General features: G+C 29.5%; 6 protein-coding genes and 1 long non-coding RNA gene across 18 annotated transcripts; 6 read left to right on the top strand and 1 right to left on the bottom strand.

The window, feature by feature from the left end:
• Positions 1 to 21,132: 21,132 nt before the first annotated feature.
• LOC130663346 (venom carboxylesterase-6-like) lies at positions 21,133 to 34,787 on the top strand. The gene is made up of 8 exons (XM_057462517.1): positions 21,133 to 21,453; positions 29,180 to 29,478; positions 29,546 to 29,745; positions 30,738 to 30,934; positions 31,821 to 31,986; positions 32,402 to 32,592; positions 33,846 to 34,132; positions 34,203 to 34,787. The coding sequence occupies exons 1-8, from the start codon at positions 21,250 to 21,252 to the stop codon at positions 34,411 to 34,413; spliced, it is 1,755 nt and encodes a 584-aa protein (XP_057318500.1). The 5' UTR covers positions 21,133 to 21,249; the 3' UTR covers positions 34,414 to 34,787.
• Positions 34,788 to 34,841: 54 nt separating this feature from the next.
• On the top strand, positions 34,842 to 38,007 carry LOC130664214 (uncharacterized). Its single transcript, XM_057464047.1, has 4 exons — positions 34,842 to 34,997; positions 37,092 to 37,304; positions 37,385 to 37,469; positions 37,648 to 38,007. Coding segments are annotated over exons 1-4 (456 nt in total). The 3' UTR covers positions 37,650 to 38,007.
• A 9,578-nt stretch (positions 38,008 to 47,585) lies between these two features.
• Positions 47,586 to 212,599, top strand: LOC130663536 (amyloid beta A4 precursor protein-binding family B member 1-interacting protein). Of its 6 annotated transcripts, XM_057462806.1 has the most exons (9): positions 47,593 to 47,847; positions 84,913 to 85,022; positions 125,290 to 125,453; positions 184,358 to 184,457; positions 204,992 to 205,162; positions 205,323 to 205,478; positions 205,570 to 205,803; positions 206,407 to 206,636; positions 206,803 to 212,599. In XM_057462806.1, the coding sequence occupies exons 3-9, from the start codon at positions 125,352 to 125,354 to the stop codon at positions 209,251 to 209,253; spliced, it is 3,444 nt and encodes a 1,147-aa protein (XP_057318789.1). In that variant the 5' UTR covers positions 47,593 to 47,847; positions 84,913 to 85,022; positions 125,290 to 125,351; the 3' UTR covers positions 209,254 to 212,599. The 6 variants fall into 6 exon arrangements, with proteins under 6 accessions (XP_057318788.1, XP_057318789.1, XP_057318786.1 ...); XM_057462805.1 differs by lacking the exon at positions 84,913 to 85,022 and having other exon boundaries at positions 47,586 to 47,847; XM_057462803.1 differs by lacking the exons at positions 47,593 to 47,847; positions 84,913 to 85,022; positions 125,290 to 125,453 and adding an exon at positions 142,946 to 144,135.
• Positions 88,827 to 102,666, bottom strand: LOC130664213 (putative ankyrin repeat protein RF_0381). The gene is made up of 2 exons (XM_057464046.1): positions 101,758 to 102,666; positions 88,827 to 88,916 (listed from the first exon to the last, which is right to left on the bottom strand). Exons 1-2 carry the CDS (start codon positions 102,664 to 102,666, stop codon positions 88,827 to 88,829), a joined length of 999 nt encoding a protein of 332 aa, XP_057320029.1.
• Positions 106,092 to 107,756, top strand: LOC130664212 (putative ankyrin repeat protein RF_0381). Its single transcript, XM_057464045.1, has 2 exons — positions 106,092 to 106,958; positions 107,724 to 107,756. Exons 1-2 carry the CDS (start codon positions 106,092 to 106,094, stop codon positions 107,754 to 107,756), a joined length of 900 nt encoding a protein of 299 aa, XP_057320028.1.
• Positions 131,972 to 132,991, top strand: LOC130663545 (uncharacterized). The gene is made up of 3 exons (XR_008989214.1): positions 131,972 to 132,221; positions 132,352 to 132,726; positions 132,810 to 132,991. It is a non-coding gene; the product is annotated as an uncharacterized LOC130663545 (long non-coding RNA).
• Positions 212,600 to 215,885: 3,286 nt separating the features above from the next.
• Positions 215,886 to 284,143, top strand: LOC130663541 (uncharacterized). Of its 7 annotated transcripts, XM_057462821.1 has the most exons (5): positions 215,886 to 216,100; positions 216,483 to 216,627; positions 216,724 to 216,765; positions 279,938 to 280,263; positions 283,519 to 284,143. In XM_057462821.1, exons 4-5 carry the CDS (start codon positions 279,960 to 279,962, stop codon positions 283,974 to 283,976), a joined length of 762 nt encoding a protein of 253 aa, XP_057318804.1. In that variant the 5' UTR covers positions 215,886 to 216,100; positions 216,483 to 216,627; positions 216,724 to 216,765; positions 279,938 to 279,959; the 3' UTR covers positions 283,977 to 284,143. The 7 variants fall into 7 exon arrangements, with proteins under 7 accessions (XP_057318804.1, XP_057318806.1, XP_057318800.1 ...); XM_057462817.1 differs by lacking the exons at positions 215,886 to 216,100; positions 216,483 to 216,627; positions 216,724 to 216,765 and adding exons at positions 265,847 to 265,973; positions 274,015 to 274,265; XM_057462820.1 differs by lacking the exons at positions 215,886 to 216,100; positions 216,483 to 216,627; positions 216,724 to 216,765 and adding exons at positions 265,850 to 265,973; positions 274,019 to 274,265.
• The last annotated feature ends 4,215 nt before the right edge of the window (positions 284,144 to 288,358 follow it).

The raw sequence follows: 288,358 nt of genomic DNA, 5'->3' as shown, positions 1-288,358 counted from the left end.
TGGTTAAAAAATAAAATAACTTGATTCAAAATGATACAATTATTGATGGGAGAATAAATTTTTTTCAACTAGGATTAAAATACTTAGATGAAGAATTTTCTCATTAATGATGCAAGTGAACATTTTCACAAATTGAAAAAACAGAATGACTTGAAAACAGAATCAAGTATTCGAGAAATATAATTTTTTCATTCAAATAAATTTTTTTTCTGTGTATGTATGCATATGTGTATATATTTATAGACATGTATGTTGTAAAATTTACTTCAACGATTTTATAATGTTTTAGTCAAGATTTTGCTATTATACATTTAGAAGATTAAATTTATGCAGAACATAATAAAATCTAAAAATTTAAATAAGATGCAAATAATTTATAATATAAACTTATGTTAACGATGCATCAAATATAAATCTAAGATATAAGATAAAAAAATACATAGAAAAACGCGGGAATATCGTACGAAGTATAGAATCAAAGACATCTCAAACTAGAGTCGAACAAAGAAGGGAAACGGGAGCCTAGAGAATGAAAATAGAAAAAAGGGTGAAATATAAGGAGGGTTTAGATGAACACTAAATTTCCGGCAGGTGCGACAAAGACAGAAAAAGGTTCAGTGAAAGACCTTAATTTCAACAGAATTAGGCTCGTTGATTACTAACTTATAATTTTACTAGAAAGCTATAGAAATTTTCATTACGTATGAGCTTGAATAATGTAGGACATGCATATTTTTATAATATAAATATATACGTATATATATATATATATTCAGGAAGTGAGCAAGGAGCAAATAAAAGTAGTGGGTGAAAGCGAGGGAAAGTGAAGGACGATATACTGTCAGAGAATGGCGTAGATTCTTCGTCAACTAGAGGTGACTCACCCTTGCGTTTTCGTTGAGGCACGCCCATAACAAAGATGGCTGACAATGCGACGACCAATTAAACAACGCACAGAGGGGTAAAATGAAAAGCGCGCGAACCACCGTACCCCTTCGAACTTACTAACCCTCAACGAGGGGTTGCATTTGGTTTTTACGTATCGGAAAAATTTTTTCCCTTTCTACGTGTCTAATTCTTACGGTTTTTTATTTCTTACTTTATATATTATCTTGCGCTTTCACATATTTATAGTATGTATCTATAATTTTTTTGTATTTCAGTTGTAATAGTTTTAATCTAAGTATGTTAGTTACTGATGCGTAACTCAAGAAATATTATGAATTAAAATATTCTTGAATTAGAAATTTATTCTATTGAGCCCTTTTTCAAAATGAGCAATCCAACCCAAGTCAAAATAAAAATTGCCATTTTACAGAACTAAAAAATTATCATTTTAAATATATTTATTGTATAATCAGGTATTTAAAATAGATAATTATTATTTCATTACATGAAATTTTGCTCAACTTTAAAATTTAAAATCTTAAATAAATGCTATCAGGCAGCCAGAATGAAAAAGACACTTCTCAATAACAATTGATTGTAAGGAAAAAGCTCATTTCCAAAAATTTTACGTTCTTTTTAGAGAATCGAATAAAGTCACTTCATTTGTGTTTTAAGAGAAAGAATTTGTAAAAGTAGAATTTTGTCATTTTTGGAATTTCGAACCCCTTTGAATCAATGTAATTGATCATTAAGAAAACAACTCAAAGCTTATTACTTTGTAAGCTTTGATCCACTTTTGACAGAATCTAACTAAGGTTTTTTTTTATAGAAAAGCAAGAACAAAAAGAAGCAATAGTAGTCGTAATTTTGAAAATTTAAACCAGTTAAGGTTTCTCAACTAATCACTCAATTTATCTCATTGTCGAACTTAATCAAGTCAATCACTAGAAGAATAACTGTATAAAATGCATTACAAAGTGTCGAAAATTTGAAGTGATATAGTAATGAAAACGCGCCATATGTATGTAAAATTTTCAACCAATGTTATTTTTGGGTCCTACATGAGGAAAGAAAATGGGTATTTTTTCAATGTTCACATAAGAAACATATTTCTATGTGGACATAATAATAAACCCTAATGTCAACAATAAAACTTAGCCATCGGAAAAATTACAAAAAATTTTTTATTTTCTTAATAGTTATTTGTATGATTAATCCATTTAAAAATTATGGATAGTAATTTTATCATTATAAATTCAAATTTGAGTAAATTTGTCGTGATTAGCATGAAATTGAAAAGAATGAAAAAAGTTGACGATGTAAGATTGTTTATAAACATACTAGGTGAAAATTATTGATTGTCAACATAATTGCGAAAATACAGACATCAAAAAGAAGAAAAAAACATTTTGGTAAGAAATAAATAAAAAAAAAAAATTATTTTTGAAAATAAGTTTTTGGCAATTCAAATTTTATGTAAGTAATAATTTTTATTTTGAAAATGATGATAATAATAATTTATGGTAAAAAATTTTTTTTCATTTTCTGAAAAAAAAAAAAAAAATTATTTGAAGTTCTAAATAATTCTTAATGATGTTTTAAGGGTCATCTATGACCAATTTAGAAACATTTTGTAAAAAAAATTTTTACCAAATTTTTAAGGTGGCTCATTCTACCCCACTACCCTAATAGAAATTATTCCTATGTGGACAAAGTAAAAATTCCTATAGAAACATGGGTAATCATCCAATGTTAACATAGGAATTATTTCTATGTGAACATAGTAGAAATCCCTATAATAACGTACGTAATTTTCCAATATTAACATAGTAGAAATTCCTATGTTATTGTAGTTTTCTATAACAATGTAGGGATTTCCCCATGTTGCATCGTTAATTTAACTATGTTAGCACAGAAAAAATCATTATGTTAACATTGGTACAATTCCTATATGAGTATAGGTAAATTTACTATGTAAAATATAGAAAAATTCCCTTTGTTTACATAGTAAAAATGCGTATGTCCCATTGGAAAATTATCTGTGTGAAAATGAGAAAAATGCTCATTATTTTTCCTCGTGTACTCGACTAATAAAAATATGATATAGAAAAATTTAATAAAAAATTCAACATGAGAACAAAAGAAATAGTTGGATTTTTTAAAAGTTGACCTAAAAATATAAAAGTGTGAAATTTGGTTAATTAACAACCATTAATTATAAGTTATGATTTCGATTGAAAGTAATTGAAAAGCCTAATGATGTTTATATTTCATTTTCAATTTTTTCGATTGTTAGAAAATAGATCCTACGCCAATGGATTCGCAGAAGCAAGGTCTTTGTATTTGGAGTTATAAAAGTATAGTTAAAACTATGTACTTAGCGACAGGACAGGGTGCTTTAAATCTATAGCTAATGTTCATCCTTAATCTTCTTTCTCAAAATAGTTTGCATTTTTCCAAACTACTGTAAGCCGAAGTCTTCTTTGAGGAGTGATTATTCTTGTCAGTTATTCTTAAGCCTATTTTTAAAAAGAATTTAATTTACCGTATGACTTCACAACTATAAAGAAATTTATTAGAAATATAAAATTCAAGAAATGCGGGCATTTTGTTGAATTATTTGGAAATTAATATATAAGTATAGAGTAAAATTTTCTAAAAATGAGTTATTAAACTTCTAAAAAATATGTTAGGGTTAAATACTATTGTGGCCTTGAACCAACAAGTTTATCGTATCGTCCCGGAAGCTGTTGCCAACAGGGACAAACCTTTTTTTTTATAGAGACGCAGAGAAGAATTAAGAAGAAGGGTTTAAATAGATTGAATAATACCAATACAATGAAGGATATTTCGTAGTTTATATTTGATATTTTTCATCAGAATAAAATGTAACAGAATTTACGTTTTCACTAAGTATATATGTTCCCCCATTTTTGTACATACATACACACATATATACATATATATATATATATATATATGTATAAATCTAATTTTTATTGGCTAAGTAAATTTTTTTTTGTTTTTTTTTTTTTGCTTGGAATTCCAGATCACATTCTCGTGTTTATTTATAATCAAGTTTATGATCGGTATTTCTTAAGAATAAAAAAAATGTGAAGATGTGTACATAAATGAGAATAAATAATTGTATAGGTGAATAGAACCGTAGTTTTCATCGTAACCCTCGTCACATCTATCCAACTCAATAACTACTACATTGCAACGTGATCATATATATATATATATATATATATATATATATATATATATATATATATATATCATCCTTACCACGGTTGAATTCTATTTACTGACACAGGTAAGAAGACCCAGTTTTCACCGACCAAAAATTCAAAGAGTGTACCGGCTATTCGTTTTAAATGCACAAAGAAAAAACAAAAAAAATATAAAATGGTTTGTAAAACACAGCGCAATGAATTAAAGGGTTTGCCTTTGTGGATTGTTTTTTTTTGGGGGGGGGGGGGTCGTTACCCTCAAAGAATTTGGGTCAACAATTATATTCCGTAAATATATCGATAATATTACAATTAAAATTTTTTAAAAAATTGTTCAATATATAGTAATAAAACTGGGTAGGGGGTGCAAAACGGGGCAACTTGAGAAAAGAATGTCAATAGTGTCCACAGGTCTATTTTGTTCCTTGTAATTTTAATTTAATGAAATTAAAATTTAATGGTGCCCGTTTTGCCTCATGGCTCATATTGCCTTTTTCCCCTATGTGGATTTTTGATGATTTTTTTATTTAACATTTGTTGGTGCAATGAGATAGAATATATGTAAATTCGAGGTAAAAATGGATTTCAGTAGATGGTTAACAAAAGTTTTTAAAACATGTGATGGTAATTATAGTAATAACAGTTTTAGAAATTTAGGACTTGTATAAGCTATGAAGTGATAGACTTAGGGTCGAGGATCAGTGTTGTTGGGAAAGTTTGCGATACCGTTAGGTTTTCATAGTAGGGGGTGCCCCTCTTTTCGTTCAATGGGGGTTGGCTCAACGACCCTATAGAATTTTCTCGAACAGTCATAGATGCACGTAGATCGTCGATGCGCACCCTTCAAATGTTACAGATCTTGTAGATATTCGACGTATAGTTTTTTTTCTATTAATATTATTAAATTATATAATTTAATATAAAACCCATTTAAACAAAACGTAAAATTTTTTATTCTTTTTAATGAGAAAACTTAATACTCATTTCTTTTTTTAAAAATCCCATATTTATAAAAAAAAAAATTTAGATAAGTGCATACTTCAATTCCTCATGATACAATGAAAATAAAAGTCGAAATGAAATAATAAAAAACATATATTTCTACTTACTTTGGTTATGGATAAACTATATGTGAATAAAATATCTATCAGCCAGTAAACTACATACTTGGAATTAGAATAGAAAAAGCTCATAACTGGAATTTAAATTGAAAATCAATTCTGTGTAAGACGTTCTAAAAATAAAGAACATGTACAACTATACACGTATTAAGAATGATATACGACAGCGGTGTCTTTTGAGTACTTTTTGCCAACGGTATATATTAGGTCTCATTCTTACAGAGATCATCCATTCTTTACTTCGATTGTATTCAACAAATATATAACGCTGAAATAAAGTTGAATCTTATTTAGCGATTAGAAATGAATCGTTTTCTATCCTAATGAAGCGTTATTCTATCTGCTAAACATAAATTGGTTTGACATTATTTGGCTTGTTTCAACGGGCTAAACTTTATATAGGCATTTAAACTTGCAGTTTGTATGTGCAAACTTGCAGGTAATAAGAAAAATATAAATGAAAATCTGGAAAACGGTTGACCCAATGAGCTAGCCTCGAAACTTTCCGCTGTTTTCAAGCTCTAAGAGCTCGACAACTTCTTTTAATATATTCGTATTTTTGAGCTCTTCAAGCTTCGACAAGCCGTTTTTTCTATTTTTGCTTACGATTTTGCCTAATGAAATCAATGAATTCTGACAAAAATCAATAAATGTTATTAAAATAGAAAGGTTAATGAGTTTTGAATCAGATCAGAGCGTTAATAGATAAAATATTCAAGAAAAGTGTAAAAAATGGTGATTTTTTTTACATTTTTTCAATAACTAGAATTCTAGTCATTAGGTGAGGGTTTTTGCGCGCTCACGCGCGCCCATTATCGTTGACCTCTTGTAATGTTTTGATAACTATCTTCCATGCACCCCTTATGAAAAAGTCATTATTAAAAATATTCATCATGGATGCCTATTGTCTCTAGTAGCCACTATTATGATTCACTATCCCCATAGCAACCGTTGCCATGACAACAATCTCCATAACAACCGTTGCTATGGCATCAGTCTTCATAGAAACCGTTACCATGACAGCAGTGTCCATAGCAACCGTTGCTATGGTAACAGTATCCATAGCAAACGTTGCGACCATCTCCATAGTGACCGTTGCCATGACGATTACAAGCGGTGACATAACACCAACTTTTTTTAAGATAGATATTACCTAAACTAACAATATGATAGCAATAAAATCTGTAGTGATTAAAAAAGGCTATAAAATGGCAGACACGGTTCAATTTTAGGTACATTTGATACATTATCTAGTGAGTTATCATGGAAAAATGTGGACAATTGTTATTTTTTTAATATTTTATCGTCGATATCTTTTGAACTAATTGACCGATTTTGACGTTTGAGGTGGCATTCAACGCAGCTTATAGAGTTTTGGAATTGATTAGAACTAAAAAATAAAGCAACTAAAATTATAGAAACTTTTTATATTGATTAATAAGACAGTAATACACGAATTACTGAATCGGTTTAGGAAAGTAATGATTACTTTTTCTAAATTTATCATAAAAAAAAAAGGCGGGAATTCCCTCATGACGCTACGGATAAAAAGTTAAAAAAAAATTATTGAAACATTGAGCTAAATTGTGAAATTTAAAGGTAGTTAGACGAGCTTTCAGATGCATCAAACAAAAAAGAGTAGGTATTTTCGGATTTTAAGTTACATCCAGACAAATCTTGAAGAGCTCAAAAAAAAAAATGCATTCAAGAGTATTTTCAAGTTGTGAGAAATCGAAATTGTATCCACAATAATGTTTTTAAGCTCAAGATGCTTAAAGAGCTCGAAAACAGCAGGAAGTTTTTTGGAGCTGGCCCGTAGGGTCAATCGTTGTCTAGATTTTTTTTTTTCAATTCTTTTGTTAATTGTTTTCTTAAGTAGAAACATTCTTCTTGTAAACAATATCTTTAGTCTCCACGAACTAAATGATGCGCGCATGTCCGTTGGGTGTACCACTTCTACCACGTTGAGATTCTGGACCTCATTCGTTTATTTTCATTTTTATTATACAATTTATATGTAATATTCTAATAATCAAGTTAATTGTTGAAATTATATGATAAAAATAAAAATAAAATGTATTTTACCGAAGATGACGTCGGAATTCAAGATCATCATAAGCTGGATTAATATTTTCCACACATCCGTCAATGCAAGTTATTGTTCTACGTTGTCCTAGAGCATTAATGGCTGGCGGAAATTCTTCATCTTCATCTTCTTCTTCTGAGGAAACCATATTTTATCACAATATTCATTAGAAATATCATCGGATACACTATGAAAACAATTCAATTTTTAATAAAAATCAATTAATCAGGTGATCGACTGATGACGCTTAAATAAATTAAAAAAATACGTTAAACTCAAATGTTTTAAATTTGTAAAATATTTAAAAATGGCGCCGCTACTACGCTGCACTGTGTGCAGTGTGCTGCTGAGCCGTGGCGCTGCGCTACACTACAGCTGCTCGCAGTGCATGTCGGAATGCACCCGAAAATTTTACTTTCAACGCGGCAAAATAGTATAATTTCCAAAATTTTTTTATTTTCGAATCTCTTAATTATTTTAAATTCTGCTTGACCGATCGATCTTAAATCCACAGGAAAGTTGCACTGCTAACAAGCTTTTTCAATTGCAGCAAGGACCATTCAAATCGGTTAATGAGTTTAAAAGTAATAGAGGGTTTAAACTCATACCCATCCATCCAGCCATACACACACACACACGCACACGCGTGCGCGCACACACATACACTCGGGCATCATTCTAAAAATTGTCATAATAGCCTTTTAGGGCCTCAAAACGTCAACATTTGGTGAAAATCGTTTTTCAAAAATCGACTATCGTAGCGGAAAGTTAAAAAAATTCTTTAAATTTTCAAAAACATGTAAATGAAGATATAGAGCTTTCAACATTAGTATATAGGAAAATGTAATTAATATATTGTGATAGTACACGCAAACACGCGTGTTAACATGTGCTTCGACGAAAACATATAATCAATGGAAATACTCAGTAGTGTGTTAGATTTTATTTAGATTTATGACTTCTATAAGCTGTTATAGAAAAATATGGAATTTCTGTTTAACAAATTGTTAGCTAGATGTTATAAAAATGGAATGTTTTCTATATATTTTAGGGGTGTACAGATAATTGGAACTTACGACTATTTTAGTGTCGTAATTTTAAATTCGAAAAATCTGAACTAATCGTAAAAATTATTGTTAAAAATGTCTTATAATTCATCAGAAGTTAGCTAAAAATTTTATGGTCAAAGTTCGAATCGGAAACGAATAATACAAAAACTCAAAGATAACTCGAAAACTCACGAATTTTTGAAATATGATTGTTGGGATATTAAGTTAAAAGGGTTACAGATCTGATCATTAGGTCATAACATATTTTATAAAATCACAAAAATTGATAATTTGACAGGTTTTTTGTTGATTTCTCATCTATTTGTATTCGTTAAGGATAAGTTTACTTGAGTGAAGACAAAATGTCGAAAGAGTCGTGTTCTTCTTTTAATATAAATCTTTTTCCCTCATATTTATATAAGATAGATATTTGCTTGGCTTCAAGCAATTTGTTTCAAACTAAATAAATACTTTAAACTGTGTAAGTTTCGCTGAATTATTCGAGGGTGAAGATGGCATTTAAAAAATTTGATGTGTTATAAATAGGTTATCCAGAATCTAATAGGTGGATTATGTAGATTTGAATCGGAACAAGTTTTATACAGATCTATTAAAGTAATTATAAATTCGATTTCACTTTGCATTTTGATTGTTGAAGCCGATTTCATATCTAGAGAAACTAGGTGAATTTAAAAAAAAATCCATGCTGGCCCCAAAACTTCCCACTGTTTTCGAGCTCTTTGTGCTGAAAAAATTGAAAATTTTCAAAAAAAAAAGGGAAGTTATTGGTTTCGGTTCGATTTTTGAGAACTAAGTTTTCAACAGACCTCGACGTTTCAAGGTCCTAGGAAGCTACTCTGACTGATTTTGAGATGATGTCCGAGTATATGCATGTGTGTACGCAACGCTAAAAAAAAATGCTCACTATTACCATCTTGCAATGGGGAATGACTACCATCTGTGTGTCATAATCATTATCACGCATTTATGTTAACTATTCGTTACTCGTATAATAATATTTGCTATTGCTCATAGTAATAGTTTCCATTTAGATAGTACTATTTCTGATGTCTGAAAAATTTTTTAATTTTGCCTTCTGAGATAGTAATGATTATCATCTCGGATAAGAATGCTTACCATCTCCGATAAAAAAAGTTAACAAAAAAGAATGAGAACCATTCAAATGTAAAGATGGGAATAGTTACTTAGTTAAGATAGGAAGTATTGCCACTTTTTTCAGCGTATACGTACGTATGCGTATGTAAATATTATATAACTTTTGAACGAATGAACCGATTAGGCTTTTTGAGGTGGTGTTTAAAACGGCTCGTTAATTCCAACAATTTATGAGAAATTGAACATAATCAGTACAGTCAATTCGAAAATATTCCAAATATGTAATGTACATGATGGATTGATTCCAAAATCCTATCATCTCTAAAACTTTATAAGCCGCGTTGAATGCCACCTCAACTATCAAAATCGGGTCATTTGTTAAAAAAAATCGTTCTCGAGCGAATTTCGAAAAAGTATTTTTTTCTAATAAAATCCAAATCGTTGAACTACTTGATAACAGTTTTTTGTAATGTTAATAGTTAAAAAAACTGCGTCGAGTGTCACCTTGAACGTAAAAATCGGTTCATTATTTCAAAAGATATTGCTAATATCAAATAAAGAAAAAACGATTTACATCATTATTTTTCTTCGTTATTGTTTATTACTTGAATTTTCGCGATGGAAGGTACGACATCACTATTTTAGAGCTTGAAGAGCTCAAAAATGCATTAATAATATTATTTTCGAGCTCAAGAGCTCGAAAATAACGGAAAGTTTTGGGGTTGGCCCGTAGGGTCAGGCAGTTTTCATTTTTAAAGCATGGTGGCCACATTTCTGGGAAACCTGGAAATGTTAGGGAATCATAAATGCTACGTAGTTTTAAATAATTAACAAATAATTTTTCTAATTAAACTAAACATCTGTGTGGTCATTGAAATTCGTTTTAAGTTTTTAATTTTTCAATTGATTAATCAAAAGAATTATTCGATCACTATTTTTGGAGAGAAAAAAAAAATATTAAAAAGTTGCAGTTAGTGATTTACAAAATGGCGTGCTGATCCTAAATAAAACTATGGTTTGTGCACGCAATGAGGGGTGATCATTCCATTAAGTGACCCACAGAGCTATCCTTATTCTCGGAGGGTTCATTCCAGCAATATTTCTCCGGCGATGAAGAAGCAAACTAGTGCAAGGAATAGGAAATCTCTGGAAAAACAGAGACAATCAGATAAATTCTACTTTGAGTTGTTAGTAAGGACATCTAGCTATATTCGCTACACTTTTATCATACAAGTAGATATTAACTTCATACCTGTCGTTGAACATATCAACTTCGACCTGCGTCGGCAAAGTAGTTTTTCTACTGACAATATTTATTATTGCTCTCGATCTCTCTGTCTATATGCATATATATATACATATATATATATATATATATATATATATATATATATATATATATATATATATATATATATATATATATATATATATATATATATATATATATATATATATACAGGGTGATTCAGAATTACCTTCACAGCGGGAAAACTTGAATAGAGGAGACGATTCTAAGCATAAAGTTCCTTAGCCATTTTTCAAAATTCTCAATAGTTTTTGAGTTATTTAAAATCTAAATTGACCAATCAACGACATGCTTTGAGATTTAAAAAAAATTAAAAAGAATAATGAATAAGTTTGGCAACGCCGCAACAGTAAACTTCAAGTTATACACTATTTATTTAATTTAAAAAGTTCGATTTGTCACAGAAGAGAAACAAAACACACAATTACAACATAGAATATATTCGTATATTTTGTTTTATCTTTTCTCTTTTTATAGAAAGAATTATTAATGGAAAATAATGCTTTTATTGAAAATGAAGCTTTTGGAAATTCGAAAAAAAAAAAAAAATTACAGATTTTTAATTATATGATGAGCAACCCAGATTAAAAAAAGAAATTTGAAAACTAATTGAATTGTGTTTTACCAGAATGAAAGCAATTTCAAATAGACAAATATATAGATATACACATCATTTTAAAATCTTTTATTTCGCTTGCTCTGTCTCGCTCAAGACTTTGCTAAGCGCTCATTGCACGTCATACTAAACATATTTGTAAAGATCTCGCGGATTGTCTTGTGAAACATGTTCCAAGTGATCTTTCTCGGCGATTAGCTATCTGACTATCTCGCTAATGGTCTTGCTGGTGATCTTTCTTAGAATTTTTCTGGTGATCTTGCTGACCATCTGGCTGATGGTCTCCTGGTGGTCTTGCTGACCATCTTGCTGGTGGTCTTGCTGGTGATCTTGCTGGTGGTCTTGCTGGTGGTCTTGCTGAAGGTCTTGCTGATGGTCTTGCTGAAGGTCTTGCTGGTGGTCTTGCTGGTGATCTGTCTTGTGGTCCTGCTGGTGATCTATCTGGTGGTCCTGCTGGTGGTCTTGCTGAAGGTCTTGCTGAAGGTTTCGCTGGTGATCTTGCTGATGGTCTTGCTGATGGTCTTGCTGGTGGTCTTGCTGATGGTCTTGCTGGTGGTCTTGCTGAAGGTCTTGCTGGTGGTCTTGCGGGTGGTCTCGCTGGTGATCTTGCGGGTGGTCTCGCTGGTGATCTTGCTGATGGTCTTGCTGGTGGTCTTGCTGGTGGTCTCGCTGGTGATCTTTCTTGTGGTCCTGCTGGTGATCTATCTGGTGGTCCTGCTGGTGGTCTTGCTAACCATCTAGCAAGACCATCAGCAAGACCACCAGCAAGACCACCAGCAAGACCATCAGCAAGACCTTCAGCAAGATCACCAGCGAAACCTTCAGCAAGACCTTCAGCAAGACCTTCAGCAAGACCACCAGCAGGACCACCAGATAGATCACCAGCAGGACCACAAGACAGATCACCAGCGAGACCACCAGCAAGACCTTCAGCAAGACCACCAGCAAGACCATCAGCAAGACCTTCAGCAAGACCACCCGCAAGACCATCAGCAAGATCACCAGCGAGACCACCCGCAAGATCACCAGCGAGACCACCCGCAAGACCACCAGCAAGACCTTCAGCAAGACCATCAGCAAGACCACCAGCAAGACCATCAGCAAGACCATCAGCAAGATCACCAGCGAAACCTTCAGCAAGACCTTCAGCAAGACCTTCAGCAAGACCACCAGCAGGACCACCAGATAGATCACCAGCAGGACCACAAGACAGATCACCAGCAAGACCACCAGCAAGACCTTCAGCAAGACCACCAGCAAGACCATCAGCAAGACCTTCAGCAAGACCACCAGCAAGACCACCAGCAAGATCACCAGCAAGACCACCAGCAAGATGGTCAGCAAGACCACCAGGAGACCATCAGTCAGATGGTCAGCAAGATCACCAGCAAAATTCTAAGAAAGATCACCAGCAAGACCATTAGCGAGATAGTCAGATAGCTAATCACCGAGAAAGATCACTTGGAACATGTTTCACAAGACAATCCGCGAGATCTTTACAAATATGTTTAGTATGACGTGCAATGAGCGCTTAGCAAAGTCTTGAGCGAGACAGAGCAAGCGAAATAAAAGATTTTAAAATGATGTGTATATCTATATATTTGTCTATTTGAAATTGCTTTCATTCTGGTAAAACACAATTCAATTAGTTTTCAAATTTCTTTTTTTAATCTGGGTTGCTCATCATATAATTAAAAATCTGTAATTTTTTTTTTTTTTTCGAATTTCCAAAAGCTTCATTTTCAATAAAAGCATTATTTTCCATTAATAATTCTTTCTATAAAAAGAGAAAAGATAAAACAAAATATACGAATATATTCTATGTTGTAATTGTGTGTTTTGTTTCTCTTCTGTGACAAATCGAACTTTTTAAATTAAATAAATAGTGTATAACTTGAAGTTTACTGTTGCGGCGTTGCCAAACTTATTCATTATTCTTTTTAATTTTTTTTAAATCTCAAAGCATGTCGTTGATTGGTCAATTTAGATTTTAAATAACTCAAAAACTATTGAGAATTTTGAAAAATGGCTAAGGAACTTTATGCTTAGAATCGTCTCCTCTATTCAAGTTTTCCCGCTGTGAAGGTAATTCTGAATCACCCTGTATATATATATATATATATATATATTAGGGTGATCCAAAAAATAAAAAAATTTTTTTTTTTTCTCGAAAACAGGTTCAAAAGTTTCATTTAGATAAAAAAAGACGCCTGTGAAAATTAGAGCTCTTAATATTAACATCAAGAGGTTCCTCATCGCACTTTTCTATTTTCCATAAGAATAACTTGGAAAAAATTTTTTTTACGTCTTCTGATTTTTTACGTAGCTAACGATGTGTCATAGGAATAATTGGCAGACATAGTTTTGTAGGTAATTGAATGCTCTACAAAAAAAGTTTCTTATCATTTTTTGATAAATCTATTTGTTCAAAAGTTATTTAAGGTTGAAGTCAAATTCATATTTAATTTTGAGGTCTTTTCACTTTTCCGGCGAAACTATCAGACCTATTACAAAATATCAAGGGACTTTTTTTGTAGACAATTTTATTCCTTACAAGTTATTTCCAATAAAGTTTTTTTGAATTTCGCATTGTTTTCTAGTTGTTTTAATTTTAATGGAAATTGAATTTCTATCAGATCTTCATCTGATAGAAATTCGATTTTCGAAAATCGGACCGAAACCAATAACTTCCCGAAGTTTCGAAAATTTTCAATTTTCTTAGCGAGAAGTTAAAAAAAATTCTTTTCCATAATCTAGATATATGAGTTTGTTATAATTTACGAATTTTCTCTTCAGTAAAATTTTTTCTTAGAAAAAAAAGAGTAAGGTAAGAGACCCAGTACCCGATCAGGGAACTAGTACCTGATCACTCATGTATTTGTATATCTATATTTACTATTACATGGGGTGATCGAGTACTAATTCCCGGATCGGGTACTAGGTCTTTTACCTTACTCGGGATAAAATGAAGAACTTCGAAAGTTTTAAAAAATCATTTTTTTTTACTCAACACAACAAAAATAAAATTTATTATGTGAAATACACGAGGAATAAAAGTTGTTTCTTATCAAAATTATGATTTTTGCTGTGAGGATAGGGCCCTCCTGCCACGAATATATTGTTTCATTAATATATTGATACAAAATTAGAGGTTTGTTTAACCTGCATTGAGTTGAAGGATGCAGCGTTTTTTTAAGACAAAAAAGATTTTGAACAAATTTTCAAAAAAGATATTTTAGAGACAGACCACCTGTCCGGAATAAAATTTCTTCGTCATACACTTTGGAAGATAATCAATGATTGATTCAATACGGTTCAATTTAAAGAATGCAGACTTATTTAAGAAAATGAAAAAAAAAAAAAAAAATTACACAATTTCTTTTTTTATCATTTTTTGGAGAGGGCCTGCCGTGTCCCAAATTTTTTTTTTTCCCTAAAATTATGATGCATGACTTCGAGATAAATCAAAGCAACTTGTATCCGGTACTAAAAAACCACAAAAAAAATTAAAGGCTTAAAGGGGGCAATCGTGCCCCGGTTTTCCCTATGTTAATAACAATTTTCATGCTTTGAGTTATATAGTACAATTATTTTTCTATAACTAACTAACTTAATTGCTTCGGAATTCGTGTCACATTAATTGATACTATTTCTCTAACTAATGAGATTATTTTGAATTCAATTAGATAACATTGCGAATAAAATTTTATAGAAATGTTATTTCATAGATGTATATACATATATTATTCTATAAAATGAAATAAATAATGACCTAAATGATTTATGTAATTTTACATTTAGTTTTTCTTGTTCTGTAATAACTTGTTATGAACGTAATTTAAAATTAGTTGTCTCGCGTTTCACTTATAAAATAAAGTTTATTAAATAAAGTAATGATAATAATGTAAATGATGCAATTTCGTATAGTAAGTCCGATGAGCTGTGTAAATAACAACTCGATCATAATCACAGTGGAAATGACTTTGACATGGTAGCACACGTAAATTAACAGATCAACGTCTATTATCTATAAAATGTGAAAGTATGTCAATATTGTTATTTTTCATTAATATTCAATGTATTTTAAAAAAACAATATTAAAGAAAAATAATAAAATTTTTTTTAATATGTAAGTTTGACAATATATTAATTTTTACTTCAACTCAGGCTGTCAATTTATATACATGCATTGCAATATAAATAATAATCGACGTTTCAACAATTTTGCAGTCTACTTATTCTCATTAACAACATGTGTTTAGATTTGTTTGATGATAGAGAAATTCTTTCGATCAAATTTTTTACATTTTTTATTCTTAATGTCATTTCATTAGCAAGACAATAATCGCGAAAAAAATAATTATATTAGATTTGAATAAAGATAATAGTTCATTCACATATCGTATTAAAACAAGTTTTCAGTTATTAATACCCAAGCTTTTCTAGGAAAAAAAAAACTCTTAACATAAAACAAATGTCAAGGCCCGTTACTTTATAAACTACAAATCTACGTTTTAATTCGTCTTTTCAATTTTCATTTGTTGAAGCGAAAAACTGAGACGAAGTTTCCATTTACTGAATGTGTAAATGTAACAAGGATAATACACGGAGAAAAATGTAGGTCAAAATTAAATAATAATTACAAACATAATTAAAAATTCGCTATCTCAAATAAAAAATCACAATCCATAAAAAAAAATTACGATAATTAGTAGAAAATTTATTTTTTATCTCAATTTTTACTATCTGTATTGTAATTTTTACTTATCATAATAATTACAATCATAAGTAGAGATAATTACTTAAAAAATTAAAAAATTGCTCACAACTTCAATAATTTTCATTTTAAGTTGTAATTTTTATTTTATATTTAAAACTAAAACGTTTTCATAACACTAAATAAAAAGTACAATTATATCAACAACAATATTATTCTAAATTCCATAATAATGATCATTAGATATTAAAAAATTTTATCTAAAATTAAAAATTACAATATAGGGGAGGATGGGGCAGAGCGGCCCCCCTGAAATTTTGATCAAAAAAAAAATTTTTTTTTTTTCGACTAATTACTATAAATCCGATATGTTTGCGCATTTTTACCATTACGCATGACATTTGGGGCAAAATGAACAAGCTCAAAATTTTGAAAAAGTGATTTTTTCATATTTTTATCGTCAAATTAAAAAAAAATTATTATAATTCCACATTTCTAGCCCTACGCATAACACCTGGGGCAAAATGGACCAGCCGAAACTTCCGAAAAAATTATTTTTTCATATTTTTCGGCCGTTTCTCTATGTAAGAGGCAAATTTGGTCACTAAAAACTTATATAAGAAAAATTTTTTTTTTTTAGTTGATAAATTTTTGAAATAAAGTAAAACTATAGAATTGTTTTTTTTTTTTATTAAATAACAATTAGTAATTAAGGTAATCGAGAGTGAACGATTTATTACACCTTAAAAATTTTTTTTCGAGTAACATAAAACCAAAAATAGTTGTCAAGAGAAAGAAATACATTCTTAATGATGAAAACAATTAAAAAAAAAAAAAAACGAAAAAAAATGTTTTTATCACTTTTTGGAGGGGGGCCGCTTTGCCCCACAAAAAAAAAATTTTTTTTTTCAGAATTTTGGCAAAATCTCTATAAATTTGTTCGAAATAGGACAAAAGTAAAGTGATCTTATGGTTGAAAGCCACAAAAAGTAATAATTGGCTTAGGGGGGCCGCTCTGCCCCACCCTCCCCTACATAAAAAATTACTATCATTTGTAGAAAACTCAAATTAACTGTAATAATTACATTAAATCTTCGTTAAATTTTCGCTTGGTAAAAATCAATATTTACTTATTCATATAAAAATATTTCAATCTTACAAAAAGTAGAAATTGTTATTAGAATTATTAAAAGTTAGTTCATCAGTCGTAATTTTGTTTCGTAGTTGATAAATATTACATCTCCAATGTAATTCTACGTAGGTAGTGTATATTTTAGAATGTCGATAAGACAAATTGCTACTCCGAGAGATAAAATTACTATTTGAGATTATAAAAATTTCTACCTGGATTGTAAAAATCACTCGCCAGAATACATCTTTCACAAAGCGCGTTAACTAATATTTGCTAAGTACAATAATAAAAATTATTGGTCCATTATAATTTTTATTTTATCGATAGTAAATTTTATCTTAAATGCAGTAATTTTTGTAATCAACAGAAGTCATTATTCTGAATAATATATTGTAATTTTTACTTTGAGTTTGGTAAAAGTTTTGATTCTTTTTGAACGTTTCGAGATTACTTCTCGGATTGTGATTTTTTTTCAAATTTAGTAAAAATTATTAAATTTTTTCCTCCTTGTAATGTTTGTCCATTTGAATGAGACAGAGGAAAAAGTTAAAACTTTTCTTAAAATAGTTCGAGCATATCTAATGAAAAAAGTAACTTTCTAACTTTGAGATTTCAAATTTTCTAATTGTAACAATAGATAATTTATTGAAATATTATCGGAAATCGAATGAAATCTATCTTTAAATTTATTAGTAAAATCTTTCTACAGGTGACGTTTCAACACACTTGCTCTTATGGTAAAAAAGTGTTTATTAAAAAGTATTCTTTTTTAAAATTCTATTATTAAATTTGAAACTTAAAAAAGCTCCTTGAGCTCTAAAACATTATTCTGAATACAATTTTGAGCTCGAAAAGACTCTGAGATGCATTTGTTTTTTGTTTTGAGCTCTTCAAGTTAAAAATTAGTTATGAATTGCATTGAACTATACAAGAATTAAAAAAATCTCAAATAATTAAAAATCATGCAAATTTCGCCCGGGTAGAAAATTTTGATCTGTTTTAAGTCGAATAAAAATCTTAAGTTATGTCTATTTAATTTGATTTTTTATTTGTATTTCATTAACATGTAAAATTTAATCGAGTTTTGCCCGTACTATTTAGACTATTTTCAGACTTGGTTCCGATAATTTTTAGTCTGGCTTTGTGGTTGCCTCTAGATCAAAATCAAACTTTGACTGCTTATCATTTTTAATAGTCTGTTTCTCATCGTCTTTGGATCAAAAACAGCATAAAATTTTTATAAATATTTATAGACCGTCCAATTAGTCCAAATACAATCTAGTCATATAGACCCGGGAATTTTTGTGTACAATTATACGTAAGGAACGCATAGATTTAGACTGAACCGACCCGAGTCAAACAACAAATTCTAGTTTAGTCCTCAAAAGCCTCGATTCCTTTGATGTTTTATTTGCCACCCAGAAAGTAACTCTACTAGTACTAAAAATCCTCAATGAGAACTATGAGGTCTAAATTTTAAATTATAACTAATACCTCAAAATTGTTAACGAATGAAAAGTTATATTTCGGACTTTGAAAAATTTTAGATAGAAAAGGGAGGGGAGAGAATACGTCGAATAAAATGTTTGAGGTTCAAATGTGAATAAAATTATTCCTTCTTGTTTTGAGTATTTTGAGGCTCTAATCCAGATTATGTTATTCCAGTTTAGTCCTCAAAGTGGTAAAATTGGTCGTTACTACTACTTTGAGGACTAAACTAGAATAACTTTCTATACTGTTGTAAATCTTAAAATTCTAAATTGATCCTAAAAAACCTTATTGAAACTTTTGAGACTTAAATCCGAATTTGTTTTTTGACTCGGAAAATGTAAGAAATCACGATAAAGAGAAAAAATTTTTTTTTTGTGTTTCTTGATTTTTCCAGAATCGATTCGATCGAATGAATTGAAATTTACAGAAAAGTTATTTACTAACAAGCTATTTCGATTGCCGCAAGAATCATTCAAATCGGTTAATTAGTTAAGAATTTATAGAGTTCGAACACACACACACACACCCACACACACACACACACACACACTAGATAACATAACTACACCGTCGTGAGTTTATTTAGACATCATATTTTTTCACAGTAAGTATATAAGTATATATACCTATATTATATTATATTACATTTGTTACTGATAAAATTATTGAAATAATTGTTGTCGAACTTTTTTTTTAATGCTTAAATATTAACAACAAAACACGTGATGGAAGGATTGGCAACGTTAAATGAGCAGCTGATAAACGAGGAAAAAATAGAGATATGTATACATAATATGAGAGAAATATACTTCGATGACTTCGACAAAGGACACAGGTAGATGCACAAATTAAAACACCAATATTTGCCTTCTCAAACAGAAAAATCCTTTGAAAAAATTTACTACACAAATTAGAGTAAGACTGGCTTGTTTTCATACTTTTTTTTTTTTTACGCGAAATTAAGTAATTTCTAACCTATAATCAAACAATATTTAGAAACATAAGAACATAATTACTCAACTTGGTCCCAGTTTACTCGGAACTTATTATATAATTTCTCTTCGTGTGGTTTGCTTAAACTTTATTAATTTAAATGTTATTATTATTGATTACAAGAATGAATGAAGTTCCAATGTAATTATAAGTCTACCCTATCAAAATAAAAATACTGTTTATGAACGGTTTTTTTTCGGTTTAAGTGTTTTACTGTTCATTTTCAGTTTTTCAACAGTAAAATAATTACAATTTTATGGTTACAATGTGCGCAAAACAAACTTATCTTATACCCACTAAAAGCTGTTAGTTTGCAGAGATTTTTCAGTCATTATCGGAAATTTCGACTGTAAAAAGACATATAAAAATACCAAAACTTATAACTAAATACTCCTTGAGTGAACTATTTATAAACTGTCATACAACTACCTTAGAATCATATGTCTATGGTAATACAGCTCAAGTTCTGATCTTACCAACCAAGTTAAAACCATAAAAAAATGGCCGAAAAACTGATATTTGATAGCTCGAACTCAGTAAAATCGAAAATTCGATAATTTTTTTTAAATGATTATCAAAAAATAATTTTTTGATTATTTTTCAGTAAGACTGAATTTTTTATCAAATTATCTTAATTAAATTTAATTTTAATCAAAGATTTTATATTAATAACAATTATTCATTTTTATTATTCCTTTATATATAATTAACATGAAATCGTTTTGAAAAACATAATATATAAATATAACACTAAAAAATTTTCATAGAGAAGCAAATTCAATTTTTTCACTATACGTAAGTATTAATAAAATTAGAAAAAAAAACTAAATATCATTTTCTTGCAACAAATGCTTTTATCATATTTTTTTTAATTAGCAAATTCAGCAAGTAAAAACTATATAAAATTATCGTAGTTTTATCTCATCTTTCTCATAAACCGCTAATAAGAGCCAAAAAGAAAACCTGCGTAACATTATACAGCTTTCACTGTACTTTAAACTGAGTCTTAAAAAAAATAAATCGATAACAGATCAACACCTTTTTCTATCGATGAAAGTGATGGTATTCTTATAGTTCTAATGACAATTTTTTTACAGTTTATTTACAGTTTACTTGATATAAGTTGGAAAACCGTTATAAAACCATTTAGTTAGCGCACATTGTAACCACTAAACAACTATCAATTTATAGTTATTAAACAAGTTTTCATTTTTGATAGGGTAACGTTTTATTTTATTGTTGATAATAAACAACCGTAATTAGTTCTTTGTGACATAATAAAAAATATGTGGAGGGGTAATCTAAGCGTGCTCCCTCCTTCCTCCCGAAAACTCACAAATTACCCAGCATCATGTACTCGATATTTTCAATACACGCTCTCTCATTACTCAGGTTTAGTCGAAACAGTTGCAACTTTACCTTCAACTAGTGAACGTCTTGCGTCATAAAATTTATTTATGAATTGTTTAAATATTTTTTTTAAAAACATTTAGTTATGAATCCTCAGTTAGTGACTTTAATTTTTTATTTTATACTTTATCTAAATTTAAATGGATTTTTTGTTACTGCTTCTCCAATAGTTAAAATAAAAAATGGAACTTTGGAAGGTTCATTTATGAAAACACGTCGTGGTAGAGAGTTTTTATCATTTAGAGGTATTCCCTATGCACTTCCGCCAATTGGTGATTTAAGATTTGAGGTAAAATAATTGTTAGAAAAATATATATAGACGTATTTTTATTTCTTAGTAGATAATTATATAACACACATAACAAATCATTTATGTAACATACTTCAATCATGATGCGTCAGTTTGAATGAATTTATATTTATTCTATACTTTTTACATGTTGTGTTGATAAATTTGCATTTAAGTTTTAAATTTAAAACAAAACTTTCCACGAAAGTCGGCACAACTTTCTATTCATAATCATTAAAATCCATCTCAACGCTTGTAGTTTAAAACTAATCAATGGTCGATTAATAAATTTTATGATTCAATTTATATTGTATATTTATAATTATCAATAATAAGATAAGAATAACTAACAATGATCTAATCGATTAAATCAATAATTATGTGCTTCTTTTATTCATAAGTATGTATATATTTATAAATATATAATTATAATATTATAATAATATATATACATATATATATATTATAGAGTGGTCAAAAAAAAAATTTTTTTTTCCATCATCTCTTAAGTTTCTGTAAGGTATAAAAAAAATTCTCGTCAAAGGCTAGTGAGATATATCAATTCTATGAGGTGCTCAATCATTTTTTGTTTTTCCATATAAATAGTATGTAAAAAATTTTATTTATTTTATTTTGATGCACACATTCTCATAGAAAATTTAATTCTCTACTTAAAAGCTACGACATAGTTTTATCGTATCCTAACGGCTAAAAAGTTATCGGGCTAAAAACCAAAAATGATTGAGTGCCTCGTAGAATTGAAATATCAGGCTAATTTTTGGCCAGAATTTCTTTTATACCTTACAAAAACTGTTGAGATGATGGGATTTGAAAAAAAAAAAAAAAAAAAAAAGGTTTTTTTTGGACCACTCCAACATATATATGGAGCATTCCACGCCAAATCACCCACTTTTGACCCCGACGCCTTTTAATTTGGCTGAAAATGTTTTTTCCTTTTCTACCCCACTAAACTCATTGTTCAGGAAATTTTCAAATTTTTTACCCAACCCAAAAAAAGTTATGAGTTTTTCAAAGAAAAGGCTTTTATTTTTTCAAATAACTATCTTCTTCAAAAATTGACTAATTGGGACGTTTTTTTTCAAAATTTTTGTCTGAATGTACTTTTCAGAAAAAAATGTTGAGATGATAAACTCTATGAAATTTTCGCCTTTTTCGAGAAAAACCTCGATATTCGCAAAGTTCGCCATTTTTTATTTTTTTTTTTATTTTCTCAAAAACCACTTCAATTAATTCTGGGATTATTTCCACCAATCCCAGAGTGGATCGACTTTTCTTTCTATTTTTTTTTTATTAATTGAAAAAAAAAATTTTTGCCCAGTTGGACTTATTTTACAAAATATCCCTCAGGAAATTTTAGAGGATTTATAGAGGACCTCGGAGTTAGAAAAATTAAGAAAAAAAAAAATTGAAAGTGGTAATCCTCGAAAAAATTTTGATTTTTTTCAAAAAAGTGAAAAAAAAAATCGAAGATCCCTATAAATAATTTTATTGTAATTTTTTTCAAAAACTACACCTAAAAACCAAGAAAATAAAAAAAAATTACCATTTGGTCTATTTTTGACTAAGTTACAGGCTTTTGAAATAGCGATGTGCGTTAGATTTCTTTTTGTTTAAAAACAGTTTGGAATTATTTTTATTTTCAAGGATAGTTGTCATTTAAATTTAGTGGAATTCATAAATTTTGTAAGAATACAAATTATTCATGTATTCACTCAATTTCAAGTATGTAATAATTAAACTAATTAAAATTATATACATTCTTTGCATTAGTCTACTTTGATAATTTTTTTTTATTTATAAAACAGATTTTTTGTGACAGACACTTGAAATCTACGACATTTAGCGCCTATAGCCGGCAGCTTAAAATAATAGATAAGATACAGCTGGTAATAAAGATACCTAATCGTTCTAATAGTGACGTCATCATCGGATCAAAAAATATTTTTTGGTTACATGTGCGATAGCAAACGACCAAAAAGTATCGAAGTAACTTAACGAGTCATCTTATGACAAAATTTATCATTATTTTAATTCGTCCACTTATCGACTTCTCTCTAATTTTCAACAAATACTCAAAACAATCTTACCAAATAAATAAACGCGGATTTATAACCTGCCATTTATAGGCACTAAATGTAGTAAATTTCAAATATCTGTCACAAAAACTAATGTATTTATCTAGTACAATCGAGTCTAAGATGCCCGTGTGTTGGTGTCCTCGCCTTCGGCTCGGGCACCAATCTTCACACCCGCGTCTTAAACACGATCGCACTCGATAGATAAACTACTATTATTTTTACAAATTTAAATATTAATTTAAATACTTTTTTTAAAATGATCATCCACATTATCACAGTAAAATTCTAAGTAAATAGTACCATTTGATCCTACATCCTCTAATATTAATTTTCATAAATACAATAGTTTATAGAGTGGATGCACAACGAAAAATGCTGTTAAATTTAAATAAATCAGCGTTATACAGTTGGAGTTATTAAAGTAATTTACTTTACTATCATAAAAAATCTGGAAATCAGTTGACCTTGCGGTACAGCACCAAAACTTTCCGCTGTATGTAAGCTCAAAGAGTTCGAGAACATTATTATAATCAATATTTCTAAATTCTTCGCGCTTGGCAATACCTTTAACTACATTGGTATTTTCAAACTCTTCGAACTCAAAGCAAGTTACGTTTTATATTAAATTTTGAAAATTTAAGGATCGAAAGTAATTAATGAACAAGCATTTTTTCAATTTTTATTTTGATAATATTATTTATACTAAAGAACGAATTGCATTACATTATGGGGAGATCGAGAGAGACCATACAGACGAAGAGTTGGAATTATTTTAAACACATTTGAATACATTATATTATGTATCCGGGAAAAATTATATAAAACTTTATTTTTTAAACTTCTCGTCGTTAATATCTTTTGAACTAATCAACCGATTTTGATGTTCCATGTGGCAATCGACGCATTTTATGAAATTCTAGACCTGATTAAATTTTGGAATTGTTTGGTTCAGTTGTTTCAAAGATATTCGCAAAAAATCGTTTTCGACCATTTCTTTCTCCCACGATATCTCTAGACGAATTATCCAATTGAGACGGCTTTTGCAGTGTTCGACGCGTTTCATTATGTTTTAAAGCTAATTAGATCTTGGTATCGATCGACCGAGTCGTCTTTTAGAAATTTTGAAAAAAATAACACGAAAAATTTTTTTTTTCGTTTCTTTTAAATATTTTTAAGTCTATTTGACCGATTGATATAAAAGTTACAGAAATGTTAATGGCTAGCAAGCTTTTTCGATTGCCACTGAAACCATTCAAATCGAATGATCACTTAAAAAGCTATAAAGAGTTTACACACACATGCACGCGGACATCATTCTGAGAATAGTCAGAATAGCTTCCCCAGGACCTTCAAAAATTGACATCTGTTGAAATTTCGATTTTCAACAATCGGGGTGAAAACACTGACTTCCCGAATTTTTCGAAAATCTTCAATCCCCTTAGCGGGAAGTTGAAAATATTGATACTTTCTGGAATTGAACAGTTTATTTAATCATATATGGCACGCCGTTCTACTATTTAGAAGCCTAAATTTTTAAAGAAATGTAAAATTGATATTTATTTATAAACTGAACAAATATTTAAAAATAAAAAATTTTTTATATATGTACTTTCATAGCAAAATTTATATATTAGTATGTACATAGTGGAAGTTACAAAATATTTCAAATTATCATTATGTACAGATATAAATTTAATTATTTCTTATTGTGTCACTTGATAAGAAAAAATATTTTCATTATCTTGAAACATGATAATAAATTATTTTATATTATAAATAATTTATAGTTTTCAAATCAAATTGGTTCACTAAACATTTTAACAATAGAAAAAATTTTTAATTATACCGGTTTAAAACAATAGCTTCTAGTCAAGTAGGTTCCAAAAATACTATTGACGTGAAAATTTATATATGTATATAATTATATATATATGTGATATAACCGACCTTGCCGCCGGGATAGCATCTACAATTCTTCTCGGATCGGAGATCATGAAATTTTTTACACTTATTCTATACTGCCGTGCTTAGAAAAAGGACAGGAAGTTCACTTACTGCCTTTCTATCTTACCAATGTTAATTTAAATTTTATTGAATAGAAAAGCAGTAAGTGGTTATTGCCCTTTTCCTAAGTACAGCAGTATAAGCGATAAGCTTGATCGAGTTTCACGTTGGACTGAATTGGTTAATTATTTTAGAAATTGTGGCGTTTATAATTTTCACGTTTTTAAAAAAAAAAAAAATCTTTTTACCGTTATAGTTCATATAACTTTAGAACTAAAACTCGTAGACATTTAACTAAATGTATTTTAAAGCTGTTTTTTTTTACCTTAAACTTAACATTATGACTAATCTTTCTAATAATTTGAAAGTTTTGGATATTTTTAAAAATGTAAAAAAAAATATCTTTTTTGTTTTTAACTCCTAATAAATTATTCATTACACATTATAATTTAATTGCATTCAATTTTTTTTATAGCTAATAGAATAATCTTTAAATATCACTACTGTTTTATCATTTAAAAGTAATGTCTTTCATTAACTATGACGTTTTAAAAACGACATGTATGATCTGCTATGAATATAACGCACCTTGTCACACCGATAACGTCTACAATTCTTATTAAATGTTGTACACTTGTTTTTTGGGCAATTACCTCATTCATACTCGAAGATGAGCTAAATTTGTCGATTAATTTAAAAGTTGTAGATGATTTTAATTTCTCCAATTTAAAAAAAAAATTATTTTGTAACTCTTTACCAGTAAATAACTTTCAAACTAAAATCCATAGTCTATTTCTGTTATAAAAATCTTAATCAGCGATTAATAAGCTTTTAATTTTATGTTTCAAAAGATTCGCACGCGAGAAATCAAAGTTGGAATCTTAGCCAAGTCAAGTTATTTTTAAATATAAAAATTGATACCAATACTGATACACATGTCATAAATAATAATAAAATAATAATCATACGTTGTACAAAATTTCGGTGTAAAATTCTCTCGGTGTAAATTTTCCATCCGTGTAATTTTAACACGGTGTAATCTATTTTTTTTACACCATTCCGTATTACTCGTTATAATTTAAATTAATGAGCAACAAATGATATTGAATATTTTTTACAACTTAATCAATAACTACATTTATTTTATTTAGATATTAAATAGTATTTTAAGCATATCAATATTTTTATGATTATTTTTCTTAACGCAAAATTATCATAAATTACAAATTTACACGCTTGACAGTGTAAAAATTTTCAATTCACACCGCCTAAATTCAACACGATATTTGGTGTAATTTTCACACCAAAATTTTTACACCGAGACATTACACTACACCGGGTCCAAAAAAAATTTTACAGTATAATAATGATGATAGAAAGTTGAAAAACTAATAAAAATTTACTTTTATTTAAGTCCATTCTAAATATAGTTAAATTTACTAAGCTGGATAGTAAAATTTGCTCTATTCGATAGTAAATTTCACTAAGCATCTAGATATGATAACTAATGCGATTCATAACATCTAAATAAAAATTTAATTCTCAAGATTATAAAAATTACACAATATCAATAGCATTTTAAATTTACAATATAAATTAAGAAATATTTAACTCATATTTCTAAGTAAAGTTCCCTATATTTATAACTCCCCACTATGAAAACTAAAAATTCTCAGAAAAAGGGAAGTTATTGGTTTCGGTTAGATTTTAGAAAATCTATAGTTTTCATCAGATCTCGACGTTTTGAGGTCCTAGGAAGATATCCTGACTAATTTCGACATGATGTCCAAGCGTATGCATGTGTGTACGTACGTGTGTCGGTAAATATTCTATAACTTTTGAACGGATTAACCGATTGAGATATTGTTGAGGTAGCATTCGAAGTGGCTTATCAATCCCTACAATATGTAAAGAGTTAAGCTTGACCAGTAAAGAATGTTCGGAGTTATTTAAAAAATAACTTTAAAAAAAAAATTTTTTTTAAATAACTTTTAAGTTACTCCATAGATTAATTCCAAAATCTAATCAGTTCTCAAACTCTATAAGCCGCGTCAGATGCCACCTCAACCATTAAAATTTCATTATTTATTGAAAAGATATCATTAACGACAAAATTTAAAAAAAGTGTTTTTTTCGAATAAAATCTAAAACGTTCAATTGATCATTTCCAAAAAAATTTCAGCGTAAGAAACTAAAATTTGCGTCGAATGCCGCCTTAAACGTTAAAATCGGTATACTCAAAAAATATCGGCGATGAAATATTCAAAAAGATAACAATTATCCACATTATCCCAGGGTTATTTACTACACGGAAAAAAATTGTAGTTGCTACAACAGCAGCTGTAGTTAAGGTTACTAGAAACTGGAGTAAAGAAATGCCAACTTTAACTTGGAATAACCTCAACCACACGTGTAGTAACGCCAGTATTATTCATTTAGTATCCTTTACTACATATTGGAGTACTCGCTACTACAATGTTTTACTACAAAACTGTGGTTAGAAGAGTTACAATTATTTTCCGTGTATATAATTTATGAAATGTACCTACAGTTGAACCGTTTTCATACCATTTTATAGCTTTTTTTGATCACTACAGATTTTATTGCAATCGTTTCGCTAATTTAAGTAATATTATCGAAATAATATAAAAAAAATCATTGTTTTTTCCACTTTTTTCGGGTATTTTATATATAAACGCTCTGATCTGATTCAAAACTCATTTAACTTGCTATTGAAATTGCATTTATTGATATTTGTCCGAATTCGTTGAAAAGCTTTTTGAGTTCGAAAACAGCGGAAAGTTTCGGGGCTGGCCGACAGGGTCTACCGTTTTTCAAACTTTTATCTCCGTTTACATAATCTCAATTCTAGTATTTGTATTCTGTTCATAATAATAATTTTAAATTGTTATTATGGACATAATTTCAATTCATATTTTTCATTAAATGTAGAATGTTAATTCAGGATATTCAAATATATGAATAATTGAAATGTAATGTTTTTATTATAAGCTATAATAGTATCTTGAAATTTTTAAATTACTATTAGGTGACATTGTTTTTTATATCAAACAAATTATGATTATGAAAGGTATAATTTTTAGTGAGCCCGTCATAATTATGTCACTATATCAAAACAAATTCAAATTCAAATTATCTGCTAATAACACCATGATAATGAATTTAATTTTTATTATCTTTAACTATAATTTTAAAAAATCGTAAATATTTATGTCAGTATAAAATTATAGATAACTAGATTATTATGATGCCTTGACATAATTATTGCTTTTAATGAAAATTATACATATGATAATAAAATCAACGTGCTACATTTTAATTTAGCTTGTAAAAATTATTTTTTTCATGATAATTAAAATTTACTATAATTTTTTTTTTTAGTAATAATTAGTAAAATGGTGAGCCATGGCCTATAAATAAATAAATTTTTAATTTATATCTCCAACTTATTTGAACTTGTTAACAACTTCAAAGAAACTCTTGTTAAATTTAGATGAAATTTCTAACATTGAAAGCTCATTATCATTTTATTAATAATTATATGATCTATGTAAATAATTTTAAAAAAATATTAATATAGTTGAGATAAAATTATTATACAGCCACCAAAACCAACAGCTGGTTGGTCAGGTTTGAAGTCTGCCAATGAAGATGCACCAATATGTACTCAAAGAAATATCTACACACACGATGATAATATCGTAGGACAAGAAGATTGTTTGTATTTAAATGTTTATACTCCTATGCTACCCACGAAGGAGATGAAAGAAAGAGGTAGTAATTATCCAGTCATGATATGGTTTCATGGAGGAGGGTGGGTTACAGGAGCTGGACATTCGGAATTTTATAATCCGAAATTTTTCCTCGATCACGATGTTATCCTTGTAACTGTTAATTTCAGGTGACAATCAATTATTCTTTTCGTACATTTTTATATTTTAATACTGATAGTTAATTACTGCTCTTAGACTGGGGCCTTTAGGTTTTTTGAGTACAGAAGATATGGTATCGCCTGGTAATCAAGGAATGAAAGATCAAGCTCAGTCAATTCGTTGGGTCAATGAGAATATTGCCGCATTTGGTGGAGATCCGAATCGAGTTACTGTGTTTGGAGAAAGTGCGGGAGGGGCTAGTACTCATTATCACATGATTAGTCCATTATCTCGAGGTAAGTACCGATGTAATGTAAGCATAAAATTAAACTTTCCCAAAAGGATATTTATTTTAGCGAATAAAGTGAAAAATTTTTAATCGGAAATTCAAAAATTATTTATATTAAACAAATTGATTTTGAAAACATCTCTGTTAATATTAAAGTATGTGAAAAATTACAAGAAATCTGTTTTGCAGAGCTTTCAATTTTGACAAGAATTGTATTTTCTACTTTTTTTTCAAAATTGAATAGCTATCGAGATACTTGCAGTTAAAAGTTCGAAGAATTAGAAGTAGAAATTCGGAGCTGAAAATTGTCTGGGATTCTGTAGACTCTATGTTATTATTAAGGGTTAAAAATAAATCAAGTGACTGGTTTAGTAAATTAATATGAACAGTGAATCAACATAATTAAATTTTTACCAATATATTTAGATTTTTTAATATACATAGTCGATAAATTCCAATATGTATTTTATTCATATTTATCATATTTCAAAATAAAAATCATTCCAACGGAATTTAAATACGGTATTATTAATATTTCAATGCACGTGTATGCATATTTTATAATATATCTAATGATATAATCATCAATTCACATTATTATGTAACAAATATTTGCAATTTAATTTTTAAAATTATTCCCATAACAAGTTTGTAGATTTTTTGAATAAGTTATAACATCTGTCATTTTAAATATACTAGTGCGCGGTATACGAAATAAATATTAATATTCAAATATACTCAGTATGTCAGAATGTTGTTTTATGAATGTGAAGAATTAAAATCAACTACGTAAATGAATATATACACATAACCAGTCAAGATTATTTAATCGATAAATAATAATATGTTTATAGTATCTTTCAGTCACGCAAATTTTAAATATTATTTGATCAAGTTTTCAATAGCAATTATACTATTTAATTAGTTGCAATAACCTTGACTGGTGATGATGAATATTCATTGATAAATTATGAGCGCGTGATAAAAAATAAATTACAGGTTTGTTTAATCGTGGAATATCACAAAGTGGAACTGCTTTGTGTCCATGGGTACTAACTAGACCCGGTGAAGCCAAAAACAAAGCTACACGTCTTGGTGAATTATTAAACTGTCCAACTGATAATTCGATTAATTTGGTATCTTGTCTTCGTAAAAAAAATGCCATAGATATTATTGCTACAGATAGAGCATACCAGGTTTGTAGATAATTCGAAATAAATCAACTTTTTTTTTATTTTATTTTATTTTGTTTTGTTTATATACTTTAGAACTATATAAATCGCTAGTTCAATTTTATATTATGTAACATACGACTGATGTCTCTAGTTCACATGAAGTTTATATTCATCATTATCGACGGTTAGTTTGTAAATACTTGTTGCAATATTAGAATTTCAAATCATGAAACTTCAAGTAGTAGATCTAGATACTTGATGCCTTTATAAAGTCGTTTCACTTCTTAACTGTATATACCTACGTGACATGTTGAGTATTTAATACCAATGATTTATTAGAGTACGTAAATTTCAACATTCTTTTGCTGCAATACAGATTATTTAATTGACAATTTTAAGGATTTGTTAGTCGATAGACGTGATAAATAAACCATACATTTACGAATGATTAAAAATTAAGCAATGGTATTTCAAATTAATCTATTAAATTTTATGTAGTTAGCTATGTAATAAGTAAAGTAACTGAATCGATAATCTGATCTAGTGAATTTCTTAGACTAAGTACATTGCATTTAAATTGACGATTTAACGTACTATAATGTGGATTACTCAATTCATACTTTCATCAAAAGATAATTATTTGCAAATTACTTTATTTACGTTTTTAAATAGCTTTGACGATTCTATTAAATGCGCGTCGAGCGTAGCCGGACCATTTATTAATAGAATGACACTTTTATTCAGTTTTTATATAAAATACTTGAAATTATAATACTATATTTTATAGTTCAATAGGAACAATTATACGAAACCTATAATAATAATAGTAATAATAATAATTAAAAAAAAAAGTATAGTTTCATAACAAAGTTAAAAACTTAATAGATTTTGAAAACAATATTTATAGATTTTTGACTATGATCCCATGATTCCATTCAAACCAGTAATTGAACCAAATCATCCCGGAGCATTTTTAAATGAAGAACCAGCAGAATCTTTAAAAAATGGAAATATGGCCGATATTCCATGGATGACAGGATTTAATTCACACGAAGGGACTCTTAAAGTTGCAGGTTTGAATAAATTTTATTATTAGTAAGCTATAAAAGATTTGCGGAGTGAATTCGAAGCAAATTATTTTTTATTTATTTCATTCCTTTGATGTAAAGTTTACTTCGACATGGAATTTTAAGAAGTAAAAATTATTAATATTAAAAAAAAATAATTGATTCATGATTTGCTATTAATTTATAAATTTTTTTTTATTAAATATAAATTAATTTCAAAATTAAAATTGCATAATAAAAGTAGATACGCATTAAAAATAAAATCGACAGGAACTTCGCTGAAAAATAACTCTCTATTTACTGCGTACGTGCGAAGTGAGTTTCTATTAAAAGTTCACTTCAAATTCACTTCTAATTTTTAACTGTGAATGTTATGTACTATCTTGTATATGAATCATTAATCACTTTTAATAATATTTAGGTCTGTATGGAATTAAAGAGAAAAACTACGTTAAGCAATTAGATGAAAACTTTACAGAACTAGCAGCTGTTACACTGATGTATCAACATACATGTCCAAAAAAATCTCATAAAGATGTTGCTAAAAAAATTCGTAAATTTTATTTTGGAAACAAGCCTATCGACGAAAACACAAAGTTTGAAGTTATTGATGTACGTAGAATCAAAATTTATTATTATTATAAAAAAAAAAAAAATATAAATGTAATAGATACGAATTAGCAGCGTTATTTACATGTAATCTGTATATATAGTTTTGATGATCAATTAACTCAAGTAGTGTTAAGTTTGTTTACTCCTTAAGAGAGTGACTATTTTGCCGCATTGAAGTGAACATAGACAATTTACATAAAGCTATCTTGAACGCGCTACAAAAAAACTATACATTCTAAGTAAACATAACATAAAAAGAAATTAAGTATACTGAGTGTCTATAAGATATTTTCAAATAGCGTAGTTGAAGGAAACAAAAAAGACCCTTTACAGGTTTTTATAAATTGTAATTATAATTAGAAAAGTGGGCCTTTTTAATTTTTTTTTTTTATTCGCCGTATTATATTCTCATACTAGTATAGTGAACGTTACCATATATTATGGTAACCGTTGCCATAATATGAGGAATCACTATAATATTATGGTAATCAGTACCATTTGGTAAATTATATTTTGAGTTATCCGGGAAAAACGAGGTAAATTGTTATTGTTTAAATTTTTCGACACCGATGTCCTTTGAACTAATCAACCGATTTGGACGTTCAATCTGGCAAACGACGCGTTTTGTTGAGTTCTAGAGCTGATTAGATTTTGAAATCGATCGATCAATCCATTTCAGAAAAATTAAAAAAAAAAATTTTTTTGTATTTCTTCTACATCTGAGATGTCTATTTGATCGATCGATCTGAAATTTTCAGGAAAATTGACGGCCAACAAACTCTTTCGATTGCCGTAAGAATCGATCGGTTTATTAATTAAAAAGATATGGAGAGTTTACATCTACACAAACTCGCACACACACACACGCGCGCGCGCACATACTTGGACATCATTCTGAAAATGATCAGAATAGTTTCCTTGGACTTCAAAATGTCGATATCTGATGAAAATTCGATTTTTGAAAATCGGGGTGAAAACGATCTCCTCGAATTTTTGAAATTTTACAATTTTCTTAGGGAAAAGTTAAAAATAGGTTTTCATATTTCTTTTACGTTTTATATATCATGAATAATGATTAAACTTCTATTTTAGTTTACTTATTGAGTTAACAAAAAGTTTATCAAATTTTTGAAACAAAAAAAAATTTTTCTTCGCGTGAAACTAAGTTTATAAATAACCTGACAAGCGAATGTTAAGCTGGAGATATTATTAATATTTGTTGCATTATAATAGTAATTTATAATCTAATTTAGATGTACTCTGATGCATGGTTCAACGTCGGAGCTGATATGGCTGTTCGAGATCATCTCAATACATTATCTAGTCCAGTATACTACTATTACCTCACTTACAAAGGAAGTTCATCATTTTCTCGAATATTTGGGGCTCCCGAAGGAGACTATGGCGTTTCTCATGCCGATGAATTACAATATCTTTTCCCAGTTGGAGAACAATTATTTAAAGATGTAGCTCTTAGTGAAGAAGACCATCGAATGATTGATACACTTACACAATTATGGTTTAACTTTGCTAAGACCGGGTAGATAAATTTTTTCACATGATTATATTAAGTTTCAATATAAAAATTAAATCATTTATATATTTTATAGAAATCCTACACCTTCAATTACGCAACAAATACCTCTTAAATGGAAACCAGTAAGAACTGAGGCTCTTGAATACCTTCTTATTCCAGATTCACAAAATTTAAAAATGTCAAAGTATCTTTTAAAAGAAAGAATGGAGTTTTGGGCAAGCATACCACATCGTGATAATGTTATTATATCGAAAAAAATATCTTATACTAAAGATGAGTTGTAAAATATTTAAACCTTTTCAGTGCAACAGAAAAAAAAATCATAAAATTTTTTTATAATTACTAACGATAATTTTGTTACTACTGAACAATAAATTTTATAATAAATAATTATGAAAATATATTATTATAATAACTGACAATAAATATAGGTAAAGTGTAAATCCCAGTACACAAAGTTTTGCTAGACTTTCACTTGGCTAAAGCGTATTGACCTTCCACAGCAAATAATATGTTTATATAATACTGATTATAATAAATAAATGCTAAGAATATTTTAATATTCTATAAGTGTCAAACTTCAATTAAATAATAAAATTATCTAAAACAAAGTTAAATGTATTAATACTAACCTAATAAAATTTTTTGTTGATTTTAACTTTAACTATTTTTATTAATATTATTAAAACCATTGAAACCACTAGTTTTAATTATGACTAAAGATTTGTACCACTTAAGTATTGAACAAGACAAAATAATAGAGATACAGAAACAGATCACCGATCCTATACAATGGCCTGCACCAAAATTTTCTCAAATTTTAGATTTAAAAAGTCACCATTACGATGATGTCCTACGTTTGATAAAGGTTAAATTGAATTTATAAAAATAATGGTAATAATTCACAAGTACGGCTCCAGTATCTTACAGTTCGTAACTATAGTTTTGTATGTAAACTAGGGTGTGCCATTTTTAGGCGACTTTTTTTTTAAACAAAAAAAAAAACAGGCTGAAAACTCGCAGGAAGGTAAGAAAAGAAGCCTGTTAAAAGCGAAGCTCTTAATATTAATATTTAGAGGTGCCTATTTCTAATTTTCCATTTCCCATTTAAATAACATGGGAAAAAAATTTTTTTATTTTATTAGCTCGGCATTTGCACCTCATATAAACAAGTCCATAGCTTATTCTTGTAGAGAATTTAACGCTCTACAAAAAAGGTCTCTTATAATTTTTTGATAAATCCATCCATTCGAAAGTTATTGGAGCTGGAAGTCTAATCTATAATAAATTTCCAGATCTTTTTACTTTTCCAGCAAAACTATCAGACTTATCAAAAAATGTCATAGGATCTTTTTCATAGACAATTTTATTTCCTACAAATTATTTGTAATAAAGTTCATTCAAATTCCGCATGTTATTTACATGGGAAATGGAAAATTAGAAATAGGCACTTCTAAATATTAATATTACAGCTCCGCTTTTAACAGGCTTCTTTTCTCACCTTCCTGCGAGTTTTGAGCCTGTTTTTTTGTTGCAAAAAAAAGTCGTCTCAAAATGGCACACCCTAATGTAAACATTACCTTTGAACAATTTTTCCAATCAATAAGTCACCTTGGATTAACGTGAGTGAAGATTTTTATTTTTGAGTTACAAAGTGCTAATAAGTACTAATTGTGATAGTAAATTAACCCTTAACAGTCATATGTTCTGTTCAAAGTCGGAAATAAATTCAGAGTAAAATTTTAACCTGAAATTATTCCGTTACTTATGGGTATATATATATTAGAGTTCTAGAGAGAGTAAGCCACCGAAGCTGCGCGTCAATCTAAGCGACAAATCGACTTGCCAATTGTCGTCGAATAAACGAAATTTAAAAAAAAAAACGAAACCACGAATTTCTAGATATTTATTAAAAAATTTCTTAATTAAAAAAGAAAATTAATAATTTATTTTATGGTAACACGTGCGTACGAGGCGTGCACTTTTGCGGATTGTCCAATTTTTTTTTTGCACGCTAAAGGCTTTTCTGATAGTTTGTTTCATGTGGGTGTCGGATACCAGTTTAGAGTCTGAACGAACACCTAAATATTTAACTGCATTATCCGGGGTTATGTTATAATTATAGACTTTTGTTGCCTAAGTGATTTTAATATTTTTTTTTATAAAAACTATGACTTCAGTGTTTGTTGCATTTAATGAGATTTTCCATTCAGAATAAAATTTTATAAGTATATTTAGGTGTATTTGTATTTGCTTTACTGTGTGGTTATTGCATTGAAAGAGTATTCATAGACAGCTGTATCATCTGCAAATAAAGCTGTGCTTGTTTTTAGGAAAGTGGTAATATTATTATGATAGATATTAAAGAGCTTAAGTCAGCTTTAATTTTTCTTTTTGTAGACAGCGTACCATTTACAGTAACGACAAAATATCTATTGCTCAGGTAAAAATGTAAAAGTTTAATAAGTGTTGTTGGGTAATTATATTTTATCATTTCAAATAATAAGCTGTCTATCCATACTTTATCAAATGCTTTCTCTATGTTAAATAAAAGCAGGATGATAACTAGTTTTTTATTGAAGCTTACGGGAATGTCATTAACAGTTCTCGTTACCTGTTGCACATTTGTACCGGCAGTGTAACCAGTGTGACAACTGAAATCTAAGTCATACACACAAAGTGTAATAACAGGTAACAGTTTCGTCTCATGTATGTCAGTAACTACATCGTTTGAATTAAGCGATCTCACGCACCCTGCTTGAAACTACATTTCTACTACACATATCAAAACTAAGTTGTAACTGTTTTTCCTTTTTCATCGACTTTCGCACATGGAATAATAAATTTATTTATTAATATTTTTCATTCACTGACATATAACTCTGAAATTACTGGAGCCTCTCTCTTTTGCACTAATACCAAAATAGTTAATAAATAATATATTTAATAATTAAATTAACAGCATCATTTTTTTCCGAATGATCCAATGTGCAAAGCTATTAATTTAATACGGGATAATGTTTCAATAAATAATTATCTTGAACTTATTCGTGTTTGGATGAAAGACACAATGAGTTTAGTTGCTATTAGTTCTAAATCAGAACGAGTTATTGGAACAGCAATTATGAGAATCGATAGTTTATTCGATAAAACTAACACGCACTCAAGAATGCAAGTTGGTTCATTTTTTAATGTTTTTTTTTTCTCGAAAAATTTTGTTTTCGTTTAATTTAAAAATTGTCTCTATATTTCAAGATATTTGAAGGCGAAGCGTTAAAAAAAATAATGAATTTAACCAACACATTAGTGAAACAAGTAGATGCTTACACACAACTTGATTGTAATTTAATTTTACGTATTTATATTATATGTGTTCATCCAAGTTATAAAAAGAAGGGATTAGAATCAGTTCTTTTAGAAAATTGTATCAGAATGGCAATTACTTCAAAAATTTCTGCAGTTACTGGGATTTTTACCTCTAATTATAATCAAAAGCGTGCTAAAAAATTTTGTTTCAGAGTTTTGAGAGAAATTTATTATAGTCGTTGGTTCGTTGATGATGAAATTGTATTTACTAATCCGGGAACTGGAAATTATTCTGTCGCCTTTATGGGAGTGTCTACATCTGCAATGGATTATCCTCTCAACTCACACAAAATAGAAGAAGATAAGAGTTGAAAAGAAAAAATTATAGAAAAAAAGCCATCAACATTAATAAGTTTTCGCAAATTGTTAACAGAAATATGAAAATGACACATATTGAAGGATACATCTTTATAATAAATTTTAAAAAATTGGAAAATTCAAAAGCACACACCTTAATTAGTCATGATACAGTGAAAAATAAATAACAATTGAAATATAAATATATACGTATGTAATGGCTGTTTCGTAATAATAAGCGAAATTTCAAATTTCAATTTTTGTTAAATTAATCTACTATTTTTTCGATAAAAATTACTTTGGTTGTGTTTATAGTTTTTTACGACTGTAACGTCAATGTTGATGTCAGCGCTCGTTAAATAAAGTTAGATAGAGAAAGTAAACCGTCAGAAGAAAGGGACAAAATTTTTTAAAAAAGTTTAAGGTCCAAAATGAGCTAGAACCACCGATAATTTTCGTACTACCTTCGAGTTGGATGCTGCACAGAGCAAACTAATTAAAAATACGCCCATGGATGGACATTGGGGTGGCCGTTAAAAATTGAATTTTTCAGGCGCCCCATAAAAAGCTTATTTTTAGTGAAAAAATAAGTGGGGAGTTTGGTTTTTCTTTTTTTTTTAAGTAAAAAGAACACGTGCCTCAGGACGATCGAAGTTTATTTTTCGATACAATCGCGGTTTTTCTAAAAATCTTATGAAATATGCAGATTAAATATAAAAATCATAAGAACAATTTAGTAGGAAATTAAAATCTTGACAAAAAAGATCATAATAATTTTTTTTTATAAAATGTGTATTTATGAAGATATTTTGAAAAAAAATTTTTTAGATCTGATGAATTAAGCATTTCAAGGATTACAAATTTTGAAAAAAAAATTTTTCTGAGTATATAGAAACTATAACAAACATTAATGATTGATATGTTACGACTTACGAAGTTGTCTATATTTAAGAAAATACGTTATTTTTAACATTCGTAATCCTTTAAATGCTCAATTGATAATATCTAAAATAGTTTTTTTTAAATATCTTCGTAAGTACACATCCTCTTCTAAAAAGTTGATGACCGGATGTCGTATCGTTTTACGTCACTTCTGTGACTATTTTATTCGGTCGTTGATTGGTTGAACGAGATAATGGCGGGATTTCTGAAAGAATGAAGGCGAGCGAAGCGAGCGTGTTATGTCTAGTTTTATAAAAAAAATGAATGAAACCATTTTTGTCAAGAATTTGATTTCCTACAAACTTTCTCCTATGATGTTTTCATTTAATCTGCATATTTCATAAGATATTAAAAAATCAACCGCGATTGTATCGAAAAATGAACTTTGACCGTCTTGAGGCACGTGTTCTTAATACTTCAAAAGAAAAAACCAAAGTCCCCACGTATTTTTTCACTAGAAAGAAGCTTTTCATGGGGCGTCTGAGAAAATTTAATTTTCAACGACCACCCTAATGAACATAGTAAGTCCTAAAATTTAAGAAACTGTATGTGTATCCTCTAGTTACTCTTCAAAAATATTTTGAAAAAAAATTTCAAACTCAAAATAAATAGCAAATTAAATAGAAGTACGCCGATGGATGGACTTAATGAGTCCTAAACTTTAAAAAACTGCGTGTGAAAAAATATAACATCTCAATTTTTATTAATAAATAATTTCATTTATTATCTTATTTATTCTTGCTATTGATCAAGAATGCGGAAATCATTGTTGGGTATTAGTTAATATTTTACCACTAACAAGCCAGAAAACCAAAACTTAGTACCGGAATCGCGATTTTAATCATATTGGACAAGCGTATTTTTGATCGGGAGAAAAATATATATATATATATATATATATATATATATATATTAGGGTGGTCCGTTTGGAACGACTATTTTTTTTTTTTCGCTCCCACTGAAAAATATTGTTGTAGACATTGAAAAAAAAATTCTCTGAAAGTTTTAGCTCTTAATTTTAATTCTAAGTACTTTACATTTGATTTTGAAATTTTCCCATTTAAAATACATAGGAAAGTTGGGATTTTTTTTTTAATTCTCTATAACTCAGCCGCATTTTAAGTTATCGAGTCGCCATTTGCGGCATTTTTTAGGTAATTTGATACTCTTCAAAAGTCTCCTTAATAGTTTTACTCGGACTCTAATTGTTTTTTCTGTATTGGTTCTGAAAATAATTTTTTTAATAATAATTCAGGTTTTTAGTTGATATTAACTAAATAACGAAATTTGAAGAAAAAGTGCAGATAACGATTTTTTAGGAAATTTTATTCGCTACAAAAAAGGTCCTTTTAGTTAAGTGGCTCAAGTTCTTCGTTCACGTGATATAGAGATTTCAGTAATTTTGTAAATAAAATATTTGTCAAAAAATTCCACCAAATGTTATTTCATTTCAATTTTAAATCAGTAAATAATTTTCCTTTCATTAATTTAATCCAGTCATTAAAATCAGAAGGGGTCAAATTGATGAACTTCGGAAAAATTTTTGACAAATATTTTATTTACAAAATTACTAAAATCCCTATATCACGTGAACGGAGAACTTAAGCTACTTAACTAAGAGGACTTTTTTTGTAGCGAATAAAATTTCCTAAAAAATCGTTATCCGCACTTTTTCTTCAAATTTCGTTATTTAGTTAATATCAACTAAAAACCCAAATTATTATTAAAAAAATTATTTTCATTACCAATGTAGAAAAAACAATTAGAGACCGAGTAAAACTATTAAGGAGACTTTTGAAGAGTATCAAATTACCTAAAAAATGCCGCAAACGGCGACCCGATAACTTAAAATGCGGCTGAGTTATAGAGAATTAAAAAAAAAATCCCAACTTTCCCATGTATTTTAAATGGGAATATTTCAAAATCAAATGTAAAGTACTTAGAATTAAAATTAAGAGCTAAAACTTTCAGAGAATTTTTTTTTCAATGTCTACAACAATATTTTTCAGTGGGAGCGAAAAAAAAAAAAATAGTCGTTCCAAATGGACCACCCTAATATATATATATATATATATATATATATATATATATATATATATATATATATATATATATATATATATATATATAAATATAAATATATGAACATGCAATCTTATAGATCAAAGCGTTTTTATTCCTGAAACTTTTTCAACACCTTGTCCTGAAACAATCTGTAACTGCGGGAAGTCCAGGGTCCTTCTGATAGCAATTTTGATCATTGATAATCGGGAAGATTCATTGTATGAACTTGCTACAGACTTTTTTTGGGTAAAGATTATGAGAAAAGTTTAAATAATAAAATAAATGAGAACAAAATTAATTGAGTACTTTAAGACAATACGATTGAATTATTGAGCACTGCATATATTGATTGAAGAAGCATCAATAATATTTGAAAAATTTTCATACGTTCGTTGAATTTTAATCAACATTAATAATGTTTCAATAAGACCATGGTATATATTTGTACCATGGAATAAAATAATCGGTTTTTTGATACTCGTAATATAAAAAATAAGTAAATTAATACTTACAAGTTTTTTTTGTTTCAATTATGAAATAATAACAACTATGGGGATTGATGTAAACCAAGTATTTGGATTTTGGTTTTTGAGAGTTTCACTATGTTATTGGATTGACAGTCTTCGTGTTAGATCATAATTTTCTTTCCAACTAAAAGATTAAATTAAAAACTTTTAATATCTATAATCAATGAATGACTTATTAAATAGTTTATAATTATCAATCCCTTTAATATTGTTAACAAAATTTCACAGAAATTAAATTAAATCATTCGCAAAATCACTTTCGTGGGATTAACACGAAGTAGCATTGATATTTGAACGTTGGACGTTAAAACATTTTTTTTTTACCTTTATCATTATCATCATCTTTGATAAATAATTGAATAAATTGACACACAAGGTGAACTCGAGCAGTTGGCAGATCTCTGGATCCCGATGGCGATTTTTGAAAACTCCGGCGCTGATGACTTCTTTTTGTATTTGAGTTTCCCTCTCGGTGACCATGGTTGTCTGATGTCTAGCTGTCGTGACGTTTCTCAGGATGTATTGTTTAACATTAATGTATTTTATGATTTTTTTTCAGGGTTCTGAACCTGGATCCTGAAATGCAAATTAAAAATGCTTATTAATTAATTATTTTTCTATTATAAGGTATTTGAATATTTTATCGCTGATTACAATGATCAGTTAAAAAAAATATGATTGAAGTCTTGTGGGTTGAATTTTATTCTAATAACACGATAACGATCAAATATAATTAATTTTTCAAATGTTAGAGAATGAAATAACAAAAAGATAAATTACTCGAGTCGAGAACAGTCGGAATTTAAAAAATAAATTTTATTTGATAATCATTACGTGTTTTAACAAAATTATTACCGCAATGGGCGTGTTTGGCCGAAGTAAGTACTTACTAAATTTAGTAAGTCACTCACTATACTTACAAAATTTTCGGCCGGGACATAAAATAAGTGCTAACGCAGTAAGCATGGCTTAATATAAGACGCAATTTTTCTTATTGTTGATGTAAACAAAACGGACAGGAACAAACCTGTCATTGTTCAGATACACAAGCACTCAATATAATGATTATATAGTGTTATATTAAGCCAGTAAGTCTGTCCTGGCCTTGTCAGATTTTAATTTTTTTATGCTAACTGGCTTACTAAGTTTAGTAAGTACTTACTTCGGCCAAACACGCCCAAGTGTTTTTTTCTTTGGCTTAATAAAGCTAATGTGATGTAAATTACTAATTGTTAACTCGAGTTAATGCATCAAATTTATTAAATAATCTGTAAGTGCGCTGGAGATGTAAACTTGCTGAGGACATGACACTTTTTGAAGTCTTTAACCAGGATCATCCTAAAGAAGACGTTCAGAATTTAAACTAATGGCTTCTGTAACTGCGCGCGCAGCTTGCAAAAGCGCGGGAAGTTTAAATATCATTAAAATATTACTTATCAAATGAGGTAGAAGGGTGAAATAAGATGATAAGGAGAGTACAAATATGTAGTAAATAAGTAAAAAATTTAGAGTAAAAGAAAATGTAAATAATTAATATAATAAAAATATACAGTTTTGTAAAACACGATATGTGATACAAATAAAAACGATATTCTATTTTATTCTATTACTTATAAAAAAAAAAAAAAATTACTTGACTATTTACCCTAATAGCCACTTTAGCTTGAAATTGACAGTAATTTGACAATTGAAATGACCGAAATTTGCTGCCCCAATTTGACAGCAAAAATTGGAAAGAAAAATTATCGGTTAGTTTTTCCTCAATTTAGAGGTCCTTTTTTTACAAGAAAAAAACCTTAATAAAAGTTTCCTTGAATTTTCCTTCAAATGTCCATCAACTTCAGGCTTTTCTGTTTTTGACTGTCGTCAGACAATTTGTATACAACTTTTGATGTGCATTTGCATTCTATAATGCGGGTAGTAAATTTACGTCAAATTATATAACAAGTTGTATAAAAATTGTCATCAAAAACGGAAAAACCCGAAGTTGACGGGCATTTGACGAAAAATTCAACGAAACTTTTGTAAAGTAAACTGTGCTATTAGGATAAACAGTACAAGCTTGTAAATAATAAATCTTATGTTAATTTAAAAATTGTATGAAATTAAATTTCCTATTTAATTAATACCTACGTCTATTTCTTTCTGTTCCTGATATATTAATTAGATTTAAAGCCTGACCATCAACCGAAATTTGTCAACTAAAAATTTATAAATGATGCAAGATTTAATGGAATTTTTTTTTCCAAAATGCAGGATAATAATTAGGTCGTGGAATTTACAATAAGTAATGATTGTCGCCAAACTATATTATTTACTATTTAACCATTTAAAACGTATCGAGAAATTAAATACATTTATTTTTATTGAAAAAAATCAAACTATATTTTTATGAGTTTTAAGTCAACTTACTTTTGCCGCCATTTTAACTGCTGGCCAGACTGGCACGGGCACTCTCAAAATTGATAACCTTTAACTCTAAACTTACTAATTAAATAAAATTACGACCACTCATTGATCATAAAATTGTAACAATCACTTGAAAATATTAATTTTAAATAAAATCAGGCATTTAATGACTTTTATTCGTGTACTAAAATTACGACAACGAAAACAGTGTACAAGTACAATGACAAGGAAACCAAGTCGGCAGTGAATTTAATTTATTTACAAGCTCACGTTTACTGAAACACTTGATTATTTCAGAATGTAACTGATTTGTTCACGAATTTATTTAAAATAATAAGACATGTGTTAACGAGTTGTATAATTGGTAAACTAATTATTTTGAAGAGGTTTGGTAACAAGTGAGAATGCTAACAATCAGGCGGGAGACTTATTGAGCTCCAGCCTTTTACGCATGACGCAAAAACTCTCGGTCTTAACTTCGGATGTGTCCGTTGCTGGTTGCGACCCATCACCCGACACTACCTTAAATTTCATAATACCGCCATGATAGTGACAGAGAGTTTCGAGTTCATGATTTAATTTAATAATTATCTATTTTTAGGTCGTAATTCATGAAAACTTGTATTAAAAAAACACTCATTACCATCAAACAAACATTTAGTGACAATAGTTTTTATTGCAGTTAGAATGTAAATGACAAAAATCATTCAATTACTTTATGTCAACTTTTATACTGTCCACATTGTGGCGTTCGTCTTCGTTTAGATGGTAACTGACTTTAATTATTTTATTTCAATCAGTTTTTTTCTTTTTTAACCAAAACATTTTTTTATTGTAAAGGAAATTCGTAAGTTCGATCAAATTCATGAATCTAGAATGGAAATGAAATTTTTTTTCTTTTCAAAATTAATTAAGGCTCTTTCGTGCCCTGGGTATCTCGTATCGCTTTGAAACTTGGTAAATATCAAACTCATGAAAATATTACGATTATGAAAACAAATTTTTTTGGCAAGTTGTTGAGGAGATCCGTCGTGCCCGGTCTCCCCTATATATGACAACATAAATTTATTTACCATTATGAGCACGCGGTGAAATGCATTTATGTTTAGAGGTAATAATCTACTATCACCAACTTTCTAAGAAAAACGATGGCAACTTTCCATCATCTGATGGAATGTTAACTTTTGCTAACAACCCTGATAGCTACCATAACCGCAAGTTAACTTTAAGCATGGCCGGAATCTGAAGTCAACTTAACAGCAAAAGTTGGAGAGCAAAAAGTTGCAGTTAAGTTGACAGTAGATTGTATGTAACTTGAATTCAATTTGACTTCAAATGTTGGTCAGATAATGACGTTAAGTTGATTGAAAGTATCACTTCAAATTGACGGCAAGTTTTTCTATCAAATTACATTCAGATGACGGCAGTTGATTTGCATCAACTTGCACGCAAGTATTATCCAGTCGAGGCTTGCCAGAAACTTGTCGTTAAGGTAGCCGAAAGTGTTTCACTGGAGGAACTTATTGAGCAAGATGTGGCTATCAGGGAACTTTCTCAGAAAGTTTGCGTCTAGTTGCTTTCAATTTATGGAAATGCCACAATTTTGGCGATCAACTTTTGGCGACAAGTTCCCAAATAGCAAGTTATGCTCAGCCAACAGTCAAATTAAAGCAGATATTTCACGTATAAATGAGATCAAAAATTAAAGTAACAAGAATTGACTTCGATGAGAACTCTCTAGATAATCAACATTTTAACTCAAAAATTGATATGAAAAATATGGCATTTCGATGACGTCTAGTACACATAAAAAATTTTATTTCAATTTTTCGCTCTCTCCTACGCGTAAAATTACATGTAAATTTGATGTGAAATAGCAGATTTAATTTTACGTCAAATTTATATGTCATTTTACGTATAAGAGAGCTAAACAGTTGAACTGAAATTTTTTATAGATACTGTACGTCATCAAGATGTCAAAAGTTTACCCTGATAGCCAGAGTTTCTGATCAGAAAGTTGGTGTACATGAGTTGCGACCAATTTGATGACAAATTGTCGACAACTTTCAGCTTCTGTAATTGTTGCCTACAAGTTGACTACAAGTTTCGCAGCAACTTGACGACAATCTACTACCACAACCTGTCGTCAACTTTCCGAGAAACTTGTAGGCAACAGTTACCGAAGCTGAAAGTTGTTGACAAGCTCCTCGGAAAGTTGCGCTCAACTTAAAGAAAGGCCAACTTTCGCGGCCAACTTGGCGACAGGTTGCGGCAGTAGATTGTCGACAAGTTGCAGCTAACTTCGCTGTCAGGGTTCATTTCAATTTCTGAGCTGAAACCCCCCTAATAGCCACTTTAGCTTGAAATTGACAGTAATTTGATGTTGATTTTGCTTGAAATTGGCTGCCCGAATTTGCCGACAATATGACAGCAAAAGTTGGAAAGAACAGTTTACGGTTAATTTTTGCTCAATTTAGAGGTAACTTTTTAGAAAAAAAAAGTCGGTAATGTTCATTCTTACAATTTTAGAAGGTAAGCAAATTTATACATAAAAATGTCTACAATTTGACGGTAAAAAAATACTTTACAACTTTTCAAGTCAAATTAACAATAAATTGATGTGAAAATTTGCCTGAAAATTGACGAAAAGTTTCTTTCTAGTCAAATCTTGAAGTAAATTTGCATTTTAATTCGGGCAGTAAATTTACGTCAAATTGTATAGCAAGTTGTATATAAATTGTCGTCAAAAACGGAAAAGTCCGAAATTGACTGACATTTGACGAAAAATTCAAGAAAACTATTGTAAGTACCCTGATAGCCACCCTGATAGCCAAGTTGGCGAGAAACTGGCGGTAAACTAATAGCCGCAACTAGACGCCAAGTTGGCCGCAAAAGTTTGAAATCCAATAAATTGACGATAACTTACTGAGAAAGTTGGTGGCCAAAATTGGCAATTCCATAAGTTGACGGAAAGTTGCCTTCAATTTTCTCAGAAACCTGCCTTCGAGTTGCGGCTCTTCACTGGCGCCAACTTTCTGAGAAAGTTAGGGGTAACTTGTAGCCAAAAGTTGCAAAAGCTAGAGTTGTCAACAAGTTGTCGTCAAGTTGGTCGCAAACTAATGAATACCAACTTTTTGACGAGCAACTCGTGCTATAAGGGAGAATACGACACTAACTTGAAGTTAACTCGTGGTTATGGTGGCTATCAGAGAACACTTAAGTTTCCTGAGAATTGCAGCAGTAGCCCTGATAGCCACACTCTAAATATAATTGCTCAGCAAGTTCTGCAGTGAAACATTTTCGGCTACCTTAACGACAAGTTTCTGGCAAGCCTCGGCTGGATAATACTTGCGTGCAAGTTGATGCAAATCAACTGCCGTCATCTGAATGTAATTTGACAGAAAAACTTGCCGTCAATTTGAAGTGAAACTTTTAAACAACTTAACGTCATTATCTAACAGTAAGACTTGTAGTCAAATTGAATTCAAGATACAGACAATTTACTGTCAACTCAACCGTAACTGTTTGCTCTCCAACACTTTCCATTAAGTTGGCTTCAGAATACGGCCGTAGCTCGAAGTTAACTTGTGGATAAGGTGGCTATCAAGGATGTTTTTACTAACTTGCCGGCAGCTTGGCTGTAAGGAATTTTTTTCCGATATTGTATCTTCCTTCGATAATGTATATGTTTATGTATTTCTAACATTTATCTGATGAGTGTGGTATATAATAAATGTTGTAGAAAGTATATAACAGATGGCAGTTGTCGGTCATTTCGTTTGGCGGTCGTAGAGTGCGGGAAGATCGCGCTCGCGCATTAGTTGAAAGCATGCGCGAGCCTTCGAGTGAGACACATCCCATATTCCCATCAGTGCATGGCGGTCCGAGGCTCATCGAACATTATTATTTCTTATGTGATTACTATTCCATACAAGTAAATTTTTTACGTGTGTTAAGCGTAGTTTTATAAGTTTAAGTTTTTGTTTTCACAATAAACTACACTATTATTATAAAATTACTGCAAGTGTTGAATATTTTTTTAGACGAGTGACAGTGAGACTGACTGAAGAAATTAAAAATACAGGATTCAAGGAATTATTATTTTCTCGTGCGGTGAGTCAAACCTCTTCTTTTATCTTTCTGACGTTTTTATTATTTATTATCTAAAAGATTAAATTCAGATTTTCATTTCAAAAGGTAGGCATTTTTATTTTTTGCTTAATAAAATTTATTTTTCTATTTCAATCAATGACAAAGTATGCGTTTAAAGTACAAGGTAAAGTTGAAATATTTTATGAGACAGCTACACTTAAATTTTCTTTTTACTCATCAAACGAATTCATGCGGTCGATGAGTCAAAGTATTTTTACTTTTATTTTTAAATTATTATCATTCATGACTTAGTTTTCGATTATTTTCTAATTACTGTTATTGATAAAAGTAAACTATTTATTTAAATAACTGCTTCTATGTACCGTTTATTTTTTCTTACAAAATATTAACAATTTTAGATAAATCTATTACATGGTAGACAAATTAAAAATCTATATCGTAATACTCACATTTTAATAAAGATTCTGCAATTATAAATATGTATTCATCATACTTTAATATAAACGAGGTTTACCATACTAAATTAGTCGGTTCTTTCTAGAAAAAATAGATAAAAAATTATGAGCCCGTGAAAAAATGGATTAGATCTACGTTGATCTATATATATGTGCGTAATTCTATGTAGATCTACGTATAGTAGCTACATTAGATTCATATAGATATACGTAGATCTATGCGAATCTCCGTGGATATTTATAAATCGAAGATCTATACAGATTTACGTATATCTACATAGATCTTTGTAGATATACTTAGGTATATGTGAATCTATGTTTATCGAAGGAAATATGGATCATTCCACGAAGTGAAAGTTATATATGTGCGTGACCATTGCTGATCATTATGAAACTTAGTAATTTGTTTTTATTTATTTTTTTTTTTTATATTGAGGGTAGCAAATTCTGGAATTAAATTTTTTTTTTTAATAAATACCTTTGCTATACTTGAAAAACAAATTTTAGAAATTTTTTTTTATTCACACATAGACATGTTTTTTATTTGGTGAAGTGATTGTCATTTATATAAATATACATATAATACGTAATCAAAGTATTTCTCTGTATGTATATATTTTACTAAGATTACCTTTGTGAATTTTTATAAAGTTTTTTCTTTTTTTTATGGTAATGCTTGACTTTAATCAATTATTCTCAAATCTTGAAAAATGTATCAGATATCTGATAAAGAAATATTATTTGAAAAAATTCAAAACAATTTGAAATGATTTAAAACAATTTGAATCGACTAACATATATATATATATATATATATATATATATATATATATATATATATATATATATATATATATATACACTTACCATAGATTAAATCATTTTTTAAAATCAGAAATACTCTAACATTACATATTCAAAGGTGCTTAAAAAATATCGAATGATTTAATGTCTCATAATGTCATTTTAAATCTTGTAATTTTGTAAAAAAGTACCTTGAAGCTAATACAGTAAACTTCAGTTTGCTTTTTAATTTTACTTCAACGATCATATTCACCGATTTCATAGAGGGGTTTAAGTTAATTTTGTTTTTTTTTTTTTATTTTAAAAAACCAAAGTTAATTTCTATGGACAATTTCTAAACATTATGACTAATCATACTAAATAATTAATACTTGGAATATTTAATCAAAGTCGATAATTACTTACGCTATAAGCGATGATTTTTTATATTTTTGTATTAAATGTTTTCTCGAAAAATTTTCGTAATAGTGTTCATAGTTTTAAAAATCTGTGTGAATTATATAGGGTTAATAATTTTTTATATTTTTCGTAAAATTCTTTAAAATTGTAATTAAAAAATTCCTTGCCTGAATTTACATTAGCCACTAAATCACCTACATATTGCTTTGAATATTTTGAAAATTGATCCTCAAAATATAAAAAAATTTTCAAATATTTATCAGAGTTGTTTTTTTTTTCAATTTTCAAAAAAATATAAGAAATTGTTGATTCACTATAAAATTCGCATTAAAGTTGCGGAAATAGTAGTGCTTTTTATATACAAATTTTTTAAATAGATATTTAAAAAGTTATTATAAAAAAACGTGTTCTTGTTTTTTTATAAATTTTTTTTAGAAAAAACGAACGAAATTCAGCATTAAAAAAAAAAAAAAAAAAATTGGTCTATTCTGTATTTGAGATAAAAAAATTCGGTCTCAAGAGTGAGTCGACAGTAAATTATGAAAAATTTAACCGAAATTTTAAACAAATAATAAACCCATAGAGTTACATAATAGTTTTGATATTGGTCTCATTTAATTATGTTTTAGTTATTTTTGGTCTCGTTTTTAAATTGACAGTTGTAGCAATGTTTTTTGATTGGTCAGTAATGATCAGCATTGTTCGTAGCCTTGTTTTTATATATTTAATTCTTGGCTTGGTTATATAATTTTGCAAATTTTTTTTTTTTTTTATTACTAACTAATTACAAAATAGAAAGTTATCACATGATTAAAAAAAAAAAATCGTTATTTGTAATTCTATTTCGTTTGTAAATATTTAAAATCTCGATCTTAGTCTTGTCCATTTGGTCTCGGATATTAGTCTCGTTTTTTGTCGAGTATTGGTTTTGGTCTAGATCTTGTAAAAATAAATTTCTTGGTTTGGTCTTTTAAATTTACAAGACCAAGACTACTTTTGCTCATCATAGTCTGCTTTAATTTTAGAAATTGTTATTATAGATTTAATACAGTTTGATAAAATATTTATTTATTATGACGTTATGAGATTGACATAATTTATCAATTAACATTCAACCGTTTAATTTATCTGGATTCATTATTTTTATTTTTTCTTTAAAGTATATGTCTTATCGTAAATTTCAAAATCCATGTATATAATAACTTGTTTTTTTATCATGTTGAAAAATGGTGGAAGTGTAATAGTACATTAATCAGACATGATCTAAACTATTTTATTCATCAAATAAAATTACAATCGTACCGAGCGATCGATTAAACTAATTAACGTGACACGTTTCTACCTTTCTCACGCCAGCTTCGGTTTAGACAGTCGTGACTTTCATGTCTGTACTTACTGTCATGGATTATTTGCATTTTCAACCGAGAATTATCATGATCACATGTACTGACAAGAAAATACTTTCATATAAATTATTGAAAATCAAAGTGACATTTATTTTATTATTATATATTTATATTCTGCTACTCAAATTATAATACAGAAATAAAAATTTATGATACAAACTATGCAGAATATTGATGAAGTGCGTATACTGTACGTAAAGAATAAATAAATGTTTAAATAGATATCAATATTAAATAATGTAAACTTTTATAAAAAAAAAACAATGCGTCAAACAATTTCGTTATGTCCAATTAAAAGTTGTCTGCTATGAAAATTTTTAAATAAAGGCTCAAATTGCTGACAAAGCCGTTGAAATAATTATTTTATTTTTGATGAAGAGAAAATAAACATAATAAAACAGTATACATATATATATTATGCATCAATTAGTTATGTCTTTGAATATTTATTAATTTCTTTTGTATTGCGAGAATAATAAAATACTTCAAAAAAAATTATTGACTTGTGTAAATGTGAGAATATTTGAAATTCATATTCTATTAATAAGGTAAAAGCCCAAATCATTGATATTTTATTTTATTGTATTTGCTATTCTATTTCTATTAGTATCTTTAAAATTATAAATATTTTTGTATAACTTTTTGAGGTTTGTAATATTATTAATTTTTTTTTTTTTTTTTTTTATAATGTAATAAATTTAACAAAAAATATTTGTCATTCATTCTCAAAATAACGCAGAAATTGAAAATTACATATTAATATTGTATGGCATGCCAATAATAATTGGTACACGGAAATAATTGTTCGTTTAAATTTACACTTCTAGATTCGTAAATCTAGTTTATTTAGTGACAATAACTGGATTTTTTTGCTCTTTTTAAAATAATAATTTGTAAATGATAAGATCAAAGAATGCGGCTACGAAATTTTTTATTGGAATATTATAATATTAAACATGTTTAATTAATTATGGAGTTTACAATCTTATTTGCAGTGTCAATAGTTGAGGCTTTCAAATTAGTTTAATTTGGAGGCTCTTCTTAAAGATAACAAGTAAACGGGAATTCTCGAGAAAATTACAACTAAACGCGAAGTTAAATGTGTACATTTGGGGTTATAGTTATTATGTATAATATGTATTTTGAGTGACAGCTAAACGGGAATGGCGAATGTATGCCTTGTCTCAAGTGTACGCGTGGACTTATCACGCGTGGGTGAGTACGTTTGTGCAGCAACAGAGAACACACCCCTTTAGTCACACAGTACTGGTGGCTTATCGCCCAGACAGAAAAAAACATCCGATAAAAATAAGTCCTAAAGTGGTTGCCACGCGAACAGATCCCACCCGCGCATTTTACGTCGGTGGATTTAGGAGACTAATAGTTTAGACATATAGTGTGTATAGTTGGAAAAAAGATAATTAAAAGTTACATCAGAGTACAAAAAAAGAATGTGAAATTAAAATGAATCGAAAATAAAAGAGTGTTGCATCTTACTCAGGTTTAATTTACCTTGAGTTGGAACTGAAATTATCTACGTAAACGTTCTTAAGAGAAAACATAACAAGGGCTTCAGTGTAGGCTAAGATTATATATATATATATATGTATATATATAGCTGAGTATATATGTGTTTTAAAATTTTTTCTCTCTCGGAGCATTTTTGGTTAGTTTTGTTCATCCATGTAATTTAGCATTTTAGCAAAAAAAAAAAAAAAGTAATTCTAAATTTAGATTTAATCTTCAATTTTCACGATGGAAAAATGTAATGCTACAATATACAATTATGACTTTCACTCATGTTGATGGGCTTTTAGAGTTAGAGATTTATTCGTTATTTTTATTCTGTTTGCTTTAATATTCAAGAAATTTATTTGGATACAGTGGACAATTTATATCATGATCTTTTTCAACTTTCCACTACGAAAATCGAAGATTTACAAAAATTTTTAGAAGTTATTGTTTTCACCTCAACTTTTAAAAATCGAATTTTCATCAAATGTTGACGTTTGGAGGCCCTAAGAAGCTATTCTGACTTGTGTGTGTGTGGAAATTTTACGATTAAAAACAATTAATGAGGATTAAAATTTCTAATCATCATGAATCGTTCCGATCATCATACTATTCCAGAAATTGTAATGTTATTTTTCGATTAAAGACGATTCATGTCGATTTGAACTTTTTAATCGTCATTAATCGTCTTTAATCGTAAAATAATGTTTTAATTTCTGATCCTGTATGAGGGTTAAGAACGATTCATGATGGTTTAAAACGATTATACACTCAATCGTTTTTAATCGTCTTTAATTATCAATTGACGATTCATGACGATTTAAAACGATTAGAAATTTAAGCGTTTTCAATCCTCTTTTATCATCAATTGACGATTTAGAACAATTAAAACATTTTTAATCGTATTTTCTAATCAGGGTGCTCTTGTGATAATAGTAGAGTTTGTTTTTGAGAGCAGTCGATAATGACTTTGGAGAAATATGGATTCAAATGCGTTTGTTTATGACCCCTATAATCAAACGCTATTGAGAAACACAGGATGCCATTTGTTTTTTGACAAATTATTAACCACCGATCGGTAAAAGACTGTTAAAGGTTTGGTTTCAAGATACCCTGATAGCCAAGTTAGCGATAAGCTGGCGTCAAACTAACAGCTGCAACTAGTCGCCAAGTTGGCCGCAAAAGTTGGTATTTCCAAAGTTGACAGACACTTTCTGAGAAAGTTGGTGGCAAAAGTTGGCAAGTCCACACAGAAAAAAAATTGACTTGATTCAAGTGAAATATTCTTGCATTTTTTTTGCTTCAAGAATTTATTCTTTGGCTCAAAGAGTTTCAGGATTCTTAAATCAAGATTTGTATATGCTTGGTTGAAAAGTACATTTTTTTCACACAATAAATCTAACTCTCAAACCAAGTAACAGATTTACTTGGGTGAAGTAACAATTTTGACGCCAGGTGGCGCCTCGATGAGTATATCGTATTTGCTTGTTCTCAATTCTCAGTTAGTGTAGTTAGTTTTGAATTGTAAGTTCACAACTATGTATGAACATCAAAGCATAAATCTCGCCGTTGATAATTATTTTTGTTTAATGGATATAAATATGAACAAATTTCGTTATCATAATACCTAAAGTAGTAAGTAATTACTGTGTTCAAACTTTAAAGATTTTCACAGTAAATGTATTTAATTGTCAATGCTTATTTACTGGGTAATCTCAAATTTTCTATTATTGAAAATGTGGTCACTGAAAAAGAAATATTATTTAAATTTTGAGCATACACGGAAAGAAAATTATGGGAAGTTTTCCTATGCATTATGGGAATGGTTCCCATAATGGTATGGGAACAGTACCTATACTACTATAGGGATGGTTCCCATATATTATGGGAATCATTCCCATACTATTATGGGAATGGTTCCCATATTGGTATAGGAACTATTCCTATAATATTATGGGAACTATTCCCATAATGTTATGGGAACCATCCCTATAATATCATTAAATTTTTTTTTTGCACAATAGTGTAGAAATTTCCCAAAATTTGAATTTTCTTGTATGTTTTGTGCTGACAAAAAATTCTTGTTAAAAATTTTAATGTTTTTTGCCAAATAAGATTTTTTTTTCAATGTTTGAATTTTTGTTTTCATGTTTAATAATATTTCTGTGTATTGTAGAAGTGATTACCACACTTTTCTTTAAATTAATTTTTTCATGATAATATGGGAACCATTCCCATAATATTATAGGAATGGTTCCCATAATGATATGGAAATGGTTCCCATAATATTATGGGAATAGTTCCCATACTATTATAGGAACCATTCCCATAATATTATGGGAATGGTTCCTATAATTTATGGGAATAGTTCCTATAAATTATAGGAACCATTGCCATAAATTATAGGAATGATTCCCATAATATTATAGAAAGTATTCCTATAAATTATAGGAACCATTCCTATAATTATAGGAACCATTCCTATAGTGTTATGGGTATCATTCCTATAATTATAGGAACTATTCCTATAATTATGGGAAACATTCCTATAATTATAGGAACCGCTCCCATAATTTATGGTCGTAATTCCTATGATGGTATAGGAAAAAATTTCACAAAATTATGGGAACCGCTGCTATAATTTTCTTTCCGTGTATATAAATTTTTTTTAAATAAAAATATGCATTAAATTTCCAAATTAAAAATTAGTATAAGTAACTATTGTAGTAATAAACTGATTAATGATTTTAAAAAATATATTTGTATATTTCTGATTCGACTAAAATAACATCCTGATTCAAAAAATGCGCCATACTCAAACTAAGTCGGTATCATCCTGAGTAAACATTATCGGCCTCAAACCAAGAGAAAAATTCTTGGGAGAAATAAATTTGCATCTTGTTTGAACACAAAAAACGCTTCTTTCAAGAATAAAATTTTTGAATGAAACATTTTTATTCTCCATTGAAGAGTTACAATTTATTTATTCAAGATTGAACTTTTTTTTGAATTGAGTTTAGATGTTTTGAAACAAGAATGATATTTTGAAGAAAATAATTTACTTGAACCAAGTTAATTTTTTTTTTGTGTATGTTGACGGAAAGTTGCCTTCAATTTTCTCAGAAACCTGCCTCCGAATTGCGGCTCTTCACTGGCGCCAACTTTCTCAGAAAGTTGGCGGTAACATGTAGCCAAAAGTTGCAAAAGCTAGAGATGTCGACAACTTGTGGTCAAGTTGGTCGCAAACTAATGAATACCAACTTTTTTACGAGTGACTCGTGCTATCAGGGTATGATCAAGCGCGATTACCAGGCATGCGTTGAATAAAGTGTATTAAACCATAAGATTAACAAATTTTTAAAAAAATTTTACGGAACATAAATTTGAACAAACAAGTCGAATTAAAATTTTTTACATTTACTCTAGTAATCATACCACGCTTACCCCTCAATTGACACGACCGTTTGTAAAGTCTATCTTTTTACCCTTACTTTGAATACGAGTTGATACGCTTCAGGCGACACAGTGTCATATATACACTCACATGTATATGTCGACATTCCCGTGGAATTTTTCATATGTGTTAAGTGTGTTTACTTCTGTGACAGAATAAAAAGAATAAATGAAATGTGAGGGAGAGAGAAGAGATGTCAAGTTGAAACTGGTTGAGAGACAGAAGTGCATGCAGCAAAGAGACCAGTATACGGTAGTACAGCGCAGGGATACATATATATATTATAAAGTAAATAGAAAAAAAAGGCAACACGTGTCGTCGTATTCTTAATGTTATGAGTTGTGACGCGTGCCTTTAGTAGCGGTAAGTCTATAAACTTGTGTGTGGCATAAGGTAATAGACAGGTGGGTGCACGCGATTCTACGATTAATTTCCAAGAAAAAATTTTTCGGTACTCTGCGTTTCTTTTCAATTCTTGTTTTATTTTATTTTATTTCTCTGTTTAATATTATATTTTAGGGATATAGGGTGTCGTTATTATTTCATGTTTTCATGCTTTTTTAAACGTTATAAAATTTTGAATACAGTGTAACAGGGGAATGCTCTTGGGAGGTTATCGGCCTTGTTTTGATTCAAGTTATTTTATTGTTTTGCAATTTGATAATAAAATTTCATCAATTAAATTGTATTTTCAATTCACGTGTAGTTGATCAAATTTACTATTTTATAGAATTTTGTTGTTGTACTGTCGGATTTAATTTAAAGTATTTTATTGTTAAATCGCATATACATGAAAAATAATTTTTTTTTTTCTGATAGCCATTACTATTCCACATAATATCACGTTCTATAGAATTTGATAGGTGCATTCAAAAACATTTATAGAAACATTATTCTGCTGATAATAATACATGTGATGTGTAAATTTAAACATGTAAAATATATTTCAGTATATAAGTTTTAACAGCTGTGCATTACGTCTATGCAATGTTTATTCATCTTAAGAGTTTCCGTTTCCTCTAACTCTCTCAATTTATAAACCGGAGCCTCACGGAAGTTCGTTAAAGCACACCCTTGGTAGATATTATTAGATCATATTTGTCCTGTATAAAGTATAAAAAGATAAAAATAAGAAAGACTAGTGTACTGTTGGTTGATTTTAAGACGAGATCGTCTTTCGACTTTTACAAAGCGACAAAGTGTGTGCTCTCTATCTCTTAAAGTTAAGTGTCTTGTTCTGTTCCCTTTTTGTCCACCTCTGCACTACTATACGTCGTCACGGTAGTCTTGCACAAGTCACGCCGTGCTCGAGTTCTCAACTCTTCTAGCATAGTGTTGTGAATGCTTGCTCGTATACGCCACGGAACCGATCGATAACTCATTGCAAACAACGTACCATTGTACCAGTTGAGTCTTCCGGTGAATCAAGCGTATTCTCTTTCTCTATACCACCTGAATTCATGTTTGAAAAGAATAAAAAAATAAATATATTCTATCCACTAGCTATAGATATAGCTGTCCACAGAAAACATCCAAAATCTTTTAAGCTTAGTTGCGTCTTTTATATTTTCATCATTTTATTTACCGTTATATCCCGAGCTGTCTGAGCTCGTAGAATTAAACTCCAAGGTTTATGATACTTTAAACTGACTTTTTATCGTAAATTTTAGTACCAGTACTATTTTCTAGAAAAATAAAATAAATTACTACTATGTTTTAAACTATTTGTAGACTTTGTTTATTGAATGGCATACATATTTCAAAACATAATATTTTTACTGTGGAACGTAAAAAAAAAAAGGTACATTCATGTGGTAAAAATATAGTCGTTTGTAAAGGTTCGCTATTATTATTATTATTTTTTTTTTTAACTTTTGCGTGAGCTTGAATATTATTATGACTTCTTTTTAATAAAAGGAAAGAAATCAGAGCAAGTTGCATTAAATTGAGGTAAACTCAGTATTTCCAAGAGATCAAAGCACAATTTTATTCTAAAACAATACTTATTATTTTATCTCTTAATTTTTTTATCATTATGACTGAAGTCTTAACAGCAAAACAATCATTAATAAATGAAAAAAAACTGACGCATTATTATAGATTTTAAATACTATACTTATCGTTTATAAATACGAAGTGATAGAAACAAAAAACTTGGTGAAAGTATTATTATTATAACATTTCAAAGTAGAAAATAAATAAAAAAATAATTGGTTTAGATTATTTTGTATTTAGATTAACATCTCGATTTTGAGTTGTCATTCGTATCATTATAGACTATCTTTCCTCGGAGTTTTGCTTTGAAGAACGTAAATATTATGTATGTATGTAGCGTAAATAACCATATAACCACGCACGAAAAAAGGCGTGGTAATATATATATATATATATATATATATATATATATATATATATATATATATATATATATATATATATCAGAGTTAGTTATACTCAAATAGATCAGTTATTAAAGCAGTATGTATATCGATTTCCCGAGAAAACAAGTTGGCGTTGACTTGCTATTTACAAGAGCTACTTTTGACTATCCTGTAATATTTGTCTCGCTCTCTATAGCTATCATTTAACGGATTAGAATTATTTAAAATGGATTGAGGAGTGTGCATATTCAAATGGTTAATAATATATGCATAATCGCTGCACCTTGCAATATGTGAGTATGTTAAATTATATTGTATATATAGCTAAACACACACGCACACACGCAGCAATGATTGGGGTTTAGTTAAATAGCGATATGCGCTGTTATGCATGTATCCGTAAAGCATTTACCAATTGGGTGGATACATTTAATATTGCATTTGGAATTTTGGAATAACCAAATGAAAAGTGGTTAATTTATAAATACCCGTACATATTTGTACTTACCATAAAATAATATCTATACACAGAAAAAACAGTCAACTTAAACCAAGAAAAATCTTCTTGGTTCAAGAAGTTTTTTTTATATCGATTAGGAAAATCAAAATTTAATTGCCCCAAGTAAATAATTATTTCAAAATTTTTATCTTGTATCACAACTTTTTTTCTTAACCCAACATATTTTCACACTTAAAACAAAAAAATAGTTACTTATTCCAAGAGTTTTCATTTCTTATTATGAGAGATATATTTTTTTTAAGCAACATGTGTTACTTATTTGTAGCAATAGTACATTTTTTTCTTTGAAAAAATTGAATTTCTAGGAATAAGTGACATTCTTTAAAGTAAGAACGTTTATATGCTCCAACCAAGAAATGGTGGAGCAAATTATATCATGGCAATATGTAGTATGAATGTTTCCATGAATAATTTTTCTCCGTATAAAAAAACGAAAATTTTGTTTCTGATAGAAAAATCTGGAAAACAGTTAACCCTGCGTCAGCCCCCAAATTTCCCGCTGTTTTTAAGCTCTTCAACCTCGGAAACATTCGGCAATGCATCGGGTTTCTGGATTTCGAAAAAAGTTATGTCTTCTCTTGCTTCACAAGTATACAAGTATAACTCTTGAATTTTTGTTTACGATTATTGTTAATGGAACGCATAGACTCAGGCAGTGATAAATATAAGTAATTGAAATAAAGAATAAAAAGAGTTTCAAATTGGATTATAACGTCGAAATATGATATATTCCAGGAAAATTCAGAAAACGATAATTGTTTTAATGTTTTGTGGAAGGAATTTTCTGAAATATCAAATCGAAAATAAAATAATATTTGATTGAATAGTAAAATATCTATTGATTAAAGTTTGTATGGCTCAAAAAAATCATGCTCTTGGCTTCAGGAGATACCATCTCATTCTGAAAACATTGTTCTCTTGAATTTAGTAGATATCGATTCATTTCGATACATTGAGTTTTTGAACGAAGTAATATTTAATTTACTGCAAGTGGAAATTGATTTATTTGAAGATTTGATAACATTCAGTACAAAATTAATGTAGACTTATTTTAAAACGATTAATTTAAGATTAAAAAAATAAAAAACTCATTTTAAAGTTAATAGTACATTGCATAGCGAGTGGGCTAGGTGAGTCTTTGTACGGTAAGCACAATGTTTTTAACACGAGTCGTAGGTGCCCACGCACGAGCGTCAGCGAGTGCTTAGTGTACACTGGAGATTAGTGCTAAGAATATTGTGTTTGACGGATAATGACTTAGCCCACGCGCTATGCACTGTACTTTATTCAACAAATGTCCGATTTTTGCGAACTATTATATCAACAAAATAAACCCTAAATCAGGTAGGGTTCTTTATGATATTAGTTCTTGACTTCTCTCACCACTCATTTTTTATTTATATTAATTAATAAAAAATAACCAACGTATTTATACATAGACCTGACATAAGAGTTGTGAGATTGATTGTACTACTCATTCCGAATGTATTTAGTGTCGAGATTATTTGCTCTTGTGATAATAGTAGAGCTTGTTTTTGAGAACGGTCAATAATTACTTGGGAGGAATGTGTTTATGGATTCAAATGCGTATGTTTATGACCTCCATAAAAACACGCTGTTGAGGAACGTAGGAAGCAAATTGCTTTTTGACAAATTATTAACCACCGATCGGTAAACGGTCATTTAGGCTTTGCTTTGCAAATATGATGTGATAAACAGGCATGCGCTGAATAAATTATATTGATGTCGCGCAAAAAATACTTTCATTTTACAATATATATGAAATCAGTTCAATGTTAAATTAACTTTTTTTATTAAAAATTTGTTTATTAGGACACATACAATGAATCATAAAAATATATTTTGATCTTTTAATACAACTAAAATGTATTACGACACTAGGTCAGAAAGTTGGATTTCCTGGTGGATGTCATGTGAAAGCTGAGGCCAAGCTGTATAAATATTACGTAAATATTACCAGAAAATTTACTTCAATCAAGATATATTCCGTTTTCCTAAATATTCATTTGAGTCAAGATAATTCTCTTTGAACCAAGATTACCTTTCGTTTAGGGCACAAAATGTTCGGAGTTATTTGAAAAATAAAGTTTAGAAAAAAAATTTTTTCTCTAATCAGCTCTGAAACTCTATAAGTCGCGTCAAGTGCCACCTCAACCTCCAAAACTGAATCGTTTGTTCGGGAGATATCGTTAACGAAAAAATTTCAAGTGTTTTTTTCGAATAAAATCTTATACTGATTAATTGATTTTTTTTTTTTTTTGGCCATTTCTTTGACAGGAGTCTTTTTTTATTTTAATAACACACCAATTTTTTTTTATGTCACGCTGAGAGAGCAAAAAATCGAGATAAATTGCCATGAAAGTGACATAAGAAAGGGTGTTAATGGAAAAAAATATTTGCTTAAATGAATTTCGATTGTAAAATATTGTTCTTCATTATTTGCATACTGCTAATTTTATAAAAAAAATTAAAATTATATTAAGACTTCGAACGATTCTAACGGAGTAATTGAATCACTTCTACAATTCTTGTTGAGTAAATAATTTATTTTTTGTGCTTGAATAATATCCTTTTTGTATTTTTATATTTTTTAGTATTTCATTTCAAATTCAATTATTTGAAAATTCTCTTTGTTATTTTTGATTTATAATTATAACCTAAATATTTTCTCGAACCATTTATGAAGTCGTTAAAAAAATAATCAACGTTGAGTTAAAATGATTTATTTTATCTAAAAATAAATGGTATACCATAAATCGAATATATTTTATCTTTTATATATTAATACTCAATTACTAAATGTTTTGCACATCATTTGAAAAAAAGCAAAATAAAATCATGAATGAAATATATGCAACTAATATAACAGTATATATGTAGCTTAATGATTCAATCATTTATCTTGAATAGAAGTTGAGCTGCTTGCCGGGACTTGTAAGATTATCTAAAACTCACTAGTGGGGCATTCGCATTACATGGGCGGATTCGCGTGCGTATACCCACGCATTTTCGCGCGTAGGTGCAGGTGCCAGTAAGTTTATAAATAATTGCTATGCTGACAAAAAAACAATTAAATGAAAAATGACTAGGAGAAAGCCATAATAAAAAATATATTAATAAAATTTTACAAATACAAAAAAATATATACGTAAATCTATACACGGAAAAAAAAATATTAGTAAATAACACTCAGATTCTCATTAACAGCGCGCCTAGAACGAATATTAGTAAATATAATGGTATACACGAAAAAAAATTTACTGTTGCTGCAACAGGAGGCAGTCATGTTGTAGCTAAAGGAAAAAATCCTGTTACAGTGACAGGATTTTCCTGCAGCTGCAACAAATCGGTCATGTTGCAGCAATAGGATTAATACTGTTGTTGCGACTTAGTAGTGAAATATAGTTACACAGTTTAAAAAATTAAAAAAAAAAACACTTGCGTAAAACAGTTGGGTTACAAGTGTTATAACGCACAATATACACAGATGGATTTTTTTCTATAAAATTTAAGATTAAAATTTAGAGAAAATTACAGTATCACCTGTAAAGCTGGATTAACTAATACAATCCGAACTTTTTACAGTCCTTCCTATAAAAAATATAAAAGCTTCTAGCATACTTTGAGACTTTACGACTATAAAAATCCCACTGACGCTAGTTGGTCCAGCTTTATTAAACTATACCTTTGTACATTGTACATTTTAATGGAAAATTTTTTCCGTATACACATTCTGATATTATCCAAGAAGTAGTCACAATTGCTTTCTAATAAAATGTCAAAATACCAGATGTGTAAATTTAATAAATATTTTATTTTCAAAAATTCAGCTGAAATCAATGATTTCAAGTATTTTTTCATTTTAGATGTTAACAGCGGGTGGAAAATGATGAGTTATTTTTTAAAGGCCTTATTTATTGATTATAATTAAGTATATATATATTTAGTAAATTTATATGTGATCCATGCATATATATGCATACGTATATATAGATATATACATAAAAAATATTTCATTTATTAAATGTTACTCTGTTTGTTGATTTGCTATTCTATCCCATTTTATTTATTGTTACTATTATATCTATAGCAATGTTATTTATCATAAATTTCTATCAAATCCAAGTTAAAATTGGTAATCTATATCTATATACCTATCTGCTCTTGGTATTTTGTGTATTTGTATATCATTTTTCAAATATTTATTGCGACCACGGAAGCAAAATTATGGGTATATGCATTGTTATCAAATCTATTGTTTTCAAAGTGTCTAAAAAATAACGTTCATTATGTGAATGGTGCGATTGAAAATTATTTGCTTATCGTGACAATTTTGTTTGCACAATCACCATAAAGTAGCGATCGATATCTACAGATTGCGCAATTATTATATCATCAGTAAAATAAACTCATTTTGCTGTAGTATTAAGTTATTTTTTGCTGTCAAAAATGTTTGCGTTTATCGTACTGAATTCTCAACTGCTAATTTGAAAATTTTTAATTATTATCAATAATTATTAAACTTTGAACGTAACCTCTACGTAAATTAGATGAAGTAAAGGAAAGTTACGAAAAGAAGTGAATTGATGGTTTTCTTATAACTTTTATGTATATAAGTTTTATTATGTGGTACAATAACGCAATGAAACATTCAATAAGCTCAAATTATATTTATTTAAGCAAATAAGACAATTATTCTGCGTTTTGACTTTTAATTATTTTTTGCTTACCTTAGATTCTAAAAAAGCTTGAATCATTAGGCATGAATGCATAAATTATTTATTTTTAGCAAGTGACATCACGCGTGAGTTGTGACTTACTATTCGAAATTCGAATCGAATGATTCGAAAGCCGACGAATACGTTGTTTTTTTCGAAATTTCTAACTATTTTAATCAAATTTCGAATATTCGATTCGATTAAAACAATATCCGTATACTCCTACTTAATATCTATGTATATTATTTCTACCAATTACATTTTTTATTTTTCTATGGATATTTATAGACTCGTATTTCAGTTACAAAAATTCAATTTACGAGTTATTTTGTTTATTATTTGATACTTGATCCTTTTACCGCAGAGTATTCCATAAAAAAAACTTTATAATTTTTCTTTTTAGAACATAATATATTTCTGTGTTCTATGATGCGGTGAAAATTTCCTGAGGGTTTGTTAAAAATTCAAGAGGCTTCCGGTGAATTTATCTTCTCATATATTACGAGTGTTCTCTATTTGCAATGAAGCAACTGAAGAGATGGACTATGTAAAGAGGGCGTACATACCTCTTCCTTAGCTCGGACTCACTCTCGTTGACTTATCGATCTTTAGGTTACTAAACTCGTTTACTATATAGACAGAACAGTAAGCAAATGGCATCCAGTAAACCTACTATGGACACGCGTCTTGACGACAAGAAGGCGTTGAAAGCTCGTTTCTGGAATGCAATGTGCAAACAGTAAAGTCTTCTTGGTTTTGCTTGAGTATTCTGAACTCTGCACCCTTTGAATAATTTTCCTTCATCGTGTTTCATGTAATTTAAGGCGCTACGTCGTTTTTTTTATATACTTCTGGTCAGACGATCACATACATTTATCACCCAACTGACATTTACATTTTTTTAATTTAATTAAAAAAATCTCAAATTTTGTTCAGTAAAAATAATTTTTAAATACGTACATTAATATTTATTTATTACATGAGCTTCGAATTTTTTTCTCTCTAAACAATTGATGTTAAATATAATAATATTATTTTATGTTAACTCTTATCTTCCCTTAATCCTCCAGGTTGATGACTTTCTCAATCCTCCCACACACAATCCTTGACGATTTCACGTATGCCCACGTTTCCGTTACCTCTTGTTGGTCTCACTTACTTGGTTTATACAGTCCAGGCAGATAGCTGTAGCTAAATTAAAAAAAATATTTGATAAAAAATGAGGTTGCAATAACTTTTAAATTCAAGTTAAAATACATTTCGAAGAGCACTATAGCCGCTTTCTTTTAGCGATAAAATAGAATTGGGCACTGACGTGGTTTGATGATTATTGATCAGTCATGAAAACAAATAACGAAAAAATTCCAACACGAATCTTATAGTCCCGTGGTACGAACGTTTTCGAGAGTTTGCGACGTCTCTCGACGATATCAAAAGACATTCTACGCATAACTGATTACTATTCTATGCTTAGACTATATATTTATATATATGTACTGAGAAGGAAAGATAAATAAGAATCTTCAAGAGTTAAGATAGACGAGAAAGTTTGGGAAATTCATTAAATACGCTAGAAGAAATTTGTCTTTAATTATTCAGTTTATTTAAGATAACGAATGAAATTAAAAAAATTTTTTTTGTGAACAATTTTGTTAAAAAATAAAGTGACTTGTTTCATTGTATGTTTACTATGGTTATTTGTAGTAAAATTAAAATAATTATACTTGAAATATATGTAAAATTAGTTTAATGGATCAGTAGAGATTATTATTAGTCGGAAATTTGACCATTTTCATTAGTGGGTTTCACAATACGAAACAAGAGATGACTTGTAAATGCGAGAGAAGGATTGACATGCCGATGTTGAAGGTTCATTTTACCCTCTCGTTCGTAAGCCTGGTAGGAGTTGTGGCTAACCAATACAGCCACGGTTAATAAACCTGTTTCACAGAGTATTTTCATCAGCAAATAGAGGCAAAGAGGGAAGTGTGATGAGCCATTTTAGTGAATGTTCAGTCATACATTCTGATATAAATGTAGTATATTATAACTTTTTCATGTTTCTTTCTGATGTTTTATGCAATTTATCCACATTTGTTTGTATAATGTTATCAGGTTATCACCTATTGTGATTTTTTTCAGAGTTTACGATTCAATATTAAATTTAACCCTTAACAGTCTTTTTCCGGTACAAATCATAGCAGTCACAAAAACTTCAGCGTCTTTGATTATAGTAGTAGAAGCGACAGAATCAATGTTCTATGTTTGAAATTTTGTAGAGATATTATTTAAAAATTTTTTGAAATACAATAACGAAAAAAAATAATTGGGAAAACCATTAACTTTGCTGGTCAGTCCCAAAAATTTCTGCGCTTTGAACTCGAAAACAGTATCGTGATTACATTTTTGAACTCTTCGAGCTTGAAAATAGTCTTAATAGCTTCCTAGGACCTCAAAACCTCGAAATCTATTTGAAATTTGGCCTTCGAAAATCAGACCGAAACGAACAACTCCCCTTTCTCGTAGAAATTTTCAATTTTCTTAGCTGTAAGTTGAAAAATAAACGGAAAAAGAGACTATTTACGTAAAAGTAAGTGTAACTGTTTATTGTGGAATAAAATATACTTTAATATAGGAACGATGAGAAAATTGAACCAAAAAAATCCATTGATTTTTAAATTCTCTACAAAAAAAGTATTTTGTGTGTTTTTAAAAAATTGAACAGCTATTAAAATATTCGGATTTAAAAATTGCCTGGGGTCTCTGGACCCCATATTTGACTATTAAGAGTTAATTAAAACTAAAATATAATTAATTATATTTTATAGGAATGATATATTAAATTTTATGCTAACTACGAAGAGTGGTAGAAAATAATAATGATGTTAATTAGATGCGAAACGGCAGAGTAAATTATATATTTGCATTGAGTTTAAAATAAAGATTTCCGTAAATATTTCATAATGTCAAAAACTCAAGGCTAAATACTTAGAATTTCCTGTCATTTCGAGATAAAGTAATATGTCTGTGGTCATTAAAATTGTTCACTTCAATTCATCACTATTCTGATGTTATTATAGCCCTTGAAATTTTATGATGTCTTATAAGAAAGAACCATATAAAAATTACCAAATAGATTTTTATTATTTAGTCATGATTTTTATGTATCCAATTAAAATATTTCGTTTTGTGTGGGTATTTTTTTCAAATAATTTGAAGTTTATGTACAATTCATACGCTAATCACTCACTGATTTTTTATTGTCCCTTATTTATTGTAATTAAAAAGTTTAGTTGTACAAAAAGCAAATTGTTGTATTACTCACTAAGTTGTAATAATTTGTCAGAACATTAATTGAATTTAATTGTGAATTTGTGCGTTAATATACAATAAATGAAGCCAGGAAATAGTTAGTTGAATTATAAAAAAGTATTAACAGCTACAACTATCGATTTTACATTTGGCTCTCATGAATAAATTGTCAAATAAAAAAAATAATTTCATTTTATATCATTGTTTTACACTGAGAAAAAAAAACTTCTCTATCAAGAACATTTACTTGATATAAGAACATATATTCTTGATAATTTTCAAGAATATATAATTTTGTCTCAAGAATTCGTAGAATTGAAGGAAATAATTTTATTTAATTCAAGTAAAGCTATTCTGTTGTTTACTCATAATATAATATCAAATTCACATAATAACAAGAATAAATTTGATGCTCTTTTCTCAAGAAATTGATAATTAATAATAATAAAATAAATATTTTGAACAGATTTCTTGAACCAAGAAATTCTTGTTTGGAAAATAGTATTTTTTTTCTCAGTGTATGATATTAAAAATAAATATCATATATTGAGTAGAAACAAAATTTTTTTATATATCAATTATTCAGTTGTTTGAATAAATAATGAAATATTAAAAAAAAAAAAAACATAATTATATATGATAAAATGGTATGGTGAAGTAAAGAACAGTGATATATAGTCATTAGATAAAAAGGAATAACATCGAATGAGTTTCAGTTGCACTTTTGTAAGGAAGAATATTTTTTTAAATAACTTTCCCAAGAGGACAGTACGCCGAGTGGTACTAGAAAATTAACGAGCAAACGATAAAAGGCAGAGCACAGTGCAGTGAAAACTCAGGTATTTCAATGTGTCTAGAGCTGAAACGAGCGCGTTTTATCATCTCAACGACGATAAACCCGACGACGATGTCAAAACTAAAACCAAAATTAACGTAAATTCATAACGAATCAGACTCATCTGTCGTCTATACTATAGCATATTTACTTATATTAAATTACTTTTTTAATTGCTTGTATGTACATATTTTTTTATGATTATATTTGTCATTGTTTATACTTTATAAATATAATTTATGAATTGATTGTGAAATAATCTTTGAACACGTTTTGCACTCGATTCGTACAAATATGATATCATAAAACTATGAATGAGTGGTATATCAAGCAGCCGTGTGCGTGCACATAGAAATACATACACGTGCAAATTCAAGAAGAAGAAACGCATATTATAAACCTCAGTTTCTCGGTTGTTAGGTCTTGTCTTATGTATATAAAGTACATTAATCCTACTCTTTTTTTTGTCCACACACGACTGGTGGTTAGTGCGGGCATACATAATCAACTCCCGCACGCCGATGAACCTCAGGTCGGATTGAATCTGCGGCACGTGAAAGCGTGCCATTGCTGCACTCAACACACCACTGTCTGAAGATTCACGCGTGTGTGAAAATTATACTTGCACGTCTACCATTCTGTTCGAGTGGATAAATCTTCAGCCACCTTCAATTCTTCATTGGTAAATACAGTTTTGTGCTGTTTTCCACTTTATTTGAGAAGAAACTTCTGAAAAATACAATAATAAATAAACAACTTGAGAAGGCACAATGAAAAAGATTATTATTTTTTTTTTTTTTTTTTTTTTTTTTTTGATGCTGAGATACAGCAATAATAATAATAATAAGAATATTTAGAAAGAAAAAACTGTTGCGGCACAATTGTGATGTAAAGTACTTTGTTAAGTCCTAAAATTGTTTTCGTCGTGTATATGCTTTACCCATGCAACTATGCAAGCACTAACGCATACGCAATAATCTCAAACTATGGTGAAGTTTATATTATACGAGTGGAATTATGTACACATTAGAGTAGTGCAGTGTAGAGAGTACCGTAGGTATGCTGAGTTGTTATACACGTAACTCATAATTAAATTCTACTGTTGGCTATTTATGTAAAGTAAAATAAGCGAGTACAGTGTAAAGGCACATATTATTTGAAAACTTTCATAAATTTTTATTCATTGGATTTCGTTTAAATGTAGATGAATATTTTATTCCGAGCATTTAATAAATTATCAATGTACTTAAACAATGACTCGAAATTATATTAATGTAGATTAGTTTATCATCAAGGTAATAATACATTCATACGAAATTTACCAAGGCAAGGAACACCTTGCAATACCCAAATCAATAGCTGCAGGTCATCTCATAGGTACCAGATGCATACCAAATTAACGATTTTTTCTGGATTTTTTATATTGTCAATATCTTAGTAAATATATTGAAAGGAGGATTTATATCCACTTATGGAAAAAAGAAAATTGGTGATGAAAATGTTTAGGAAAATTTTTAATGAAACAAGAAGATTCTTATAATACGTACATGGAGAAAAAGATAATAAGTAGTTGTCTTATGTTCACATAGAAATATTTCCTTTGATTACATAGGAATTTTCACTATGTTAATATAGTGTTTTCCTATGTTGACATGGTGAAAATTCCTGTAATGATGTAGGTATTTTTACAATTTTGACATGAGAATTTTTCATATGCTACACAGAGATTTTGACTATCTAACATATGAACCCTTTATATGTTTACATAGTGAAATTCTCTATGCCAACATTAGAAAAATACCCATGCAAAAATATAAAAAATAGCGATTTTTTTTTCTTCGTGTATTATAGTCACATAACGAGATTGGACTGTAAAATGAAAACTGAAGCTTTAGTAGTATGCAGTGCCTTTTTATATTTTTCTGCGTTATATTTATGGTTGATCTGCTATGTTGTCTATCCAGGAAGTCACTTTTATTTTTTAAGGTCAAGTAAATTAAAAATACATGCACCAGTTTGTTGTGTTCCAGCTTTGGATTTCTCTAACCACAATAATAATATATTTTAACTGTAGTCGTAGAACCAAAGTTTTAATTGTTTTGATCATTTACTACATCACCCAACTCAACTTAATAGTGTACAAAAAATCCTATCGTGTTTGACCGTGTGCTGAATTATGACAATGAGTTGGTGAACCAGACGGTTTAAACACGCAATATTATTTCACAAAACTATCAAAATATTTCTTTGCTCAGCTTTCGTGAGTACTAATGATCCCTTACGCAACAAAATATCAGTTATATATAATATATGTATATAATATATTTATATGTATTGATCGCTCTGGTATTCATATTGACCGTTTCTTCAAGGTAGGTGTCCTATTCTGAAGATCTTTTCTCTTTCACATTAAAGTATATATATATATATATATAAGCTGTAGCTTTAGATTCCCGGGGTCTATGAACGCTCTAACGCGTCTCGTATCATTATTCTTATTATTCCCATTATTGTTCCGATTTAACGAGGCTTTGTATTCGACTCGTGCCGACCCCGATGACCTGAGCATCGTGGACTTCTCGCTCGGACTTACCACACGGTATTTTCTATACCTCCATCTATACAATGTTGTAGACTGTAGACTGTAAACACTAATATTGTTGTGAAGTGCCCGAGGGACTACCGAACGGTCGATTATACCTGGGAAAATAGATTGGAATATGATTAACTAGAGTGTATTATCATCAGACTAGTTTTAAGAATTTCATATAATGAAATTTAAAATTTTATGCCTATTAAAGTATAAACATTGGCATGAATAACACGACATGCGTTTATGAATCGTTTCTTTTTCCTTGAAGGTTCGAGAAGTAATAATAAAAGTTGTCAGAGTCCTCCTTATTATTGTAGGCCAATGGGATGTGTCGTGTCTTTGTAATACATTACAAATTAACCTACGTTCTTTCGATTATGCCACTCCCATATGATACGTGCATACGTAAATACAAAAACACCATAATTCTTCAACTTTTTTTTCTAGCTAAACGCTATCGTTGAACGCAAGCCTATCCCTTAGTCGGTTCCCCCGCGATTAATTCACCTTTGGGTTTGGTTCTTCATAAAAACATTAAAAGTCAACGTGGGATCTTAGGCGTAGGTGGACCAGATTCTTATTTATTATAGTAACTAAAGACACTGTGAAACCCGTTTAATATTTTCGGGTGGTCTGACGAGACTTCCGAATCTCGAGGTTATTTTTTTATATTTTTTACCGTACAACTAATGTATAGATCTAGACTTTTTAAAATGTATAATACACTCTTCAGTGTCTGATACAAAAAAGTCTGTCAAGTCTGAACTACTTTCATAAAAGGGTTTTGTTTTTACAAGTTAGTTTATCAATTTAAGAGTTCATCCATATATGAAAATAAAAAATTCAATCATCAACTAAAGATGTTAATTGAGCAATACATTACTAATTGATGAGAAAACAAATTTTTTGTTTATGACGAAAGAAAATTACAATGTACTTTTCGAAAAATATCGAATATATAGGCAAAAGTTTTTTTTTTTTAAATTACAATCAAAACCACAATAGTAGCTTATCTATCTAGTGCGAGCGTCTTAGACTCGATTGTACTAGATAAATAAATTAGTTTTTGTGACAGATATTTGAAATTTACTACATTTAGTGCCTATAAATGGCAGAATATAAATCCGCGTTTATTTATTTGGTAAGATTGTTATGAGTATTCGTTGAAAATTAGAGAGAAGTCGGTAAGTGGACGAATCAAAATGATGATAAATTTTGTCACAAGATGGCTCGTTAAGTTACTTCGATATTTTTTGGTCATTTGCTATCGCACATGTAACCAAAAAATATTTTTTGATCCGATGATGACGTCACTATTAGAACGATTAGGTATCTTTTTTACCAGCTGTATCTTATCCAATATTTTTAGCTGCCGGCTATAGGCGCTAAATGTCGTAGATTTCAAGTGTCTGTCACAAAAAATTTCTTTGAATAATAACAATAATGTCGTTGAATTAAAAAAAAAACTCATTGTTCAAAAAAATAATATATTGATTCCTTATTCAAAAAATGATAAATTTTTTAGTTAAAATGTATCTATTTTAACTCATTAAACATTAATTTATATTGAATGTGTATATTAAATAAATATATTTGAATTTTTTATCCGCATGAATAAAAAATGTACGAATACTTCTGTGATTTGTATGCTTACATTTTTTTTTTACAATATTTATATAATTTATAAACTCATATATAAAAGCACTTTTATTATATTGAACGGTATAGTATTATCTTGAAGACTGGAGTCAGCTCCAAGCGGTTAATAAAACAAAAAAATTCCATCACTTTTTGTAAAATTATGTGCGTAATGTTAACACATCGAAAGTAAATCTATTTCTCAGTAATTAAAAAATTTTCCGAATTTTCGATTAAATCCGATTGAAACTTTTCATGTGGATTTAATCAGATTCGATAGGAAAATAATAAATATTTTTCGATTACATTCAGGTTGTAATTTTTTAATCAGAAAATCCATAATCTAAAGGGCTCGGGTTCAAAAGTGGTCGATTTGGCGTGGAATGCCCCATATTTATATATAAACTTTCGAGCAGATGGCATTATTGTATTAGCAATGGTAAATATTGTACTAGCAATATTTATTTGATGCTGGCTTAAAAAAACTTAGAGAGTAACATTCTGAAATTTTAGAAAGATGTTACATCTCAATTTTTAAATTATGTACGAGCTAATAAGTGTATTAAGTATAAAAAATACTTATTTATGTCCATTTAAGAATGTTAAGTACTAAAATAGGTGTATATTCAAGTATAATGAGTACTTTAGTAAAATAAAATTTCGACTCGGGTTGATACTTTAAAAATAAAGCTACTGTTTTTCTAACACCGTTTCCGTATACGTATATCTAATCGGTGCTTGTTTTTCTTTCTATTATTTGATGAAATGGTGACTTTTATCTTCAAAAAGTTTAATCCTTTCTACTACAACTTGCCGTTTTCCATATGCTCAGTTTTTCTGATAACAGATACACAGATAACAAGTCACTATTATTGCTTTTTATAATCATTTTTCTTTCGTTCTGTTTATTATCGTCGGGATTATTATTTTTTTTTTATATACATTTATAACATTTATTGCACTTAAGTTAATACGTTAGTATCTTCTTTATGAAAATTGTATGTTATTTTAAAAACATGCAATCATGTTTATAGGAATAAAGATGTAATTTCATTATAAATATGATTTTTATAACACGATTATAACCAGCTATTCTAAAGTTTGATATTCAATTTTGATAAGGGACCCCATCATGATTTGTAAAAGCTGATAACTATAAGTTTTTCAACGGCTTTACCCAGCGCATTATAACGCTGTCTGATGTATAATAGAACTATCTGAAAGATAATAATTCATTGGTGGGTATTCTCGTTCATAGTTTTTACATGATCGCACGCGCAGTCGCACGCCTTCTTATCTTTTACCTTGCTTTAATAAAGTATATTGGACATGGGCGTTAATTGCGGCGCCTGCAGGGTATTACGAAACTGATATCTTTCATTTTCGTAATCGACCGAAAGTTACCACTCGATATATACACTTTTTTTTGCATATATTTATATATATAACCATTTTTATACCTTTTTATAAATTTTTTTTGTTATCGACTAATCCGCTTATCTTTCTTTGACGATATAACTGAGTAAATTTTCATTATCTGTTCTCACTCCAGCTATAAAACTCATTGAACCGCAAGCCTACTAGTTTCGCACCACTACGAAATGTATTTTTCTTTCGTGTATATAATTCCCCTTCATAATTGTTCAAATCGATCTTTCATAAAATTTTTGTATTTCTCTTTATCTTCATTTTAAATTAGAATTGTAAAAAGAAAAAAAAATCTGTGTATCGGTTGACCCTGCGAGCCGGCCCCAAAACTTCCCGCTGTTTTCGAGTACCTTGAGCTTAAGGAGCTCGAAAACATTGTTGTGAATACACTTTCGAGCTCTTCGAGCTCAAAAATACTTTTGCACGCTGTTGTTTTCGAAAAAAAACGTTTTTTACCATTTTTTCACCAACGATATCTCTTAAACGAATTGACTGATTGAGACGGTTAAGGTGACAATCGACGCGTTTTATAAAGTTTTAGAGCTGATTAGATTTTGAAATCGATCGATTCAATTTTTTTGTAGATATTCGAAAAAAAACGTTTTTTATTATTTCTTTCATCAACGATATCTTTTTAATGAATTAACCAATTGAGATGGTTGAGGTGGCATTCGACGCGGCTTATGAAGTTTAAGAGCCCAGTTGATTTTGGAATCAATCCATTGAGCACATTACAAGTTTCCCAAAAAAAACATTTTTGAAAAAATTTTATTTTTTGAATATCTCCGAACGAGTTGTACCGATCAAGCTCAATTTTTCACAGTTTGTAGGAATTAATGAGCCGCGTCGAATGACACCTTGAAAATCAGAATCGGTCCATCCGTTCAAAAGTTACAGAATATTTACATACGTACATACATACACTCGGACATCATCATGAAATTAGTCAGGATAGCTTCCTCGAACCTCCAAACGTCAAAATCTGATAGAAATTCGGTTTTTGCAAATCGGACCGAATCCAATAACTTCCCGAATTTTTGAAAATTTTCAATCTTCTTAGCGGGAAGTTAAAAATAGTCTACAATGATATATCGAATTCTTTTACTCACAGAATATTTTACGAATCATTTAATATCATCATAGACTCTGCTATTGACATACATGATACAACTTGTAGTTGAACAATTTTTTTTTCCTAACTAATTATTTTTTTTAGATTCAACTTTATTTAAAAATCATAGTGATATACCATTATGAAACTACTCAATTTCATATAACTCTCATCAAGAGTTCTAGAAAAAAGTTTTTCTAACATTCTTTATCATTATTATAGAGTGTAACGAAAAAAATTCAATTCATTCCTTTCTGTCTACGAATGAAGACCGGTGATGATGTTCCTCATATCTAATTTTTATTTAAATCAGATTTAAAAATCGTTTACAAAGTCTAAATTTAGAATTTTTACAGTTTGATAATGACCGCTTTTCTTTAGCTTTGATCCGCTTAATTAGAGCATTACAGATCTATGTAGATCTGCATAGATCTAAATAATTAAGAAACTAGATTTATGTAATTCGAAGTCGAACGCGGAATTTAGGTCTTTGTGATAAGAAACAATGAGTTGTTAATCTGTTTCAATAGAACTTGATATTAACGATTTTATGTCAAATTTCACTTATATTAAATTTACTTAAAAACAAATTTATACTGAATTTCAAAGTTTGTATTAAATAATATTATTCTTTATCTTGAGGTTATATATAAAAATTAGGAGGTTTGTAGTTCTGCTTTAGTTGGTCCTGGATCAAGTTCCCAGAATTATTCGAAGCACGTACAAGTATCTAGAAGCGAGAGGATCCTTGGATCCCAACTCTGCAATCTTTTTCTTTTGCACATAGTTCGATCGAACGGTTTTGGGTATCTGAGTGCATGTCGCCTCTTCACCGTATATGGCAAGGAATTCACCAAACGTTGATTGGAGCAAAAAATCCCGCAAACTTGAAATAAAAAGGAGAGACGTATAAAGCAGCAAATATAACAAAATGAAGAATTCTAAGAAAAATAATAAAAGTATCCATAAATAGTATTTATTAAATACATTTAAGAAACGAAAAATAATAATAATAGAGAAAGCTTTATAGTTTCATGATTTGTTTATTTTATATATATAATATGAATTAAGGAGAAAGTTGTAAGTTGAAAGTTGGTTATCTTGTTTATCAACAAATGTATCTAAATTGATATCAATTGTCATATCATGACTCCTGCAAATAAGTTTGAGATATTAGCTTTAAAACAGAACTGACTTGTTGTCGCGTGAGTTAATTATTCCACTTGAATCAACGAAGCGTATAACACACCTCAAGTGAGCGTATCAATAACAATCATCCAAGTTTCCCCTACTGATCTCAACTGCTTTTGTCGATAGCACGCAATGCAATGTTGTCCGGTATTATATTCACCATCTGTACTGTTAACAGCTTACTGTCTGGTCTTCGTATAGGATAATAGGATCTACACTCAAGTCTTCATGAGTAGACTGATCAAGTCACGTTGCATTCCTGTATACCTTGGGATGAGATTCAATCTACCCATTTCGTGCACTCTCAACTAATGAGTCTTAAGCGATTGTACTGTAGCAAATTCTACAATCTGTATTCATATATATGTATATATAGCAATACTAAATGTTAATATAGATGTCTGTAGTCCCCACATTCAGCACAGAAATTAGTTATTCATGAATTGATTATTGGTTTATATGATAACAATTAATTAATTATTTCATAATCGTTAACATATGTATATTCATAATGAATGTTTGTAGTTCATTTACATATCACATTTGTTAACGATTATCTTCTTCATTTAATTGAAAATAATTAAACTATTCTCATTTATAATAGTTAAGTAACATGATCATATTGAAATTTGGTAACTATACTATTTCATGATTTCACAAATTCCCTAAGTTTTTAAATGCTTATTAACTAAAGTACCTATAACTAAAGTAATTCAATCTGTTCAGTTTTATGGCGGATTGATGGAAATTGAGTCATTTATATGAAAATTACAATTAGTGGTTTAACTATGTATTCTTAGAGATGAGGAAATAGGGTTAAATAATCGTTATTTCGTCAAATAATTTTTGAAAATATAATATAATTCATATACTGCTGTGAGATGGATGATCGAGGGTATATAATATAAGGCCTATTTAATGTTTACAATGTAAATTTTAACTTTGCGCCAATTTGAATTGACATATTGTAATTATTTTGATCTTTATACAACTTCATATTTTATAATTAGAAACAGGAATATATGCTACTATTCCGACTCCGGATGTAGCCGGGCTAATACAGTGAAGTTCATTATAGTGTTATAGCTTTGCTCATACTAGTAGATAGTTGGTCTGGGGCAGTATACGTCGACATCAGCCTTACTGATTTACTGATGAGTCCATATTAACGCACTCGGGAAGAAACCACTGATTCCATAACATTTATAGCACAAAAGACATTTTTTAATGTGAATGAATGATTGACTTACCAATAAACTATAATTATGAATTCATTTACTATGTCGCTTGGTGCATTATTGGCAAATTGAAATTGTCTTACCGAACAAATGCCATACAAAATTTTGATAAAAATATGAAAAATGAACATAAGTATTTGGTTTAAAAATATTCTTTCATACACAATACTCAATTCTTATCGATCAAAGAATTATTATATTAAATCTGTCGGTAGCTAGATGTTGATAGAAACTATCCAAAAGTTATTCACAAAAAATTGAATAATCGATAGCTTTAAACACGTGGACATTCACATAACTGTCTTACATATTTATTGAAAATAAACATTATCTGCGTGTACTTATAGTTCAAATAATTCTTTACGAAACATTTATTGGTGGTGACATAATTTATAAACGATGAGTTTGTATCCACAAAATACAAATTATGTAGTTTTGCTAATGTATACACGGAGAGAATTCTATGGTAAAAGTTATCATCGAGTTATAGTACAATTTTTAAACTGAATTTTATGATAGAAAATATCATTTAAATTATAAAATGAACAATCTGAATTGTACACAGAAAAAACAGTTAACTTGAATCAAGAAAAATATTCTTGATTCAAGAAATTTTTTTTGATCGATTCGGAACAAAAACAAATTATCTTGAAATTTTTATTTTGAATCAAAATTTTTTCTCTCACGTCAACATACTTTTACGCTTAACTAAAAAAATTATCACTTGTTTCAAGAGTTTATATTTCTTAAAGTAAGAGGTATTTTTTTGAAGCAAGATGCATTATTTTTTTATATAGTGGTCCCAACGAAAGCTTGGGATTTTTTCCCACCAGTTTCTTCCCCCACCACCATATTATTAAAATGGGCGCATGCGTCATTTAATGTGCGCATGTGCCAAACCAACATTTAAAGGGTGGGGGAAGAAATTGTGGTGGGAAAAAATCCCAAGCTTTCATCGGGACGACTATAGCTGTCTTACTCTAACCTCAACACGCCAATGTGACAGCAGCCGCGCGAAATCCAATTTTCAACATTAAATACTAATTATTGTTTTTTGAGCTAGAATTCCGGGAGTCGAGACTTTTTTTCAGAAATTTCCTCCTCTTTAAAGATCTTTTTTTTTTTAGATTTTCGATATCTCTTATAGATATTGAGTAATTAACAAAAATCTAAGATTCTTTATTTTGTTTATAGTATTTGTTAAAAAAAAATTGAAATTTTGATAAATAAAAAAAATACAAAACAGATCTTGCTCAAAATTTGACTCCGCATCGAATAAGCTATCACTCATATTTTTCCCACAACTCTAAAGATTTTTTCCAGCAAATTCACACAGGATTTTCACAAAAATCTTCGTTACTATGTAACATAGTAATGGTTACCGTTCTAGCATAGGAATCAGAATTATTTTTTTTCCTCCGTGTGATAATATTTACATAGGTTATTTAATTTGAATGATAATAAATGAGTGAGCGTAAATGAAAATGCCTGTCACAATTCAATCTAATGTGTTGAAGATATGGAATTGAATTTTTCGGATGCATACACTGTAAAAAGAGCGGTGTTAAAAATGGACTCATTTTAACTCCGCCCAATGTTAAAATAAAATTACACCGGTGTAGGAGGAGTAATTCACCGGTATTAAAAATACCGGTGTTAAATCAGGGTAACCGGTGTAAAAGCGGAGTAAAATCGGTGTAAAAGCGGGGTAACAGGTGTAAAAGCGGAGTAATACCGGTGTAAAAGCTGGGTAAACTGCGTCCGCTTCGAGTATTAACTTTAAAGATTATAAAACACAAAAAATGTCAGTTCTCTATGAAAATTAATAAGGAATATTATTTATTAACAAGTACAGTGATCGAGTAAGTAAAAATATTCACAAAGTAAAATATTTTAACATCGGTAAAGAATATCTACACCGACGGCGGCGTTATTTTAACACCGGTACAAGATATTTACACCGGCAGCGGTGTTATTTTAACACCGGATAATCATTTTTAACACCGGTACAGAATATTTACACCGGCGGCGGCGTTATTTTCACACCGCTTTCGGGGGTAAATTTAACACCGATAATTTTAACACCTACACCGCTTGGACTTACCCCGGTGATTTTTTACAGTGTATTTTAAATTTATGATTCGATGAATGTTTAATTTTTTAATTTATTGTGAAATTACTGTTTTATATTTTGATATTTATACATTTAGAGTTATCGTGGAATACGGTATATATGAAATCCTATATAGCAGCTAGGCCACTTCACCTCTAACCGTGTATATAAGTACATAGATACCACCGCGGAAAGCTTGCACGTCGCCGTGGTAGAATTATCGATTTAACAGGGTCGACGTCCTCCTATTTAACGTGACTACATGGATGCTCTTCTCATAAATCGCTTTTAGGGATTAGGTATACGCTGTTAAATTGATTTTTCTTAGTTTTTCACGTCCGATATTCCCTGAGGATATAAAATAAGTAAGGTAAATCGAAATAGTTTGATCTTGACCCCTCTTTAGGGCACTTGATATTGAATATAATTAATTCCCAAAGCAAACAAGTGATTGAGATCACAAAGATAGTCTGGCGGTAGGATTAAAGTTTTATCATCAAAGCAACGTCAGACTTAATTACAGCAAAGTATAATGACAGTGAAAGATTCTTTAGGAGAAATATGAGTACAGTAGTGAGAGTGAAATAGAGTTCAGTAAAAGATGAAGAAGAGGATTTTTATTGAGGATGGTATCAAAAGGAAAAGTCTGGTGCATTGAAAGTAAATGTTGCTACCGCCCTTTCCTAATGCGTCTGGCGTCCGGTTCATACGTCGCGAAATCCAAAAATAGAACCTGGGGGAAGCGCCGACTGAAAGAAAAAGGTTTAAAAGTACAAAGGGAATGAGAAGAACCTACTCCATATGATACAAGTTTTATTTACTAGAAACAGAAACAGAAACTAACCAAATGTTTCCCAGTGTTTATGTTATATATTTCGCACTAAAACTTAATTTATTAATCATTATTGTTCAATGCCCTATATTTTTACACAGTAAATCACCTTACAAGAGTAGATTTAATGTAAAAATATATAAAATTTTAATTGAAATTATAATGATGTTAAATAGACTGACCTTAAAATTGAAGGTCTTTAAAATTTCTATTTTTTTAGTCTTATGCAGATGTAAAACTTTAATAAATAATTTGTGCTGCCTTTAAATTACAACGAATATGCCGTAAAATTATTATGTAAATTGTTGGCTATGGACTATTCACAAGTATAGTGTTGCGATTAAATGTTGAGTCGTGGACTTGCAAAACCACGCGCGGACGTGAACAAGACCTCCAATTCTTTGTATTTATATAAAAGTTCTTTGTAGTCGTGAGTGACGGAATGAAAGAAAAAAATATTCTTGGCACCATGAAACTCATCTTGCAACCGCAATTTTTTAAACTTAAATCTTCATATTCTGTTATCTCGTTTATCATTGTACTAAAACTGAACAAAATGTGAAAGCGTTAAAATTAAATCTACGACTGGCACCAATTATTTTAGTATTGTACTTCAAAGTATTTCGTCCAGTTTTTTTTCTTTTTGAGTTGAATTTATTTTCAATTCTGAAACAACTACAATTTATAAAATGTTTATTTTTTAATATTTTAATTATTATCTTTGCTAACTACAAGATAAAGTCAAACAGTAAATATTTCTAATTAAAACTATTAACCAGTCCGTGAATTTAACGAAAATTGATTCGGGAACAGAAAATGATCAAGAAACACTGAAAGAACAAATAGTTTTTAAAAAGAAATTACATTCTGGATCTCGGAAATTGATGTATTGAAAATATATAATAAAGTCCTGTTTTAACCAAATAAATTACAATCTTTTTTCTAGTAATTCTTTTTTTAAGAAAATTTTACTTGCTGCGAAATAACACATTGTTGAAAAAATAAAAATTAACAAATTTTTCTATGAAAATTTGTAATATTTGATAACCCTTGTGTTGCTACCCAAAAAAACTAACAGCATATCTGCCACGTGGGTACTCATATTTTAGGAACACTCATTTTTAGGTAGATTTTTTTAAAAATCTAACTATTGTATTTGTCCTCATGGTGGATTTTTCAAGGAATTTCGTCATAAACTATCATAATTAGTTGAGTAGAGTTCAAAAATACCATTTTGTGTAATTACCACGGTTAAGTTCGAAGATGGGCTGAATCGATCGATTAGTTTAGAAGTTATGGCTGTTTAAAATTTTAATGTTTTTTCGAAAAAATTAGTTTTTAATCACTTTTTAAGTCTATATAACTTTAAAACTCAAACTCATAGATAATTTCTGTAAAATGTATTCTAAAGCTTGACTAATAAGCTTTAATTTATAACCCTAAACTTTATATTCTGACCATTTCTTCCAATAATTTAATAGCCTTGAAAATTTTAATGGAATCAAAAAATGTTGAAAATATGGTTTTAATTCCACATTACTTAGGCATGTCCCATTATAACCCAGTTTCGTCAGTTGTATTTTATTGTGCACAAAATAAGCTGTAAATTTCACTGCTATTTCATATTTTAAAAGTATTTCTTTTATTATTTATGATGTATCGAATGTACCTCTAATCCCTATGATTATCACTGGTCTTGTCATTACGATAGCGCCCACAAATCTTATTGGATCTTAATGAAATTTTTTACACTTATTTTATGCGTAATTACCACGGTTGAGTTCGAAGTTGGGCTAAATCGTTTGAATAGTTTTGAAATTATGGCTGTTAGAAATTTTCATGATTTTTCGTAAAAATCAGTTTTTAATCACTGCTAAAGTTTATATAACTTTAAAACTAATATTCATAGACAATTTCCATAAAAAGTATCTGAAAGCTTGTCTAATAATCTTTAATATTTGCCCCTAAGCTTTATGTTTCGACTATTTCTTCTAATAATTTGATAGCCTTGAAATTTTTAATGAAATCAAAAAATGTGGGAAATATGGTTTTCATTCCACATAACTTTAGCATTTCTCATTATAATCCAATTTCGTCAGTTGTATTTTACTGTGAAGAAAACAACCTGTAAATTTCACAGCTATTTTATATTTTAAACGTTTTTCTTTTAATATTTATGATGTTTCAAACGTACCTGTACGTCCTATAATTATAACTGGTCTTGCTATCGTAATAGCGATTACAATTATGATCTCATACTAATTAAATTTTCTATACTTTGTTTACGTGAAGGGTAGTTGGTACATTACCTATAGAATGTTTTGTCAAATAAACTATCTCAAGTTCTCTATCGAAAATAGTCGTTGTCTTTTTTTTATACTCACTCTTAGAAAACGAGCCTAATTTCATATCATGACTATACACTAACATGAATCACAAGATATGTATGTATTTATGAAACTTTTTACATAGATTAATTGGAAAATCTACCTTCCATTTCGGCTGCCGAATGGCCTTTTTTTTTTTTTGTTTTCAAGTGGTCCATTTTACCCCATATATCACATATTGGCCTGAAACATGATAAAAACATTATAGAGGTCATAACTTGACGGAAAATGAAAAAAAAAATCTTTCTATCGGTTGACCCTGCGGGCCAGCCCTAAAACTTCCCGCTGTTTTCGAGCTCCTTGAGCTCGAAAACTTTGTCGTGAATACATTTTCGAGCTCTTCGAGCTCGAAAATACTTTTGATGCCGTTCGTTTCGAAAAAAATAGTTTTTTACCATTTTTTCTCCAACGATATCTCTCAAACGAATCAACCGATTGAGGCGGTTGAGGTGGCAATCGACGCGTTTTATCAAGTTCTAAAGCTGATCGAATTTTGAATTCGATTTATCAAGTCGTTTTTGAGATATTTCGAAAAAAATTACAAAAAATATTTTTTTTAATTCTTTCGACAGCGGTTTCTCTTGAACGAATAAACGGATTTTGATGGTTGAGGTGGCATTCGACGCGGCTTATAAAGCTCTAGAGCCCAGAACATTTTGGAATCAATCCATCGAGCACATTAAAAGCTATCCGGAAAAAACACTTTTGAAAAAATTTTATTTTTGGAATATCTCTGAACGAGCCTACCGATCAAGCTCAATTTTCTTTCAGCTTCAAGATATTGACAAGCCGCGTCGAATGACACCTTAAAGTTCAAAATCGGTTCATCCGTTCAAAAGATACAGGTATTTACATACGTACGTACGTACGTACGTACATACATACATACATACACTCGGACATCATCGTGAAATTAGTCAGAATAGCTTTCTAGGACCTCAAAACGTCGACATCTGATGAAAATTCGATTTTCGTAAATCGGAACGAAACCAATAACTTCCCGAATTTTTGAAAATTTACAATTTTCTTAGCGGGAAGTTAAAAACATAATTGAAAATTTGCTATGAATCTACTACTTAGATCAAGAATGCCCAGATCAAAGAAATAACTTGAATTTGACTTATATGGATATTAAGTAAGCCAAGTTAACTATAAAAGTAAGTTAAAATCAAACGTGTTTTTGACTTGCCTTTGGCTTAGATAAACTTCCTAGTATCTGTTTGAGTCAAGAAGTCAATTTCGGCTCGGTTTTTGCTCAGTTCACATTAAGTTACGTCAAATTTAAGTAATTTTTTTAACTCGGAATACCTCTTAGTTTGTTTCGGTCGTACAACCACGTCGATCTTATAAAATATTTCATTATAATAAGCAATTCATAATTAATACAAGTCTTGGTGTTTCATTATTTTCTATACAAATGAAGCTATTAAGTTATGTAAATTACTACATGGATATAGGGTAGAGGTACCATTTGTGGTCACTGCTCCATTTTTGAACATTTAATACTTTATTTTAATTAGTGAAAATGTGTAAAATAAAATAACCATTTTGATAGTGGCATAAAAGTTTCTTTTTACATATTTTAAAAATTAATTACGTCATTACGTCTCTTACACATAAGTTTATTTCAATTTTTCAGGTGTCCGAAACTGGCCCTAACTTGGTCAAAATCAGTACTTCTACCCCATAAAATGTATTCAATTCTTTTTAATTAACTTCTATTTCGAATTTTTCCCGTGAAACACTTTTAATTAAAAGTTATTTATTTAAACAAGGCTGTAACCTTAATATTTTTTTTTATAAATGTGTAGTTTGTTTAATTTTATTACATGATATAATAAAAATTAATTTTTTAAAATTAGACTTTTAGAAATGTCTTAGTTGTACTGAATATATAATGTTCAATGTTATTAGAAGTAAAAACAGTTTTATTTAGATTATCATTTCTTTTTTGTCGCAACCGAACGAACTAGAGCGCGAAATCGTGAAAAATAATCACCAGGTTAAATGTGAATTCACAGTAATGCTTAGTTCCACATCGGAAATAAACTTGTGTAGGCGAAGTTTAATTTACTCTTTTGTGTATAAAGAATCATCATTTCTTTACTGAATCACCAAGAATGACTTCATTTGAATTTTAATTTGTTTAGAATCCATACGTGATTAATTTTACTATAGTTGCAATTTTAGTATATAAATATTCATGAAAATAGAAATATTTTTTTTTGTTTTTTTACATTGTCTGAAAAATAATCTAAAATAACCCCTAAGACCCATTTTTTATGGTCTTTAAGGGATTGCTGATTACGTTTTATTAATGTGCAGATTATATTATCACTAGGCATAATAAAAGAAATCGATTATCTTCTTACGTAGTTTAATAGTTGATGAATAAGTTATTATAAGTATCATTAACGATAATTTATTAACGTTTTAATTAACTTAAAAAAAAAAGTCTTTCGTCGACGTAGTTTCTGATCCTTACAAATTTTAAGATTGCAGTTTTTTACCCTCGAAAAAGACACAGTTATTGACCATTGGTTTATCATGATTAAATATTTACAGTACACGAAAAGTTGAAAAAAAAATAATTTTTTCCATTTTGACGATGGTTATTCACAATTAGAGGAACAATATTTGTTTCTTTAATTGTTTTGTCAAACTTTGGCCAATCGGTTTGGAAAAACGGCTTAATAGATCAATTTGAAAATTTACAGGTCTTATGGAGGTACATTGAGGTGTGAAAGTACCTCCAGCACCTGCCAACATTAAACTTTCCATCAATATTTGTGAAGCAGCGGTTGGTTGACTAAAAAACCATATAAAGGTATTTTTCATACGTTTTTTCAATCAATGTTGAGGATGAAAAAAAAAAATTTAGTTTTGAAAAATCAAAAATTAAACTTTTAGGGAGTTGATTCGTGTTTTTAAATTAACAAGAGGATCCTTTTTCATTTGAAAGCCGATATCTTAGCAACGACTTGCCGTACAAGGACAAAAAAAAGCAAATTATCGCTGAATAAATTTGCTAACTAAGCTTTGCATTGGTTTACCTGAACAAAAATTTCCCGAGCCCATAGACCCTAACAACCAAACAAAATAATTATGAAAATTTTTCTTTTCGATCTTTTTCTCTTGAGTACACAATAACCGTAGCTCAAAAATAATTTTTGCTAGAAGATTTCCAAATTGAAGTTTTCAAGCTTTCAAGCTTCTAATAGCTTTTTTTTCCTTTTATGACTATTTTTCACGAAGATGCTTTCAAGAATCACTTAAAAATTTATAAAATTTCTATGTTCCTTTAACATTTTGGATAAGTGTATATAACTCAAAGTTTAAAGCAAAAGTAAATGAAGTGAAATAAAGAGTGTTAGCATTGATATTGTATACACGGAAAAAAATGATTGTCAATAATTGTAGTTCAACTTCTAATTATTTATGTCATGTTCAATAAATAATGTCGTTTCAATCAGTAAAATTATGATTTTAATGTTTAAACTGCTATAATTAACAGTTAACCATTGAAATATACTGCTTGGCTATTTAAAATTACTACTTAAACCTTAAAAAACTACAAGACACTTGTCAAAAAAATGCATCTGTTATTAATTTCTCACGTTCTACTCAGTAAAATTTACTGAGATTCGGTCTAGGCGCGCTGATGACGAGAATCTCAGTAATATTTACTAATTTTTTTTTTCCGTGTAGGCAAGATTATGTGGTCTCACTGATACTTTGAATTATTAACGAGAATGAATAAGCAAACAAACAAAAATATGAAGAATGATTGAAAAGCAAAAAAATAAATAATAAATGATGAACTCGTTTGAATGTATGTAGACCAAGTTTGCAACACACAAGAGAGTAAACATATATTTACGCATAATGTTTGTTCAGTCGAGGGTTAGCACTCATAAGTCAGTATGCGTAAGCATCACAGATTATTCAGGCGGCAATCGTTTGAATGGCGCCTGCTTGACCGCGTGAAAAAATTATATATGATGAATATAATATTCAAACTGGGTGGCGCAATGTATGAAAAAACAAAACTTATAAAAAATAAAAAAATCGACATTGTAATTACCTGGTTGGGAACTCCGAGCTGTCTTTTATAAGACATGTAATTAACTTTTTTTAGTAAACTCCTTTTACAATAAAATGTGCAAGTTACAGATGCAAATCACTTGACCGTAATTCTATATTTATATGTTACTTTATTAATAAAACATGTAAGGAATATCTTAAAATCATGTCGGAAAGTCTTTACTACATACTTTTATTTACTTAATTAACAAAATATCAATTTAATTTCATGAAAAGTATTTTATATATTATTTATTGAAAATTAAAAAATTCATATTTTACTAAAGTAAGTTATAAATATAAAAGGTTAGATTATTTAATAATAAACAATAGACGCAGATAAATTAATTTTCAATATGAAAAATAGCAAATGATATTAACCGCTAGCACAAAGTCCTTTGATCACGAAATCCGGCGCCACGATAGCGTTGCAAATTTATTCTTGTTCTTTTATCGTCGATTCAATTTATTATCACTAGTGTGTTTATAATTATTGTTATTACAGCGTTAACAACAAAGTGATCCCGTGAATCATATAATATATTCTATATGTATAGGAATGGGATGATCTAATCTCAAATGTCTCGACAGCATTATTTTCGTAATATTTTTCTATATAAGTAATCATATCTACATAATATGTTTAATTTTTATAATTTCTTGAAAACTTTAAATAACAATTTTTCTATTTAATTAATAATCGGAAAGTGCGTGTTATGTATAAATAGTATTCAATTAAAAAATTTTTTTAAATTCTTTTCTAATTTTTTTTTTTTTATTAATTGTATATATATATATATATATATATATATATATATATATATATATATATATATGTACATATTAGACTGATAAAAAAAATCGAATATTTTTTTTTCTTTCTCGAAATCGATCAGAATACAATTTTTTTAAAGAGTTTGACACTAAAATGGAAATAACTAAGAACAATGCGGAATTAAAAAAAAATTATCAGACATAATTTGAAAGGAATAAAATTGTCTTGTAACAAGATCCTATGATATTTTGTGATATTTTTACCAGATAAGTAAAAAGATTTCGAAATTTTCTCTAAATTTGTTTTCAAGCTCCAATAATTTTTGAACAGATGGATTTATCGAAAGATAATAAGTGACTTTTTTTGTAGAGCGTTAAACTCTATACAAAATTATATCCTGCGCTTAACTGTACCAAACTTAAATTTAATAGGGGGTTTTGAAAAAAAAAAAAATCTGTCAGTTGACCCTGCAGGCCAGCCCTAAAACTTCCCGCTGTTTTCGAGCTCCTTGAGCTCGAAAACTTTGTCGTAAATACATTTTCGAGCTCTTCGAGCTCGAAAATACTTTTGTATGCCGTTCTTTTCGGAAAAATAGTTTTTTACCATTTTTTCTCCAACGATATCTCTCAAACGAATGAACCGATTTTGATGATTGAGGTGGCATTCGACGTGGCTTATAAAGCTCTAGAGCCCAGTCCATTTTGGAATCAATACATCGAGCACATTAAAAGTTATCCGAAAAAAACACTTTTGAAAAAATTTTATTTTTGGAATATCTCTGAACGAGCCCTAGCTATCAAGCTCAATTTTTTTACAGCTTCAAGATATTGACAAGCCGCGTCGAATGACACCTTAAAGTTCAAAATCAGTTCATCCGTTCAAAAGATACAGGTATTTACATACGTACGTACGTACGTACGTACATACATACATACATACATACATACACTCGGACATCATCGTGAAATTAGTCAGAATAGCTTCCTAGGACCTCAAAACGTCGACATCTGATGAAAATTCGATTTTCGTAAATCGGAACGAAACCAATAACTTCTCGAATTTTTGAAAATTTACAATTTTCTTAGCGGGAAGTTAAAAATAGTCCATTTTTTTTTAATCAGTCTAATATATATAGTAGAAAAAAAAATATTTCAAATTAACAAACGTTCAACAAACCATAACTGTACTTACAAACAATAAAAAGTTTTTTATGAATGATCTTACGAGTCGAAAATAAATTTTTTTATTTTAAAGAATTTTTATAAAATGAAAAATATTCTAGTAAAAAATTTTAGAGTTTATTCAAAATTTAATCGAAAATCCATAATTTGCATATAAATTAAAACGAAGTTAGCCAAAGCTAAGATTTATTGTTGCTCCGACTAAAAATTAAGGAATGTAGTTTCAACTTATTTCACACTTTTAAAAAGAACCAATTATTGTCCATTACAGAAAAAAAGATGTGTTTATGAATACTTAAAATAATTGAAAATTTACTTATTTTTTTTTAAGTTAATTCAACTCTTTGATAGTAGTCAAAATTTTGAATTTTTATTTGTATTTAATGTTATTCAATTAAACGCTAAGTTCAACAAACTATAATTGTACGAATTATTTTTTTAAAAAATACATCAACTTTGTAAGCTTGGGTTCATTTCATTAAAAAATCAAATGATAAATGATTCGCGTGAACAGCAAGAATAAAATAAGTGATGAAGTAAAAAATATGAATATATCATAAATATTGTATATAAATAAAATCAACATCAAGAGTTATAATGTAATAACACCAGCGTTGAGCGATGATGTGTCCAATGGTGCAAATCTTATGTCAGAATGCTTAATAAGTTTTACGTCAACTTCCTAAAAAGAAAAAAAAAAATTAGTCATACTTTTCTATATTAGTAGATATATATATATATATATATATATATATATATATATATATATATATATATATATATATATATATATATATATATTCATATATAATTTTACCGTTGAAAAAACATTAAGATGTATTATAGATATTTAAACTCAGAAAACGAGTTAAGTAGTAAAGAATTAGATTGAAAGAAATGATGACTACTACAACACTATATGATATACTTACAGCTCTTTGATCAATATATCTATACATACGGATACATATATAAAGTTATAAATGAAAGTCTTTGTGCCTTAACAGATCTACATATATATATATCTATATATATACATATATTTGATCACAGTGGTATGTATCTAGATAAGAAGAAAGAGTTGAGAGCACTCGGTCACACATATCACTCTTCATCAGTCTTCAAGGTATATTACCTACTGTTAAATAAAAATCACTCCGAAGAGGGACGATTAATGCTCACTTCTGAATTTTGATTGTGTTGTTTTTCATCTCTGGCATCGTCGCCTCTTATCTTTTAACTATTTTTTTGTTCTTTACCACGATGAGTGGTGTTTGTCAATCGAAAAAGTACTTTGCCAAGTACATTTTACTTTCAAGGGGACAGCATTTACGTTGAGGATCCAGTACATGCATTGGCAAAGAATGAAGAATGCAAGAGATATGGTGCTAGACGTGATAAAACAAAAGAGAAAAAAAAATGAAGCAACATCGACTTTTTTTAACTTGAAGGAGTTTCTACTCACACTATATCTCTATTGACATTTTTTCTTGTATTTTTATTAACTTTTTTTTTGTGCTTTCATTTCCTATGGTCATCCTTTTTCATTTTATATTGTGACGTGTTGAAGTCACCGACCTGTTTCATAAAGCACGCTTCACTGGGAGTAGCATTGAAATTCGTTGAACGTACCGGAAATCTAGAAATGATGGATTGAACTTCCCACTTTGACCGATATTTGTTGTATGTGGGATACATTTTATGAATTTCGAAGTATTTCTTTTTTCTTCAAAAATTGATTTATATATATTAGGGTCTTTCTAAAAAATCGACTTTTGTTATTTCTTCAAATGGCCAGCAAATTCTTTCAGAGAATGCCAAAATAAAAGGACCTCGTCAAAGTAAGAGTTCTTAATTTGAAGATTTACAGGTCGCGGATCGTAATTTTCTATTTCCCATTTAAATAACATGGGAAAAAAAATTTTTTATTTTTTTATTTTTCTAGCTCGGCATTCGCACCTCACATAAATCAGTCCATAGCATATTCTTGTAGAGAATTTAACGCTCTACAAAAAAGATCTCTTATCATTTTTTGATAAATCCATCCATTCGAAAGTTATTGGAGCTGGAAGTCGAATTTATAATAAATTTCTAGATCTTTTTACTTTTCCAGCAAAACTATCAGACTTATCGAAAAATATTATAAGATCTTTTTTATAGACAATTTTATTCCCTACAAATTATTTTCAATGAAGTTTTTCAAAATTCCGCATCGTTTTCTAGTTATTTTCATTTTAATGCCAAGCTCGTAAAAATAATAGTCTTCTCATCTACACGGAAAAAAAATTCGACAAAAAATTCCAATATTACTATCGTAATCCTGGACTATACTTTTATTATCTGTAACGTTCAAATATATGATACGAAAATTTACAGTTTTTAAAAGATTTTTTACTATTCACTATCGTAATTTCATGAAGAGTTTGTTGTAATCAATTCAATAAGAAATATTACAACGTTACTATCGTAAATAGTAAAAGAATTAAAAATAAGATTTAATTATACTGTTTATTCCTTTATTCTTCCTTTTAATTTACAGTGCTGCTTCTATGTTTTTACAATACAAGCCACAAAAATTACGATAGTTGGATTGTAAATTTTCTGAAATGGTATAGTACATGCCATCTGAAGCGTTTACGTATGAAAGACAAGTGTTGTCACAATACTATGATGTGATGCTTGTGTGAGTGTATATATAACATGTATAGCGGGAAGTTAAAAAAATAGTCCATTTTTTTGAATCAGCCTAATATATATATATTTATTTGGCGACGATACTTTAGGATTAGATTAAAACAATCACTGTCCAAGTCGCCAAATACCAAAGACTGGAACGTTGTGAAAGATTATGAGAAGAGGAGAGATGGAAAAAGGTATTTGTGGGGTGAGAGTCGTTTCGTCTAAGTATACGATAGTTGAGACTATGAGACTCCTCAGTTAGGTGTGTTTATCGTATACCCCACCTAAGACGCCGTGTTGGAAGTTGCATGATGGAAATGTTATATATTGAAACAGGCATAGGGACGAGATACTGCGAGAGGCGCGAGTTGTAAATGCCATCTCGCGGAGTGAAGCTGAACCACCATATATATATATATATATATATATATATATATATATATATATATTTATATATATTGGCCACCTGACAGAAATTAAAATAAACATATACACAAGCTACTATGGCCATAGTAAAATTTACAATGGTTACGGTAATTTGGGGTATAATTGTTATCAAATATGCTATAACCATAATAATATTTGCATATGTTTATTTTAATTTCCTTCAGATGGCCGCTATGGTCCGACGTAACTGTGATACCTTAGCATTTCAAATAAGAAGAATCTCTCTGTACATCGATCGACATCGTTATTTTTCGTGGCTGGTCAGTTACCCAAGCCGTAACCCCCCAATGAGTTCTCAAATCACTCAGTCCCAAATATAATCAACTAGGGAGGAAATTTTTTGATAATTGCCGAAAATAATCGAGTGCAACTTACTTAAGCGTAAGACAGCAGCAGACGACATACAGCAACACTCAGAATCGGGTGAACTCGAGGTGACCGGACACAGAACTACTAACAGCTAAAGAACCGTTAATTATATCTTAAATTTATAATAACTAAGTATCACATGTTATAACTCATTTATGAGATATTTTTCCGCATTTATAGAAAGTATACACATGGCTATACTGTGTAGTATACTTTAGAACTATACATTATTTTCATGCGGGATTTTTAATCGAAAAAGTTTTTTTTTATTAAAAAATTTTGAGTTACAGTTTTGTACGAAAGGGATTGGGAAAATTGATCGGCTTAAACGATGCGGCTAGTTTCAAATTTTTAGTTAAAAAGATTTTGTAGTTTTTTCAAGTGTTTGTTTTCTAAACTACTTTGTTGAGAACTGAAAAATTCTATTCTGAGGCAAAAAAGGTAACGATAGATAAAAAATGTTTTCTCTGCTAATCATAACTAAGCATTTTTTTGTCTCAAAAATGGTGGCTTATCTTGTTCCATTCTCCTTAAATATCGTACCAAAGTTTATTTATACATTTAAATATTCTATCTACGAAATAGTATTCTTAAGCTGGAACCGTTTAACATAATTTGTCATGTGTCGATGATAAATTTTTCCAATTGTTTTCCTCCTCCTGATATGGTAGTTCTTCAAAGTACTAAAAGGTATTATTATTTTACATTACCAAGAGCAACGTCAGGTTTATTGAACGCCTTCTTTTACCACGTACTCACAAGTAAAATAAAGTACAGCTATACAATAAATACATGTTTATATATATATATATATATATATATATATATATATATATATATATATATATATATATATATATATATTCCCAAACTCTCACATCACTGCAGTAAATTTTTTTATTTCATGTTCTTTTGTTATCTTTTACATTTTATTTATTTTCAACATCTGTGAGTCAATTAAATAGTGCAGAGCTGAGACTATCAATAACCTCAATCGACCCCTACTCTTTTCAAGTATAATAGTTTTGTTTTCCCACTTAAAATTCAATTATACGGCCTTTAACATTTTTCTTTATTCGTTATAAGTTTACATTTTTTTTTTATCAATAAATATTGGCAACACTAGTGATAAAATAAATGTTTAGACAATTGATTAGACAATAATCGTGATTATTATTATTCTTATTATTATTCTTATTTTTGTTTTTTTTTTTGCAGAATTGTTTCAAACTCGCAAATGATTTGAGGAAAAAATCCGCGATATCTCATTTTCTCTATCACAATCGGTACAAAATATATAGAGCGAAATCCCTGAATTGAGATTTGCATTGGTGGTTTAGTATTAGCATCAAAGTCTCGACATCATCTCATATATTACAAAACAAATTGCGACGTAAACGCGGGCATTCGATACTATAATATATAGAAACTGCGATCGATCGAATCGGGGCGTTGCTTTCCGTGAAAAAATATGGAGGAGGAAAAGGAGTAAAGAAGAAAAAAAAAGAATATAAGGGGTACATTGCACCCAGAGAGTTGTGTCGGCATGTATAAGATTCTTATTCTAGCCACTACTGTATTACTTCCTCTTCCTTCTGCACTTTAATTTTATATAATTTCATCTTAAATGCTGATAAAAATATTCAATATTAATTTGTATCTAGAGTGTATGAACCAACCTTTATTACACATATTAATCATCTACACGAAGAGAAATTTACGATAATAATTACAATATATTTTTGGGATAGTCCTCATATCGTACACAGAAAAAAAAACAATTCTCAACTGAAGGTAATTATTCTTCATTCAAGAAAATTTTTTTGGACACCTAAATTTTCTCAGATAAAGTAGAAATCTTCTCCGACCAAGACGATTTTTTTTTAACTAAGACACATTCTCTTGGCTCAAGAAAATCTTGACTTAGTTCCCGAAAACGTTTGTCTTCAAAAATATTTTCTTGACTCAAGATAACTTTTTTCTCTGTGTATAGTAATAGGTTTTTTAGTAGATTTCATAAAAATCTAACTATTGTATTTGTCTTCATGATGGAATTTTCCAAAAATTTTTTTACCTCTAAACTCAGCTCGACGAGCTGAGTCAGGAAATACATTTGGTTCGAAAGTTTATCTATGTATTTGTATATATATTAGGGTGATCCAAAAAATAATAAATTTTTTTTTTTTTCTTCCAAACAGGTTCAAAAGTTTCATTTAGATAAAAAAAGACGCCTGTAAAAATTAGAGCTCTTAATATTAACATTAAGAGGTTCCTCATCGCACTTTTCTATTTTCCATAAGAATAACATGGGAAAAATTTTTTTTACGTCTTCTGATTTTTATAAGTAGCTAACGATGCGTCATAGGAATAAATGGCAGGCATATTTTTGTAGGGAATTGAATGCTCTACAAAAAAAGATTCTTATCATTTTTTGAGGAATCTATTTGTTCAAAAGTTATTTGAGGTTGAAGTCGAATTCATATTAAATTTTGAGATTTTCTACTTTTCCGGCGAAACTATCAGACTTATTACAAAATATCATCAGACCTTTTTTGTAGACAATTTTATTCCCTAAAAGTTATTTCGAATAAAGTTTTTTCGAATTCCGCATTGTTTTCTAGTTATTTTTATTTTAATGTCATGCTCATAAAAAAATAGTCTTCTGATCGATTTTAAGAGCTTGACATTAAAATTAAAATAACTATAAAACAATGCGGAATTCGAAAAAACTTTATTAGAAATAACTTTTAGGGAGTAAAATTGTCTACAAAAAAAGTCTGATGATATTTTGTAATAAGTCTGATAGTTTCGCCGGAAAAGTAGAAAATCTCAAAATTTAATATGAATTCGACTTCAACCTCAAATAACTTTTGAACAAATAGATTCCTCAAAAAATGATAAGAATCTTTTTTTGTAGAGCATTCAATTCCCTACAAAAATATGCCTGCCAATTATTCCTATGACGCATCGTTAGCTACTTATAAAAATCAGAAGACGTAAAAAAAATTTTTCCCATGTTATTCTTATGGGAAATAGAAAAGTGCGGAAGAATAGAAAAAAATGAGGAACCTCTTAATGTTAATATTAAGAGCTCTAATTTTCACAGGCGTCTTTTTTTATCTAAATGAAACTTTTGAACCTGTTTGGAAGAAAAAAGTTTCTTATTTTTTGGATCACCCTAATATATATATATATATATATATATATATATATATATATATATATATATATTAGGCTGTATAAAAAAAATCGACTATTTTTAACTTCCCGCTGAGAAAATTGACGATTTTTAAAAAATTCGGGAAGTTATTGGTTTCACCCCGATTTTCAAAAATCGAGTTTTCATCATATGTCGACATTTGAAGGTGCTAGGATGCTATTCTGACATTTTCAGAGCGATGTCTGTATGCATGTATGTGTGTGTGTGTGTGTGTGTGTGTGTGTGTGTGTGTGTGTGTGTGTGTGTGTGTGTGTGTGTGTGTGTGTGTGTGTGTGTGTGTGTGTGTGTGTGTGTGTGTGTGTGTGTGTGTGTGTGTGTGTGTGTGTGTGTGTGTGTGTGTGTGTGTGTGTGTGTGTGTGTGTGTGTGTGTGTGTGTGTGTGTGTGTGTGGATGTAAACCTCTCATATCTTTTTAATGAATGAACCGATTTAGATGGTTCTTGCGGCATTCGAAAGATTCCTTCTGAACTTAAATTTTCAGAAAATTTCAGATCATTTAGTCTAATAGACTCTGAGATATTTAAGAAATACGAAAAAAAAAGAATTTTTTTTTCGTTATTTTTGGATATTTTGAAAACTGTTGGATCAATCAATTTCAAAATCTAATCAGCTCTAGAACTCGATGAAAGCTTTCGATTGCCGCCAAGAACGTCTCAATCAGATAATCCGTTCAAAAGATATCGTCGACGGAATAATAAATGTTTAATCAATATGTGCTTTTTTTATTGAATAACATCATAATTACTCAAAACTAATATGTTCTTCTTTATATAAGTCATTGGAAGTGACTGCCTAAAAATCGTCATGTTTGCTCGTATCACGATGTACTTACACGATATAGATACAACGTATCACGTAAATACTTATTTTTGAACTAATTATTGAACATAATTGTGAACAAATATAAAAAACGATCATTCATGAATTATTTTAGATTCTAAATTTTTAAACTTTAACATAAAACGTAACCCTTTTGAGCTTGAAAAGTTCATAAAGAAGGAAAACAAAGGTATTTTCGAGCTCGAGGAGCTCGAAAATGTACTTATACTAATGTTTTCGAGCTCTTAGAGCTCGAAAACAGCGGGAAGTTTGGGGGCTGGCCTGCAGTGCCAACCGATACCCAGATTTTTTTTCTTTATTATATCGAAAATATTGTTGGAAATGACGAAAAAATAATACTGTGAAAGTTTGAGCTCTTAATATGAACATTAAGAGGTTCTGCATTGTACTTTTCTATTTTCCATAAAAATAACATGGAAAAAAATCTGGGCGTCGGTTGACCCTGCGGGCCAGCCCCAAAACTTCCCGCAGTTTTCGAGCTCAAGGAGCTTGAAAACGCTACGGTGAATATATTTTCGAGCTCCTCGAGCTCGAAAATGCTAGTACCTGCGATTATTTTTTATGAACTTTTCAAGATTAACCAAGTTACGTTTTTTGCTAAAGTTTGACAAGTTAAGAATCGAAAATTATTAATGAAGAAGCTGTTTTAAAATTTTTATTCTCGATTATCTTCAATGAAATAAATGCATCGAGGCAGAAATCAATGTCAGTGATCAAAATCAAGATTTGAGTGAGTTTTGACTTAGGTCAGAGCAATAATCTATAAAATTTCCGAGGAAAATATTATTAAAAACTTGTTTTTCTCAATATTTTGCTGATAACATGATTTAAACTAAAGAACAAGTTAGATGACATTATATGATGATCGAAAGAGACTATAAAAAGGAAGAGTTGGTATGATTTCAGACACATTCAGTCCATTATATTTTGATTTATCCGGAAAAAAAAACATTTTATGTTATTTTTTTAACTTTTCAGTGCCGATATCTTTTGAACTAATGAACCGATTTTGACGTTTGACGTGGCGATCGGCGCGTTTTCTTCCATTCTAGAGCTGTTACGAATTTGGAATCGATCCGTTCAGCTGTTTCGAAGATATTTGGAAAAACCCGTTTTTCACCATTTCTTTCTCCAACAATATCTCTCGAACAAATTAACCGATTGAGATGGTTAAGGTGGCAATCGACGTGTTTTATTAAGTTCTAGAGCTGATTAGATTTTGAAGTCGATCGTTTAAGTAGTTTCTGAGAAATCACTAAAAAACTAAAAAACAAATTTTTTTTTTTTTTCTTAATTCGCCAATATTTTCGAGTCTAATTGATCAAATGATCTTAAATTTTTAGGAAAGTTGACGGCCAATAAGCTTTTTCGATTGCAACCTTAAAAATCCAAATCGGTTCATTAGCTAAAAAGTTACACAGAGTTTACACACACACACACACACACACGAACTAGCTTCCTAGGACCTCAAAACGTCGACATCTGATGAAAACTCGATTTTCGAATATCGGGGTAAAAACAATCACTTCCCGAATTCATGAAAATTTAAAATTTTCACAGCGGGAAGTTAAAAAATTTCCTGTCCGTCGAGTCTGAAACCCGTATACATTGTAACTAGCGAAAAAATACAGTAATTGAATCAAATTTATCTTTTCAAATTTTTTGAAGAAATTGTAGGTCTCCTATTGCGAATGGCTAGGTAACTCAGTGTCGTTTAATTACAATTAATAAAAGAATAAAAAAGGCTGTATAACTATATCTATATATCGCGTCCCTAATGCCAAAAATGAAAATGCTGTATATAGATCTACCATAAAGCCAAAAAGGCATATTATTTTTTTTTTTTTTGTTCAATTGCTTAGAAATTATTTAAAATGAATACTTTGATAATAAAAAAAATTAAAACCAAAAAGGCCTATAAATATACATAAGCCTTTTTGCTTTTAGGCACAATGATCATTAATGCCAAAAAGGCATATAAAAAAAAAAGTATATTACCATGAAGTTAAACCCGTGAATTCAAATTTAAATACACTAAGGGAAAAAATTAAAGTAAAAAAAAATTTCGAAATTTTTCAGTGAAATTGAGTAGCTGTATTTATGTGGATAATGGTCGTATCGCGAATTAAAAAAAAAAAAAAAAAAAAAATTGTGAAGCTCGACGATTTCAAATTTCAGATTTTTCGACGAAAAAACAAAGAACAAAATTTTAAATATTAATGCCGAAATGACCTATAACGGCAAGCATACGCCTTTTTGGCATTGGCTCAAAAATAAAAAATAAAAATTAATGCCAAAAAGGCATATGCTTGCTGTTATAGGCCATTTTGGCATTAATATTTTAATTTTTGTTTTTTGATCAATTTCGTCACTCTGAAGGGATAGGTGAATTAAAAAAAAATTATATGCCTTTTTTGGTATTAGGGACGTGATATATCTATGTAAAATTAACATGGATAGTGATATATCTATACATTATACGTACATTTATTCCACCAGGGGCGCTTGCGCATTACAGTCCTCGTACAGCTGTTTCGCTTTGGCTAATTGGTAAGCCTGAATTTTGTCAATTCATTTCAATTTGTTTTTTTATTTTTTTATTTACATATATTTCTTTTTTTGATATTAATCGAGATATTTGAGTAGGTTCTTTTATGATTATAACAAAAATACTAATATAATTAAGAAAAAAAAAAAAAAAAACAACAAATTTTGATGAAAGAAAATTGTATATATTTTAAATTTATTCGTGCTTCCCGCCATTTGTTATTATTTTATAATAAATGAGCATTATGAGTCGTGCACTTTTGGATTTTCCTAATTTTTCATAGATATGACGTTATAAGTATTCGATTCAAATTAAAATATAATATCTATCGTAATGAATTTTATCTATTCTATTCATAAAATATGTCAATAATATCGTTTGTGTCCAGCTTTGATTCAAATAAAGCTGAACCCTAGCTACGAAAAATCGGAGATGCTGACTTCGTGATTAAGTTTTATAAGAACGATTATCAATATTAAATAGTATTTGTAGTTTCTGCTTGATTAAAAATTGCAAATTACAATTTACGATTACACTAAAAGTTGATCATACCATTGGTCTTAAATTGACTTGTTCCTGACTGACTGCTGACATTGAAATTTTAAATTCCAATACAAGCAATGAAAGCGAATGTAGTTGAATGCTGGATCGTTAATATGACATATGTACTTACCTGTTTTAGAATCTTGTTTTCTAAACCTTGTTTGTGATCAGCAAGCTCGTTCTTAATTATTATTTTTTTTTAAATTAACCGTCAATGGAGCCTTTAATTTACAATAAATTACTATAAACGAAATTTTGAACTTATGATTACTTTATACTACATCCCTGCCAATTTCTAGTGTAAATTTTTCAAATGAAAGTTTGAAATATTTATTTAAAATCGAAATTTGAAGCAAAAATGTACTGATTTTCTTATTTTATATAATTATTCTACTTCTACTTTACTTGTTTTATTTTGAAATAGTAAGAGAACAAAGAAAAAAAAAAGGCCATTCGGCAGCCGAAATGGAAGTAGATTTCTCATTGTTTAATTTTTTTCACTGTTAAAATAAAAGTTGATAATAAAATAAAATTTTTTTTTACATTTTCTTAAAAATTCTTAAAACAAAAGAAATCCAAAAATTATAAGTATAATGCCAAAAATTGAAGCTAACTAAATGAGCTTCAGAAGAATTTTTGATAATGCACCATATGTTTTGATTTGACGTTATTTAAAGATTCGTATGCATATATTCAAACTATTGGACCAATGGTATTCCGGACCCTATTCGAAAAATTATGAAAGATTATGGTTTTAGGGCTCGAGAATTCTACCATAAGGACAAAGGCGATAATTTGCTTTCAATAAAATCTACTAATAAAATATTCTAAGATTAAAAATTGATTGCGATACATCAAAGTGTCATACTTGAAATTAGTACTAATATTTGAAATAAAAAGCCTATTAGAATATCGAACGACGAGTAGATATAGAGAATATTATCATCATAACTAATGTTAATCTTGTTATTGATATATCATATCATTTATACACTGTCGATAAAACAAAATTGTATATACCCACTGAATTGAGATGTATGGATTTTATAAGTGTCACACTGCGATTATATGAATTTAAGTAACTCCATGAATGTACTAAGGAGTAGGAGAACTAATGCAATAGCAAAATTTCATTGAATGAATGGTAAAATAAGTAATTCCAGTGGTCTAGGCATATATATAGACATGAAAATTAAAGCTTATTCGAAGAGCTTTCAGATGGATTTGATGTAAAGTCGATAAGTTATCACATTCAAAAGATATTGAAGGAAGAATAAATAAAAATATATGAATTTTGGACATTTTGAAAATTTAGAAATGCTATAACTTCTAAACTAATGGACCAATTGAGCTCATTTTCAAACTCGAACAAGGTAGTCACCCACAAAATACGTATACTAAGTTTCAAGGTGATCGGTGTGAAATTGTGGCTATGATCAAAGTGAAAACCCGCATAAAATTAGTTTTTTCATCCAGTTAAAGCAGCAAACAAATTTTTTTTGAAAATTTTGCAAAATTTCAATTAACTATAACTTCTAAACTTATTGGCCGAAATGGCTCATCTTCGAACTCATTCAAGGTAATCGTCCATAGAACAAGTATACTAAGTTTCATTAAGATCAGTGTAGAATTGCGGACGCTATCGTTGGAGAACGGCGCGTTATATTATATATATATATATATATATATACAAATACATAGATAAACTTTCGAACCAAATGTATTTCCTGACTCAGCTCGTCGAGCTGAGTTTAGAGGTAGCAAAATTTTTCAAAAATTCCATCATGAGGACAAATACAATAGTTAGATTTTTATGAAATCTACTAAAAATCAAATTGAAAACAATTGCAAAAATTTTGATTAAAGAAAATTAATAAATAATAGTAATTAAAATTATAAATAATTAAATATTAAAATAAATTGGGACAATAACACAACATTTTAAAAGTACAATGATTTATTTTTGATGTAAACAATAGACAAATATGTAATAAAAATGAACAAATTAAATTAGTAATTAAAATTTTAAATTACGACTTACGAACTACGAATTTATTAGAAATAACTCATGTATTGAAAATTGATTTTTAAAACAAAATTATAATTAATTTTTTCTTTTATTTTACAATGAATTTAATTCTTTGATGTGGAACAACTTAAAAAAATTTAATTAAATAGTTATAAAATTATAAAAAAGTAAAAATAAAACTCAATCGATTTAATCACAAACTTATAAGATAAATAATAAACTTAATGTCATATGCATAATATATGTATTAAAAATAAATAAACTAAATAAGTAATTACAAATTGACAATACTGCTAATGAAGATCACATATTTATTAATTATACTTATCAACACTACGAGTGTAAAACATTTCATTTCAATGATTTTATAATTCGACTTATGATAACTACTAATTTGATACAAACTTAATAATATCAATTAAAAATATTTCTATGATTATTTCATTGTAATTTTTTCAAATCTTTATTGGTTAGTAATTTAAAAATATCCCTTGTGAAAGTACTTGGAAGTCTGATTTCATTGAAAATATCATTAGTTAAACTAATGGCATTGAAAAACAATTTTTTTCGTCCTAATGCTTTTTTCAAACGATAACTTATCATTCCACCGTATAGTGGAAAAAGAGATGGAATGTCCAAATCAAAAATATCACTATCACTAACATACTTTAAACTAACAGCCAATTTGTGCTCACATTTATTACAGAGAACATTATAAAATGTAACATTGCTCGTACCAACATATGATATCTTCATTTTTTCGATTTCGCTTAAACACTGATTGCGTAATTCACCGAATTTTTCTTTATTTACGATTGCTAAATTTTGTTTATTGATATAAAAATTCGCCGCACTGAGTTTTGCAATATGTTCGATAATTGCGTCATTAACTTTTGGTGAATTATTTAGATTTGAAGTAAAAGCTGTTTCACCATCACTGTTTATTAAATTGATATCAACACCAGCATTTAGAAGTTGTCTTATGATCTTATCGTCGATTGCGAACTCAATCGCGTAATGAAGCGCTGAATTTTCACACACTGTCACTATATTTTGATCAACCATACTATCATTAAGGATCAATTCTACTGCTTTCGTGTTCAGGCATTTGACAGCATAATGTAGAGAACTTCCTATTGAAAAACCAAAATCACTTACACTATTAACATCTGCACCGTATGCCAGAAGAAGCTTTGTAATTAGTAAGTTTTTTTCACTAATAGCACAGTTTAGTGGTGTTGAAAAAGTAGTTACAAGATTCGGATCTGCATTACTTTTTAAAAGTAGCTCCACCATATCTTCTTTACTTTGATCAATAGCAATTAGTAATGGTGATTTAGCAAAATACAATTCATAAAGAATCAATGTCCTATTCACATCGTCGTCTCTTTTCAATAAAAACTCAGGAATATCTTCATCATTTTCGCACACTGGATACCGAAAACGAGTAACATAAGGGTCCACAAGTACTCGAGCATTAACATCTGCCCCATAATTTATTAGACTCTCAGTTATAGGCAGGTACTTCATTATGACAGCAGTATGAAGAGCTGTACCCCAGTATCGGCTTTTTGCATGTACATCAGCTTTCTTGCGAAGCAAATAATCCACCAATTTTCTATCATTGTTGAAAGTTGCGATCTGAAGCAGCGTTAAACCACCCATGACTGGAACCACTGTATTAATATCTACGATAACTCCTTGTTCGATCAAGTTGCAAACGTATTCGTAGGTATAGGTTAAACGGTTTAATTCCATTGTAATGAACTTAATTTAGTCAATAATTGTTGATTTTTAACCAATAAACTTTTGAGTTTACGAACTTTACGCACTTTACTGTTAGAGTCACTGTTCACTTTATAATAATTTGAAGTTAAATTATTAGAAGCCGCTGATTTTGAGTTTGTGATTTTAGTACAAGAGTAACTTTCGAGAGTAACTATATATGCGACTGTTCGTCTCAAGATCAGCAACGATTTTAAATGATGATGTCTATGGTACCTTCCATGGTACCCCCACTCTTAAATATCCATGGTCATAATTTGTGGAGGAAGGGACAATATAGAGTACTTCCGGAAATACTAAGTTTTTGAGGATTCAAATAACACAGTGGAGAGGGGAGGGTAAACAAAATAGGCCCCTTAAGGAGTTCTCATTTCTTTTACTTCTTTCTAGCCCCATCCCATGTTTTTGGTCTCAATATGCCGGATTTGTTGAAAATTACAAATCTTTGAATTTGGGAAAAACTGGGCCCCCAAAATAAAAGTTCTAATGTTTGATTTTTTTACCCTATTACTTTTTCTAGTCATCTGTCATGTATTCGTAATCAGTATGCTCCAAAAATAAAATATTTTAATTTGGGGCAAAACGGGCCCTCGAAGAAATCTACTAAAATTCGATTATTATTTTACTTCATCTGGAAAGCTAATTAATCAATTTTGATGTTTTGTATACAGATACATATGGCATGCCGTATTACTTTTTATAACTCTCACATTATTTATCCCAATGATAACTTTATTAAGAAAAATTGTTTTTAAATCAAAATGTAAGTCAATAAAACAATAATAATTTATTTAAAATTTAAATGAACAAAATTATGTGGTACTCAAAAACTGAAATTTTCTGGATATTCATTATTTAAAATCTAATTAAATAAATTAACAATCATTATATTTATTTTCTGCTATTTCAAGTATGAAAAGAATGAGTTCTCTCGCTACTCATATCTTATAGAATTCAAATGCATTGATTATGATGAATATTTATTATAAGACGAAATAACAGTAACTGATTTGAATTATTCTCATTGCTAAAAATATTTTTTTCCTGCAGAAATAACGTGAATTCATGAAATTCCTATTTATATTAGATATTTTTACCTAACTCAGGTCTATTGTAGACACAATAAGTTTTACCGAAGCATTATTGACGACACTCATTAGGACTTAAGTCCAAATTCAACAGTAGAATTGTTTGCAGAAAACATTTATCTCCGAATATGGAATAAAAATAATGACACTACTGACGCCTAAAATTTTCTTCCATTTAACAATAAGGGATTCCCGATAGGACCATCGTCTCAACTGCTATAGTCGTCTTAGATATATTAAACGTTCCTTGTTGTTGAATTATTAAAATTAAATAACAATTTTAGGCGCCATTAGTGTCATTACGCTAATCCATATTCACAGACGAATGTTTTCTATAAACAATTCTAACGTTGAATTTGTACCTGAGCACTAATGAGTGTCGTCAATAAAGCTTTGGTAAGACTTTTTGTGTCTACAATAGATCTGGGTTAGGTAAAAATATCTCGGATTATCTTAATGACATTCATATACAATTAAACAATAGTACAATATATTCAAAGTTCTTAACTTGTACTTAAAATTTTTTTTTTCAACTAAAATTAAAATTGTCCTTTTAACCATAAGGAATTCCCAATAGGCCCATCGTCTCGACTATTATAGACAGTATAGTTGTCTCAGTTATGATAAACTTTTCTATTGTTGAATCATTATACACACTTTAGTTGAAAAAAAAAATTTTAAGTACAAGTTAAGAACTTTGAATATATTGTACTATTGTTTAATTGTATATGAATGTCATTAAGATAATCCGAGATATTTTTACCTAACCCAGATCTATTGTAGACACAAAAAGTCTTACCAAAGCTTTATTGACGACACTCATTAGTGCTCAGGTACAAATTCAACGTTAGAATTGTTTATAGAAAACATTCGTCTGTGAATATGGATTAGCGTAATGACACTAATGGCGCCTAAAATTGTTATTTAATTTTAATAATTCAACAACAAGGAACGTTTAATATATCTAAGACGACTATAGCAGTTGAGACGATGGTCCTATCGGGAATCCCTTATTGTTAAATGGAAGAAAATTTTAGGCGTCAGTAGTGTCATTATTTTTATTTCATATTCGGAGATAAATGTTTTCTGCAAACAATTCTACTGTTGAATTTGGACTTAAGTCCTAATGAGTGTCGTCAATAATGCTTCGGTAAAACTTATTGTGTCTACAATAGACCTGAGTTAGGTAAAAATATCTAATATAAATAGTAATTTCATGAATTCACGTTATTTCTGCAGGAAAAAAATATTTTTAGCAATGAGAATAATTCAAATCAGTTACTGTTATTTCGTCTTATAATAAATATTCATCATAATCAATGCATTTGAATTCTATAAGATATGAGTAGCGAGAGAACTCATTCTTTTCATACTTGAAATAGCAGAAAATGAATATAATGATTGTTAATTTATTTAATTAGATTTTAAATAATGAATATCCAGAAAATTTCAGTTTTTGAGTACCACATAATTTTGTTCATTTAAATTTTAAATAAATTATTATTGTTTTATTGACTTACATTTTGATTTAAAAACAATTTTTCTTAATAAAGTTATCATTGGGATAAATAATGTGAGAGTTATAAAAAGTAATACGGCATGCCATATGTATCTGTATACAAAACATCAAAATTGATTAATTAGCTTTCCAGATGAAGTAAAATAATAATCGAATTTTAGTAGATTTCTTCGAGGGCCCGTTTTGCCCCAAATTAAAATATTTTATTTTTGGAGCATACTGATTACGAATACATGACAGATGACTAGAAAAAGTAATAGGGTAAAAAAATCAAACATTAGAACTTTTATTTTGGGGGCCCAGTTTTTCCCAAATTCAAAGATTTGTAATTTTCAACAAAGCCGGCATATTGAGACCAAAAACATGGGATGGGGCTAGAAAGAAGTAAAAGAAATGAGAACTCCTTAAGGGGCCTATTTTGCTTACCCTCCCCTCTCCACTGTGTTATTTGAATCCTCAAAAACTTAGTATTTCCGGAAGTACTCTATATTGCCCCTTCCTCCACAAATTATGACCATGGATATTTAAGAGTGGGGGTACCATGGAAGGTACCATAGACATCATCATTTAAAATCGTTGCTGATCTTGAGACGAACAGTCGCATATATAGTTACTCTCGAAAGTTACTCTTGTACTAAAATCACAAACTCAAAATCAGCGGCTTCTAATAATTTAACTTCAAATTATTATAAAGTGAACAGTGACTCTAACAGTAAAGTGCGTAAAGTTCGTAAACTCAAAAGTTTATTGGTTAAAAATCAACAATTATTGACTAAATTAAGTTCATTACAATGGAATTAAATCGTTTAACCTATACCTACGAATACGTTTGCAACTTGATCGAACAAGGAGTTATCGTAGATATTAATACAGTGGTTCCAGTCATGGGTGGTTTAACGCTGCTTCAGATCGCAACTTTCAACAATGATAGAAAATTGGTGGATTATTTGCTTCGCAAGAAAGCTGATGTACATGCAAAAAGCCGATACTGGGGTACAGCTCTTCATACTGCTGTCATAATGAAGTACCTGCCTATAACTGAGAGTCTAATAAATTATGGGGCAGATGTTAATGCTCGAGTACTTGTGGACCCTTATGTTACTCGTTTTCGGTATCCAGTGTGCGAAAATGATGAAGATATTCCTGAGTTTTTATTGAAAAGAGACGACGATGTGAATAGGACATTGATTCTTTATGAATTGTATTTTGCTAAATCACCATTACTAATTGCTATTGATCAAAGTAAAGAAGATATGGTGGAGCTACTTTTAAAAAGTAATGCAGATCCGAATCTTGTAACTACTTTTTCAACACCACTAAACTGTGCTATTAGTGAAAAAAACTTACTAATTACAAAGCTTCTTCTGGCATATGGTGCAGATGTTAATAGTGTAAGTGATTTTAGTTTTTCAATAGGAAGTTCTCTACATTATGCTGTCAAATGCCTGAACACGAAAGCAGTAGAATTGATCCTTAATGATAGTATGGTTGATCAAAATATAGTGACAGTGTGTGAAAATTCAGCGCTTCATTACGCGATTGAGTTCGCAATCGACGATAAGATCATAAGACAACTTCTAAATGCTGGTGTTGATATCAATTTAATAAACAGTGATGGTGAAACAGCTTTTACTTCAAATCTAAATAATTCACCAAAAGTTAATGACGCAATTATCGAACATATTGCAAAACTCAGTGCGGCGAATTTTTATATCAATAAACAAAATTTAGCAATCGTAAATAAAGAAAAATTCGGTGAATTACGCAATCAGTGTTTAAGCGAAATCGAAAAAATGAAGATATCATATGTTGGTACGAGCAATGTTACATTTTATAATGTTCTCTGTAATAAATGTGAGCACAAATTGGCTGTTAGTTTAAAGTATGTTAGTGATAGTGATATTTTTGATTTGGACATTCCATCTCTTTTTCCACTATACGGTGGAATGATAAGTTATCGTTTGAAAAAAGCATTAGGACGAAAAAAATTGTTTTTCAATGCCATTAGTTTAACTAATGATATTTTCAATGAAATCAGACTTCCAAGTACTTTCACAAGGGATATTTTTAAATTACTAACCAATAAAGATTTGAAAAAATTACAATGAAATAATCATAGAAATATTTTTAATTGATATTATTAAGTTTGTATCAAATTAGTAGTTATCATAAGTCGAATTATAAAATCATTGAAATGAAATGTTTTACACTCGTAGTGTTGATAAGTATAATTAATAAATATGTGATCTTCATTAGCAGTATTGTCAATTTGTAATTACTTATTTAGTTTATTTATTTTTAATACATATATTATGCATATGACATTAAGTTTATTATTTATCTTATAAGTTTGTGATTAAATCGATTGAGTTTTATTTTTACTTTTTTATAATTTTATAACTATTTAATTAAATTTTTCTAAGTTGTTCCACATCAAAGAATTAAATTCATTGTAAAATAAAAGAAAAAATTAATTATAATTTTGTTTTAAAAATCAATTTTCAATACATCAGTTATTTCTAATAAATTCGCAGTTCGTAAGTCGTAATTTAAAATTTTAATTACTAATTTAATTTGTTTATTTTTATTACATATTTGTCTATTGTTTACATCAAAAATAAATCATTGTACTTTTAAGATGTTGTGTTACTGTCCCAATTTATTTTAATATTTAATTATTTATAATTTTAATTACTATTATTTATTAATTTTCTTTAATCAAAATTTTTGCAATTGTTTTCAATTTGATTTTTTTTTCTTTGTTCTCTTACTATTTCAAAATGAAACAAGTAAAGTAGAAGTAGAATAATTATATAAAATAAGAAAATCAGTACTTTTTTGCTTCAAATTTCGATTTTAAATAAATATTTCAAACTTTCATTTGAAAAATTTACACTAGAAATTGGCAGGGATGTAGTATAAAGTTATCATAAGTTCAAAATTTCGTTTATAGTAATTTATTGTAAATTAAAGGCTCCATTGACGGTTAATTTAAAAAAAATAATAATTAAGAACGAGCTTGCTGATCACAAACAAGGTTTAGAAAACAAGATTCTAAAACAGGTAAGTACAAATGTCATTTTAACCATCCAGCAGAATAATTTTTTAGCGTATTAAAATAAAAGGTGGAATAAGGATCGCAACCTTAATCATCCAAATCGGTTCATTAGCTAAAAAGTTACATAGAGTTTACACACACACACACACACACGAACTAGCTTCCTAGGACCTCAAAACGTCGACATCTGATGAAAACTCGATTTTCGAATATCGGGGTAAAAACAATCACTTCCCGAATTCATGAAAATGTAAAATTTTCACAGCGGGAAGTTAAAAAATTTCCTGTCCGTCGAGTCTGAAACCCGTATACATTGTAACTAGCGAAAAAATACAGTAATTGAATCAAATTTATCTTTTTAAATTTTTTGAAGAAATTGTAGGTCTCCTATTGCGAATGGCTAGGTAACTCAGTGTCGTTTAATTACAATGAAGAAAAGAATAAAAAAGGCTGTATAACTATATCTATATATCGCGTCCCTAATGCCAAAAATGAATATGCTGTATATAGATCTACCATAAAGCCAAAAAGGCATATAATTTTTTTTTTTTTTTTTGTTCAATTGCTTAGAAATGATTTAAAATGAATATTTTGATAATAAAAAAAATTATAACCAAAAAGGCCTATAAATATACATAAGCCTTTTTGCTTTGAGGCACAATGATCATTAATGCCAAAAAGGCATATAAAAAAAAGTATCTTACCATGAAGTTAAACCCGTGAATTCAAATTTAAATACACTAAGGGAAAAAATTAAAGTAAAAAAAAATTTCGAAATTTTTCAGTGAAATTGAGTAGCTGTATTTATGTGGATAATGGTCGTATCGCGAATTAAAAAAAAAATCTGGGCGTCGGTTGGCCCTGCGGGCCAGCCCCAAAACTTCCCGCTGTTTTCGAGCTCAAGGAGCTTGAAAACATCACTGTGAATATATTTTCGAGCTCGAAAATGCTATTACATGCAATCATTTTTTCATGAGCTTTTCAAGATCTAACAAGTAACGTTTTATGCTAGAGTTTACAAGTTAAGATTAAAAAATCATTATTGAAGAAGCGGCTTTTAAAATTTTTATTTTCGATTATGTTCTCTGAAGTACATGTATTGAGGCAGAAATCAATGTCAGTGATCAAAATCAAGATTTGAATGAGTTTTGACTCAGGTCAGAGCAATAATATATGGAATATCCAAGAAAAACATTAGAGACTGGGTTTTTTATAATTTTTTGCTGACAATATGTTTAAAACTAAGGAACAAGTTAAATGACATTTTCTGATGATCGAAAGAGACTATATTGAGAAAGAGTTGGTATGATTTCAGACACATTTTAGCACAGTATATTTTGATTTATCCGGAAAAAATAACATAAAATTTTATTTTTTTAACTTTTCAGTGCCGATATCTTTTGAACTAATCAACCGATTTTGACGTTTAAGGCAGCAATCGGCGCGATTTATTGAGTTCTAGAGCTGATCAGATTTTGAAATTGATCTGATGAGTCACTTCAAAGATAATAGAAAAAAACCGTTTTTTATCATTTCTTTCGCCAACGATATCTCTTGAATAAATTAACCGATTGAGATGGTTAAAGCGGCGATCGACGCGTTTTATCAAGTTCTAGAGCTGATTAGATTTTGAAGTCGATCGTTCAAGTCGTTTCTGAGAAATCACTAAAAAATTAAAAAAAAAAATTTTTTTTTTTTCGTAATTCGCCAATATTTTCGAGTCTACTTGATCAAATGATCTGAAATTTTCAGGGAAGTTGAGGGCCAACAAGCTCTTTCGATTGCCACCTCAACCATCTAAATCGATTCATTAGTTAAAAAGTTACAAAGAGTTTACACACACACACACACACACACACACACACACACACACACACACACACACACACACACACACACACACACACACACACACACACACACACACACACACACACACACACACACACACGCACACACACACATACATACATACATACATACACTCGGACATCATTCTGAAAATAGTCAGAATTGCTTCCTAGGACCTCAAAACGTCAACATCTGATGAAAACTCGACTTTCGAAAATCGGGGTGAAAACAATAACTTCCCAATTTTTCGAAAATCGTCGATTTTCTTAGCGGGAAGTTAAAAATTTTTTTGCGTCTTCTGATTTGTATAAGTAGCTAACGATGCGTCATAGGAATAATTGGCAGGCATAATTTGCAGATAATTGAATGCTTGACAAAAAAAGTTTCTTATCATTTTTTGATAAATCTGAAGTTGAAGTCGAATTCATATTAAATTTTGAGATCTTTTTACTTTTCCGGCGAAACTATCAGACCTATTCTAAAATATCATGGGACCTTTTTTGTAGACAATTTTATTTTCTACAAGTTATTTCCAATAGAGTTTTTTAAATTTCGCATTGTTTTCTAGTTATTTCTATTTTTATGTCAAGCTCTTAAAATCGATCAGAAGACTATTTTTTTCATGAGCATGGCATTAAAATGAAAATAATGCGGAATTTTAAAAAAACTTCATCGAAAGTAATTTGTAGGGAATAAAATTGTCAATAAAAAAGATCCTATGACATTTTTTGATAAGTCTGATAGTTTTGATCGAAAAGTAAAAAGATCTGTAAATTTATTGTAGATTTAACTTCCAGCTCCAATAACTTTCGAACGGATGGATTTATTAAAAAATAATAAGAGACCTTTTTTGTAGAGCGTTAAATTCTCTACAAGATTGTGCTATGGACTTATTTATATGAGGTGCGAATGCCGAGCTAGAAAAATAAAAAAATAAAAAAATTTTTTTTCTATGTTATTTCAATGGGAAATAGAAATTTGGAAATAGGCACCTCTAAATATTAATATTAACAGCTCCGATTTTAACGGGCTTCTTTTCTCTCCTCCCCTCAAGTTTTCACTCTGTTTTTTTTTTTGTTGAAAAAAAAAGTCGCCTCAGAATGGCACACCCTAATATGCAATATAACGCGCCGTTCTCCAACGATAGCGTCCGCAATTCCAAACCGGTCTTAATGAAACTTAGTATACTTATTCTATGGACTATTACCTTGGATAAGTTCGAAGATGAGCCAATTCGGCCAATAAGTTCAGAAGTTATGGTTAATTGAAATTTTGTAAAATTTCCAAAAAAAATTTGTTTACTTATTTAACTGGATGTCACTTTTAAACAGAAAGAGATAGCTTATTTTTGTTTGTTCTATGTGAAAGCTCGTTCGATTCCCTACAATTTTGACCATACAGCTCATTGATTTGACCATTTTTTCTAATCGATAAACGGTTTTGAACATTTACAAAATAGTATAAAAACTAATTTTATGCAGGTTTTCACTTTGATTATAGCCACAATTTTAAAGCGATCGCCTTGAAACTTAGTATACGTATTTTGTGGGTGACTATCTTGTTCGAGTTTCGAAAATGAGCTCAATCGGTCGATTAGTTTAGAAGTTATAGCACTTTAAAATTTTCAAAATGTCCAAAATTCATATTTTTACTTATTCTTTCTTCAATATCTTTTGAATGTGATAACTTATCGACTTTATATCAAATTCATCTAAAAGCTCTTCAAATAAGCTTTAATTTTCATGCCTATATATGTGTCTAGACCAATGAAATTACTTATCTTACTATTCATTAAATGAAATTTTGCTATTGCATTGGTTCTTCTACTTCCAATAGATTCCATAGAAATCTAACTAGTGTATTCATTAGTAAATTCACAAAACTGATTGAATTTTTCTTATTGCTGTGTAACACTTTTAAAATCCAAACATCTCCAAAATCCATAAATGTTTGTTCATTATTAGATAAATGTTCATTAGTATTCTTAACAAATACTACATTTCAATTGTTGACAATTGTACCCTATATAATTTTCCACCAAACAATTAGCTTATCATTCATCATTCTCTTGAAGATTACTTTGTTAGCTTCAATTTTTGGCATTTAACTTAAAATTTTGACCATTTTTTTTGTTCTATAGCCTTGCCGATTTTTGAGAATGTCAAAAAAAATATATTTTGTAATTAATTTTTATTCGAAAGTTCGAAATAATCAAATAATGAGAAATCTACTTTTATTTCGGCTGCCGAATGGCCTTTCTTTTTCTAGTCTATTTGAAAATTTTATTGTAGATGACAAAAAAAAATTGTCCTGAATATTTGAACCCTTAATTTTAATTTTAAGAGGTCGCGATCTATTTTTAAAGTTTCCATTCAAAATACGGTTCCATGCGTTTTGAGTACCTGACAAAATATCCCCGACAAAATATCTCTGGACAAAATATCCCCAGTTTTGTGTCAGTTTTTTTGGCTTTTTTCACTATTTTTGCTTTCTTTTCATGGGGATATTTATGGGGACAAAATATCCCCCATAATATTATTATGTAATAGTTGCCACTTTCACTATTTTTGCTTTCTTTTCATGGGGATATTTTGTCCGGAGATATTTTGTCGGGGATATTTTGTCAGATGCTCAAAACGCCAGATACCCAAAATACACGGGAATAATATCACGGTTTTACCAAAAATTCCTATTCAGGCAGTTTTTGAGCAATCGATTCGTTTTTAGACTCGTTTTGTAAGGCTTGAAATCCTCTCTGAAATCGCTTTGAATGACATAGATGCATTTTCAACGATTCAATAGTTGATGAGACTTCAAACGTCCAACATTTTTATTTTTAAAAAAATCATAATTGTTGGCTATTATTATTCAAGCAATCGACTTTCTAGAAAATACATCCATACAAATTTTTTGTAGTTAAAGGTCTACTCAAACCTATTTACGTTTTAACTATTATCAATGTTTATAATAATTTGATCAGAGTTAGCTCAATAAGAATGTAACTCAATCTAAAATGATGGTAATCATTTTTTATACTACTAAGGTAACATTTATCATGTATTATGGTAACAGTTATCATACATTGTGATAGTGATGCCCATTATGTATGGTAAAAGTTATCGAAATATTATAGTAATCATTATCATAACATTTAAAAATTCCTCATAACATGGAAATGATTACCATAATAGTGTGGTTAAAATTATTATGCTACCATAGTAATAGTTACCACATTATTGTGGTAATCATTACCATAATATTATAATAACCATTTTCATGCATTATGGGAATCATTACTACATGGAGAAAAATGTATCCTAAACAGCACGATACAGTACACTGACTGTCGCGATACTTGTTTAGCTATTTGGTGGTTAGTGCGAGTATTGATTCGTAGTATAGTGCCAACAGCAATACGGATTGTGAATGGGACTAGAATGGACCGCGATGATAGCTCTACAGATCGCTTCTTTTACGATACGCACATCACTATCAAATCACTATCCATTAGATCGTTCCAATAACAATATTTTTTTCTCCGTGTATAATAATATTGTAACGTTTACCATCGTAATATGAGAACGATTACCATAGTAATATGGAAATGATTACCATTATACTATGTGAATATTTCACACATATTATGAGAACGGTTACCATGATGTATCGGGTTTATTTCCATGCGGCAACCGTTCTATTAATGTAGATATAAGACTTATTCCTATTTGACTATGGGACCTATTCCGATTAGTATGGTAATTATTGTCATTATTTAATTACCGTATGATATATGATCTTTTTCCATAATTATAGGAATCGTTCGTATAGTTATGGGAATCTTTCCCAGAAATAATGGTCGTAAGATATTTGGTCGGAACCAGTATACATCGACATCAGCCCTACTGATGTCTGTTAGCGCATTCTGGATGAAATTATTGCAAATTTTGGAAGGTTGTATCTACGATTACGCCAGTCTTATTTACGTTTTCGTACGAAAATTACGTCTAAAATACCTTTTTACGACTATTTAGGTCTTGAAAGGTTGAATTTACGTTTTCAACGTCTATTACAGTCAATTTACGATTTAAATTTCGACTCGGGAGAATATTGTGATCACTGATCACTTATTAATTACCTCAATATGTTAAAATTTCTGTATATGCATACAAGGAATTTAAACGATCTTGAGTATTTCAAAAGTGGCTACAACGCTTTCAAAAAAATTTCGAATAGTGTAAGATTCAAATTGTTGACAGTAGAGCACTACCTCTTCCCTTCGCGTTCGAGGTGTGCAATAATGTTCAATTGATTTTCATCGAACTTTCAAGCAAACATTATTACATGTATCTATTATATACATATTTTTCGGTTTCCACAAACATGTAGATATAAATTTATATACATGAATATATATGAGAACTTATCGCAACTTATCTTACAAGAGATTGATTGACGTCCTTGGAAATTTATGGTGTATTTTTGCACTTTTAGATATACAATATCGAGCGTGTGTGGAATCCTCACATTACATCTTTCATGCGTTGTGCGTCCTTTCAAGGTGTACACGCGAATCGGTAATACCATGAGATGTATGGATACATAACACGCGAATGGAAAGTATCTTTAAAACACGAATAGCTGCGTATTGTATATTGTATTTAATTTAAAGCAAAAGATACAATAGCATCATACAACACCTTCTGAGATTAATTCTATTGATTAATACTTATAATAGTGAAATATTGAAATTGTTCAATTTTACACGGTAAGATATAAATTTTACTCAACAATTGTGAGAAAAATAGGGCCAGGATGAAGAATGCTACTCTTCTGTTTCTAAATATCGCTCAATTATGAGGTTGAAAAATACTCAATTTCGAGTAATTTTTAAACTAAAACAAATAAAAAATAAAACCAAAGGTATTAATTTTCATTCGTTACGTTTTTTTTTTGTTTCGGGTTCAGGTTTACTCTAAATTGTTGAGTAAATGATTAAAATAAATTCTTTCTGTGTAGAACTTTATTCATTTTACTGGTTTCAAGAACGATATATTTTCACGTAACACTGCAATACAGTTATACCCATTATTTTTGATGATAATAATAATAGTTTATAAATCTCGTTTAATGGTATATAAGACACGAGCTGTGACAATCGATACTCAAGCCGAAGGTGAGATTATCAACACATGAGAGTCTTATACGTAAATTGTACTAGCTTTATTTGTTAATTTTTTGTAAAAAAAAAAGTCGAAAAAAAGGCACTTATAGATGTATAAATTTTGCCACAAGATGACTCAACGACTTACTTCTATAATTTTACATACGCTAACCATATTCCCGTATGGCTGAATAATAGTATCTAATACATCATGTGGAATCGGTTTTATACTCGACGTTACTAGATGTATTCACAGTCAAAAATATTGGGTTAAAATCAACACAATCTGTGTGTTAGAAACGGTCCACATAATATTTGTGTTATTTTTCAACACAGACTATTTGTGTTGAATTTCAACACAAAATTTGTGTTAAAATTTCAACACCAAATTCTAGTAATATGAGAAGTAACTTCAACACTTTTTAAACGTTAATGGCGACACAAAAAAAATGTTAACTTGTACATTTTTTTGTCAACAATTATTATTTAACATTGAACTATTTTGTGATAGTAAACATGATCCTAAAGTTAGCAGACAGTTAACAATTTTCGAATTTTTTTATCAACAAATCAATTACAAAAAAAAAAATGAAAAATAACAATATCCGCCTAAAGAAAAGTAAAAAAGCCACAGATGTAATTTTTTAAATAATTTTTTTTTTAAACTATAAGAATCATGAACTTTGTCAACTTTATTATTATATGTCTAATTGAAAATAAAAAAAATCAACGTCACAAAAAAAATAACTAACCAAGCAGAACTGATGCTTAATGGCGCTTCCCGGGTAAATAGAAGAAAGACATTTTTTTTAACACAATTCAGCTGTCGCTTTAACACTTTTTTGTGTTGATTTTAAAGTAACACTTAATAAATATTGATAAAATCGATTTTTGTACTAGGTAACACTTGTAAAGGGTTGAATAGTAGATCGATTAAAAAATTTAAAGTAACACAGAGAATTGTGTTGATTTGAAACAAAATTATCAACACAAAAAATTTCACACGGATCGTTTTTAACACAGATACACAATATTTTTTACTGTGTACTATAGTTTATGTAATGAATGCATAAAGAAAAACGCCGTTAAATTTCTAAAGTCAACGTCTTCAGTCAGAGTTATAATGGTATATTGCATAGTTAGGATACTAAGATAGCCTTTATGTGTCGAGGGCAACGTTTTCAGCACAAGTCGTAGGGTCACATGCACGGGCCTTCGGCTCGTGTATGTGTTATACCGTATCAATTAATAGAGCTATGTAAGGTGATAAAATTCAACTGCCACGTTTCATTGATCTACACATGCGTGAGCTGATTAATTAAATAAGCATGTACAGTATAGACATTTTGGCCATGTTCATAAGGTAGCTAAATTCAAAGTGACGTCATAAACAAGGGAGGTAATAGATCCGTTAGTGGCTTGAATCATTGAGTAGGGATATACTCCGTCCATTTCACTAAAATTTCATGATAAAATATAAAAAGTAGTGATTTTATATATATTAAATCACATTTTTGACCAATCAGAAAAGATTGTATTTTAATATAAAACTTTATGAGGTTAACTTAAGCCAGTTAGCAGCGTATTCTTCGGGCATGAGTTACATAAAATATTTTCTGTAACACATACTCGAAATGAGCACTATTAAGCGCCTATAGTCAGCAGCTAAAAATATAAATATAACACAGCGGGTAATAAAGATACTTAATTATTCAAATCATGACGTCAGCTGTGCAAAAAAAAATATATTTTTTAGTTGCAATCACTATAGCTTGCGTACAAAAAATATTGAAGTAACTCATTGAATCATCTTGTCACAAAATCTTTCATCATATTTTAAGCGTATTTTATTACCTACAGCCGGTACCTTGCTGCCTATAGGCACTCATTGGTGTATTTTTCGATTATTTCTTATAAAAACCAATGTACGTAGTAAAATTCCGTATAAGATGCTCGTTGTGTCAACATTCTCACCAATCGCTCTGTAGTCAATCTTCACAACTCGCGTTTTATACTTAATTACACTCGATATATGTAAACTATACTATTTACGCACACTGACACCACAACTCGAATAATTAGATATAATTATGATCCTCTGTGTCATATATAATATTTTTGGCTGATGACTAATAGACGCTACAGGTTGTACATTTCGCATTACCCTGAGGTTAGTTGATCACATATTTTTTTTTTATTATTACTCATTCTTAATTTGATTGATGTCTACTAATTTGGTATTCTACATAAAAACGGATTCTATCTTGTTCTTCTATCTTAAATTAGAAATAAATTGGTTCAGTAGTTTTTAAAATATTGCTAAATTTTTTTTTCGTCCTATAACATTGTATTTCCAACAGTCATGGGGGATCACAATATCATCAACACAATATTTTTATTTTTCAATATAATATAAATATTATAAACGATTATAATATGAATATATATAAACTTGAGTATAAAAAAAAAATGAAACGTGTTTACTTTTTTAGACGTGTTAGAATGACTTTTTAAAATGTTTGCATGATAGTAACATCGATATCTGGGCGTTGGCAGAATACAGTATTAATGTATCACTAGTAACCACGGGAGCTGTGGTTTATAGTTAAACCAGAATCTGTTTACAGCATGCTAGATTGGTAGCTGAGAAGTTTAACCGCGAATGTTATCGACCGTGTTCACATGTCTCCAATAATTTATTTAGTATACAAATACTTAATATCCATTATGTACCCCAATTATTATTTCCTGGTGGTCACTAATTGCCATTTTTATGAATGACTTAAATTCAAACTTTATAATCTATAGTCGTATTCTTTGTTAACTTTTTTTTCTGTAATTTGAATGACTAAAATGCATATCATCGTCCTCAGTAAAAAATCGCTTGACTAAATTTTTTAGAAAACGACTTTAGCATTTCCCGTTGGCAACTGTCGTTATACACATTGTGCTTGGTTTACATATTTTTTTTTTTCTTTCAAATTTTTAAGTTATAAAAGCTATATATATTTTTTTAACACCGAGGTATAAAATTACTTAATGGTGTTAAATAATAAAAATTATTTCTAATTTAATATGTAACATGAATTCTTATCAATAGTAGATGTTAGTTAGTATGAAGATTGATCCGAAGCCAAAACAAGAGCTTGTCTCCATGTCTGGCTCAAGCATTGCATTATTAATCAAATAATCGATCTCTTGGCCTAAACGGCCTGCCATATGCCTCTCTAGAGCCCTCTGAGTATAGAATATACCTGTCAACTATAATACATTGTGAAGTTTCATAGATTATACATTCGAATCTTTAACTTATCAATGGTTTTCCATTGATTATTTTATAATTTCTCTTCGTTTCTCTTTTATCTGTCTTTTATCGTTCATTCAACTTTAATTATTTTCCCTTTCACGACGTCAATCTAATTTTTTTTTCTCAAAACCAGTTTATTTTTCTTTGAACTCGTAACGTAATTCGAAGAATGTCATGGCCAGTATTCAAGAGAATTAAATTTTCAGTTCAACAGATATAAGATCGATAAGAATATTGTCAGAGAAGTTCTCGAAAACATACAATACAGTTTTAAATTCTCAATGATGTAAAAACTACATCAGGTTATTTTTATTACAAATCAGAGATTACGAAGTGTTAAATTATGATGAGTATCGAGCTGGTAAAATTTTTATTTATTTTATTTGCAAATCAGTATTAATCACTCAAGGTCATCTATTTTTGTTGATGTAAAATTTATTTAATTGCACATTAAATCTTCATTGTTAATTCTTCAATCCTTATTACAAATGTGTTTTTTTCATATAAATTTATGTTTATATTGAATCTACTGCTTCTACGATGATGAATAAAATAAAGTTTATCCATTGTCACAGTTATAAAAAAAATTAATTGATGACAAAAAAAAGATTATTTTCACAAAAATTAGATTTTTTTGTTTTTTAATTCAAAAATTATTTTTTATCTTCTACTTATTTTTGATGTTTTCTTTTTATATTTTACCTATCTTGAAACCTTAGACGATTAAAGAATAATTAAATTTTTAGACACAAATCGTTCTTTAAACTTATTCGTAAAACATTACACTTGTGTTTATCCTAAAAATATGCAACGTTATAACTTTTTCATACCGGAAAATAGATGAAAGGAATATCTTCTCAAAGATGCACTTAGAGATTCTTAACAGATTCTAAAATTATAATTTTTAAGACGACGGAATTGATTATATACCGTAATACGATTGGGTAAGTGGGAAGAACACTCTGAGATACATCTAACGACTGGCAACCTATTTCCAAGACAAAAGCTTTCAAAGTTTGTCGATATCGGAAAAGCAAGACCTTAATCGGCTTCGCTTCGATGACTCAGCCAAACTTGTAACAATGACGAACTTATATTGACAATTCAGAAATTTCTGATAGTACTTGTTCAACCTTTTAGAAAAATTGTTTTCAAACTTAAAAAAAAAAAAAAAATTTACAGGAGTGAAGGAAGTTCTATTAAAAAATTTAAATTATGTTTATCTGAATATTGAAATTATCATAAAGACAATCATTAGTGTAGACAATGACAGAGTATTGAGGTTGAAGCTTTGACCCCGCATATACGAGGCCGAACAAACATGAGACAATGCACCTTGGCCCGAAGGGAATCGATCTTCTACACGATTTGCCTTTTCTGGGTGAATGTTAACCGACCTGCTATTATTGAACATTGTCCATGTGCTACTATCTACAAAGTTAATTAATGATTATTTCTGATGGTATTGTTTAATTACATCAAAATTATTTATTCATCAAAAATTTTAATATTAAGAAAACTATTAAATTATTTGTGATGTTGATGTGAATCATGAATATTTATTATTCATTTAAATTTAATGTTCTATTCATTTGATATTTGCATATATATCTTCTATAAATTATTTTTTTTTACTATATACTAGTATTACCTCGGCTTTGCTAAGATTCATTTTTCTTTTTTCAAATAGAAGAATTGGAGAAGAGAGTTCACGATGCATAGAATGAGTTCTGTTAAAATTACTTTCGTTTAAAAAAATTCGTTAATGAAAAAGATATAATATTGGAACCATATTGAGTCTGGATAAGTTTCCAAATTCCCCTACTCGGAGAGAATTATATAATAAAGTTTACTTATTTATTGTGCGTAAACTAGGGCCAAGACGAATTACATTTCTTTTCTAAATATTGTTCGGTTGTGAGTGAAGAATATCCATTTTGAGTAATTTTTAAATAAAAAAGAGTGGAAAATAAACAACAGGTATTAGTCTTTATTTTTTTCATATTTCTCTCATTTTTGTCCCAGTTTACTCTAAATTCTAGAGTCAATTTTCTCAAAAAATTTGTTCTGGGTAGTTATTAAACTCGAATAAATAAATAATTGCAAAAGTTTCAATTAGATTTCACAACAATTTTGAATTACAACTATGACATTTTGTATTGTTTAAATTTTTTCCCAATGAGAAGTCTGAATTTTAAAAATTTAATTATTGCAGCGTTGATTTTTAGGAACGAAATTTGAAAAATTATACCAATACAACCGATTATTCAGTATTAAGAGTGAAAAATAATAGAAGTGTTAATATAAATATAACATAGCTGTATATAAAAGAGTATTTCTTTGAATATTTTATTTATTCAAGTATTTTCTTTCATTTTCACTGACCATGTTTTCCGTTTGAGATGTATCAAGTTTTCTTTGAGGATCGTATACTATTCTTGACACTGCATGACTGAATCAATGTTAATAATTAACTACAGTCAATCGACGAATTGTAAATTTGAGTTCACTGTTATACATTAAATACTTTTACAAAGAATCACCTCGAGGCTTCTTCTCTCATTTGTTGAATTGATTTATGACGCTGTTGTAATAGTAACAGCATTTACTCACCTGATTTGTTGCTTGTGACACGCGACGTAGGCCAGACTTTTCCATTCCAAGTAATTACATTTATCAGATAATGTTTCATTCGAAACGTTTACTTTATTATTCGAAATTATATACACGAAATAAATTACGCTAGATAATTAATATAAAATATTCTCACGATGTACTATTTGTTAAATTTATTTTTATTTTATATTGCAACCAGTAATTTATCTGTATAGAATTAATTAAAAAATATTATTTATTCAAGATATATTCCGGTATACCGCAGAGCAATTTAGAAATTCAAATGTGAAACAGAAACTTTCTTGTGAATTAAAGATGTAACAGAATAATAAAATTTATTATGAACAGGAGTAATGTAACGTTGGAAAAAAAGTTACATATATTAAACATTAATATACATTAAATAAAAAGTTTGTTAAAGTCGTGTGTGAATTATATTTACCTATAGATCGAGTATAAGAATTTTTGTATGACCCGAAAGAAAGGGTATGGGACTATAGTGATTCAGTTGTGCTGAAAGTCATAGTATTAGCTTATCAGATTGTTAGTATGTAAAAACGTTATCCGGATGTTGTTAAGCCTGTTATAGGGTTAAACGTAACACAGTTGGAGTGAGCTCGATTAGAGAATGAGATTGCATCACTGTGATATCGCGTTGATTTTCTGCTCTCAACAATATGTTTAATTTTAGGAGAACAAGAGAGTCATAAAGACTTTAAAGGATGGGCGTGAAATCCTACATGTTTTTGTCGTCAAACCCGTTTTTCGTGATTAAAAAATATCTCTAAATTATCTCAAGTATAATCAAATCGTTTAACACGATGTTACTAAAATTGCTATTCTAGTGAAATGTTTTTAACTGTCAAATGAATAACTTTGATATAATAATATCTCGAATAAATATAAGAAGTAATAAATATTTTTTATTAAGATTAGCATAAATTCATGAATATATATATATACGTATACAACGTGTATGTACAACCGTTACAACGATCTTCGTAGTATCTATAACTCCTCTGCCCATCTTATGGCTGTAAACAAAGAATGTTTTTTTTTTTTTTAAGAGAATAACAAATTCTAAATCGATACAACCTTTGTTTTGACTAAGCTACAAAACTCGAGCCCATGTTCTCAACGGTTAAAATTACGAAAGAAGTACTGGAAGAGAAAACCTGAGCTCCCGTGACCTTGAAAGACCCTGAACTTCATCGTACATCTTATGGTTTCCAATTAATTATTTTTATTTGAAATTTAAATATGCTTCTCAGTGGGAAATACTCATTTTTCAAACGAATACAAATACGTATAGCGTTTCACACTTTCTTCAGGAAAATTGAGTTTAGGAGAGCGTCGGATGAAGATAAGGAAGAGAGACCTCTTCTATGAATAGCTTATAAATAAATTGGGAAAAATAATCTGATAGTCCAAACTGGGAATTAAACCCAGTCCCATTCGAGATCACGCTGTGCTCACCCAATTGCGCTATCTGAACCTATTCTATAGATTTCTACAGGACTCCATGCCCTTTTCATCAGATTTCCACGGTGATTTTTGCCAATGAGTTCTGGCAACTAAGAGCGATCTTATTTGCTACACTGTAAAAAATCACCGGGGTAAGTCCAAGCGGTGTAGGTGTTAAAATTATCGGTGTTAAATTTACCCCCGAAAGCGGTGTTAAAATAACGCCGCCGCCGGTGTAGATATTCTTTACCGGTGTTAAAATATTTTATTTTGTGAATATTTTTACTTACTCGATCACTATACTAGTTGATAAATTATATTTTTTATTAATTTTCATAAAGAACTGACATTTTTTGTGTTTTATAATCTTTAAAGTTAATACTCCAAGCGGACGCAATTTACCCCGCTTTTACACCGGCATTTTTAACACCGGTGTATTACTCCTCCTAAACCGGTGTAATTTCATTTTTACACCGGGCGGAGTTTAAACGAGTCCATTTTTAACACCGCTCTTTTTACAGTGTAATAATAATTATAAAAAAAACCTTTATTTAATTGAACTGGAAATATTGTTTATTTGTGACTTAATATTTATAAATAGCCGACAGTTTTTATTTAATATCTGATTTTATATACGAGATATTGTAGTAAAAATTAACGCAGCTTTATAGAGTTCAATTTAGTTGTTTGTAGAAGTTTCTATTCTAATCATAACACATCCCAAGGTCACTTCTTTAAAACCAATGAATTAATTATAAATATGACGATATTCTTGCAAAAAAGTATTTTTTATAATTTACAACTAAAAAAATCAATTGACCAAACTTGTCACACGATTATATTAGTTGAACTATTAATTAATATTTTATTTTTAGTATCTCAATAATTTATATATCTCTATAAATATTTATAAGCAATTTTTATATTTCTTTCGATATCAAAAGCTAGTAAGCACGAAATATTTTAACAATCGTAAAATATTTTTGACATTTAGTTAATGATTTGTTATAATTAATTAAAATCAAGTAAATTATAAAAATTTTTCATTGACAGGTACATCATCTAAAACTATTTATTCCTCTTAAATTCTTCATTTTTACTGTCGGATTTTATTTCATCCGACTAATTATAGAATAGATGCCTCATTACCTATTTTCACTATCCGACCCAAGCTGTCGAATTAATCGTTTTGTGAAAGGTCTCAGGATCTACTGCTTACAAACCAACGAATTCAATTGCTCGTAATTTAATCCCTTGAGTTCTCCCTATAAATTCCGTTTCCGTTCTCTTGCAATAATAGCTCCTCGGTGATACCAGAGGAAAATCTAATTATCGAATTTAACATCATTAAATCCCAATACTTTAAACTGCAAATAACTGCGAATCATTTCGTATGAATAAGATTTAATTGGTAAACTATTTCGTACAATAAATATTTTCTATGAAAACATATATTCGACGAATCCTCTTTATTGAAACCATTTTCTGATTAAATAACTTTTTGTTCGAAAATATAAATCATTTTCATTTATCTAGATAATTACATCGCCAGTTTTCAATATTACTTTCAAATCTAGAAAAGTTTAAATTTATATTTGTTACACTAAACGAAGATTAGTTACAATTTTATACCAAATAATATATATACTTTTCATTCATACCAATATTGAACTAGGATTGAATTAAAACTTTACTTTTATTTAAAGTTATACCATATAACTTTTGTACTTTTTTGTGAAATATCTAAAGTTAAAACTTCAAACAAAAATGAATCAATAAATAACGAGAAATCTATTTCCATTTCGGATACCGAATGACCTTTTATTTACTGTTGATATTTTTTACAACAAAAAATAACGAATTATAATTTATTATCATGAACACAAATTCGATCAATAAGCATTTTCAAAATATTCAGCTGCTTTGAGGAAAAATAATTTGCATAAAAAGTCCGTAATACGTAGATATTAAATTACTTCTAGTATAAAAAAATTTTAATGATGAAAATAACGGTATGAAACGATAAATTCTACGAAGGGTTAGTAAATTCCACCTGTAAGGGTGCGTCTGGAACAATTTACTGTAAAATCCAACGTTTCTCCACCTGCTTGTACTTAACAGTATAGATTCTATTGAGTCTCTTACGTGCATTTGATCATTGTAAATGCGACGTGCCCATCGCTGCATGACTCCAATTATTCGCTTGGGTGAACTGACAAACACCATCAGCAAGTTCATTAACATGAACTTTATGAAACTCCCATTACGCAGAAATAATTATTATTATAGTATCATTAGGTCTTTAAATAAACCTGCAACAGTAATTAAGAACGTAATATTGAACAAACGAAAAATTTGAACAATTTGTTAAACACTTACAATATAATTATTTATTCCTTATTTAAATTTGTGAATAATTACGAACGTAATTACGTTTAATTTACATTCTTGAAACAAACGATATTATTTTTTATTTATTTATTTATCTTACAAAGTGAGAGGTTCATTAACATGAAACCTTTTGTGTTTCAGATAAGACAAATGCAACAAGACAAGGAATATAATAATTAACCTAAAAAGTTGAACTAAAAATAATGGAAAGGTACGAAGAAGAAGGCGGTGAGGATAGCGACAATGAGACAGATCCCGAGCAACTACTCAACGAGTGGCTCGGTGAGCTTGACAGTCTTACTGTGGTAAGTTTCTTTTCTTACGTATATTATTCCATAAAGCTTCAGTCCTTTTGAACTTCAGACGTAATAAATGTTGACAAAAATTCAGATTGTATATACTTATAAATTCATAAATATCAAATCTGAACGCAAAGTCTGAAAAATGGTTGACCCTGTGGGTTAAGGTTATGTTGGATAATTAAAATGAATCCTATTATTATAAGGTTATTATTATTATGTAACATAAAAACTGAGTAATGTAAATAAATCAATATATATTCACCTGACACATTAGTGATAATCTTTGTTTTTTTTTTTTTTTTTTTTTTTCATAAATCACAGTGAATTATTAAATAAAACAATTGATACAAGTCGATTAACTGAAGGGATTTTTATTGCACTTCCAGATAAAGCATGCGAGAAGAGTGAGCGTTCTTTGGCAAACAACGCGAACTTAGTGTTGGTTTCACTCTTTCCAAGTGTTATAGAATTTTAATAACATAATGTTTGTGTTAGCATCTTCACAAATCAAATGTTGTCTATAGTATGTACCATTTTTTTGGTGTTACAGTAACAAAAGTAAATCCTCGACTTTCACCGTATAAATTCTCGGAATTTAGTCAACTGTTCTTTGTGTTGAATTTGTGTTAACACAACAAATGTGTTGTATTGATTCCTTATAAATGTAATAACACAAAAAACTTGTTGAGATCAGATAACACATTCAACTTTAGTTAAATTTACACTTGATAGTGTCAAATAATTGACATAAAATTTTCAACCACTGAATTTTTATAAACAAGAACACAAAATTTCCAACTGTGTATTGTAGCTGTGAAGGCTTATTTTCGCCATTTTCAAGCTCAAAAAATATTAGCGGTTTAAGCTTTTTGAGGTCAAAATAAATTCGTCTTCTATCAATAAAATGGAACAACAGTTCACCCTTCACATCGAATTTTGAACCTTCCATTTTTCTTAAGCTTTTAATCATATTTCAAGTCAGCAAAATAATAATATAACATCACTTTTAGGCTACTTTGTTAAGGATTTTGCAAGTTAGCTAATAGACGATATAAAAAATCTTTTTTTTTTTTTGTTCAAAATCTTTTATCATCGATTTTTTGTGAACGGATTAACTGACTCAAACTCATGCATGCATACATACTTACACATAAATATACACATTTGGACATACCATAAATATATGACCTAGTAACTTCAATTTGTAGTGAAAACTCAATTTTCAAAAATCAAGCTGAAAACCAGAACTTCCCTACATGAAGAGAATTATATAATTCATTTTACTTGTTAATTGTGAGTAAACTGAGGTCTAGACGAATAATTATTTTTCAATTTTTAAATATTGTTTGGTTATGGGATAATGAATACTCAATTTCAAAAATTTTTTAACAAGGTATTTGTTTTCATTCTTTCACACTTTTTTTTTTGTTTTTGGCCCAGGTTAACTCTAGATTATAGAGCAAAATTTTTCAAAGCATTCTTGTGCAAAAAAAAATCATATGCGATTGTCCAGGTATTTGGATTCCTAATATGTAGCGAAGTATATGGGAAATCGAATCAAACATTTCATTTGGGAACCGATATAGGAGTCCATGCTGACTTTCCACATAAATTTTTTGATAAGGTCCCCTATTTTTCAAAAATTTTTAATTTGCTTAGCGAGAAGTTAAAATGTATAAAATATAATTATGACTCGAAAAGTTAAATTCATAGAAAAGAATCTGTAGTAGATCGTAACTTGTTTAGACCTTAACACTTGTTTTTTTCAATTGATGTCAATTGTCACGCGGTACAAATAATTTACTGACTACAGCTGGTATGTCTGATAATACGTAACAAACGCGACCCGATTAAATCGACGTGGCAATCTTAATGAGAACAAATCTTTTATCATTTAAATGGTTAACGTTGTGCTACTGTATTTAACATTATATAGATTGTAGTCAATGTAATTTGCAACGAGACTTTAATAGATGTTTCACCGTAACATCACCAACTATCAGTTCAAATAAATTCAGTTTGTGTAAATGTTGAAATTTCTGAAGTAAAGCTAATTAGAAGTGCGTTTGGTTGATTTTCATATTGAAATATACAAGCAAAGCATCAGTAGTAAACGATTCTATCACCACTAGCTCTACAATGTTAATAATAGTTCTTTCATGAATAATTCGTAATTCCAGTGCGCAATGGCCATCAGGAAACCAACGATTTTCACCGATTGCTGTGGTTAGGCAACTTTTGACAATTGAGTACTTTAAGCTTTTTGGTATTTTACACAAGCTTAGTTCAATTTTTTCTTAACGCATCCATGAGGTAATAATCTAGCTATCATAGCATAATGGTTTTCAGACAAATAGATTCGAACCATATTTGAAATTCAATTGGGGAAAAAAACTCTTGTTTTATGAATTAAAAAAAAAAAATGAAACACTTAATAAATGTGATACTAGTTGATTCAATTGAACTATGAGGTTATTTTGCAAATCTGATAAAGATTTGGCCTAGAGTTTGAGAGGGTAAAAAGCCCTTGGACTTGCACTTGGCGCAACGGAGGTCGGTCAAGGCGGTTGCAGATCGATAACCTGGCAACGTGGAACGAATAACGCTGGTCGCTGACCTCCCTCTGTCTTCCTCTCACTCGTTTATCTATTCCTCTTTTTCCTCGTGAGTAACTTCCTCTATCGTACTCACGTCAGCTCGCGATTCATTTTATGATTGGATCTCAGAGACGTGCAGACATCACGCCCGCAGCTGTCACTTTATAATTTTTTTACTGATGATCTATTGTTAATAACTTTATTTATTTTTTTTTTTTCTATTTTGTGTCTGATACATATTGTACTAATGACTTTAACGTAATGGAGATATTAAAAAATTATACGCTATCATTCATAGTTCTTCATACTTATATACAATGATGTGCTGACTTGAGTATAATGATCCTATTACTTAAGTGATATGTATGTATAGAAAAAGTATTTGTTATCTTTTTGCACTTGTCAGAACTATAATCATGATATCATAATAAAACTTAGCTGTTACGTATAACTAAACTGATTAGATACACTTGCAAGTATCGATAATGTGCATATTACAAGATATATATTGTTCATTATTATTTTTTTTGCAATTCTTTGTTTTTAAAAATCAAATTCAACGAATTGAAATAACTGTTTTTGCAATAATTTAATCACTTAACTGTCAATATTAATGTTGCGATTCGAAGTGTCTTATCAGATCGATAAAGCTTATCGCGGATTTATATTTGTGTAGTAATATTTATATTTAATTATAGTAGCTATTGGATTAACATTAACTGCGATTAAAAAATTCTGGTATTTATTTCTTGTCTGTTGCAATTGTATATTTTACCATTTAATTAATGTAATTACAATAAATCAATTATATTTATCTATCGTGTTAATTTGCTTCAAGTCAATTGGAAAAATTTTATAATAGTTACACTGCGCCATCTAGTGTTAAAATCGAAACTTAAATTCAGTCGGTAAAAATTTCAGTTATCAAATAATGAATCCTGATAATTAGTTGAGTTCAATTTGACGTCAAGCAACCCTGACAGTTACGTGACGGCAATATGATGTAAATCTACTGTGCCTCAATTTGACGTCAAATTGACTGCAAAGATTAGACGTGCAAGTTCAATAATGCTAACTCATGGCAAACTGAAAGTATCTTTTGCTCATAAATTTTTTGCAAGCAACATAATGGCAAATTTCTAGGTCGATTTGTGCATTTAGATTAGGACAGTATATTTACGTTGACTTGCAATCAAAGATAAACTAATATTCTACAGATGCGTTCATTAATGCCTGGTACACTAAAGTATAGCAGTGATACGTTTCGTGTACCAGGCATTAATGACCACCCTGATAGCCACCTTAACCACTAGTTAACTTCAAGCTACTGCCGTATTCTGAATCCAACTTAAAGGAAATTGTTGGAGAGCAAATCGTTACGGTTAAGTTGACAGTAAACTGTCTGTAACTTGAATTCAATTTGACTACAAGTTTAACTGTCAGACTATGACGTTAATTTGATTGGAAGTTTCACGTCAAATTGACGGCAAGTTTTTCTGTCAAATTACATTCAGATGACGGCAGTTGATTTGCATCAACTTGCACGCAAGTATTATCCAGCCAAAGCTTACCAGAAACATGTCGTTAAGTTAGCCGAAAATGTTTCACTGCAGAACTTGCTGAGCAAAGTGGCTATCAGGGCACATCTGTACTCAAAAAATTGCCAGTCTAAAGTTGATGTAAATTTGACGGCAGATTGAAAAAAACTTGCGTTCAGCAAACCCGGTTATCTGAAATTACATATTGTGTTTGATGTCAAGTAGTGCTCAACTCGTTGTGACATTCCATATATGGAAAGTAGTTTGTGTTCTGCAATACGCTAACACCGACATTACCGACTAGTGATACTTTCAGTTAACAGCATTATGTGATCTTCTTGTAGTATTGTTAGTTATGTTAGATGTCTCTGAAAAAAAAATAAAATAAATTAAACGGTAAATTTTTATTAAGACTTAAAAGATCATGATAGAACACTTTTTTTCTCATTTATCAATTAATTTGAACATAATGCAATTATGAATATTTTTTTGCTGTAATAGCTACACTGTAAAACAAAAGCCAGTGTGAGCCCTCGCAGATTTGAATCACGGTGGAAACACGGTGGGTTTGTTCCATTTTACCACTGTGTATACCCGGTGGTGAAATGGAACAAATCCACCGTGTAACCCCGGTGGATCCATGGTGCTTACACTTCTACGGTGTTTCCACCGTGATTCAAATTTGCGAGGGAGTCAACGCTATCCCGGTATTGAGCTTGTCGGTGTTAGTTAACACCAAAAAAACGGTGTTAAAATAACATCAATAGGGGTGTTAAAATGTTTCCCCGTGTTAAGCGATGTTAAAAAAAATCTGGGCATTGGTTGGCCCTGCAGGCCAGCCCCTAAACTTCCCGCTGTTTTCGAGCTTTAAGAGCTCTTAAAGCTCGAAAACATTAGTATAAATACATTTTCGAGCGATTCGAGCTTGACAATACCTTTGCTTCCCTTTTTTATAAGCTTTTCAAGCTCAAAAGGGTTACGGTTTATGTTAAAGTTTAAAAATTTAGAATCCAAAATAATGAATGAATGAGCGTTTTTTATATATTTATTTACAATTATGTTCAATAATTAGCTCAAAAATAAGTATTTACGTGATACGTTGTATCTACATCGTGTAAGTATATCGTGATACCAGCGAACGTGAAGATTTTTGAGCAATCACTTCCAATGACTTATATAAAGAAGAACATATTAGTTTTGAGTAATTATGATGTTATTCAATGGAAAAAGCAGATATAGATTTCACATGTACAAATTACTCCCCTAAATACATCTTTCACAAAGCGCATTAAATAATATTAACTAAGTGCAATAGTAAAAATGATTGGGACATTATAATAGTTTTCATTTCGTCGTTAGTAAATTTTATCGTGAATGCAGTAATTTTTATAATCAACAGATATTAATATTTTAAATAATATTTTGTAATTTTTACTTCAAGTTATGTAAAAGTTTTGATTTTTTTTAACATTTTGAGATTACTTTCTCGGATTGTAATTTTTTTTTTTCAAATTTAGTAAAATTTCTTTAATTTTTTTCTCCGTGTATGAGATCATAATTGTAATCGCTATTACGATGGCAAGACCAGTTATAATTATAGGACGTACAGGTACGATTGAAACATCATAAATAATAAAAGAAAACTTTTAAAATATAAAATAGCTGTGAAATTTACAGGTTATTTTGTTCACAATAAAATACAATTGACAAAATTGTATTATAATGGGAAATGCATAAGTTATGTGGAATGAACACCATATTTTCAACATTTTTTAATTCCATTATAATTTTCAAGGCTATCCCGAGACGAAAAATTCAAGTCTCTCTGAGTCTCTGAGAGTCTCTAGAAGGCTCGCTGAGTCTTGCTGAGTCTCTCTGAATCTTCCTGAGTCTCTCAGAGTCTCCATTTTAAAGACCAGCAGACAATCGTGTTTCACATGGTCTCTTTGAGTCTCCCAGAGTCTCTCATTCAGAGACTATGGAAGACTCAGACTATAAAATTTCCCAGCAAACATTAAGTCTCCCAACACGAGACTTAAAGAGACAACTTACAGACTGTAAAATTTTTTAGCAAACATGTAGTCTTTCAACACGAGACTTGGAGAGACTAGAGACTGTAAAATTTCCCAGCAAACATTTAGTCTCCCAACACGAGACTTACAGAGACTAAAAACTGGGAATTTCCCAACAGCTTTAAAATTTATCTCTTCAACAAGGCCAAACAGTAACAAAAATTTTATAAGTAGGGTACGTTTATCTACAAACAATAGTGTATGTACATATAATAAAATTGGTACTACATTTGGCAGTAATATTTTTACACGTACAATATTTTCGTAGGTTGGTGTAAATTTGTAGGTTTGTGTCCAGAAAATAATATTTTAAAGATTCATTCCGAACTGAACCTTCGAATCGGATAGTTTGCTTGAAATATCAGTGGATATCGTGTTGTATTTCACAGTGTTAAAAAAATGTTCGTTTTAGTTTTTTGGATTAAAACCTTGCAAAAGTCTGTTATTAACGAAAAAGACATTTGCATTCCATCGAGCCCAGACGTTACAGCAGAAGTAGGGGATATTGTACTATAGTGAAATGGGGAAAATCTAAGTCTCAAACGAAGATTCTCCGATACATCAGTAAGTTATTAAAAATAGTAAAACTTGTAATATAACAAAATAATTTTCACAACTTCGTAAAGATTAAAAAAAATTTTTTTTTTCTCTATTTTTTCTATTTATTTAATGAAATCTCTGTTCATATTCATAGGGTCTAAAGAAGAATTAGAAAAAATAAATGTTGGGGAAAGATGGGAACATCATTGATAAAGCAACAAGAAACTCGAAAAAAAACAATTCAACAAAAATATTGCAGAGAAAAAAAGTTTTAGTAAATTCAAACTATTATCTCAAAAAGCTTGTAAGCAAACTGAGAAATATTATAATGAAGAACTTTTATCGAGTTTACTTGAAAAAAATTGCGAAGATGAAGATAATTACACAGATGACGATGAGATAGTAGCCGATACAATTCGAGATGACAATAAAACATCAGAAATCGATGAAATCAGTAAATCATGTCATATTTCAGTTTCCGATAATAGTATTAGTACCACGTGCGAACTTTGTTCATCATTACCTGTAAGTAAGTATTTGCATTCATTTCTATAACAATAATTTATTATTGTTTATTTTCATTTTAATTTTTCATACATTTATTTATTTTAGCATTAGTTACTGCATAGGCTATCATGTGTATGGAACATGTTTTAAAATTTTTAAAGACTATATATTATCAGAAAGTATCTATTGAAACAGCAAATAGTAGTGTAAGTAATGAGTAAAATAATAATGCATTATACTCCTGTATAAGAAAATTTAAATTAATTTTAAATGTAATATTTAATAATAAAAACTATTAATATAAAACTATATTGTATTTTTAATTATTTGTATAAAAATATTTTAAGAGTTGATCCTCAGTCTCTCATTCAGAGACTTTAAAACAGTCTCGCAGAGTCTCTCATTAAGAGATTCTAAAACAGTCTCGCCGAGTCTCTCATTCGGAGATTCTAAAACAGTCTCGCCGAGTCTCTCATTCGGAGATTCTGAAACAGTCTCGCAGAGTCTCTGATTCGGAGACTTCTATTACTTTTAAACAGTCTTCGGAAGTCTCTTCCTGAGAGATTCGTAGAGATCGAGTCTCTACGAGTCTCTGTGGCTGCCAACACAGAGACTCCCAGAGACTACAATAAGTCTCTCATTCAGAGACTCCAAGAGACTCTCAGAGACTCCGAGAGACTTGAATTTTTCGTCTCGGGATCAAATTATTGGAAGAAATGGTCAAAACATGAAGTTTAAGGTAAAAAATTAAAGCTTGCTAAACAAGCTTTAAGATGCTTTTTACTGAAATTGTCTATCAGTTTTAGTTTTAATCTTATATGAACTTCAACAGTGAATAAAAACTGATTTCTTCGAAAACCCGTGAAAATTTCAAACAACTATTACTTCAATACTAATCGACGGATTTAGCTCATCTTCGAATTTGATCAAGATAATCGCCTACAGAATAAGTGTAGAAAATTTAATTAAGATCGAATATGAATTGTAGACGCAATCGTGTCCTCAATAGCCGGTTCTGTCCCATATTTATATATATACATACATATATACATTTTTTAACGAATGGTATTTTTGAACGCTACTCAACTAATTATGATAGGTTATGACAAAATTCCTTGAAAAATCGACCATAAGGACAAATACAATACCTAGATTTAGAAAAAAATCTACCTAAAAAACAACAATTTGTTTGTTTTGAGACACCCTCTTATAATTATTGTAAATACTTTAGAAATAGAACGCAAATTCGACTTTATATTGCACTGTAAGAAAAAAATGGTTTTCTTTACTGTATTTCACCGAGGCAAACTTGAAACGGTCAAAAAACACAGAAATTTTCTTAAATAAGTCAAAATTATGATCGCTTAATCCTGTAAACTGCAATGGAATAATTTTATCCTAGTGTTCTTAAATACACATTTGTCTTTACACTTTTGACAATTTTTAATACATTTGGCGAATTATTTATTAATCATTTTATTAATCACCGTTTTAATGTTAATTACAGTAACGTGTCACAGTTCAATAAACAAACTAAAATAGTCATTGGTACATTCTTTCTTTGTAGGGGGGAACTAAAAAAGTATTGTTATTATTATTGCTGAAATATAAGTTCTGAGAAATAATAGCAAATAGTTACCATAACAAAACAAAAAATGTTAGGAATGCTTAGTTGATACTACTACCTCCAAATGGGTTCAGGCACTTATGATATAGTACAAGAAGCTATAAATATTAGTTAAGATTACTATTTTTTCATACTCATCATCACTTTCTATTTACCACAACCATGCACTTTTCTCTCAGTGTGTAAATCAGGTTTAACCCGAAAATCAAATAACTGGTGATAGATTTCAGTTAGCGGCCATATTTTATCTCAAAAATAATACAATTAGATTAATAACAGGAAGTTATGCTATTGAAAATTATCAATTTAAAATATTTTCGGTTTATAAATTTAATTATTTAATTTAAAATTATTTTCTTAATCGGCAAAATTTGAGTTTAGTTCAAAATATGCAAATCTTTCTTTTTGAAATTGTGTAAATAAATTTCGATTTTCTTCTGTTCTACGATAATAGAAATATTTTTTTTTATAACGACATCAAAATAAAGTCTAAGAAAAGTACAATATGCAAAATCAGTGTTTTCACTTTATAAACGCGAAACAGCCCTCATCAGATATACATTATAATTGAATCTACATCAGCAGGTCGAAAAAATAGAAAAACGAGAAAACATTTTGGAGATGACACATAAAATATCCTGTTTAAGTAAATGACCTGTAAAAGTAACATCAATTCATTAATAAATACATAACCGATTGTTTCACTTCAACTTGTTTATCTATTAAACTTCATTAACTTTCTTTCCATTAAATCTGACATAGTAATAATTATGTAGCAAAAGTTTTTAAATGCTACCAAATAAATTACACTATTAAAGATGATGATATGATAAATAAAAGCAAAGTATAAGTCAAGGGTTCATTGGTTTCCGGTAATCAGTATGCAGGTTTCGTATTTCCTCTCCGGATTTGTGTTTGCATAAAGTTATTCTTAGCATCTTAATTATACATTTTATAACTATTAATAGATTTACTATGTTTAGGTTTCCAAATAACCTAGATTTCTATATCATATTTAATTTTTTGTTGAAAGATTCAATTTCTCAAAGCAATCTTACCAAATGTGTACTTTGGTAAAAAATCGTAGTAATCAGCAGCATAAATTAAAAGTTATAAGTTATTTTTAGCCGGGTGCAGCAGTTCATTAAGATTAATTTGTATGCAGAACACTGCTCCTATACTCAATAGAATTAAATTAGTGTCTCTGTTAATGTGTCTTCGTTTTGTTTTAGCTCATTATCCCATCTTACTGAATTCGTGTGTTGCGTAGCGCGTGCGATTAGTTCACATGTCTTGCTCACTTATAAGATAATGAGAAGAAACCTTAAGAACATTTTTGTATAGAAAGAATTTAAACTTAACGAAAAAGGAAAGGTGGAGTGGAAATAATAAAAAAGCCCGAGAGGGCTGTACACGTGCCCCTATAAAAGGGCAGCTGCACACTTTTGGGCGTCTTCTTTTCTTATTTCTTTCACTCCACATCATCTCTCGAGTAACCTGATACCTGCTTCCTTTTACTTTGATGCTACTCGTTCTTCTCGGGATACTATACCAATATTAATGGGAAATATTATAAGTTACTGTCATCTTATGCTTTATAGCTTCGAAAAAAAGTACATCAGTCTGATTCATATACATCCAAATAAACGTACCCAGTTTTTTCTGTTGTACGAATCATAGCTATTAAGTTATTGTACTAGCAACTTCGATTAGGGGTTTATTATCAAACTCACTGAGAAATTTTATCAAATTGAACTAAAGAGTAGGTTTTCCGTGATCTATTAAAGAGGTCTCGAAAAATTAAAAAGAAGATCATAATGGGTATAATATCTATATTTATCAATATAGATATAAAAATACTTGGAGTGATCGGGTACTCCTCCCCGATCGGCTATTAGGTCTTTTGACTTACTATTAGTGAATAAAGATGCCGAAAAATCAAAATATTTGAAGATAAATGTAGTCTTATATAATATTTAAATACACGGAAAGAAAATTATGGGAAGTTTTCCTATGCATTATGGGAATGGTTCCCATAATGGTATGGGAACAGTACCTATACTACTATAGGGATGGTTCCCATATATTATGGGAACCATTCCCATAATAGTATGGGAATGATTCCTATACCATTATGGGAATGGTTCCCATAATGATATGGGAATGGTTCCCATACCATTATGGGAACCATTCCCATAATATTATAGGGACCATTCCCATATCATTATGGGAACCATTCCCACAATGGTATGGGAATCATTCCCATACTATTATGGGAATGGTTCCCATATTGGTATAGGAACTATTCCTATAATATTATGGGAACTATTCCCATAATGTTATGGGAACCATCCCTATAATATCATTAAATTTTTTTTTTGCACAATAGTGTAGAAATTTCCCAAAATTTGAATTTTCTTGAATGTTTTGTGCTGACAAAAAATTCTTGTTGAAAATTTTAATGTTTTTTGCCAAATACGATTTTTTTTTCAATGTTTGAATTTTTGTTTTTATGTTTAATAATATTTCTGTGTATTGTAGAAGTGATTACCACACTTTTCTTTAAATTAATTTTTTCATGATAATATGGGAACCATTCCCATAATATTATAGGAATGGTTCCCATAATGGTATGGGAACCATTCCAATTGCATTATGGGAATCATTCCCATAATATTATGGGAATAGTTCCCATACTATTATAGGAACCATTCCCATAATATTATGGGAATGGTTCCTATAATTTATGGGAATAGTTCCTATAAATTATAGGAACCATTCCCATAAATTATAGGAATGATTCCCATAATATTATAGAAAGTATTCCTATAAATTATAGGAACCATTCCTATAATTATAGGAACCATTCCTATAGTGTTATGGGTATCATTCCCATAATTATAGGAACTATTCCTATAATTATGGGAAACATTCCTATAATTATAGGAACCGCTCCCATAATTTATGGTCGTAATTCCTATGATGGTATAGGAAAAAATTTCACAAAATTATGGGAACCGCTGCTATAATTTTCTTTCCGTGTACAGAGAAGAAAAAAATTTCTGGAGACTCAAAATTGTACTAAAATACATAATTATAAGAGTCGTAATTGACGATTAAATACAATTTTGAAAAAAAAAATTTTTTTACTAAAATTTTTGGAGTAGTCCGTTTTGCTTGCCCTTCCCTTGTATATCTCTTTATCAACCAAAATCAGAAGTTAGCTTCAAATGATTAAAGAAATGCAAGATTTCTTCGAACAAGCTTCGTACAGGTGACATTAATCTTTCAAAATTTCCCGTATGCAATAGGTATCGTCTTGAATTCTCAAACATCAATATGTACGATCCTCTTGACTTGTCGCTATTCTATGAGATGAGTATTATCATCATAATATAGGGGCAGAGCTCTTATCTTTAAGGATCGGCCACGCGTCCTGTCTGCCACCTTGGTTTCTATTGCCTATAATGAAAGTGTGTAGACGCTTACGAACTTTTTTTTTTTTTGTACCAAAAGTAATTTATTATTATTTTGAGATTTAAAAATATATGCTGTAATAATTTTGAATAAAAAAAAAATTAATTCACGGTATTTAACTAAAATAAATGGCTATAAAACAAATTTAAGTAAAATGCATTGTATAAAATTTAAAAATAATAATTTTTTTTTCATTAATAGATACTAGTTTTGAAAAATCGACCACTTGAACATAATACAGTATAATTAATTAAAGGGAGTGGTATGTATATTTATGTTACCTGATATATCTTTAGAAGTAGGAAACTTATCTTGAAGTCCAGCACAAGATTCTGAATCTAAAATTATTATCTTAGATCTTAATAAAAATGTATGAGTTTTATATTGCTGACATGTTGGACGCCTACAGTGGGCATGGCAGACTTCAAATTTTATTAACATACATACGTAACCTGTAGTAAGCACGCAGGGTAAATAAGAAAGCATGTGTACGAGGGATTGAATGATACTCATGAAAGATTAAACGTACGTAGCTTTGAAGAATATGTGTCAAACACAGAAGTAGATGCGTAGAATTCCCACAGCGGGAGTGCATACAAATTATTTTCATAACATAAAATATTATGTATTTAAAATTTTTTTTATTTATGTTGTAAATACAAAACTGACAAAATTATGTACTTGCTTTTTAGAAATCTTTTTGGTTAATAAATATTTATTCCTTACTTTTTTATGAAAATTAAATTAATTCGAGAAAAAGTATTTCAGATCTATTCAGATCTGATTAGATCAACATCGATCTAATTATTTCCAATTTTAGATCTGTATGGATATTATAGATCTACTAAAACTCTCCAGACATCTGTACACACTAAAAAATTCGCGGAGTAAACGCGGAGTAAATCCGGAGCTAACACGGCGTATTCTTTCCGTTCTCAGTAGCAAAACACTTTTAGTTCCATACTTTTAATAAAATTAAGAAAAAACATATTTTTACTATCCACATTAATACGGAAGATTCTATTCTGAACCTAAATATCTTCTTATTATGCAAATTTTAATTTTTTTTTAATTTTAAAAAATGTCTTTTTTAATGTAAACTTTACAAAAATATCTTTTTTTTACCTCAGTGGACTAGGAGATTTTATCACATCCACACTAGATTCAACGACTGAATTGAAATCATAGAGAATAATTGTACTTGTAGATGTATTATGAATCTTTTTAAGCCATGTATGCTCGCTGCATGCTATATTTGTGCGCCTGTTTTTGCATTTATACTCGGAGAGTGTATCCATATATATATCTATATATATATTATAATAAAATGAGGGTATAAAAGATTTAAAAGTAAAAGATGAAAGCAGAGGAAGAGAGATACAAAGGTGGCAGCTGCCCTTTAGTGGCCAAGCCAAGCACGTGTTTCTTTGAGGCAGGTGGTTGGCGTTGTTAAGCAATCGCCTCCCCCTCGTGCGTTGAGATTTGTATAGTACTCTTAGTTAAGATGAAGAGACAGGAAGATGAAAAAAAAAAAAAATAAATAAAATTCAATCACTTAGAGATTGAAAGGAACAGAGAGAAAACGAGTTGAAAAATAAAAATATATGTAACTGCTAGTAAAAGTTATCCATGACGAGATGCAAAGAACTGTATATATATATGTTAAACAATAAAATATAAAGAAAGATGATAAGGGTAGAAATATATATTTATATATATAGTCCTATGCGTTCTAGGGTGTTGAAGGAGGATGAGGAGAATTACGACGAGCAGGTGATAGCTGGAACCGTCGTGACCGGTTTCCTTGAGTAGGAACACGTTCTAATAACTTGCAATAAGCAACCAGAGACCAAGAATCATTTGATAAATCTCGCGTGTGGAATACGAAATTACGATATGTCGATATTAAAATGAGTGTTGTGATACTCAGGGCAGGTGTGTCAATTCACTTTAGTCTCGTATCATTTTTAATAATTCCAGATTAATATTTAATTTGCCCTTAAAAAATTCTGGTATACATAAATAATATTTTTTTAAAGGATTGACATCAATGATAAGTTTTTTTAAATTAGCAATATTTTTATATTTGCATAATGGTTTTACTTCGTTTGACAGATGTTTACATAGAAAATGCTGATTCTAATTAGTGCATTATACATTTATGACAATTATTCAAATCATTTGTAGTTAATATTTATAACTACATTTAAAAATTTTTATTGAAATTAAAAAAAAAGATCTTAGAGTTATTTTCAAATTGAAATGTCGGAAATAAACAATATAAATATGATTATGAATTAACTTATTTATATACTGTAATTGTTAGATTATTTCAAATTTTCGAGTCATTAATTAACAAAAATTTCAATTACAACGTACTTCATTTTCTGTCATTTCGATTAATTTTCAATTATATCAATATTATTGGCAATATCGTTATTTGAAGAACCATCAATATTTATTTAGACTAACTCTTGAGAGTCGCATTACAAAAGTTATTAATTTAGAGGTAAACGTGATTAGATGAATGAATTTAAGTAAAGTCTTCATGTGAATATTATTATAATTTGAAATGTCAAATTTTATAGACTAAATTTAACAAATGTCGTTAAACTCTTAATTGATAACAACTCCAAGTACTTTTTCTAAATTCTATATCTCGGCAAAATTGTAATAATGTCGACTTTTTTTTCAATTAATGCTTTAAAAATTTTTTTTAATCAACTAATTAAATTTTAATACGGTTATGAAAGATGATACTGAAGTTTGCTGACGTTTAATCATTTTTGGATTTTCTTAAAAACAATAAATTATAAAAAAGAAATATTTGAAAAATTTAACCTATAGTCTTTTAGATTTCCCATCTGTGTATATTTTTAGTTTTGTTTTTCTACAAATTGATTTGTTGAAAAAAAAAAAATCAAAAAATTGTTAATTGTCTGCTAACTTCAGGATCATTTATGAAAGTGCAAGGCCATTGAAAATTTTTAAAAAGTTGGGGATACTGTCTAAGAAACATTTTATAAACTCAACGGATTGCTTTTTAAGATGATCTTCTTAACCAAAGTCATGACAGAAAATTTACTCAGATTTTCAAAAGGACAATTTTAAAAAGTAATTTCATCTAAGATGATTTACTTTCAAGAAATCTGAAAACAAATGAATAATAGAAAAATAAAAACTAAACGAACGAAAAGACTGGTTTCACATTTCTTCTTTTGATAAATCAGATCCATGCACTAATCTTTCTCGGTTCAAACGCAGCAGCAACAGTTGGTGATGAGGAAACATCTGTCGTTTGTCCGCGCATGCGTGTACTTCAGGTAAAACCTGCATTACAGGGATTCTCAATTTTATGCTTCATGCCATACATCGTTTACCTTTACATTTTTATTAACCTTATAAAATAACATGAATAGTTTTACTTTTTACATTGATACATTTCTTTTTATCGATTTTTTATTGAAGAGCCTATTGAGTTTTGAGTTATGTTTACATAGTTTCATTAGACTTCAAAAGTTGCCGGACCTGTTTTGATCATGAGATGGATCATCACAATAAATTATACCAAGTGGCACGTGAGTGACATAAAATCGTAAGTCACGTGTCTGATACCAGTAACTACACACATTTCAAGTACTCTTAACCATATGATTGTTATTTTTTCGAGAAATTTTTTTGTTCATTCTTCCTTTTTTTTTTTTTTTTTTTTTTATAAATATTTACTGGTAATCGTCATCTTTCGCAAATAACTTTATAAACTTGAATGGTTTGCAATGTTCTTTAATTGAAAAAAATTAAAAAGTTTCATATGTTCATTTAAAATTTATCACCGTAGACTATTAATAAAAAGTATTTAATAATTATTGTTATTAAATAAAATGTTGCGTGGTAAAGTTGAATTGTTGATTTAAATCAAAAGTGTTGCAGGTGACTCAGAGTCAACTCGACATAATATATGCGAATTATATCAATTGTAGGGAGTGGGTATAGACCCATAGAGTCTACCGACCCTCCGGTATTTTCATTTATCATGTAAATGTAGTTCCATTACCTGAACATTGTATTACTCATATTCGCAACAATTGGCCAACTGTTCTCGATACTTTTTTTTATTTACTAATTTTACCTTTTCAAGTTACACAATAACAGTCAAAACTATTTTTGCGGTCGGACATAAGAGAAAAAAAGAGTCAATTACCACCAATAGTATTAGACTTCTTTGTAGCAATTTTTGGTTGTTTACTTAATAATTTACTTTTATACATACATTTCAATGTATATTATAAAAACTGCTACAAAGTAATAATTTAAAAGTAAAAAAATTTTATTTAATCTTATTACAAACAACCGTTACGTGTGTAATAAAAAAGTAACTAACAAGTATAAAAAAATTGCCAAGGACAAAATTATGCTTATTATCAATCAGAGAAAGGCGATTGCGAAGGACATGCAGGAATTAAAATATATGTATGCTGTAGCCCTGATAATATTTTTTAAATCATTAGTGCTCAGAAAGTGTTGCCGTCATTCTCAAAGCATGATTTTTTTAAAGAAAAAACAAGTTTTAAATTAACACAATCAAGTAATTTAGAAGATCAACGGTATGTTAATTAACATATTTGAGTATTTTTATTTCTTTGTAAAAATAAAGTCATTATTAAGATATACAATTTTAAATTTTATACAATACGATATTGGTATAAAAACTTTTTACTTGTCACCAAATAAATTATCACCTGTATCTAAGTTGGAAAAGTATTTTGTTTGTGATTAGTGCTTACAATATAAGTTATATCGGTATATATAGTAAAAGTAATCAACTGAAGCAATGTATAGTCTAAAACAGTTCTGGGCATGAAGATGTTTGATGCAGTAGCAGGTAGCAAGATTTTGAGAGACACTGTATATCTGTGCCGAGAGGCACGCGACCAGGTCGTCCAGCCAAGTAAAGCCGGCTGCCGGGTGTTGTTGAAATCAACGTGGTGGGGCTCCTTCGACCGCTATAACTGAGGTTTTATGCCTTCAGTCGACTCTCGACACTCAATGCGTCGAGTCTAAGATTATCTTAATTTAAAATCATACTATATGTATGTTTATATACTGACAAAACTGTCAATTTACGTCAAATGGTATTATTCTGGTGACAGGTGGACGAAATAACTATTTAGTACTTTGAGTTAAAGGTCAACCGGACGTTTGACGCGACAGGGTGTGGAATTACGTCCTCAAAGCATCAACAGACCGTGAAGAAACTCTTTGCTGTGCGATAATCCAGTGATTGTCAAGAGTCAAAGACAGGTCATGGAAAATTTGAAAATCATTTAATCAGAACATCAGTTTTTTATCGTTTTTGATTGTCGAGTTATTGGAATAATGTTTTGTTACTCCAATAATTATTCGTGATGTTTATTGATATTTGTTGTGATAGATATCAACAGGAAGTGTGGTATAATGAGACCTTTGTGATTAATAATTATTCAAGTGATACAAATGTATCCTCAATGTGCAGTCGGTGAGAGGATCAAAACATTGACTATGTGATAAAAGACTCTTATTTTTTAGTGCCGAAAGCTTGAAACATTCAATTTACTGGTGATTTTCTCGCTATAAATTTCAAGACAGCGAAAATAAAAAAAAAATAAATAAGAAAAAGTATAAGACAAGTGAAGATTTAAAGTTTAAATTATTTAGTTTATTTGGTGAGAAATAAAAATAATAATCAGAAATAAAGGCTGAAGTGAGTGAAGTAATGAAAGAAGAAAAATAAAAAGATTAAAATAAACAGGTGCAGGAATTCGCGACTGGCGCCAAGGTGGTCGCTCATAGGAAAAGTAAAAGAGTAGAAAGAAGTCGAGCAAGAGAACGACAAGAAAAACCGCGAGATAAAGAGAAATAAAGAACTGATAGTATATCCCGTTTGTGAAACGACCTGGAGTTCGAACAACTCAAGCGAAACGTGTCGCAATCCAATGAATTCAAGTCGCCGTGAAGATTATTTTTAAACACTGTCTCCCGACCCATTTCGTTTTTATTTCTGTATTCTGAACGAGAACGCGACAAACTTAATATATGAACAGCATTGGGAATTATTCTTTAGCATGTGTCAAAAAAATACATTGAATGTGAATTAACAATTTATAACAAATAATTTACCCAACAATGCTGTGTGGTTCATTTAGAAAGAAAAAACAATCTGAAGATGGATATAAACTAGTTAGATCCAACGTTAAGCCGCAAATTGTATCTGGATGTGAAAATTTTCAAATTACCATCAAAGGTCCAACGAAAAGTTCTAAATCATTATTTCTGCATTTTTCACACACGGTAAGAAAAAACAGTACATATTATCGTTCCGAGTAGAAGATGGCCTAATTTCATATGTTGAAGAAAGAATATTTTTTGTTTTAATTTTTACAAGAATCGGTTCCATTACATTTTTTATTATTTATTTATTTTTTTTTTTTTGTGATATGCGATTTTCATGCATTTGCAATCATGGAACATATGTATTACAACAATCGCTTACAGAAAAGTAAAAAAAAAAGTAATTTTCTCAAAAATATGGATTTAGGCGATTTTGCTACTTAGAAAAACGAATTTGTTTGTAAAATTGTTTTTTTTTTTGTTACATTATTTTTTATCGTATTTTATAAATCAAAAGTACTCTCAGTACTTTACTACTTAAATCTTTTTTGTTGGTTTTAAATAAAACAAAAATACTTGAGGGTTCGCTCTTGTTTTTGTCTTGGCGGCTTTATTTAAGTTCAAAGTCTAAATCCGGCGCCGAGGCGCCCACGAGCCCGCACGGCGTAACTTAGGATTATTCACAGAAGCGACGAGAAACGGAGCAAAAGGTAAACGAGGAAAAAAGGCGATAGACCGACTAAATCCACTGTTGTTTTGCTCTTGCTTCTGTGTTGTGGCGAACCGCGGGTGTTTCGCCTTATATGGTTCCTTTTAGGATACATATTCAGTGTCCATTGGAAATCCTTTGAAATGCCTGCACTTGTTATTTATTATTATTTTAGTTTTTGTTTTTTGAATGACCATTTTGTTTTAATTTGGTAACTTTTTCTGTTAAAAAATAGTTTACTGCTGTCGATAACTTAGAAATCCTGTTTCGCTGGAAATAAAAAATAGTGCCCAGCTCAGAAAAAAAAAATCTTTTTATAGAAAAATTGATAAAGTTATTTTATTGAGTACAAATTTTCTTAAAGAAAAAAAATGTAGTAAACTGATCTTCAAGTAAAAAAAAAAAAAGAATACTGTAGAATAAAGTGGTAAAAAATAATGTGGCAAGTTAGAGGTAGATAAAAATATAACAGAAGTAGATGTGAAAAACGAGTAAAAAGTGAGAGCAGAACGAGGGCAATCTTCATAGTGCCTCAGGCCAAATACAGAGAACAGTACTCGTGATGATTTTGCCTGGACGAAATTTGGCCGCGTTGGGAGTTTGCGGTGAATGCCAAAAGAGTGAGAATAATAACAATAATAAAAAATGTAAGAAAAGTAAAAAAAAAAAAGTTCAAAGAAATAAAGAAGTAAAACTAAAGAACTAGCATACCTTTTTCACGAATAACTGCAATTTGTGTATGCTTGTTCCTTTTTTTTTCTTATCAAAAAACTCTACTATCTATTTTTCATTTAATTTTTAATTTTTTTGCTTTACACTTTTCGTTTCATTTTTCTGTGAGTTATTCAAGTTCCTTCACTCTTCTCATCATGAATATTTTGCCGCATTCTTACCGCAAAATCGTGCAACCACACATATATTTTATTTTTTTCTTTGCGGTACCTCGTGACTTGCATTAGAAACTTAAAAAAATTTTATCTTCTTCACGTATGAATATTTTGTATATTTTATTATAATAATTTAAAGATATTTCTTTAAAAAGTTATTATTGTGAATAGTAGCGAATAAACCTTTGATTTATATATGTATGAAACCGTACAGTACCACATTGTATGTCATTGAACTCTAAATGGTGTTCATTTATTTCCTTTCAACTCCATCAGTAACGATATCGGTATATACTTCGCGTCATTAACCTAAAACGAGCGATAGTCAATTTACTCGGTTGGAAGTTCATGAGAGGGAGAATTATAGTGTGTTATATTCTCAACCACGGAAATAGTATTATTGTTAATAAAATATAACACGAATAGTGTATTCTATATGTAGTATAATATCTTTCACTGTTCGCGCCACGTGCAGGCAAAAAGATAATTCATTACACGAGATAGTGATCGCGGGCGAGCTGCTTTCGCAATTTCGTTTTCCGGCAAGAGCAATTCGTTTCAATCGTGCGTGGTATATTATTGTCTCTCCGTTACTCTATATTTTTATTTTTATTTATATCTTTACTTTATTACAGCAACGGGTAGATAGAAACAAGATCCGACTTACTCTCACAGCTCAAGCAACCCGGCGCCAGAAGCGGTATGCCTTCTAATTATCCTCAATGAGCGGTATTAATCTAATAAACAACTAACATCGACTGTTTAATAGTCGGTTAAAACCAATCAACTGTATTATCACCAACTCTGAAAATTACTTCGAGTAATTAATAAAATGCATGACGACTATTTATTTATATTGCATCTTTTATATAATGCACACACTGTAAAAAAAACGGTGTTTAAATGAACTGACACCATTGTGTAGCGGTGCGACTTGGCGGTGATGCTATCTGATCGGTGTACATACAGAGTAAATTGACACCAATCGGAGTATGAGAGTGTGAGTGTAAGTGTTTTAGAATTTACAAAACAGAAAAAAAACAATAGCAATAATCATTATATTATTTCGTTGGAATTATAAAATTATCGTTAATTAAGATAAAAACAATTTTATTATCTATAAAATAAGCAATGCCACTTTTAATAAACTGAACAAACTGCATAAATTTTTGATCACTTATCAAATTAAATATTTAGGAACAACTTAATAATTATTTTTATTTTAACTCTGATAGTTTTCATAAGAAACTAACTGACTTAGAGATGATAAATTAATCAGTGACATGTAATTATATTTTACTTCTCTCGCTGATTTAATTTGCAAAGAGACTTGAATTATAAAATTTGATTCCCCAAATTTTATACAATCACACTAACATATTATTATCGATATTTCTTCTCTGAATTTCTCCATAAATTGGTAAATCTGTCGTATCATTAATTTTTGAAACAAAAAAACTTTTTTGATTTTTTTTTTTTTTGTATTTTAAATATAATTCGACTTCTGATACTTCAGAAATAAAACTACCTTTTTTCTAACATCGCTTAACACCGGGAAACATTTTAATATTACTACCGGTGTTATTTTAATACCGCCTTTAGGGTTAAATTTAACACCGATCTTAATACCGGGCTGTAGCGTAGCCTCTCTGATGTACTCTCTGAAAATAAATTTGTTGAATTTTCACTAATTAAAACATATTTGACAGTAAAAACGTCAGTGAAAATTCACTAATTCGCCAATAGCTGAATTTCTCACTGACATATTAATATTTTGAACCATTAATTAGTAAAAATTTAGCTGACTTACGCCGAGAAAAATAAGAAAAAAAGGGACCATTGCTCTGTAGAACATGAATTCAGTTAATGTCATAACTATGTGTACAATTAAACATCGTTTTACTATATACTTAATCGTTCGTCCAAATACGCTGATTGACTGGATTAGTGTTACGCCCAGCAATAGTTGTTTTTTTTTCTTCGTGTACATAATGACTTAATTTTTTACTATTGAATTCGTGAACATTATTTCAATTTTTATCTGCATAAAAATATACTTACCATGTGCTCCCAAATCTATGTTATTATAAACATCTTGACCATTTTCAATTGATTCATTAACTATTTTTAATTTATACTTGAAGAATGTCTCAATAATTCTTTATTCACTAAAATATTTTGTGGTTATTAATTTGTTTTTACAAATCATTCAAAAATATTATAATTTATTATAATAGTCTATCAATGCAATTATTAGTCATTGACAAAAATAATTATAACTCTCACAAATAACCAAATGAGATGCTATTGTACTTATAATTCAACGATTTAGTGGATAAATAGCCGTCCTTACTCATTACTATCAACAGTGGATTTTTTACTATTATTACCATCAGTGAATTTCACCAGTTTGATGAACAATTTTGTTTCATTAGTAAGTAAACAGTGACTTTTATTGGTTCTATAGTGAACTTAGTGATAAAATTTCTTAAATTCCTAGTAATATACTTATAGCTGAGAAATATATTGAATATGCACTGTGACTCTGTTATAATACTCTATTTGATTTTAGGAAAGTACATAGAAACATAAAAAAAAATAAAATACTACATAAATTTATTCAGAGAATTATTCATATACTTGGATATTTCCATTAAATTTGCATCGGACATGTTTTTTTTTATTTTATTTTAAACGATAACCATTGTTTGATCCTTGTCGTGAGCAAACTAAACTCATTTTTCTTATTTTACTCGCTCGTCTTTATCCAACAACCATCCCTGTTATGTTTATTCTTATACATACACTTTTTATCTCGCTGTTTCGCTGTTGTCCGATCATTGTCTACGACAAAGTGAATTGGGAACTGTTGCTCTCGGTGGGCAATATGTTTTGTCGGTACTCTGTAGTTGGAGTATATCTATAGTGGTTGCCAAGCCGACAAACGTACTGTCCGACGAATAACGCAAACGGAGAGTCTGTAGTAAATTTTGTCCAAGTTTTTCTCTACAACAAATCCTCTAATACAAAATTAAGAACGAGACTCGATACATTACTCTATAATCCAGCAATCTACGTTTCTATTTTTTAAAAATATTAATTTGTTTAAGAGAAAAACGTGGATAAAGTTTCCATTTACTGTGCAAGTGTAACAAGGATAGTACCGTTCATCGACTTGAACGTGATAGAGAGAAAAGTTGAAACCTCTCATAAACAAAATATGACCACATAGGGAGAGATAAAGAAGAGGACATCGCTCAGGTTATTCCATGAACTCAAACTATGTGAAATTTCTTATGGAATTTTATTTTTATTTACCATCTTAGCTAACAGTTTTAGTTGTTAGATATACGTATATATATGTACAAGCTTTTCTTAGTATAAATTGTCGGTAATATTACTAACTCAGAGTCTTTGCGCCGTTCGCAAAGATGCAAATCTTCACTTTTAAACCTGGGCGCTTAGTTCTCATAAACGTTTTACAACTATGTACAATGAAGTTTCGAGGTCAAGATGACTTGCGATGACCTCATAGGTGAAGTAACGCATTAGTTTGAACGAGTAGAATAATATCCTTTTTTATCTCTATTCATTTTGCGTTACATAGTCTGTATATACATATATTTATTTATTTATTTATTTGCGATTAGCTGTAATGTTCAACTTAAAAGACCAATACAACTTTCTCTTTACTTACAATAAAATAACTCAAAAAACATGACACATTGAAGCCTTAACTATGTAGACGTTGTACATTGAACAATGAAAACATTTTAATATGTATATATTTTTAAATTTGCTTATGGTAAATTTAAAAAGACCATCCGGCAGACGAAATAGAAACAGATTTCTCAATAACAGCTCTTAATTTAAGTCATTTTAGAGTAGAGCAACTTACTGGAGAGAAAGCCATGGAAGTAGAATTTTTCATTATTGTCGAGTACCTAAATGGCCATCATTTCTATACTAATAAACCAATTTTGCTCATTTGTAAACTTGATTGAAATATTTACTCCAAAAATAAGTTCTTTAATTTCATTAGAATCTATGTATAAGTTTTTGAACCAACGTTTTATTTTTTAAATTTAGTCAAGTAGTTAGGATACCTTATGGCAAAATTTTATGAAAATTCTACTACAAGAACAAATACAAAAGCTAAATTTTTTTAAAAATTACTAAATATGAAACTCAAAATACTAAGTATAAAAAAAAATTTGTTCCCGAATAATTTCAAAAAGGTTCGACGTGTAGAACTTCTAAATTAAAGACACTTCGAAATTTAAGTTGAACTTTTTTTTTAATTTTTAGGATTTGAATATTAAAAATAAGACTGATTTAGAACTTAAAACGTAAACGACTTTTAACGAATTTTCCTCTCGTTCAAAAGAAGGGAAAGAAAAAAAGTAGTAAATATAAGTCTTCAGAATTATAATTTCAAAACATTCTCATTTGACTCAAAATTCGTCTACATAAAGTTCTAAATCAACTATATAAACAATATTCTAATCAACTATATTTTTTACTATTAAAACCCTAAAAGTTTGAAAATATTTCAGCTTAAAGTTCCAATCTGTCTCAAATTTAGAAGTTCTACATCTCTTACTTTCATGGAATCTTTTTGGAACGATTTTTTTTTTGACGGGTGTTTATAAACTGAGAGAACAATTTATTTGAGCCAAAGAAATAGATTTATTTGACTGAACAAAATCATTTATTTCATTTAAATATATATTTGTTTGTAGCTAACAAATGGCGCTACAGTGCCACCATTCAAATACAGATTTGTTAACTATAAACAAATCATTATTGCATTCAAATGAACCATATCTTTGTCTCAAATAAGTATTGATTGGGTCCATTCAAATATGGGATTTATATGCCTGAAAAAAATTTTATTTGGCTCAAATCAATTGTTCTCTCAGTGTATTATACAAAGTAAATTGTAACTGCAGATGAGATCTAATAATTTGTTATTTTTGACATTCCTGATTGAGAAATCTAATTTGAAATAATTCAAACTCGATTCGAAACATTTCAAAGTTGGCAAAATTGACTATATATAGATATACACTTTAGCATGGATTGAATCATTCCAAATGAAATTTCTGAATCAGGGATAAGTAAAAGTGCCTATTCCATTAGTAAAAGATATAAACGCTAAAAATAACTTTTAATATATGATAACACATTTTACTTGTGGAAAAATAATTTTTTACTCACGTTAAAAGTAAAAATTATCGGATGCCATTAGTTTCATCAGTTTACTTTCCACATAGAAATATTTGCTTATTTTTTGTCCATGTAATAAAAATTATATTTCTTTTTTTGATTTTTTTAATATCATATGCAATAAGTGTAACTGCTGCACACTTTTCTGACTAGTATATATACTATAGTTATGTTACCTATATATATAACAAAATAACAAGATAGAAAAGCGTGGGGTATATTACAAACATTATATTATAGTCTTTCTATAGGGCATAAAATAGGTTCGTTGTATTACGCCCACCCACATTTTACTTAACGTGTACACAGTATACGTTCGTTACGACACGTAAACGTGATTGTAGCATGACAGGGCCAAGATACCCGTTAGTCCAAATGATAAATCATCCCCTTGACACTCTTTAAGCAAGCTGTTTTCTCATCGCGTCATCAACGTGACATTTTCGATGACGTTCTAGTTATATATTATTATAAAATTTTAAGACAGAATAATATTTGAATCATCCTGTATATAATATGTATATAATTATTATATTATCTTTTTTGACGATCTCATTAATTGTGTTATCTCATAATTACGACTATATTATTCATTCAAATTAATGGCCTAATTATATACGAAGGAATACTCACATTTTTTTTTTTTAATTAATTAGTTTCTATTGTGGCTATAAACTTTATTAACGTGATCAACGGAAGTTGATGTGCATAAAATAATAACAATAACTTCATTAATATCTTTTAAGAGGATAAGGTGATTCAAAATTTTAACATATATGATATTGTAATATTATAACCCTTCCATTAATAATACAGAGTGATGACCTGATGACAATCGTGAACATCCGTTTGAGTGTTAATTTTTTTATTGTGATCTTTTAAAAAAATCAGAAAGGAAGAGAAAGATCAAGCCAAATATAATATAATACTATTGAATTGGTTGTTTGAATGAAAGATACCTCTAAGAATTCGCTTACATACTTTCAAGTATCCTAGATTATGGTGCAGAGTTCTCTTGATTGGCAAATCGCGTATTAGCTTAAGCTCTACTTCGTGGTCAATAATCTATACATATAGGCTTAACCTTTTAGGGTTGAGTAATATGTATACGAAGCCATAATTCGAGAATTTAGTCAGCACAATTTTCCCGAAGCTACGACGTTTTATAGTCGTGGATGACTCATAGAGGAAGTAATATCATATGATTTTATGTTATTAATTTTTTAAAGACTGTCTAAAATAATTAAGTTTTTGTCAATTAATGAATTCTGTCTAGCTAGATATAATTTAATAGAACATATGTTTCTATTTTAAGTTTAACTAAACATGAAAATTTTATATAAATTGATTAAAAATATTATTTTTTAAATACAAACTATTTTAAATTTATTCTGGCTTATGTACCTTAAAAATAACTATTGTCGTCAATCTAACTTTAGCCCAACCAGCGTAACTTGGACCGTTTATTAAAAGTATATGTTGGTTTTTTTCCTGCTCAAAAATTGGGTATATTTTTATTCTGAACCTCCTATTGATTATGTGTATAAAAAATGAATTATTTATGTCATGAGTCACGACTATTATTTTTCGGGGCGGACAATGTTACTCTTGACAAGCCAACGTTATCCAGAGTTATTATATTATTACAATTATTTCCAAATTGATTTTTCATTCGTTGACTGGAAATTTTCACCGTTAAATTTGAATTTTCATATCCTTATGTATCAATTATATATGACTATATAGATATATATCGTGATTAGTAACTTCATAAATTATAATAAATTCTGTAGAATAATACCAATAATACAGTCAGCTAAAGAATATAATCTTTTATGATAACTTTCAAATAATCCATAAATTTCATTCTGTAACGCGTAAAATCTTCAAAAAGAAATTTTGAAAAAGTATTTCACAAAATTATTTGTATCAAAATGATGTTATCAAGACGTAGTATAAATGTTCATACTCCGCATAAACAATATTTTAAAAATTTATACTAATGTATTGAAAAATTATTGTTGGCCAGTAAAAGATAGAGGTATTAAATTTTTCTGCTCAATCATTTGAAGTATGATATAGAGTTCCTACGATCACTGCGCAATCTTTCGAAACTAGCCACTCACTTCCGGCCCGATAAACTCTGTGAACTAGTTACCTAGTCGTCCGACAAATCTAGCTACTAAGTTGTAATATTAAATTACAGATATTAATTTTGCAATATGCGTTTTTTTTACATTTAATTTCTATTCCCTTTATGTGGTTTAAAATATCCTCTTCAGACTGATAATGTATTTTCCGTGGACCGATCGACCAGGGACATCGCCCTCGTTCAACAAAAGGAAAATCAATTAACTCACCCACGCATATAAATCTCCGTAATTGTGTGGAGGTATGAATACGTATATCCACGTTTACAGTAGAGTAAAAGGATGTGTGTGATGTTGTGATATATAACTGTTATATATGTATGTGTATGTGTAGACTAGTCTGCTGGTGGTTCATGTACAGTCACACATCAGTCGTAACAAATACACGCTGTAGCATATTCTGAGTGTGTTGGACGAAGCATAAGCCGCGTTGGTTGCCAAGGGCAACCATTGTATGCACCATCTCTTTCTCTTCTCTCTCATGCTCTACTATACATCCATACCATTTCCCTTTCTTCTGTCCTTGTATTGCATCAAATCCTACCCCTGAATCCTGTAGCATAGTACTTTCTCATCCCGGTCTTCCATCAGACCCCCTTGCTACTGAAGCTCGACAAGAGAGCCAGTGACAGATAAAGCGAGAAAGAGAGAAAGAATCAGGGATGTATCACCCAGTATTTCATTAGAGGCAGCCATCCATGAACCCGAAATATTCTCGGCGCCGTTTACTAACCCTTTACAGCGCTTGTTATCCTCTTTTTTTTTTTTTTTTTTTTTTTACTATTCTTGACTCATACTTGCTCACTTAATTTACTCATAACTCATTCGGGTTAACTTATCAAAATACACATACCAAGTCGGAATATATTTATTATTTCTATTTGTAACGAAATATTCACCCTTTCGAATAAATATATTTTATTTTTTATTTCTGACATACAAATAAAATGTTAATTGCTCCAAGCGTTCATGCAAACTCCAAATAATTTGAACTCATTAATTTTAATACTTGGATGATTATCAACAAATAAAGACTTTAAAAAAGAGAAAAAAATATTAATTTTTTAAGGATTATGTTTGTACAACATATTGTGTTTTCGCTTGGTTCATTTTGACTCATTATTCCGTGCTAATCCATCAGCACCATCGATCAGTATCCATGGGGAATAATTTTTACCCTTCACCCCCGCATCAGCTCTCAGGATTCCCCTTAGTGCATCTATATATACAATAGTATACTATAAACTAGCGGGGAATCCTTACGTCAGAACTCCCCGAATCGAGTCTGGAAGGATCGTCCCTGAACCCGGTAACTGTCAGCGAGTGGTAGGAGCAGAAACTTTTTAGAGTGGGGAACAAAAATAAAAAAAAGACAAGTTATGTTGGAACGAAAGACTAAACAACTCTGGTATGGTTGGTAAGTTGCGTGAGAAGGATAAAAAGTTGAAAAAAAAGTGAGAAGCCAAAATTAAAGAGAGAAGCAACACTTGCACGCCCCCGCTGTTTCTGTCTCCCTTGTTCTTATTTAGGCCTCGAATGCTTTTAACTCAGTTGGTTCTCTTACTCCACTCTCTAACATAGTATTTCCGCGGTCTTTGTCGCTCTCTGCGTGACGCGATCCACTCTCTCCACACTCTGACTGCGTGTTGTACCATAGCCATAGCAAGCCGGGCTATATACGCGAAGCAGCCGTCGCTTTCCGGCCGGCTACTCCGACCAGTACCTCGAGCCATCCTCCATACTACTACTTCCAGCATTCCCAGTTCGCCCGCAGTTGCAGCAGCTGCAATAGAGCTTATCCGCACGCGCGCTAACATCACGTTCCCTCTCGTTTACGCGCTGCTATATCGCCACTAATTATTTTACATTTATTTACAATAAATACAATTTATAAATTTAATTGGTATTCATATTTAAATAATCAATTGTGTTCTTTAAGTGACATTTCAATTCATTTGAATAATAATATTATAAGTGGTAGTGATTGTGATTTATTATACATATATTTTAAATTTTTTTATTTGTGCCAAAATTAATAATTAAGTATATTTTAAACAATATATGTTGTCTTGACATTCAATTGATGTCAAGTTCTTGCTTGTTGAAATTCCTATGACTCAAAAATTTTATGTGGGCGATTGTTAAATCAACTTGATGACTAAATAGAAAAAGTGACAGATGATGGGAGGGAAAAATTTAAAATGTGGTGTTGATAAATTATCGATTGAATCGATATGTGATTAGTGAAATAAGCGGAGTCTTTAATTATTTAGAAAAAAAATATATATTTTTTAATTCGTCAGTCGATAGTAAAAATGGATTGGAAAGACTGTAAAAATTTTAAGGAGTCACCGGAAGCATCTAGTGAGTTGCCACCGGAAGAGATGGACGATTGTTACTTTGAGGAGGACGGATCTATCGACGAAGGCATGGTACGTGATATTACTATCAATACACGTGCGAATCGCAAGTCTAAGAATTATAAACATCATTTCTTTATATCTATATATATCTTCATGCTTAGAATTTTCCAGACGTATATTAAGTATAAAAAAATGAGCATGAAAAGTATGATAAAGTTCCGTGAACATTAGTCATTCTTATCAACCCAACTTTTGCGTTATCACCATGAAAATATATTAAAGAGGACTCATATAAAAAATATCAATATCATTATGTAGCCATTATCGTAATGTTATCATTTATCATTAGCGTTCACTCTCTTATAATAACAGCCATGTGGAGGCACTCCTTTGAATTTAGTTACGATATTAGACTCATTATTGCTTTTTAGCTATTAGCAGTAACAGTAACCACAGTTTAAACTTGTAATTCAGCTTTCAGTAATTGCTACAACGTCTAACTGACCCTACACTCACCCCGAAAATCCATTACTGTTGTTCACCCAACCTCTTCTTAATTATATTCCCACACTTTCAGTTAACTATACAATAATTTAATTGTTTAAAATCAGCACATACGTCTCATCTGGTCCTTAAAACTTGGGTACATTTTAAAAAGTGACTCTTATTCGGTCATTGATGTCGGGTGCGGAAAATAACCCAGTCTCAAGTTTCGACTTGCAGTTACATCTATTGTGGTTTTGTTAAGAATAAGTGCAACAGAAACAGCTACTTGAATTACCCGGGTTGACATTAATGCGCTTGCGCTCTATGCATTTGCTCATATTCTTCTCCCAGCAGAGTTTTTGCGCCATTACCATTGCTACATTACCAATATTTTTTTTTTATACTTATATATGCATATACATATATACTCGATCATTACTTGTAAACGTAGGCTATTACTCTTGGACAATTATGAGCCGCATACTGAGTCTGACAACAAGCTTATGCTTGCTGTAACATTCCAGAACTTGTGGTCAGTTATGGTACTTAATCCTCATATGATACATCGTTGTTAGATATACATATATATATATATATGTTTTTATGTCCTGTGTAATGCAATAAATACAATGAATATGACATTAGCATATTGCGTTGTGGATGGACACTATTTGTATTTTATCGTACAGATTCATAAAAGTATAATATTGAGATCATTACACGCTGTATATCTGACACGATAAACTGCAGTGTGTTACAATTTAAAAAATCTCTATATTTATCTAAATAGTAAAAAACACACAATTGATTTGGCTAGTAATGTTCTATGTTTAGTTAAGCTCACATAAGCCGACAAAACGATACGATAAAAAAAAAAAAACAGGAATACGATAAAAGAGTACGCAAATCTGCTTTAGAAAATGTGACAACGTCGCATACGCAGACAGTACAAGTAAAAGAGTCAGAAATACACGAAGCATTAGTTGGTTGTGCGCGCGCTTATCCTGCGCTGGATGATTCAACACCAGCTAGACGCGAGGACCTTGACGGACCGCTCGACGTTTCCCTGAATAATTCGGAATAACATTAAATTATTTTGTCCTTCGTCTTTGAAAATGACTAGAGGACAACCCTATCTTCTCTACCTTCGGTTCGCTATACTTTTTTGCGCACGCAGATCTCGACGTTCTCTCAATAACTTTTTTCTTTTTTATCACAATGGCACCAACGAAAGGATTTTTGTGGATTTCGAGTACTACTTCAATTACTTAGAAGATCTTTTTTTGCAAATTTTTATAGATACCATTAACAATAAGAAAAACTCTAGACTATAAGTCTACAGATATAACGTCAATCAGAGTGAAAATATCTATCCGCGAGTGAGAGATAGTTAAGGCATGAAAGAGGAAATAAGAATGGGGATTGAGTGATGGGGGTGAAAGCATGACTCACCGTCACCACCCTCGGAGTTTCCTTGCGTTCCATAATATACATATATCCATATATACATATATATTTACTAAAACGACCCTCTTGGTTTCTATAAGCGAGCGAATCTCCCAGGTTGCTACCACTCAAGCTTTCTTTTCGAGCTGCTGTAGAGAAGAATTATCATAATTCGTTTCGAATGCACGTTATCCTGATTTTATTTTATTCAGGTGGCACAGTCGATATATTATGTTAAATATTGGTACGACTTTGTGTGACATTCCGATTTGGTTAAAATAATATTTCAATGCTTGGTAAATTTACTTAAAAACTTTATTCTTATTAAATCTTTACTTGAACATAACGTTTGTCTAATACATATTTAAAATTTACGAGATTTACCGCCTACAGTCAGCAGCTAAAACATTAGATGTCGCACAGCAAATAACAAAGATACCTAATTGTTTAAGTTGTAACCTCAGACGGAGAAATTATTCCTGTTTGACATGCTATGGTCTCATAGTAAAGCTGGGCCATGTTGGCCATCTACCGGAAATTTAAATAAACACATGCAAAAACCACTATGGCCATAGTAAAATTTACACTGGTTACAGTAATTTGGGATATAATCGTTGTCAATTTTACTATGGCTATAGTCACTTTTGCATGTGTTTATTTAAACTTCTGTCAGGCAGCCAACATGGTCCGACTTTACTATGACACCATACCATTTTAAACGAGAATAATTTTTCGTCGACGTCTTACTTTTATCCGTGGTGTGTATACGATTTTGCACCGGATCTGCACCTTAAAGTTTAAATTTTTGCCTCTATCTCGGCTTCGGCTCGGCCAACAATTACATGTGATCTAAGACATTTTTTACTTTACTGCCCTAGGTGTGTAATATACTATTTAGCTATACGGAAGTATAGGTGTAGCGTATACATAAAAAATACTGAAGTAAATCATTGAGTCATATTGTGGCTAAATTTATAAGCGTCCTTTATAACTTGCCGTCTCTCAGCACTCCTTGGTGCACTTTTCAAATATTTTTTACAAAAACTAATGTACAAATCTAATGCAACTTACGTATAATACACTCGTGTGTTGACAAATTCGCTTTTAGCTTGGATGTCAATTTACACAACTCGCGTCTTATACATAATTGTACTAATTGTATAAACTGCTTCATATCTGTCAAAGGGTTTAATTATGTTTCACGTAAATCAAATTTAATAATGGTATAAATTTTTGTTTTAATAAAAAATTAAAAAAATTTTCGATTTTAGGTATAAAAAGTTCCCAACTCTATTAAAGTAATGTGGTATAAAACCATAAATTAGTAATAAAAACCTAAGTTTGATCATGTTCATCGGTATTTTTATGAAATTCTTTTAGTCTAACTCAATCTATAAGGGAAGTAAGCAATAAATTATAATATACTTCGCTATATCTTGTGAATTAAGATTTATCAGATTTAATTTACTTACGGATAAAAACAATGAAAGAGATAGATAGTATAATCATGAAAAAATGCATTAGATGAATCAGTCTTGATGTTCTAACAATTTTTTTGCATTTTCTACTGTCTTAAATTTTTTTCTCATCTTACTTACTCTTGATGTCACTAAACATCATCATCCATCTTGATCCCAACGGGGAAGCTAGAATAAAGCATTACATCTGGAAAAGCATATACTCACATTAATGTGATTCTACGATGTATTAGATGTTGAAATCAGATTACTTTGACCTCAAAGCATAATAATATATATATGTGTACATATATATAGTACATGTACTACCAGACCATCTAATCGAGAAAACACATGAATTTATGTCTTCCGTAAATGTTACGAGGGTGTTCTTAAGCACGTAAGGGAGAATTTTTGTAGATTGGGAGACAGACGATGCCCTCAAGTCATGATCAATACCTAATGTTGTTATCGACTTTGTGATCATTTCTACGTTAGACATGGAGTGAAACTAGACGAAAGGGTCGATTGTCTCGGTTTTGGAACTTTCAAATGGGCTCTTGGCATAACACGAAAAAAAAAAAAAATAATAATAAAATACCATCCGATTGACATTTCTTTGAGAGCCGTACATTGACCCATAAAAATAGATGAAGGGGATTTTTATGTGAGTTATAATAGACTGTTATTGTATTTTTATATTTTTTTAAAACTTGGTTTCTTAAAAATAATAACGCTGTTATAGATGTTAACATTTTACGAAAAGTACGGTTATAACAATAAATATCAAGTGGAATAAAAAAATAAATTTAATTTAATTTTTTAGACTTTAAAATAAATTGTAAAATGTTAAATTTAACACATGGTTTATGATGTATCGTCCTGAAAGGATTATCAGTTTCATTTATATACTATACAACGCATCACGAATGGGATGCAAAAAACCCTGAAGCTGATCTCAGCGTGGGTGAACAGTTATTATTGCTTGGCGCCAGGCTGGTGGGACTGCACGCGGTTCTTAACTTCTTCAACTATCATCGTATCCAAGTGAATTTAAACGATACACTAGTGAAGCAAGCATATATATATATCTACCGACTAGTACATTAGTGTATAGACTGTATAGAATATCAAGCGGGTGTGTACATTCGTGCGAAAAAATCTAAAGCTCCATTCCCAGGGACGTAAGCAATGGCCCTAAGGGGAAGAGTCACGCGTTTATATTATATTCTCACTCGAATCGAATCGCGCTGTTTTAAATTTTACGAGCAGAACAACTAAGCTAACTAATTTCACACCGCCCAATTCACACTTTATTAAAATGACCCAGCTAAAAAGATTTTATTTTACTTAACATTAACATATTTCACGGATTCTAGTAAATTAAGTCCTTTGTTTAATATATATATATAAATGTTACAGATTTCTCAGAAATAACTAATCTATTTCTGTACAGCTAGATTAGTTATAACTTGAGAAAATGAATGCACACATATATAAATGAAATATATTTGACACGGGATTTATCTAAAAAAAAAAGTTTTAATCACTGACGTTATTTTTCCTGAGCTCTGACGATTTTATAAGCCTACAGTAGGAAAAAAATGTTGAGTTAAAGTGCGTCATCATACATTCATACACTACACTCAGTCTACTCGGTCAGTAACACGTTTGGGAAGAAATATTTATCATAAGAATCCGGAGTAGAGTGCAGTGCCCGAAGCATAAGCGAGATATTTTTAGCTCCTCTCTCCATATATACATCTCACCATCTTCCTTTTATCTTTTTCTTTTCTTTAACATTTTATACAGTCACATCATATATCTATAAATTTGTATTTTTTAATAAAAATATATACATACATACACATTTGAATGAAAAATTTAGAAGATTATAATAAATTCAATAATACAATATTATAACTTCCATAAAATTTTTCACAATAAATCAACAATTAATTAGTTATTATTCAAGTAGATCATAAATTTAATCTGAATTATAGAGATAAAATAATCGTAAGACCACACAAGCGTGAAAATTTAACAATCAAAATACGCGGCCAATTAAACACATCTAAAATCTTTATTGACGACGACTGCTTTCGGCAGTGTCCTGCTCATTTTCTCTATATGCTACTCTTCAGCTTAAACGAAACTTTCATTGGTTCGAAAAATCTTAAGATTTATGGCTGTTGTACTAACGAGTTATTATTCATTTCTTTTTCCTGCATCAGTGATAGTAAACTGTACTAAGTGGAACTGATATTTATCGATGAACATTAAAAAAATAAAAAACATATCATTGACATTCCTTTTAGTGGTACTCCAAAGTCGTGGTTTGTGTCACAGTATTTCTTGATCTGACTTAGCGGAAAAGATTTCATTTGATTTTAAATCCTGTCTACTTATCGTCAGTCAAAATGTCGATGGCACTTCTTAACAACACATATGCACATGTGTCTTCTAATGGATCCATGGATGGACGTCAAGTACTTATTCGTTCACAAGTATTATTTCCTCGTGCGTTACTCTTGCTTTCTTTTGACGCCTGAATTATCCAGTGACCAAGCACTCGTCTTTCGTCTGTACGAGGTGAAGAGTTTAATGCTCATCAGTACACAACCATACTCAAATAAATGTATACAATCATAAAAAATATTCTGTTGGTCTCAAATTTAAAAGCGTGACAAGAACAGACACGATGACAGGATAACAGATACAATGACAGGATAACTAAGCACACAACATCGCTCTGTATCTTTTTAGTCGCAATTCCTTTTTTTTTATTTCTATTTGTTATCCTTTTTTAGCTCCATATACACATGCCTTCTCAATTTATTCATGTGGTTTTGTCCTCGTACGCCCATCGTCTTTGTTCAAACGCCAAGAACACTCTTTCAGTCTTTTTAGATCAACGAACAGAGATCGTCTTTCTTTCTAGGAAATAATGAAGACGCGGATAGCGAAACAAAAAAAAAATATAACCAAGATTCAGGACTGAGGAAGATCCTGGCACCCGCATTTCGTTAGCTTTATTCTTTCTGTATATTCTTTTCGTCTTTTGCAATGTTTTATTTTTATCATGACATCACACATTAAAATACCCTTGGATTTTTTTTTTTTTTAAATGTATTTAACTCTTGATCTTTCTCTTTCATCGTTTTACTTTCTTTGTATACATATCCCCAACAGTCTATCCACCGCCATAATACTGCGATTTCTTCGACTATATTTATGTACTCATTTTTGCAAACTTTTCTTCAGGCATTTTCAACCCCTCTGTTGTAATATAGGGAGTTCAAACATAATTTTAGTCCCCCACAGTAGTTTATATTAATTGAGCACCGACGTGTTAAGATGAGTGTGGAATATATAAATTTCAACTAATATTTCTTGAGGTTATCGAAAATAATGTTATTTATATTAAACCTAAAATTTATTTATTTTTCTGACAACATGACACAATAAATGATAGATTGTTTTATGATTAATGGACATTTAATATAGTATTTGATAATAGAAAGTTTTATTGAATTGTATTCTTTTTAAATATTTTCCCACAAAATATATTAAACACATCTCATCCATTACAAAGAAAAATACCTTTCTAAGATATAAAATAATAATTTAAATATTCTCAGAATATAATTGTAATATATCAAATACAAATGATTTTAGATCTTAATTTTGAATTTTTTTAAATATCTCGAAAATTGAAATTTTTAGTACCCAGAACTAAATCCGAGATAGGCGTGAAATTAAGCTAAGCTGTTGCTTTACCGAACAAATATTTTTACATCCATGGTAGAAACATCGGTCGTCCGTTCGAAGAGGCTTATTTATGTTTCGAAGTATGTGAGGGAGGTGAAGGTATAAAGTATCCTCAGGCTATACACATGCGTCTTTCGTGTTTCTCTCACCTTCTTCTTTTTCTTCTCTGCTTTTATGTGTCTCAAAACGATCCCAATCATACTCTCATTAGACCGCGTTTAAAATTAATATTTTTCTGCTGAAATTCACTAAACCCTCGTAATTATTTTTTCGTCTTAAGAATGTGTCAAAATATATATAGATATTTTTTTCTTAATTTTAAAGTTATTTATAAGAAATATTTTATGAATTATTGATCATTTTTTGTTGACTTTTTTCTCACGTATTTTAAACTTTAACTGAAATGCAAGTCTCATATTTGAGCCTTCTCACGTGCAACCGACAATTTTACCCCGAGTATAATGCGCCCTAAAGACTATCATTACTGCTAACCACGCTGTCACGCGTTATTAAACCCACTCTCTCGCTACATCATTTTTGTTTTTTTTTTTTTTTTCGTTTTTTTTTTTATTCGATAAAAGAAGAAATACGGAACTAAAAATGAATAATAAAAAATCTTATGTATATATATATATAACATATGTATATATAGATGTGAGGGATCTAATCGAATGAACGATGTAAGCTTTTTAGCGAAGAATATAATTCACAGATGGTACGCAGCTGCTGAACCGGAATTGCGCCACGGCGATATCTAGCTATATACATACGACATTGGTCACTTCCGTTAAATGGCGTCTTTCTATTTATCATATTTACAGAATACATATCTTTTTTACATTTCTTAAGTGTTCAATAAACACAGCTGCCAAAAAAAGTTATATACCATACACAATTGCCATCGTAAAACTGTAATTTATTGACTAAATTGATAGGAAACCCTTTGTTGATTGATAAAATTTGATACTTTAAATTTCGAATGAGTGTTTGAATGATGAAAAAAAAAAAAAAGATATGTAAACGCAGACGTGTGTTCCAGCAATAAAAAGGTGGGCTCTTTATCGAACTAATGTATAATTTTAGATAATTCTTGACAGCTCTTTAACTTTAATTTAAGTTATTATATTTTTTGTTATGGCTTCTATTTCTTTATTATGAGTTAAGTTAATTAGAAACAACGTCTATTAAATCTAATCTGTATCAGGATCTTTAAAAAAAAGCAGTTGTAAAATTGTAGTTAACTCCAAATTCATTAAAAAACTTGAGTCTTTGTTGGAATCCTCTACACTAAAACTATAAATGGCTTATTAAAATTTATTAATTAGTTTTATATTCACATGAAATGGAAATTATACATTTTCGGACGTGAAAAATATGACATATGTAAAAATTTTATTATTGTTAACAAAAGCTTAGTGACGGTTCGTAGAAAAGGATAAGGCAACTTTGTCAGCTCGGATAGTGTAATCAACTTAAAATATTTAGAAAATTTTTTTTTAAGTGTTAGGTACCAGGATTGCTTTAATGAAAACTAAAAAGCTGGTTGAGGTAAAATGGGCTTTTATTTAAACTTTGTTCATTCATTACTTTGTTGATTATCGAAATAAGCTTTTTTTGTGCCAACTAATTCTATTGTTCTGTATAACTAGGCATTTTTCAACAAAGAAAAAATTTGTTTGGTTTAAAAAATCTGTCCTATATTTCAAGAATTTACAATTTGTAAGTAGAATAAATGATCAATCAAAATATAAACTGTAACGTTCTTTAAATTAGTAATACACAGAAGAAAAAGAGATATTATAAAGTAAAAAATATTTTTTGCAATTCTTGATTCAAAATATTGTTTCTGTAATGAATAAGCAATTATATTCTTTTAAGAAGATATTTAGATTAAATGGAAGAATTGTATGTCTGCGGTTAAGTAATTTCTTATATTATTCAAGAAAAGTTATTTAATTAATTGAAGAATATAATTTATTTAAATCAAGACTAAAATTTTTTCATTCCAATAGACCGTTGTCTTGAGTCGATAAAGTAGTTTTCTTATACTGAGAGTAAATTTTTTTCTGTCCCGCAAAAAAGTTCTTGACTTGAGGTATTGATATGTATAGAAACAAGGTACTATGCTCACCAACTAGGACAGAAAAGCATCTTGTTACAATAGCTTTTTTTACTTGGTTTTAAAAAAAAATAAATGTCATTAAAAATAAATATTCTTAAATCATGATTATTTTACTTAAATTATAATCTAGTTATTCTTGATTCAATATTTTTATTATCTTAGTCGAAGAAAATATTCTCGAATTTAAAAGAGGTAATTTTACTCAGCCAAAGAATAAAAAGAATGAAGACAAAAATTATCTTGGACCAAGTCAACCTTTTTTATGTGTACATATTTGTTGATCATTTTTTATTATTTTTCCGTTGGAGCATCGAAAAATAATACTGATTTAAAATTCAACGGCCGGTCAACAACTCTGTAACTTGTAGATAATCATATATGCCTGTCTTGCAGGCCTTGAAGTCAACGTCTCGCTTCCGGAAATTTGGTAAATTGTATGCACGACAGTGTCGGCACGTGCCGACGCATAATATTGAGTTGTGCGCACGCAACATAGCACCCTCACTCAATTGTTCATGAACACGCAACCCCTTTGGTTTAATTTTCTCTGCAATTTACTAACTGTCGGTAGAACAGGTAACAACACTCAAAAGTACAGGGAGAAATGTAAACATAGCTTCGGGTCATGCAGTTACTGGTATCCGTAACGAAAAACGGAAAATACCTCAACCGAGCAATGTTAAACAATGGTTCTAGTTGTTTTATCTTACAGAGTTAACGTTTATTGAAACTTTATATGAAATACTAATTAGACTTAAAGTATTCAATATTCTTTAGACGAGCGTAAAATTTATTTATCGACGATTGCCTTAGGCAAAGAAAAAGATAAAAAAAAATCTATCCTAACGTTTATTGACTTTTTTTTTTAATCTTTTCAGATTTATTTTGAATTACTTTTATTATTTATTGATTATTGAGTTCCCAGGCAGAATTTTTTTTTTATATGTATCCCTTATAAAAACGTTCCGTAATCATTCTTTTTTCTTTTCTTCATCCAGGATTAAAACTTTTCAATAACATACATCTTTTATAAACGCATAGGGGTACACGAGTTTAAATACAAAAACATCATTTTAATGTTATTAAAGATCGATACATGTTAATCTTACAAAAATTGACTTGGGACTAAATCATTTTTTAAATGAATAAATAAATAAATACTAAGAGTGTTCAAATTCAAATAATTAAATTTTTCAAATTATTCGTATCAGATTGAATATTAATACTTGATTTAATATTAGAGTTTTCGAAACATTCCAAATTATTTGGTAGTTTTTTAATTCTTCATAAATATTTTAACTATTAAAAAAAAATTGAAGTATTCGTCAGTTTTCGAATTATTTCAAATTCCCGACTTATTTATAAATCATTGTAAAAAAAATTTTATAAGTTATCACAAGTGTGTTTATAATTTAATTTTTGAAATTCAACAAATAATTAGAAAACTTATAAATAATTCTAATTTTTCAAATTAGTTGAAAATTCGAATTATTTGATTCTAACATTATTTGCACATACTTAAGAAGTACTACTGATCCATACTATAAGTATGACTATTATTTGATAGATATTTGGTTTTTAATAAACGTTACCTAGAAAAATATTATCAAGATATTGATTTAAGCCAAAACATACGTCAGAAAATGCGCTTGAAATACCGGCAATAGAAGGGAAGCAGGGCATGCGAAAATAACGTTTATATCATTAAGAAAAAAGCTAAGAAATATAAATATATAGATATTCATATAGACGAAGTAAAAGAAGTAAATAACGAAAGGGCTGCGGCTATAGGGGGAGTAGGGTTACTCCTATTAGTTTTAGTGTTTAACGTACGAGTTTATGGGCGTGGATATTTACATTAAAAGAAAAAATAGAAAATTAAAAAAAAAAGTCATGAAGTCTAAAAATATTGAGAGCAAATGAGAAGCAATGTCACAAGTAATATGACCGTAAGTTATACAAATGGTTTCTCTCCATTGCAGACATTTTGACTCTTACATTTGAGGAAAAAAATCATTTTATAGAAACATGAAAAAAAAAAAATGAAATACAAAGATGAAAGAAATATGTGCATAGCTCTCTTTGAAAGCAAATATATATCATAACTAGCAGTTCAGACAAACACTGAAAAGGGCTACCGGTTGTTTAGTCTTTCCATTTACATATATATATTTTTGTTCATGGTTGATTTAAGGGTTGAAGATTAAAAGGTAAACAGTGTGCTCTTGCTGAAATTTTCGTATTGGTAAAATAGATTTGAAATATCAAGGAAAAAAATGTTACTAAAGTTTTGATTGTATGCAATCATTTTATTTTAATTAAAATTTTTTTTTCTATCGTTTATACATATTTAACTGAAAGGAAAAGGAGTAGTAAATAAAGATATACAATTACAAAAGTATAATAAAAATGTATTCATGATAAAATTTATTATTTAATGCAAGGTGAAATGAAATATTTGTGTTGGGTGGAGTAAAATAAAATTTTCAGGTTCCTTGTTAGTATTGTGTCGGGGTCATCAATTTCTTGTTGTTGGATACACCCCAAACTTTTTCACTAGGGTAAATCATCAAAGTGCAGCTCTCAACACAATGTTTTCCCTCAATGATTTTTACGATACTAAACATACACACCCCTGTGAAAATAAATTTTATTGACATTCTCCTGAATACTGTCTACGTGATTCGATAATAACACTTGTTTCTTATGTTAATAAAATTTTTAAATCACTTTGAAATATCTCATTACTGTTTGAGTTATTACTTAAAAATTTAATTACAGAAAGAAAAAAAATGGAAATTTTCATTCTGAGAATTAATCAGTCAAGTAATTTTCTTGATTTATTATTAAATATTAAATTAATTATTCGTATTTTAGTTACCTCAACTTTTTGGTCTCTAATATTAACGAGTCTTTTTTTTTTAATTATTCATGAGATATTGCCCGGAATCTCATAAAGTACTTGGGAGGGAAAAAATGTGACCACCGTGAGAGAAATATTCAATTCATTTCGCAACTTTACCTTCGAGTGCCTTTAAGACTTAGATGTTGTCGGCACGTACACATGTGTTGAGTAAAAATTGAGTGTTAGATCAGCAGGAAGCCTTACAATGCTCGAAACAATACGAAATATTTATAGACGTAGCTGTAAAAACTTGAAAAAAGCAATGTGATGCGTAACTTTTCCATCTTTCTGAGGACAAAAATTTAAAGACGAGTCTAGATGCCTGTCAGCAATTTTTGGCATTCGCTCCATGAGGGTCGCACACCAACGTTGAATTTCTTAAAGTAAGCACAGGAACACCGATTTGAATGCTTTAAACATGAACACATGATGTAAAGAACGACGAGAAATCGACTGCTTGCCACCCGTGTCTTCGTTAAAGTCCCTTTGTACAGTTGCCGGTTTTTTTCGACCACCGTCGATGACTCATTCTCTTTTCGTCCTCTTTGAATTTCTTAAACTTAAACGACTTACCTTTTATTGCTTTATTTTCTACGTCTTTAACACTCTAACCACACTTAAAAAACGTTTTCACGACAAATGGATTCGTTTTGGCGATTTCATTGCTCGTTTTATAGCTGCCAATCGTTGATTGGAAAAACGACGTCATTTGAGGCTATTGAATGGTCATTCATTATTTCCAGTTTTATGAATCAGTAATAAATTATTGAGTTATGCAAAAATACTTACTCAAAAAATTGTTGGGATTTCTGAGAATGAAAAATTATTCGATATTGTTTCAGTACTTGACTTAATTAAATTTTAAAACGACACTGCAGAATAAAATAAATGTTATTATTTTTCATCATAAACGGAGAAAAATATGACGGAAATGAAGTTATTTTGAGGCAATTTTTTACTGTTTGTGATTTGGACATCGTGAATAAGTCTTTTAAAGATCTATTCGTCTTTTTCCTAGAGAAAGCGATAAATGTATAGATAAAAACAGTTTTACATGGTTTTGAAAATGGTGTCTCCTTTTGCCACGGTTCACTAATATTGACAATGGTTATAAAGATTCATTCCTTTTACACTCTAAAAATAAGTGCGCTATTTTAGCACACATTAAATTTGTACCATGTTTAAGGCCAAAATCAAACTGTAGTTTTTTGTAACTTTTCACACATTTTAAAGTGCGTTAAACATCTATAGTATGCTTATAGCGTTTTAATTTTATCTGAAATGTGTTGTTTTCGACTACATACTTGTTTTTAGACTGCAGTATAAATAAAGTGATTTACAAAAAACATCAAAATATGCTAGCTAATGTGTGAATTAAATCATGGGATCATTAAGTGATTTCTACTGAGGTTGACAATAAATTATCTGCTAATTAAACTATATTTAAAGTACATTCACTATATGTGAAGAATTTTATAAAATTCTAAAGCACGAATGAATAAGCTCAATGGCCTTAGTGTACTTGAATCACACCGTCAAGAATATATTCACTGCCGCTAGTGTGTTGCACCGGCAATTGCAACGCCCATGTTCGATAAATATAGAGCCGGTTTTCTCCTCCGATCAGCTAATCTTAGAACAGGCGTCAGCTGACGCTTTGCTTTAGGCTCCAGAACACACGATTTGATCTAAGATATATGGTTAATTATGCAAAAATTTCATAAAAATACATCGATCTATACAGATTTTTTTTTATTTTCTATCAATTTTATTTATAATTAATTTATTGTAGCGTATTAAAAAGGTGGTGTCAATTAAATACTGTAAATAAACAGCAAACGACAGTATATACTACATTAGTAAAGCAGGAAGCTAAAGAATATGGCGTCAGTCAATCTGTTATAAATAGGCAATGCTTGTTCCTACTGTGGGTCATATTTTAGTTTCGACAAACAAAAAATAATTATAACGACATTGTACAACTATATTTCGCATATACATTATTATATTTTCATACTTTTGATTTATATTTCCTTATAGTCTCAGGGGAGATTATTGCGCGTGGGAAATCCCACGTGATACCCTGATACAGATACCATGAAAGTTGTGTGACACGATACACGACAATATGTAACATTCTGGTTCTGATATTTTCGTGATAATGGTTTGGAAACGTTAATACCAATCATCATTTGTACGTTACAACATATTTAGGTTAATTGCTGAGTATTTACGGTGTAAATATAAAGTTTTGTTGACCTTAGAACTATTTAACCTAAAAAAAAATTATGGTGCGTAGTTCAAATCTAAATTTTTACTATCGAATGACATTTCATTGATTTATGATTGAAAGTGACCATGGCCCAGATAATAACTTAAAAGCTTGTCAAAACACTGTTCTTGTCTTTAATTTTTTAGATAGACATTTCCTGTATAAACAAAAGAAAAAGCTGAAAATATCAGACGATGGATGATAATAAAGAAGATTGGTTGACTACCTGCGACTTTTCGATTTCCTGAGTAGCAAAAAGCCTTGAACGAATATACTATAATGTATTGAGTGACAAGCAAGTAAAAGCAGTAGAAAGAAAAAAAGAAATCGTCGATTCTTCAAGGTTATTTTAGAATATTCATTAACAAGGGTAGAAAAATTAAAGTTGAATTCATGTATAATTTTAAATAAACATAAGACGTAGTTTGGTTTAAAAGAAGAATTTTACGTTCCAATAAGTTTTCGGTATTCACTGTATAAAAAATTACTATGCTGCAGGTCGCAATACAAACAAAATATGCAAATATGGCATAAATTACCGATAATGCAGTAATTTTTCATGTTCATTGAATAGAATTTATGATGTACCATAATCTTAATCAAGTAATATATGAAAATTTTTTCGATAAATTTTTATCAGCTAAATATGTAGTAAAATCGATTATGTAAACTTTTTTAAAATAAATTAGTGAAAAGTACTCCAATCAAAGAATACACTGGTTAGCAGTTTTTTCCACTGATTCATTTTAGGAAAATAATTTGAATTATATTGCATTAAAAGTGACTTAAAAGAGTATTCAAATTCAGTAAAGTATTTAATTGCCTTATTATTACCTAAAAAGTTTTCGAGTAATTTTCATCAAAAAATTATTTGTGTATATAAATTAAGTTTGAAAAAATACATCAATAAAATTGCCTGATTGGAATTTTGACGATACTCAATATGTGATTCACTTTGTTACTTTGATTGAAATTCTAAGATTGAGAGAGTGTATTATAGATTAGTACCTAGAGTATAGTAAATGAGAAGTAAAGAGAAGTTAGATACTGCGGCAGTAGACCATGTTCTGCGGTTTCTTCCGTTTCCGCAGTATCGATAGGTCGCATACATGAACACGAACGTGATCTTTTTTTTTAAATACTTTCACCAAAGGGTTACTTCCATTCAATCCTATTTGTTTAATATACTTCCACTGTATCAATTGACAAATACATTGACAAATTACTTGTAATAGTATTTCAATTTTAACTCATTGTATGTTAAGACAAGAGGTTATTATGTTTTTGTTAAATTAATTTAAATGTCTTACTAGTGGTCACTTGAGTATTTTATATAGTGTTTCTCGTCGTATTTTTGGCTGAGCTAAGTTTGAGCTTATTGCTTTCAGTATAATTTAACCTTCAGTAGGACAACAATAAGATAGGGCGCGGTCAATTAAAAAAGAATCGGCCCTCAAGTCTCATTACTTGTTTCCTGCCACAGTTATAGAGAATAATATATATAAGTATTTTTTTTTTATGTGATTAACAATATTTTCAAGCTACCATCTTTTCTTATCTCTCAAAGATTCAAAAAACATTTTTTTGTTACTGTCATCACTATCATTAGTGTTAGTTAAAATTAGTTTAAATTTTGCATTAACTTGAAACAGATTAAATATTTCAATTTGGGTAATTAAATAAAAGATCATAAATTATAAGGTCACATATGAAAAAAATTCGTTCTCAAAATGTTTCGAAAAGGTTCATTATCTTATCACCGTGAATTTCCAACTTTCAGAATTAAATATTCTGAACTTTGTTCGTAATTTTTGGAACTTTGAAAACATTCAAGAGTAAAAAGAATTTTCAACTGAGTACTTTTTAGGAACATTTTCCTGAATTATTTAAGAAAAATCTTTCGACTTGAAAATATATAAAACCAACATATGTTGCTGGTTTGAAGAACTTAAACAAAATAGACTTTAAAACGATTTATGAACTTTTTTTTTTACTTTTTATAAGAATTTAAAAAAAAACGCGGCCTTAAGATTGAAATTTTTTTCTACTCTTAAATTTTTTAAAGTTCCAATAACGATAAACTTAAAGTTTAGAATCGTCTCAAATTTTGAAGTCCACTGATAAACTTTTTAGAGCATTTTTGGAACCTACTTTTTTTGCATAAGGATATTTGAAAGATAAAAATGACAACTTTAATTTAAAAAATTAAATTGAACGGATTGATAATGCTAGAATTATAATTTCGTGAAATGCATTACTATATTTCAAAATATTTTCTATCATTTATCTTCTTATACTTTTATAATTTAAAAACTGTTGATATATATACAATATTTGACTGAATCTGGGTTAACTTGACCGCAGTAATACACTCTCGCAAGATCAAATTTCTCTTCTCCTCTTGATACCACATATCCTAAACGTAAATCTGCCAATTTCTTAATGGACCGTATATAGAATACGAGCTTGCATTTATAAATCGATGACCTAGTACAGATAAAAAATAATAAAAGAAAAAAAAACAAATAAAAACAATAGTATTTTGTGTGTCAGCTGATATAGTTTCATCAATTCAATCTTGTCAATTCATCGAGATAAAATTCAGTACGAGTTTTTATTATATTTAATTTAATCGATTGACGTCTGCTCTCAATTCTTATCGGGGAACTCCAGAAGTTGTTGAGTTTTATGAATAAAGAAAAAAGTACCCAAGAATATTATCAGGCAATTTAGATGACCCATAAATAAATATACTAAAATATCCTTGTAACTATAGTATACAAGGACTCAACTTTATTCATTTAAATATCAAATAAATTTTTATCCCAAGCAATTAATTATTTGTTTTATTAATTGAATTGTATTTTTACTATCTTAACTCCTCCGGCATTTCTTATATTAAAACAGTTTGAATTACATCTATTTCTCTTAAGGACAATAGTTTATCGTTTATTGACTTATCCAGAATAACCTCCTAGAAATTAGTTCAACCCTATATAATTGAATTTAAATGTCAATCTCTGGATTTACGGGGTTCTATTAATCCCGCGGCATTATTATAGTCGACTTGTATTGAAAAAGGAAGTTACATTTTTTAGTGATGTATACCGCATGAGGGTAAAAAACTTGAGATAGAAAAAGGAAGTAATCAAGGGATTTAATTCATGATATGAACCCTGTCAATCAATGTACGAACTTTGCATCCATATCCCTCGCGTACAGTACAGCGTAATAAAAGCCGCCAGGCATATAAGCATTTACTATTTCCGGAGATATTTTTCTGTACCAACGACCTTTTACTATATTTCTTCTACAATTTTTTTTGAAATTTTTCAGAAAAAATTTGATGAGTCGATTCAAAAATCTAATCAGCTCTAGATCTTGACATAACGTGTCGATTTTCGAAAAAACCATCTTTATCGGTTCATTTGTACGAGAGATATCGTTTACAAAAAAAATTGAAAAATAAAATTTCACCTTACTTTTCGTGGATAGCACATAGTGTAATTAACTAATTGTTTTAAAAATTACACTAAATTTTCGTCTTTAAGAGTCTCTTGTAATCACTACTTAATCAGTTTGATGGTTTAGGAAATTTCGTCCACAAAACGTTAAAAATATCGTTTTCTGAATTTGTTTTAGATGTTTTATATTTTGGTGGTATTGAACAATAAGAGACTCTTTTCATTCGTCACGTCAATTACTTATATACATTCCTGCCCGGATCTACATGTCTTATCAACAACAATCGTAAACAAAATTTTAAGAGTTACTTGTATTTTGATTAATTTTTGATTGTTGGAATTTTCGTAGTGCAAGGCAAGACATAACTTTTTTCGAGCTCGAAAAGCTCAAAAAAATCCGATGCATTAAAGAGTATTTTTGAACTGGAAGAGATCAAAAGTGTATTTACAATAATGTTTTCGAACTCTTCGAGAAGCTCGAAAACAGCTGAAAGTTTTGGGGCTGGCCCACAGGGTCAACCGTTTTTCAGATTTTTTTTTTTTTTTTTCAAAGATAGTTTTCTGTTTACATAAAGTAATTCATACTTCTTAAGCCACTTTAAAACGATAAAAAGATGCAGAAACAGCGGTAAATATATTTTTTTTTTATTTACATTTATTTTATGTTAAAATGAATTTCTTCAGTACAAAAAGGTAATTTCTTGTGTGCTACGATTTGTCCTCGAATATTTTATTTTGTCTTTTGTTAGTCGTATCGTCTAGCGAACTTTTCTCGTCACGTCAAGCCCTTGTAAGATCCAAAGCAGAAGCATTGAGTGCACGACTTTTCACGGTGATATGCTCAGCAATAAGAAAGACAAGAAGTAAAAGATAAAAACAAAAAAAATTACCAGGGTCAGACTAGCATATTTATAGTTGTGTCGTGAGGAGCAGCAAATGCTGATATTCGAAGAGTGTACTGCAGGTTTTTGAGCAAAGTACAAACGCGCCGTAAAAGCTATGCAAAATAATAACCTCGGTATTAACCGACAAATAAAAACTCTTGAAATACCTTTAGAGTACATTTACGGGCACTTCGTTTTAATCAAATCATGTCGAATTTTTTATCAAAAGACTTTAATTTTTCAATTTCTAAATTTACAAAAAAAAAATATATACGTATATATGTAATTTTCATGTACATTTGAATAAAATTCGCTCATATTTCATATGAAAGTTGTAATTAGTGAATTCATACCTTTGCTGAATAAAAATAGAGAATTATGATGAGAATAAAGTAGTTAAGCCAAAAGAAGCTGTACAGAGAGACGAAATAAAGCCAGAATTAATGATAATGAATCTCAACTTACGATATAAAATTATGTATAAAATGTAGTGGAGTTCCTCTTGCTGAAAATCTGGGATTCTATAAAAGAGCAGTAGTGAATACTTTTATCTATTTTTTTTTTATTCGGTTTATTTGCTGTTCAATATGTATTGAACGAATATTTAATATTAATTCCAGAGCCGAATATTTTATTTAAAGACTACACTATATAAGAGTTGAAAAAATTACAGATTCGAATTCGAAAGTATTTTTTTTTATATTTACTATTTCATTTTATATTTTATAGAACATTGCATTAGTGCTTTGCTTTAACGAAAATAGAACAATGAAATGTTTGACGCTCACGTTTTGGACGGACCATTAATGTACTCATCCGTTATTTTGATGGAAAATGAGCTTTCAGACATAGTTTTACCCTCGGTAAAGCGAAAATTGGATCATTTCCCGAGTGTATTAAAACTAAAAACTTCATAACTTTTGGAAATTTTACATTTAACATACACACAGAATTTGAAAGATTGCACAATCGATTTATAATATAAAATATTTTTTTTTATTTTTATTTATTACGCCAAATCTCAACCATAATAGTCGATTTAAATGTGAAATTTATTTTTCTACATACTTCTGTTAAAAAAAAGTCAACTTTTTATGTTTATTATCATTATTTTTGCAAAATTTTTGTTTACCTCATCTCATTCACTAACGCTTCTCATGAAGTTCAGAAAATCTCAGGAAATTTTCAGCTCCGAATTTCTGTGTCTGATTCTTCGAACTTTTCAACTTCAAATATTGCAATAGCTATTGAATCAAAACAAAAATACAAAAAACCTTTTTTTAAACAAAATTTAAAGCTTTACAAAAAAGTTATCTTGCAAGTTTTAAGATAACTTAGAATTTACAAAGATATTTGCAAAAAACCTAGCACACCTTTTTCTTTTAGATAATTTTTAAATATTTTATGGAAAATTTTTCACTTGATTTAATATTGACAATTTCATAATTTACATAAAAAATGTTATGTCATTTAATATATTATTATTAAACATATATAAATTTTTATAAGAACTTTGAAAAAAATACCGGAAGTTTGTGAACTAGATTGTATAAAATATTTTTTTTTTTTATTATAAGGGGAAAATTCCGAGCCTTCTGGGATTATCGATACTTGAGATGATAAGTTGCTATTTCTATATAGTATCCTTCAAAGTTTTATTTTAAAGAATTTTTCACACCATCACAAGACAATATTCCAGAGGTTTATTATATTTAAAAAAAAATTACACACTAATGAAATTTTGTGTGTTGAAAAGTTTAAATGATGTTCTCCTCAAATGCAGTATAATATGCACGAGTGAATTTCGATATGACATTTGAGTGACTGAAAGTAATATATACAGAGGAAGTATGGTTGGTTAACCACCATGTTGTTGCTATATTGCTGCTGGTGTTATTGTTAATGTCATGTTGCTTTAAGGTCGTGTTCTATACAATTTTCTCACTTTAAAGATCATAATATAATGCTGGTGTACATTTACGATACTTACAGACAACTACGTTACAGGAGAAACGGGAGGTAAAACAAATGTGGTTGAGATAATTATAGAAGCAGTTAGTTATATCACTATATAAATAAAAGCAAAGTTAATTGAGCTGTTATTCATTAACACACATATACTTTTTTATTTTATACTTTGCTTTCAATTTTATTTAAACACTTTACTTTGACATCATCGTCATATAAAATATAATATTTTAAATAAAAAATTTAAGCTAAAAGCAAATCACAAATATACATACTTGCTTATGTAGGTAGAAAACGATGGTTAAGTTTTATTTTTAGTGTTTGAAATGTATAGCACATCTCGACCTGTTATTTAAAATATATATATGCTGTTTACATTTATTTTCAGTTACAGTCAATTCACCAATGGGAATTGCATCAAAGTAAAAAAAAAAAAATATTTTCAATAGTCGTCTGGACTATTGTCATAGTCATAGTGTTTCTTTTCACAGAAATACATGTTTTCAGTTTATCATACCCGCTAAATTTTTAATTTAGATAATGAGATAATTTAAAAAAATTATTTATTTAACTGGGAACTGATTTATTTTGGTTTTAGATATTAAATAATTTAAGAAAAAATTATTTTTGTCGTTTTAATTTCTCTCAATTTATCACTGCAGATTCATTGATTGAGGCAAATTGGACTCGTGACAAAAAATTTTAAATTTAATTTCTGCGTGTTTTTTTGTTTGTTAGATGCAAAATAATTAATTTTTGCTTTATAAATAACCGGCACTATTCGGACGGGTTTTTTGTTGGAATTCAAATAATATACATAAAAATTGGAAACCAAAAAATGCGTAAAAATGTTTTATTTTTTAATTTTCTGAGCAATTACAACTTACCTCAATGGGCCACATTGCTTTAACAAACCAATTGACTCCAGAAAAATACAAAAATCGAAAAATTAATTTTTTTTTCAATTTTTTGGAAATGGCCATTGTGTTCCTTTTTAAAAAATTTTCGAGACTTATGAAATATTTTTTAGTCGATTGTGATGAAGCGTGCCAGTTAGCTTGATAATAAACATATAAAATCCTTAAGGAGACCGTGTTGCCTCCTCTTCCCTACTTTTAATTCCATTGCTTAGTATATGATTAATGTAAAATAATTTCAAGAACGAATGAATAAAAAAAAAATTTATAAAAATTAGCACTAATTCAAATTATACTAAGACTGCAGATAAATTAATAATAAATAAAATATGAATATTTTCATTAAATATATAATCTCTAGAGCAATATTTCTCTGGATCCTGTAGTACTTGATATAGATTTCACGAAAGATTGTTCTCGTTATTTGTTCTCACCACTTACTCCGGGATAGTAGATCGTGGTTTCGCGGTCATTTTGACGGTCAACCAACAGACCTAAGTTCACACTGGCTTTAAACTTTGAATAACTCTGAAATTTCAGGGTTAACACTACTACTGTTATAGTAATTTAAGTTGACCAATAGAAGTTACTTTGACGTAAAAGATAAACAAGATTAAAAATACATACATATCCAGATAGACATGAAGATAAATACATATTGTAAGCATTTGCTGTATGCTTAGAACAGTTTTCCTGTTGGGAATCTGACGTCCTGCGGGAACTCTCGCGGAATCGATAGCTGCACATGCGCATAAAAAGCACAACTAGGTAGCTTGCCGCGTGAGTGAGTGAGAAAAGCAGAGCTTACATGAGTGTATAAGCAAAAGAGGGAGGCGAAAACATCAGAGGAGTAGAGGACGGAATTGAGGCTCCACGCTGAATCCCTCGCGGGACAACATCCAGTACTCGGACTAACTCCGTCCTACGACCGGCTTTGAGGGTTGCTGCCCGTCCATCTCGCGCAATTACTTTGCTTTTAATTCTCTCTAGCACTATTGTGATACAGATTTAGCATTGTACTCTTAAGTAATAAATCAAAACTATTTATTATTACATCACAAAATAACAGAAATTTATTTTATTTTTAAGTGCTTTATTTTCGTTTTAAATTTTATTACTGTTTTGTTTAGAATATTTTTTTATTAAATAGTTGAATAATTACAAAAAAAAAAAAAAATTATTTTTATTTATTTTGTTAGATGGAATAAAAAAATAACCGTCCAAAAAATTTTTTAAACTTACTTAAATGATAACGATGAAAGAAGTGTTTGACAAAGAGTAATCTAGAGTGTTTTAAATAGTACTAAATAGCGATTTATCAAAATGGACAGATTATTTCGTTCGTGGAAGAGCCACAATAAAGTTCAAATAGATGTAAGTATATGCTTGGTTTATTGCAAGAAGCCATAAGATATTAGCATGAAATTATGCAAAGTGGATTTAGTTATCCGTGAATTTAGAAAGCTTCGCAACTGCTTGGAGTTACTTTTACTACCCCTGTAGTATTTGACAGAGAAAGAAGGATAGTAGTAAGTAGCAAGTGCGAGGAGGCATAAAAGATTACTGTACGTCGGATGTCTTCACGTGACCACGGACACCTGCTACAAACTCAAATCTAATTGCTATAACTTGTGACAGTACATAATTTATAAACCCTTCTTGTAAATGAAATCTACCCGAAACGCGACACTGTACATTTTGTAAGTGTCTGGGGTAAAATGAGACACCATTTTTGAGGAAAACAAATTTTTTTTTGTTTGAAAATTCTGAATTACGATTATTAAAAAAAGATGGAACAAATTGGTCGACCCGGACAGTTCAGTTACTTAATAATTATCAGAAAAAAAAAGTTTTGTCAACACCATGGCCTCTTTTACTTCGGAATCTGCTCCTTCTAGTCATGAGTAAAATAATTTAAATAACAAACATTTAAAAAACAATAATATTTTCTCATTGCAATCTTTTAATTGGCTACACTATCCTAGCTGATCAACTTGCTCCATTCTTTTGTACAAACTGTATCTAAAAAATTTTAAACAAAAAATAATTTTTTGCTGTCTGAATAATTTTTCTCTAGTCTTCCCTATATTTTTATTTATTATATAATTTATTAAAGTTAAACACAACTTTGCAACATAATAGTTTTTAAATAAAATCGATCAATCTTGTTTTAATTTTTTTTTTACAAAAAAAAAAAAAAGATGAAGCATCGAAAAACATGTCAAGGGGTGTAAAGATATCTCTAAAGGGACTTTACAACGATTCATATAAGAATCACTTGACTTTTTTTTTCCACGAGATTTATAAGAGGGTGATAGGATAAAAAAAATAAGAATAAAGTAGTTTCTTTAAAAATCTTCAATAATTTTTTTTAAGATCAAAGAATCAGATCAGGCAAATTTTTTCTAGTTCATTGACATTACGTATGCTATCATCAAAAAAGTAAGACTATCAACTACGTATATTGTACTCTCCTAATAGAAGTAAAGTAGTTAGATGATTGTTTACATTATTTGTGTTATTATTCTCAGAAGGAAAATAAAATGAAATTACCAGTAAAGCTATCCTTGAGAAAACAAGTTACTTCCGTTTCAAATGGACTTTATTATGAAAATTCCCTATCCTCCAACGAAATGCCTGAAGGACGAAAAAAATTTACCAGCCAAGAGGACCCAAGAGTGTTTATATTTTTTTTTCTCTATTTCTTTACATCACATCTCGGTGCAGCAGTACAATAAACCGTGTGAAATGTGTAAAAAATTAAAGCTTTGATCTAGCTACCAAATTATATAATCTAACACAACGTAAGCACTGTGAAATTAAGTAACTATCTCTCTTGTGTCAATAACTTTTTTTCTTATAGTCTTAATTTACTCTTCAAACCCAACAAACAATTTTCCTTTGCAAGTACGTTAACACTTTTCCTCCTTTTTATAGTTAAAAAAAAAAAAAGTTATAAACTTTTTTGTCGGTTCAACACTTTGAAAAGGAATGAAAAAATGATAAAAAAAAAAAAAAAACAACACATCAGAGTATAGTCAGTACATGGATCACGTTCGGTTGCTTCTAACGGCGTTTATCACGGATTCAAGTCTCGCTTATGCTTCCAACCGGTAAACGTGACGGTGGGAAGAAAACAATATCCCATAGGGTTCAACTCTTTGTGGTAAATTCATATTACACATAATGCTCCAGAAAATCCAAAGAAAAGAAAAATTATAAATAGTCTTATCTGTCACCATTTTTTTTTATTATTTTAAAATTTTACTTTAATATTGTTTGTTTTTTTTTACCTTAATAATTATTTATAAAAGATATCAACGAGGTAAATGTACTATATATATTAATATATCCACGGAGTTCACATTACCGGAAGAGTCAGCTTATCCGGTTGGATCTAATTGTTATGCCTGCTGGCCCAGTGCTTTTACCTCGGTCTCTTGTACTCCCACGCGTAATCTTTCGTTTTAATACTATTACATCAGACATTTTATGTTGAACCAACAACTTAGTATGTACATATGTATGTATATTGATACCTGTTTCCGCGTACCCACAAAAACTTTTTTTGAATATTGTAGTATCTGCAGTGCATGGATTTACAAAGGCTGCTCCTGTATAGTGTACAAAGGTATAAAAAATAAATTTTTATGTATAAACATATACGAGTTCTGAGAGGATGACAGGTGGGTGTTATAGCCTTACATAGGTTGTTTACAAAATTTACTCGCAGTCATACATTTGTATTCTTACTGTAAAAGTACATTCGCGAAAACCGGTGCTAAAAAGAACCAGATCATAATATTAAATAAAGAATAAGAAATAAACGTGATGAAGGATGATAAAATTGTTTATTTAATATATATATATAAGTGTTAGATACTGGTATTATATATTTCTTAGTGGTCACACGTACTGATATATGGATTATGAATCTTGTTTTCTATCTTGCAAAAACAAATACATCGAAAATTAATGGGATTCTTGCTTTTTTGTGTATCTACGTCTCCACTTACATAGAAGCTCGGAGAAAATAGCCAAGTAGACAAATTAAAAGCAGTAGATGATGAAAATTCGCTATCGTAAATGCTAATGTGTGCTATCCGAACATGTACTTCCATATACCAGTGTACTTAACCAATGTACATATATATACATGTATACAGTCTCATGAAAAAACTCTGGTTTTACTAAGCAATTAGTTTATAAACTTTTTATTTTATTTTACCAAAGAGACTATACTTTTGTATACTCAAGTTTTTCGCATACATAATAGCATAAATTTGTGTGCTTACTTAGGGAAATCTGGAGCAAAATGAGATACTTGTTTTAAGACGAAACGAAATTTTTTACTTCCTGCTAAGAAAATCGATGATTTTCGAAAAATTCGGGAAGTTATTGTTTTTACCCCGAATTGCGAAAATCGAAATTTCATCAGATGTCGATGTTTTGAAGTCCTAGGAAGCTATTCTGACTATTTTCAGAATTATGTCCGAGTGTCTGTATGTGTGTGTGTGTATGTGTGTGTGTGAACACTCTATAACTTTTTAACTAATTAACCGATTTGGATGATTAAGGTGGTAATCGAAAGAGCTTGTTAGCCATCAACTTTCCTGAAAATTTCCGATCAATTAATCAAGTAGATTCAAAAATACTGGCGAATTACGAAAAAAAAATTTTTTTTTTTTAGTTTTTTATAGATTTCTCAGAAACGACTCAAACGATCGACTCCAAAATCTAATCAGCTCTAGAACTTAATAAAACGCGTCGATTGCCACTTTAGCCATTAAAATCGGTTAATTTGTTCGCGAGATATCGTGGGAGAAAGAAATGCTAAAAAACGGTATTTTTCGAAAACAATGGCATACAAAAGTATTTTCGAGATCGAAAATGTATTCACAACAATTTTTTCGAGCTCAAGGAGCTCGAAAAAAGCGGGAAGTTTTGATGATTCATCAATTCAATTATTAAAATAATAAGCTCCGATTTTCATAGATCAAGTACAAAAAACTGTTGTTTTAACTTCCCGCTAAGAAAATTGTAAATTTTCAAAAATTCGGGAAGTTATTGGTTTCGGTCCGATTTACGAAAATCGAATTTCCATCAGATGTCGACGTTTTGAGGTCCTAGGAAGCTATTCTGACTAATTTCAAGATGATGTCCGAGTGTATGTATGTATGTACGTACGTACGTACGTACGTACGTATGTAAATACCTGTATCTTTTGAACGGATGAACCGATTTTGAACTTTAAGGTGCCATTCGACGCGGATTGTCAATATCTTGAAGCCGAGAGAAAATTGAGCTTGATCGGTAGGGCTCGTTCAGAGATATTCCAAAAATAAAGTTTTTTCAAAAATGTTTTTTTTGGATAACTTTTAATGTGCTCGATGGATTCATTCCAAAATGGACTGGGCTCTAGAGCTTTATAAGCCACGTCGAATGTCACCTCAACCATCAAAATCGGTTCATTCGTTCAAGAGAAACCGTTGTCGAAAGAATTAAAAAAAAAAATTTTTTTTATTTTTCCTGAAATATCTCAAAAACGACTCGATAAATCGAATCCAAAATTTTATCAGCTTTAGAACTTGACAAAACGCGTCGATTGCCGCCTCAACCATCAAAATCGGTTAATTCGTTCGCGAGATATCGTGGGAGAAAGAAATGCTAAAAAATGGTTTTTTACAAAACAATGGCATACAAAAGTATTTGCGAGCTCGTAGAGCTCGAAAATGTATTCACAATAGTGTTTTCGAGCTCAACGAGCTCGAAAACAGCGGGAAGTTTTGGGGCTGGCCCGCAGGGTCAACTGACAGACCGATTTTTTTTCCAATAGTGGCCTCGTTATTACTTTAGATTTAGGTTTTTCTAGTTCATAATTATTTCAGACAACGAACACTTGGAAAAAAAAAAAAAAAGTTTATTGACTATAAATTTTAAAGAAACAATTTATACAAAATATAACATTTTAAATTAATAAAATAAATTTGCAGTGAATAATGTAGTAAGTTTACTGATTAAACAATTTTCTTAGCTCTTGTAGGTTTAAACAACTGTATTTTTATACTTCCATACATGGAAATAATTTAGTGGCATTGTTAACATCAGGATTGTAAGATCATTAGAAAGAAACATAGACCACAACATGTAGTGTCCATTTCCTCAAGCATTGATCGCAAAGATAAAGTGTCCTGACGTTCAACATTCGTAGTCTACTAGTGAGTCACATAGATCTTTCTGAGATCGGTACAGAAGCAGAAGAGTCACATGAGAAAAACATTCCCGAGAGATACGGCCCTTGAAGCTGTCGGTTGCATTCAAAGCTTCAGAATAAATTCTTCGTACGTTATTGGGGTCATACTTGCTAGTATGCTAGTTTTTTATTATATTTTTTTTTAGTAAATCTTTCACAGATGAACCGCAAGTGAGTATATAGGGGTTGTATGGAAAAAAAGGCTATTTATGACTAGGCCAAGTATCCACGCGACTTTGTGAACCCTCTGATGTACCTTCCACTTAATTAGTCATTCATCCGTACTTATATGCTCTTCGAACCAACTAGACTCCTATTATTCACGGTTAATGGTTCAAAACGCGGAAGCTTCTACTGTTTGTTGCTAGATTGCTTGTCAGTTTGTCATCCATCGTAACGGCTATCGGAAAACTAACGATTCTTTGCGACATAATAATAATAATAATAATAATATATACATTTGTATATACATACATACTTTGAATGCTGTTGATTGATTGTACTTTTTAAAATTGAAATTTTTATTCTTCTTATTTGTTTTTATTTTCGCACTAAGAGGTTTCTTTTAAACAGTTTTATATGTCTGATGCAACTTTATTTTTAAAATCAGCAGAAGTAAAGTTTGTTAAATGTACTTTACTCTATTGCTTGAGGCTTAAATCTTAGCGCTTTGAAACATTAAATCATGAGCGCTGTATCAGCTGTGGTATGTCTATTACTATCTATCGTTACATAGAAGCCGGAAAATCACATCTAGAATACAAAATATATAGTATATAAGAGAGAAAATGGGAACGCTGAGACGCGGAAATTGATGGGTGTAGAAGAGAGGCTTGAATCACATTTGCTGGGCTGTCGGATGCTTGAAGGATTTCAGCACAAAATCCGATGAAAGCGAGAAGCTTTTGGTAGACGCGTTCGCGTGAAGCTCTTTGATAGATAATTTAAAAAAAGTGAGAAAAAAATATTTTCAAATTCATTTTTCTTAAATTGATGCACTTTTTTTTTTTTTTTTTTTTTTTTTTTTACGAGAATAACGATTTTTAAAGAATTTTTGTATATGTTAACATATCAATTGATATTTACTAATTTGAATTTGTTTCTTTTTTCTTGTTAAAGGGTTTGGACAATGTAAGCTCAGCAACTTTGAGGCCCTTTAATTCAGACATCAATACACCGAGAATTGATAGCTACCGGTTTTCAATGGCGAATCTCGAAGGTAAGTTTCTTTTATATGCTTGGATATTAATCTGTACAGTAAACAATCTTTTGAAACTGAAAGAAAGAAACTTTTATTTTTATTTTTTTTGTTTTTATTTTGATGTAGCCATGATATTAAGGTTAACAAAAAAATTGAAGATATGGCTTAGTCCATCCCTAATCCATACTTATGACAAAAGTATTACGGACCCTCTTAGATAAGAAATTTTTTCTCCCATGATGTCACGAGACACGATTGGACTGTGAAAACGACGACGCACTAACTTTGACCGATTTCCGATGATTATTCAGCTTCTTTCTCACCCTACATTTAGTTTCCCTCTTACTATATTTAACAACCTTTTTTTTTTCTCTTACAAAAATCAATCCTACGTCTTGCTGATTGATTATCTCAACTAAAAAAAAAGTAAAACATTTCCTGCAAGTTAATACTCAATTAGTAGTAGTCATTATTCTTAAAAAAAGATCTAATTTATATGTTTAATTATTATATTTTAAAGAATTAGAAACTATAGGAGTGGCTGGGGTAAAATGAGATACCATGTTTAAGATGAAAAAAAAGTTGGTTTTTGTTTAAAAATGCTTGGTTATGATACGTATTCAAATGTGGGGTAAGTTGATCAGTCTGGACAATGAGGCCAATGTAAAGTATTTAAAAAAATAAAACTTTTTTTTACAATCGCGGCCTATTTTATTCCAAAACCACCTTAACTTTTTCCAGCTCTTAATAAAATAATTTAAATAGCTATCATTCAGAAAAAAACAAAAAAAATTCTGCAAACTTTTAGGTTAACTACATTGTCCAAGCTGATCAACCTTCCCCATTTTTTTCTATAAGCTGTAATTAAACATTTTTTAACAAAAAAAAATCTTCTTTGTTTAAAAAATAGTACTATATTTGTCTCAATCTCTCCTAATTTAAACAATAAATTGTTTTCAATAAATCTTAGTACGAATAATATCAAACTTCTACTCAGACCCAGATCAGTTTCATTAACTTTAAACGAATGCAATTTTACTTAAAATCATCTCGATTAGATGCAACTGCTAATGGCAGAGCTATATCATTTCAACTTTTACGTTTTATTATCTTAAAGTGGATTTTTAATTAAAATTATTATTGTATCTAGTAATTCAAATTTATTTCAACACCAGTAATTTAATTAACAATTTCAATTATTCTAATTAATTGATGGGGAATAAGGACACTTCTATATGTGCAATTATTTTTTTATTTTTTGCCAACGTTTCGTTACTATTTGTGACTTCCTCAGGGCTCTACAATAATAAGACACATAAATTGTTTTTAAAAACTATTTTAAATGTCATAAACAATTTACAAAAGTTGTATAGTTACCAAATATTAAAATTTACACAAATCTATAAGTGCCCTGTAAACAACAAAAATAAATTACAATTATTATCACACTCAGAAAATAATTGGATTCAAAATAATTACATATTTTATTTATTTTTAATTAAAAGTAAAACATTTGTAATATTTTTTGAAGATAATATATTTTTTAATAAAACTTGATTTTTTCAAAAAAAAAAAAATCTAGTGTGATGTTGATTTTTGCTTGCCGGTGCCTGGATTAAATTGACAATTTTTAGTATGGAAAAGTTTAAAAACAAAATACTGTGATAATAAATAACAATATTTGTGTGGCTAAATTAAAAAAAAAAAAAAGTTATTATATTTGAATGGATAGAGCCAGCAGCTATTGTATCGTTATATAGACAATCTCTGAATTGTATTGTTAAATTTTTAAGTTTGCTTAGCCCGTAAATTTCATTTACCTCTGATCCAGCATCGGTGAACCAAAGTCACAGCACCATAGCCAGTCGCCTTAGGGGATGGGATCGATTGTACGCGGTTAACTGGTTATCTTTAATCTTTAAGCTCAGCTCGGCCTCTTGACTCATGTACGTGTGTATTGTCGAACATGTATATTGTTTATAAAAAAATGACACAACTTTCACGTCGTATCGGTGGATTTATGCGCGTTGTTCTACTAGTATAGACGCGGTATGACCAGAAGAGTTGGTATGCCGTGAGACTTCGTCGATAATCCAACAAAGTTCCACCCTCTTCTTCATTTTCTATCATTTTTTATTTTATTATTTTTTTTCATTTTTTTTTTATTTGCTAATGCGTCTTTTTGCGATTCCAACTTCCGATCAACGTCTACTCTACCGACGCGCCACTTTAACGCGTGTCTCTATCCTACATTTTCTTTAGCTTCTCTTTATTCTCGTTTTCTTATATTATTTACTCTCGGTCTCGTGGCTTCATGATTCCTCGGCGCTTATTTATCCAAAGACTCAGTCTTTTACTCCGATAAAATCGTCTCACGTTTTAACGACGTGACTTCATCGATGTCTTTTACAAACTGTCTAATACATTTTTACTACATTTTTTATCATCATCATCATTTCTATTTTAAATAATAATTACAAATTATTTTGTGATTAAAATTAAATTATTTTTATACAATCGTTCATTCAGAACTGAGTAATTAAATATAACTAGCGTACTGGAAAATTTTTAATTTCAATAAATAAATTAATAATAAGTCTACTTAATTATTAATTAACTTTCTCATATATTTATTTGAATGGTTTGTCGCTTCACATTTTAATAAATTATTATAACAGGCTCATTAAAAAAATTTTATTTATTTATGTATAGTATATTTACAAAAATACATTAATAATATGTGAACGTAAATGTATGGATTTAATTTATAATAGGTAACGTTCAAATAATTAATATTGATTATCTATGGATGAGACTTTATATCAATATTTATGAATAATTGATAATTATACGTGAAAATTCAATTATGTAGACATGACAGGTAATTTTTATGAAAATAAAAATATTTATGAATTAGTAATATTGAAGTTCAGCCCCAAAATTATTAGGATATATTGATCAAACAAACTACTAAATAAGTATGCAAGCATAAAATTTTATGATGAAAATAACCCAAAAGTTTTGGGTGGTTGTGAGACGATTCAATATTTGAAATAATTATAGGGAAACGAGGGGAAAAACGGGACAGGAAGGGGGCGAAATGGGGTACCTCCAAAATTTTATAAAAAAATTCCCAAATCACTTATGTAAATACAATTGAGCATAATTTTGAACTTTTTTTTACTGTTTTCGAAAATTCTGTTTTTGTTAAGAAATAGTATGAAATCAATTTAATTTTTTTTCTTATCAATTTACAATAAAAGAACTCTCGGTATCGAATTATTTCAGATGTATTTCAATAATCAACTTGAAAGTATTTACAATTTTTATAATTTTGAAATTTAATTAACTTTTAATAATTTTTTAATACTTTAAACAGTATATAATTGGTTATTTCAAATTATCTTCTTTGGAATCTAAAAATGCACGCCTTTGCTCATGTTATAATCGAAAAAAAGTTAACATTCAAAGTGACTGAAATATATTATTAACAGTTGGTTCAGTTTTGTGATATTCAATAGGAATTGTTCCAAGCATGAATTATGAATCAAAACTTCTACGATCAAATTTAGGTTAATTTATTGCTTGTGATGGATTTTATTACAACAACTCAGAATCATATCCCAGTAATTTTATTAAAAAATCTCTCTAATTCAAGGTTGTTCGTCCATATTCAACTCTGTTAAATTATTCTAGTACTAATAGGTTAGAATAAAACAAACAAGTAACTTATTAATCTGTAAATAAGCATGTGTGCAGTTTTTTTTTTCTTATACTTTGATAAAATTTATTATCTCAACGGATGTCTCTATAAACAACTTTTGAATTGTATTTTTCGTTCGTTTTAAAAAACTACTTTTGTTAAAAAAATTACCTGTCATATAAAAGTTATTGAAACGATTTTATATGATTCAATTGCGAAACACTGGCTATGCGACAATAGAGTACACTCAATATTTCACATTTGAGGTGTGCAAAAACTATCTAATAGAAAATTTATCAACTTAAACTTAAAAACTCTAACTTTCCTGAAATTTTGTACTGCTCAGCATGGTGGTTTTCTCTCTAAAATCTCTCTAATTTGAGTGTATTCGTAAATATTTGGCTCTTTTCGTTTATTCTATTATTAATAGAATAAAGTTATCAAGTAACGTATTAACGCGCAAACGCATCTTTGTTCGCTCATTTGCACATCTCAAGCGCTGAGGGTGCTTTATGAACGGTTTTTTTTTACTATTTTACTCACACAATAATATTTCTACACTCTATTAATTCGTAGTCGATTCGTTATTTTATTAATTTAAAACAACTCATTTCCGCTCAAAAACCAGTGCTGTCAATTGTTACGTATTAAACCTGGTAAATACGATAACTCTCGATTGACACATTTAATCAGCCGAACTTTTTTTTATTATCTTTGTATTTTTTATCACAAAAATCCTTATGAAAATCACTATCTAAATCCTTTTAGTTTAATTGAAATTAATTAAAACCGTAAAACTGCATATTCACGCAAAATTTAGATGCCGTTTTTATTTTTTTCATTTTTTCTCTCCATCAACTACTGGTAGCAGCATTAGCGTAACGATATACGTTTGAAAAAAAAACCGACATCTAGGACAAAAACGCGGCATATTTAAAGAAAATGTTAATAAAAAAAATACTAAACTGAAAATAAGAAATAAAAACATCAAATTGATAACTTATAAGTTGAATAAAAATTCATAATAAAAAAACAATTAATATTATAAAATAAAACTAATGATTAAAAATAAAAGGAGCAATTGAGGTGCGCACTTTTAAATTTTCCAACATTTCTTTTTCATATAGTTTTTAGGAATCTATTGTTTTTCCTTCAATTTTCACGAGTATTCAAGTAAATATTCTGATTTACTATAATAAATTTTACTGAAAAGAACTTCTTTAAATAATTAAAAAATGTTGCTTTATTAAAATTACTACGCAACATGAATTCTGTTGAATGTAAATGAAAAATTTGTCCATTATCGGTGATTTCCACCATAGTCCCATATTGCTCTTATACTGTTATCTGCATAGTCATTTTTTCTAATTTTTTGGTAAAAAATACTGAAAAAATATTTGACTGTCTGTATTTTTTTTACTGCAGAAGTATTACTGTCCAATAATCTTAAAGCTTTTTTGTATTCGATTAGAAGAGATTTTAACTTTTCCATTAGAGCACATTGAAAGCTCCAAACACAAAAGGTATAACGATAAAAAAGGGTAGAGCTGAAGTTCAAAAAAGTATTCCCAGATGGTGTAACGGTAAAAAAGTTTTCTCGGTGTGTTCTTAAAAGCGACTTCGTAACGACAGCATACGGATAACTGAACTGACAAATTTCAACTGACTGTCGTCACTTGGTTCGACTTGAACGTCTTCAATCGGAAAAGAATGTTATAAGCAAAAACTCGGCGTCAGATCCAACCGACGTATTCGATTACATGGTTCGCTTATAGTACGATCAACTTCCGACAACAAGACGCCAAACTACTTAGACTTACATCAATATATAATAATTACATACATATTTATATTTATATAAAAGAAGAGAAACGTACATATATTAAATACTTTACAATATTTTTAGAGATTTAATCAATTGTACGTACATTCTTCTCTTTAATTTCACAGAGCATTAAATTAACTTGCATCTTGAACTTGGTTTAAAACTTAAGCTCAAGTGTATAGCTGCCCTAGGCATATTCTTGAGATAAGCACCATGAATTCCACGGCTTATTACCAGTTATTATAAGTTATGAGTAGTGATCGCTTAGCCAGTCACTTTTAAAAGAAAAATCATTTTATCCCGTGGCATAGGGTTTCTAAGCTTTCAATAAAAAAAAAAAAACGGTGTTGTACCTTGTTAGTAGTATACACAGACATGCTCATAAGAAACACTAGAGTTTGCGATAAACTTTGACTGAAAAAAATTTATGACTTTTTATATGTAAATTCAGTCATAGATATATAAGTGATTTTATAAAAATATTTAAGGCTCTTAAGTACTTTTGTCTTTAGAAAAAATTTAGTTCCTTACACTGAGAAAAAAAATGTGCTGCCAATGACAACAAGTAGTTGTCAAGAGGCTCACTAACTGTGTTTTTAACAAATCTTAATTTATTGATTAAAAAAAAAAGTCAAATATATAGAGGCAAAGAAAAATATGTCTTTTTGACACCAAGTATGCATTTGTTTTATCCAAATTTCGAAATATTTTGACTTGGTTAACAAATTCTATTGAAATGAAAAAAAAAAAATCTTTGAAACATACACTGACACCCTCAGCTAAAATAAATTAATAATTCATTCGACTTGTATTTATAATTTTTTCAAAGTAATTCAATTATTTGCTTCGGTAACTTTTCCTTTTTCATTGAAATTTATCTGTGTTTTAAATAATTTAATTACTCCATCGATTCAAGTAACGATAAATTGACTCCACTCTTACTAATGTTGGATTATTTACTGAAATTCTGTTTAATGAATATCGCAATAAGTTTTAATCAAAGAAAATTTAGTTGTCACAATTATATGCCAGTCATTGAACAGAATCTTTAATTCAAAAGACGTTCGCAGCGTTAAATTTTTCTCGCAGTGTAGAGTTTCACAAACTTTTGCGTGAAAAAAAAAGTGTAAAACTGTTACATATAATAATACCAATCTATAGATGATATAAAAATATTTAAGTTTTTTAAGAACTTTTGTCTTAAAATAAAATTAAGTTTTTATATATATATATATATATATATATATATATATATATATATATATATATATATATATATATATATATATATATATATATATATCTTGTTGAATTCTTATCTCAAGTTTTTAACGAGTAAATCTTTTAATCTCTGCGTGGCCAAGCCAGTATTAAACGTCTTTATAAACTATATTTATACTTTTGTCCTGGTAGTTTTCCCATAAGAATAGAAGCTCCGCAAGTAATAAGGAAACTGATGGGTTTTTATGTTTTTTTTAACCCTTCCAGCGAGCAGCTTCTTGACAAGAAGTTACGGGTGCCCTGACTCTTTTATGATTCTGATATCGGGTAACAAGCTGCATCTTGGCAATGCATAATATGTTTTCTTGGCTAGTATATAACCTACATAGTGTATATTACACTATACGGTAGTGAAACAAGAGCAAGGGATGTAGATATCATACAATGTATATGTGTATGTGTCTCATGGTTGCATTACCGCATCGCTTATATAGATGTATGAGGCACTTTGTGTGGGAACTCACTGATAACTTGGTGCGACTAATGTTCCATATCAGAGTTTGGCTTACGTCGCAAGCAATCAAACGACCATTTATTCCTTGCTCTATTACTGATATACCGCAAACTTTATTATGCGGTATATCCGTCAAAAGATTCATTATAATTTATAATTGTTCCGTTAAATATTTTCAATTTAGTTGAGTTTATAATTTATAAACCACGATATATTACATATACAATACACGTATTGGTAAATTTGCTTTTGTAGTTTGACGAAATAGTTCTAATATTAAATTCTTTTGCAATTTAAATTTTTTATTAAATATTTTTATAAGAAATTTAAGTTTCGGAATGATGTCAAAGTAATGTTATAAAACTTTGATAAGAAATAAATTTTTAAAGTAAATATTAGGAGTGTGTTTGTAATTGAAACTTACAAATTATTATTATTGAATCGAATTATTTGTCACTTTTTCATCGGATATATATATATAAACCGAACGCTATTTGCGCACTCCAAATGAAATATTTAAATTGAAAAATGATATAATCATGTCTTACAACAAAGGAAAATGAATCCTCTTAAAACATTTATGTTAAATAAATATTTAACATGTATTGAAAATTTATAACATTAAAACTATTAATATCTATTAAAGTAGATTGATAAATTAAGCGCAAGTGCCGACGCGAACATCTCGATTCGTCACTTGAACTTGCAATTTTCTTGTCAGCAGAAATTTCTCTTGAACCTCTTGAGGTAATAAATTTAAAAGACGATTTTATATAGATAAATCACCAGTCAAACTTTCAATTTTACTATAAGTTATTAGTGGTTTAAATAATTCAATTGAAATTATTAAAACTAGTAATGAAATATTCAAAGATCAAAATTTTACTTTATAAATATATCCATTTAAATTTTATTTTTTTATTTATAGAAACATGTTGACATAAAACTATTTAGTTATTTTATGGGAGACGAAGTTTGTAGATTTTAAAATTGTAATCTCACAGTTGAAAATACTTTTTAAATAGTGATAGAATCCTAAAACATTATTAACTTGGCAGGAAATCAAAAGATATTTTACTATCATTCATTCGAGAAAAGTAGTATCTTAAAAACGATTTATCATACCAGAAACGAGTCAGTTTTTTTTTTTTTTATGTTTGTGTAATGGTAGTAAGTATGACACTTTTCGTGGAGCTTTCCAAGTATACAAAGAATAATATTTTTACAATAAATAAAGTAATATAAATTTATAAAATTGATGAAAAATTATTTGGACCAAAGAATATATAAATTTATCGATATTATTATCCCAAGCAGTTGAATTTAAGTGTATAACTAGCACATTGCTACCAGTTTTTATAATACATATAATAAACTTGAAGATATCTCAGATCTTATATATGCCGCAGAGATTCATGTATTATCCATCATAAATGATACTTGAATATAACAGGGTAAGATAAGATAAATGAGGCTTCACGCGTACTTGCAGGTACATATATCGTATCTTCGTCAGTACTCTAGATATACTCCACGTCTCTCTCATCGATGTCTTGATCAAACCAATTGATCGATCTTCCTTTCATAAATAATCTCATGATTCTCGATGCACATGTGATATCTCAGTGTTCCCATCGCACGTACAATTCTCTGGCATTGAATAGTGGTCAGTGCACTTGATTAATTTCCAGTAGATTGTTGATTATAATAGTCAAACACAAGTATAAATGTGTATATATATATATATGAATATAAGTATGCTGGAAAACATGATGTGGTTACAGTTCAGGACACACTTCCTTTACAATCTAATTTTCACTTACAGTGTCTTGAAGAACAATGGCACTGAGGTGAATCCTTCCAGCATGGCATTACACCATTTCATTGTAAGATAGACTTTAAAACATAGAAATAGAAGTAGAACGTCTTATGGATTAGAGAACATTCACCCCTTGAGGCACTTGGCGAAACTGAATACATATCTCGGCTTGCTGCCACACCAAAGATCCGTTTCGAGAGACTGTTGGAACATTTAAGTCACCCTATATCCAGATGTGACAGCCTCTTTTAATGGAGCTAGATTTCAAGACAAAGCAGAGTGAATTTTTTTTTCTTCACTTATGGAATTTAGTGTCCATGAATTTTATTCACGAAATTGGAGTTTTGAGAGAAATTTTTCATTTATACATATATATATATATAAATTTCGCCATCTTCATTTCACGTTTCCACTTACACGCGGACGCGTCTTAGATCTCTTCTCTTATTTGTCTCTCATATCTCTTTCTGGTTTCATTTTCCAGCTGGTAACATCTCGTTTCCTCTTCTCAACTTGGCAAGCCATCACCTCTACTAGATGCTTCAACACGTTGCCCACAGCTAGTCCTAGTCCATCCAACTTTAACGCGTCTCATCTCGCTAATTTATTCCCTTTGAGAAATTGTTTCTCTTTACCTTGAGGCGACCACATGGAATAGATTGAGGTTAGAAATTGCTCTAACCCCACGGGAGTTACACTCGACTAGCTGGCATATGAGTTAAAGTTAGAGTTGGCTCATACAAGTATCAATTCGCCACGTACTCTCTATAAACTTCTTCCTCTTTCTCTATTTTCAATCTCTTCACTCTTGCTGCACTTCTGCATTTACTTGTATTTTCGTATTCACATGGGAGTAATCTTAAAACCAATCCACTGAGAATGACGCTCTCGTTTTCTTTGTATAAATTGTACATTAAAGTTTAATTTGAAACCATATGACTTGAGAAAATTTGAGTATTCGAAATTCCATAAAATATTTTAAAATAAGATATTGTAAAGTACATATCCAGTATCTGATTTCGATTTTGTAACGAAAAAGTTTAATACTTTCTGATTGGGAATTTTAATCTATATCTTTAAATAAACTTAATAACAGCAGTCTACTATTGAGATAATTGAAAAAAAAATTAATGAAACCAACACAATAAGGGACCGGAGTTAAATGAGTTACTATTTTTCAGGCAAAAAAAAAAATTTTTTTTCTTGTGTTTCCGTTCTTCCTGAAAACTAGAAAAAGCTGATTTTTAAGTAGAATTAACTGCTTATTAAAATTTTTTTTTTTTAAATAGTAAAACAAATTACAGTTAATTAGAAAAAAATAGCCAACGATCATACAATTATTGTATTCTTTTTTAATATTATTAGATATTATGAGCTATGAGTTGATGTTTATTATTATTAAAATGAATTTCACTTTTCAAATATTAAGTAAAAAATTCTAGCAAAATTATTTTTTTTCATCAGGGGTCTATTTTATCTTATCACCGGTTTTTTCCGTTCGCAATAAAAAAGCAAACACAAGAAATTTTTTATTTTGTATCTAAAATTTAAAGTTTGCCGCATTGCCCGGAATGATTATTTTTATCTTATCCTTTTATGCAAATCGTCACTAATCATTTTTGAAAGAAAGAAAATTTTTTTCGTCTGAAAAAAAGATGTTTCATTTTACCCCAGTCTCTCCTAATTTAACAACTTTTCATTACATTAAACAAAATCGTTGAGCTTAATAAATTGCTTAAGAGCGTGAGTTTTTTCTTGTTAGACTCGTTATATCAACCAATCATATAAATGACAGCTGGCGAAACATTAAACATAACAAGATTTATATCTTCTTCTGTCATGTTCGTGTCAATGTGATCCACCTCTGGTCACGTATTTTTGTAATTATTATTTCCTTATTATTATAATTATAATTATAGTAATCATCAAAACACATATCCCCATCAGCAAGCGAAGGTTTACAACGTGAGTACTGTATAAGCAAGTGCACGCCTCGTGACTGCAAGGACAAATTATTATCATAGAGAGTAAACGGGTCTCAAGCTTCATTAGTTAATTAACGCACTTAAAAATTTCGCCCCATTTACTTTTGTGCACGCAAAATTATATGTCACATTTGTTTTCTACTTTCTTTTTAAACTAACTTTAGCCCATCTTATTTTTTATTTTTTATGAATCAATAATTATTATCAATATACTATTTATTGCCATAAAATAATGTAATAAAAGTTTATCCTGTGATTTAATAATGAATCATTGTGATGATAACTTTATTTAAAATTTTTCATTGTTATTCATCATATGCTACAACCACCAGGTGGCAGGTGTCAATGAAAGCTTGATCACAAATTCTCATCATAAATTGTATTTTTTTTTAATTTACCTGTAGAATAACATGTCATTTTAATTAACTTTACACCTAGCCATACAAAATTTTTCGCAAACGATAGTCTATTTTTTTTCTCCTCAAAACTGCGACAATTGCTGAATCAATTTATTACATTAAAATCTTCTTCTTTTCATTTACTAGCTTGCCATGTGTAGGTAAAATACAAATATAGTTACAAAAAAAAAAATATATATATATTAGGGTGGCGCAAAAAAACTGACTATTTTTTTTTTCGATCTCGCATGAAAATTTGTTGGTTTACGATGTTTTGAGAAGCCTCTCCAAAAATCAGCTCGATAAAAAATTTTCAAGAGGTCGCTCACGAATTTTGAAAATATCAAAAATAATCGAAATTCGGATTTTTATTTCTAAATTTTTTCTTTCTCGTGGCAGCAATAGTTTATATTTGTGAAGTCATGACTACGCTGAGAATTTCAGCCCAAAATTTAAATATTTAAACCTCGCTCGAGAATTTTGAATATTTCCGAGTGCTGTCTTTTGGACGTTTTTGAGCGACCCTTAAATATTAATAATAAAGCTTCTCGATTTTTTCACCATCAATTTGCATGACAATGAATGAAATTATAACCCGAGAAATAGAAATATCAAGTTTTTTACATACTTTTTTATTTTTTAATTCAATTTGTAGGTTTTTTCGCTTATTCAAAACTTGCCAAATTTTATTGTTTAAGACTGTCCTGTATATTTTTGGTTATGAAAAAGTTATATTTAAGTAAAATAACAATAATTGAGTTATAAAAAAATATAAAAACTAATTCAAACTATTAGTTACATATTATCAGTTAATATTCAAAATTCTTGAGCGCCGTTTAAATAATTAAATTTTGGGCTGAAATTTTCAGCATAATTATGATTTTACAAATATAAACTATTGCTGCCACGAGAAAGAAAAAAATTTAGAAATAAAAATCCGAATTTCCATCATTTTCGATATTTTCAAAATTCGTGAGCGACCTCTTGAAAATTTTTTATCGAGCTGATTTTTGGAGAGGCTCCTTAAAACATCGTAAACCGAAAAATTTTCATGCGAGATCGAAAAAAAAAAAAATAGTCGGTTTTTTTGCGCCTAATATATATATACCTTTTTCCATTATAACTTCAACGAAAGCAATGCAATTTTAATAAGTTTTTACATTTTCAAGTGATTGATTTTAATTTTCGCTATTAGCATTAATAATAGAATAATACTAATGTTCGAAAATTTTCCGCATTGTCATTAAAAGCTTGAATATTTGAGCGTTTTAGTGATAAATAAAGTATTACCATTCGTTTGTTCTTGCGTATCTCTGTTGTTTGACTTAACATCTGCGTAACAAAAAATAAGTTAAAGATTAAAATTATTTTAAGATAATTCTGTAATTCTCGAAAGATTTTAACCATCGATTAAAGATTCATTTAGTCTGTAATTTACAGCAATAAGTACTTTTAAAAGAGATAACTTTAAGTAAACGATTTACATTCACGTAGGAAAATAAATTTGTTAAGATAACAAAAGACGAGATAGTAAACGAGTTTGTTGTGATATCAAAATTAACTAATTTGTTATTTACAGCAACAATTTTTCGTTGTTTAAAATTTTAGAATTTCTTATTTGTTAATTATCTTCAATTTTTTTAATTTTTGACTTCAGCAAGAAAAATTTTTTTAAGATTCAAAGAGAACTGTTTTCAGATTTTTTTTTGAATCTATTATTTAATAAATAATGATAAATAACTTTTTTTATTTGTACAAAGTAATTTGTTACTCCAACAAAACCAATTGTAATTCTAACTAATCCAATTGTAACTTTAAAAAAAGAATTTTGTTGCTTGAGCGGGATGATTTGTAACTCTAAGTAAGCAGTTTAGTTACGATAACAAAAAAAATTTTTTACTGTAACATAACATTTCTTACTACAAAAAAGTTTTGTTATCACAACAAAGCTATCGTTACAAAATAATTATATAATTTATTATTTGTATACCAATATAAAGCTTTGTTACCACAACTAGTCTCACGTTACAATAACAAAAAATTTTTCTGCTTGTTAAAGTATTTTCATATTGTTTAGTAATGACCAGCTTTGAAAATTATTAATTTATAATTAATAGGCTAACTTTTTTTTTCTTTTTTTAATATAAGAATCATCAGCAGCTGTACAGTTGAGGCATATTTGTATAAAATTTATTTTTATTTGAACTTTGTTATAATATTATACTAGATAGATTATTTGCTGAAAAAAATAAAAAATATGGCACATGACACTTTAAGAGCCAGTAACTGAGAGGAAAAAAAAGTAAAGAATATTTATATCAACACTATTTACATCGAAGATTTATTTAATATTTTTGTAAATTATGAAAATATTCAAGTGACAGCAACATAAAAGGACAATAAAAAAAATTTGACAGCTCATAATTTAGGAAGATAAAATATTATGCAAATAATAATTTATGCTAAAATTGATTTGAATGATCGAGAAAATTTATATTAATTATTGAGGATTACGTAATGTGATAAATATTTATGCTAAAAGATTGTAATAAAAATTATTCATTTATTTTTCTATATTTCAAGTAAGCAGATAATTAAAATATCAATAATACAAACTGAGGGTAAAAAATATTTGGAACAGAAGAATTTTTTTTATTTGGAAATTTATTATCATAATTTATGTGAAAATTATTTATTTACAAAAATAAGCATCAACTTTTCCATTTAATAACAAATCAATTTCTTTTTCTAATAAAATAATGACTTACAATAATTATCTGAAATAATTTTTGGGGCCAGAGATTATATATTTTTTAATATTTAATTTTTGCTAAGTGCAGTTGATGTATAGTATTTAATTTCGTATATATTATATTGTACTACAAGTAAGATCGATTTTAACTAGTTTTGGAATACATTATGATTTATATGACTTGATTAAGTAAATACTCAAGATTATTGTATTAACAATTGTAAAGTACCTGATATATACTCTCTAAAAATGAATTAGTGAAATTCACTGCGAATCAGTGGATAGTCACTATTCCTACAGCTATAAGTATATCACTAATTTGACGTGGTATACTTATAGCTGGGTCCAAGTGCATACTTACTAATTCGTAGTGAATTTCAATAATTCATTTTTAGCGAGTATGTAATAGAAGAAAAATCCTCAGTTTAAATTTATCAAAGATGTATAAGCTATTTAACTGCTTGACAGTTAATGAGCACCACTCTTCCGTATTGAAGTGAAACAAATACGTATCATATTCGATCAAATCCAACTAGTTACAAAATAAAAGTATGGTTGCTACAAAAGTTATCAAAGAACTACTCTCATAAAAGTTTGTAATGATAAAAATAAAAAATATGTTCAATGTTATCGGAAAAAAGAGAGGAGTGTTAATACAACAAATCAAACATTAAATTGTTTACAAAACTTTGGCAAACTAGCAAATTACAACTCAAATTTTTTACGATATTTTTTATATCACTGATTTCGCTGCTGCTATTATTGATTATCATGGAACTAATAACATGATTGAAGTTATATATCAATGTCAATTAGTTTTACGATAGCTTGATGAAGTCTTCTATCGCTTCTTAGTCGCAGAATAATTTACAACCTAGGAAAAAATAATTTAGGTATCCATTGATATGTCAATTGATCTATTTAGATCTATACCAATTTTTCTAGATATCCTTTGATCTAGAATGTTATTTATTTTTTTTTTTAAAAGCTCTGAAATCTCTCTTAATATCGAAATTATTTTTTTCTCATAAACTTCTATGTTATGGAATAATTGATAACAAAATTTGTTACCTGCGTTTTTTTTTTGGTAAACATAATTAATGATGATCTCGTTAAAGCAATATCGAAATCACTTGTGAATTTTGAAACTTGATATATTGAGCATTCACTAAATATATGTTTAATTATATTATATAATGACTGTAAAAAAAATTATTTTTATCCAGACCAATATCTCTGCATCATCGTTAAGAAATATGAGTTATGTAAATTAGTAAAGCCATGATTAAAAATTGAATTATTAAAAATGCAAATAAAACAAAGTCTTGAAAAAACATTTACATAATAATGCTCAGTAAAAATTAATCTATACTCCATTTAATAACAACAGGAAATATATATTTACATTAACTATTTAGTTTTAAGTAAAAAGTTTGCATTTTTTAAAAATTTAATTACTATGATATCTGTTCAAAATTAACAAGATTCCAAAAGATTTAATTTATATAAAATTCTCAGGCGTATTTTTTTATTTTATTCACTCATATAGCAAATAAAATACCACCGCATTACAATAATTGGTGATAAAATATAAAAATGAAAAATAAAATTAACCGTGATATTACGCTTTATATAAAATTGAGGTCGTTTAACAATCGATTTGCACAATCGTCAATGGATCAATGACCTCTTTTAATATCAATAACCGATTGCATTTTAATCAATAATACTTTGCGTAGGACAATTAGTGTTGTTCTAAGCACATCAATTATTTTTATTGTCTTTGTTATGATTACGTTCATATATGAACTTTATGAAGCATTATTAATTTACTTGCTTATAAGCAGTTGTGAACAACTATAATTAATTATCACTATTACTTAATTAATTCCATCTATATATGTACTAAAATCTTCATTTAATTTGTACCGTCACTCTTTTTTTTTATAACTTAATCATCTAAGTAACGTCTTATATTTCACGTGTAAAATAAAATTATTGTTATTATTATCATTATCATTATCTTTTATCATTAAACTCAGGTATACATGAAATTTAGTATATAGGTATTCATTATATGAGTTTTAGAGTTCACAGTCATGTTAGTAATAATAAAATTCAATTTGTATGGAAATTTGTGTACTTGTAAGTAAGAACAATTCTTGAATGTGTTAGTTTAAGACATTCACTAAGTGCAGTTGAATAGTGAAGATGTGTAAAGCGCGTTCGCTGATGAGGCATACATATAATACATACATACATAAATATATATAAACATATATGAAGGCGCATGGAAAACACGAGTTGAGAAGCCGAGGGACTTTTACCTTTTAGGCCTTTAGTCGACTCGCATCGCACGCGCCACTAACATCGCGCTTCCACTCAGGTTTAAAAAAATCTGTTGTTTGTTTTGAAAAATTATTCTTATCAAATTTACGCAGACTTTTGTTTTTTTATTCTTTCTCTCTCTCTCTTTAATAAACAGTTATGTGCGTAGAGAATTAAATGATAAGATTTAAATTAGAGTTATTAAATAAGTTGGTGAGGTGAACACATGACGTGAAGTGTAAAGTGTAATGATATATAAAATAAAATAAAATAAGTATATTGTTTATCCGGATGTAGGGATAAAATTTTTACGCATGGATGCTTTGATCAAGAGTTTAATAGCTTTCGATGATGCTTTTATGCCGTTGATCGACGAGAGTTAGCTATTGTATTCACTAGACTAGTGCAGTTGCTTTGATAGAAATCAATCACTCGAAAATGCTCGGTTACTTTGGTAACGAGAGCATACTTGGATATTATTCTGTCAAAGCTATAGGTATATTGTATATTGTTTATAATTATTTTTATATTTAATTGTAAACAAAAATTTTATTATTAAAAAATAATAAAAGATTAAATTAAAAATTTAATCTTCTTGAATTAGAGCTGGCAACAAATCTTGAGTTTAAACCACGGGTAAAACCCGTGTACATTTATATATATTTATATATAGGCTTTACTATAGCAAAAAGTCAAACATTTACTCGTTCCTTGTCACTAGAAGTTTTCGACGTAATTGTAGAACAGAGACGCGTTATAACCATATATCAGACAACCTGTGGTGACTCACAAAAGTCTACTGCCACTCGAAGAACGTCTGGAGAATACAAACCAACTTATTTTTTTTTTTTTTTATGTTATTCTTGAATTTTCATTTAAAAGAACTGCTTGCTAGCAAATATAGCATCAATTTGTCATACATATAACGGTTTAAATATATATACACAATGTGATATTCTCTATTAATAACTATTTTATGTCCTCAACAAAGTTAATAAATCTTCTTGTGTTAATAAACAAAGAATATAAATTTATTAATTCAATATTCACCTGATTACAATTATTTAACTCTAATGCCACTGACATTTCTCTCTTGTCACATCACCACTAACCATTCTCTTCAGTTATCTCACATTCCAACTGGAAATCGTCATCGTATTGTCGCGGATATACTTAAGTATATATTTAGATCAAATGAGATATTGTTAAATAGGAAAAAAAATGCTCTTTAGGATCCAATGGAAACTAGAGCTTTAAAAAACAATTTTAAAAATGTTAAACCCTCTTAAAATCGCTAAAAATTATCATGAAATAAAAATTAAAAAAAAATGAAATGTAAGTTATTATATTAAGTTATGTCATAATAAAGTTACATGTATAAGAGAAAAAAGCCGTGGAGGTAAAATTTTTTGTTATTTTGAAAATTTCAAATGGCCAAAATTTTGCAATTGATTGACCGATTTATCTCATCTTTGAATTTGACAATTGCCCAAAAAAACAAAACTTTACAAAATTTCATTGTAATAATCCGTTGTGAATTATGGACGCTATCGTGATGATAAAACCCGCTATATATAAAAAATTTTGAACGAATGGTATTTTTGGAACCTACTCGACCAATGAAGATCTATTGTGGCAAAATATTATGAAAATTTCTCCATAACAACAAGTACTATCGTTGGATTCCTTTAAAATTTACCTACAAATATATCTTTGAGCATATAAAAAATTTTGCACATCTAGCGCGAACGCCATGAGTGTACTTTACAAACGCCTGAAAATTTTCAGCTGTTTCACTCACGTTAAATCATTTCTTCACTTTTTGTAGTACACTACAATACATTAAAATCTATATCATCGTAATTAGAACTTGTTAAGGAAAAATCATGACACGTTATTAAAGTGATTGATCAATGAAATGATTTGAAAAAAATTGATTTAATCAAAAAAACCTTAAACGTCAAGTAATATTCAGGACATTTGTGAGTACAATAACTCGCGAAAAAAAAAAATATTCGATTTAATTTTTTTTCTATTAGCTGTTGTTTTTTTATGGCAAGAACCCTATTGAAAATTACTATCCAAATCATTTTTGTTTAATTATATAATAAAAAAAATTTTTAACTGACAATTTGGGGTTAAACAAACATTTTTGTTTGTATATTCTTTTTTCATAAATTTACTCTTTCTAACGAGCGATGACAACGTCAGAGGGACAGTAGTGTATTAAATAAGATGATATTTGTTGCAATTATAATAAAAAAACCAACGGCGGTATTTTGAAAGATAAAATAAAAACTACGGTCTTAATTTAATATGTTATTTTTTTTTTTTATTATACCATGAGATATTGAGGTATGAACTTTTTAATTTTTTAATCTTATTTTGTTATTATGTTGCCACAAATAAATTTTATTGGTTAGTTTATGTTATAATACTATATGATTTAATTTAGTTTGCATAGTTTTCAGTAATAAAATTTTATCCTCATGAATTATGATTGATGATAATTCAGTGAGTTGAATTAGATGGATGTATGAGCAGTGGATAGCCTCTCAAATAATACACCCAGAAGAGACTTTATCTTTAGATATTATACGAATTACATGTTTGATATGTTATGTATAGTAAAGTGGAAGCGTTATAAGTTGAAACCCACGCTCATACACTAGTCAGTTTATGCCAAATGCCCAGAGCACGTTTGCAAACTCAATGAAATTTAACGCCTTCACTTCCAACTCATTTTGCAACTCGTGTTCAACGTACTATGTCAACTAATAAATTTAAATATCTCCCTCTTCATTTCACTCACATCGAATCATTTAAATTTTCACTAATAAAATATTAAAATATTATGGACTGAGAAATTGTATCACATCATTAGATATTAATATATAAAATGTATACGCCACATATATTTATTTAAATTCCTGTATCAATTATAATAATCATCCAAATGCAATAAACATCAAAGTTCAAATTTACTTTTATGTATTTTCATTCAATTTGTTCATTCATTTATTTAAAATTTCTCTTTAACTTTCATTAAAATACGGTAAATTAATTTTAGTGCGGTATCATTATAAAAATATATAAGTTTCGAAAAAATAAAAAAAAACAATTAGCGTTATAAAATAAAAGAGCCTGAATAAATACAATTTAAAAATAAATTTCGTTAATTAATATAACGACTGAAGCGAATACGATCCGTAAAACACAAAAAAACGGTGCTCCTATTCAACAATTTTTATTGAATGCCTTCGAATAATTGATATTTTTTAATAAAATTCTCAATAAATTCAACTATTTCGAATATTATTTTTTATTAATAACAATAAAAACTAAATATATAATAAAATGAAGTAAATATATAATTTATTGATTAAACATCCTGTTAACGCAAAACTGTTTACTCATGACCATGGCTGTTACTATAGTTTCAAACGATAAAATTAATTTGATAACGTGTAATAGATATCATCTATAGGGATATTGAATCCATAGTAAATTGATAATTTCGTTAAATATATAAATTAAAATTTATGTATGGTATATGTTGTATTAATATGAATGTATACATGTATAAACTAATTATTTCATTCGCGAGCTATTAAAACTGTAATGAGAATGAGAATATATATATATATGTATATACACATGTATAGAGGGCAGTTACACTATACGAGTTTGCACCAGCAAGTCAGTCATTATCTGGCGTATTTCTAGTTCATTCGGCAGTAGAGCCGGTGCGATAGCCGAGGGAAGAAATGTCTAAGTCATTAGCGTATATAAGAACTGGTTTAACTTGATGTGTCATACAGTCTTTAAAAAACTTTTCATCATGACTGATAAATAGTCGCCATTAATAACCCCAACAGTCCAATTCATTTATATATTTTTACTATTTATAAATTTAATTCTTTACTACAGTTATTTGTTAAATATAAATTAAAGTCCATTCACGTTTACATTACGTGATGTCTGATAGTGATATATTTGTTTCACAGATTCTCAAGATGTCGACCTGGACGCGATCCTCGGAGAACTATGCGCTTTGGAGAGACGATGTGATGGGGACATTGCTTCCACTCCGGCGCCAGATACGCAACGAACTGGAAGACCTAACAGTGGAAGAATTAATACTGGAGACAACACAGACATTGGAAAAACTGATGGAGGTATGATTGTATTTCATATAGATGCAACGTCCATTGGATTTTACTTTAACTCGATACAATAATTATTGATTTTTCTATTCAATGCATTTATTAACGATCTATCTCATCAGTATCGCTATTGTTCTTTTTTCTTATTTTATTTTATTTATTTATTTTCAAGGGATGCGCACCGATAGTCCCGATAACGATAGTGCCTTCTCGGACACGGTGTCGATGTTGTCGAGCGAAAGCTCAGCAAGTAGCAGTGGTTCTGGACATAAACCACCTCAGACCGCCATGCACACGGTTCCTCAACAACAATCACATCAGCTGATGGGTAAATTTATTTTAATATTAAAATAAAAATTACTATGATACGATATTTATTTGTATAACAAAAATAATATCGAATTTTAAAATACTTTTAGATGCTGCCAGTAGAGCTAAAGCTGAAAAAATACGGCTGGCATTAGAGAAAATGCGGGAAGCCAGTGTTCAAAAACTTTTTATCAAAGCTTTTACACTGGATGGAAGTGGAAAAAGTCTTCTTGTCGACGAAGGAATGAGTGTGGCTCATGTTTGTAGATTATTAGCTGATAAGAACCACGTAGCGATGGATCCAAAGTGGGCTGTCGTTGAGCATCTGCCTGAGCTTTTTATGGGTAAACTTTTATTATCCATATATCGCGTTACAGATACGCCATTAAGGCTTATTCTTGCAAAATGTATTGTGGAAAAGATATAAGGGCGCATAAAAAAACTTTTTATTTTTTCGGTGGTCGATGTATTTTTCATCTATCATACAAATTATTACTCTCATGCATCTTAACTGTTCCTGTGAATCCTTTTCACAATTTATCATTGCATTCTGTAAATTTTAATTTTAAATTCAACTTTTATAAAATAAATATGTTTATTTACTACCATTCACAAGTATAAAAATTTTGAATTTTTTTTGTATTATGCTCTTATGATTTCTGGAGTAAACATCGGTAACCATAAGGAAGTACTTGAAAAAAAAAATTGTATTTATTCATTTTTAATTTTCTAAATGAAAATCTATTGATTTAAAAAATAATAATTTTTTTTTCTTTTTTCAAAAAAAAAAATGAAAATGCAAAAATATTTTGTATTCATTTCTATACTTTTAAGTGATAAATAATGATTTGAGAAAAAAAAACTTTTTTATACGGTCTTGTGGTTTCTGCAACACGATATAGATTTAGAGTAAAAAAAGTAAATTGTGATTTTTATAATGATTATAGAGAGGGTATACGAGGATCATGAGTTGTTGGTTGAGAATCTACTATTGTGGACAAGAGATTCGAAGAATAAATTGTTGTTTGTTGAGAGACCAGACAAAAATCAACTTTTCCTATCACCCGAGAAGTACCTACTTGGTCAATCAGACCGAAATACAGGCGAGTACGACGACCATTCGAGGAACATCTTGCTTGAGGAGTTCTTTTCCAGCAGCAATGTTGGAGTACCCGAGGTAATTACAGCAAGTGTAATATGAAATAGTTTTTTTTTATTTTTTATTTTTGTTTTGTCACGTCAACTTCCGGGCTTAGAGTCAAAAAAAATTTTAAGCTGACGAGTTGGCAGAATGACTCATAATAGAAATAATGTTTAACATTTTATTTATTTTTGTTGCGCAGGTCGAGGGTCCACTATACTTGAAGTCAGACGGTAAAAAAGGCTGGAAGAAGTACCACTTTATTCTACGTGCTTCCGGTCTTTACTACTGGCCTAAAGAAAAAGCGAGAACTGCTAGGGATCTTGTATGCTTAGCGACATTAGATGTAAATCAAGTGTACTACGGTGTTGGTTGGAAGAAAAAATATAAAGCACCGACAGATTTTTGTTTTGCTGTCAAGCATCCGCGGCTTCAGCAGCCCAAGTCAACCAAGTACATTAAATTTTTGTGTGCTGAGGATAATGCCTCGTTGGAGCGATGGATGGTCGGTATACGTGTAGCCAAATACGGAAGACAGCTGATGGAAAACTACAGGACACTAGTAGATGAACTTGCGCAAGAGGACTTGGATATTCTGGCACACGCTAGGTCCTGCTCTGTCAGTTCAATCGCTGTTCCACCAAGTAGTCAGACCCAGTACAATACTACCAATGATAACGCTCGACAATTCACGGAAATGAACAGGCACAATGGTACTGACAACGCTCGACAGTATGATAATCAACGGCAGAGTTACAACTCTGAACAACGACAGAGTTATACAAATGATGGTAGACTCAGCCGTGCAAGTAGTTCGAGTTCCAGTGGATGTCTATCAGATGGAGCACCAAGCAGTTGTGAAGTTGCTTTTGAATGTGGCGAATTTCCTACAGGTACAATAAAACGTAAACCTTCAATGAACCCTAAGTTGCCATTAACTTCAATCACAAGACAATTAAAAGAAGTCGGTGAAACTGTACGAGATGAACCAGATTCTTGTCCAAGTCCTACTAGTTCAGGATCTGGTACACTGACACGAAGACATAGTCGTAGAAGAAGCGGCACTGATTCTGATGGCTCAGGAACTTTAAAAAGACATCACAGATCTGGAAATGCTACCCCCGTTAGCCCTATTCCTCCAGGTACTCCAGTCCGTGAGAGAGTCAGTCCTATGAATTTCACAAGAACAGAAAGCCAAGAACCTAAAACCCCAACTAGTCCAATACCCACATGTATGATGGACTCAATTACCTCTTTACCACCTCCACCATCACCTCCAAGATTTACGGAAGAAATAGAGTCTGATGGTGAGCCTTTACCACCACCACCACCAGAAATGTTCCGATCAAATCTATCTTTGGATTCATTACCACCACCACCGGCTCCCGGTGAACTACCAATTTGTGATGCTACTGATTTTTCTGGGTCATCTCTCAGCCTAGTCTCATTACCACCACCACCCAGTCCACTTGTTGGTGAAACCGGTACCATTAGACGTGCCAGGCCTAATAAACAACAATCAACACCAACAAATTCTACGTCACCTGAATCCACCCCGACTCACACACCAACGCGGAACAACACGAATCAAATTTACGGAATCATTAACAACAATAATAATAATCCAACTACAAATCAAAATTGTAACTTTACTTCCCAAAATAATGGATACGCACACAACCATGTGTCCAATATGTCAGCACACGATTCTTATCCCGGATCTAATGCTAGTACACCAACTTTTACGCCAAGTTCACCAAATTTTGCAACACCACCGCCATTTGTACCACCTCCAGCTTATGGTGCTCAACAACAGCAACAGCAACAACAACAACAACAGCAACAACAACAGCAGCAACAGCAACAAAATAGTCTTCAACGGCAAAACTATACATCTGATCAAATTTACGGAACTTATCCAGCTGCACAACAATGTGGGCCAGCAATAAGGCCTAATCCAAATATGGATACTATAAGAAGAAGTGCTTTGAAACAAAATTCTGGGCACTACGCTACTCCACCGTACCTTGCAGAACTTAAAGCTGCCGCTAGTCCACAACCACAAAGACGAGTAACTATTCAAGAGCCTCCAATTTCACCTAAAACTAAAAATGGTAATGGTAAAAAAATAACATTTAATTTACCACCACAACAAGAACCAGGAAGTCCAGCATTACCACAAAGAAAACCCATGCCACCAAGAAGATCTGATAGTACACGACTGACTTCACCTAAAAAATTGGCAGCTTCTGATCAAGCACCACCCGGTGATTTTCTAAAAGATCTTCAGCGAGTTATGAGAAAAAAATGGCAAGTTGCACAAAAGTGTAAATTAGATTCAACGACAACACCACACGAAGTACTTGGATTTCGTGATCCTCCCCCAGCTATTGCTGATTACAGAGAAACAAATGTCTCTAATTGGGTACAAGAGCACTACGGTGCTGACAATTTGTATGAAAATGTATACACAAATGATCCAAATGCTCCTGTTGAGTATGCATCAAGCCCAGCACGACAACCAACAGTTAGATTTGCTGATGAGAATATAAGTATGAATATTGCTAATGTAATAGCAAGTAAACGACGGCCACCGCCACCACCACCAAAAAGAGCGGAAACTACTCATCTAACTACACGAGCAATGCACTGACAATAGCAGATAATAAAGCCTCATACCCAGAGGCGGCAACGATGGTTCTCTTGTTTTTGCGATTGGTGGAAACACTGATTAATCTTTAAGATTTATCGTCATTAAATATGTACTTGCTAGGCTGTTACTGCTACTACAATTACTACTATTTCCCCAATACAACAGCCATTACATAATTTTATTGGCTGAATATTTTTACGTCGCTAAAAACAATACTCACTCAATTGCCCACTCATTTTGAATTTTAATTATTCATTGTCATTTAGTACTGGATACTAATGATATCTAAATAAATAATTACGGCTTGAAATAATAATAATTTTTTTTTTTTTTTTTTTTTTTTTTCATTAAGCAACAAAACAACGACAGACCGCGCAATAAATTTTTGCTGAGATTTACATTAAGCAATGGAATATCATCGTAGTGTAGAAAAAAAAATTATAGAAAAAATTTTGAAAAAAAAATTGAAAATAAAAAACAAAAAAAAAAAAAATAAATAAATAAATCCAACTGTCATTTACATATAAGTAGACTTAGGAAATACTGCAGCACACACTAAGGATGTGATATAAATTTTAAGCTCGCTTAATTAGTAAAACACTGCGATCAATTTATATTAATTTTTTAATAAATGTGCAACTATATACAAATATATAACTCGCAAAAAAAAATTAAATATATATGTATACACACACGAGACTATACGAAATATACGTACGTGCAATTAAATAAATAAAAATAATTGACGATTGATAAAAAAATGATTTTTTTTAAGTAACAAGCGTCCATGAGAAATATAAATGTAATATGAAATGCACAAACAAATATTGGACATGTTACTTTTTTTTGCGTATTTTGTTAAGCGTCGATGAGATATTGACAAATTTTTTTATTTTTCTTTTTTAATAAAGGTGCTTTATGTAAGACATTTTATCAGTAAAGTTTAACTATAACAATTGGATAAACATAATTAACTTAATACATGTATAGTTGAGGTATAAAATTAAGTATGTCATTTTATAGATATAATAAACGCGATTATCAAATAATATATAGATGAACCTCAGTGTGTGATTAAATAAATTTTGTTAATTATTATTATTATTTTTTTTTTATTTCTACATATTTAATATCGCGTTAATAAAATTTATAATTTAAACTTTTGCACGACTTTTTCATAACTGAGATCTCGTTAATGCCATTTTTTGATAATGATATACACGAAAAGTAATATTAATAATAATTATAATAATAATAGTAATAATAACAATAATAATAATATCATCCTGGCTACCGTGTCAGACTTGTCGTTCTAATTGTTGGTGTCCTTGGAGGGATGAAAGTCTTTTGTATCTGTATTAGCTAGGACACCAACTTGTTCATCGCAAGTTAAGTTTCTGGTATCGCGGATGCAGAAGGCTGCTACCCTCAGATTTCTCCGTCTACTTAGACAACAGAACTTGGCTTGCTACCCTTGCTAACCATCTTGTTGATGGAGCAGCGCAGTAGTAACGGATGACGCTCAGGAGCGGCCCTCAGTAGAGTCGGACTACCAGGGGAGACCCCCTGAGCATTTAAACAAACAAAATAATAATAATAATAATAATAATAATTAATAATAATAATGATAATAACAATAAATGCAATTATTTCGTGTTTTATAAGCCATTAATAATATGTTTATTAATTCCCATTAAAAATAATTAAATTGGGATTTTTTAGATTTGTAATTATATATCTACTGTATTTTTATTGTGGTATAAATTTACTACGAAATGTTGCGCGGTGGAATTTTTTTGCGCATGTTTAATAAGTTGTTGGTAATGAAAAAGAAAAAAAAAACCATAAATTGACTAACAATTCTTTGGTATGAAATTTTTTTCCGATGTAAAAAATAAAAGTTAATGATAAAGTTCTTTAAGTTTTCTCACATATGAACATTTGACTTATGAGTTGACGATTATCAACTTAGATATGAAAATTTTACCTTCAGCTTACCATAGTAATGGCGCGAAAATATAGAAATTTAAAAACTAAAACAATTTTCTGTTTTTACTACTTATCACTAAAAAGAATTGAAATCTTCATATGAAAACGTTGACATCCGTAGAACATTCAATTTTTTTAATTTAATAGAAACTGATGATTTATTTTTTTTTTACCATTTCTGATTTTTCTAGCGAGGACTAGAAAAAAAAATAATATATTTCAAAGCATATTCTAAATTCGATTGTTATATGATTCGTTATACTATGGGCAAATTACTCTGATAAAATATTCATAAAAAAATTAATATCAGAGTTGATAATAGTCTCACGAGCTCAATGTGTATGTACGAGTTCCTAAAGAATAAATCGCAAGATTTTATTTTTTACGAGGGTAATTGAAAGATAAATAATAATAAAAAGTTATTAAGAAAAAATGTTTTTTTTTCTTGTATTTAAAGAAGCTGAAAGTCAAAAAAAAAATAATATACAAAGACAAAGTAACAATTTCACATGAAATCATATCTATTAAAAAATAGTAGTATATATAATAAATGATATTTATAATTATTATTTGTTATATATGGTAAAATATGCAAGAACCAATTGTAACTTTTTGAGCCTTATTGCAAGCTGACATCCCCAATTTTATAATCGATTAAAATTTTTATAACAATTATTATTATAAACAAATAAAAAAAAAAATATAAAATAAAATACTTAAAGAACGAAACAATTAAAGAAAAAAAAAGTGATTTTGTATCTGAATAATAAAATAATAGCCTGTAAATATATCAGGCTTTTTTTTTAAAGTAGATAGCTTCTTCTCAATTAGATAACTTTGTCGCCGCTAATTCGTAATATTAGCAAAGTTGACCACGGTTGGATGTTACGGGTTAATTTAACTTTTTTTTTCCTTCATTCGCATTTTTTATGTTAATTTCTGATAATTATTTATGAGCTTAAATATCATGTGTATTATATTAAAATTATTTATATATTAACAATCAGAAATTGTAAGGAATTATTAATTAATTATTACTTTGAATAATCAGTTTGAATTTCGTTAATACAAAAAAAAAAATTATTATTTTTAGTTTAAGAAAATAAAGGAAAGAAAAACAATTTTCAGCACATAGATAAATTGTAAAAAAAATATTGCTCCTAAGTGGGACTTAAATTTAGTATAATTGGCAGTCATTAAATGATTATAAAAAAAGAAATGAATAATAATTATTATACTAATAACAAACGACATATTTTTATTATTGAACGTTTAATGTTTGATCTTTTTAAGTTGTATGTATGTTTATGTAAATATTGTAATGAATGGTATTACGAAAGAAATAAATCCAATGGATTAATATAAACGATATTTATGCATAAAAAAAATAAAATGATTTATTCTAACAAAAATAAAATAAATGACTAAAGAAAAATAAAAATAATAAAAAATAAACAAATGGACATAAAATATTTATCACATTTGAAGGGATGATTACGCCAACCGTGCATCCTACGGGGTGAATAAAATTATCCGCAAAAAGTAGATTTTTTTTGCGCTTTAATTTACCCTTCCTGCGAATAAAAATGTGAATTATTGAAAAATTTATCTGGATCTGAAAATCTGCAATCGATTTAAATCCGAGTATGATTTTATTGACTAGCTACATAGATTCTTTTATGAATTTATTAAGTTAGTTGTAATCGACTTAGATTTAATAATCGTGACAATACTATTGTTTTTATTATTTTCCAATTTAAATTTTGTTTATTGGGTATTTTTAAAATAAAAAATATGCGCAACGGTTAAAATAGATATTATATTCATGTTTTTATGTAAATAAATTTTTCGTATATTTCAATTGTGCTTTATATTTTTATTTTACCTATCCTGTATCGTAATTAAGAAAATTAAATATAAAAGTTACAATTAAACATTTTTATTTTCGAAAACCGGTGCATCATTTAACCAGTGACTGTGGTGATGTTTTTTAATAAACTACCAATTAATTATATAAATATATATGTTGTTATTTATTTAACGAAGTGAATATTTTTCAGAATAGAACAAATAGCTGTTTGCCCATTCAACTGTTTTCACGACATATTTGATAATTAAAGAATCTAAAAAATTTCAAGAACTACTCACTTTGCCGCCATTTTATTGCTTTTTTACCAGCGACGAGCACTTTCACAAATTAATAAAGTTTAACTATTAAACTTACTAAGTAAATAAAATTGTTGCAACTGATTGATCACAAAACTCAAACTTCCACTTCAAAATAATAATTTTAATTAATCTTAGACATTTAATTACTTTTATTCTTGCATTTAAATTTCAACAACGAATCCAGCGTACACTGATAGGAAAAAAAAACCAACACTGCATTTAATTAATTGAAAAACTCACGTTCACTGACACACTTCATTTATTGGCTCAGAATAAGTTTTTGTCACTAAATAATTCATAAAACATAATTAGAGATGTGGGTATTGAATTTTATAATAAATAAACTAATTATTTCACACTGATAGAAGGATTTCTTAGTATTTAAAAATATTTTGTGGTATTTAAGAAATCATTTCTTAAGCATCATTTCTTTGTATCTAACAAATATTTCTTACTATTTAAGAAATGATTTCTTAAATATTAAGAAACATTTTTAACCCGTCAGCACTCCCGTTATGAGCATTTTGCTCACGCTCGATTTTAAACATGAATAACTTTTTTTTTTCAAATGGAACGAATAGTTGAAATTTTTTCTATCTTTGAATAGTTTTATCTATTTTCAGATTCCGCTTGAACAAAATTTGTTCGGTTGTCATAGAAATTATAAAAAAAATTTTTTTTATGCTCCTCAAAAAATGTGAGCATTTTCCTCATCACGGGCGTAAAGGCGTAAGTAAAAAAATTCTACGTTCGGTTACTCTCGTGACTGCTCGTCTACCTTCGGCAGTCTGCGAAGTTATTCGGTTGAATTCATTAAAGTTTAAATTACGTTTATTAATCGTCAATAAATTACAATTATCATTTATTTATTATTTATTATTCTTATAATACATAGAGTGATTAATTTATGAAAAATATTTTCTTGCTTAAAATTTGAAAAAATTTGTTTGATGCCTAGGCGTTAAGCGTGAGCAAAACTCTCATCACGGGCGTAAAGTATACCGAAAAGCTGACGGGAGTGCTGACGGGTTAAATGCTAAGAAATCTTTCTATCAGTGCACTGAGATTCAGTCGCGAACGACAACGACAACGATCAGTCCGGACATTGACTGAGTTTTGGGCTTCTGCGCATGTCCGTTCCAACCGTCGCCACCGCAGCAGCTTTAAACTTGACGACGCGCTAATAATTTCAAACTTTTAAATTTTAAATATGAGCGTCGTAGTTCCAGAAGCCACCGTCAGTATTTAGCGCCAGTTCGAATTCAAAATTCAAACAGTCAGGAACCTAGCATTCTTTTAAAACTGTCATGTCTGCTCAGCAAACATCTCCCATGTAAGCTCCATTAATTTATTAATTTAATTTAATTAATCTGTGGTATTTAAAACTTAATTATATTTTTATAACTTCCTACAAGCGTAAAGAAAAATCTGAATTAATAATTTCTTATAAATATTTATTTAGTTATTGATAAAATATTAAATTTCCGAATAGCTCAGGCTTGACAAATGACAACTGGATATTTTTTCAATCATTTTTTTAAAAGACTATCGAGTAATGATCCTGAAGTTAGTAGACGATTAACAATTTTCGGATTTTATATTCAACAAATCAATTACAAAAAATATATATATATATATATATATATATATATATATATATATATATATATATATATATATATATATATATATATATATATATATATATATATATATATATAATTAAGGACATGAAGAAAATTAAAAAAGTTATAAGAGCAATTATTTTTAATTATTTTTTTTTTTTATAATTTATTATTTTGAAAAAAATCAAAAAATTATTAGACTGCGGCTAGTTTCAGTATCATAATTGAGTGACTAATTATTATTACTATTGTTTTCACTTGTCTTCTGATCTATCATTTTTATAATTTATCATAAATTATTTTACTCAATATCCTTTTTGAGTTGAAATATTTAATTTACTAAATATTGAGCTCGGATTTTTTAAAATAATTATTTTGTTGAATTAATTAGTTAATTATAATTATTTACACGTGTGAATGTAGCTGACAATTTGCAATTTAAAAAATTTTTTACAAATAAATAATGTATAAATAGAATAAAAATTTAAAAATGCGTATTTACATCAATGAAAAATCAGTACGCGTTTTTTTTTTAAATTTAATTATTTAAATTTATTTATTTAAAATTTATAAATTATCTCATGCCTACTACATTCACATTCATATTATTTTTTAGGTTTTCGGTGCTAAAATTATTAAGAAATTTTTTTTTAAAACCAAACAGATATTTTTTGTAACTGAACTTCAATCGTTGGAAACAAAAATGGCCTCGAAGAAAATAATTCAAATTCTGAAACTAGACGTCAGCGCCATAGCTTATGAAAGTCGCCATTAGAATAACGACCGCAAGCAGAAGGCGGTTGAGAAGTTGACGGCAGTTGTTTAACCCCTTTGGCTTGGTAAATATTAGTCATATAATTATTTCACTTGATTTATTTAAGGATATAGTAAATAATTTACGTCTTGACAATTACATAAAGTCATTAAGTTTGTTCGTTGCTATTAATTGATACAAATGACTGTATATTGAATGTCAAGAATATATTTTATATATATTGGATAACCTGATATCTATTCACTTGCTCGAATGATTGTTCATCATCATTTTCTTCACTAATATTTCGGTAATTAATTTAAATTTTATGTTTATTCACATTCTATCACATTTTATCTCATTCTGGCAAATTATAAAAAAAATTATTTTCAACCGCTCGCAATATTTTATGATACTCAAGTCATTCGACGTCTAATGATTTTTAGATTTTTTTTTTTGAAACGATAAATTATAAAAAAAAAATATGTATATTTCAAAAAATGACACGTATAGATTTTTTAATTTTCTGCATATGCATATTTTTAGTTTTTCTATTTTTTGTAATTGATTTGTTGAAAAAAAAAATCCGAAAATTGCTAATTGTCTTCTAACTTTAGGATCATAATATTTTACATAGGACTAAAAATTAATTGTTTGTCTTTTATTAATTATTTTTTTTATGAAATTTTCAGTTGGTGCAGAAATGCTTTAAGAAAGAAAATCAACTGCAGAGTGAGAGTTTAAATTGGAGTAAAATTAATTTATTGATTCTGATCATCATAAATCTCTCATGTGCTGGATCCTGATGCTGGAAGCTCAGAAATACCGTCCGCCGAGGTAAATTTTTTGAATTCAATAAAAAATTCATTTCAAATTTTTATTTTATTTAAAAAAATGATAAACTTTAAATATTTCTGTTTTTTGTTGCTATAGAAATTGAAAGAATTGTTGTTGCTCTTGATATTTCTCGGTGTGGTGAGTGACTTTCTGCATGATACATTTTTTTACTGAATCATAATTTTTTTTTTTAATTTATCTTCTGACTCGAGTCGAAGTTGTGGGCTCATATCATTTCTTAATTTTTTTTTTTTCCTATTAAACTGAAACTGTCTGTTCTTAGCAAAAACTGATTCGTTTGCTAATTATTGACATCTGAGCTAAGGCTTTAGCCCAATAATTTGCGATTCTCCAATTTCAATACCTAAAGAACACTACAAATAGTTCATAAGCAAACGTAATTCAGTTTGTAGTTGATAACTTTCGCGACTTCCGCTCTATACATCCCTTAAAAAGTTATTTTCATGTTTGTCGAGTTTGCACCATAAATCTATTTTGATCTAGGTTTTTTTTGCTATAATTATCTAAGAATTCAAGAAGAAAAATCATTGAGAAAATTTCCAGTATGTATTTTCTTGCTTATAAATCATGAAAAAATTTAATTACTTAATTAATACCAGAATTCATTTTTTTAAGTTTATTATTTGTTATAATTTAAAAAAACTGATTAGGTAGTTCAATTATTCTATGAAATGATTAGTTTTTTAATAAAAATATCATGGGTTTTGTCAACACCAACAATCTTGCTGACCAGTTCTGTGTATTGGAAAATTACGTAATTGAGGTCTTTATTCTTTTAATTAAAATGACCGTAATTTTGAATATATATAATAAGTTTTATACTGAAACGGTCATAAGTAATAAGTATTAAATTTATTAAATTAAATGGAAAATACATATTAATATTTTATGAAGACACTTCCTTTTAAAATAGTATAGATCAAATATTTTTGATAAATAACTTGCACAATATATAAATTACTATTCTTCTAATATTTTATTATAATTATAGTAGTTTCATCTGAGTGTATGTGTAGGATTCATCAGTTTAGTTTAGTTTGATAAACACTTGAATCGTTTATTTGAAAAACCCCATAAGTCAAGAAAACAAAATTTTTCAGGAAACACAAAAAACATTTTCTTGGAAAAACTTGACATTGAAATAATAAATAACTAATCGAATACAATAAAGTTAGCGTCTCTGAAAAAGATTCCAACAAGAAAAATTTAATTTTTTAACTGAAACTACTTAAAAAAATTATTTAAAGTTGATTGACTTATGGGGTTTCTCAACCAAACGGAAAAAAAAGTTATAAAATCATTGTTTCTTTAAATGTTTCCACTCAAATTATTTATTACACTGATAAAATGAAGTATTAAATATGTATTTGAACTCTGAAACTCAGAAATTACAAAAAATTATAATTAATTTAAACATTTTAATTAGTCATATAACAGTCAACAATAAAACATCATGTGAAATTAATTTCCCAAAAAAGCGCGAATTTTAAGTAAAAAAAAAAAAAAAGTTATTTCTGTAAAACTAAAACTGCAAATGTTTGTTTGAATAATTGACTGATGGGGTTTCTCAATTTAATGAAATTGCTGTCACCCCGTTAATTTTTTTTTCAAACGCTGATTTGATGCATATTTTGATTGATTTCTATCGAGGGACATCCAAAGAACCCAAAAATACAAAAAAACCCAATTTCGTAAAAAACATGACTTATGGGGTTTCTCAAATATACTAATTACTTACCACAAATAAATAAATTATTTCCGAGAAATTACAAAATTATTTGAATCAACTGTCATATTTAGTGGTACCAAATATATTTATTTGTCATTACAAAACATTCAAAAAAAAGCCACAAATAAATTGATTTATTTGGGGCAAATATTTTTTTTTTCTGTGTGGCGATTTAAAAATTTTTTCCATGATACTTTAGCAGCAATCTGGATTCACGAAGTATTGATGCTATTTGTGTATACTTGATAGTAGGGACCGGGAAAATTACTACAACAAAAGTATGGTCGTGTTCTTTGTTTTTAATTGGTTCACACAATATAATAAAAAAAACCGCTAGTTGATCCAGCCAAAATTCTCACTTCTCTTCATAAAAGCTTTGCTTTATTAAATAGTTTATGAAAGCTCTTGATAAAGATAGATACTTTACTTGCGTAAAGTATTTAAGCACAAAACTGATGCTAAATTACAAGAAGACATCTTCGATGAACCGGAAATTCAAAAGTTATTCAATGATGCAGAGCTTGTTTTATATCTATGAACGACCAAGAAAAGGCATCATGACTAAGTTTCAAGGAAGTATGCATCAAATTTTTAGGTAATACAAAAGATGCTGATTACAAAAACATATGTTAACTATGATAAAAAACTTTCAGAGTTCAGGTTGCCTATGAAATTGAAAATACATTTTCTTGATTCTCAGCTCGACCAATTTCAAACGGTTGATTTGTTCGAGAGATATCGTTGGAGAAAGAAATAGTGAAAAACGATTTTTTTCAATTATCTTTGAAATGACTTATCCAATCAATTTCTAAATCTAGTTAGGTTTTGAATTCAATAGAACGCGTCGATTATCACATTGAACGTTAAAATCAGTTGATCAGTTCAAAATATATTGGCGTTAAAAATTTAAAAAAATCACAATTAATTTCATTTTTCCGGGATAACAAAATGTTATTTACCAAACGGTCCAATAATTATACTGGCTTTTCATCTTCATAATTTTATTCGACCACTCCGTAATGTTATATGGAACTCGTTCGTCAGTTTGAATAATATAATCATCGAAAAAATTGAAAAAAACCCTTTTTAATATTTTTCTCGGATATTTTATTATATATTGACGCTCTGATCTGAGTTAAAACTTATTTAAATCTTGATTTTGATCACTTACATTGATTTTTGCCTGAATTAATTTATTTTACTCAACATAATTGCGAATAAAAATTGGGAAAACGCTAGTTTATTAATGATTTCTGATTCATAAATTTGCGAACTGTAACATAAAACAGAACTTGCGTGAGCTTGAAAAGCTCATAAAAAATAATCACCTCCAAGAGTACTTTCGAGCTCGAAAATAGCGGGAAGATTTGGAGCTGGTCCGCAGGACCAACTATTGCCCAGATTTTTTTTACCCGGGTTGGAGCCGAAGAATGACCACAACTTTCTGCGAAAGTTGAAGCCAAAAGTTAGATAGTCAAATATTATTCTTAAATAATGAAACTGAAGGCAACTTTCCGTCAACTAATAGAATGCCAACTTTTGTCACCCTTTTACAGCAAGTTGGCATCTAGTTGTCGTCATCTTATGGAAATGCCAATTTTGCGTTCAGTATACATGATCATTTGAAATAGTAGGGACCTACAATACTTACGATAGTATTGTGATTCTTCCTACAAACATTTCCCCCGATAACAAGACTTTCTGATCAGAAAGGTGGTATCAGTTAGTTGTGATCAAGTTGACGACAACTTCAGCCGTTGTAACTATTAACTATAAGTGGATACCAACTTTCCCGGAAACTTGGCCATAATCTACTGCCTCAACCAGTTGCCAGTTTTCTAAGAAAATTAAAGGCAACTTTCCGTCAACTAATGAAATGCCAATTTTTGTCAATTATTTTCTGAGAAAGTTGGCGACCAGTTGCCATCAACTTATGGAAATGCCATTTTTTGCGGCCAAGTTGCTGCAGTAAGATATCGATAGTTTGCTGGCAACTTGGCTATGAGGGTCAGTGAACTGATTTTTAAGTTGATCACTGAAAAACTTGAGTTACCTGGGAAGTCAGAGTTTCAGCTCAGAAATTGAAATAAAACTTTTGACATCTCGATGACGTACAGGACCTATAAAAAATAACATATAAATTTGACGTAAAATTAAAGCTGCAATTTAGCATCAAGTTTATATGTAATTGTACGTGTGGGAGAAAGCAAAAAATCGAAATGAAATTTTTTATGTGTACTAGACGTCATCGAGATGTCAAATGTTTAATTTCAATTTTTGAGTGAAAATGTTGATCATCTAGAGAGTTCTCATTGAAGTCAATTTTCCCTACGTTAATTTTTGATCTCACGTATTCGTGAACCACCCTGATAGCCAAGTTGGCGGCAACCTAGCGACAATCTACTGCCGCAACCTGTCGCCAAGTTAGTCGCAAAAGTTGGCACTTCTATAAGTTGACGGCAACTTTCCGAGAAACTTGTCGACAACTTTCAGCTCGTGTGACTGCTGACTATAAGTTGCTCAGAAACTTGGCGACAGGTTGCGGCAGTAGATTGTTGCCAAGTTTCTGAGCAACTTGTAGTCAAAAGTTACAAAAGCTGAAAGTTGTTGACAACTTGTCGTCCAGTTGGTTGCAACTCATGTACACCAACTTTCTGATCAGAAACTCTGGCTATCAGGGAATTTGATTGTTGGTTGAGCTCAACTGGCTATTTGGGCTTCCAGTGCTATAGTAGGTAACAGTTCTATTCTCGGTAAGTCAGCAAACTCATCGGTAAAGTAATTTGACGCACCTGCTTGACCGTATTCCTATATATACTACATATATTAAAGCTGTGTACCCTGATAGCCACACCTTTGCTTAGCAAGTTCTGCAATGAAACGTTTTCGGCTAACTTAACGACAAATTTCTGGTAAGCCTCGGCTGGATAATACTTGCGTGCAAGTTGATGCAAATCTACTGCCGTCACCTGAATGTGATTTTACAGAAGAACTTGCCATCAATTTGAAGTGAAACTTTAAATCAACTTAACGTCATTGTCTGACAGTAACACTGGTAGTCAAATTGAATTCAAGTTAACAGACAATTTACTGTCAACTTAAAGGTAACTGCTTGCTCTCCAGCACTTTCTTTTAAGTTACCTTAAGAATACGGCAGTAACTTGTAGTTAATTTACGGTTGGGGTGGCTATCAAGGTAGCTAGTAGATAGAAAGATCTACTAGCTACAAGTTTTACCACGCAATGACTTTATATTTACATATTTAGCAATCGATAATAAACAATAAAAATAATTAGTAAAGTCTCAAAAGGGCTGGAGGAAATTTGAGACATAAGATAATCCCAAATGTAATCTATGTGTAGATAAATAAATAAATGAAGAAACATAAAAAACAAAAACAACTACACTGATAGAAAAACTATCTTGATTCAAGAAAAAATTTTCCTTCAAAATGTGATTTTTGTTTTAAAATTTTGAATTGTTTTAATTCAAGTAATAAGTTCTTGAACCAAAAAATTAATATTCTTGGATGGCGAAAAAAATTCTTCGTTTGAGAATTTCATTTTTTAATGGAGCATTTTTTGTTTTGAAACAGAATACTGATATATTTCGCTTGAGAATTTCTTGCTCTTGGATTAAGATAGGAAAAAATGTGGGTTTAAGGCGCGATTTTTAAATCAAGATATTGATTACTCGGCTTGAAAAAATAACTTTTTTTTTATTTTAAAAATTTAAAATTGTAAAGTGATTTTTTAAGGATTACATTTATTCACTTCAGACATGTCAAAGAGTCTAAAGAGTGATAGCTACTTTCCGAGAGGTCAACAATTGATGTTTGTAGAGTAACTATTATTGCTATCCCCGTAATGTGCTCAATACTACTGATTGCAGTCGGAGACAGTAACCATTGCTGCCGTTAGAGTAATTCTTACAGTTTTGAAAGAGATTTTGTTATTTTGTATACTATACTGACCGCATTAGTGTTCGGCGCAGCAATGGTTACTGTTTTTTTTTCTCCGTGTATGAATGTTTTAGTTATTAACCCTTGAAAATTCTGAAAATGTGTCTGAACATAAAACTAAATAATAACCGAATAATTTATAATCTACTAGTCCAATTAGTCTAAAAACTTTGTCAAAAGAGATTATGTAAAATACAACAGTATAACACTATAGTGTTGTGTTACAAGCTATTGAAATGACATGTATGGAAAATTTTTCGATTTCCCTACTCTTATGACACAAGAAGTTTTGGGACTAAAAAAGTTTGTCGATTACCAGATATTTCCAAAATATTTTTGTCTTTTATTTAAAATAATTACTATTGTATATTTTTTTATTTTAATTTTACTTGTATCACTCATCGTGTTTTACAAGACTTTACATTCAAATTCTCCCATTTTCTCACCTCTTTTTAATTTTTTTGCGGCTGTGGCCCGACTTGTGCTTATGACTGTACTGCATCATTACGGTGATGCCCTGCTACCTCCCTTGTGTAATGGAGGGTGCAGTGACTAGGGAAACTACAGAGAAAACCTTAGTCAGTACAGTTTCGGTTTTGGGTGAAGCTCCAGTGGTCGATAAAATTCCCATTTTACCGATCACTGGCTCTTCATCCCGCCCCTAACGATCAGAGACCTTCGTTCGAACCCAACGCGTGGCTAAGTGGTCACCCAGCCAAATAGTAACCATGCTCGATGCTACTTAACTTCGGTGATCGCCCGAGCCACGCGCGTGCCGAACGGCTGTCTCAGCCGCTCTCTAATAAGTACTATTGTATAATTATTAAGAAATAATGTTCATTTCAGAATAATAAATAATTAATGTTTGGAAATAGAAAACAAATAGTTTTAAATCACACATTCTTCTTTCAATAATTGTTCAACAAAAGTTTTAACTTAGTGGCATAAAATGCTTACTGAAGTTTATTGAAAAAATTGTTATAGTTCGGTTAATTAACGTGCATGGAATTTTTTGGAAAATATTAGAGGAGTATTTGATGTTCGTATGTATTTAAAGTATTATTAAAAATCTTAATAGTAATTATAATGTTCAAATTAAATACATAGGCCCATTCTATATATTTTTGAACAGAAGATTTACAATTTTTCAAACCTGAAGTTTTACGCTATGATAGTAAGCAAAAGTTTAGAAAAAAAAAAAAAACAAATTCAGGTTTTCTTTTTGTAACCAGCAGATATTCAAGTTTAAAAAATTAGCGTGACACAAGAGTTTACGCTGCCACCTGAGTTGTTTGCTGTTACAGTATCAATTTACGACCACTTGCTATCGTGTTATATGTTCTACTATACGTTTACGCTCACTACGTGACCTTGAAGTATTATTCAAACCTTCACAATAATTTTTACCATTCCTAACTGATTCTTTGATTTCTCCATTCTATTCTTTTCCACGTGTCACTTCATCACCAAATAACTTATGATGAACTTATGTAAAAAAAGCTACTGTCTTATATTCAGTCCACATTAAACTGACATAATTTAATTCATATGTTATTTTAATTAATATGAGGAAGAACACCAACGATGTTACAAGAAATCTTTACGTTATTCTTTATCTCAATTCATTTATTTTTTATTTTTATATTATAAAAAAATTGATGACAAGTTTGAGGTGATCTGATGACAGGCTTCAAGAATATATAAATTGTGTTGACTATCGATCCATTAAATTTCCATAGATTTCTGTTGTTGACCGGTGAATTTTATAAATATGATTTATTATACCCGAAAAGACACGATTGTCATTGACTATGACATACTTTGCCAGTTCAATGAATTATATGTATATATATATATATATATACATACACAAAAAAAGGATTTTTGGGATAAAAAATTTTGACTCGCCTAAGAAAATTTTTACTTGAAAATAATGCCAAAAATTTCTCGGGGCAAGGAATTCTTTTTTTTTTTTGTGTATTTTAGGGGTATTTTAATGATTCCAATTATCAGTTAATTATTTTGGAAAAAATACTTTTTTATAATTTATCACAAGTAACTACTCGAATCTTATATTTGAATTTCTTAACGAATTTTTGAATTTAAGTCAAATCATTCGAATATATATATATACTGAAAAAAAATTTTATGAAAATTTACTATACAAGTATCGTAATCCTGGACCTGACTCGTTTTACCGGAAACTATCAAATATTTTATATGAAAACTTACTGTTCACAACAAATTTTTCACAATTTACTATTGTAATTTTACCAAAAGATTGTTGTATTAAGTTTAGTTATAAAAAAATACAATACTGATATCGTAAAAGGCATAGGAATGACAAATAAGATATAAAAACATAATTATTCTTGTATTTTTTGTTTAACTTTCCAGTGCTGTCTCTGTATCTTTCCAATGTAAGTAAAAAATTTTACGATACTCAAATAGGAGGATTTTTAAATTGATGTTAGAAGTATTTGTCGTGCATAGCGCTAGTGTACACATGAGTGAGCAGTGTATGAGTTACCTACACTATGATAAGATCTTTGTATACCCATGGGTATATATAAATGCATATTAGGATTCGGCTTTTCCGCACGAGATGGCACTATCATCTACGCTTCTCACAAGTGTTTAAATTCATGCCTGTTTCAATATATAATAATTCCACCTCATACTCATTTGACAATCTGGTCAAGAGCCGTGACGTGAAATCCTCAGATGATGAAATGACGTCACGTGTTCTCAACAATCTTCTTTCAATTCTTTTCTTTCTCAATTTTCTCTTTGACTGCATCAGTCAGCAGCCTTTTTTTATCTCGTAGGGGCGGAAATTCTACATTATCGACTGTTTAATATTACGATATTCGTATTGTAAACTTTATGAACCAGACTTGTATAATTTGCTCTAAAGTATTGGTCATCATAATGTTTTTGGTAGTAATATTTATCAAATAGAATTTACGATAGTAAATAGTAAAAACTATTATTTGGAGAGTCTGGGCCAGCGTTACAATTTTAAACAATAAAAAGTACGATAAAAAAATCGTGAAAATTGCGATAATTTTTTTTCCGTGTATATAGCCCTCTGATAAATTGTTTTATTTACTTATTAATTTTTCCATTATATATACATGTATATATATAGTCAGCTCAGAAAACACAAATGTTTAAAGGCCTACAAAAATAAATTAGTTCATTGTCGCTTATAGATTTTGTGAAAACAGTAATTTTCGATGAAAGGTTGGTAGAGGTGAGAGTGAGATGAGTATATTTGAGCAGTTAGCTTTCCGAGAAGCCGACACGTAAATCAAAATTTTATTGCAGATAATTTTACGAGGCCGTCTTCACAACTGCTAAGACTAGGTTGAACTTAGTGATCATTATTGGCGCTCTAACTGTTTTCTCTGCTTACTCAACACGCTACTCTTTTTTTCTTTTTTATTTTAAAAATTTTACTCTACTAGTTTCTTCAGTACACCGTCAATCTTTATCGTACTCTTTTATCCACGCTGTGTAAGAGCTTTACCTTGTCTTAATCATTAAGTTCTCTAGTTAGAGTTGTTTATAGTTGTTAGTTTGTATTAACTAAACTTGGTAACGTCAGCAAACATCGAAGAGGAAATGTTCAAAGCAAATTGAGCCAAGTGATTCAAGAAGCGAAAGGTCAGACAAACGATGCAGAATGCATTCGCGAAATTATATTACGTTAAAGTTTATGGTGGAAATTATACAGTTCAATTTTAGTTTACTCTATATACAATTTTAACCAAGTTTATAGTCTAACATTTAAACCTATATTTGTTAATTGATAATTACATTTATTTCACATAATACAATTCTTAATTTTTTTCAAATTGTGTAATCAAGTTCTAATTATATATATAGATAGATATGACATCATACGATATAGAAAAAATATTCACTGAGGTCGTCGACCAACTCGCGCTCATGAAATTTTTACGGCTTTAAAAGAAACCGACAACTTTGAAGCTCTTATCCGCGAGTCAATTAAGTTTCACTGCCTCAAATTCGTAGAAGAATCATTATATTAAATAAAAAATATATGTATTAAAAAAGAGAAGTAATAATACGAAAAAAAATAAAAAGTGTAAAGTCTGTTAACCGGATAATTTTCGTTTATCTAATAGCTATTTTTCTAAAACTATTCTCACATAAAGAAGACCTCTACATACACAAAAAATTGCAATGTCAGAGTCAGTTTTATTTTTTACTTGTTCAAGTCGTTATTATAATGAAAAGTAAGTAATTTCCTTAAACTTAAAGTCGTAAAAATCAGATGATTGAGTTTAATATGTATGATAAAAAAAAATTGATTGATAAAATTAATTTTTATAAACATATATAAAAATATAAAAGAAAAAGAATTCTTATCAGTACCTACGGTTGTTTTTTTTTTGTTTTTTTTTTTGTAAGCGAACGTTTGTAAGTGTATCTCAATATTCCAAATTCAGATTTTCGACTTCTTTATAAAAAAAAAAAAGAACATGTCTGAAAAGTCCAAAAGTGCACGCCTCGGATGCTCATGTTGCAATAAAATAACTAGAGATATTTTTTTTCCTGACTCTGTTTTTTCATTCTTTATGCATTCGTATTACACATTGGATTGATACTTCTATAAATTTGTTATTTATCAATTATCGAGATCTTACCACTTCAGAAAAAAATAATAAACAAAAATTCTCAACACTTTATCGTAGACTTCCGATTTTCTTTCGCCTTGATTTTCTTTCGTTTGACCCTTTTTATGTCATTTTTAAGTTTCTGCCTTAGCTCCGCCCGCAGAACCCTTTCCATACTGGTCAACCCGAAAGTACGTTAGTGTATAGAGTATAGTAAGCAATTTACTTAATAATTAATTTTAATTAAAAAATTAATAATTGGTAATCTATGATCTTACACTGTAAAAAATTAGTGGAGTGAACGCCAAGTAAATCTGGAGTGATTGCTGAGCAGATGACTGTTTATTTATTCAATCTCCTCGGAGTGAAATTCACTATGAAGGGGAGTTTAATTCATTATTGGAAATCCGTTTCGGAATGGGATTCACTCCTAAAAGATGTTTCTTTTAATATTAAAACTTCGAGTTGGAGTGAATGCAGATTAGAATAAAATCCAGATCACTCCGAAATCACTCTGCTGAAAAATCAAACTCCCTATTTACTCCGTATGTAGAGTGATTTTTTTTTTAATTCCAGAACTGCGAGTGATGGAGTGAATTCGGATTTAAATAAAATCCATAATCACTCCGAATTCACTTCAATTTTTTTACAATGTAACAGACTAATCTTTGCAATCTAAAATGTTACTTATTCTATACAACGTACAGTTTTTTTTTTTTTTTTTTTCGTTTTTCCGTGTTCCAGTAATTTATAGATATATTTGAAGGCAAATTAAAGAACAGCGAGAACAAATCGAGATTCTCACTTGCACTCGTCACTCAGCGGCAACGTTTATCTCTTGTGCTTTTAGTATTTTTGCATTATTTAGTAAAGCTAAAGATCTTAAAAAATAGCTATTAACATATTGATGGAGTTTTTCAGAAATAGGTAGAGAAAAAATGGTTAATAACAGTTTTAATAGTACTTTGGATGAAAGAAATATACAAATATTTTGTTAATTAATGTTTGTAATGATAATTTATATAATGTTACTCGGAAAGAAAATTATGGTAGCTGTTCCCATAATTTTATGAAATTTTTTCCTATACCATCATAGGAATTACAACCATAAATTATGGGAGCAGTTCCTATAATTATAGGAATGTTTCCCATAATTATAGGAGTAGTTCCTATAATTATGGGAATGATGCCCATAACGTTATAAGAATGGTTCCTCTAATTATAGGAATGGTCCCTATAATTTACAGGAATACTTTCTATAATATTATGGGAATCATTACAATAATATATAGGAACTATTCCTACAAATTATAGGAACCATTCCCATAACATTATAGGAATGGTTCTTATAATAGTATGAGAACTATTCCCATAATATTATAGGAATGGTTGCCATAATGGTAAAGGAATAGTTCCCATAATATTATGGGAATCATTCTCATAATATTATGGAAATAGTTTCCATACTATTATAGGAACCATTCTTATAATATTATGGGAATGGTTCCCATACTATCGTAAAAAAATTAATTTAAAGAAAAGTGTGGTAATCACTTTTACAATACACAGAAATATTATTAAATATAAAAACAAAAATTCAAACATTGTAAAAAAAATTTGTATTCGGCAAAAACATTAAAATTCTTAACAAAATTTTTTTTTTTTAACTAATTTAGCGTCTTAGAAGCTTCATTTGAATCTCTCCATATCATGAGAGAAATTTCTACACTATTTTGCAAAATAAATTTTTATGATATTATGGGAATGGTTCCCATAACATTATGGGAAAAGTTCCCATAACATTATGGGAAAAGTTCCCATAACATTATGGGAAAAGTTCCCATAATATTATAGGAATAGTTTCTATACCATTATGGGAATAGTTCCCATACCATTATGGGAATGGTTTCAATAATGATATGAGAATGGTTCCTATAATATTATGGGATTGGTTCCCATATTGGTATAGGAACTATTCCCATACCATTATGGGAATGTTTCTCATACCATTATAGGAATGGTTCCCATATTGGTATAGGAATTGTACCCATACTATTATAGGGATGGTTCCCATAATATATATATAATGGGAACCATCCCCATAGTAGTATGGGTACAATTCCCATATCATTATGGGAACTATTCCCATAATGCTTAGCAAAACTTCCCATAATTTTCTTTCCGTGTAGTACATTCTATAATGCACAGATTGTTTACTTGTTTATAACGAAATGAATACATAATTTCAAAGTACTAAAAACTGTTGTTCATAATCTTAAATCATTAAAATAGTTATAACTATATTCCATATATTGATAAGTATGAATGAAATAATATATATTAGATATTAGAGTATTACACTATGTTCCTTGAAGATCCTTTATTCTTGCACATATACACGAAACATTCATATATAGACGTATCCCCACCACCAATTACCACCTCTTTTAACCTTCTCTTAATTTCCCTCCAAATATCCCCGAGGACCGAAAGAAAACTGCGAGTCTATTACATAAGGAATAATTAATAATTGTGAAAACTGACACGTAAAGAAAAGAAAACGGAAATATAAAAACTAGTCTTTCAAACAAATTAAATTAAAAAAATATATAAATAAATAAACTGACAGCTGGTTCAGTTTTTTTTATAGGGGGCCCTAGCAGTGCATACATAAATAAAATAGATAGATAGTATACGTATAGAAAACAGAGCGAAATGTGTACAAATGTAAATGTGAAAAAAGACAGACGTATAGACGATAAATTTTCAGAAAATTCATCGATTTTTATTGATGTCTTTGAAAGAGGAAAGAGTTGGTTGCTGATATTCTATAAGGTTGACTCATTGTTCGTGACAGTTTAAATTCAGGCAACTCACAGACATACATATTTCTTTAATTATAAATAATTACATTTTTTAAAAAAATCAACTATCGCATTAATCAGACTTTAAAGTTTCCAAAAATCATTAATAAGCATACAATCAACTAATCCTTTGAGTCATTGAAATTACTTTATGCGAACAATTTGCAAAATGGTGGCTATTCGACAGTAAAGTGCACCTAAATGCTTCACATTGGAAGCGTGCAATTGAGTGTAAATATAATTTTCGGTTTTTAATATTTTATTCGTTGTAAACAAATAAAACTCTTAAAAAATGTTATTAAAGAAAATAATGTTTCGATTTTTAAGTGATTAATAATCAAAGAAAAACTGCATAATTAATTAAAGATGCAACTAAATTAATTCAATTCTTATTAATAAAAGAATAAATAATTTTGTAAAGAAATGACACATTTAATGTATTTTTGTTGCGGCTGATCAAAAAAAATAATACCTGATGTTTTGATAAATATATACCTAAATAGTGAATTTAAATTCTACCTTTAACGATATAATTAAATAAAAAAAGTGAAATGATCTAGATGACTTCTAATAACATAACTAACCGAGGCAAGATTAAAATAATTTTTTATTTAATCGGGTTTTTTGATCAAGGTTAAGGATATTCAATCTCCACTCAACAGCTTCTTGAGAAAAGGCTTGAACTAATTTCACGCAGTAGGAGATAATTTGCCCATGGGATTTGATATAAAACAAACAGTTTTCTTAGTAGGCGCCTCTTGATACTAATACTCATTCTGTCTTTGTTAATACATGTTTTTTTTTGTTTCTTTCCTACAATCCCTGAAGAACTATTGAGTTTATAATCCATAATAAAACAATTCCGCCTTCTCTGTCACACTTGTTGGTGACTTAAAATCTCATGCCGTGATGTCGGGTTTTTTGTATTGACTTGTAGTCTAGTGAAACGACGGACTAACCTTTTTTTTTTTTTTATTTTACTATTATTATTTCTTTCCGCAGCATTCTTTGTGACCACAAAAATGTCGGTCAATGTATAAACTATTGTCTACACTGCTCATGCAATGAACTTGCTGAACTAGTAATATACCAATGCAATTAATTTATACAGTAATGGCAATTAATCCCTTACTATTGTTCTCTCTTTGTAGGTAAAAGATTAATTTAGGTTTATGGCTTAACTTTGCTATACAAGTGTGTGTGACCATAATTATTATTCCCTTTAGATTTGCGTCGAATTGAAAAATGTCAAAAAAAAAATTTTCATCTGGAATGTAGATTCCTCAAACTTAGTTGAATAAATCAAAAAATTTAATATAAATTAGAATCATAGGAATGGCCTTTTTTATATTTTTGAAATTTGTACTAGCTATCAAAAATTCAAAACAATAGACGGAGAAAATCATAGCAACAAGGTAATTGTAGCTCGTCATCTAACTTTGGCATGCATTTAAAAAAATGTACTCAGTAAAAAAGGATTCGTCAAAATCAACACTCATCATGTGTGAAACGAACGTTTTATACTGATTTACATATTATTTTAACATGTCGTGAGTGTTGAAAAAGTTACACGCGTATATGTTAAAAGTGAAAAATTTTCCAAGAATTCTTTTGAGATGCTCGAGATTATTTTTAACATATTTTGTGTGTTGATTTGACAGTAACATGTAAAAAGTGTTACTTTCGTATAAAATAACATTTCTGTGTGTTAAAAAATCAATCGATTGCGACAGTCCACAAAAAATAAATACTGTGTGTTAAATTGACACCCAAAAGTGTTAAAAATTCAACACTTAATTTTAACGTACGCTTTTTAACTTCCCACTGAGAAAATTGTAAATTTTCAAAAATTCGGGAAGTTATTGGTTTCGGTCCGATTTACGAAAATCGAATTTCCATCAGATGTCGACGTTTCGAGGTCCTAGGAAGCTATCCTGACTAATTTCACGATGATGTCCGAGTGTATGTATGTGTGTACGTACGTACGTACGTACGTACGTATGTATGTATGTAAATATTCATAACTCTTGAACGGATGAACCGATTTTGATCGTTGAGGTGTCATTCGACGCGGCTTGTTAATGTCTTGAGGCCGTAGAAATTTGAACTTAATCGGTAGGGTGCGTTCAGAGATATTTCAAAAATAAAATTTTTTCAAAAATGTTTTATTTGGATAACTTCCAATTCGCTCGATGGATTGATTCCAAAATCTAATCAGCTCTAAAACTCTATAAGCCGCGTCGAATGCCACCTCAACCATCAAAATTGGTTCATTCGTTCAAGAGAAACCGTTGACGAAAGAATTCAAAAAAAATTTTTTCCTTGGTTTTTTTGAAATTTCTCAAAAACGGCTGAATAAATCAATTTCAAAATTCGACCAGCTTTAGAACTTGATAAAACGCGTCGATTGCCACCTCAACCATCAAAATCGGTTAATTCGTTCGCGAGATATCGTGGAAGAAAGAAATGCTAAAAAATGGTTTTTTACAAAACAATGGCATACAAAAGTATTTGCGAGCTCGAAGAGCTCGAAAATATATTCACAATAATGTTTTCGAGCTCGCTGAGCTCGAAAACAGCGGGAAGTTTTGGGGCTGGCCCGCAGGGTCAACTGACAGACCGATTTTTTTACACTTTGACGATTCGTTTTTTTACTGTGTAATTCTATTATTTCACAAAAACGCAATTCAACAATAAAATCATCACAATTAATATTTTGTCATAGAAAAAAACTTTTCATCACTGGCAGTGAAACAAAAAAAAAATAGTCACAGCGATAAAAAAAAAAAAAATAGCTTATTGTTCGAGTTTCATCATGCATTTTACGAAATTGATGTGATTTTCTGTTGAAAATTTATTTAAGATTGAAACCATAAAAATAAATTTATTTTTGCATTTCAAAAACTTTAAATGGCTACCATTTTTATAAACCAATCGACCGGTTTCATTCAACCTCGAATTTGATCAAGGTAATTGCCCAAAGAGAAGGCGAACGAAATTTAATTGCGCTTCAATAAGTACTGTCAGCGTAATGGTGATGCCAAGGAATGATGTATCGGATAAATACATATATATTTTATATAAACTTTAGAATCAATGTAATTTTTCAAACCTACTTGATGAATTAGGGCATATAGTGGTGAAATTAAATCTACAAAAAAATAAAAAAATAAATTACAACCGGAAATGATAGCAATGTAAATTAAAAATAATAAAAAATAATCCTTTGGAATTTCTTCTTCTTGATTATAAAATCCAGTTTATCCTATGACAAGCATATAAAAATCCATGTTAGATATGTCGTTCTGCTGGTATTATAGATTATTTTGAGTGATATATACCGACAATGAATATAGAGCCCGATAAAAACTTCAAGTGGCGCCTCCTGTCGGAAGTAACAACACGAAAATTTTAATAGTATTTAAAGCATGAAGAATAGAGACTCTATTCTCCGTAATTCAAAGACATCAGAATGAAAAGAATGTTTTTTTTTTTTTTTTTTTTTTTTCGTCTATTCTAAGAAATTTAATAGGCGATGATTCGTGAGATATTAAATTTATTTATGAAGTATCCTCAGAATATCCCTAAACGTCGGTGACTACAAATTAAAAAATAAATAAGTATGAATTTAATAAGTCTTTTAAGAATTGAATAGGAGGAGATCGTTAGCGTATAGTTCTCACGCTGCAAGCGGCTTACTTTGTTGTCTCTCGACAGGCTTATGCTAATTTAATTTATGCGGCTTACGTGCGACCAATCATCGATATCCAAAACCACACGCGAATCATTCCAACACAAATCAATGGGTTGTATTTTCTCGGTAACTCCATACTATAATATATATTATAGTAAGTGTAGTAGACTTAGTATAATATAATACCTACTGAATAGCCACACTAACATACTCTATACCACACTACACGTATCTTACGTAATTGGGAAGAGACTCTTTATGTGTGGCAGACACATGTTTAAACTCACTCTAGCCACTTATGGATACATGTGTATACATATATATATGTGTATATTTGTGGGTTTGTATGTATGTGAGAGAGTAGTAGTCTCTCCAAATGCCAAACTAATTAGGCGATTTTCACAAGACCACCCAACGACCTTTCATGGTTTTGCGGGTATAAGGGAACTAATGAAGATTTTACGTACAATAATTTCCATTGGCAAAGAAAATGATGAGGGGAATTTATCGTCGATTGTATATAATACAGTATAAAAGTTTAGTATATATATATTTTTGTTGAATCAGTTACGGAGTTTAAATGAAAGCGGAAGTGGTGAAGTTGCTAAGAAAAGAAAGGGAAAAGAGGGTGAAACTTGAGGTCGAGGATCTCGGTGTATTTTCCTTAGCTTGTAAAGTAAACTCTGTGGCCTTGGAAAGTAAAGAGAAAACGCTAGTAGTTGCGACTTATACTTTTCTTACTCTATATCCTATATTGGTCTCCTTCTGTTCTCTTTCTCAACTTTATCCTCATTCTTATCCTATTCTTATTTTTCTATCTTGTTTCTTCTTTCTCCTCTTTACTCTTATACTCTTTATTCAGCTTCTGTTAAGGCGGAACATCTTAAAGCGGATGTATAGGATTAAGATAATAGTCTCGAGAGGGCTGCGAAGGAACGTGGATAAAGGTAACGCAAAAACGAGCGATATGATGTGGGTCAAAGTCTCGGGGACTGGGGCGCCGCGCTGGCTCCTTTCTTGTCGTTGATCCACCCATGAGTATATCCCGCTGGTATACCTTTTGCCCTTTAAAGGGTCTAAACACGTACTTTTTCATCACTGACAATGTCGAGTGAAGTTTATTGACTCTTAAGAGATACCTTATTGTTCTTTTACTTTTATTTGGTTTAAGTGAATTTAATACACCAACTTGTTATTTTTTATCTTTATTTTCATGCTAAGTATTTACAATATTTTTTTTTTATTGACTTAATGCAGAAAAAATATTGTCAATACAATTTATTAACAATTTAATTTGATAAATCAAAATATTAGTAGGATTAACATTAATCGAAAATCATCGCCTTTAATGGGTTTTTTATTTTTTATTGTTATTTCTGATAGGGCTAAATAGAATTCTCGGTGTACACTATGACCGATGGTACGTGGGGTAGGTTCTTGACTTTCGTTCATTTTTCTCCTCACCCCCATGAACTAGGACCTAAAGCTGAAATTCCCCTTAATAAGATAACGTTATAAAGACGATAAAAAAAATGTCACTAAAGTCTTATCAACTTGGGTTGATTTTTGTCTTCTGGACTTGGTTTATAATGCTCAGTGTTTTCAAATTTGGCAAACTACTGTATAATATATATGCTCGTCATCAAATGATGACAACTTTTATACACGTAATCTTAAAAGTTTATGTCTTCCGTAAAATTGGAAAGTCAACTTTCTATTTCACCAACTTTACGATGACAGCTGACTAAAGACCGTTAAAAATTGAAGTTTTAAATTTTAAATTGAGTAATCAACGTTAAATTGGATCAGTTTATTTTCGTCGTTTATATATTCCGTAAAAAGTTTTTGCATTCGACTATAACGAGACAACAAACTTTAATAAAATTTCAAAATTTCATTTACAACAAATTAGTTATTTAAATTTATAAAAATATTATTATCGTTAATATTTATTTTATAAAATCGATAAAATAAATATAATCAAGATTTATTCAACTGACGTTAAATTTACAATAATTTTACCCAATGGATCCTTAAATTGGGAACCACTGCAGAGTATCTAAGAGACGCAAGTGGAGGAAAGCTATGTAGAGATGTATAAGTGAGGGATGTAGGGTCTCGAACGAGAGTGAAGGTGCGTAGCTCTAGGGCAACTCTGAGGGAGAGAAAGAGAATCGGACTTTGGTCATCCCTCTTTTATTCCTTTCTGAACGTACTACTACAGTTGGTAGTAGTGAAACACCCTTCTTGGTCAGCCCGTTCTCCGCGAGAACGCGTAGAATGAGGGGGTTGTTCACGACGACTACAACTACTACGGCTACGACGACGACCAAGAGAAGGTGGAGAAGCTGTAGCGAAGGAGGTCGTGATGGAGAGGGGAACTAACTCTCCAGATCAATACTCGTATCTCCGTTGGCCGGACCAAGCCGGACATTGCGTTCCGAAACTCACCTTCTCGCTGATCACGACCCTTCCCGACTTCCTACCCCTTGCCCCTTACAACCCTCCCACATCTTCTACTCCAGTGTCCTATCCAACTCTTGCCTTGATATATCCACCCTTTTCGCAATTTACATACCACCGGAAAATCCTTTTAATTATTTCTCCCTTAGTATCGTAAAAATTTATCGAGACTCTACGTTGTTGCCTCGAAATTTTTTTTTTTTCGATTGCCCTTTTCTCGTTGACCTCAAGAGTAGGCGTGTCCTCACTTGCGTATTATTACTTTAAATTATTTATTATTTTTACAACAAAAATTAATTTACTTAAGAAATTAATTTATTCTTGATAATTTATGTTATAAACAACTTTTTATCCTTTATATTTATTTGATAAGAATTTTGAAATTATTTTTGCACAAGAAAGTCAACAAAGTTATAAATTTAAATTTAATAATTGCTTTTTTTTTATACTTCAAAAAATTTTTTTAATGAACTGTAGAGGGTAAAATATCCAATCATGAGTATTCTACTAGTATTAATCGCTCTTATAGATCTTATTAACAAAATTATTTTTAGATAAATAACGTATGTACTGATAGGTAACGAGTTCAGCAAAAAGAATTTTTTATTTCCATTTAAAAAAAATTAATTTTGTTACTTTTTTTGACAGTTAGATGAAAAAAAAAAAAAGAAAGGGTAAAGTTAAACGGTGCGTGCTCGTGAGTAAAATATCCGCGCGGAAAAGAGTAATGATTATGACTTCCGTGCAACGAGTACCGAATAAACGGCACGAAAACAATTCAATATGTTATCTTTTTCTTTGGGTTATATTTGGACTTTCAAATAAAATATAAGAAAATTCTGTTGATATTTTTTAGTATTTTTACGTGTATTTAAGAAATTTACTACACAAGTCTCTCCAAACAATTGTTGTAATAATTAACAATTATAACTATATTTTTATTTTTCGCATGAATTTAAATAAAAGATAAATATTTACGTGGAAATAATAAAAGTTAACTGTAAAAGTATAATAAGCCGACTTAATGTTAATAATATTATTTGAATATTGTTAAGAATAAATATAAATTGGAGAACCTCTGTTCACTGGTCAATTTCCCCTTGGCTTTATTTCTTGCGAGGGTGTAAGAGAGAGTAGTTGAGTTGAAAGAGAGGAGGAAGAGGCGAGATGGTCGTAAGGGTGGTCTGACGCCTCCTAGCCGAATACACTTCTACTTGACGTCCATATAACCAGGCAAACGACCGGGCTACGTGCTTACACAAATGTGCTCAGAGTATACACGTATTCTCAGACAAACACATGGACACACTTTCCAGAAGCTCCTACATAAATTTATGTACACATGGACCATGTTCCATGTACATGCGCAAGTATACGCGCTCAGCATGACGTTTACACGCAACAATTCTAGCATACCAAAGGAACTCTGTATTACTTTAGGCTATGCTATATACTATACAGGACCTCTAATACTCATGCCACAAGACCAAGAGGCTTGTACATTTTCATTTTTCTCAGTACATTCGTTATTTTTTCATCATTCAAAATATATATGTATATACAGTCTTTTGTTTCTCGTCCAATGTTAGAATACACACGAAAATTTTTAAAATAAACTTTTTAACAGAAAACACATAACAGGGTTGTATATTTAACAAAAAAAAATTATAAAAATTCATTCATTTTATATATTTTAATAAAATAATTACTGTATCGATTTTAATATTTTTAAATAAGAGCACAGGGAAATGAATAAGTTAAAAATGTCTATTGTGAAAAAACATTACGATTTTCGTGATTTTGAAGGTTTATCGATTATTTTTTTTTTATTATTTATGATTTATTTTTTATAAATTAGATTTTTTAATTTTATTCAGTGGATACGTGATTGCTATGAAAATATAAAAATCAAGGGAATTTTAGACCTTCTTACCATTTTTGTTTCCGCGTAAAAAAGATAGAAAATTAATGAATACAAAATTGTAATTTTTTTTCTCACAATAGACAATCTATTGCTCAAATTTTTATAAACTCTGAAATTTTAAAAAATCGTTAACCATTATAAAGAAAAAACAATATCGGATCTTTAAAAAAATACTTATTTCAATTGTTATTTTCTTAACTATGTCGTACCTTATATTTTTAGGTAATAAAATTTAATTAAACATTTTATATGTATATATGTAAGGTGATGATTAAGTGTAGAGAAAATTTGAGAATATGTACTACTAAGTGTAAAATATCTTAAGAGGAAAAGAGTATATGATCACACCGGGTGGCCGGGCTTTGCTTTTGCGTTCTTAAAGAGGATCGGCTCAACTTTTTCGTTCTGTACATGTGCTCAGACTTTAGATATCCAGAGTTTTTTGTTCCTCCTCTAATAGGGTCGCATGATCCTCATTGCCGCAATTTTTTTTTCTCTTATATCTATACAGATAGAACATGGTGTTAAACAACTCAGGAATTCTGAAGAGTAAAAATCTTTATCATCTTTACATCTCGGTAATCTTTGTTTTTGCTTCTTTTCTTATTATCATTTCAGCATCTAAAAATTTAATAAATTTCTCATCCTTTTTTTTTTCTATAATTTAAAAGATTATTTATTTGTATAATTAGAAAACTTTAAATCGTCGTTGACAACATAATTAATGCAGGTGAAAAAAAAATATTTCAGTTTTTTAGACGGTTAATTAAGGCGAAAATTACGAACCGCGCGTGTAAGAAAAGTTATGACGGGTGGACGATTGCCTCACTGTTATTTGCATGTGTCTGTCGCGAGCAAGATAATTGCACGTCAGCCAGTCGTTGCACCTGCAACCGATTCCAGTATTTCCCATTAGTATTGTTATATATAAATGTCTACATAACTAATTATATTTTACTGCAGAATATTTATATATTTTTTTTATTGTTTATTTCAGTAAATAAATATAAATGATTTATAATAATCTACATAACATTTATAACGTTAAAAAAAACTATAAATTCATCTTCATTTCATTAATAAAAGTTTGATTTTCGTACCATATTTATTAAATTTTTTAGCACACGTATATATAAATACTTCAAGATGATGGAATAGTTTCAGCAGTATATATTATGTAGTGTATACACAGTCGGCTTACAGCTCTCTATCGATTTCCCCTTTGAGATGGAAAGTAAAATTAGTTTACGGACGAATATCATTTTTTATAAATATTTATACTAATAATTTTGTTTTATATTTATACTTTAATAAATCGATATCGAGATTATTGACTAAATATATGAGAAAATAAAAGTATAAGTCAATTTAAAAAATTGGAAAAAATTCTTTAAAGCTTCCTAGATTAAACTTTTATAGGCAAAATAATACACATTTTATATTTAAAATAATTTTCTAGGTCACAACGGAATACTCCGAGTAAGTAATTCAAAAAGATATTTTTTTTTTTTATAATTTTTTTCTTTTATTTTACTTTGATATTTAACGAACCTATCTCTTCAACAGAAATTTTTTTTTTACCAGGAAGATGAAAAAAAATTTTCGTAAAAATGCCCTGGGTACTTCATATCGTTGTAAAATTTAGAGCATAAGTAAATTTTATAACAAATTAAAAATTTCAAAATTTTTTGACTATTCCGCCATGACCCGGTCTCCCCTACCAATGAAATTTTATGTACAAGAGTTTTTATCAGTTAATTAGAGCTAATAAAAATGTTTAACATTTCAACATAAGAATTTTTAATTAAAAATAACGACGTAAAAAAGATAAATTGAGCATTATTGTAAATTTTTCTGACATTAATTAAAATTAAATTTTTTAAACTTAAAATTAGTATTATTGCTGTATAAATTATTTTTAAACTAATATATATTTATAGAACATTATATGTATATATATTGTTTTAAAAAATATATTTAAAGTATGTTAGTATATTAAAAAATTTAAAAACCAAAGAAATATAGTTGACCACCACTGTTCACTTTCTCCGGTATAAGAGAACCCTTTGGCATTTCACCCCTTGGTACTTTCAGAAGCATCTCACTCTCACTCTCATTTCGCTCTCACTCTTTCATTTCTCCTGTGCCTCTAAACTTACCCCTCACTCACGGAGGGATACTTTCCTTTCCTTACTCCTCGTTTTATCTCGATCTCTCTTTAATGTTTTATCCTGATGGCCAGTACTCGTATACGTATTCCATTCTATACACCCAGTCCCTTTAGTATTCTCCATTTCTCTCAATTTTCTCAGCGGTGAAGGCAAGTGAGAGTGGACCTTGGGTCCAGCAATGCTGCATCGACCTTCTTACCCCTTCCGCGTGTTTGCTCCCACTGCTGCTTAGCTACTGGCGCTAGCCTCGCGTCCTCTTCACGACGACCCACACCAGTCCACGTCACCGCACCCTAATCCCCCATCTCGAAAATACAACCACCCCTTCAGAACCACTTTCTCATTCTCTCATTCTCTCTTTCTCTCCTTTATCATTCTATCTCACCCTTTTTATCCTTTCCCTTTCCTTTGCCTCATCTTTCTTCTCTTTACGCTCCTTCCACCCTCACACGTCGTATCGATTGGCTAGTGGCTCGTCAGAGAGCGCCACCATTTTACTGGACCAAACAAATTTTTACTCTCTTATCTTTCGTCACGTTTTATTCATCGACTCTTTGTAATTATCATGTATCAATAACTTATAAATTTCTGATATTTAATTTAAATATTATTCATAAATGTCTTAAAAAATAAAATGTATTAAAATTATTAATAATATTTACAAAAAATTTTTTTAAAAACATTAATCAATGGACAAATTCACAATAATTAATAACTTTTTTATTTACATTTTAAATAAATTTATATATTTGTCTGAGACTCTTTGTGTCAAAACTTAATTAAAAAAAAAATTATATATTTATATTTATATTCAACTCTGGCTATCACATAGTATATAAATGTATATTGTATGTATATACATATACATATGTAAAAGTGTGATTAATGAATACCGTAAAAACATGATTCGAATAACAAGAATAAATCTCGCAGTCTAGTCTGCTATAAAGCGTGACCTTGAATAAAAAAAAGTTCCGGGATAAGTGGGCGGTAAAAGTGACAAAAACGCATGTCACTATCTAAGTAGCGGATGCTGTGAATTCTTACAGACTAAAATAATTCAGCTTCAGAGCTGTTAGAGTTGTAAGCGGAAAAAGAAAAAATGTAAAGGTAAAAAGTATTTTTATCATACTTATACTTCCATACATATCTATGTATGTATGTATGTATGCATGTATATACATGGCGAGTATAGTTACAGGTGTGAGAAGTCTCACATACCGATTAAAAGGCACTCGCTTACGGTTCGCATGACTCGTTCCAATTTACAGCAATTGCCGGAAATACCGCACGTAACAGGCGTTTATACCCTACAAACCGACGGTGGTGTACATACTATATACCCTCTAATTGTATGTGCATCAAAACCGCGATATCCACGACCTCAACCCCATTAACTGATCATCGCCATTATTCACTAATCTAAATCGTAGTAATAAAATTATTTACAAAAACTTAATTTTTTTAGTTTATCAGTAATGCAATTAATGCTTTTTAAAACCCCAATCAACAACAATTATATTATAATATATATTACATTATTTAATATGTAAAAATTTTATAAAATTATATTTTTTTGATTATTAGTAAAATTTCTTCTTTAAAAAAAAATTGATTAAAGACATGTTCGAATCATTTTTTCTCAATCGAGAACAAAAATAATTGTAAAATATATAAAAACTAAGAATAATAAATTATTCATTAATACTAGCGTCAATAAATTATTTACTACAATTCTTTCAAAATTTTTTAATAGCCAAATAAATTTTTATCTTGAACAATTTTAAATTTGAATTTAAACTATTTTTTATTTCAATAAGAAGGACCCAACCGTTTAATATTAATTTATAATTTAGTCTTCTATCCTTAATCTTAAGGATTATAAATTAATATAACTTAAAATTTAACCTAGTTATAATGATAAATAAATAAGGATTCGAAAACATACAGAAATTAATTGATACAATATATAAATTATTATCTTATCAATTTAAAAAATTATCATAATTATTAATTAGTAACATCAATGTCAGTATACATATTTATTTGCAAAAGAATGAGGCACGAAAAGATTGAGCACGTTTGTGGCCAAATACAATGTTTTTTTTTTTTTATCTATTTCGGAAAAATTTCTCATCGTATTTTACAATAAATAAAAAAAAAAAAATCTGGGCATCAGTTGGCCCTGCGAGTCAGCCCCAAAACTTCCCGCTATTTTCGAGCTCAAGGAGCTTGAAAACATAACTGTGAATACATTTTCGAGCTCTTCAGGCTCGAAAATACTCTTGGATGCTAATGGTTTTTTATGAGCTTTTCAAACTCAAACACACTATAGTACATTATATCATGATTTATCCGGGGAAAATATATATATCTTTTAAATTAATTGACGGATTTTGATGTTCGATGTAGCAGTCAGCGCGTTTTACTGAGTTTTCGGGCTAATTAAATTTTGAAAATTTTTAATTCAGTCGATTCAAAGATATTCATGAAAAACCGTTTTTTACCATTTCTTTCTCCAACGATATCTCTCGAACGAATAAGCCGATCGAGATGGTTAAGGTGGCAATCGACGCGTCTTATCGAGTTCTAGAGCCGATTAGATGTTGGAATCGATCGTTGGAATCGTTTTCGAGAAATTTGAGAAAACAAAATTTTTTTTTTTTTTGTAATTCTCAATTATCTTCGAGTCTACTTGATCAAATGATCTGAAATTTTTAGGAAAGTTGACGGCCAAAAACCTCTTTCGATTGCCGCACACACACACATGCATACGGACACTTGGACATCATTCTGAAAATAGTCAGAATAGCTTCCTAGGACCTCGAAACGTCGACATCTGATAAAGATTCGATTTTCGAAAATTGGGGTATAATCAATAAGTTCCCTAATTTTTGAAAACTTACAATTTTCTTAGCGAGAAGTTGAAATTGAAAAATCGTTCACTGAGAAAAAATTTCTCTTCGGACAATTAAATCGGTTTTGTTAAATTCTGTTAAACTAATATTTATTTGGAACAACTGAATTTTATTACGTCAACATAATCTGTTTTGTCATTTCTAACAAATGATTTAATAGACTCTATTTGGTTGACATTAATATTTCTCTCTCCAAGATAATAAAACCATTTGGTCAAGTTAAGAAAAGATTTATTTAATAGACAACTAAATTATTTTGTAGTGCCAACAAATCCAAATATTAAAGCAAATTTTTGTTCAATGAAATAATATTAACTCTAATAAATATTACTTAGACACAGAAAAATATATTCATTTAGAATAAATATATATTTAAACTTTATGATTATTGATTTAAAAAATAAGAAATTCATTTAATCAAAATAAATAACAAAGTGCTATTGTCATTAATAAGTAACGAATAATGTGAATTTAATAAATTTTTAGTTGTAAATAGATATCAATTAAAAATAAAAATGATTTGAATCATTTGAAATTAAATTGAATTAGAAAATAATATATATATAAGTATGAAGTAAAAAAAAAATTTCTATTTTTACCTGAAATGAACTTTTTATTTTTGGATTTATCTAGATAAATTATTCAAGATATATTACCAATATACAAGATATATTACCATCAAAAAAGACTATAGTCATTCTGTTGAATAACAGTGGTGTACCCGTCCCATAAACACTTCAAATTGGGAATATAAAAACTCTGAAATAAGTTTCTTACCAGGGACAATACAAGCTGTAGGCGCGATCTAGTGGCGAGCACCGAACCACTCCCGCTGCTGTTGGCTTGCATCAAGACTTAAACTAAGAGAAAAATTTTCTGGGAGAAAAGATAAATATTATGGAGAAGAAGTTATGGTGCTAGGCAGCAGCAGCGGGAGTAGTTCGGTGCTCGCCACTAGATCGCGCCCACAGCTTGTAGGATTCCCTCGTAAGAAACTTATTTCAGAGTTATTATATTCCCATTATCCTGTATTACACTATGACATTAATGTTTAATATTAATGATTCCCTGAACACGTTGGGTCAAAGTACAAAAAAAAAATACGTGTCAAGAAAATAAATTCTTTTTTTAAATATGCATTCGAAAATCGAGTTTTCATCAGATGTCGATGTTTTGAGGTCTTAGGAAGTAATTCTTACTATTTTCAGAATGATGTCCGAGTGTCTGTATGTGTGTGTGTGTGTGTGTGTGTGTGTGTGTGTGTGTGTGTGTGTGTGTGTGTGTGTGTGTGTGTGTGTGTATATGTGTGTGTGTGTGTGTGTGTGTGTGTGTGTGTGTGTGTGTGTGTGTGTGTGTGTGTGTGTGTGTGTGTGTGTGTGTGTGTGTGGATGTGAACGTCCTATAACTTTTTAACTAATAAACCGATTTGGATGGTTAAGGTGGCAATCGAAAGAGCTTGTTGGCCATCAACTTCCCTGCAATTTCAGATCATTTGATCAAGTAGACTCGAAAATATTTGCGAATTATGAAAAAATAAAATTACTTTTTTTTTTATTTCTCAGAAACGACTTGAACGATCGACTTCAAAATCTCATCAGCTCTAAAACTTAATAAAACGCGTCGATCGCCGCCTCAACAATCTCAATCGGTTAATTAGTTCAAAAGATATCGGCGTTGAAAAGTTAGAAAAATAACTTTTATGTTTTTTTTTCCGGATGAATTAAAATATAATGTACTAAAATGTGTCTGAAATCATACTAACTCTGCCACTTTATAGTCTCTTTCGATCATCATATAATATCATCTAACTTGTTCTCAATACATTTATTTCATTAAACATGATCCCGATTAAAAAGTTACAAACCGCTTCTTCATTAATGATTTTTGATTCTCAAATTTTCAAACCAGCATAAAATGGAACTTGTTAGAGCTTGAAAATCTCATAAAAAAACAATTGCATGTAATAGCATTTTAGAGTTCGAAAACAGTGGGAAAACGACGCCCAGATTTTATTTTTTTTTGGGCAAGATGATAATGATCTTTTAAATTTGGTGAATTTTTGTGGTGCCCCGTTTTACCTTGAGTTCTTTGTACCTCTCCAAAATTCGTAATAGTCATAAGAAAAAAAAAATATTGTTGATAAAAAAATTAAATTTATTTTTCTACAAAACTTTTGAGGTGTCCCGGGTACTTCGTATCGTTTTCAAACTAAGTTTCGTAAATTTTAGGAAAAAAAATTGTTTGTCTTTACGAATTTTTGAAGCATCCCGTAGTGCCCTGATCTCCTTAATGCAATATCAACTATTACTTTTAATTAACGTTAAATTCAAGTCTATAAAATTATAGATGTAACATAAAAATGAAAGTACTTTTAAATAGGATTTAAAATAGTCAATAAGCACTTGAAACTCTGAATTAATTAAAAATTTAACATTTAACGGGAAAATAATTGAGTGCGCTCATAAAGTATGTAAATAGCCATTTATAACATTCGAAGCCTTTCATCAGATTGCAAAACGAATCCTTAGTGATTGCTATAGTAATTAGCTTTTTATTTAGCAATACAAAAAAAAGGTAAGACAAAAAAAAAGGAACCAAAACATAATTAGTGTTAAGGTTACTTAACGACATAATAAAATATAACCTTGTCTTTTAACATTCACTTGTTTTCGCCTTACTACTCTACTGTCAATTGGCTCATGATTAATCTTAACACTATCCTAATTTAACAGGCGATAAAGCTTGACCCTAGCTCAAACAGAAAATACTGTATGAGATAAGGAAAAGAAAAACGTTGTGCATTATGTTGAACTGTTAGGGGAAAAAGAACCCTGATAGTATAACGTAGAACCCAACGAGATTTCAGGCATTAAGGAGTTATTGGTGCGAGACAAAAACGTTATGACGAATTAGGACCACCCTCGTTTCTTCATCAGCCTAACATCATAGCTACATGAGTGAAACCTACCCCAACGATAAATATGTTTAAGGGGTCGTTAACCTATATACGAATAACCAACCCTTCGAAGCTTTAGCCATTGTATTGTAGTGTGTTTGATAGACTTCCCTCTTACACTTACTTTGTACTTTCCCTTTTGTTTATTTATGAATCTTAGTAATTTTATGGAGCAGAAATATTTTAAAAAAGAATGCACAAGAGACAACATATATATACATATACATATACATATGTTTTTTTTACACATACGTCTATCATTAAGAGCGTCAATCGAATAAAGTATTATTTTAGGACTTTTTTTTATTTTTTTTAAATTAAAAGTATAAAAAATAATTAGTTTTATGATATGTTACACTTAGTTGAATATCCCTCCAATTAAATGCCGCGATTACGAAATTTTTGCGTCTTCTACAAACGAATCTCATGAATTTTCAAGAAGAAACCGGATCGCTTTAAACATGTTTAAGCTCCAAATGATGATAAGATCTGCCATAAAATTTAGATCACGCGATCAAGAAAAAGATGAGAATCATTTTTACTGTAATATGAGTATGAGGATATAGGATTATTTAGGTTGTATCATCATAAAAATATCTTGTCGCTTTGGATAAATACATAATAAAGATGTTTTATAAATTTTAGCCGTAAATACACGGAAAAAAAATTCGACGAAAAATTCCAATATTACTATCGTAATCCTGGACTATACTTTTATTATCTGTAACATTCAAATATATGATACGAAAATTTACAGTTTTTAAAAGATTTTTTACTATTCACTATCGTAATTTCATTAAGAGTTTATTGTAATCAATTCAATAAGAAATATTACAATGTTACTATCGTAAATAGTAAAAGAATAAAAAATAAGATTTAATTATACTATTTATTCTTTTATTCTTCCTTTTAATTTACAGTGCTGCCTCTATGTTTTTACAATACAAGCTACAAAAATTACGATAGTTGGATTGTAAATTTTCTGAAATGGTATAGTATATGCCATCTGAAGCGTTTACGTATGAAAGACAAGTGTTGTCACAAACCATGATGTGATGCTTGTATGAGTGTATATATATATATAAATACAAATGATGACATCTACTTTGTCTGTATTATTTGTGGTTCAACTATATATATTTATAAATCAGTTCATCTTTATCCACAGTGTAGTGCAGAAATAGAGGTTATTATTCATGACGTTTTTCGGACAATTGTAAATAAGAAATTTAAAATAAAAACTGTACTTTCGTCATTACAAACCTACATAGATTGTGGAATATAATAATTTGGTGGTGTAAGTATAATTATTATTATTCAATTTTTATTAAACTTAATATTCTGTGGGTATATCGTATGATCCTGAAGTTGGCAGATAATTAGTAATTTTCGGATTTTTTTTTTCACCAAAGAAATTACAAAAAAAAAAAAAACTAAAAAAATACACATGTAGAAAATTTAAAAAACTATGGGTGCAATTTTTTTAAATATTTTTTTTTTAATTATTTATCGTCTAAAAAAAAATCCAAAAATTATTAGATATCTGCTAACTTCAGTATCATGTATATCGTTCGTTTTAAAATCATTTATCTGGACAAGAAGTTTATTTTTATAAACAATTTAGTAGTATTTTGTGGTCATAGGATAAATGATTCTAAATGAATGAAAATTTATTTTTTCTAATAAATTCAATTCTCCTAATTTTGTTACAGGATAATCTTCATTTGTCGACAATGAATAATTTTACCCGGCTTTGCGAGAGGTAAAACATTTCAATAACCTCAAATTATGGACATTCAACATTTCTTTATGATACTGAAGTTAGCAGACGCCTAATAATTTTTGGATTTTTTTAAAAATGATAAATTATAGAAAAAAAGTATTCGAAAAAATTGCACCTATGGTTTTTTTAATTTTCTACATGTGCGTATTTTGAATACAAATAAATGAGTTATTTATTCATAAATTTTATATATACCAAAAAAATATGTTTGAAAAAATATTAAATAAATGTTTTATTATTACTACTTCAACATGTTTTATTTTTATTTCGAGATTGTATTTTCCTTCTCAATTTAACTGTTAAAAAAAAAAAAAAAATTCCAAATGATAAATTTTTCTTTTTTATTAATTATAAGTTCTACTTTTTTAAGAAAATATATTTTACTCCATTGACTTCTAATTATTATTTTATATTTAAAGAAATTCTACATTACCGACTCATTCATTTTACGATAGTTGTATTAGAATTTATGTTAACACAACTTGTATAATTTACTCTATAGTATCTGATTTTTTCTTTCTGGTAGTAGTATAAATTATAAAATAAAAATTACGATAGTCTATTGTAAAAATTATTATTGAAAACTTATAGTCCAGCGTTACAATACTATATAATGAAAATTACGATAGTTAAATCGTAAAAAATCCGTGAATTTTTTTTCCGTGTACATAAATACGATGAAAAAAACAAGTTATAAAATAAAAAATATTATTCAGTTGATCTATATGCATGTAAAGGAACCCGGGGCAAATTAAGACACCATTTTTGAGACAAACAAATTTTTTGTTGTTTAGGAATGATTAGTTGCGGTCCGTAGAAAAGAATGGGACAAGTTGGTCAAGTAGATCAGTCTGATCAACCATAAATTATGGGAATAACTATCATAATATATGGTAATATTTACCAGAGTACCATGGGAACGATGACCATAATATTATGGGAATATTCCACATATATTATGGGAATGGTTACTATAATATATATGGTTTATTCCCATACACATTTAGGAACCATTACAATGTGTTTATAGGATTTGCTCCTACTGGCTTATGGAAACTATTCTAATATAAGTATGGTAATCATTACAATAATTCTATTTCCATGTGGTATGGAAACTGTTACCGTGATGATGAGAATCGTTCTCATAGTTATGGAAACTTTTTCCAAAAAGTATGGGCCTTATATCCCATAATTCCAAGTAATTATTACGATAATAATATAGGATGATATTTCATAAATGTACTAGGAACGGTTCCTATAAATTTCTCTCCGTGTAACATATTATAAATAATATGAAAAATGTTAATGGTTGATCACCTTGGTACTATATAGCCACAAAAAGAACAAAAAAATATATATAATATTTATTGAATTTATTTTTCGATGTCTTCATCTTGACTTGGTTCTAGGAGATCTTTTATTTGATAAATAAGTTATAAGTGGTTTTTAATTGAGAATATAACTCAAGAACACTGTGGGTTTTTAACACGCAGCCGTTCATTAAGATCAACCCTCATTTGATCTAGTGGGTTGTACTTAGATTGTCCAACCCTCGATAACACGTAAATTGAACACGCTTGCGTATAATTATAATCTCATTACACATATCTTTTTAACTTCCTGCTAAGAAAATTGACGTTTTTCATAAAATTCGGGAAGTTATTGTTTTCACCTCGATTTTCGCAAATTGAGTTTTCGTCAGATCTGACTATTTTCAGAATGACGACCGAGTGTAAGTATGTGGGCGTGGGTGTGTGTAAACTCTTTATAACTTTTCATTAATCGATTTGAATGTTTTTAACGGCAATTAAAAGAGCTTATCAGCCATCAACTTGCTTGTAAATTTTATATCAATCGATCAAATAGGATGAGATATAAGGTAAGAGACCTGGTTCCGATCAGGGAACTAGTACCCGATCACTCATATATTTGTATATCTATATTTACTGAATTTTACTAATTATAGATATACAAATACATGGAGTGATAGAGTACTAGTTCCCTGATCGGGTACTAGGTCTTTTACCTTATAAGAAAAATAAAAAAATTTAAGTCCGGAAAATTGCTTGACTTGAACACGTTGAGAGTAATGCACTACCTCAAACGCTTCGCCTCAGTTTTGCAAAAGTCAGGCGGGCCCGCCCCCCTTCGCCTTTCGGCTTCACCTCGCAATGTTAATCAATTCAACGTAGTTTCGGCTGGGAAACAAGAAAAATAGTACATGACCCCCGGCCAGAAAACTGAATGCCCTGACGTATGTGATGTCAAAGCCTCGGCTTTCATATCACATCCGCCAGGAAATTCAACTTTCTGGCCTAGTGCCGTAATATATTATATCATTAAAATTAATAAAACAAGTAATTTATAAGTATTTCAAATTGCAGATTAAAAGTGATTTTGAATAATTATATCCGGGCCATGGTGCTTTATTTGCTAAACGTTTTCTCTTAGTGAAAACAAAATTGATTTCGGTTCTGAATGCTGCTAAAAATATTAAAGGTGAAAATAAAAATTTTTTAACAGTAATCTCTAAATTAGATGCAGGTAACTATATAATTGTTTATAACTAAGCATTATTATAAAACTATAATATTATGACTACTTGACATTATGATTTTGACTTTTTATTTTTTTTTTAAGATCACCAAACTGCGGTAATTTTGTATTTACTGCCATACATCATTCCCACGGGGCGAAAAGGAAGGCCGAAAAAAAATGAATTGAACAATGCTCCAGAATCTACCGAAGATGCTGAAGCAAATAAAAATAAAGCAACACCAGTCAACTCAGTCAATACCCGACAAAAATCATTCACTATTGTTGTGCCAGTAAGTTCGAGTTAATGATTAATATAAAAAATATGATCAACTATATAATATTTATTCCTTATTTGATATTCGTACACTGAGAAAAAAAAATACTATTTTCCAAACAAGAATTTCTTGGTTCAAGAAATCCGTTCAAAATATTTATTTTTTTATTATCAATTATCAATTTCTTGAGAAAAGAGCATCAAATTTATTTTTGTTATTATATGAATTTGATATTATATTATGAGTAAACAAAAGAATAGCTTTACTTGAATTAAATAAAAATTATTCTCTTCAATTCTACGAATTCTTGAGACAAAATTATATATTCTTGAAAATTATCAAGAATATATGTTTTTGTCTCAAGTAAATGTTCTTGATAAAAGTATTTTTTTTTCTCAGTGTAGGTAAACAAAACGATTCCAGCTAAACATAAAAAATTAGCTAGCCAGTTGAAGAAAACAAAAGAATTTTTACAGACTACAATTTTTATCAAAGGAAGTATAATGGATATTCAATCTATAAAAGTTAAAATTGATGAAACAATGTATTCTGTCGACTCATACGTTGCGGCTGTTGATCTATGTTTTAAGTTGTTTTTTGTACTTGACTGTACACATCCACACCCTGCGGCAAGTTCATGGAATTATATTCAATGTACATTTTATGGGATTAAGAGTAGCAAATTATCACCTGCAAGTTATACGATCTGTGGTAATTCAAAACAGTTATTCTCTGAGGATAACTCTTCATAAGATAAAACAGATAAACTATGGAGTATAATTTAACTATTGTCAACGTTTCAAGTTTTAAATAACTTTTAATAATAATTTTTATTGTAATTAACTGATAAGAATATTGACAATTAATAATAATTTATTAAAGAATATCGTACTTAAAAGAAGTGTTTAGTAAAAGTGTTTAATAAAAGTATTCAATTAATAAAATTAGTTCAATACAATCGAGTTCCAGCTTTATTAGAACGATCATATTAAACTTCAGGTCCAAGGTATCGTTTCAAGTGAAAATCTTACATCAATCATGAAAAGATTTCAAAATGGATTCTAAACAATCTTTGAAAAATATTCTATCAAATAAATAAATATTGTTACTCCAAAATAATATTGCCAAACATGCAGAGTCATTCATTTCAAATCTTTTCGAAAGGAATGATATCCCGAGAAATAAAATTCAATTTATTATTTCTCTAATCGCCGAGTTAATAAAGAAAATTTTTACCAACTCATTAGAAAATATTGAAATAATAATGGACTCAAAAACTGATAATTTAGAATTAGTAAAATATGAAATCGACAAAGCGTTTAAAGTGATGTCCAACCCTTTTGAGAAAATAAAATCTGAGTGGAAACAATTGAAATTTTTTAAAGATAATGGAACTTGAATTATACCAGAGTCTTTAGAGATCGATGAAAGATGAATACCAAAACATAGACGGTTCGAATGATCTAGTCCCTGCAAAAATATTTGTAGAAAAAATTTCTTGAACAAAGGATTAAAAAATTTTTCTAATCTTCTGGTATGTTAAAAGGAACGTCAGAGTACATGCAATCATTGGAGTTTGAAATAAATGTCATTAGCAATTTTACACAAGGCACCTTATGAAAAAAAACAATGGTTATCGTTAACTGAAAAAATTGTTTTTCCTTTTCTTTATTTTTTTTGGCGAGTTTGAAACCAACAATCCATTAAGTAGCCACAAAGGTGTTAGAAAATGTGGTGCTTTATACATTAACTTACCTAATATTCCGCCTCAATACCAATCAAAGTTGGGAAACATATTTCTTTACATGATGTTTAATCCATTAGATCGACATAACATAACTGATAATGTTCTTTTTGATAAACTAATCACAGAGTTAAATAACTTAAGAGATGGAGGTATTACTATTGAATTATCTAATTGCTCGATAAAAGTATATTTCCAAATATCATTAATACTTCGAAATAATTTAGGTGTTCATTTACTTTTTGGACTTACAGAAAGTTTCAATGCCAAGTATTTCTGTCGATTTTGCAAAACTGAACGTTGTAATATTCAAAAAATTACACACGAGAGTCAGTGCAAGCTTCGCGATGTCAATAACTATGACAGTGATCTTTTAAAGAATAATATTTCAGAGACTGGAATTAAACGAAAATGTGTTTTTGATGAAATTAAAGAGGATTTCATATAATGGAAAATTTGTCAGTCGATCCAATGCACTATTATCTTGATGGAATTTGTCCTCATGATTTAGCATTAATATTACATAATTTTATATATGAAAAAAAAATGATTTATTATTAATCATTTAAATTGTCATACACACGGATTGAATTATGGCAGTAATTACAACAAAAATAAACCGGCAGAAATTCTTTTTAGTCGTCTTCGGCATACTAAGCGTTTGGCAACTCAACTAGAATTTTTCCCTGATTTGCCTCAAGTACCATCAGGACCTTGTCAGGTTAGTATATAAGGTTTGCCTTATTAGGGCAAACCTGACGAGTTCCTTATCAGGACCTCATCAGGATATCCGTATTCAAAAAAAAGTTATTTGCCATCAGGTCAACCTCACAAGTTCCTTATCAGGACCTCGTCAGGATATCCTTATTCAAAAAAAAATGTTATTTGAACATCAAAATTGGTTGATTTGTTGGAGAGACATTAATGCCGAACCATTTAAAAAATAACAATTACCTTATTTTCCATCGATATCTCATAATATAATGACCTGAATGTTTTAAAAATTACATTAGATCTTTATCTTCACAGTTTCTTTTCATCGCTGTATAATTTATTGTAATCGGTTCGTTAGTCTAGAAAATATCGTCAGCAAAACATTAAAAAAAATCGGTCTATCGGTTGACCCTGCGGGCCAGCCCCAAAACTTCCCGCTGTTTTCGAGCTCCTTGAGCCGAAAATACTTTTGTATGCTGTTCTTTTCGAAAAAAATTGTTATTAACAATTTTTTATCCAACAATATCTCTCAAACGAATTGACCGATTGAGACGGCTGAGGCGGCAATCGACGCGTTTTATTGAGTTTTAAAACTGATCAAATTTTAGAATTGGTCAATCGAGCCATTTCTGAAAAATTTTGAAAAACTGAAAAAATCGGCGCGTTTTCTTGAATTATAGAGCTGATTAAATTTTGAAATTGATCGGATGAGTCACTTCAAAGATAATCGAAAAAACCGTTTTTTATCATTTCTTTCGCCAACGATATCTCTCGAACAAATTAACCGATTGAGATGGTTGAGGTGGCATTCAACGCGGCTTATAAAGTTCTAGAGCTGATTAGATTTTGAAGTCGATCGTTCAAGTTGTTTCTGAAAAATCACGAAAAAACTAAAAAAAAAATTTTTTTTTTTTCGTAATTTGTCAATATTTTCGAGTCTGCTTGATAGAATAATCTGCAATTTTCAGGAAAGTTGAGGGCCAACAAGCTCTTTCGATTGCCACCTCAACCATCCAAATCAATTCATTAGTTAAAAAGTTACAAAGAGTTTACACACACACACACACACACACACACACACACACACACACACACACACACACACACACACACACACACACACACATACACACACACACACACACACACACACACACACACACACACACACACACACACACACATACATACACTCGGACATCCTTCTGAAAATAGTCAGAATAGCTTCCTAGGACCTCAAAACGTCGATATCTGATGAAAACTCGATTTTCGAAAATCGGGGTGAAACTAATAACATCCCGAATTTTTGAAAACTCACAATTTTCTTAGCGGGAAGTCAATAATAATAACAACAACAACAGTAATAATAGTATAATTTTATTTTTAATTTATATCAGCAAAACTTGCTACAAATTGAGACCACACAATAAAAATGATTCCATCACACGGTTTCAAAACCTCTGCGAGGATTTTAAATTGGTAAAAAATCAATTTGAAATGACATCAATTTTTCCGAAGTGGCCTCATTGGGAAAAATTTATTAAATATCACATTATTGTCCAAACCCGAGGCAATAAAAGGATTTCTGATTATTTACCGAGGCATGAAGAAAATGACGGTAAGAATAATCATTCATTTTAATTTAACTGTTCTATTAATATAATAATAATTTTTTAACTTCCCGCTAAGAAAATTGTAAATTTTCAAAAATTCGGGAAGTTATTGGTTTCGGTCCGATTTACGAAAATCGAATTCCCATCAGATGTCGACGTTTCGAGGTCCTAGGAAGCTATCTTGACTAATTTCACGATGATGTCCGAGTGTATGTATGTGTGTACGTACGTGCGTATGTATGTATGTAAATATTCATAACTCTTGAACGGATGAACCGATTTTTTTTCTTTTTATTAGGTACCACACAGCTATTGCATCGGTGCAAGTTACTGAATGTAGCCATTTCATTGGTTGTTATGAGTGCTGGTCACGTGGGTAATGGTTACATGAGATGAAAAGCTGTACACTATGCAGAATTCAATATTCTCATATAAAATTATTTTCAAAAAATCTGGAAAAAATTAAAAAAAAATAAATTTAATATAATATTTTTAGAGTTGATTAGATTTTGGAGTCGATCGTTTAATGGAGGAGCCTGCTTTAGAGGCTTCAAAAAATCGATTTTTTCGAGGATTTTTTTGGGAAGGAAAGAAATAATCGATTGAAACGAAACTTTCAGTTTTTATTGTTATGTATTTCAACAGTCTTCTCAAATTTATTCATTAAAATACATGTCATATTATGCCTGGTACAAGCATTTCGCCGAGGCGCCTCAAGTGTGCATGTGCCGTGCGGCGGGAAAGATGCAGGTCGCAATATTAAAAAAAAAATCGATTTTTTTAAGCCTCTAAAGCAGGTTCCCCCCTTAAGTCGGTTCTGAGATCAATAAAAAATTAGAAGAAAAAAAATTTTTTTTTTTTCGTAATTCGCCAATATTTTCGAGTCTACTCGATCGAATGATCTAAAATTTTCAAGAAAGTTGATAGCCAACAAGCTCTTTCGATTGCCGCCTTAACCATCCAAATCTGTTCATTAGTTAAAAAGTTACAAAGAGTTTACATACATACACAAACGCACACACACACACACACACACATACGGACACTCGACATCAATTTAAAAATAATCAGAATAGCTTCCTAGGACCTCAAAACGTCGACATCTGACGAGTTTAGTTCGATTCGATAGTTTTCGAAATATTCACAAAAAACGAAAAAAAACGATTTTTTTTTATTCTTTCGTCGACGATATCTCTCGAACGGAGTATCCGATCAAGACGATTGAGGTGGCAATCGGCGCGTTTTACTGTGGTCCAGAGCTGATGAAATTTTGGGAATGATTGGCTCAGTCGTTTCGACGATATTTTCAAAAAACCGTTTTCTACTGTTTCTTTCGTCGACGATATCTTTTGAACGGATTATCTGATTAAGACGTTCTTGGTTGCAATTGAAAGCTTTTATCGAGTTCTAGAGCTGATTAGATTTTGGAATTGATTGATCCAACAGTTTTCACAATATTAAAAAAAAAACGAAAAAAAAAATTTTTTTTTTCGTATTTCTTCAATATCTCAGAGTTTATTTGACTAAATGGTCTAAATTTTTTTTAAATCTAAGTTCAGAAGATATCTTTCGAATGCCGCAAGAACCATCTAAATCGGTTTATTCATCAAAAAGATATGATAGGTTTACACACACACACACACACACACACACACACACACACACACACACACACACACACACACACACACACACACACACACACACACACACACACATACATACATACATACATACATACATACAGACATCGCTCTGAAAATGTCAGGATAGCATCCTAGCACCTTCAAATGTCGACATATGATGAAAACCCGGTTTTTGAAAATCGGGGTGAAACCAATAACTTCCCGAATTTTTCAAAAATCGTCGATTTTCTCAGCGAGAAGTTAAAAAATCTGGGCGTCGGTTGACCCTGCGGGCCAGCCTCAAAACTTCCCGCTGTTTTTGCGAGTACATTTTCGAGCTCTTCGAGCTCGATAATACTTTTGTATGCCATTGTTTAAAAAAAAACCATCTTTCAGCATTTCTTTCTCCCACGATATCTCGCGAACGAATTAACCGATTTTGATGGTTGAGGCGGCAATAGATGCGTTTTATTAAGTTCTAGAGCTGATTAGATTTTGAAATCTATTGATACAATTTTTATGTAGATATCCGAAAAAAAACGGTTTTCATTAACTTTTTAATCAACGATATCTCGTGAACGAAGTGACCGATTAAGACGGCTGAGGCGGCAATCGACGTGTTTTATCAAGTTCTAAAGCTGATCAAATTTTTAAATTGATTTATCGAGTCGTTTTTGAGAAATTTCAAAGAAACCAAAAAAAAATTTTTTTTGATTTCTTTCGTCAACGGTTTCTCTTGAACGAATGAACCGATATTGATGGTTGAGGTGGCATTCGACGCGGCTTATGAAGTTTTAGAGCTGATTAGATTTTGGAATCAATCCATCGAGCAAATTAAAAGTTATCCAAATAAAACATTTTTGAAAAAATCTTATTTTTGAAATATCTGAACGCACCCTACCGATTAAGTTAAAATTTTTACGGCTTCAAGATATTAATAAGCCGCGTCGAATGACACCTTAAAGATCAAAATCGGTTCATCCGTTCAAGAGTTATGAATATTTACATACATACATACATTCGGACATCATCGTGAAATTAGTCAGGATAGCTTCCTAGAACCTCAAAACGTCAAAATCTGATAGAAATTCGGTTTTTGCAAATCGGACCGTAACCTATAACTTCCCGAATTTATGAAAATTTTAAATTTTCTTAGCGAGAAGTTAAAAATTACTGTTTTCCGAATTTTTTTCAGTTATTTCATACTTCGGGGTTATGATCTAATTCAAAATTCCTTCCAACTTTATCTTGTTTACTTGGATTTAGTTCTATTCAAATATATACGCGTTAACCTAAGAATAATTGTACACAAAAATTTAAAGCTACATGTTTATTAATTATTGAACACCTCGAATTTTTAATGTTTGCATTCAAGATATCACATAACTTTTTTTGAGCTCGAAAAAACAAATGTACTTAAAATTATTTTCGAGCTCATCCGTTCTCCAGATTTTTTTTTTGTTTTTTTACAAATAGTTTCTTGAATACAAAAAAGAAAAAATTTTTTAAGACTACATATAAATGTATCTTATTTTTTTCCAACGAGAGGAATTTCATGATACGAATACATCGCCGAAGGGAGTACGTAACGAGTATTCGGACGATTTTCTCGAAGCACGCACTTTGTTTATAGGTATATATGTGTATACATGTAGAAGAAGATCCCAAAATAAAGTAAGAAGTAACAGAATGGTTATAAAAAAAAGTGCGTGAGATGAAGGCGAATGTCAGGGGGTTGGATTCTTAACGATAACAAGTCCAGATCATGCCACGTGATTCAAATAGAAAGTAAACATAGAAACAATTTTAGATAAAAATAAATAAGAAAGATTGGGGCGCGACGGGGTACTTGGGAAAATTGTTTTACCCTGCATACATCTTACTAACATTGTCAGAATGTATAGATACTATTAACAGACTTAAATCTGGAAGGTTTCAAGCTTATACATCAATTGGCTTCCAAGAAAAAAAAAAAAAAAATAAGAAAAACGTTTGACTTTGCGGGTCAGCAATAAAACTTTTCACTGTCTTAAAAAAATACTCTTTAGAAAACGTACATGTCCGAGTGACTCATAAACTCGAATTTTAAAAGTGAGAATGAAACCAATATCTTTTCGTGTTAGAAAATTTTTGTTTTTCTCAGCGGTAAAGTCAGAAATTGTCGCAATTTTTAAGTTTTTAAAAGAGACTGGGTACTGGGTAGTTTACTTGAAATAAATTTTATTCATAATTATCAATAAGAATATCATCTGGTTTTCTTATTCTTATTTTTATTTTATCAGAGCTTTTTAAAAATGAAAACAATTTACAAAATATCACACTCAAATAATCGTGTTAAAATTTTAAGTAGTTTTATATTCGTCTCTTGTTATCTCTGTAGAGTCGTGTAAGGACGTGCTGGTTCCGAGGCTTCTTCGTGCCAGGCTCCGCGTCTGATTTTGTTCGTCAGTGAATGAGCAGCCGTCGCGAATGAAAGAGCATGAGTGATGGACGAGAAAGGAAGTTATAACTTGCGCACGTGGGCAATTACCGCGCAAAACCAACTATTTTGTCTGCCAGCTCGTTTTGCTAATCTCACTTGTACATCGATTCTTATTCTCACTGTATATATTTTCACTAGAAGTTACTTTGAATAACAAAAAAAAATCTATAATTTATAATGATAACCTACATAACAACATTTTAAGGGTTGAAAAAAAATTACGACTTAATAAATTATTTTCATACTTTTATTGGGTCAGTGCATGATATTTAACAATTACTCATCACCCTGATCAAATATATAAGATAAAATATGATTCATAATTTATTTTAGCCACCCAGGTAGAAAATTGTCTTAGTCGGACAAGTTTGAAACTTCAAAATAGCTTTATTTTAGCTTAACATCTAAGTCTTGTTTTGTAAGCTTTATTCTAGGTTGTTATTAGGATGAATTCTATGACAAGTCTTTAGAATGTAACTAACCTTCAAATATACCTTGCTGTTAGCTCTTTTTCCACGCGTATGATAAGATTTGTTCTAAGCTTGGATTCTAAACTTAAAATTACCTTATCTGCTAACATTACTCCAAGCGTACATTGAAAACTGAAGTTTGAGGTTAATTAACAGTTTGTGTTATTGTTTATAAGTGATAAATAAGTTCAATTTTATTTGCAACATATATAAAGAAAAATATTTACTAAGCAAGAAAGTTTTGATTTTTTTTTAATTTATTGAATCACAAGTTTTTAATGCTCATAATAAAAAAATTTAAAATTTTTAAAACGTCCTTACTCTCTTAAGTTAAATCAGTAAAAATGTTACTGATTTTTTCAGTAGTTACAAAATTTACTGAAAGATCAGTAGCTTTGAATAAATTTACTGACTAATCAGTGAATTTAGCTTCACGGCAGTAAAGAGTGCCATCTATTTGGAAGCTTGTTTGTTAGACAGAGGTTGATTGCAAGTTGTAATCAAAGTTTATTATTTATATTGCACTATTATTAGGGTAAGTTTAAAATATTTCAACAAACAAAAGTTAATTTATAATTTATATACTAATAAAACTTATTTATTTTTCTCTATTGAATGTGACTAGAATAATTCTGAAATTTTTTTTCTAATAATCTTTGTAGTTGATTTATATCTAAGGTAATGCATAACCTCAAATCGTCTTATTAATTATTTTATGTTTTTAAATAAATATTATTATTATTTTCAGATACATGTTTATACGGTGTCATCAAACCACTAGGGAAAATATATATAACACTACACATTTAATGCCCAATATCTGATGTTTGTGTACAAAAAAAAAAAAAATAATAAAAAATTTTTCTCTGTAAACATGTTTTCAAACTTAAATTACCAAATCTATTCTAGCTAAGAATAGGATATATTTTTAACCTTATAGTAAGCTAAATTGTCACTATTTATGCAAGCTAAAACTGCAAGCTTTATGTTAGCGATCCAAAGCGTTACCAACTAACCTTGTGTTAACCATAGTTTGTTGGCTAATTTTAGGCTAAAACTGATAAAATTAGCTTAATACAAGCTAATTCCATTGATGACTTTCTACCTGGGCAATATTAATGATAAAATATTTTGTTGTATATAAGATAACATTCGATAGAATAAAAATCATAATAATCATAATAAAAATATAGACTTTTTATTTGGTTTTGTTTGTAATGATAAATGTTTTTTTTTGTAATTTTGGATGTTATTTTTTTTTCTTACGTTAAATAATTATCTTAAATTATAGTACAAAGTTCCAGAGGCATTCCGTGACGGGAATTTTCTCTCGTTATTCGTTCATTACAATAAATCGGTGATTGCGATAATTGTTATTATTTTGAGATTTCATGTGGTGAACGTGAAGCAATAGTTAATGTTAGATGCATGGACATATTTGTTAAAAATTCTTGTCTCGTCCTTTACCCGTCTGTTCAATCTATTAACTCTGATAATTATTGAGAATTAAGATAAAATTAGTTCGGAAAAATGTAGATTTTGCAACAATTATATAATTTAACTTTCTCATTTAGAATGATTTTTTGATTTCTTGGAAGTATTGGTAGAAATAATCAAACAAAAAATAACATATTTTATTTGATTTTAATATTTAAAACAAAAGCAACAGTTAATATTTTCAACTTCTCGCTATGAAATTTGAAAGTTTTCGAAAAAAAAGGAAATTATTGGTGTCAGTCCGATTTCCAAAAATCGAGTTTTCATCAGATCTTGAGATTTGGAGATTCTAGGAAGCTTTTCTGACCATTTTTAAATGGACGTTCGTCCATCTGTCCGTTCGTCTGTGTGTGTGTTAACTTTTTTTGACCGACGATATCTTTAGAACGAATCGACCGATTTGAACGTGCTTGGCAGCAATTGAAAGGGTTCACCAAGACTTCAAACTGATTAGATTTTGAAATGGATCGGTCAACCAGTTCTCAAGTTATTTGAAAAATCAAAATTTAAAAAAACTAAAAATAATTTGTTTTCTTAGTTTTTTGTTGCCTAACTCGTAAATCGCTTGATCAATTTGTGTCTAAGTTTCATCAAATCTAAGTCTCAACAAGCTCTTTTGATTGCCGCAATGCACGTGCAAATCGATTGATTTGTTTCGACGATATCACCGGACAAAAATTTTTTTTTCTTTATACCTTGGCCGGAAGTACGTACGTCTGGCCTCGAGTTCACGGCGGAAAGTCTAACATTTGTACCGTGCTGGAATTACTCGCGTGCCATCTATGACAGCGGGCAAAAGAAAGTAATAGCGAAACGAAAGAGTTTTTTTGTGCCCACTGGCGCAATTGTTACCAGTTATACGTATACTACCGTCACTTCGACGAGATTTGCTGACACTGTTGCTCGTATTCATAACCTCAAAACTTGTTCACAATTAACTTGAAATTTTAAATGTCTGTGTGTTTGAAAAAGTAATATTTACTGAAGAGTACAAACCAATAAAAATAAATGAAATATTATCATCTAGTGAAACGACAGACGAGGACGAGGTTCTCAGAAATTTTAATGTGTAATGATCATTTAGGTTGTAGATGTATTTGATGTCTGCCCCCCGACCAGCAGCACTCGTTTCATTCGTGCCGCACATGTCGGGGCAGGCATCAATACATGCTGAAACGTAGTTACATAATCTGTACAAGTTTGATTTGTCAAGAAAAATAGTATACACTGCACGAACAGAAAGTTGGAGAGCCCTGAACTGCACGTCTGATCGGCTTCGCCTCGGGCATCGTGACGGGCAGTGCAGGAATCTCCAACTTTCGACCCTTGTAGTGTAATATACTGATTTCAGCAAAATGAATATTTTTGTGATCCAACCGTTTTTTGAGCTCCCTTAGCTAGAAAACAGCGGGAATTTTTGGGGTTGGCCTACAGAGTAGGCTTTTCAGATTTTTTTCTCGGAGAATTACTATAAAACAAGTTTAATGATATATGGGTCAGAAGAGCTTTCACCGAAATAATGACTACACGGAAAGAAAATTATGGTAACTTTTGCTATACATTATGGGGATAGTTCCCCTAAGGGTATAGGGATTGTACCCATACTATTATAGGGATGGTTCCCATAATATATGGGAATAGTTCCCATAATATCATAAAAATGTTTTTTTTGCAAAACAGTGTAGAAATTTCCCTTATGATATGGAGAGATTCAAATGAAGCTTCTTCGATGCTAAATTTGTCAAAAAGAAAAAATTTTTATTAAAAATTTTAATGTTTTTGCCAAATACGAATTTTTTCTTCAATGTTTGAATTTTCGTTTTTATATTTAATAATATTTCTGTGTATTGTAGAAGTGATTACCACATTTTTCCTTAAATTAATATTTTCATGATAGTATGGGAATCATTCTCATAATATTATAGGAATGTTTCCTACACGGAGAAAAAAATATTGTTCTCAGAAGTATACTGTATAGTTACAGTAACAATACGCTATAGTTATCTACTAGATTGTTACTGCAACGATCTACTGTATCGTTCTGACAACAATACGGTGGATAGCTCTGAGATCTATACGGTATCGTTCTGAGCCCTATCTGACGTCACGCGCGTTGCAAATTATATGAAATATTTAAAAACCTTTATCATTCATAAATAAATGATAAGCAAATAACTTTGATTAAATAAAATAATTTATAAAACTGATTTATTAGTTAGTTATAGTCTAAATAAATTTTAAATATAAATATAAATATATCTTTTAATTTTTTGAATTTATTTATTATTAATTTAATTTTAAATTAAATAATAATTCAGATCTCATTTGTTTATTAATTATTTTTCTACTATTTACGTATCACATTTAAATTATAAAACATCGACTATATATAATATTTAGATTTTTGGTTATGAATGTATATTTGATTACAAAAAGCATAAAAAACACTTATCAATAAATATATCAACATAGTTATGGAGATTCTACTCTGTTAATTTATTAATTATCCGTGGGTCCATATTTCAACATCACAATTATTTTTTACACTATTTTTTTTATTAAACGTCTGCTAGCAATAATTATACAATATTCAAAAGTTGGCGCGAAAATGGATGTTTAGTTAGGTTAGACGGTGCCGTGTGAGGTGACGACTACGGAAAGTCGTATAGGGCTCACAGCTATCTAATAGATAGTTACCGGAACGATACGGTATTGTTACCATAAGCATACGTATTGTTGTGGTAACGATTTACGAGTTACTATACTTTAGATCGTTCGAGGAGCAATATTTTTTTCTCCGTGTATAATAGTATGGGAACCATTCCTATAATATTATTGGAATAGTTCCCATACTATTATAGGAACCATTCCCATACTATTATGGGAACCATTCCTATAATATTATGGGAATGGTTCCGATAATTTATGGGAATGATTCCTATAAAATATAGGGCTCATTCCTATATATTATGAGAATGATTCCCATAATATTATAGGAACCATTCCTATAATTACAGGAACCATTCCTATAATGCAGTGGGTATCATTCCCATAATTGTAGGAACTGTTCCTATAAGTATGGGAAACATTCCTATAATTATAGGAACTGCTCCCATAATTTGTGGTCATAATTCCTATGTTGGTATAAGAAAAAATTTTATAGAATTATGGGAACCGTTTCCATAATTTTCTTTCCATGCATAAACATTTTCACATAGTTTGAGGTTTTTGTTTGTAAGTAATCAGTGATATAATAATTATAAGAAAAAAAAATGAAGTAAAAAATTTCTATAATACTATATGTTGATTATATATTGCACTGTAAGAAATCGAGAATAAATCCGGAATGAATATGGATTTTATTTTAATCCGAATTTATTCTGGTCTGGAATAATACTTGAATAAATTTATATTTAATTGAAAAAACTTTCTTAAAAGAATCAAAGTCATTTTAGTAGTTATAGTGACATATTTTTTATGAGAATATTGAATATTTTGGGACAGTATGACGTGAAGTTTTGTGGTTATGGTTGAGGTTGATGTAAGTCATATGGGAGCTTGTGACTCATCAGCAACTGCATTAATTACATCGTGTGCCAAAAGGTAAAAGGGCGCATAAATTTTTTTTTCATCGCCAGTTGATTAAACATTTTCTACGCTTGAAAATCAAACATTCTTTTCCCAAAGCTAAAAGGGTGTCTTTAATTATGCGCCCTTTTAGCTTTAGGAATTTGAAAATTTTGTAACCAAAAGCTAAAAGGGCGTATAAATTTTTTTTCTGAAAAATTTATTAAAAAGCTTAACCGAAGTCTAAAAATGAAAAAAAAAAAAAATGCTGCTGTCAAAAAGGTGTATTCTAACTAATACGTTCTTTTAATATCAAAATTATACTTCGATTTCTCTCTGCAAATTTTTTACAGTGTATTAACATGGTATCTTAGAAAAATTTTTCACCAAATTTTCAGCCATGAAAAAATTATATACTCATGACTCAATAACCAATTACTCTCAAACTAATTATTATACAAAAAATTTGATGCATTGCTATGAAAACCTCAAAGTATCCTCTATGTTAAGTACATTTATTACACTTATTTTATCACACCTGTGCAGAAGTTCGACTGTCTGCCCTTTTTAGCGGAAAGAAAGTATCAATTCTCTGTCATGAGGGAACAAATTAATTAAAGATGAGCATTCATCAACTTTCCATCAACTAATCACAAGAATTCTAATCTTCTATTGTAAATGTGGTAAAAAAGAAGCATGCACATTTAAGGGAGGCTAGTAGAACATCCCGACCCATGTGTTTGTGACCCTCGCCTTCAGCTTGAACAGACAATCACAACGCGGGTTAGAATGACCTGCATTCTGCTCTAAGTAAGCAATATACTTTTTAATTTTCATCTCTGCATTAAATTACAAGTTTTCATTCCTGATTAGTCCGTTTGAAACCAGCTTATTTCAGGCCAATATGATTCAGTGGATAGAAAATCATCAGTTTCTTCTGTAGGGTAAATATTTCTAGTTAAATTAGTTTACATATTACTTCATTTTTAAATCTAGCAGCCCTGTACATTATCTTCTATATTTTAATTTTTTTTCTTTGCAAAAAATTTGATCATGGTAGAAATGCTGTGCTGGATATTATCCTGCAAATTTAATTAAGTCCCGATTTACTCAGATTTCGAACAGTTTTTGAGAATTAATAGACAAATATTGACTCTAAAATGTTTTCTATATGAACTGTCAGTGTATTTCTATTAATAAGTTCAAATCCCATTGTATCGTTGTATGTTTTATCAATTTAAATCTTAAGCTTATTTTTAACTACAATCAATGTAAGTTGTAATAATAATATTGATAATATGCAACTTTTCTTTAGTTTAAATTGAAAGAGAAATCGCAAAGAAACATCTGTTAAAATAAAATTTTATTTTTATAGATGTATCATATATAGAAAAAATTATGTTGTGTTTATCGGCATGATTTATGAGGTTTCAGGTGCAATATTCAGTTTGCGTCATAGAGTCAGTATGCAGAAGTTACTATAGTAGATTCGATAATGCGGTGGGTTCACGAGGGTGGTTCATAGAGAAGGCCTGAGGGTATCTCGCACGCCAGTCCGTGTTTCGACGTGACTCGTGCCGCAACCCTTTATTGTTTGTTCTGTCAAAAATTCAAATTCCACTATCCAATATTTACAAAAGTGAAATTTAATCAGTAAATTTTATAATTTATTCACCAATTTACATTTTATCGTAAGAAAATAATTCATTGTAGACATATATTTAGATAAAAATTTATTTAATTGACACATAAGATAATTACTTATTAATTTAAATCTTAAAATAATAAATAAAAATGGTAATTTAAAGTATGACAAAGGCTGTTAGTCGTACGCCGTCTGACAAGATTAAATAAATTCAAGTCGATTTAATCTCTCACGTGGAATAAAATAAAGCCTTATTCGATACTCGTATCAAAACTTAAAATATTATTCAGTTGCATAAACAGATTTTTTGAGCAACTACCGCACTCTTCACAGTGTCTTACATTACATAAAGAGTAAAAGAGAAAGAAGCTCACGTTAATACGGAAAAAGTGTACAAAAGCGAGAAAAAAAAAGCAATAAACAGATACGTGAACATAAAAATCAACGACGGCCCAGCTGCGTGTGTTTAACTGGCTCTATGCCCTTCACTTTTTTTTATATATTTCCCGGAAATCGTTCTATTAATTTATTCTTCTATCGTCGTGTAGTCTTGACTAGTCAATGTGTATCCATAGGTTTTATAGAACGAAAAAAATGTTACGTTAAAGTATTACAGTTTGTGAAATATTTAAATATAAACCTAAGACCTATATATTTTTCTATATATAAATATTAGTAGTACTGTATTTATTGTGATCGGTAAGTTAAATAATTACTTAAGAGTCCTTGATTCTTTAACGATTGATTGGCAGGATTGGCAATTTGGCCAATTATCGTACGCCGGGGTTCGCGGAATACTGAATCAAATTATAGGTATAGTATATACTAAGATACAAGAGGACGTAACGAATCGGCTGGTTGGCTTTAGCCGACGGCAAGTCGACGATCGAATTCTGATTTACGAATTTTCGGCGAAACTCGAGGTCGAAACTCTCGTCTTAAGCGCCTTTCTAGTTTCTCTTATCCTCCAGCAATTTTTAGTACAAAGGAACTATTTTTTGACAATATATCCAAAAGATCATCCTAAAGATAACAAATTTTTTATGAATTAACCTGCTGAAATAATTGAATTTCTTTATTTTTTTTTTAATCATTTATATCCCGTCTATTGCTACAAGGAACATTTGCACGAATACTCCATTTCTTAATATCAGTAATATTGATAAAGAATAATGATACACTGAGTTAATATTTTTGCACCTGGTATTTTAAAAAATTTTCGGCTTAAATCTTTTTCACTTAAATTTTCAAGATTGTGACATTGATTTTTACACATGTTGCTTATTTATTTTTTTATTTCATCTTGTTATTCTTGAAAAATTGCTTTGTTCTACACCTTCGTGTCGTCAGTCACGCCGAGAGATCGATGCGTCATCAAGCGCGAGGTAATACAAGGTCTACCGATTTTATCCGGTTCTTGAAATATATCTAAAACAAATACATATATTTTTGATATCAATGATTAAAAACTAGTTTCTACTAATTATAAAATTTTTCAATTTTTTTGTTGACAATTTCATTTAAACTAAAAAACGTATTGCATAACATTATGTGATGATCGAGAGAGAACATAAAGACGAAGAGCTGGTATGATTTTCGGATTATTTGGTAAATTCTGTTATGAGTTATCCGGGAAAAACGCGGCAAAATGTTATGTTTTTAATTTTTTGACTCCATATCTTTTGAACTAATTAACCGATTTTGATCTTCAATGTGACAATCGACGCGTTTTATTGAGTTCTAAAGTGGATTAGATTTTGAAATCGATCGACCGAGCTTTTTCTGAAAAATTTCAAAAAAACTAAAAAAAAAATCTGTCTATCGGTTGATCCTGCGGGCCAGCCCTAAAACTTTCCGCTGTTTTCGAGCTCGAGGAGCTCGAAAACATTGTTGTGGTTACATTGTCGAGCTCTTCGAGCTCGAAAATACTTTTGTATGCCATTGTTTTTGAAAAAAACCGTTTTTTAGCATTTTTTTCCTCCACGATATCTCGCGAACGAATTAACCGATTTTGATGGTTGAGGTGGCAATCGGCGTATTCTATTGAGTTCTAGAGCAGATCAAATTTTTAAATTGATTTATCCAGTCGTTTTTAAAAAACTCCAAAAAAACTAAAAAAAAAATTTTTTTTGAATTCTTTCGTCAACGGTTTCTCTTGAACGAATGAACCGATTTTGATTTTTTTGGTGGCATTCGACGCGGCTTATAAAGTTTTAGAGCTGAGTAAATTTAGGAATTAATTAATCAAGGAAATTAAAAATTATCCAAATAAAACATTTTCGAAAAAATTTTATTTTTGAAATATTTCCGAACGCACCCTACTGATTAAGCTCAAATTTTTATAGCTTCGAGATATTAACAAGCCGCGTCGAATGACACCTCAAAGATCAAGATCTCATACTAAATATTCTGATTTAACCTAATAAATTTTACTATGCAGTTGGTATAAATTTTATCTGTTGCTTTGTCAAAATTACAATGCACCTTGTAAATTCTGTTCGATGTATTTTAAACATTTCTACAGTATTGGTAATTCATACAATAATTCCATACTGTTCTCATGTTACTATGACTATAGTAATTTTTCTATAAATTTTTGATGAAAAAAATACCTTAAAATTCTCTGAGTGTAATAAATATCCGTGAAAATTTATTTATTCCCGTTGATATCATTAAACTTGACTGTTGACTAATTTTAAAATTTAAAAACAACTATATAGTTGAGTTTTTCATTTAAAGGACTCCACAAAATAACGTTCTAACAAAATTCATTATTTTGTATCCTTTATATTTTCATTATTTGAGACTTTAATATCTTATTTTACAAACAACAGATATTTAAGATTTGGCTGTTAATCTTTAAAGTTTAATTTTTTTCGTATTTACTTTGTCGTTTTTATAGTTTTAAATTATAATTTTATCTAAATGAACTGTATATTGTAGCATTCGATTTATAATTATTAGATATAGGGGAGGGTGGGGCAGAGCGGCCCCCCTAAGCCAATTATTATTTTTTGTGGCTTTCAACCATAAGATCACCTTACTTTTGTCCTATTTCGAACAAATTTATGGACATTTTGCCAAAATTCTGAAAAAAAATTTTTTTTTTTGTGGGGCAGAGCGGCCCCTCTCCAAAAAGTGATAAAAAAATTTTTTTTTCGTTTTATTTTTTTTTAAATTGTTTTCATCATTAAGAATGTATTTCTTTCTCTTGACTACTATTTTTGGTTTTATATTACTCGAAAAAAATTTTTTAAAGTGTAATAAATCGTTCACTCTCGATTACCTTAATTACTTATTGTTATTTAATAAAAAAAAAAATCAATTCTATAATTTTACTTTATTTCAAAAATTTGTCAACTAAAAAAAAAAATTTAATTTTTATAAATTTTGAGTGACCAAATGTGCCTCTTACATAGAGAAACGGCTGAAAAAAATGAAAAAATAATTTTTTCGGAAGTTTCGGCTGGTCCATTTTGCCCCAGGTGTTATGTGTAGGGCTAGAAATGTGGAATTATAATAATTTTTTTTTAATTTGACGATAAAAATATGCAAAAATCACTTTTTCAAAATTTTGGGCTTGTCCATTTTGCCCCAAATGTCATGCGTAGGGGTAAAAATGCGCAAACATATCGGATTTATAGTAATTAGGCGAAAAAAAAAAATTTTTTTTTTGATCAAAATTTCAGGGGGGCCGCTCTGCCCCACCCTCCCCTACTAATGAACAACCACATAGCATAAACTTGAGTGTTTGTAAAATATGATAAAATTTTAACAATAAAGTTTTACCGTTGTAATTGTTTCAATAATTGAAGTAGAACTTTATTTTTTAATCTCGTTCACCGACAGAGATATGTACATATTATTGAGAGTTGCCACATCTTTTTATAAAACCATATGAGCTAAAAATAACGAAGTCATTTTATTACTTTCTTTTATGAATTAAGTAATAATTATTTATTTATAAATTTGTTATGTTATCAATTATTATAAATTAAAATAATAAATTTTTATAACCATTAGGAGAATTAAGTAAACGAACAACTTCGGACACTACTTTGACTCATTAGTTTTGCTCGAACTTTCTTAATATCAACTACAGCTCGTAGCGACCACCACCCGGGTCAAAAAAAAATCTTAAATTTGACTTGATTTAACTAAATTTTCTTTGAAGTCATCGATACGCCGACAACTGTATTCCACATTTTAACTTTTTTTAACTTTTTTTGACTTAATCTTGACTTTTTTTAACTTTTTTGACTTAGATTAGACTTTTTTTGACTTAAATTGTTTAGTTTCCTTTAATTTAACTTTTTTTGGCTTAAATTATTTCATTGACTTAAATTTGTCTCATTTTGTCTTAAAAAACAACTTGTTATCGATTCGAAATCTAGTTCTATATTTGACTTAATTTTAACTTAAAAATTAAGTCAAATCGAATGTGGTTTTTATACTTATTTATTAATTATACTAATCTAAAATTAAAACTCAATTTTAATTATAGCAAATTTTTTAAAAATTATTTCTGATTAAATTAAAATTACTAAAAAACAAATTTTTATTGCAATGATTTTTTTTTTATTCTGTTCCTGAAGAATTTGTATAAGCTCTTGTTTACAATATCATTCATTTTCATATTGATTAACCAATTCTGCAATAAACGTTTTATTACCCGTATTAATATAAAAACATACCGATAGTAAATTTTCGACAGGTATCGCAAATACATTTTCAGTTACAATGAATTCATATAAGTGTGATAGTTGGAGAAGTCTGACAGGCTCTTCGAAAGGTTTTGTTTGCAGAAGAGTTATTATTGCAAAATGATGACCAAGGCACTTACAATTACTAATTTTTTGACAATCGCATATTTTATCAATAATTTTTATAAAAGAATGAAAAAGACGAAAACGTTTTTCATTCAAGTATTTAAATGCTACATAAGAAGAATTATTTTTTAATGTTTCTTTATAATTTTTTGATATAAACAATATACCATTTAATAATATTCGAAAATATTCTAAACCATAAACACCTCGAATAATTATTACTATCATTAATTATATGTTACTAATTGTAAGTATTTTTTAAAATTGCGTTTTAACTGTGTAATTTTGTTTTATTCTGACTTTAATGTAACTTTTTTTAACTTAAATCTAAGTAAAATGTATTAAAATCGACGCAATTCTGACTTGAATGTGACTTTTTTTAACTTAAATCTTAGTAAAATGTGTTTAAATCGACGCAATTCTGACTTGAATGTGACTTTTTTGTCTTAAATCTAAAAGAAATAGAGTCAAACTGAACCAGTTTTGACTTAAACGTGACTTATTTTGTCTTAAATCGATCCTAACTAAGCCAGAAAAAGTCAAATCTAAGTCAAGTGTTATGGAAATTTTACACTGACTAAAAAAATTAACGTAGGTGAAATTTGAAGGATTTTGACTTAAATTTTAAGTCATTATAAGATTTTTTTTCGACCCGGGCACACTCGTCCTCATGTCAATGCATCATAAGTCTTACGCTCATCTCGCGATAAGATGATTATCAAATTATTCGCTTCTTAGTCTACATGTAGCATAAGCTACTATTTTAGTAAGTAAAGAAGATTCACGGTATCGTATATAATGTCGAAAGAAATTTTGTGTTAATTAAACAATAGAAAACTTTTTTTTAGTTTCAAAAGAGATAATACGTGGTTCGATAATTAATAAAAATAAATTGGTTATTTGAAATTTTACATAAGCGTCTAAGGTTACTTGATTAATTTTTGGAAATGTACCTTCTATTCTGGCTTTTTAATGACATTTTTTTAAATTGCATTCTATCATTTAACTTTTTGAAAGTAAGAACATATAATAAAATAATTTTTTTTTTATAACCAAGAACTTGCCTGCATATAATTACTTGAAGATAAATTGCGTCAGTCTTTAATTCATTTATTCACTTTTATAATTTTTAATATTCCCGTATAATTTTAAGCGATAAAATTTTGCAGGTAAATTACATGAAAAAGAACTAAGAAAGTATATTATATACATAAAAAATGACGATGCCTACTGGTAATGGTAAAATTCACGAAAGCTGTCTCTCGTGGTTGGTAATCCAGACAGATGGGACTCGTTAATGGTCCATGCTCGAGTAATTTGTGAGAAATCTAATAACCGTCCGTAGGGTTGGTACATCCCCCGACGTGGCTTTTCTCAAGTCAAGCCACGACAATAGAATTGTATAAACGCGGAAGTAAATAGTCAGAAATTAAAAATTAATCCGTCGGGAAATGATTGTCAAGCACGCAGTGAAACAAAAGATTTAATTTGGTACTTTTATAAGTACGACTATGGCTAGCGAATATTTATACCATATCGAAATACCGGAATCATTATTGTTGTCGTTTAACAAATAAAAACAAATCAGCAGCATAGAGGTTGTGCATAAACATAAACTGTAGGTCGGTCACGCATAGAATTAAAAAAAAAATAAGCAAATCGTCCGAGAACTCGTTAAGCAGTTTGTGGTCTTCTTATACCTTTTTTTACCGTCCTGTTAATGTAAACATATTCCACGAAGAGATTTCTTCTCGTTTGTTCTTATATTTTCGCTCTATCTTTGATTCTCTTACTCTTGTTCAGCTTCTATATCACCGGCCATAACTATTTTCTCTTTTGCTCTTTCTATAACCTCACGACGTCGGCATTTCAGTCGCGAATAACATCTAATCAAAAATCAAAGAATTGTTCTTTTATTCATTCACTCTAGGAATGCACATCAGATTCATTTGACTTTCAATTATACTATTTTTATTATTTAAAAATTCATTCAAAATTAATGCTTAATATTACATTTTTTTCATGACAAAATAAGAAATCGAATGTTTTACTTCTAATAAAAACCATTTAAATTCATCACAACAAAAATTTTGTAGCTATAAAAAATATTATTAAGAAACATTGAAGAAATTTAATTTTTTTAATCGTTTTGTTAAATAAATAAAATATAGGGGAGGCCGGGGCAAAATGAGTCACTCCATTTTTTGTAGGTGTTCGAAGCAAAGTGAGACATCATTTTTGAGATAAAAGGAAAATAATTTTTTCGTTTAGTTATTGTTCATTGAAAAAGATGGAGCAAATTGATCATCCCGGGCAGTGCGGGCAATTTTGAAAATTCAGTAAAAAAATTATTTTTTAAAAGTGTCGTATTCAAATAACTTTCTCGTAAAAAGCTGTTCTTGTGGTAAAATGGACCATTATTAAATGTTTGTAGGTTAATTAGTTTAACTTTAAAACCGTTTTTTTAATTGTCAGAAATTTAAAAATTCAAGCAGAAAAAGAAAAAATTTTTTTTTCACAAAATTTAAAAGTGGCCGTATTGTTCAAAATAATTAACTTGTCTCATTTTTTTTCTGCGAATAGTAAATAATTATTTTTAAACAAAAAACAATTTTTTTTTGTTTCAAAAATGGTATCTCATTTTGTTCTGGTTCTCCCAATGTATTTATATAAATTTCATTTATATATTACGAAATTTTATTGCACTTGAACAAAATGTTTCTTGTGAGGTGTAACAATTCAATAAATTAATATTCTATATTGCATACTAATTATCACAGCGACAAGACGTTAAAGCACCTTCTTGGTGTCGTGGCTCACCGCGGTGGGTCTTATAACCCGGCGTCACATAATACTTAGACGTCTGAAAGATGTGTGCATATTTGTGTGTATATAGATTTATATACCTTCATATATATAGGTATATGTAGGTAAAAATATATATACGTGGGTGTGAGTGTTTGGTCACGAATAGTGTGTAAGAGAATCAGCCCTCGCGGCAAGTAGCTGACAGGCATATGAGCGAAAACTAATCTATTCTACACCTTTACTCTGAACCCAACCAAGAAATAAAAATTCTAAATAGACTGTTAAGCAACGCTTGAGATTTATTCTGTCAGTCGTATCAAAATCTGCTACAGTCTCTACTATTATAATCTATTAAATAATTATGAATTAATTTATTCGTTCATAAAAAATAAAAAATTTAAAATAAATTAAATTTATAAAATAATTTATAAGAAATTTAAAATTGGAAAGTTAGATTATAGATCGAGTGATTGACGACAACAATAAAAACTGAGCAGACAATATTCGGGCACTGTGGCTGGCTACAGGAGGAGACATCTCCTGGTGGAGGAGGTGCCAGGACTTTACATCAGGCGCCTCACTCTTGAAGATCCAAGAACTGCACGAGAAAGAGACCGCCCGGACTCAAGGTCACCGTCTCCAGTTCGTCATATCTGTCATTCTCGTAGTGGCCAAGTTCGCCCTGGGCGAGGATCATCTAGGTAACCTGTCTGACACCAAAATGAAATTTAAAAAATTTAAAATAAAGTCCAGTTAATATAAGCAAAAAACAAAAAAAATAATAAAAGAACCAACTAAAATACCACTAATATACAATTATTCAAGTAACGCCCACGATGTGGATTGCAAATCATAAATTTATGACGTACAAATTTCGGATCAAAAGAATGCCGTTTCCCACGAAAGATGGATACACCATAAAATCCAATTCAAAATTTTTTTTAACACTAATTATTACTAAGTTGTAGCTTATATATTTTTTTAATTTAAATCCAATGAAAGTTTGTCATTTGGGCTCGTAAAATATATTATATCACTTCTTAATAATTACTAAGTACATAATTTAAATTTATATTTTTTATTACTGAACAGTAAATAAAATTTTATGCATCAGAGAAAGTATTTTTTATGGATTGTGTATAACTATTTTCTTGGAACCATTTACCATAATTTATCATCAATATTCAATTTCAAAAAAAACTCACGATTCAAAATTATTTCAGTGTTTTAGTAGATAGATATTTTGAAAGTGGTACAATGGTATCAAGACCCATAAAATAAAATTTTTAAAGCAAATTACCTTACAACTTTCTTTGAAATTATTTTGGTAAGAATCGACGATTGAACTGAGCTTGGTCCAAGTCTTGAATGATGTCTTCGGGCTAGTGGTGTCTAGGGCTAAGCCTCGAAAGCAAATTATCAAGCTCGGCTGCAAATCTTAGCCTTGGAATAAAATTACTAACAACAGCCTATATAACCATTGAGAAACAAATTATCAAGTATATACCTCAAATCGTTATCATTTAAATAAATAAGGACAACAATAACTATATAATTACAATGATCTCAGAGATTACATTCGTTCCTGATTAGCTTAGAAAAGTAAATGTTAATATCTTTCTTTTTTTTTTTAACTGCTAACATTTCTGGAACTTCTACAATTACGTCAATTTATGAATTTTGTTGTGACCTTAACTAAAAGTTAAATGAATAGTCATTTATTGAATACATTGTTTTCTAGTCTAAAGTGAGGAATGAAGAATTTTATCAAATCTTGGAATAAAAAAACCCAAATAATGTTTTCGTGATAAAAGGTTATATTGGTCAGTGTCTGTCACTTGCTTTATTATTTATTATATGTCATGTTGAAATATTGTTAAATTCTGCTTATAATGCTTGAGGTTCTCTGATTATATTCATTTTTTATTTTTCATACTATAATTATATCATTCTAAAACTTTCATTTTAACAATCAGTATCGTAAATACCTGAATCAGATATGTCATTCTTCTTATACATCGGTTATAAAATTTTTAATTAAATTTTGATTAATCTTGACGTTTACACAATATTCAAAATTTTGATAACTTTATTTATTTATGTAATGTAATAATTAACTATCTATTTTATGGCTTCAAAATAATTTTTCTATAATTGCCAATAAAAAAAAAAAAAAATTTGACATAATTAAAATTATTTACTCAATTGTATATAAAATAGAAAAGGTTGAGCCAAGGTTCACCCGCGTTGAAGAATTAATTCTCTGTTAATTTTTTTTGATTCTCACTGCTTTTTCACAACTGAAGAGAAGCAAAGGAAAGTTACCCGTGTATAAAAAATTGTTGAACAAGTGTTGACTATTCTAAACTTCAAAACGTGACACGGTAACAAACTTTTTTTAAACGATTGTCAAACTTTGGAAAATACAAAGAAAAAAACAATTGGACTTAATACTACACTGAGAAAATAAAAAACTTTTTTCAAGTATCTGTATGTTTGTATCCTACCGAGAAAACTATTTGTTTAATCTTATGTACTCCAACCAAGTTTTTTCTCAAAGTAAGTATAGAAATTCTGAAATCAAGAAAATATTACTCGGTTGGGCTATATATTTACTATGATTAAACGAATATTTACTCACTAGGATACAAGCATACAGATACTTGAAAAAAATTGTTTTTTCTCAGTGTATAGACTCTTTTTATAAACTTTTTTTGATTCTCTATCAAAAGTGCTAGGTTTCGTTATTGTTTTCAGTTCAAATCACTTTCAGAAAAAGCTGATTTCGAACTATTTCATGAACGTTTTTCTTAGTATATCTTAATAATATTAGGATATTCATTGATTTTTCTCTTGAATTTTCAAAACTTCAAAAATTTTCAAAAAAAGTTTGCAGTTGTGTTACGTTTTGAAGCTTAGAATAGTCGATGCTGTTTTAACAATTTTTTTTTTTACATGGATATACGGGATAATATTTCCCCTTTTACACGTCAAGAATATCGAAAGAGAATTAAGTAAAGCTTTCCTACACGGTCAAAAATTTTTGTTATGAAATCCCTTAGAGGAAAATTTATTTTCAAATCTAAAAATACATCCATGAATTTCTTTTCACATATTTTTATACAAATTTTCACCAGTTAAAAATAAATGTTAAAATGATAAGATTGTGCCGAATAATAGATTTAGGACTAATAAGATTTTTTTTTATCGTCGAAAAAAAAGTAAATTTAATCTTATGAAATTTAAAAAGTTTAATTTTTTCTGAGGGATGCTAATTTTGCTTGGAGACAAGTAAAGTATAATTAGTTAGAAACAATGAATCATTTTAAATCAGGAGAATTAATTCTGTCTCATATTTTGAATTTTATTTTCTTATGGGTCGTACTGATTACTGAACACTTATTTGGGGACTGAAAAAAAGTAGAATTAGTGAAACAGACACTATTGACATTTTTTTCTGAAGAGGCGCATCTTACCCCCCCCCCCCCCCCCCACGAATCTCTATTCTTGATTCAAATAATTACTTGGATTCAATGTGTTAAAAATGGATAAATTTGACTTTCCTTTTTCAGTATAATAAAAATAATTTCTTGTTTAATCGAAACTATATATTATTATACATTGAATAAAAATTATACATTGATTACATGTAATCGCACTTATCTAAATTATTAAGACAGTACATAATGAGCGGTATCTTTCTCTTTCAGTTGCATGTTTTATTTCAGTTGTACGAAAAAATATCATTATATAATCGCACACGTCTCAACCCAACAATTAAACGAAGTAAAGCTTAAACGTTGAACAGAACAAATGGTTATAGCACGACTTAATAAAGACCGAGAGTTGATCAACTATACTCAGGCGGCAAATATTATCGCGTTTATTAAAGCCCAGAATTAAAATACGAGCTTATGTATATACGGCAAACTCGTGCGCTGTGGATTATTATCTTGGACGTTCGATCTTTTGAACCCACTATGCTCATTTTTTTCCTACCCTTTTTTTATATATATATTTATAAATATATGTTTCTTTGCTCCTCTCAAGATGGTTTACCGTAGCTGTCCTACGCTTCTCCAACCCCAACCGGTATTGTATTTCAAAGCTGACCCTATCCAGTAAACGTGCAAGGTTACCAACTTTATTGCGATTTCAAAACACGCGAAGATCGCTCTTGTTTCTTCAGAAACACGGAGCTCTTATTATTTCTTATATTTATATGAAATACCCACATAATATTCTTACCCGTAATTTGTACGTCGTTATCCATGTTTATTTGGAATGTAGCCCTCAATCGACACCTAATAAAATAATGTTATCATTTTTTTGAAATGTACAATGAATTATGATTTTTAAATTCAACCGTATATAAAAGTAATTTAAATATAGAAAGATCTAAATCAAGGATCTATTTAGATCTATGTACATCATAGCCAAAATGTTTTTCCCGCTGTTTTTGAGTTCGAGGAGCTCCTTAAGCAAAAAAAAAAAAATGATTGTGAATATGTTTTCGAGCTGCTTGAGCCCGAAAAAAGTTGTTTTGACTTGCACTACGAACTGATTGCAACGGATTATGTAGCGATTAAAAGAAATTGCAAAGATAACAAAGCAACCGATTAAGACGATTCTTGTAGCATAATCGGCTCGTTTTGTTAAATTCATAAGCTGATTAGAGTTGAAACTGATCAATTTCGTTTTTTCAGAGATATTCGACAAAGTTTTTTTTGTCAGTTTTTTCCCCGTGATTTTTCTCGAATGAATTAACTAAAATTAGTTTTAGGTGATTCTTGCGGCATTAGACGCGTTTATTGAATTCTCCAGCTGATTTAATTTTTAAATTGATCGGCTTGGTTATTTCCTAATTAAAAAAAAAAATCATGTTTTACCATTTTTTTTTTCCAGCGATATTTCTTGAATGAATTAATCGATGAAGATGTTTTGGCGGCAATCGACGCCTTTCATTGCGTTCTAGAGCAGACTAGATTTCAATATCAATCAATCGAGTAGTTTTTTTAAAGTTTTAAAAAAATTCAGAAAAAAATTTTTTTTTTCATATTTTTTAATTACCTTCGAATCTATTTTACCAATAGATCATAATTGTACAGGAAAGTTGACAGCTGACAACCTTTTTTTGAATGCCGTAAGAACCGTTCAAGTCGACTAATTAGTTTAAAAGTAATAGAAAGCTGACACAAACACACACCCACACATCATTCTGAAAATAGTTACTATCCTTTCTAAGACCTCACTACGTTAACATGATGAAAATACGATTGTCGAAAATCGGGGTGCAAAGAATAACTTCCCGAATTTTTTGAAAATCATTGACCTTCATAGCGGGAAGTTAAAATAGTATATTGAGTGACAGGAATGAAAAAAAAAAAACGATTTGAGACCAGGGTGAAGTCATTTGCCTGAGTCGTAGGCGAGGGATGGCATCACCCGTAGTTTGAAATCGTGTTTCATTCTGTGTCACTTATTATATTCTTCATGATTACCTGCATTGGCACTTCAAGTTTCAGTGTTAGCAGTCAGTCATAAACAAGTTACTTTAAGAGTAATGGTGTGATCAACTATTAGTGGAAGCGTAAATTGTGATTTGCCATTTATAACTAAGCAGAAACTATGAATACTATTTATTATTTTCACTGATTTTTATAAAACTTGATCACAAAGTCAGAACTGTCATTTACGAAAATACAATTAATGGTCTGAAATTAATATTTAACAAATGACAAGTATCGAAGTTGAAATGGCGAATGCTTTCAGTTAGCGGATACAAACATTATTTGTTTCTTCCCACGGGACGAAACACATATATTTCTGCCCGCTGACTGGAGGCATTTGCAATTCACGCGTTTGCTAATACTTCTTCGCGGCATTGGACTGAAATTTGCTTGTTTCGACTGACTTTAGGGACACTGAAAATTGAAGTTTCGATGTTGGTATCATGAAAAACTTTTTTTTTTCGACTATACAACAGTGTCTCATTTTCTAGTGGATACCCTTATATTTTTATATTTCATAGTAAAATTTTTGATAATAAAAAGTGTTTCTATGTAAGAAAAAAAAAATTGTTTTATTATTGCTCCTCATCAATGAAAGCTAATATACTTCTGAATTCTTGTCTTGTAAATTAAATAACTCAATTATTCGGTTTTAAAATTTACTGCAAACTGCAGTAGTCGGAAAAAAATGAGAAAAAAAAAGTGCCGAACGGAAATAACAAAAAAATTACTGGAAAATAAAAAAAGCTAATTGGCCAATTTTCTCTGTAGTTATTAGCTGTTTATTTTGTTTTTATTTGCGAAAAAAATGACTGATGTATTTCTTATGAAACAAGTAATTTAAAAATAATATTAAATAACAGTTACAGATACTGGTTGGATCGTATGAAAAAAGAAAAACCTGCTTACTTGACAATAACATCACTTGAACTTCCAGACTCACCAATTCCACTTATAGATTCTCATGCAAGTGCTCGATTTCGTGCAGCTGAATCGACTAATGTTAATTTTGAAAAGGATGAAATATTGGATGAATTTATTGAGAGTATGACTAAAGTGGGTAAAGGAAGAAAAAAAGTAACTCGTAGTGCTGGTGCTAAAATTGAACGTGCAAGAAAACAGTTCATAGATACTAAAAAATGTAGTAGAACGCTATCATTTCAAAACTGCTCAAGAAATAATGCTGCAGGTTAAAATTATTTATAAATACTAAGTTTATAATCAAAGCACTTGTTGTGAAAGTTGTTAATTTTTTCATTTGATTACTTTAAATCTTTAAAACTTTGAATTATTATAATTTTGGGCTTATTACAATTTATTTCAACACTAACAATCGAAGAATTTTAATTTTCAATGCAATGAATACGAAAATACATTAACAATTACGATAGCTTATCAAGTTTAAAAATTCCAACTCTTCTGCAACGAGTGTAGAAGTGTAAAAGTTGTGAGCAGATACTGTATAAATCTTTTAAAAGATATTATAAAAATTACAATACTTGGGAGAGAAAATCATGGTAATTGTTCTTAGTAAGCTTATGACATATCAACCAATAACGTTATGGTAATAATTACTTAGAATTATGAGATATATGTCCATAATTTCTGGGAAAAATTTCTATAACTATAAGAACAATTCCTATAATTATGATAAGAGTTTCTTTATCTTATGGCAATTAAATTAAGGTTAGGATTAACCATATTCATGGAAATAGTTCCAATAGTTACATCGGAATAAATCCTATACATCATGATAACCATTCCAATAACATATGCGAAATATTGCCATGATGATATGGTAATGATATCCATAATATGAAGAAGTTCTGAATGTTATGGTAATTGTTACTATAATATTCTGATAACTATTAGCACAATATTTTGGTAACTATTACCATAATATTATGGTAAACATCATAACGTTATAGTAATGATTCCCATAAATTATAGGAATTATTCCTATATATTATGGAGATTATTTCCATTATAAATAGTGATCTTTACCATAGTATATGATAACGGTTACCATAGTAGAATGGTAACGGTAGCCATAGTAGTATGGGAACGATTACCACAATGACATAGAAATTATTGACATAGAAATTAATTTTATAAGAGCTACCCGTGTTTAAAAAAATGATTCTAAAAATGTTTCGGAAAAGTTTATAACCGTAAACTTCCAAATTTGAGATAGTTCTGAACTTTCAGTTGATCATTTTTGGAACTTTAAAGATATTCAAGAATTAAAAAAAAAAACTGAGTACTTTTTGGGCACGTTCTTCTGAATTTTTTAACAGGGGTTCATACTTCTCTCTCTATTACACTCAAGTCCACGAATAGTACTATCTTTGTTGCACTTACGCAGTAAATGGAAACTTCGGCCGAGTTTTACTCTTAAACAAACGAATATTGTCAAACAATTAAAGCGCACTTCGCTAGATTAGACCGTAGTGCATCAATGTGAGGTCTGTATTTTGTATTTAGAGATTTTGTTTCCGAAAAAAACTCAGCCGAAAATATCGGATAACGCCCTGTTAAGCAAAAATATTTCGACTTGATTATTTTGCTGATTTGCAGAACATTAAAAAAAAATACTTTAAAACCAATTATGAGTGTTTCTTGACTTTTAATAGGAATTCTTTCAGAATGAGGTCTAGAAATTAAAAAATTTTTTACTCTTGAATTTTTTTTAGATTCCAACAATGATCAACTCAAAGTTCAGAACTATCTCGAATTCGGAAGTTCACTGTTCTGAACTTTTTTTACATGGGTATTTCGATATTGCATAGGAATGAAACCCATATAGATAGGAATGTTTACCATAAATTTAATGGGTGCCATTCCTGTAATCATTATTTCAAAATAAGCTGTTACCATACGATATGAGAACTATTGCCATGATATATTGTAATTGTTAAATTTCTTGCCGTGTATATGCTGCAACTTTTTACTGCAGTATATTTACATTTCAAATTCTTTGGGTTTTTTTTCCGTGCACTTTAAAACCAAGTATGTTACAAGTGCATTATCTTAACACACATTAAATGTGTTCCATGCTTAAGGGGATACGCTACCGGACCTCTTTCTCACACTTAGAAAAATGAGCGGGACTATCTTTGTTGCACTCGTAGAGTAAATGAAATTTTTAAAACAATTTTTCTTGGAGACGAATTAGAATTTTTGAAAAATACGAAATTTCTAGTCTTTTGTTAAGGTTTTAAAAAACGCTAAAGACTCTCTACTGTAGGTTTTTAGTATTTGTCCGTGAATTAAATTGAATTGAAAATGGGTTACCGTTACCCCTTACGGCCATAAGCAAAACCATAGTTTTTTTGTATAGTAACTAAAAACACGTTTCACGATGTGTTAAATATCTTCAGATCGCTTATGGCGTTTCAATGTTATTTTGCAAGTGTGTTAATTTCGACTACACACTTAGTTTTAGGTTGTGACAATAAGGCGACTAGTTCCGAGAATGAACGATATTAGATTTTTTACATACGTAATTTAAATTCAAAACATAATCACATGAATAAAATACTCAATTACTAATTGATTGACTATTTTAGAACTTGCCCATGAAAAAAAGATCAAATCTGACGAGATATGGTCGGATCTGATGAAATCAAATTATACCTGTTGATCAGATATTGATTTTCTCGTACGAAAAAAAATATATCCCCGGAAAAATAGTATATATATGAGACTTATATCTTCTTTATTGTCGTATATGTATGTTATTTTGCTGGCATATATTCCCGGATATATATTTTTTTGTATGGGTTAGGCATAATCATATCTGCACATCTCATTAGATTTAATATCTGTAAAATTTTTTTTTTGATACGTGCTCAGCTCTTTTTACATATGTTCAGATCTGGACAGATATGACCATGCTTGGCAAAATCTGAACGTAAATGGAGAAATCTCTGAGTACATATCAAGAAAAACTTTTTTCAGATATCAAATCTGACGATATTTTCAGTGATGGCCTGGTTCAAAATGAATATCTGACCAGATATAATCTAATCTGGTCATATTTTGTCAGATCTATTTGTTTTCACCGGTAAATTCTAATTTAGTTTAATCCTTTAGTATTATGAAAAGATTGAAAAATTTGATTGTTCATTCACTGGTTCAGCGTTTAATTTACTAGGTTATGTTATCTATTAACAAGTTAAGTACATTAAATACGGTGATTTTTATTTATCTTTCCATTAACTCAGAACGAATATCTAATAATGTTATCATTTCTCCATGCATGAAAAAGAGTTAACTTCTGATTATCACGTTTGCAAGTAATAATTACCAGCAATCAATATTAAATTTTTCAATGAATAGGTGTAACAGATCTCATGTCAAGGTTAAATATACGCACATATATGGTGATAAATGGATATAAACTTTTTATTCTTCAGTAAATAACACGTGTATTAACTTACAGGTTCACCAAAAAAATGTGTCAATTCAAGTGACATCATAAAGGAATGCATATGCTCAGAAATTACCGAGAATTTAAAAATTAACATCCAGGAGAAAACAGAGGTCAATAAATCTTCACGAAGTCCGAGTCCGGAAGTGACTCATACAATAAGAATCGCGATGAAATATCTTGGACAGCCAGTACGTCATGAAAAACATGATGATGATGATGATGATAATAATAATAATGAGAATGAGAATGAAAATAAAATAATTGAAAAAAGCACATCAACCGATAAGTTATCAAATGTTTCAGTAGACCAACAATTGACACAATATAACCATGAATTCAAGGATATGAACTGTTGTACTGGTGTTAATGTTGCCTTGGACTTTAAACTCAACTGCAATGGTGTTCAATTAACTTCTCGAGATATTTGTCTAAAACCTGTTACTAAAGATAATTCCAATACAAATTAATTCTACTTTAGTAATTTACTTTAAACGAGTTTATAATATAGATTGTACTTAATTTAATTTATTTAAATTGTTATTAATATGTTGAACTTAAGTGCTATTTGTAATTTATATAGTAATGTTATGCGATTATATATACATATAATTTATTAAATTAATCCTCAGTAAAAGAGAACAAAAAAAAATTTTTAATTATATAGAGTAATAATTAAATCTTTCTTGTAAATTTATATGAGTATGAAGCTCCTTTTTACGGTTATAAATATATTTGTTAAAATAATTTTTAAGATATTAACAAAAATAAATTTTTATTTATGAAAAATTATGCCAGTTTTATTACACTTAATGTTGGAAAAATTGCATTATCGAAAATTACAGGGGAGAGATCGGGGTATGATGACCCCTCTGAGCCAATAATGTTTACGTTGCTTTTGAGCACTGGGCCCCAGTTATTTTGATCTATCTCGAACAATATCCGTCACATTTTGGCCATCATTAAAAAAAATTTTCCGAGACACGGTGAACACTTTTCAAAAAATGGTGAAAAAAAATTTTGTAACAAAGTTCTTTTGTTTTAAATAACTGCATCTTTAAATTATACCTGTATGGGATAAATTATTAATTACCTTTTAATATTTATAACAAAAAAGTAATTATATTCCGAGGCAAATGGCCTTTGTCTAAAATATTATTTTTTAAAAATCAATTAAAATTTTTTTTTTGTCCTGAAAAAACGCTGCATCCTTTAATTTAACGCATATTTAACAAACTAATGATGTATTAACATTAATAAAATCATAGATTCCTGGCAGGAGGGCCCCTATTCTTACATCCAAAACGATAATTTTGACAAGAATCAACAATATGACTTACAGGTCAAAAAGGAGCTACAGCTACAAAAATTCTGAAAACGCGGGCATAATAAACCCTCTCCACCCTCTCAAAAATATGAAAAAAGTTTAATTATTTTTACCTAATTTTTACTTTTCAAATTTCTTCTCAAGATTAAATTTGTTTTTTTTTCTTCTTTAATAAAAAAAAAAATCCTTAATCTATACTAAATGTTAGTGCTACACTAAAAAAAGTGATCAAATGACATTTCAAAATAGATTATACATGGCTAATAATTGAAATATGAATCAATAAATTAAAAAAAAAAATATTAAGTATAAGATTCTTGTATGAAATTTCAAGTAGTCCAAACTACGTTATAATTTCTGTATTTCCCATAAGTACAGCTTAAAAAAATGGTGAGCCAATTTTACCCCTCATTGAATAATTTATAAAATTACTCTCTTTTCCTACCATAATTGCGAAAATTTTGAAATTTATTTTTATAAAGAATTAAGTATAGGAAATGCATTACATTTTCCTAAAATTATTCGCAACATTAATTATAATTCATAGAAATAAAAAAATACATTTCATTAAAATATATATTAAACGAAATGGTTCGAAGGTAAAAAGTAGTTGATATTTATTGAGCATGAAATAAAAATCTAGACAACAAAGCAGATCTATTAAATTTGAACGTAATGTAAAAAAATATTTGAACTGCCGTCTATTAATTAGCTCAACTAATAAATCGTTGGTGGGACTAAGAAATATATTGGTCTACTTTTATTTTGTCCCTCTAATAAAGCAGTGGCTAGTCCAACCTAGCGTATACTCATCGCCGAGTTTTGGCTTATAACTAAAAGAGTTTTAGCCGGTTCTCTTGCTATCTTTTCTTTCTTCTTCTCTATATATACTGTATACATTTATATATTGCCTTTTTAACTCACTCGCTCTTATATACTTACCGGTTTGTTTAGCCCGCCGAATCTCATTTTATTTCTTTTAGGGCGAAAATGGTTCATGGCCATTCCAACCGCCGACGATTTCGATGTTGCTGCATTACACCGCGATACTTCTTCCTTCACTCTTTGCCTCTTCCATCTTTAGCAATCTCATTTTCTTCATCATCTTTTTCGTCATCATCATCATCATCATCATCATCATCTTCATCTTCATAATCATAATCATAGTCTTCCTCTTCTACTTTTCATTTCTTCCTATTTTACCACATCTCCAACCTTACTCATCACCAGACTTCCATCTATTTCGCAAATTTTTTTAATCTCACTTATTCTTTTTTAACGTCTCGATCGATTAACGCGTTTATACGATGACGGTGTGAGAAATGCGATAATGAAGTGTCCCGCGGACTATAAGAGATAATGCTTACGAACAAAGAAAGACTTGTATCAAGACGAAAGAGAACGAAATAACCGCCTAACTATATAAGCTTTGTAGGTATAAGATAGTAGATTGGAGTCGTTTAAAAAGTCGCATTGGAACAAAAAATACAAGTAAAAAAATTTAAAAAAACAAAAAAAAATTGCGGCTCTGATAAATCATTTTCGAAGGACACTCGACAGTTTTTTTATTTTTTTTTATTCTTGATCGATTAAATAAAGCCGAAATGATTGATTAATGCAATCTATAGTTTTTATTTTATTTTTGTTTCTTAACTCTTAAATGTAAATGTCTCATAGAAAGAGTGAGTAAGAAATAGACAAGGAGAGAAAGAGAGAGAGAAAGAGTAAGAAAAAATGAAAGAGACTTATCGGCGACTTTGAGGGTGGATGACGTCATCATATACTAGCGCACATGTTTCTTTTCGTGGTAACGTGAATTCTAGGAATAATTTGATTATGCGGTGGGAGCCACACGCGGAATTTATAGGATCTACTTGCTTGTTAGATGCTCTTAGATATTATTATTTTTTTTTCTTCGTTTTAGTTTAAAGCAAGGCCAAAATGCTCGCGGATTCAGTAGTTTTTTTTTTTTTTTTTTACGATCATTCGAACCAGATTTATCAGACCGGATTTAACCACTGAAAATAGATTGCATTGAACAAATGAATGGCCTGTGGACTAGTAAATAATAAATATCACATATAGTGGAGATACGAATACTGGACGTAAAGGAAAATAAATAATAGAGAAAAATCAACTTTAAGAATTTTAGAGGCGTATCGAAAAAAAGTTCCATCAGAGAAAACAAGTTAAACCAATTAGCTATTAATATGTGTTTTTGACGACTGCAATCGAATACTAACGTGGTTCAAATAATTATTTATTATTTTTTTATTTTTATTTACTCTTTTTTGTTATTTCTTTTTTTGTTTTACGGATTCTACAACTTTTTATGAGCATACATTATTCATCAACTTATTTAGATAGAAGCCAACATACTTTTTTTACTTATGTATTAGAATAGTAATTAATTAATTAATTAATTAATTAACGGGTCGATTTGGTAACTGTATAAAAAATGATAAAGAAGTGAAGTATAAGAATTAAATCAATTCTCGGGAACGTGCCAATCCATTATTTCACTCTTGACTCGCTCAAGTAATTTCTGAGCGATTAATTTCTCCATGTTGGATATCATCTACTTGATGAGAATATAATCTTGTTTGTGCGTGGTTTTGCTCATTTAAGCAACAGCTAATTTTTTTACGTATCAAATTTTTTTTTTCTCATTTCAGTTCAGTCTCTGAGCTGCCACAATCAACTGATATATTATATACCCTTCAACTTTACTCATACTGAAATTATAAAATTATTACAAATCCATTTAGATGTTGACTTTAAACGATTCTTGATTCCCAATACACTTAGTCATTAGTACATGGAAAACAAATCGTAACACTAAAACAATAACATTACTGACATTTAAGATAGTAGTCTGATAACTTGCTTCATTTTTCATGCCTATTTTTAAGGGTCTCTTTTTTTGAGAAAGAACAAATGAATAGTTTCGAATTTTTAATATGTTCTTATTTACATCTTAAGGTAACAAAAAAATATGTTTCTTAAGAAATTAAACATTGTTTTATTATTATCATTATCACTCGAAGTTGGCGCCTCAAAAAAAAGCACGTGAATAGTCCGGGTGATTTTGACTATTGAGGGACATCTGAAATCAAAAATTCTTAATTATTCTTAATCTATAGATATGTCATTCTGGCCGAACTACAATTGTGAAATTTTATCGAAAAATAACAAAATAGCGGACTTTGAAAAAATTTCTTTTCTATGTCTTTACTCTCTATGTACAGACATATTATTAAAATCATCTGTTAAACAGGTAAATAAAAATATTCAATAGAATAAAAATGTTGATAAATTAATGATAGAGTGAGAATTCCTGAGATAAAATAATTGAAACTTATGGGATATAACTAAATCTCGCATTCTACTCAGATCTTATGGATCTCATTTTTAGAATTTATATCTATGTAGGTATGTGTAGTCCTCTGCGTAGATCAATGCTAATGATGGAAAAATTTCAAATTCTATAAATTTAGATTTAGATTTCTTTAAAAAAATTAACAA

Source organism: Microplitis mediator, chromosome 2 (assembly GCF_029852145.1).
Source record: "Microplitis mediator isolate UGA2020A chromosome 2, iyMicMedi2.1, whole genome shotgun sequence".
Lineage (NCBI taxonomy): Eukaryota > Metazoa > Arthropoda > Insecta > Hymenoptera > Braconidae > Microplitis > Microplitis mediator.
This window is presented reverse-complemented; position numbering and strand designations above follow the sequence as displayed.

Coding starts and splice junctions, on each gene's coding strand:
- LOC130663536 (XM_057462803.1), top strand. CDS start 143,971: ATGCTGTGTGGTTCATTTAGAAAGAAAAAACAATCTGAAGATGGATAT. Junction 144,136..184,357: donor TTCTGCATTTTTCACACACG/GTAAGAAAAAAC, acceptor TTCTTGTTAAAG/GGTTTGGACAATGTAAGCTC. Junction 205,479..205,569: donor ACAATCACATCAGCTGATGG/GTAAATTTATTT, acceptor AAATACTTTTAG/ATGCTGCCAGTAGAGCTAAA.
- LOC130663346 (XM_057462517.1), top strand. CDS start 21,250: ATGAATCCTCAGTTAGTGACTTTAATTTTTTATTTTATACTTTATCTA. Junction 29,746..30,737: donor GATTAGTCCATTATCTCGAG/GTAAGTACCGAT, acceptor AATAAATTACAG/GTTTGTTTAATCGTGGAATA. Junction 32,593..33,845: donor CAAAGTTTGAAGTTATTGAT/GTACGTAGAATC, acceptor AATCTAATTTAG/ATGTACTCTGATGCATGGTT.
- LOC130664212 (XM_057464045.1), top strand. CDS start 106,092: ATGGAATTAAATCGTTTAACCTATACCTACGAATACGTTTGCAACTTG. Junction 106,959..107,723: donor ATCTAAATAATTCACCAAAA/GTTAATGACGCA, acceptor AATTTTTCTAAG/TTGTTCCACATCAAAGAATT.
- LOC130663541 (XM_057462821.1), top strand. CDS start 279,960: ATGAAAAAAGAAAAACCTGCTTACTTGACAATAACATCACTTGAACTT. Junction 280,264..283,518: donor CTCAAGAAATAATGCTGCAG/GTTAAAATTATT, acceptor ATTAACTTACAG/GTTCACCAAAAAAATGTGTC.
- LOC130664213 (XM_057464046.1), bottom strand. CDS start 102,666: ATGGAATTAAACCGTTTAACCTATACCTACGAATACGTTTGCAACTTG. Junction 88,917..101,757: donor ATATTGCAAAACTCAGTGCG/GCGAATTTTTAT, acceptor TTTTCTTTTTAG/GAAGTTGACGTAAAACTTAT.
- LOC130664214 (XM_057464047.1), top strand. CDS start 34,842: ATGACTAAAGATTTGTACCACTTAAGTATTGAACAAGACAAAATAATA. Junction 34,998..37,091: donor ATGTCCTACGTTTGATAAAG/GTTAAATTGAAT, acceptor TTAAATTAACAG/CATCATTTTTTTCCGAATGA. Junction 37,305..37,384: donor ACACGCACTCAAGAATGCAA/GTTGGTTCATTT, acceptor CTATATTTCAAG/ATATTTGAAGGCGAAGCGTT.